This window comes from Pinus tabuliformis, chromosome Q (genome assembly GCF_031772625.1).
Source record: "Pinus tabuliformis cultivar Carrire ecotype Pingquan chromosome Q, CPIR1, whole genome shotgun sequence".
Classification (NCBI taxonomy): domain Eukaryota; kingdom Viridiplantae; phylum Streptophyta; class Pinopsida; order Pinales; family Pinaceae; genus Pinus; species Pinus tabuliformis.
The window spans coordinates 1,220,461,573-1,220,749,930 of NC_142296.1; the positions used below are offsets into that span (position 1 = coordinate 1,220,461,573).

General features: G+C 39.6%; 1 pseudogene; it reads right to left on the minus strand.

The window, feature by feature from the left end:
• Positions 1 to 14,895: 14,895 nt before the first annotated feature.
• On the minus strand, positions 14,896 to 170,397 carry LOC149224174 (WAT1-related protein At2g39510-like; annotated as a pseudogene).
• Between the last annotated feature and the right edge of the window lie 117,961 nt (positions 170,398 to 288,358).

Sequence of the window (288,358 nt, forward strand, 5' to 3'; positions counted from 1 at the left end):
GTCTCATGAACACCAGGCTATTCTGATGGTCCTCCTTCCTCCTGAGGCACTGATGGAATCACCTGAGGGCCTTTCAAAATCTCATGGGAAATAAAGGTATCCCATGGTATATTCAACAAGCTTAGCTGATGCAAGACAACATTTTTAATCAGTGAGAAGTGGTAAATGCTGTTGAGTTGTTGAGGAAAAGGTTTCCTTTGCACATAGTGAGCCATCTTCTCAATATTCTTGCATAGAAAGTAAGGGAGGTTCATCATCCTTACTCTTGTGAAATGCATCAACAACCTAATATGATATGTATATAGGCAGGAAAACCTTCCTTCACAGGTGAAATACTTAATGATGAGTTTCATGAGAGGAGCATAAACGTTCTGCAAGTATTTGAAAGGAAAAACCCTGCTGATTTGACTATGATATCCAGCCTTAATGTAAGGCTCATAATGTTCTCTGCCCACATACTGCCCCTTATTCCACTGTTCACCTACATTAGGGATGCCTGTTGCTGCTGAAATGGTGGTAGGTGTCAAGGTGAAAGAGACACCAATGAGGTTCACCTAGCCATTGTGGAGATGGATAACAAAAAACATAGCAAGCTCATGATGAAATTTTACCCTCTCTACCATTTCACAAAACTGATAACAAGACTAGTGTTTAAAGCTAGCTACAGCAAGAGGGCAAGCGAGAAATTCTGTAAGAGTGGTGGGCTCCTCCCAAATGATCTTTCACCCTTTATGTGGCTTTCTTGGCACATGAGCTTCTCTCGAAGAATCACTTAGAGTTTCCTCTTCCCTCTCATAATCTGAATCTGTCTCCATGCTTTTGGTAATATGATGGGTGATGAAATTTGAAGTGAAAGAAGATGAGTATGAAGAGATTTTGAAATATGAAGTAAGGAATGTGTAATGAGGAAGTGAATGCTTGGGGGAATAGGAATTTGGGTTTCTTTTGGGCAATGAAGGGAGTGAATGGTTTTATGGATGTGGAATAAGGGTTTGAGAATAGTGTAATAGGGTTAGGGTTTGGTAAATGAGAGTGGTGTTTGGGGAGTGAACTTTGATGATTTAGGGGATAGGGAATGTGATTGGGAAAACTCAATATGATGGGATTAAGAGAGAACAAAAAATATCTTTCATAACTTGTGAGAGGTGATTTATGCACATAGAAGAGACAAGCATAATCACAACATACAACCCTGATAACTAATACATGAATACATAAAAGAACATCTATTTACACATAACTAAGCTACTCATGCTAAAAGGTATTGGACAAACAAGATAACGACTGATAATACCAACACCACGGAGTAGACAGTACAACTGTAGTTCTATATTAATGTCAAAAGAGTGATTACAACCATCTGTTGCATCATCCTTCCCTTACCCCTCCAGCTTCTCTCTCTACCCCTTCTTACCAACTTCTTCTAATTTGAGACAATGCTCAACAATCAAGTATGCTATCCTTTCAAATGATTTGACCCGTATCACCATATCCCTAGCTTTGCTTATGTAGCAATTGAGTTAGGGTTGCCAAGTTCCTCCATGAGTTCCTTAGGGTAAAAGCAATGAAGTTTCCATGCTTTTAAGCTCTTTCCCATTTGCCTCCTTCATTAGGATTAGAAATCTCCCAAATAGGTCAAACTTGAGATGTTTCCTTGCTCTTCTTGAGTAGATTTAGGAGCAAATATCTAGATATTTATGAGTCAGTTCACTCCTTTTACCTTTAGAAATTCATTAGGATCCACTAACATTGTTCCCGAACTAACAACTAGAGTTAGTAGGGTCACTAATGCACCCTTAGGCTTACTGAGAAGCTTTATAAAGCAGGTTGTCAGTGTATAGACAACGTTAGTGTGGAAACAAGGCATGTGATCTTGGTCTTTGCTTTAGCTATCATGTCTTTCTCCTCTGATCTGATGAGGGGGTCAATTTGCTATATAACATGGGGGAAAAGGCAAGAATAAGGAACCTAAGGACAAGGCACCCTAGGCAACGCCAGCTACCCCTAAGCCTACAAAGTCAAGACCTCATTGCCCTTTTTGTGAATTTGTTGAGCATGCCACCAATAATTATTGTGATCTCCCTCGCCTCAAGTCCATAGCCAATGATACATTTCCTGATTCTAACATCTTGATGGTCCATGTTACCTTACCTAACTCTTCAAAGGACTTAAATTGTTTCATAAGAATCACCCTTGTGCTTTGTGTGATAACTACAATGATTATACCCATCATTGTCCTTGTCTCTACGAGTCTCATGAATACCTTCAGGCAGTTCATGAGTTTGAGGCCATTCATAGTGGGTCATCTAGCCCTCTGCTTGTGAGTTTTGGTCCCACTCCTACACAAGAATAGGGGGAATTTGGTCCCATCATCATGATCCCTCCCCCCAATGTTTAGATGATGAACTCCATAGTCCATATATTTTACCTATCGTTACCCTTCAGATCCTCTCAGGAAAACCTCTCTGAGCTTCCTGCACATGCTTCTATCGAACCTCCCTTGTCAAAAACCTGGGTCTCAACATCGATAGATCTTCCATCTATCATCTCATTGTCTACCATTTCAAATGATACATATGTGAACCTTCTCTCTCAAGATGATGCAACAGGTATTGTCACGACATGATGTAGTCAATCTTCTTCCCTTCCACCCATTTTCGATTTTGATGAGGACATCATGGAAGCCATGACTACCCCTGATCACCCTTGGGAAAATGTGCACCATTGTGTGTACTTCATCACATATTTGCGAACCCAGAAGTTTGCCCCCCATTTTACTCATGATGATCGACGATGTATCTGATACTAGGCCTCTTGCTAACTTCTCATCGGTGATGAACTTTATCATCACAGTGTTGATTGTATCCTTCTTCGTTGTCTCTCATCATTATGGCTAAGACCTTACATCATTCGTAAGGACCTCGGTAAAGGGGAATATCTCTTATGGGATTTTAAAGGCCAACTTCTTCCTAATCCTCGTAATGGACTCTACCTCAATACATTTTGCCCATGTCATATCCAATTTATGTGCATGTATTTATTTCTCACATGCATTTAGGTAGGTTGCATCATCTCGTTTGTTGTCCTTTTCACCTTTCAGATGGATCCATCATCCACATTGTATATCATTTATGCCTATGGTGTGAGTTGCTTCTATAGGAATCTAGCTTCGGTAACATGGGCCATTGTCACCCTGTTACATACATTAGTCCATTGTAATAGCGTGTGCATTGGATCTTCCACCAATAACCAGGTCGAATATGATGCAGTGACAAGTTTGTTAATTGATTCCCTTGCTCATTTGATATCATATGTTTTGATATCGGAGATAATCACAATATGCAACAGTTTGAAAACTTGCGCTATAATAAAGCTCTGATATGGTGGACGCCAAATTAAAATTAAACTCTTTCAACTAGTTAGGGTTTGTGTTTACCATTTAGCTAGGGTTTGCTCTAAAGGAAGTCAAACATACTTAAGCAACCAAACATAACTCTTCTTAGCAAGGAGGAGTGATATACTTACTTGGAACACGAATCAATTGGTTTTTTAGGAAGTTTGGAGGTGATTTGAGGCGATTCTGGCTTCTCTAACAGGTGCGTAGCGCCAAGGAACAGGTGCGCAACACACTTTTAATGCGCAACGCCAGACCAAAGTTAAACTGTAAAACTGCAATAGGTGCGCAGCGCTAATTTAATGCGCAGTGGCAAAGAACAGGTGTGTAGCACCAAGAAGATGCTTCAATTTTTTCCCCTGTTTTTCCTTCTTTACTCAAAATCACGATTTTCTCCCTGTGGTTCTTTCAATTCAACAATGAAGACATGAAACCCATGAATTGGCTTTTATATCCCTTCTCATTTAATTTTTCATTAACCAAAACCCACTTTTGTAATGCTTTGTCAGCTTTTTCCAAATGCTCTGTTTCACTTACATATGACTTTTGCCTTTTTGCAGACTTTTTGTAGTGGTAGGAGTTGACTTTGTCACCAGGTCACCAGGAGCAATTCAATTACATATTAGGAAAATAAAATTACATAAAATTACATCAAGTGATTCATTAACTGCAAATGCTCAATTTCACCTCAAAACAGAGTTTTGAGGTAAAAGAGTTTTATTTAGCATAACAGAAGTAAACTTACGACTCTATGAACCTTTTTATCTTCCTTGTGTACCCGCAAACCTTTTTATTCAATTAGGATGACCATGATGACAAAACCTAAGACCTAATGAAACTAAACCCTAAAACTGGTTTTTATAAATGAAATGAAACAGGATGATAGTAAATGACTAAAGAAAATGTGTAAACAGGTCAACAGGTGGATGTCATGAGGGAAATTGATGTGAAACTACTCCCATCAATTGATCCATGACCTAATGGAATGCAGCTGATCGAATGAGACACCTAATATGCATGAAAAATATCAATTTGATCACAGATGGAAGTGTGAAGACACTGACACTAACAGGAGGTTTTCCTATAAAAGGGTGTTTTCCTTCCTGTTTTATTCATTTTCACATTGATATTTGGTGAATTTGGAGAGGATGAAAAGGCCCTAAATCTTGTGGAGATCATAGTGGAAAATCCAACCATCAAAATCAGGGTCTGTGACTTTTAGGAAGGTTGCCTTACTTGTCTAAAGATGGCCTTAATGCTTCCTAGAATGATGGTTCTTCATGAAGAATTAAGGGAAGAGGAAAACGAGAATGAACTACTAGAGGAGGTCTAGAATCATTGTCACCCACTAATTCAAACATGGGGATTATGTGGTAAAGGTGTTATGACATGTATTAGAATATTTTAAGATATGGTATCAAACATCTATGATATCCGATGTGAATATGGCTCGCTGGAGAGGCCGGTAGGACAAAATTATCCAAGGAATGGAAGGATAATTGACCATACCTAGATCTAGTGGGATCTAGGCTGAGACTTATGTTAACCAAGTGAGAATATGGCCATGGGAAAGCCATCATTTCCCCAAGCATGGGATACTTCCCAGAGTCATATGTGATGGAGAGGACTGACATGGTATGTAAAGGTGGGAATGATGCCCCTAGCAGGAAGAGTTTGTGGCACACCATTATGTTCCGAGTGCTCAAAAAAGGGATTCAAGCATCTCGAACCAACTTTGTATGAGATCCTCCAAAGGATGATAAGGAGATGTAGGGGCCTATGTGCCACCCAATATGCTATGGGTGTACTAGATGTATTTAGAGTGGTAGGCTGCAAACACATTTATTTTTATATGTCGATACATAATGTGGTTATGCATCTTTTATATGACAATTGTGGCTCACCATTTGTTTTGGTTATGGTTGTCTTCAGTGGTATACATGTGATAAATCCCAATATAGAATATTGTTTTCAATGGTATCTATATAGTTATTTTGGGATCTAGGAACATGACTGAAAGTAATGGTTTCAAATTAATGTACCAACAACTTAACTCGTAGATATTTTCTAAATAGGACTTGGTTATCCAAACGATACACACCATTCAATTACATGAAAAGCAACAAGTAATATAAACAAATATGAAGATGAAGGATGTGATGAGCAAGGGAATCAATTAACAAACTTATCACTGTGTCATATTCGACCTGGTTATTGGTGGAAGATCCAATGCACACGTTGTTATAATGGACTAACATATATAACGAGGTGACAATGGCCCATGCTACCAAGGCTAGATTCTTGGAGAAGCGACTTGCACCATTGGAATAACCGATATACAGCGTGGATGATCAATCCATCTGAAAGTTTAAAAAGACAAGAAATGGCATGATGCAACCTACCTAAATTCATGATATAAATAAATACACACACATCTATTGGATATGCTATGGGTAAAATTTACTGAGGTAGAGTGCATTGCAAGGAGTAGGAAGAAGTTGGCCTTTAAAATCCTCTAAGAGATATTCCCCATTACCGAATTCCTTACGATGATGTAACATCCTAGCCATAATGATGAGTGAGACAACGGTGAAGGATACAATCAAAACCGTGACGATAAAGTTCATCACCGATGAGAAGTTAGCAAGGGGCCTGGTATTAGATACGTCGTCAGTCATCATGAGTAAACTGGGGGGAAAACTTTTGGGTTCTCAAATATGTGATGAGGTATGCACGATGGTGCATATTTTCCAAAGGGTAATCAGGGGTAGTCATGTCTTCCATGATTTCCTCATTGGAATGGAAGATGGGTGGAAGTGAAGAAGATGTACTACATCATGTGGCGACAGTCCCTGGTGCATCATCTTGAGAAAAAAGGTTCACGTATGCATCATCTGAAATGGTATATGACAAGCTAGTAGGTGGGAGATATACTGATGTTGAGATTGAGGTTTTTGACAAGGGAGGTTCAACAGAGGCACGCATGGGAAGCTCAGAGAGGTTTTCCTGAGAGGATCTCAAGGATGAAGATAGGTAAAAGATATGGACTATGGAGTTCATCATCTCAACATCGGGCGGAGGGATCACAATGATGGGACCAAATTCCCCCTATTCTTGTGTAGGATTGGAACCATAACTCACAAGTAGAGGGCTAGTTGACCCACTACGAGTGGCCTCAAACTCACGAACTGCCTGAAGGTATTCATGAAACTCGTAGAGACAAGGACAATGATGGGTATAATGGTTGTAGTTATCACACAAAGATCAAGGGTGATTCATATGCAACGATTTAAGTTTCTTTGCAGAGTCAGGTAAGGTAACATGGACCATCGGGATGTTAGACTCAAGAAATGTATCGTTGGCTACAGACTTGAGAAGAGGGAGATCACAATAGTTATTGGTTGCATGCCCAACAAATTCACAAAAGGGGCAATGAGGTGTAGACTTTGTAGGCTTAGAGGTATGTGGCATTACTTGGGGAGCCTTGTCCTTATATTCCTTCTTCTTGCCTTTTCCCCCATGTCTCGATGCTTTTGCAACATTAGTGGGTTCCTATTGAGTTTGTGGTGGGACTGGAGCAGCTATAGGGGTCGTATGGACTGGCTGAACTGGGGAAAAAGCATGATATGGTATGAGCTAGCCAAGCAGAGTGCTCGCTGGAGAATCAATGTACTAGAATAGGATCCCCAAAGTCATATTAGGGAGTCTCAACGAAGCCATGGGAGGGGCAGAAAATATTCCAATAGCAGGAAACAAGAAGGGTATTTGTCCTTCAGGATAATGTCCTAGAAAAATTATTCCTAGTTGGCTAAGACTTGGAGGAAGAGTTCCTTATGGGAACAAAGGAGAGGCATCCACAAAAGGAGGAAGTCCTAGAGGGGTAGATCCTGATGGCTCATTTGAAGTCACAACATCAAGATGTTGTGGAAATAACTGTTGAGAAGAGGTACCAGACTTCTTTTGAGCATCTCTTGATGCTTGTAACATGCAAACACTCGATGAGCTGGGCTCAGAGATGGGAGGGGGAGGACCAAGGAAAGCACCCAAGAAGGTGGAGCCTTTGTAGACTATGGGTTAAACACTGGTGAGAGGGGTGGAAGACTGCTTCGTAGACATCGATGAGATAATGGACTTGGGGGAGGTCAAGGATGACAGCTTGTAGTACGTCAACTAATCGATTGCGATGATATTCCCTTCATAGGGGAAGCAGATATTGTGGAAAATCACATATGCGATGGGTGACATGGCATAAGTGTAAATACGACCCAATATAATGTTGTAATCTAGAGGCACATTGTGATACATGCCAAGAGGCTGGGAGGTGTGACTGTCCCAAGAACACAAAGTGATGGTGGATGTGGATAGATCAAGTGACTTGATTTTCTTGCCAATGGTAGTGAAAGTTAGATAGGTGGATGCACCTTGGTCAATAATGCATCGGGAGATGATGACATTACAGACTCAGACTGGTATCTGGAAAGAAATGGATGATGGTAATGGAGGATGTTCTAACATGTCAATGAGAAATACAATCAAATGATTATCTGAAGGATCTACCGTCGCAAAAGTAGTTAATAGATCTTTCTTTTGAGATGGGAATGATTGGTGTTGAAATGTCGATAGGTGATTGCGCCAAGTCATCTACTATACTATACAGGTGGGTAGCCCAGTTAGAAGCCGCATTACGACACAATGGCTCTTTCGGGATTTTGGGAATTGACTCAACCTTAGGCTGAGGGATCTGTAAAGGACCATTTGATGTTGTAAGAGACTCAGTAGGCTCTTTGGTTCTGGGCTTAGTTTCAAATAGAGTCGATGGCTTGTCAGATTGATGTGACCGAGTTTGCAAGTTGACATCAAAGGTAATAACCCTGTCAAAATTCATTATGAGAATATGGTAGTCAGCAGGACCAAAAGGTTGGGGAGGGTGGGCTGCTTGACCTTGCCGAGGTTGAGTAGCAACAAATCCTTGCCAAGGGAAATGGTTCATAAGCACGACTGGTTGAGATGGTGCATGATGCTAAGGTGGTTGCTGCATGGGTGGTTGACCTCTAGAATTTGCTTGGGCTTCCCACATTTTTCGCATCTGAGGTAAGAGGGGACACCCATGAGTATAATTTCCATGCACACCACATCATGCACAAGGCTTGTTCATATGAACAACCTTGTTCTGGTTGGGTTCATTTCCATGTTGCTAATTTTTGGTGTTATGTTGGCTCCCTTGGGTTTGATTAGGTTAACTACCTTGGTTACCCTTATTACCCTTGCCCTTATTCTTTTGCTTCAAACTTTGGGGATTGGACGCACTCTACTATGCATAGACTTGACCCTAAGGGGGCAGTGGCTTCTGGGGCTAAGGATGCATGGGAGGCTACAGCACTAATGTTTGAGGGGCTGGAGCACTTGATTTTGCATAGGTGTAAGATGGTAAAGGGGCAATGATCTGGTAGATAGCTTGAGAACTAACTTGCCCTTACATATGCTAATGTGGTTGGATGAATGCATAAGATGTGCTTTGTCCTGAATACATGTTGCTAGCAGAGGGGGATAAGTGTTGGAGGAACCGGTGCCCCCCTGTGGATAGCCATAACTCTACTAAGTATACGACGAGGAATGTGAAATAGGTCCAATGATACAGTTAGTGGCATGAGATGGCCCCAGTGCATTGACGCTAGCAGGATGAGGGAGGTCTGGTATAATGGTATAGACATAACTGGATTGAGCATAAATATAGTCATATCTCAAAGCAATCTGAAGAGCCTCTTCCTCTGTCTGAAGAAAGTAAGATGCGACATCTTTGGAAATGGGCACTAAAAGAATCCTAAGAAACCAATCAAGGTAGATGCATTCTTAGAAGGAAGGAGCATGACACAGGCTCCTCCTTCTACGCCATGCTTGGACATGGTCGAAACATGAGTGTTAGAGGAATGATGAAATGTGGTCAAGAGCTCCATCCCGGTGTCCTATCAGAGAGGTAACTTAAAATATGAAAGGAATGCTTTAGCAAGTGTCGCAAAACTGGAATGAGAAGCGAAGGGATGGTCAATGTACCACTTCGCATCATCTCCAGTGAGTGTGTGTTGGAACAACCGAGGACGAATGGAGTCATCTGTGATGGAATTATATGAACACCACATATGGAAGGAGCGGACATGATTAGTGGGGTCCTCTCCAGAATTACGCTCAAACCTAGGAATGTCGAAGGGAATATTAGTTAGCATAACTGGCCAACTAGCATCGTGGTGTATGGGGTTATTTATCAACTGGTTGAAATCTGAAAGACTTAACCCAACCATAAAAGGAAGCAGAGAAGTTATTGGAACATCTCTTGTAATGGCTCCACTAGATGTGACTACCAGGATAGAAACGAAGCCACTACCAGGTTGGTTTCCTACACTTGCAGTGGATCCTGACATGATGATGGTATGTGGTGAAGGAGGCTCATGATTAGATGAGGAATCATATGAACTAGAAGAAGAGTCAATATGGGAACTCAGGGGAGGAATAACACGAACCCTGTGGGGAGGAGTAATATGTCCAAGTGGAAACTGGGGATGAAGACCTAAATGTCTCCACAACAAATGCCTTGGTGGTGCAATGGTTGTAAGAATCAAGTGACACAGAAATGGTGAAAGGAAATAAAAAAAAATGTCTCTATCTTTTTTTGGGAGATAAATTAATTAAGTTAAGTCTTGGCTTGGCGGTGTTAACCAAGAACCCTTCGCATAAGGTGTGTTTGTGTGTGTGAATATGTTTGTTTATTAATTAAGCCCAAATCGTGTTTGAAAAAATAAAAAGATTGATGAAACATTGTAAATAAACTGAAATTAAAAACAAAAAATAAATAGAAAATCAACTATTTAAACCCCACCCAAAAGGGGTTTGCAAACATGATGTTGGTTGGTGGCAAAATCAACTAAAAACACACTAAAATGGCCAAGAGATATAAGCATTGGTGTGACTAGGACCAAATGACATTGTGGTACTAGAAAGTGGTGCAGCAACAACAAAAACCAGTGAGGGAAATCGATGCAAAATATAGGGGCATGGGTGTAGAACCTAGGGCCAACAGTGGCATCCTAAGAAAAATGACCAAACAACCTTCAAAAGAAAACTTTGGATGGAAACAACCTATCTTTAAAGATCTAAAAAAGAAAGGTATAGATTTGATATGTATGGCTGGAAGCTTTGCAAGAACTTAGACTTCTTACTCAACTAAACTCCTCCTATAAAGGTGGAAGCATACTAGAAGCCCATAGGGGACTAAATTTCACTTCGATGAGCAAAAGAAAGTAGATCAATGCCTAAGAGGGCTAAGACAGTGGTCAACCAACCTAGTAGAATGCTCTCGAAGAAACCTAGAAAATGATAAGAAAATTTTCCTGAAACCCTAAAATCACAAGTAGTAACATGTTTTAGGGGAGATCACACTTTTTGGGCTAGAAAGTGCACTCTAGACCCCTAGATTGAAGGTTTGGGGATGAAAAGTGTGATTTCTTCTCCTCAATTCTCATGCGGTAGGTCACCGAAAATTTTTCGATTTATAGTGTGGCTCATTCCTGTCGCCTGCGGAAATAACCAGAAAACTTTCAGAAGTTTGAAATTTGACTGATCTAGGTTTAGAATGCTAGTAAACAACATTAAGGGACTAAAAAAAGAAAAACCCTAAGTTGAAAACTGAAGGTCACCTAGGTTTCTAAATCAGAATTAAAAATGCAGCGGAGTCGCCATCTATTGTGTAGAGTTCTTATCGAGAGTGAATGAAAGGAAACCACTTTAGGCTACAGATGAAAAACAACCTTAATAGTAAAAATGACTATAAAAAATGTGGATTTCTAGCAAATGATAGAAACAAAACCTGCCAAAGTATTGATCTATGCAACAGAAATAGGTAAACAACAAGATGAAATAAGGAATTAAGTGAAAATAACTCCAATAACTCAATGGAAACCAGATATAAAGAATAGATTTTATTATATGACACCAATGAAGTGAACAAATGATGTTACCAATCCCCCTCTATGGGATGGGTTCTTCGCTATCCTTAATTTCTTTAGCTCTATAGAGTCTCTCTCCTCTACAATGTGTAAAACCAGCAAAAAAATTGTTCAAGTTCATTGGGAACTCAAATGAAAAAGACAAATGGTGAGTGACAATGATTATAATAAAGGTTACAACAGTGACTACAATAATGAAAATGATCCCAAGTGAAGAAAGGATGTAAACCCCTCCAATTTATAACAAAATATTGGGTTATTCTCGAATAATGGAAAATAATATAATATTATTAACCAAAATTTAAAATTAACAATTTGGAATATTTTATTATATTTGGTTGGAGGGAAAAAGTATTTAAATTGGTTAAATACTTCTATTCAGAAATAAGAAATAAATACATGATTTATTTTTCATGTCAAGGAATGTTGTTAACGAATAATAAAAAAGTAATGATTTGTTTAAGTATTCCAAGAGGACTTAGTCTGACAAGGAATAATAACTAAATAATGCTTAATTAATTATTGCTAGAGAAAAGTAAGAAAAATAATGATTTATCTAATTATTTCTCATGATTGGGTCAAATATGATAAGGAATATTAGTTAAACAATGGTTTAATTAATTATTCCTAGAAGATAATCAAATAAATAATGATTTATTTAATTATTCCTAGGAGATAATTAGATAATAATGATTTATTTAATTATTCCTCATAAGCTTAACTAGAAATACCTTAACAAATGTGGTTTGTTAAGTAGTTTCTTATAGTGAAAGCAATTTTACTATGGTAAAATTGGCCTTACATGGTGTACTTCGATCCATCTAATAAGTTATGTCTAGATGATCATTTTTTGGTGAAAACACGCTAGATAGTAGCGACTTTATCCACTTGCATGCCTTTTTTCCCCAGTTACAAGTTGTTGTGTTGCATGACAAGCATTGGATTAATGTCAAAGGGAGTTTTCCCTTGGGATCAGAGGAGCTGCCAACGTTTCCTAAATGAACTTCAACCTGGCCTTCTTAGCAGGTTGGATACCTATTATTGGTCTCTTAGGATGGTTTCTGAGGCACTTGAAGGTTTCATCAAGTGCCATGGAGTTGCTTACAGGCTCAACACAGGGTTTGGTACTGTCGCCATGTGGTAAGCGAGGTAGTAACCTCTCACTAGTCAACACCAAACCCATCGCAGGTAAGTGACGTAGGAGCGCCTATGCCACCTTGGGTAGGATTCCCTCCCAGTGGGAAGGGAAGACTCACCGTCCAAGAATCCATTGGAGAACATATCACCCAAGCTCAAGAAGGATAACATCATAGATTGTCCTAAGTAACCAAAGGTATCATCATCAAACCATGAAGCACGTCTATGAGTCTACAAGATTCCTGAAATAGAGACATATTCGGCAAGAGTGGATCGAACAAGCCTTTGTAACAAAAGAGCTTATAAGCAGGGAGGTTTTTAGAGCTCTTCATCTAAGACACTACTGTTGCATGTGGTTTTTCACTCATTTTCTGCACCTTCTTTCCCTTGTTTTGACCTTTATGTCCTTCAGACCTACGCCCTTATATGACCAAATTCCCCATTTTCTTACTTTTTTTATCCATTTTACTATCATGTTGCTTTACTATATTTTACTGAATAAATGTGAAGCTTTATTTAATTTTTAGGCTAACTAGACGAGCATTGAAGAAACATGTCGAGAAGTTTATCTTTTTCAGGTTTTGGCTTGCAGAAGAAAACAGGCAGTAGGACTTAGTTGTAGGAAAGGGTAGAACAGTTTGTTTTTGCACCCTGAATGCTGTTACATATCGTTGCTACATACTAGGTGTTGTTACATGTGGCTGTTGTTACAGGTTGCTGCTACACATCGGTGATGTTACAGGTCGCTGCTACACATCGGTGTTGTTACAAGTTGCTACTACACATCGGGTGCTATTACACCTCACGTGGGTCCACCGTTACACCAATAGTTCTGTATTTAGTTATGCCACGTCAGCTCGAACCATCATTTTCTAAATACTATTGCATCAAAGCTAGAAATGTGGGTACTATTCCACATAACAGTTGTCGATAGTAGATTGTTTATTTTTGAGGCAACAAGACTCAAGTAGTTGTAACTAATGTATATTTATTTAGCAGTAGATTGGAACTTCTTTATTTTTTGGATTAGCATGAGAATCAAAGATGTTGATCTATTTCCTAATTTTCAAGATGTGATAGTTATAAAAGACTCAGATTTTTATGTATCGGGGGTGCATATAAAAGAGTACTGTTACTCTGTTCCTATAACTCTTGAACTTATTTTAATATCAATTGGCACAATGATGTTGTTATTGCTTCTCAACTGATCCTTTAATCACTTTTTGTGTCTTCCTGCACCCTACTAAGGAGGAAGGGCCTTCCTCTTTGGTAGGGATTGCAGCAATTAGGTAGTGTACATTTTAGTTCAGTTTATTGATTTATAGTTTCTCATTGTTACTGCACATATCGTGGATTTCATTTGTTTTTGTTTCTATTTATCTTATGCTATTACATAGAGTTAAACAACAAAGGAATAGTAACCAACTGCAATATATGTTAGCTCTAAGTGTGGCGCGCCTCTATTTCAATAGCTGTGCAGTTTGATTTGATTTTGTAGATGGTTTTTATATATCTACATACATGATTGATTTAGTAAACTAGATCAACGATACCTTTTACAGTTTTTCTACAATTTCTTATGCTTAGCTGAAGTGTATCGGCACATATAGTGTGAACTCCATTGAAACAACAAGACCTACCATGGGTTGACAATTAATGTTGTAGTCTGAGTTAATTAAGGTTGATAAAACAACACCACATTTTAGCATCGTTGATGGGGATTGCAAGTTGATGATTCAGTTAGCCAAGTTGTTTGTTTAATATAGAAGTGCTCCGAGTCCACACCTACTAGGCGATAAGACGAGAGGTAAGAACCTGTACATCGCTCTAACATACCTGGGTGGGCTCACTTTTGTGATCATTAGGACACTTAGGACATCTTTATGCTTTGATTAATGTGTCTTCAGCTCTTCAATTTCTAGGTGGTAAGACGAGAGGTAAGAACCTGCACATCGCTCTAACATACCTCGGCAGGCTCACGACTGTCGAAGGATGAGATACTTAGAGTTTGATTTGATACACATAGGGTCCATGTGTGTACTTTTTAGGACTTACATCGGTACTAAAATCACCCCCACTCTAATAAGTCACAGGAATTATGGGTCATAAAAAAGAAATGAAGGGTGAAGATTTGGGAAGGAAGACAAGGCTGCATAAGGTTGTTACTCCCATAGTGAAATTAGCAACCTATAATCCCTCCATCTCAGGACCATATCATTCTAAGGCCAGCAATCATACCTTCAATATCAAGGATTTGATTCATGAGAAGGAAAGGGAAGTGAGTAGCCACAATTTGAGGACCAAGGGCCAAGGGGAAACCAAGGGGGAACATTAGACACCTGAGAAGGAAAAGCACTTAGAGACTTATCAATATCCAGTTCCAAGTAGTGCGGTGAAATAGCCAACTCCAGGAGTATCTGATGCATTAAACGCATCTGTAGAACCATCACAAACGTAGCTGGAATAACGTCCACTATAGGAGATTAGAAGAATTAATCATGAGGGACAACAATGATAACAATGCTAAAATAGAAACCACCACTACCACTTTTGAATTCCCAATTGGGAATCTTAGGGGTGGAGCTCCTATGAAGAATATTCCTCTATCATCCTTACCATCCTTTCAGGGGATGAATATGGAAGATCCGGATACATTTCTATTTCAGTTTGATGTCTTGTGTAGAATCTATGATTATATAACAAATGCTCAAAAGGTAAAATTATTCCCTGCTACCTTAAAAGGGGCAGCCTTGAGATGGTTCATGGGATTAGGCCTTGCTTCCATTTCTACATGGAATGATATGAAGGAGATGTTCTTGTCAAAGTACTAAGAATATTGTAGGACCATGGACCTAAGGGAAGAGATATTTAGAATGACGTAGAAGGAGGAAGAAAGCCTAGAAGATTATGTGGAACAGTTCCACTACAATTTGCAAAGATCTAAACATAGTGATTTAGACCTGGAAATCTTAAAGACTATATTCATAAGAGGAATAAGGGACGATTGCCTTAACACCCTGAACCTATTATGCAAGGGGGATATATCACAAGATCCATTTGCAGAAATTATCAAGCTTTGCCTAAGATGCTATCGAGGATCATCTAGAGGAAGAAGAACAATGCGGGATGCCTTTGTTCACATACAAAAATCCAAGTATGACCAATAGTGACTGATTGATGGTTATTTTTCTTTTGTCCGTCGTAGGTTTTAGAAGAGAGGCATATTGTTCTCTTCACTGTATGCTTTTCCCACTGATGAGAACTGACCCATCCTTAGTCGCTTTCATGCAAAAAAAGGACTGTGAGAAAATGATTGTAGTGTGGAAGATTTGAGAAATTCCTGCCAATCATGGTTCGACACTATGTTTTAACGGATGTTGAGTATGATGGGGATGTTGACAAAGTACAGTTCCAACTTCACCAAGAGTACATTTTATGCTATATGCAATGGATCCTCCGTAACTCATTGGAGAATTAACAGAATGAAACAATTGTTGGAATACACATTAGATATATATATGGCAAGGATTCTGAATTTGGATGCCCATTATGGGAAATCTAGACCAAATGATTTTCACATATAATGCTGGTCGTCATGCACTATATTTCATCTTTCATTGATAGCACTATATAGGTGGATATGCATCTTGAGTCAAAATGATTACAATGGCAATCCACATTCAAGATCACAAGTCCACTAGATGAATGGAGACTCTTTTTCTAAAGTTGGGGAATCTCTCAAGATATCACCAAAATATTCTAGAACAATAAAGCCCATGGCATATTAGTGTTTCCTATAATAGTCCCATAGTATTATGGTGTGGCTTTAAAAATTTGTAAAAAGAGTATAATTTTAATCATTAATCTTAATCATATATATATCTAATTCACAAAAGGTGTGTAATTTTAATAATTATTTTTTATCATATCTATATCAAAACACCTGACATATTGATGTTGCCTATCATTGTCACATAATATTATGTTGTATATTATTTTTTACTTTAAAATTTTGAAAAAAAGGTGTATAATATTAATCATTAATCATGATCATATGTATATCTAATTAACAAAATGTGTGTAATTTTAATCATTAATCTTGATCAAGATGGCAGTCCACATTCAAGATCATGAGTCCACTAGGTCCACTAGATGAAAGGCGTGTAATTGGGATGGCAGTCCACATTCAAGATCATGAGTCCACTAGATGAATGGAGACTCTCTTTCTAAAGTTGGGGAATATAAGTTATCACCAAAATATTCTAGAACAATAAAGCCCATGGAGTATCAGTGTTTCCTATCATTGTCCCATAGTATTATGGTGTGGCTTTAAAAATTTGTAAAAAGAGTATAATTTTAATCATTAATCTTAATCATATCTATATCTAATTCACAGAAGGTGTGTAATTTTAATAATTATTTTTTATCATATCTATATCAGAACACCTAGCATATTGATGTTCTGTATCATTGTCACATAATATTATCTTTTATATTATTCTTAACTTTAAAAAACTGCAAAAAAAAAAAAAAAAAGTTGTATAATCTTAATCATTAATCAAATAATCTTGATCATATGTATATCTAATTAACAAAAGGTGTGTAATTTTAATCATTAATATTGATCATATCTCTATCTAATTGATAAAATCATATCCAATTAATGGAATAATAAGGAAAAACTAAACAGAATCTTTCTACGTCATTAACAAACAAATTTACAATCCTCCCTTTTTGAGTCATCGCCTAGATAAACAATTATAGAAAACGACATAGATATAAAATCAAAATATGGGTATATTGATTAAGTCAATTCGTACTATGAATCAAATGAATATGTCCAATTGCATCACATCAATATAAGTCTAATTCTATTGAATTAATATAGATTTTAACATATCCTAAAAAAATGCACATGGAAAAGTCAAAGGAAATTGAGTGATGAATATTTTGTTTAACATAAAATGACCTTGTGTCTTGTGTTAAGTTTTGGTATTCCATGTGAAAATACAAATAAGGAAATTATTGAGTTCCAATGTGCACAATCTCCTTTCTTTTATTTAATGATATACTTAACAGGAATCTAGTGCTATATTGGATTTATAGGATGGGTACATTTAGCATGTTGCATAGCTTCATTGCTCCAATTCTCCTATAGGCTTGATGCTTTAATGTAAGTCAATTTTTTCATAAGGATGGTACCACATGCACTAATAATATGGTGCTACATTAGTGTACCCATTATCCTTGATGAATATGCACAATTTGTCTTCTCCTTTCATTTTTTTATTTTCCTTCTCAAAAAATAATAACTTATTGAATGATTTCATTTAGTATTCTTGATAAAACCGTGACCATATTGCACTTTTGATAACATGCCAAATTTCCACTTAATTTTCCCTTAAAATACCATGTTATTGAAATCTAACTAAATTTGGCATTCATTCTAAATAAAGGACTATGTAAGGTGTTAATTAGGTTCATCTCGGGTGGTTGGGAGGAATGATTTTTATCATCCCACACACTTTCAATTCCTACAAGTGACGATAACTTGATTTGTAAATTATTCGATCCTTAATTTTGAATATATATAGTCCCTTTAGGATATGGAAAGTAAAAATCATAAAACAAATACTTAATCTTGTTTCAATTGTAAAGGTCAAGTACTTAGAAAATTACAATAAAATAGGCTAGCTACATGAGATTCTCTCCCTACAACACATGGAAACCAATGGGTTTTATTTGGAATCGAAATAGTTATGAACTCCATTTCAAATTTTTGTGTCTTTACCAAGGAGGTTTTTCATCCTATGAATAGTATAATATTAAATCCAATGTATCTCCTAGACCCTATTGGTAAGCTATTTGTGTGCAATTTTACAAACTAGTTTCTCAATAGTGGGCTAGAATGTGTAATGTACCTATGGAGGATAACATGTGGTACCGAGGGAGGTACCTAAGGGAATAATGAAATAATATGTTCATAATCATGCAACATTCCCTCTTGGTACTTGTTGGGTAATAAATAGGCCCACTGGGTAGTTTAAGGAAATAACATAGAAATAAAGGCTACTTTCCCTACGCACCTAGAAATCCTCGTAAGAAAGTATAAATATATGAGTATAATTGTATTGAGATATGTTGAATTTTTATTTTTGAATAATTCATGGCTTCTAGAGTGATTTATTCTATAAATGCTATTTGATATCGTTACCCTACGTTAAGGGCTCCTCTCTATATTCTTGTCTTGGTGTGAATTTTTTAATATTTCTAAGATAAGGATTATATTTTATCTTTTAACTCTTTTATCTTTTATCTATAAGGATGAGTATACAAATATAAGGAAGATATTATTAAAGGAAGTAGGTATTGTAATATATCCTTCTATACCCTTTAAAAACATGCACACTAAGAAAGTAATGATTTCATGTGAAATATCAAGTGTACTTGTGGAGAGTGTTTCTTATAGAATATTTAAACTTCAAAGTGTAACAATACGAATATGATATGTGGCCTTGAAGTATATTTGAAGTCTCTAATGTTTTATAAGAAAACAAATAAAATTCCACTATTTCCTACCAATGGAAAATGGTATAGTTAGTTCACCAAACTCTATTCTACTTCTTCAAAAATGCATGAATTGATGAAGTGGTTTTTCTTTCATTTTAGGGATAGATGAGATATCTTCCACCTGTACCATAACTACATCTCGTGCATGGTAAATTTCCTACATCGCCTAATTTTCATTGCACACATCTCATGTCTAGTTGATTACATCAAGCATAGATGTTTTCTATGAGGCCCATTGAATAGGTCCCTAATACACGGATCCCACATGTACATGAATCTTGGTCCCGTGTTGGGTTAAAAGAGTAATTATTGTATATCTCAGACTTCCTATATCACTAACAAGGATTATAGAGCTAAAAATTCACCATGTTTCCTTCTATATGACATCTCCCATTTGATAATTAGCTTCAAGCAATCCACAATATTATGCTCAATCTTAATGTGATGCCAATAATAAATTTGTTAATGTTATGGATAGTTTCTTATAGTATGATCCACTTCATTATAATTATATTATAGTATGAGAGGATTATTTTCATCATTATACAAAGCTATATTAGCCCATATCCCATAATTAACATATTCAACTATAAACTAGTTCATTTGAAATTACTTTGTTATCATAGATAATGTGCAACATACCTCTGGAAGAAACCATTCCTATGATGAAGGAAGCAGAGTTGGCGGGGGGAATCCCTTGTGGGTAGAGTAAGAGGTGAAAAATTCAACATCAGAAATATAAGAGATTAGGTAGACTAAAACATAAACGCCATGGTTGAAAACCATCCTGAGGTTTCAACTGGCCCCCTGAGTGGATCCAAACTAACTTCTCAAATCCTTAAAAAAAAAGCAAAAAAGGTCTCCAAAAAGTTATGGAGAATAGACTCAACTCACATATTATTTGAATTATGGACTCCTTTATTTGATGCCAATAGAGATAGAATGGATATTGTCCTTATCTGGGTAAGTTTCCCGGGCCTACCATCTAGCTATTGGGATGATCGATTTTTCTATAACTTGGATAAATCTTTGGGAACTTACCTAGATCATGATTCATCTTATTAAGAAATAGGAGATATGTCCATGGGTCATATTTTAGTCAATATTGATCTTTGAGAAGTTATCTCATAAATAATTGATTTAGGCAAAGACAAGGGTCGACTAGAGGCTTTGGATACTAAATGAATCCCTTTCATATTTAGGAGATTGTACAGTTATGGTCATCTAGAAAAGGAGTGGAATGTTTCTCTTCTCAAGTGGCCTTAGAACGATAGAACAATTAAGAGGAAAAAGTAGGAATTTATGATACCTTCTCTTGCTAAGAAGATGACTCAGGTAGAAGAAAAATTAGAGAAGAATCAACATGAGAACATTGTCATGCAAACATTATCTTAGATGATAAGACTTTAACCATGAGTAAGGCTAATGTGTGAGGATAGATTCTGTGGATTCAATACAAGTGTTGATATAAGGATCTAGTCTGACGATCTCTTCAGATAATTCTTTTATTGACCCTCCCATTTTTTTCTTGATATTTCCTTATCTAAGACTAGAAAGAACTAGCCGAAGATATGTTTAGAATAATAATTGATACTTTTATGGTCACATCTCTTTTCCCCACTATGGCTACCTATATATATCCCCAAGAATTTAATGGGAATTCGTTGCTGATAGTTTCAACACTAAGATGAATTTCAGGCAAAGTGGAAGAATGAGATATTTTGTACAATTTACGCTCTTGCTTGATTTTCTATAATCGAGAAGGTTTGGATGGGGGTTTGTGTAAGATTTATATTTCCACACAGGGAGGGAAATGGAGGGGAAGAAAATAAAATATGATAAAATATAAGGAAAAATCTCATGCGGAACTTGTTGCAGGCACTCAATAGTCCATTGATGATGCAGGTAGAGAAGTAAAAGCCCTAAGTGATGTTTACAAATGAAAGTTATTTTCTTTTATTTTAAAATTTTAACAAGTCTCTCTAAAAATAATTATCTTATAATATTAGTACAATTAAATAGTCAGGTTGTAATTTTTCTTCGGGAGACACTAGGGGACAAGGATATCTCCTCAAATTTGTTGGAATCTTTATTTGGTGGTTAGAATTTCATGGGTCTAGATGTGAGGGGTATATTAGGAGGTATGGCATTGTGATGAAATATTTAGAATATAAAATCCATAATTCATGGAGTATTGAATCACAACAGGGAAATAAATGTTTTCTGAAGATTTGGGTTCCTCCTTCACTATCATCAATGTTTTTTGTCCATACCTAGTTAGGGTGGATTTTTGGGATATATCATTTGAAAAATATGTGTTTGACTCTAATTATTAGATAATTAGAGGGGGTATAAATGTAACCCTAGGAGCATAGTAATTTTGGGGGCCCAAGGTGAGAATCGATACCTTTGCATAATATTTCTCACACAAATTAAAAAGTTGTAAGCTAGTGGATCTTGAGCCCAACAAGTTAAAACCAACATGGAGAAACCACTAAATGGATGAAGAAATAATTGAAAAAATAATAGATAGGTTTTTAGTTTTATAATCTCTTATTGAAATGATCCATCTAGCAAGGAAATGAACTCGTGGTTAAAAGAAGAGTAATTCGTCACATTTTTTAAAACTCATTGGAGGGAGTTTGATCTACTGGAGAGTGTTTTTGTAGCAAATCAATTTGAGGAAATATTAAAAATAATCAAAAAAATCTCTATGGATAGGGCCTTCAAGAAAAGGAAGTTGGATGAATAAGAATCATCTCATATTGAGATGGATCTTTAACAATATTCAAATAAGAGTGGGGAAGGTTTTACAAATGATGAATGTAGAGATGCTCTTTTGTGAATGGAAGCTAAAAGAAAATATATCCAAGAGGCAAGGGAAGTGACCTAGAAGTTGAAGAGCAGGGCCATTTGGTTCTTATGTGGGGATGAAAAGACAAAGTTTTTCAAGCTTGTGCCAAAGAAAAGAAAATTTATAGCACGATATGTGTTAGGTCCCTATAATACTAGGGATGCCCCATTACTATTATAGTTGTATCCCTTATTAATATTGTTGTGCCCCTATTGTCCCCATATTGTTACTACTGTGCCCCATAGAATCCCTCTATTATTATTTTTGTGCCTTTATATTTATATTGTTAGGTCGGCTTGGTTATATTGTGACCCCTTAGACTCCTATATATAGAAAGGAGGTTTTTTCATTTGTATCATCCAAGAATTGTTCATTTCTGTAGTGTAAATGAGGTTGTCTCCTCGAAGAGGCTGAATTATAAGGCGTTCAACTATCTTTTCTATCTTTTTGTGAGCTAGTTTCATAACATTTGGTATCAGAGCCTTGAATTCCAAGATTTCGCTGCTCCAAACAGGTCATTGTGGAATTTGCGCTATAACTTTTTTCTGTGACGTTTCAGACACTAAAAAAAACCCATTTGGGTCAAAATCGTTATTAACCTTAGGTTTGAATTTCAGAGCTTTTCGTGCTATATTTGCAAAGATATGTTCTGAGGAAGTTTTCCTTTTTGTAGACTCCCGAATTTCATTCCAAACAAGTGATCTGGGGAAAATCTTTATAACTTTGGTTTAGAGCATTAGACTGAAATTTCGTAAGAAGTTATAGAAAGAGGACGGACTGTAATTTCCTGTATCTATTTTTTAGATACTAAGGTCAAAATAGTGACACGTGGCACTATATACAAGTTCACTCTTCTGGAAAGGTCTATAATCAGGTCATCTTGGGAGATTGTGCATAACTCTGCCTTGGAGAATCTAAATTCGATCAAACTGGTGGTATTGGAAATAGGACACAAAGGGCTACTGTAGGTCACAATTATAGAACTAGATGATCCAAAATTACAAAGATACATCAGATTCAATATCGAGCTCCTACAAAGTGAAAAAAGGTGTAGTTTTTTTATTTTATTTTAAATTTTGCATAAGCTTGGTTTGAAAAATTAGTTTGAAGGAATTCAAAGGGCATAGTAAAGCATTATTGTCGGTAATTGATGCCCCGAGGAAAGAAAATGCAAACACCTAGTAAGCAACCTGAAATCTCTAACATGACTCATGAAGAAGAGGAAGAAATGCAACATGATATATCAAAATTATGAGACCAAGTGCAACAAATCTCATTCGCACAAAAAGTAACAGAATCTAAGATGGATGATTTAAAGAAAGATGTAGAAGCTAAGATGTATGGCATGGAAGATGGATGGTTTAAAGAAAGGTGTAGAAGCTAAGGTGGATGGCGTGGATGATAAGATGGAAGAATTGAAGATAAATTTAAATAAGCTGCTACAAGAAATGGTCACTAATGGTGAAAGGGTAGTAAAGGAAACTCATGATGAGAACAAAAGAAATGTTAATCATGATTTCATAGACTCTAATTTTGGATTGAAGACCCACCATATTCCAAAAATAGATATGAGGAAGTTTGATGGCAAGGATCCCGCAACATGGATACTATAGATGGAGCAATTTTTCAATCTCAATAATGTGCAAAACACACAAAAGGTACGTATTGCAACTTTATATTTGGAACCAAATCAGTTTTTATAGTATCAATGGCTTTGCTCTCATAAACAAATTGTCACTTGGGCAATTTTTACAGAAGAAATGACAGCACACTATGAGGATACAAAAAGAAACACCTTTTTTAGCAAATTGATAAGTCTCAAACAAAAGGGTTCAATGATGGAGCACATTGAGGAGTTCCAAAAATTGAACATAAGGGTAAAAAATATTCCAGAGGAGTATAGGATTGATGTGTTCATAGGGACTTTAAAGGATAATATCCAACATGATGTTCAACTTTGGGAACCCGATTCATTACAGAAGGCATTCAAGTTAGCAAGAAAAATGGAAAGAAAAATTATGGCAACCAAGAATCCTACCACTCACAACTGTAAATATGGGAGTGCTGTTGCCCCTAGCCTTCCACAACCTATAAGGTTGACACCACAACAATTGGAAGAAAAAAGGGAAAAAGGGCTTTGTTACAGTTGTGATAGCAAATATACTAAAGGTCATAAGTGTGCTGAGAATAAATTATTCTACATAGATTGTGAAGAGGAAGAAGAAAAGGAACAAGAAAGGTCAAAAGAAGAGGATATACTCCAGGAACAAAGCCTAGATAAGGAAGAAATGAATCTGACCATATCTTGTAATGCATTGGCTGGAATTACCACTCCTCAAACCATCAAGATAGAAGGACATATCAAGAAGAAAAAGGTGTTAGTGTTGATTGATTCAGGAAGTACCCAGAATTTTATTCATTGTAAGATAGCAAAAGAATTGAATTTCTCCCTATATCCAAGAACAGAGTGTCAAGTGATGGTTGCAAATGGAGGAATGATAAATTGCTCTGGAAAGTGCCATCATATCAAGCTATCCATGGGAGAATATGTATTGAATAGCCCAATGCTTTCCATTCCAATGGGAGGTGCTGATGTTGTACTAGGAGTCCAATGGCTACAATCCTTGGGTACAATAGCTTTTAACTTTCAAGAACTTTTCATGAAATTTTATGCAGAAGGAAAGGAAGTTGAATTAAGGGGTATTGCAAGGAAACTGGGAAAGATAATTAGCTCTAACAATATGACAAAGCTTCTAAAAAAGGAACAACGAGGTGTAATTGCACAATTATGTTCGCTAGATGTTTCCACATCGAAATCATCTATTTCTCCAGATCTCCAAAAAGTCTTGGATAATCATTCCAAGGTATTTGAGAATTCCAAAGGTCTCCCACCTATTCGTGATCAGGATCATGATATTCATTTGATTCCAGGAAGTGTTCCTCCAAACATAAGGCCGTACAGATATCCCTATGCCCAAAAGAGTGAAATTGAACGTATGGTTGCAGAAATGCTTGAGGCTAGTATAATTCAACCTAGCCAAAGTTCTTTCTCTCCTCCAATAGTATTGGTGTACAAGAAGGATGGATCATGGCGCATGTGTCCAGATTATAGGGAGATCAACAAGCTCACTATTAAAGATAAGTTTCCCATTCCTGTCATTGATGAATTATTGGATGAATTGCATGGATCAATTTACTTCACCAAGTTAGATCTTCGTTCAGGATATCATCAAATGAGAATGAAGACTCAAGACATTATGAAAATATCATTTAGAACTCATGAGGGTCACTATGAATTTTTGGTCATGCATTTTGGCCCTACCAATGCACCTTCTACATTTCAAGGTTTGATGAATTCCATTTTCAAACCCTTCCTTAGAAAATTTGTGTTAGTATCTTTTGATGATATACTAATCTACAACAAGTCATGGAAGGATCATGTTGAACATGTTGACAAGGTGCTAGAACTATTGGAGGAGAAACAATTATATGCAAAAAGATCCAAATGTTCCTTTGGAGTACAAGAGGTGGAATATCTGGGTCATATTGTATCTCATGAAGGAGTTAAGGTAGACCCTATCAAACTTAAAGCCATTAAGGAATGGAAAATCCCCACATCCATAAAGCATTTGCGAGGATTTCTCAGGTTGATAGGGTATTATCACATGTTTGTTAAGAATTATGGGAAAATATTAGCACCTCTAACAACATTGTTGAAGAATGATGCATTTTCATGGACTCCAGAAGCAACAAAGGCCTTTGAACATCTTAAAGAGGCAATGTGCCAAGCACTGGTCTTAGCTACACCAGACTTCAAAAAAACCTTTATTGTGGAATGTGATGCTTCAGGAAATGGAATTGGTGCTATTTTAATGCAAGATGAAAGACCCATTGCTTTCGAAAGTCGTCCAATCAAGGGAAAGTATTTACACAAAGCTATTTATGAGAAGGAAATGCTGGAAATACTACATGCACTTAAGAAATGGCGACCCTACCTAATGGGAAGACACTTCAAGGTAAAAACGGATCATGATAGCCTTAAATACTTTTTAGAACAAAGATTATCCTATGAAGAACAACCAAAATGGGTCACAAAGATGTTGGGTTATGACTTTGAAATCATCTACAAAAAAGGGAAGCAAAATGTTGTGGCAGATTCACTCTCAAGAAAGGATGAGGATGTGGAAGGATTGTTGTGCGCCATTTCTATTATCTAACCAGATTGGATAAACGAAGCAACGGAGGAATGGAAGAATGACGAAGAAGTGTGGGAACTTATTCGAAAGTTACAACAAGATTCCAATAGATCTAATACATTTAGTTGGAAAAATGATTCGTTATGGTACAAATATTGCTTATGCCTCTGTAAGAATTCCCAACTCAAGCAAAAGATTCTTCTGGAATTGCACACTTCTCCCTTAGGAGGGCACTCAGGATTTTTAAAAACTTACCACAGGGTTAAGAAGGAATTTTTTTGGGATGGCCTTAAATTGGATATTCAAAAGTTTGTGGCAAAATGTTTGGTTTGCCAACAAAATAAAGCTAAAACAATTAAGACACTAGGTCTAATACAACCTTTATCCATTCCAAGCCAATGTTGGGAGGAGTTTTCAATGGATTTTATCACAAGTTTACCCAAGTCTGAGGGAAAGAGTGTCATCATGGTGGTAGTTGACAGACTTACCAAGTATGCACACTTTTGTGCATTATCATATCCATTTAAATCTAGTACAGTTTCTACGGAACTTATGGAATCAATTCAAAAGCTACATGGAAACCCAAAGATTATTGTAAGTGCAGAGATCCCATTTTTACTGGAAATTTTTGGACTGAATTATTTTCTTGTCTTGGTACTCAGTTAGCTCATAGCTCATCTTATCATCCTCAATCTGATGGGCAAAATAAGATAGTAAACAAATGTTTGGAAGGATATCTTCGTTGCTTTGTATCTGATAAACAAACACAATGGGTCAAACGGTTGCCTCTAGCTAAATGGTGGTATAACACTTCCTTCGATACTGCAACAAAAATGACCCCATTTATGGCACTTTACGGATATCAGCCACCATCCATCACATAATATTTAAGAGAAAATTCTAAGGTTCAAGTAGTGGAACATAACATCGAGCATCAACAACAAGTTCTCCAACTCTTAAAGGATAACCTCGTGTTGGTGCAGAATAGAATGAAACAACAGGCAGATCAACATCGTAGCTAAAGAAGTTTTGATGTAGGTGACTGGGTATTCCTACGGCTACAACCATATAAACAAATGTCCCTCAAGTAAGCTAAGAAGGATAATAAATTGTCACCAAAGTATTATGGTCCATACAAGGTGTTGGAAAAGATTGGTACTATGGCATACAAATTGGAGCTTCCTGCAGCTTCTCGAGTGCACCTAGTTTTCCATGTTTCATGTTTAAAGAAGGTTATAGGTGACAAGATCCCAGCTCAAACAATATTGCCAGAACTTGACGAGGAAGGAAAAATTATATTAGAACCGGAAGCAGTCATAGAAACAAGAACTCAACAGCTACGAAATTGATCCATTTCAAAGTATCTCATAAAGTGGAAGAACTTATCCGTTGAAGATTCCACATGGGAGGATGATAATTTTATACAGAAGCATCCAGAACTACTCAAGCATTGAGGGCAACACTTTTTTGAAGGAGAGGGGCATGTTAGATCCCTATAATACTAGTGATGCCCCATTACTATTATAGTTGTATCCCTTATTAATATTGTTGTGCCCCTATTGTCCCCATATTGTTATTGTTGTGCCCCATAGAATCCCTCTATTGTTATTTTTGTTCCTTTATATTATTATTGTTAGGTCAGATTGGTTATATTGTGACCCCTTAGACTCCTATATATAGAAAGGAGGATTTTTCATTTGTATCATCCAAGAATTATTCATTTGTGTAGTGTAAAGGAGGTTTCCCCTCGAAGACGCTGAATTCTAAGGTGTTCAACTATCTTTTCTATCTTTTTGTGAGTTGGTTTCATAACAATATGGAACCTTAGTGACCCAAAAGGAAAAGAAGTCTCAAGCTTTAAAGGACTTGTAGATTTAGGGAAGAATCAGTTTCAAGGAATTTTCAAAGAAATAAAAGGGGCCACCATTCCAAAAGCCAGAAGGTTTGCTCAATAATTCCATAGATTTGTAGAGGGAGAAGAAAATTGTGAACTCATGGAGGAATTTTCAGAAGAAGAATTGAAAGAAATGTTCACCAAACTTCAAAAAGGACAAAAGAACAGATCTGGATGAATGGGTTGTGGAATTTGTTAAGAGCCCTTAGGATATGATAGGGAAAGTTTGCTAAAGTTGGTAGAGGAATCTAGAAGGAGTGGAAGAATCCTTCATACATATAATTCCAATTTTACTTCCCTCATTCCTAAAGTCAATAATCCACAATATTTTGAATATTTTCATCCAATATCCCTATGTAAGTATATATATATATATATATATATATATATATATATATATATATATATATATATATATATATATATATATATATATATATATATATATATATATATATATATATATATATATATATATATATATATATATATAAGGTGATTTCAAAAGTCATTGCAAGGAGGCTAAAACCCATTCTCTCTAATTTTATCTCAAAGAAGAAATTCATGTTTTTGGAAGGGAGACATATTGATGAAGTGATAGGGGTGGCTTGGGAGGGTCTTCATAGCATTAAGACGCAAAACATGAAAGGGGAAGTCTTTAAGATTGACCTATATCAAGAATATAACGAGGTTAATTAGCTGTACATCATATTGCTTCTTACTCATATGGGATTTTATGCGATGTTCATCAATTGGGTCATGAGTTGTCTTCAATCTGTCTTTTGTGGTACTCATCAATGGAGTGACATCCCCCTTTTTTCATGCACAAAGGGCCTTGTGTTAGGGATGTCCATATCACTGCTTCTTTTTCTCTTGAAGGCTTAAGTCTAATGCTCGCAGAGGCTATATAGTAGATAAGGTCAGTTCAAGGAATGGTTACACAACTAGATCTTTTAACAATTCTTAGTGTTCCACTCAATTCATGGTAATGAAATTACAATGATGATGTTACTCTACAAACATTTCTAGATAATTGGGAAATTTTATTGGAGATATCATCTCATAAAATATCATGTAGATGTTCAAACAATTGTTTATCTTTAAATATTGTAGCATATTCACCTATATATGAACTTTTTTGGCATGCAAAATCATGAATCACTACCTCTAGCCAATCCTGATTATCAATCTTCTCTATTTTTCACCGCATCTCTACTACTCTACATTGGTCAAGATCTAAACAATAAAACCATTTTGTTGGATCTATAATATACAGATGATCCATATATTTTTCCAACAATGGTTTCAATAGTCTAATATGTTTCCATATTCAACCTTACAAAGAAAGTAAGTCCCAATGAAGGCATGTCTAATTGGTATCAATTAAGTGATGTGCAAAGTATCGAAAAACTATTCGAGGTGCAAAAATTAATTGTTAAAATTTAAAACACTCATTTAAAGTAACACCACTAAAAGAATAATTAATAAAAAAAATCCGATTTAAAATTTGTCAAGATACACCACAAGGACATATGCAAGAGAAAAATAGTTTTCCATTGTATTAAAAAGGAAATAATTACATCTCATAGGAGTGGTAGTATATGCATGTACCATATGCATAAATAACACCAAAACACAAGTCTCTCATAATAGAATTCAATATGAATAACGAACAACTTAACATAACTAACTTTAATAATATCATCTTTAAATATATAGATATATGAGGTAGTTACAAAATATTCCTTGAAATATTTTAGATAGTTTAGTAGTTGTAAACCACTCATATAAAAGGGTCTATTCCTTTAACAAAATATCAAGTTCAAGGTCCAAGAATATAGGAATTGCAAATTTATGATAGCTATCCTTCGACGCTATTAATTTATAAATTACCATGGATATTCCACTAGAGAGTTCATCACAGTACATTTGATAAATTATACTTAAAAATCCAAAATCTACATTATGATGGTTTATTTCTCTTTAGATTTATATATTTGTACATTACTATTTATTTCATACATATGAAACTTATAAATGTGTAGAAAATAGAGAATAGTGAAATAAAAATTCATGAACCATTATTAACATAACTTATATCCTGGGAAACCCTTTCAAGAGAAAATTCAGCTATAAAGTGAGGCCACTTTTCTCTCTTTCTTAAATGAATAGAAAATGGTTGCAAGTACACATAAATATGGATTGTGGCATGTGAAATAATATAGTGTAACAATCGTCTCTTTGTACTCTCTCCCTATCCCTCTCAGCTACTCTACCCATCTATGGAACAAAATTCACTCAAAAATGTTTTTTTTGATATTCAGCCTTATAACCTATTAGTGGTTAGGTTCGACTCCTTAAAATCTTAACTAGAGATACAATATGTACTCTTCTAGAACCTTTTTCATAATGATAATGTGACTAACCTATTTTCCATGAATAATGAGGGCTAACATGGAATCCTCTTGAATTATGGTGGCCAAATTAGGAAGGTCAACGTCTGAGTGGCATAACTTTTTCATAATGACTCTTATTGAGGAAATTCTTATGAAGTTAGAAATGTCCTTGTATGTAGAATAGGAAACAAAGGTTTGGTGCTAAAGATTCAAATATTTACCCATAAAATGTCATTTATTGGCTCAAAATGTTCCCAAAAAGTTTCAGACCCCAATTTGTCAAACTTGGTCGCATTGATAAAAATGGTCCTATGAGTTGATTCTTCCACCTTTTCCACTCTGAAAGCATTGAGATGGTTGGAAAAGAATAGAATGATCCAATACAAAGAATCTATGCACTCAAACTTACATGGTTCTTAATTGTTATCCCCTTTTGGATTCTGCTTCTATTAAACACATTCATTATAAATAAATAAAATATATCAAGAAGGAATGCAAATATAGTGATCTATATGTGGAAAAATAAATGAAATGGACATGAAACATGAGGAAGCTTGCCAAAATATACAACATATCAAGATATTTATCAAATATTATTCTACCCATGATTAAAAAATAATCTAGAGGAAACAAAGGAAATGAGAATGGTGGAGCTAACCCATCATCCATTAACGAAAATGGAAATAGTCTAGGAGTTCCAGTTTCACTCCTTTGTGTTTCATAAAAGTATTTATTCTCAATCGATTTTAAAACTTTTGGGAACTATGTGTAGAGCTATTTGATGTCATTGACTTCAAACATTTTGAAGATAATGGAGGGAATTTGAAGGTAATGGAGGGAGTGCATTATGCTGAAAGGCTGATCTATTTTGGAATAGAGCTTCTAAAATTTTAATTTAATTATAAATAATGATTAAGTAGATGGTAAGATTTTTCCTCCATGGACTATTTAGGGAATATTTTTAGTAGTAGTAAGGGATAGTGGGTTGTGATTTATCTCTAAGGTATTTATGCTCTCTCTTTTTTTTCAACTCAATTAAAAAATGTCATGGGTGGATCGGGTTTCTTCCAACTAATAAGTAGGTTGACCTAGGCTCAGTGTAGTTACAAAACATTTGTCATGTTCACAAGTGTCTTATTTGATTTGTATTTATGGCATTGAACTCTTATTGATTATTGTTGTTTTACTGTGATTTTCTTGTTACATGTCTTTAAATGTATATATATTTAACTCATATTAATAATAACTATCTTTTCTTCAAACAAAGTTATAATTTAGTAATTTTTATATTTGTTTTTGTGACAGAGTGGGATGGGTCATAAGATACATGTCTTTATGCTTATCAAAATTTATGAACTATTTAATTTATATGGGTGCACTAATATATAATTATGAAAAACAAAAAATATAAATAAATTTTATGATTTTCAAGTGACTATTCATATACGACTTGCAATAAATTTTATATTAATTTTTTTTATTAAAAGCATAAAATCGTAAATAACGACTAACATGTTAGTTATGTTTTTATTTTTTATTTTTTAATATTTAAATAAAAGATTTAATTTTACTTTTATTAAAATAGTTAAAAATTTAAAATATGTAATAAAATGTATTAAAATTATTATCACAAAGATAAAAATAATTTATTACATTATAGGTAACTTATAAAACAATATAAGTAAACCAATTTTCAAAAGAATTGCATGCGTTTTGTCACCTCTTTTGCACAGTGTTTACATGTTATAAAAATATTATGTTTTCGTTATCTACTTAATAGTTTTTTTCTCTTTAAAATGCCCATATATTACTAGTACTTGCCTCGCTAGGGATTATGAAAAATTGTTTTAGTCAAAGTGTGTTGACTTCCCATTACCTTTTCCAAGTTTTTTCAATTTTAACCAAAGTTTGGAGAAAATTTTGAATAGTCCAATATTCCATAAATTTAAAAATATTTTTCTAATTTTCTGGAAATATTATTTCTAATTTTCAATTGGTTCAGCAAGATCTGATGAGACATAATTCCCCTAGTGTAGGGAATTTTTATTTTCATTATTTTTCAGTGCTTGACAAATGAAAAAAAAAACATTAATTTTCTAGGTGGTCATTCTGTGGGTAAGTGTTGTGACACTAACACTATTATACCTGACACCATTACTTCTTTTCCCAATGATTCCATAACTGATGGAGTTGAAGGTCCCTTACGTAGGTGGTGGTAATTGGGCTCCATAACATTAGTACTTTGTGCAGAGCACAAAGGTACGAAGGTAGAAGCGAGGGAGTGGGGGGTGCTCTTCCGCACCTATTCACTCTGCACAATGTATCAGCAACTGATAAAAAATCATTCTGCAAGGTTTTATTCAAAGATTAGGGCTGTATTCTCTATTTTATTCTTTCTACAATTTTTTTTTATTGGATTTCTTAAATATGCACAAAGGTAGAGTTGCATGAATCATTTTCTCAACATCTTAGAAATGTCGAACATGTATGACAATTTTAGACTATGTAGACTATGTTGCTTTTAATTTATTTATTGTTCCAGTATTTGTGTACGACCAAAGATAAATATTGAGTATTATTAGACTTGAAGTGTGTGAAAATATTGACATAATATTGACATGAATGCATGAAATTAAACCAAAACATAGGGATATTGTGAAAAATGAACAAGAAAATATATCTTATGATGGATTTCAAGTGGAAGAAAAGCCACAATTTTGCTTTCACTATTAAGCATTCACAATGGGCCATTTTGAATTAAATTTTATTTAAAATTTTATGTAAAACATGGAAATTAAATGGTTAATATGGATGTCCAAGATGTCCCAAAAATACAATATGTGCATATAAGTTAGTGGATAGTTGTGTGAAATCAAATGCATGAAAGATTGAAACTTGCTTGATGAGATTGAGAAATAATGGATACTTAGGATCATTTTGCAGAGCGCGTAGTTGGCTTCCCACTCCACACAATGACAACCATCTTTGCACTCACATTTTATAAATTATACTAGCATTTCCACTAAGAGGTGCAAAGCAACAACGATAGGACATGAAGACCCTAGGTTAATCCTTGTTTCAACCAAAAAGAGAGATTATTAGGTAACAAAGGTTTTGATATAAGAGGTTTTAACATAACAGTCATCACAAATATGTAATATTGGAAAGCTGTGACACAACGAAGTTGAAATCACATGAAATAATTATAAAAAAATGAATCACATCCGCATATGATATTGACGATCAATGATTATTAGAGGTGGCACTATATGAAAGTCGATATCGGCAGTTGGGGGTCCAAGCTATGTACTTTATCTTTGCAATTGAGGGAAAGTGACGACATTTCAAATACGTTGATATGTGAGTTGCAATATCCGATGAAATTGATGGGAATGGGCCGCTAGTGTTAATGTGTCAGGATGGCTGATAACAAATTAAGAAAGGATTTATCTGCAAAACCAAAGAAGCTGAAGCCTTTTCTCTCTCCTCCTAAAGGGACGTGTGGTAGCAAAAGACTGGATCCGATAAGAGACACATGGCAAACCATGACTGGATACATTAAGGGACATGTGAAAACCAGTAATTGGTTGCAAGAAGTGACACATGGAGGTTGACGTCATCACGGTGTGCCAACACAATTGACACATGGCAGGTAGATTCGACAATTTCAAGGTTCACAATAGGCCAAAAAAGGGTAACATGTGGCATTACTAAAAAGGTGACACATGGTAGATACATGGCAGTGATGGTGTCATGTAGTGGAGATCAGTGATTAGAGGTTAAGGTGTATTGTGCATCGAAGTGAAACCTCTAATTGATGGGCTCCAATACGGGGGCTATATTGTAGTCATGTGAAGAGCCATAGAACCAAGGGCCAAACACAGAAGATGATCAACAATCAACAATCAGTGAATTGACATTTTGTGCACCAAGATTACACCTCCAATTGGAAATGGCCGATAGAGAGGGATCTAATTTGGGGGCTAGCACCACGGTCATAAAGAGTTCAAAGGAATCGAGGGCTATTGGCATATTGCAATTGGAGATCGGTGGATCTAAGCGAAGGTTTCATTCCAAAAGTTGTGATGAAGGGCATATGTGATTCTATATTAAAGATGTTCTGATAAAATTAGTCGGATCTGGAGATAGACAAGATCACAAGTTTTGGTAGGACAACCATCTAGTTTCTCCGATAGAAAATCTCCATTCAAGCTGGCATTTATGGATATCAGAATAGTTAGACGTCATATATCTATAGAGTGAAATTGATTATTAAATCGGTTCTGGGGGTGAAATAACTGCGATATGGCGGATAAGATATTACACTGAAATGGTTAAAATAAAGGTAATCAGGGGCGTAAGGCATATCACAATTGGAGATTAGTGGATCTAAGCAAAGTTTTCATTCCAAAAGTTGGGATGAAGAGTGGATGAGATTTTATATTAAAGACGTTTTGATAAAATTAATTAGGTCTGGAGATACACGAGATGACAAGTTTCGGTAGGACAACCACGTGATTTCTCCGATAAAAATCTCTAGTAAAGCTGACATGTATCAAAGACCATGTGGATGCATGCCTTATCAATTAATGGCGAAATGTAGTGAATTCATGGTTTTCGATATTCTAAATGCTTTCATTAATACTAAAGATTCCCGAAGATTTCACTTATAAAAGTATTGGATTCATGCATAATTGATCATTTTCTTTAAGTGTAGGTGCTGGTCATTCTTGTGTTTTTCCCTAATGGGCTAGTCCCGATAAACAGAATTCACAAGAAATGTCTCAACTGGCTAAACCAAGAAGGAAAATTCTCGTTGAACAATAGTCAGTTTCTCCTCCTCCTAAGGTCGCAGATATGCCTAGGTTACTTTCCAACCTAACATGCACCCCAGATGTTGGGGTTGCTAGCTAGGATGCCATGTATAATATTTTTGAAGATGAAAGGTCAAAATTCACATGAAAAATAGTCACAGGAAAGGATACGATTCATGTTTCAGAAAGAACGTGCAATGATGTGGCCAATTAATTTCTCCATATAATTGGCACTCAGCCAAGCATATCACATTATAGGGATATGATTAGATAGGTTATTGACGATATGAACATTGCAAATAGGAACTTCATGACCAAGAGATAGACGATCATCGACTCTTTCACTAGAAAATATTTGTCTGCAATGTACCACCTCCCACCAACTTAGTAATAAATATGACAAAGACTTCATTGAGAATTTCATGCAAGAAAATGAACACCAATCTAAGGTCATTTGAGGATGTAGAAGAGACCCAATCAAGTTTAAGCAAGAGGACAAGGGTGTGTATGCTATAGCCTCTATTGATGCACCCTATTGTTATGCTACTGAAATGATGTGTAGATTGTTTAGCTATGTCAATACCCATAAGTTTTCAGACCAATAGGTACCCTTGATTTAAGTTTCCTCTAATATTTATGTAATGGACTGAGGAACTATTATGTCCAATACCTTAAGCAACAAAATCTTAGAAAATAGGAAAAAGCGTAATTTTTCTGAAATTATTGTTGTCCCATTCTACATGAGTGCCTACATTATGGATTATATTAGTTTCACTTCAGATTTACCATATATTGGATGGAAATGGATTATTGAAGACCCTTTTCCTATTCACATTTACCATAATATTCAATGGCAGTCAAAATACCAACCCCATTTGTACAATATTAGCCATGGTGTCGTCCTTCCCATTTACAAGTTTGTTTTCAATGAGAAGTGTCGTAGAATCTCAACTGAAGGCAACAATGACCTCTTATCAGTTGGAATATGGTTTGGGGAGGAATCATTTACCTATGTTCGAGTTTTTGGTAGCCTTTCACAGCCTCATGTGTTTCCCCTGTATGTCCCCGATAAGCTCCTAGCCCAAGAAATAGCCTACCAGACTGTGGGAAATGGTCTGTCTAAGTTCATGAGAGAATGAAAAAAGACAATGTGTCATGTTTTTCCATTTCGTTGTGGATTGTATTATTTAGATAATTTCAAACATGCTACTAAGGAGATAGAGGAAATCCAACTTATGAACTTTCCAACCATTCCAAATGCAGTATGACCCAATTGATACTACCAAAAATATTACAACACAGGCAAATATCAGGCAGTTTAAAAATGAGCCTGATAAATTTGATGATTTATTTCAATCGGCCTCAAATTATGAACAGGTTTAGAAAGAAGCATCACAACTCAACCTCAGGGAACTAATGCAGTTTCACCAATACAGTGTTAAAAGGATTTCTATTTTCTCAGTCAAATTATTAATCTAAAGTAGAAGATGGAACAAGACACAAGAACAAGCACATCTCAAAGTCAAGATGCAATTCATGTAACTAAAACATTGGTAGTTAGTGAATCAAAGACAAATAAGGTAATGATGGAAGAAATTCTAGATGTGATTTGGGATCAGTTTCTTAAAGAGACTGGCCCTAAAAAACAACAAAATCTGTCACAGACACATATTGCTCAGACTCCTGTAATAACTGAGAATACCTCATTCACTGTTGGGGCTTCTAAATAAACTATGGACATTGATGATCTGGAAATCATCTAGTTTTTCTGACCTTTGAGGTCATTCTCAATATTGAGGAGATTCCTCCTTTGGATGTATTTTATAGTCCCAAACATAGAGTAGTAGTCAGCAGGCAGAGAAAGATGAGAAGGACTAAACAAAGGTATTCTTTGGTCCCTGCAAATACCTCCTTTCAAGTACTGTGGAAATATGCCCAAGTGACCCCTACTAAAGATCTTGGGAGACTATCACAATATACAGGAGCCTATGCTAGTGAAACAATTGACAAAGCCATAGAAGTGCAACAACACCTAAAGGAGAAAGATGATAGAGTAAGGCACCTTGAACAAAATTTAGAAAATGAAAAGTAAGGAATCGTCCACCAATGGCAAGCTCAATTTACACAATTGCACACCAATTTCGATGGGATCAAGATTTGATATGAATCTGACATGAAGAGCCAATATGTCCACATGCAGGAGATAAGCAACTGAAGGCTAATCCTGAGATGACAAAATTCATGAAAGAAGGAGGGGATCTAAATAACCTAGTTGCTTATCAACAGGTTCTATTTTTCCAAAACATGGCCATTATCAAATAGATGTGCCAATCAGTTGATGCTCTTGTGAATCAACTGTCTGATTTGAGGACATATAGCAAGGAAGTTGAAGAGAAAATTTCCGATTTCATTGACTATCAGAACAACTCTAAGGGTCGATTAGAAAATCTACCCAAAGTAGAAAAGTCTCAGAAAGATATTGTCTTTCAAGAATGAGAGATAAGGCTTAAAAATGTGGAGATGGAAATCTATAATGCCAGGGAAATATCTATCAACATGATTGAATCAATCAATGATATCCTATTGCAGGAAAATTTAATCTTAGAGTGCCTAGAAGATACGTTACCCGATGTTAAAATATTGACAAAATCTTGGAAAGAATCATCAAAGAATAAGGTTGAGAGGATAAAATCTCTATCAAAGATTGACTTGGAATTCCATTGGAATTTCCTAGTCAAACAAAATGGGAAATGGTTGACGTTGAGGTGTCTTCTAAATACAACTAGTCGGGTGATGCCAACACTCAACGATGCATTATTCACTGCACAGATGTGCATTAGGCCTAAACATCTACCTAAATTGAAGCTGATGATAGATATATGTGAACTTCAACAACAATTGGTAGATTAATCTTTGTCCAAGTCTTGATCAACTTGTTGTAACAAGACGATACTATTAGTTTTTATTTTTATTTTAAGTATGGTTTGTTTGGACCAGAACAACATTTTATGGACTTTTCTACATTTGAGTTTTGATTTTAAACTTTAAATCCCCTTCATTGTTATGAAGAAAGGGGGTTCTAAAATTTTCTGAGAAGTATTTTTGTTTTTACTACTTTAGTTGTAAACAAGTCTTCATAGAAAGTAGAACCACACCGATTTTACATAAGAGTAGAGTGAATGTGTATCAGGTAGTATTATCTTTACCTTGGTCATATGTTTCTAAGCTAAAGTACTATTTTAAGTGAAGTTTGTTCTAATTCAAGTTTCTCATATATGTTATTACATGTGATTAGATTAGTATCACCATTGATGTGTTTTAATCGAAATCTGCTAAGTATACAAACGAACAACAATATCATATATGTGCAATTGATGATTTAGTGTTTTTGTTATATCTTAGCACTTGAAAAAATGCAGTGGTAGGCTTTGGTCATGCAACATTGCTCGAGCTGCTCCCACAATCCATCTATTCTTCCTTTTGGCCACCCCATTCTGCTATGGCTTATGGGGTGTTGTCAACTCTCGTTTAATTCCTTTTGCAGCGCAAAACTGTTGGGAGACATACTCTCTACCATTATTGCTACACAAGGCTTTTATTTTCTTTCTAGATTCTTACTCTGCCAAGTCTTTCAACTCACAAAACCTCAAGAAGGTTTGATCCTTCTTTTGCATAAAGTATATCCAGCATCTACGAGAAAAATCATCAATAAAAATAACATAGTACCTTTGTTTAAAGGTGGAGGCTGTAGAGAAAGGTCCACAAACATTTAAGTGAACTCGCTCCAGGATTGTATGTTTGATGATATATGCATTTGTGTGGTCAATATATATCTGGTCCTATATTGTTTATGATTGTAGATCTTTGTTCTTCGATAGTATTATGTTGCTTTGATTCCACAGGTGCTCTTTGAAGCTGAGTAGACAAAGGAAGAGCTGTAAGGATCTGTCAGAAGGGAGAGGAACCAAGCAAGGAATCAAGCGCAAGGCTGAGGTTGGTGTCCTTTGTTCCCCTCTTATCTACTTCTCATAAAGGAAAGTGAAAGTAGTTTTAGTTTGTTTGTTTCTAAGATAGCTACCAGTCTTAGTGGGACTAGCAGCTCCGAGTGGACACTAGATTTCCCGATAACAAAATGGCGACTCCACTGGGGAGCGAATAGATTGTTTGATTGTCTATATTTGTTTGTTTTATAAACTTACAGACGGAGCCTAAAGTTAAGCCAGCGAGCCTTCAAACTAAATTTTCTATGCAAGTGCAAAGTAGATCAATGTTGCTTCAGTCTATCTCCGAGTTTTGTTTATAAACTGAACAATTGATTTGCAAACCTTCTAATTGCCCTAGTGGTGGCTCTAGTAACCTCATTAGATCAACCCCTGTGATTTATATTTACTGAACATCACTTGCTCAGCCTAAATCCCTGAACTGAGCTACAAACTGTGACCAAAGACCAAGTAAAAGTCTCGCACTGGTACCATCACACCCTCTCTTCAAGGAAGTCTATATGCATCGCACCTCCCGTGTGCAGTAGGTGGGATGCATACTGGTTTCCCTGTGTAACAGGTGCGATGGTCAGAAAAGGCTAATTTTGCCTTCAAACTTTGGTTTTTCTTCACTCTCTTTAGCTCTATTCAAGAGTTTTGCTGTCTATGATCAGTATACCACTATAGAAACTCCCTTCTTTTGCATGATTCCGCCTCCATAGTACAAATAATTTTGAATGTTTTTATGTATTGTGCACCATTTATAGTTCTCTTTTACAAAGAAGTAGCATAATCAAACTGTCGTCTTTTGATTTGGAAGTGTCGCAAGTGTCGTTTTCAGTCAAAGAAAAGAATTCTATTGTTCTTGATGGTCAATTATACAGTTACTCTTGTATTTGATTTGAATTAGTAGTTTTTCAAGTGTCAAAAGTAGTTTTCAATTCCAAATAGCAAAGTGTCGTCATTATCTTCCTTTTGTTTTTGAAGAGAAATTTGTTAGTACTGTCGCTTTGAAAAGATAATTCAAATTTGTACTTAGCATTCTTCTTGTCATTCACACATTAAGAAAGCTGAAAACAAATACATGCATGTGCATTTACATTTAGACTGCTTGTTGGTTTGATTTAGGACAGTGCATCTAGTGTGTGCTCTCTGCTCTATGTTGAAAGAATATCATCTCTCTTTCTTTAGTAGCTAGGATTTTGATTGCAAAAAGAAGATTAAACGATTGTTTATCATCTTAGATTGCATTTTAGTAATTGTATATCTACATCACGCAGTGAACCTGAAAGGAAAATTTCTTAAGAAAGATCAACTGTAAAATAAATTTAATGAACATAAAAATGCTATGGAACCTAACACACAACATCTAGAAGTCTAGGCTAGAGACGTATTCCGACGTCGTAAAGCCTGGTAACTATCACTTTCACTGTTGGTTGGGTGATTCCTCCTCTTTGAGACGACAAGTGCCAGTATGGACTTGTGCTCCCACATACCGTAGTATATATTGGGAGACCACAATAGGCTATATCCTTTATCCATAGGAAGCCGTGTCTACCACCCTATCGATCGCAATGCACTGAACACAGCATTCGGGAAGATTGACTGCCATACCGTAAAAAGTATTCTGCAGTTTTTCCATTGGTTTGGTAATCCCTCTATCTAGATTTCCAGAGTAGTCTCTTTCATTCCTTTTCAAACTCCTTAAAGGAAAAGGTCCATTTGAGCACTTGTCACTTCAAGCTCATTAAAAATCGAAGGCAACTAGAGTCATCTTTTGTTTTTTCTCAACTCTTAAAAATTGAAAAAACAAGTTGTGTCAAAGCATCTAAAATTTATTTTAATCGAAATAATATCACCATTCCCACGTTGGTCTTAGGTTGAGAAAAATGGAGTCCACCAACCAAGGATTTCCCCTTGGAGGAAATCCTAGTCCTTTCTCCTCTTGGGGAGATGTTGGTGCACCTCATATGGCCACATTGTCACTTCCAGGATTGACGATTGGCTTGCCAATATGGCTCTTCTCGACCTCCGTCATTCAGAACACCATGATTCCTGAACAATCGAGTCAGCAACTGGATGATACTAAAGTTACCCACCAACCTTCTACCTCGTCCGATTCTCCCTCTCCTCCTTCCTCTTCACTTGATAAGGCTGGTAAAGCCAAAAGTCAAGTAAGTAAGAAGGAGAAGAAGGGGAAGGAGAAGAAAGAGAAGAAGAAGAAGGAGCCAAAGGTGAAAAGGGGTAACCGGGCATCGTCTAGTGAAAATCCACACACTGCACCATCCAAGCCTAAATCTCCATGTGTCATTTGCAAAGGAGACCACTATCATCGAGATTGTCCTTGCATCCCTTGGATCTTAAGGGACTGGTCTCCTCGTTTGCACAATCTAGTGTTATCAACCTCTGAAGATCATGTTGAAAGTACACCATCAACTAGTGAAAGCGAAGCATTTGGACAGAAAAGGAAATGTAAATTTCCTTGTAAACTGTGTGAAGGTGATCACATCGTCCACCGTTGTCCCTTCCTAGATGAAGCTAAAAGAGTCTTGGATAACCGTCCTACTTCATCACTATGGCTTCCTCCTGGATAAAAGAAACTCTTGCCAAGTCCATCGCTAGTTGAAAATTCGACCGACACGTCATTTTGGTTGGTCGAAGCATCTGTCATTGAAGATAAACCCGCTGAATCCATACCAGATGAAAGTCAAAAGGTTGAGGCGACAGTCAACCCGGTCTTGTCTTCGGAAGGTCCATCTTCAAATGATACAACCACCGAAGAGAATGAGAATGACACCATTCAAATTCTTTTCATAAAAACAGACTCCGATGAATATGGGGGCGATCTACCCATTCCTTTACCACAGGAAGGAAGTTCATTAGAGTCATATTCGGCCATCTATTCAGTCCCACCTCCAAGCAACCTAGTCGTTTCCTTCGATTGGAATCTACTAGGCAGACCCCATTTATCGGCTAATGTACCATTCTGAATCATTGTACAAGCTTACAAAATGATCATGGTCGGTACCATCATAGATGAAGGGGCTTCTGTGAGTATCCTTTCCTCAACTGCTTTGGAAGTGCTTGGTTCGCCATCGCTTCTGCCTGAGATGAGAAATCTGACAGGCTTCGATAAAGGAACCAGTCGACCATTAGGGATCCTTCCCAATGTGCCCATAACATTGAGAAGGAAAACCGTTTATATGAACGTGATGGTAGTCCAAGGACCTCTAGATTATAATCTACTCCTTGGATGCGACTATATTTATAGCATGGGGGCCATTGTCTCCTCACTCTTTAGAGTAATATGTTTTCTGCATAAAGGCCGAGTGGTCCAACTCGTAGACCAGCTTTCGTTCGCCATCTCACACATAGCTAATAGTCAAATTCCATCCCTAAATGGTCTTTTCATGCAAGGAATGTCTCATCAATCTCTAGTCCATCCACGTGAAGAGCGCGAGTAATTCGGGAGGACATGACTGAAACCCAGGGGGCATGCACCCTAGTCTATTTCGGTAGGAAAACCTTGGGTATAGGGTAGGTTTCCGCAGAGGATATATGACTAGTCTGACACACCCATCCATTTAGGAAAATGAGATTAGACTAGAATAAGAATCCCTCGTCAAAGTTATGTGAGTGGAGGTGACCGCACCACTCACCTTTGTCTATTTCAGTAGACTTCGCCAAGGAAGTGTTTTGTTTGCAACGCGAATGGAGCAATCTTGCAAATGCGAGAGCTTTCATATGGTAACCTGGAAACTCTACTTCGCTATGCCTAGGGGCATGCAAACCTTTTTTCCTGAAAGTAAAGAGTGACCATTTATTTTCTTAGTTTGTAGTTTCTCAACCCTTTAAACTTGTAGGATTTGTCATTCCTAACTTGCATAATGAAAGGATCCGAAGAAAAGTTTTGAATGGTGCAAGCTCCCTAAAAATTGAACCTATCGATGAGACGTCCTTATTATACGACTGGCACGAGCAGTTTTTATGTGAAGTTCAAGCTCGTTAAAAATTAAACCTTAGCAATGAGCAAACGTTCCCCCAGAGTTTAAGCTCATTAAAAAATGAACCAATCATCGGTAAATAACCATTGTGAATGCATTATCATCAGCTTTTGAGACCTAGTCATGTTCTTACCATCACCTCCACTCTGTTTTAGCTAATCATTCACCTCCATTTGATTGTTTACCCCTTTTTGAGGAATATTTGCAAAGAGTGATCCTGTTAGACATCCTCGTGATTGGAAAATTCCAAACCTTAACTGGAATCAGCCGCTACCTGAAATTATCACTCGTTCCTCAAAAAATGAGTCTCCTTTAAGCTCTTTTCATCTAACTCGTAAAATATGAAAAGAATGCCGAGCAATTGGCCTCTCCAGCTTGTTAAAGCTACCGGGAGTGCTATCCCTCCTCTAGATTTTAATCTTTTTGGACCTGAGGGATTATTACACAAAAAGATCGAGTGCTTGTTTTGTTTAGCTCATTAAAATTACCGAAAATTCATCCCTTTCATATTATTTTATACTTTTTCGGACTTAAGGGATTGTATGACGAAAAAGGATTATTGGAGTTTCTTTTATGTCCCTTTCAGACTCTCTAAAATTGAAAAGGACCGAGTTATCTTTGTCGTTAAACTCGTTAAAACCAAATAGCAACAAACTTGTCCATATAGACAAGAATGAGTTTCACTGTCACTAGGCTCGTTAAAACATAGCAACGTGTTTGCTTGAAGGGAAAATTATAGAACAAGCATATGTTATCCTCCTCAAGCTTGAAAAAAATAAAGAGGTACTGGTCAGCAATGACTGGGGAAAATTTGGGAAGAAAACTTGAAGAAACTTTATTGGTAGCAAGTCGCTCTTGAACATGGCACTTTCACTCCACATCCGAGTCAGGTTGGGTTATTCTGTTCACCAGTCATATCACCATTGGTCCATCGTACCATCCATATTTGGGATTAACACTACCAATCGATGTTAGTGTCACCGGTATGTTCAAGAGAAGTCGCTCAGAGAATTCACCTGTGTCTCATCCGCTGCAATACATTCATGCTCCATTCTTTCATGACCACCACCCTGAACCCTGTATCATCAGATAGTTTTCATCTCCAAAATCATTTACTCCATTCCGTGTCATAGATGTTGGATTCATTAAGGCCCTCCTACGACGGGTCACTTCTTGTCGACATCAGCTCATTATCCAAGAAGTCGACTTAGGAACAACCCTTTTAGTAATTTGAAGCTTGCATGCCTCAATGGAAAGTTTCTCACTTCCGGCGAGAGGTTTACATCAATGGCCTTCGACCGAAAGATTTTGCGTGGTGTTCAATGCTAAGTCCCTTTTCACACCACACAAATTGTACTATAGTACCTTGAGGATCATCGTCATTATCGGTGATTCCTCTCACGCTTGTTAACAGCTTACATCATTGGCTGGTAATCAGGCGATGTCTTTCCATGTTCGACTCCAAAACATCTTTCACATGGATCGACTTGTACTCTGAGTGAAGATTGGACGAGTTTGAAGACCCTGGATCTAGTTTCATCCATCCGGGCAGGGAAAATTTTAAGAACCCCCCCTAAATTTATAAATATAATAAATGGGCGAATCTCCATGGTATATAGGAAAAATGGAAGGCGATTTTATCAATAATATAATATGTATATATAATTTTTTGGTGAATCTCTCACCAGGCATGGCGAATATTTTACTCAATTATAAAATCTTGTAAGATATTGGCGAGTCTTTCACTAAATAATAAAACTTTGTAAAGTCCTAGTGAATCTTAGCATAGGCTACATGCTAGTTTAATTCCCCCATTTAAATAGGCTACATTCCAGGTGAATACCATGGGTCAATACCATGTGCCATTTTGGTGAATACCATGGGTCAATACCATGTGCCATTTTTGTTTTTATTAATTCTAATATTAGGGTTAATAATGGTTTTTTGCATGGTATTAATAACAATCTAGTCCATGGTATTTGTCCCATAGTATTTTGGCCATAGGTTTCACCTAAATATAACCCATTTTTTGAGTGTTCGTAAATATAAGGTGACTTATGGAGTAAATATAAAAAAATGTTTTATTTGTTTACCATACCTCTCATTTATTTATATTTTTATTAATTTACCATACCTCTTTTACAAGTATGGTATTTGGCCCATAGGATTCACTTAAATAAAACCTCTTTCTTGAGCCTTCATAAATAGAACGAGGGTTATGGACTAAATATAAAAAGAGGTTTTATTTATTTACGATACATCTAGTTTATTTATATTTTTATTTATTTACCATACCTTTTGAGTAAGTATAAAAAGACGTTTTATTTATTTACCATACCTCCACTTTACTTATATTTTTATTTGTTTACACCCTTACATGTATATAAGGTGACTTATGGAGTAAATATAAAAAACGCTTTATTTATTTACCATACCTCCACTTTACTTATATTTTTATTTGTTTACACCCTTACATGTATATAAGGTGACTTATGGAGTAAATATAAAAATTGTTTTATTTATTTACCATACCTCTCATTTATTTATATTTTTATTAATTTACCATACCTCTTTTATAAATATGGTATTTGGCCCATAGGATTCACTTAAATAAAACCTGTTCTTGAAAATGGGTGAATGGATTCACTTAAATAAAACCTATTCTTGAAAATGGGCTAATGGAAGGTTGTAAGTCCTAATTTCAAGGGCTAAATTTACCTTTTTTACCCTCTCCCTTAAAATAAGGTGGCTATTTGAGGTGATTTGTAAAAATGTACTATGATACAAAATATTCGCCCACTAAAAATTTAAAATCCCTTAATTTCGCCCAAGGGCGAACATTCGCCCCTAAAATTATCCTTGCATCCAGGCTGCGATATATTCAGGAAAATAAAGACATCAAATGTACATCATTGCTGCATAGATGATCATTTGAATCAAAGGATGATGACTCTATCAAAAGCATCAGTCTACCACACATACGGTTGTTTGTCTTATGTACATGAAAATGAATTTATAAAGCTGAGCATGGGAATGCCCGCCTCAGCTAGATCATGAAAAATATTATGAAGATAATGTATTGTATTGTATCTTATTACAGGTCGCCTTCCAGCTCGAAAAAACTTCAGATCCTCATGATAAAGCATTTCACCCGACATCAAAAGATTAACGACCTCATGCTTTAGGGGGCAACTGTTATAGACATTTTTGGGCACTACAACCCCAATCATACATGTCCATAAACCAAGGGCTCCTAAGTCCCTAAAAGTGTTGCTTCACACCCTAAAGGAACAAGGTCAGCTGATTATATCATCTCCCAGAAGTTCTCCACAGAAAACTGCTCAGAACTAGTCAAAGCTAGACCATACAGACTGCCTAGTGCAGAGGGTGCGATGCATCTCACCTGCTCAGTGTAAAGGGTGCAATGCATACTGGAATGCCCTTTTGTAGGGTGTTATTAGCGAGAGTAAACAAATGGCAGAGATAGTTTGCAAGGTGGATCGTCATGGAACCTTCCAGAAACTTCTCCTGTGACACTTGCCTCTCTGAATTCACCCAGGGATGAGTAAGAGATCATCAATCTCCAAGTGGAATCAAGAACTATCAAAGAGAGGACACTAATCAAAATCCCAAAAGCTGACTCACCCCCCAGCAATCATCTATATATGGATCCCTCATCACAGAGATCCAGAGGCTGGAATTTTGTATCTTGTAAGGAAGTGTTGTTGGTTTCTTGGTGGAATATCATAGTGTTGGGTGATCTAAGCTTTTCATGAGGTGAAGAAGGGCTTTCATGCTGGGAGGATGACGCTGGGTCAGAACAATTGGCTGTATTCCTCTTTGCTATTCTTAATATTAATAAAGCTATTCAAGTTTTCCTCCACATTCTTGTATGTTTGATGATATATGCATTTGTGTGGTCAATATATATCTGGTCCTATATTGTTTATGATTGTAGATCTCTGTTCTTCGATAGTATTATGTTGCTTTGATTCCATAGGTGCTCTTTGAAGCTGAGTAGACGAAGGAAGAGCGGCAAGGATCTGTTAGAAGGGAGAGGAACCAAGCAAGGAATCAAGCGCAAGACTCAGGTTGGTGTCCTTTGTTCCCCTCTTATCTACTTCTCATAAAGGAAAGCGAAAGTAGTTTTAGTTTGTTTGTTTCTAAGATAGCTACCAGTCTTAGTGGGACTAGCAGCTCCGAGTGGACACTAGATTTCCCGATAACAAAGATGTTGATGCATAGTGTCTATGCTACTCTCCAAGCATGTGCTGGTGGCCGTGCACATCAATTTGTCGAGGTACATGTTTAGATCCAGTTAGACTTGCTTCTTGTCTTCACCTCGATGAGTGTGCTGAATGGGTGGGATCACATGCGTACACATATTGACATGTATGTTGCTACATTCCCTTGCACATGATCAACAACAATTCTCACCTTGTATACTCCGTGCCAGCTGGTGGGATGGATTTATAACTTGTAAGGGTAGATTTTCATCTGTGAGTGCATGTTACACCCCCTGTTGTACCTATTCCTCCTGCAACTCGTTCTCTTGTCTATGTAGTTCATGTTCTTCCTTGAGTTGATTCTTCAGCACATGCAACTCCTTCTTTGTTCCATTCTCTACCTTCATGTGATCTTCATGTCACGTCATCACCTCATAGCCTGAGTCTCCAAATTTTCCTTCATCACAAGTGGATCTGCTTGAGCTTGCAACTTTGTCTTGCCTCTATGTTTTCAACAAAATTCCTCTTGCATTTGTTGCATCTGGTATGTTGCCTTCAGCTATTGTTGATGGTGTTGCTTGTTGTGATGCTATTGTCATCATATCTTGATGTCCTTGTCTACAAACAACTTGATGTCTTTGTGGGTAGGCAAGTCCATATACACTTGATCGACTGCATCCCCAAGTGTGCTTTGAATGGTGTCTTCAACTCTGCTCTCCTGGAAACCATTGTACCTGTGCTGTTAAGAGTTAGATCAACACCTGCGATACCTGGACAAAAGGAAACACTCATGGCAAGCAATTTGTTAGTTGAAAACCAAAATGAACTTGATAACTGACTTGCAACATACTTGTGTGACTGATCATGAAGGTTGCGCAATTTCTGCTGGGAGGTCGGGAGACTAACTACCAAAACTACGTAAGGCACAGTCTGAGATGTCAGGAGGCTGACTGACTATTGGAACTGTACAAAGCATAGTATAGCCTCGACTGCTGAGGATTGAAACTGTGCAATGCGCAATTTTGGTCAATAGTGACATGGAACCAGCAACTGCATTGCGCAGTTTCTGGGGCCAGTAGGACACTGCCTCCAAGAATTGTGCAATGCAACTCTGGAGTTTAGTGCTTGTCCAGGCTTGCACAATTTCTAGAGGGAAGGGAGAGCCTTCGCTTCTAGAAATGCGTAGTGCTAGCCGAGCAAGGTACGGTCCGCACCAAGGCAACCCAGTCTGGCTGACGGGTGACTGAAAACATGAGAAGTCTGAATGCATGGTGAGATGAGTGCAAACAAGAGTGAATGATCATTCATGCAAAAAACAAGTGAAAGATTTAGAGAATGGGAAAGCATCCATGTGTGTGAAGCAAGTCGCCGCAATGGCAACCATCTATGCAAAACAATGTCATGCATGCGACAAAAATGAGATGCAAATGAAAACTAAAATGGTTCTTATACAAACTAACATACATGAAAACTACAACAAGCGCTCACTGAAATCAAGTAGACAACACTCACATGAAGCAATACAAAAAAAGATACAGAAACGTAATGCAAGACATGAAACATGGGCTTACCCCAATACAACTGAGCAGAATGTGCCAACGAATCCTAGATGCAATGTGGGATGTCAGAGTTGTAAGGATGTGAGGAATGAGTTCTACAGTGTCCAGCTAATGAGTTTCAATAGAATCAAGGTTGTGATGCGCATGCCACAAATCTAGGAAAAGTGAAACTTAGCAGGAGGCTTCTGAAATGATCCTTGCATGTAACTTCTAGCTGCTAAAAATAGATCCCTGAATCAAGGGATGCCTTTGTATGCTGCCTTGGGAGGAGTAGTTCATGCATGCAAATCAATTTTTCTCGGTCCCGGAGGGAACTAGTTAACCCAACTGTACATGCAATAGTCTACTCAGCTGAGGGGAGAAAATGTGCATTTCTGGGAGGGAGTTGGGTTGGCTACCCAGAGGGATTGCACAAATTCTGAGTAGAGCAGCTGACTATTGCTTAGAATTGTGAAATTTCTGTTATGAGCATCCCTGGTAGGAGGAATTGCACAATTTTTCTAGCGAATAGTGGCAGGCAGATTTGCACAATTCTGAAGCCCAGCAGGCTTCCAGACAAAATTGCCCAATTTCAGGAGGGAAGGTTGGTTTCCCTCCAAAATTGCGCAATTTCTTGAGGGCTTTTTCTAGCCTGCAGCTGGACCAAAACCAAAGAAACAACCTATGAGGGGTATGAAACAACATTTGATGGACAGGCTGTCATTCTGTAAGAAAATCACTCAAACTTGTGTACTTGACAAGGTAAGATATACTGGTGTGAAAGGTTGATAGGGAGGCTCCAAAACGAAGCTAAGGAAAAATTTTGGAGGGTGGTTGTAGCCACTAAAACACTTGGCAACACACTGGTAGAACTCTAGCTCTTTGAATGGACCTTGTTCATGAAAAGCAAGTCTAACACCTCCGAAAGTATTGTCCAATTCTCAGTTTGTCTTGGTTTTAACACTTACTTGATTGAAAGATGTAGCATCTAGCAAGCTTTTGGTCAATTGACACACATTCCAAGCAAGGTCAACACAATTTTTTCGATTGGGGTTGAGGGTTATATCGGTGCACAAGCAGTATAGTTGCCAAAGTCTTAGTTTCATCTCTAGTGTTGCTTAGTTGCTAGTAGACCTAGACAGTACCCCAACGGAGTCACGCAGGAACACAAGCATCGTTCTGCTTCCAATGAGCCTAGTCAGTACCACAGCTGAGTTACTTGCATCACCTCTTTGTGCAGGAAGCCTTTCTCTTCTTTCGCCTTATTCAATTTTCATTTTTTTTTCGAAATTTTTCACTTTTCACTTTTGTATTTTTTTTATTTTCATAACTTTGCATAGCACTTATTCATTTCAAAGGCAGAAGAGGGATCCCAGCTTATTGAGAGCATAGTAGTTCATATATACCTATCACGTGCTTGTTAAGGTTTCCCCCCTCACATTACTCTACTTGACTAAGTTGACGAGGATTAACCCAAAAACAACCGACTAGAGTAGGTGATACTAGTTAGCATGCAAGCATTGTGTTTTCACTAGGGTTCACTTCGAACAGTACGTATTTTCCATTGATGTATCATGGACTAAAGACAATAAGTTCTTACATAAGAGAGTGGACAACAAATAAACAAATGTTGATAGGTGTAAAAGTCCTCTTGTACTTTACCCATCTTGTTTCAAGAGTCGCACACTGTCCATGCAAAACTAACCTATGGACAATAACAAGTAAGCAAACCAAAAATGAAAGCAAGAAGCATAAGCAAATGCGAAAGAAAAGTAAGTAAGTAAACAAATAAGAAAACAAACAAACAGGCAAAGAAAGAATCAAACACGCATGCAAGAAAAAAACTCAAAAAGCAAACACTACTCCTCCTAAGCTAACAATGCATGGGTCGTCTCAAGTGAAGTGATACTTTCAATGCGACCACCGTCGCATTGGTTGACCCATGTTGGTGAAGGCCTAGTTCATGAGCAACCCAGTTGTGTGAACTAGAAAATGTGAAAGATACAACAATGAAGACAGACACACTCCGAGCTTACAAGCATCCACATAACAAAAATGAGTGAAAGTGCATGACATGCACTCTATGGACTTACCACGATGCTATGTGACACTATGTGCAGATGTTAAGAATATGCACACTCTTGAATGTCACATGCAAGCGCACATGAGGAAGGTAGACCACTTGTGTTACTTCCTGAGTAAAATTCCTCCAATGCATGAGCAATGCGATCATGTAGTTCGAGTGGAGGAATTGAAATCTAAGTGTTGGATTGTTCTTCAGTGCATACAAATGAGTGATGAGGAGCCTCAGGTGTTTGAACAATTTCCTGATTAGAAGTGAGACCAACCTCAAGACAGGGAGGGCCTAACATAACCATCAGCTCGAGCTGAAGTGCCTTGATAATCCAAGGGGTTTCGACTTTGTCGATAGTTGGATCATTGTAGAATAGTGGCTTAGATGCATTAACAATGAGTGAATCAACATCGTGATCAGATGATGAGGTAAAGAGATCATGACAACCAAGATCAGAAAACTCAAGATGTTGGTCAGAATCCTTATGATTCGATGAATTACATAGAGGGGTAGATAAGAAGCAATAATTTTCATCCTCTCTGTTTCCAGAAAATATAGATGAAAAATCAAGTGGATGTTCAAAGAATGATTGGTCCTCTCCATTGGCATATGATGGATTGACATCCGGTGTGTCCTGCAAATGATCAACAATGGGTGCTTTTATGCAAGGAGATACACATGAAAAATCTGGGATGGCAAGATCACCAAGTAGGTCAGGTTAAAATGGAGGAGGTATGGACAGACAGGGGTGGTCCTCTATTGCCAGTGGATGTTCAAGCTCCCAATCATACTATTCATGAATGATAGCGTGTGTTGGTTGTGCAACTCCAACTTCGTTGATACATCGATCCTCGTTCAAAATAGGTGTAGAGTCTAGAATGGAAGAAAACAAGATAGTTCAATCTGGAGGATGATCATAATATGAGGATGGAGGTTGAGGTACGAAATACATGTGAAAACCCATGGGATTCCCACCACGCTTGCGCAAAAATCGGAAGGAACGATGTCGGGAGGATGTGACAGTTGAACATATGTGTGTTCATGGTCTCCCAAATCACTCTACGATGGTGGATCTATTTGATGAGGGGATGGCGGACAGTCACTTGTGACAACAACCGTGTCCATCTGTGATTGCACAACTCCATCATCGAAGTATGCTGAGTGGGGTTTATGCTTGAACTGCTTCTTGGGATTGATAGATTGGATAAGGCAATATTCAAATCTCTCCATGAGATACTGAAATTTCATCTGACATTTTGGGGCTTCAAACATGAATAGACGGAAGTGCTCCGAAAACTCCATAGGTGATTTGTGTGGGGCCCTCCATTGCTTTAACAATTTTTTTTCAAGTACTTGAGGATCAAAATGGTGGAAAATAGATTCGATTAGATCATTGAACTACTTGAATGAGTGCACAGAGTTATGAGGTAGTGTACCACACCATTGTTATGGGTGGTCGCGAAGTGTGTGTGCAAGCAGTGAACAGACCTTTATTTCATTAAAATCTTCCATGCCCTTTGTGAGCACATGGAAGTCATCTAAGTGCTTAGGCCAGGCCACTTCGCCTTCACCATCATACATGATTTGTGAAAAGTGATCCAAAATCTCCCTCTCAACGTGAAAGATATATCTATTGGATAGACATTTCGGAGGGCGAACTATAACAAAATACACAATAGATGTGTGAATATTCAAAATAGATGATGAGGGCTTAGCTTGTCATCTGGCCCTCCTTCTAGCACCATAAATGTCGACGGTGTTGGACTCGCAAACATGTCAAGGGATCTCCTGGGTAAGAAGTCCTAATTAGACCTCAGACCATTTGGTGTAGGAGTCCTAGCAGTGGGTCGTACAGTAATGTCTTGACCACGATTTTACACATAGGCAAGTAATATGTCCCTGTTGGTAGCAAGGATGTGAAAGCTACGGTGAGTCAAGGAAGTTGCATGAGAGGTTCTAACACATGGGGAGTGAGGGGAGTGTGCCCCTTGAAAACCTGTAATAGTACTCAGCTTGGAAAGTAACACACGAGCAAAGATGCATCACCATCTAGAAAGCAAGATAGTGAGTGATCCAAAGTGATGTTTAAACCAACAACACATCTGCAACAAGATTCATATAATTGCATACAAAATAGTTCATACACAAATGCACAAGTTAAATAACATACATTGCTATAGGCAACCAGAATAGTCCAACTACAATAACAACATATGCATGAAAATGTGTTGGCTCTGTTATATTAAGAAGTGTAGGTTCTAGTCATACCATACATCCATGTCTGACCACTAGTTCCAATAGTGGAACATTACAGGCACAACCACATGTTCCTCCAAGGAGATATACTACCATTGTGTAGTGGATAAGCCAAGGCGCGTTACAATACTATCCAAGCTTTCTCTATGATAGTTCTATCGAAGCTTGGCTTACCAAAAGCCCATACAATGAGTTATGAGGTACTATTTATAACAAAGGGTGGGGTGACCCTTGACATTCCCCTTCGAGACCATTCATCTACCCTCATGACTCTTCAACTACTCTATGTCTGTTACATTCAACTATCGATACTTGAACTTTCACTTGGTAAGGTGTTATATTACAAATGCACATGTGCCCATGTAAGACAAAATGGCTTGAGCAAGACATGCATGACATCACTGACACTCGAACCACTGTGGTGAGACCAACTCTTTGACATGCTTGTGATGGTTGAAGGTGATGAGCTAATGCCAAGCTTGGTTGTTCGTGATGGTGTCCATAAGCTCAATGGTGACATCTTACTGAAGTGAACTCTTGCCTTCATTGCATCTGAGTGCACTGATATGGCTCCTCTATCCAACTTGTTTGATAGCATGCACATGGTTGTCCTGTTGTGATCATATGGCAACATGTTGATGCATAGTGTCTATGCTGCTCTCCAAGCATGTGTTGGTGCCATGCACATCAACGTTTTGAGGTACTTATTCAGCTCCAGTCAGACTTGCTTCTTGTCTTTGCCTCGGTGAGTGTCCCAAAAGGGTAGGATTGCATGCATGTGCACAATGACATGCATGCTACTACATTCTCTTGTACATGATCAACAACACTGCTCACCTTGTTTTCTCTGTGCTAGCTGTTGGGATGGATTTATAACATGTACAACCGCAGTTTCATCTGTGAGTGCATGTTGCACCCCCTACTGTACCTTTTCCTGCTGCAACTCATTCTCTCATCTATGCATCTCATGTTATTCCTTGATTTGTCACTTTAGCACATGCAACTCCTTCTCTGTTCTGTTCTCTAGCTTCACGCGATCTTCATGTCGCACCATCACCTTATAACCTGAGTCTCCAAAGTTTCTTTCATCCCAACTGGATCTGCTTGATCTTCCAACTTTGTTCTGCCTTTGCATTTTCAACAAAATTCCTCTTGCATCCACTGCATCCAATATGCTACATTCAACTACTATTGATGGTGTTGCTTGCTGTGATGTTGTTGTCGTCATATCTTATTGTCCTTGTCTATGCACAACTCACTATCTTTGTGGGTAGGAAAGTTCATAGATACTTGATCGACTGCATCCCCAAGTGTGCTCTGAACGGTGTAGTCATCTTTGCTCTCTTAGAAACCATTGTACCTATGCTGCTGAGAGGCAAATCAATGCCTATGATACTTGGATACATGGAAACACTCAAGGCAAGAAATATGCTAGTCGAAAACCAAAATTAATTTGGGAACTGACTTGCAACATACCTATGTGACTAATCATGAAGGTTGCACAATTTTGTTGGGAGGTCGGGAGACTGACTCCCAAAACTGTGGAAGGCACAATCCGGGCTATCAGGAGGCTAACTAAATGCTAGAACTGCACAATGCACAATCCATCGTGGCTTGCTGAGGACTGAAACTATGCAATTCACAATTGTATTCAATAGTTACATGCATACAGCAACTGCATTGCACAATTTCTGGGGCCAACAAGACACTGCCTCCAAAAATTGCGTAATGCAAGTCTGGAGGTCAATGCTTGGCCAAGCTTGTGCAATTTCTAGAGGGAAGGGAGAGCCTTCGTTTTCGAAAATGCATAGTGCTAGCTGGTTAAGGCACAGTCTGGGCCAAGGCAACCTAGTCCAGCTAACGAGCGACTGAAAACATGGGAAGTCTGAATGCATGGTGAGATGAGTGAAAACAAGATTGAATGATCATTCATACAAACAGTAAGTGCAGAATTCAAAAAATGGGAAAGCATGCATGTGTGTGAAGTGTGTCACAGCAACAGTGACCATCTGTGCAAAACAGTGTCATGCATGCGACAACAGTGATATGCAAACAAAAACTGAAATGGTACTGATAAAAGTTAACATACATGCAAACGACAGTAGGCGCTCATTGAAATCAAGTAAATAACAATCACATGAAGCGATACAAAAAAAGCAATAGAAACACAATGCAAGACATGAAAGGTGGGCTTACCCCAAGACAACTGAGCATAATGTGCCAACGACTCATAAATGTAATGTGGGATGTCAGAGCTACAAGGTTGATGTGAGGAATGAGCTCTGTAGTTTTTAGTTGATGAGTTTCGATAGAATCAAGGTTGTGACGTGCATGCCACAAATCTAGGAAAAGTGACACTTGGTGGGAGGCTTCTGAAATGATCCTTGCATGTAACCTCCAGCTGCTAAAAATATATCCTTGAATCAAGGGATGCCTTTGCATGCTTCCTTGGGAGGAGCAGTCCATGCATGCAAATCAATTTTTCTTAGTCACAGAGGGAACCGGTCAACCCAACTACACATGCAACTGTTTGCTCAACTGAGGGGAAAAAGTGTGCATTTCTAGGAGGGAGCTAGGTTGGTTGCCTAGAGGGATTGCATAATTTCTGAGAAGAGGCGCTGACTTCTGCCTAGAATTGCGCAATTTCTGGGATTGTGTAGCGCTACTGGGAGGAATTGCACAATTTTTCTAGTGAACAGTGTCAGGCAGATTTGCACAATTCTGGAGCCCAACATGCTACCAGATAGAATTGTACAATTTCTGGAGGGAAGGCTAGTTTCCCTCCAAAATTGTGCAATTTCTTGAGGGAATTGTTCAGCCTGTAGCTGGACCAAGTCTGGAGAAACAACCTGTCAGGGGGATGCAACAAGATTTGATGGACAGGCTATCATTCTACAAAAAATCACTGAAGCTTGTGTACTTGAAAAGGCAAGACATGATACTATGAAAGGTTGATAGGAAGGCTCCAAAACGAAGCTAAGGCAAACTTTTGGAGGGTGGTTGTAGCCAAACAACACTTGGTGACACACTAGTAGAACTCCAGCTCTTTGAATGGACCTTGTTCATGAAAAGCAAGTCTAACACCTCCGGAAGTATTGTTCAATTCTCAATTTGTCTTGGTTTTCACACTTGCTTGATTGTAAGATTTAGTATCTACAAAACTCTTGGTTGATTGACACATATTCCAAGCCAATTCAACATAGCTTTTTTGATTGGGATTGACGGGTATATTGGTGCAAAGGCAATATAGTCCCCAAAGTCTTAGTTTCATATGTGGTGTTTCTCTGCTTCCAGCAGGCCTGGACAGTACCCCGGTGGAGTCATGCAAGAACACAAGCATCGCTCCACTACTAGTGAGCCTTGTCAGTACCCCGGCGGAGTTACTTGCATCACCTCTCTATGGAGGAAGCCTTTCTCTTCTTTCGCCTTATTCATTTTTAATTTTTTTCGAAAATTTTAACTTTTCGCTTTTTTATTCTTTTTGTTTTCATAACTGTGCATAGAACTTATTCATTTCATAGGTGGAAGAGGGATCCCGACTTATTGAAAGTGGAAGGCATTGTTCCTTTAGATAAGTAGTTTATATATACCTCTAACATGCTTTTTAAGCTTTTCCCCCTCACCTTACTCTACTTGACTAAGCTGACGAGGATTCACCCAAAAACAACCGACTAGAGTAGGTGATACTAGTTAGTGGGTAAGCATTGTGTTTTCACCAGGGTTCACTTCGAACAGTACGTATTTTCCATTGATGTATCATGGACTAAAGACAACAAGTTCTTACATAAGAGAGCGAACAATAAATAACCAAATGTTGATAGTTGTACAAGTCCTGTTGTACTTTACCCAGCCTGTTTCAAGAGTCGCACACAGTCCATGCAAATTTAACCTATGGACAATAAAAAGCAAGGAAAACAAAAAGAAAATCAAGAAGCATAATCAAATGTGAAAGTAAAGCGAGTAAGAAAACAAAAAACATGCAAAGAAAGAAGCAAACATGCATGCAAGCAAAAACTCAAAAAGCAAACACTATTCCTAATCCTAAGCTAATAGTGCATGGGTCGTCTCACGTGAAGTGATACTTCCAAAGAAGCCACCAGCACATTGGTTAACCCATGTTAGTGAATCCATGGTCCATGAGAAACCTATTTGTAGGAACCAACAAATGTGAAAGATATAACAATGAAGACAGACACACTCTGAGCTTTCAAGTGTCCACACAACAAAAATGAGTGAAAGCGCATGACATGCACTGTGCAGACTTACCATGATGTTGTGTGACACTACGTGCAAATGTCAAGCATATGTAGCACAAGTGTGCTTGTTGAGTAAGATTCCTCCAATGCATGAGCGATGGGATCGTGTAGTTCGAGTGGAAGAAGTGAAATCTAAGTGTTGGATGAGTGATGAGGAGACTCAGGTGTTTGAACAATTTCCTAATCAGAAGTGAGAACAACCTCAAGACTATGAGGGCTTGACATAACCATTAGCTTGAGCTGAAGTGCCTTGACAGTCTGGAGGATTTCGACTTCGTTGATAGATGGATCATCATAGACTAGTGGCTTAGATGGATTAACAACAAGTGAATCAAAATTGTGATCGGATGATGAGGTAAAGAGATCATGACAACCAAGATCAGAAAACTCATGATGTTGGTTGGCATCCTCATGATTCGATGAATCGCACAAAGGGGTAGATGAGAAGCAAGAATGTTCATCCTTTGCATTTCTGGAAAAGATAAATGAAAAATCAAGTGGATATTCAAAGAATTATTGGTCCTCTCCATTGAGAGGTGATGGACTGACATCCTATTGGCTTAGTGGGGCCTGACCCAGGTTTAGAAGTGATTTAGCCAAGCAAATCCCGATACTACTGGCCCTTTCAGCAATAGTCTGTAGAGCATGGACTGAGGTCTCACCTGAAGTAGTATGGGAGGGTGCTAGAACCAAGTTTCCGCACCCTCGGGATGTCTAATATGAGGTGATTGGTACGTGGTCCAACCTTCGCACTTACTGCACTACGCACACTTGCAGGCACCCTACGCCCTGTGATACTGTCTTTGCACAGTTCTAGCCACAGCGCGACCCATGTTGTTTACCCAATTCTTCCTTATTTAGGCTCCGTTAGCTGATTACTTAGATTATTTTCATATATAAGCATTCATACAAGTATTCATCAAGTACGCGCAGTAAATAATAGAGTATAAGTAATGTATAACATCAAAATGAGAATTCAAGAACAGATGCACATAATAAACTTCTCTTTATTAACTTTCAATCTCAAGTACAGACCCAACTCCACCCTGTGCACTCAGCTGCAAGGGTCTGCGTACTCAGCTGTGGACTCTACTAGGCCTCTACGCACTCAGCTGTAGAGCCTCTACCTACTACTATGACTCACTACACTTCAAATTCCACTCTAACCTTGAACCATGCCTTCGCTATTCTATATATCCTTGCTTCTCTTTCTTTACACTTAGAGCCTCACTCTATTTATACAATCCCATGGTCCACAAACCATGGGTAGGCTGACACAACTTTACATTAAATTACAATACAATGCTTAGGGCAGACAACCCTATGACTCGATTGTACACTTCATGCTCCACGCCCGCAATTCGCGGAGTCTTACAATATAATTGACCAAAACTTGTGCTTTGAGCCCCAAAACCTGCTACGAGGGATCCCATTCCCAACAGGCCCCCAACACAATCATCGTGACTCATCCCGAGTCACTCTGCTGGTGCGGTGATCTTGGCACGAAGCCCCTCCAACTATGCCTGTGCTGCACGAAGGTCCACAACGCGTTGCTCTGTCATCTGCTGGAGCTACTCCATTTCTTCTTCTGAATCATCTGCATCTAACTCGAGTCTCTTCTTTGGTACCATCTTCTAGTGTTTTTGTTTATAGTCCCACGCCCCTATCTGGCTCCTTAGGTCACAAAGATTGTGCTTCGGTTGGTTAGTCAAATAGCCAGCCCACCTGTGTAGGGCTTTAGGCGACTACCATTGGGTTCTCCATTAAGTTTGACTAGCTGGACTGCACCTCCGTCTATGACCTCTTTTACCACATATGGTCCCAACCAGTGCATTCTGAATTTTTTGGGAAATTTTTTGAACTTGCTATCATATAGCAGCACTAAATCATTTACCTTGAAGATGCACAACTTGATATGGCAGTCGTGCCAGGCTTTCTCACACTGCTTTTGTACCTGCTAGTGAAATTTGGCCAGAAATCATTCTTCCTCGAGTTATTCTAATTGCGCGAGCCTTTCTTCCAGAGCTTCACGGTCCGTCATGCCTGTGAGTACTGCTATTCACAGACTAGGTATGATGTATTCCATTGGCATGACTTCTTCCGTACCATAGACCAACTGGAATGGTGTCTGTCCCATCAATTTCTTGTACATTGTCCTGTATGCCCATAATACAGCGGGTATGCGCAGGACCCAATCATCCCACTGCACGTTACATATTTTGGTCAATGTAGTCTCTAGTATTTTATTGAATGCTTCTACTATTCCATTAGCCTGTGGCTGGTATGGTGTACTTTTCTGGTGATAAACTTGGAACTCTTTTGTGAGTGCACAGATGGTTTCATTCAAGAAATGTGTTCCAAAATCACCCATTAAGATTTTCAGGTAGCCAAATCGTGTCAGCACATTTTCGAACAAAAACTTTGCAATCATGGCAGTCGTGCAGTCCTTGACCGGTTGTGTTTCCACCCATCGTGTCAGGTACTCTGTCGCGGCGATGATGTAGCGCGCACCCGTCTTTCCCCGAGGTTTGATTGCGCCCACAAAGTCAATTGCCCATTTCTCAAATGGCTACAGTGTCATTTGGGGATTTAGTAGCATCTCATCCCTTCGTGATGGTTTTCCTGTCTTTGACATATATCGCAGGCCTTGCAATGTGCTTTCGAAATCCTAGTGCAGGGCAGCCACCATAACCCTGCATGAAGAATATTTTGTGCAGTCGTGTGTCCTACATAGTGTCCTCCTACATCACCCCCATGTGCTTCCATGAGGATCTGACCTCTTTCAAATTTAGGTACGTATCTTCACAATATCTCATTGTTGCCCATCTTGTAGAGGTGCCCCATGATGATAGAAAAATTTGCCACATGCACCACCAATTCCTTCTTCTATTGGATTAAGTACTCCTTCGGCGCAGTCCCTATTGTTAGAAAATGGATTATATCTTTGAAGTGTTCTTTTGCGATGCATACTATAAAGAGTTGTGCATCAGGTAGTCCCTCCTCTAAATTTGTTGGTTCATTGCCTGTCTCAATTCGTGACAAGTGGTCTGGTCCTGCATTTAAGCATCTTGGCTTGAATATGACCTCAAAATCATATTCTTGAAATAGTAATATCCATCTGCATATGCAACCCCCCAACACAGGCTTGTTCACCAAGTATTTCAATGCGAAATGGTCAGTATACATCTTAAAATTTCCTCCAAGTAAATAGTGTTAGTATTTTTGGAGCGCGTACACCATTGCCAACCTCTCGTGTTTAGTGGTAGTGTAGTTCTTTTCTGCTTTGGTCAATCTTTGACTCGCAAATGAGGTCGGGTGATCCATACCCTCTGTGCCCTCCTATGTGAGTATGACTCCCAACGTGTACACGACGCATCAACATGTACATGAAATTCAATGTCCCATTTCAGGAAGACCAAAATTGGCATGGAGGCCAGTTTCCCCTTTAGGACATCCAAACTCTTCATGCAATCATCATTCCAGCAATATGCCACATCTTTTTTCAATAGCTTTTCCATCGGCGCAATTATTTGGGCATAACTATTGATAAACTTGCTATAGTAGCCAGCGTGCCCCAAAGTAGCGTGTAATTGTTTGACATTACTCAGTGCTTCCAGATTCAGAATAACAATAGTCTTTGTAGGGTCCACCATCAGGCCTTGTTTGCAGACCACATAGCCAAGAAGGTTTCCAAAGGGAATGAGGAAGGTGCACTTTTTAAGGTTCAGTGCAATATGGTGTCACCGGCAAGTATCCAGCATCAAACATAAGCTCGCTACATGGTGTTTAACTAATCCAAAGACAGTCCAATCATCCAGATAGAACTCCAAGAATTTGTGGATGTATTCTTTGAACATCGCCACCACTATGCATAAAATTATCTCTGGTGCGTTCTTCAGTCCAAAGGGCATAACGGTGTACTAAAAGGAGCCCCATTCTATTACTAAGGTTGGTTTTCTCCTATCTTCCCATGCGATCTTGATCTGATGGTACCCTAAGAAGCCATCCGTAAAGGAATAAGCTTCCTGGCCACCAACATTCTCCAATACTTCATCTGTGAATGGTGTCAAGAATGGATCATGAACACAAGCGTCATTGAGCTTCCTGAGGTCCACGCATATTCTTATTTTTCCTTTCTATTTTGTTTTCTGCACTACCATATGACTCACCCAATCGGATTCTTCCACTGGTTCAATAATTCTTTCCATGAGCATCTTGTCTAATTCATCGCAGACCTTTTATTTATACTTTGGGTTCAAGTGGTAAGGCCACTACTTAACTGGCTTCGCGTCTGGTTTCAAAGTGATCTTCGTCATCCCTAAGCTGCCAATGATCCCTTTTAAGTCCATGATTTTGGTTGGGAATAAGTCTTGGTATTTGCAGAGTAACTCAACGACCTAATCTATCATAGCATCGTCTTAATAGTCCCCAAGCATCACATACTTCGGCTCCGCTTCTGTGCCAATGTTAACTTGCTTTGTTTTTAGCAGCGCATTGATGTCGAGATCCTCAATTGATGATCCTCGAACCTCGTGATAGCCTTCTGTTTTTTGAATATCAATATTTTGGGGGTCATCATCATCCTCCTCCACCTGCACGTTATAACATTCTAGGGCACTGCTTAACTGGGTTGCCCATACTGGTTGCAGCATTTCCAATGGCTCTTGTGGTATTTTGAAGATAGCGGCTTTTACTGCTTGCAGCGCATCGTCAACGGTATCCAACCATCGGTCTTCACATGTGAATGTTAATAAAAATCCCTCACGCAAGATGTCCCATTCACCCGTACCATGTTGGAGTTGTGTCTCAGTATACCAGTTCATGGGTATTACCTCCAAGGTATGGTAGAATAAGTGTACCCATTCGGGCTGTGGTTCTTCCCCATAGACCTTGGTCCACTTCGCAAGGTGTGTGTATGGGTCATCTTGTCCATCATATTTGTCTTCTAGTTGTAGTTGTGGTTTCCCAAATCATATGCGCATCATCCTTCTACATCCGTGCTAGTCCTCAAAATTTCCTTGATGTGTACCCCACCATCGTGGGAGTGTTGCACATAGTGCCCACTTCAACGCATTGAACCACTGCTATTCTGGTACTGTGCTTTCAAATTTTCTCAAGAATTCATCCACCACCACTAATCCATCATATCTCAGTAGCTCTCTTGCCTCTATTGTCACGCAACAAAGTGATCTAATCATCATGTTGCAATTCAGCATCGTCACTTCATGCAACCGATTCTACCATTGCTCTACTTCTTCGCCTGAATCCGAAGTGAAAGAGCTTTCGCACTCCCATAAGATCCTCCCATCTGCAGTTGGATTCACCCAATCCTAGTCTCACATAGATATCTTATAAATACAATCAAGATCATCGTCACTATCATCTTCGTACACTTGTTCAGTGTATCACGCTCCTTCGGTTTGGTCCAGTGGGACTACTATGTGTAGTGACTTTTTCTCAAAGATCATTTTGCGCTTCTTCAGGTTGATGACTCCATTCATATTAGTGGCCTAGTATATTTCTAACAACGCAGGATAGGGATTGCTATCATCGGCAATCTCTATTACTTCAAAATCCGCCTACGTGCTCACGCCTTCAATATCAACTGTTACCCCACCTCCCCATGGGAAAAATCTTCTGTTGGTTCGCCAATCGTAATTGAATAGGGGACCATTGTAGCGTGGGCCTACCCATGCATTCCCATGTTTTCTTTGGTAATTCATTCGTTTCTAAACCCAAATCTAGGATTACCTGATCCATTTCATACTCAACAATTTGTGCAATCAACCTCATCTCCCTCCCAATGTGCAATGCATGCTTTCCCAATTTCCTGACTATGTGCAGTTCTCCTGAACTTGGTGATCAGCTCCTATAGTCCTTTAACTTCCTTGTTGTCACATAGCAGTTTCACGCATGTCTCTGGAAAGGTAGTGAGCTTTGAAGTATCCATTCCTGGCTCTGGTTGATCCTTACTACCTGAAGTGGAGGCCTCCGCAAAGCTCTTCTTATCTTCCATGAATGTCCCCTTTGTGCATTCTAAGTCAAACTTGGGTTCTTTTGCAGGAGCCTTACGAACCCACGTACTTTCCTCTGGCTACTTCCCCTTATCCTCTCCCATGGTTGTACCACTCCTGAGCATCATGTTTACATTCGGGTCCTCTTCGCATGGCTCAGACCTCATCATTTGTCTATTTTGAGTGGGGGAGGCTGGAATAGCCCTTTTCTGCGCATCTTTGTGATCAATGTAGGACAGTCTATTGTTTCATGATCAAACTGAGCACAATATGAATAGGATATCCTCTTTGGGTTGGTATAATCGCGGGCATAGTGCCCTGGTCCTCCACAATTGTAATAGATAAATTTTCCACGGCCCCTTCCTGGTCCCATTCCACCTCGTCCTTGAACTCACCCCTGAAATCCGGTGTGCAGCATCCCTGCATCTAGGTCGAGGGCTCGTGTTTCGGTCTACATCCTATAGGCAGGGGTCTGATCCATCATTAGCTCGTAACTGCAGCAAGTGCACTCATCGTGGCATACCGACCTGCAAAAATTACAAAACAACTGTTGGGGTGTCTCTGTATACCTTTGTAGCAAATGAAAATTATACGTCGTGTGTTTCCCTCCTATCTGATAGATCACGCACCATAAAGCAGGTGTTGCACTAGGCCCTACCTGTGCCTCCAGTCTCAATGGCATTCACCCTCCTCCTGCCAAGTAGTTCGCGAACACTGGATAGTGATCCTTGTCATGGCCCTGGCCTTTGCATTTTATGCACTATACTTCCTCACACTATCGAGCGAGTGGTCCACAACTCGCGCTATCTTATCCTCTAAGGCTTCTTGTCTACACACTAGTTTCGGAGTCCACACTATTGGTTTTTCAAGACTACACCTTTCTTGGCTGTCTACTAGCTTCGTGATCCACTCATACAGCTCCGATGGAAAAGATGCAAAGATAATCTTGTGGATTTCAGTGTACAAGTAGTGATCCAACCATTGTTCCTTAGATACTTGTAGATTTCTGTTTTCCTGCGCCGCAAACTCGTGAACCTTTCTATCCAACCACTCTTCAATTTCTTTATTTGTTGGGTTCCAGTGGCATGATATCAAACATCTCTTATGTATATCCCGGTCCTGACAACAAAATCATTTGTTGGCTTAGTGGGGCCTGACTCAGGTTCAGAAGTGATTTAGCCAAGCAAATCCCAGTACTTCTGGACCTTTTGGCAACAGTCTGTGGAGCGCGGACTGAGGTCCCACCCGAAGTAGTATGGGAGGGTGCTAGAACTAGGTCTCTACACCCTGGGGATGTTTGATATGAGGTGATTGGTACCTATTCCAACCTTTGCACTTACTGTGCTACGCGCACCTGTGGGCACCTCGTGCCCTATGATACTGTCTTCGCGTAGTTCTAGCCGTAGCGCATGATGAGCCTCATAAATGGGTAGTTATATGGGCTCATTTTACCTCCTAACCTAGTCAAATCAGCCATTCTCTTAGCTTATTGTATGATTTTCTAATTATATTTACACTTATAGAGTGAGTTGAGTTAGTTATGATGCCATGTGGTCTAATATGTGTTTAATGCAGATTATTGATGAATTTTGTGGTCAAAGTCAAAGATCCAGTGGACAAATGGCAACAATAACTTGAAGTGGAAAAAGGAGAGGACTTATAGGAGGCAGTCCCCCTCATTTATTACTCCTCACATCGAATTCCCATTCATTCAACTCAAAGTACAAGCAGTCAAGTCATGCATTAGTAGGCAGCCGAGCAAGTGGAGGATAACTAATGACTATCTCAAGTTTTGGGAGCCAAGCCTCCCTGATTTTAAGGAAGCTGTTGGTAGCTTCATTTGTATAAGTATAGAGGCCTACGACCTCACTAGGGTTGGATCTTTTTTGGATTTTTGTTTATGTAAACTCTGCTCCAACTTCGAGCTTATTATTTTGTGACAGTTTCATGTAATCTTGTTATTGTTTTGGAAATAAAGATGGAATCCTTTTTGAGGTAGCACTGAGTTACCTCATAGGGCTAAAGCTCTTGGGTTAGGGCCCAATCCAAGTAACCAAGCTGCTTTTTACTTGTATTTGTATGTTTTATTTTAGTTTGTAGATTAGGTTGCTGTTAGATGCATTTCTTTTATGGTTAAGAATAGGTTGCTTTTGATGATTCAGTAGTTTGCTTCCATTTGTGCTTTCGATAGCAAGTTAAGAAGTGGTAAAGAAAAGATTCAAAAGACTAGCAACAGTGCCTTGGCCTCTCTTCCTCCCTCTGGGACCATGATTTGAGGCAAAGACCCTCTTGCTGCCCCAAAAACACAAATTTTCTTCATTCATAGGACTTCTAGTGTTTACAGCGTTTTAGTTGGTTAAATAGTCTAGTTTGCTTTTCTTCAGAACTTCTTCATCATGCTCACTTCTTTATTTACCATAGTATTTTTCCATGCTTTCCTTTCTTGCAGTAGTTATCAACACCATCCACCTCACCTGAAGCCTACCTATTACCTCTCCATCTCTATCTACATCTCTGGCATCATCCTCACAGCTCCAGGTATAGGAAGAAGCTAAAGTTTCAAGGGGAGAAGCAGCTACAGGAGCTCCTGTAGGAATTCCTGTAGTAGTTGATCCCATTAAAATCCAGCATCATTAGCAAAAGGGTGCAAATATGAAGGTTGAAGAAGACACCTGAAGCTCAGATCCAGCCAGAGAAGAACCTACACAAGGCACAACCACACATCAGCAAGCAGACATGCAACAAAAGAAACAAAGGCATGCAGTAGAGAGAAAGAACCACAGCACCTCATATGCAAATACATTTGGATCTCAAGTAAGTAACTAACCTGATCCTCTATTTTCGTTTGTGTAGTTAGAAGGAATGCAAGAGTAATGAGATGGTTGAGGTTGAATGAAGGAAAGGTGGCCAATTAACTTGGCCACCTTCATCTAGTTGACTCCACTCATCCGAAGATGTCACCCACACGTGCACACAGTCAACTCAAGAAAGATGTTAAGGACAAGTAGTGGAGGAAGTGTGAACTCCGATGCAATCATAAGGGATGATTACGAGGAAAGGGCCATGATGATAAGGTAGATGGGGACCAATGGTCTGAATATGGCCAATGTACACTTGGCCAGCTCACCCTCCGTCACCGGAAATATCCATAAAAAGCATTAAGTACTCCTCCCTGAGCACTCTCACCACCTTTTCCTTCATTATCTCCTCGAAACTCTGCTCCTACAATCTCCTTGTGCCCCCACAGCCTCGTAACCATCATTTTCAATTGATCTCTCCCATATTCCAGCTCTCAGCATTTTCTACAGGAGCACTTACAGGTTCTATAAGAGAACCTATAAGAATTCTACAGGAGGGCCAGCAGTCTTCTATAGGAGGGCCAGTGAGTTGTTTTGAAGGGAGAAAACATGAGTTTGAGAACAATTCTTGAGCTGAGGAGGTAGGTTCTATGCATACCCCCATTGAATATCAAAATATGTAAGCAGTGGTTTAATTTTGAGGAGGAAATAAAGCCTTTAGATGGAGGAAATACATAACAGAATTTCTGTGTATTTCTTAAAAAAACACAGTCTCCCTATTTCTCTATTTTTCTTCAAAAATTGTTGTCTTCTTCTCCACATTTGGACTCCCAAAGAAGAATAAACAAAATGAAAGGAGGTTTTATGAGGAAGGAGCCCACCAACTCCTCCAAGCTCCATGCACATCCCCAAGTAGTGGACATATTTGCAAGAGAAAATTGAATGAACTTTTTTGAGAAATTTTGAGGGTTTGATGAGGAAATTGCTCAAGAATTTGCCCACTCTTTGGTCCCTCACACCAGAACACATGCCATTGTCACCTTTAGAGGTCTTTCCATGGAGATAACCCCTGAGTTTATCAGTAGGGTCACTACCCTTCCTCTTTGATTGCCCTAGAGTAAGGATGAAAAACCAATTGGCCAGGCTGCCACGAAAAACTCCTTCCAAAATAATGAAACCCCTGTAGAGGATAAAAATGGCATTAGAAGGGCTAGCATACCATATCCTTGGGATGAGGTCAGCTACCAAATAATCAAATATATTTCCTATGAGGGGAGGTACAACATTGTCTATGGTTACCATTTTAGAATCCTTCATGAATTAAGATATGGCATGGACACTCTAGCCCCTCAAAAGCTCAACATCCCCCACTTCCTCATGCAGTCTCTCATTGACTCTAGCATTAAAGTTCAAGAAGGGAATTCAAAGTAGCTCGCTCACCATGGGTTAATCAAAATTTTAGTGGAAGAAGCCTTCCATACATTTACACTCCCTATAGCATGGGAAATCTTTTGAAACATGATAGCAGAAGATGACATAAAAGCCCTAACCTATGATATCAATCCTACTGGCAGTGAGGAGGAAGAACAACAAGGGGGAGAAGGTGAGGCAATTGGTGACTTCGCAAAACAAAAAGGGAAGGAGGAAGAAACTAAGATAGAGGAGGATAAAGCTGAAGAAATAGAGCAGGAAGGAACAAAGCAAATAGAGATAGAAAGAGAAATAGAAGGAGGAGAAAAAGTGGTAGAAAAGATAGAAGTGTCCCCTAAGACTCTAGAAAGAGAGGCAGCAGCTACTCTCACTGCCCTCAACACACCAATTAAGCCAAAACAGAAGAGGAAGAGGCAAACCTCAATGTATTTCAGGGCTAGGAAGAGCACAAGAATCAAAACAGGGAAACCCCAACCTTCTTCAAAAGTGCCAATTCTTATTGAAGATTCACCCTCTGCCCAAGGGAAAGAATCCCCTTCCAAGGCACCTATCACATATGAAAGGGGGACTCCTAGATCCCCCACATGGAAAGAAAAGGTAGAACTACAGGACCCAAAAACAATCCTATAGGAGGCACAGACAGTTCTATAGGAGACCCTGTCAAAACTACAGGAGACCCAAAAGCTGGAGAAAAGGGTAGAAGGACAGCCATAGGGAAAGGAAGAAGAAACAGAGCTACAAGAACCTGATCCCCAGCCCAGTCTTGGCTCCTACTACAGTATTCTTGAGGGGGGAAGAATAATTCCACAAAAATTTGCAATTCCACTATTCTTTGAATTAGAGAAAGAAAGGATAAGGACCCATAGGTGGATGAAAATAGCCAAATCCAAAGGGGTTGAGGATATTGGCCATATGGAGAACAAACTCAAAGAAATGGGTAGAGAGTTAAGTGTTGTCAGACACAAAGAAGCAGTTGCAAGAAGCCAACTTGAAACAGAAAATGAATTGCTAAGGAGGCAGCTGCAAGAGAAAGAGACCCAACTAGCATGCATAGCCAGCTGGTCCATGGAGGCATTGCAATGTAGGACACTAGCAAAATCCTATGGCCTATATCTCAAGGACCAATGGTTGCAATTTCAGATAAAGACTTTGGCACAACGAGGCACAATGCCTTTCCAAGATTACAATCAGTTTATGGACCTATGTGATCAAAGCACATTAGAAGATAAGGCAAAGATGGCAGAATCCTACTTGCATAACATGGCGCTCATAGACATGAATGTGTGGGACCCCAATGCTAGGTTAGGGGACCTGCAACTAATGGCCATGGCCTCATGGATGAACCATGAAGAGTTAAGGGCAGAAGAAATAAGAAGTTTGATGATAATGGAGCAGAATGAGCCATTAATGATTAGAGCTAAGCTATCAGACCCCATGGCACTCATCAGCACACATAACCTACTTGCCAATAATCCTCAGATTTCCCCTAGATATATCAGTGATCAGGCACAAGCCATTACACATTTTGAGGATATGGAAAGGTTACTTGGGGATGACTATGTGCATGCATGTATGAGGAGATGGAACACCTTACCACACAGTCTGCAGATCAAGGAATATCATTCCCCAATGAGGATGAAGGAGGCAGTAGGGAGAGTGTTGATGTATAAGCGCTCCTTGCAGAGGCTGGAGGTCAATTGGATTGGCCTCAAATTAAGTCCCCCACTGCTGCTAGGCATGCTGGAAGGCAGAAGAGAAGAAGAAGAGTAGGAGCAGTGGGAAGAAATAGACAGGAAGGCAGGATTCTATGACAAGGAAGAGGAGACCACATTAGAAGCATGAGATGCTAGGGAGGCCACCAAGGCCATAAAAGATGAGGAGATGGACTAAGTTGCTCAGAGGATGAGAAACAATTTCAGTAGGGGGTAATGATGAGCCTCATAAATGGGTAGCTATATGGGCTCATTTTACCTCCTAACATAGTCAAATCAACCATTCTCTTAGCTTATTTTATGATTTTCTAATTATATTTATGCTTATAGAGTGATTTGAGTTAGTTATGATGCCATGTGGTCTAATATGTGTTTAATGCAGATTATTGATGAATTTTGTGGTCAAAGTCTAGGATCTAGTGGAAAAATGGTAGCAATAACTCGAAGTGGACAAAGGAAAGGACTTATAGGAGGGAGTCCCCCTAATATATTACTCCTCACTTCATATTCCCATTCATTCAGCTCAGAGTACAAGCAGCCAAGTCATGCATTAGCAGGCAACCAAGCAAGTGGAGGATAACTGATGACTATCTCGAGTTTTGGGAGCCAAGCCTCCCTGATTTTAAGGAAGCTATTGTTAGCTTCATTTGTATAAGTAGAGAGGCCTAGGGAATCACTAGGGTCAGATTTTTGTTGGATTTTTGTTTATGTAGACTCTTCTCCAACTTCAAGCTTATTATTTTGAGACAGTTTCATGTAATCTTGTTATTGTTTTGGAAATAAAGATGGAATCCTTTTTGAGTTAGCACTAAGTTACCTCAGAGGGATGAAGCTCTTGGTTTAGGGCCCAATCCAAGTAGCCAAGCTCTTATTTACTTTTATTTTTATGTTTTATTTCACTTTGTAGATTAGGTTTCTGTTAGATGCATTTCTTTTATTGTTAAGAATAGGTTGCTTTTGATGATTCAATAGTTTGCTTCCATTTGTGCTTTCAATAGCAGGTTAAGCAGTGGTAAAGAAAAGATTCAAAAGGCTAGAAATAGTGCCTTGGCCTCTCTTCCTCCCTCTGGGACCATGATTTGAGGCAAAGACCCTCTTGCTGCCCCAAAAACACAAATTTTCCTCATTCATAGGACTTCTAATGTTTACAGCTTTTTAGTTGGTTAAATAGTCTAGTTTGCTTTGCTTCAGAACTTCTTAATCATGCTCACTTCTTTATTTACCATAGTATTATTCCATGCTTTCCTTTCTTGCAGCAGTTATCACCATTTCCTTTCATGGATCACAGTTTAGATTAGTTTGATGCAAAACTCTGTTTTTCTAGATACACTTACTTCATTGCTTGCTTAATCTCATTGGTTGATTGTTAGTTGTTTATGCAGTAGATATCTTCTAGCAGAAGGCTAGCCTATCAGCCATCCCATCCTCCATCTGATCCATGCCCTACAGGTCACCCAAGTCTCCCCTCAATTCTGCCTTAGTTTCCTACATTTTCCATAGAATTTCTTCCTCTCTCCTTGAGCAAATCCGATCATATTTCTCTCTCCTAATGATTCTTGGTAGACCCTAGGTGCCCTAACACTTCATTCCAACCTTCATTCACCTTTTCCACCTACTCTCACACCCTCAAAACAGCCAAAACGGCTCTCGGCTTCCTCCCGTAGGCCTCCTGTAGAACGTTGTTTTTCCTCCTATAGATTTCTTGTGTCCTCCTGTAGATTTTCTTGTAGGCTTTCTTTTGAAGGTTGAGCATGGGAAAAGCCTCCAGAAGTCCACCTGAGACCTCCTAGGACCCAACCACACCATCCTACATCCTCTCAAGTCCCAAAACCGCCCTTCAACACCACCTATTCGCTGCCACATTCACAAACAATAAATCACATGCATGTCAAATTCACATAAAAATACATAAAAATCCAAAAAGATGTTTTTTGCTCATTTACTTCTAGAAATAGCTTAGTTAGATGTTGTTTACTTCCTTGAGTAGGTAATGGCATTCTTTTCATGGTTTTCATAGTGCTTTCTGCAAAAGTAGGATTCATTGGTTAATTAGGATTTAATTGGTTTGCTTTACATTTTAGTCTTTCTCCTTTCCGCAGTTAGAATAGTATCTGTAGAGTAATATTTCTCTCCTTTCATCACATATAAAGCTTCTTTTGGAATCCATAGAAGTTGGCTTGAGCTCCTAGTGATCTTGCACCGGCTGACCGAGTCACAACCTGCAGTAAGAACTAGTACTTGTGCATACAGCACCAACGCTTCCAAGTTTTTTACGAACTATCGGGTTGATAAGAGTAAAGTAGGCAGCCCAGGAGTTGCAACATTGTTCCTGCAATATTGGTGCTCACTAGTGTGACCCATGTTATTTACCCAAATCTTCCTTAGTTAGGCTCTGTTAGCTGATTACTTAGATTATTTTCATATATAAGAATTCATACAAGTATTCATCAAGTGCGCGCAGTAAATAATAGAGTAGAAGTAATGTATAACATAAAAATAAGAATTCAAGAACAGATGCACATAATAAACTTCTCTTATTAACTTTCAATCCCAAGTATAGAAGAAACTCTACCCTGCGCACTCAGCTACAGAGGTCCACGCACTCAGTTGTGGACTCTACTATGCGTCTGTGCACTTAGCTGCAAAGCCTCTAAAAACTACTATGACCCAGTACACTTCAGATTCCACTCTAACCTTGAACCATGCCTTCATTATTCTATCTATCCTTACTTCTCTTTCTTTACACTTAGAGCCTCGCTCTATTTATATAATCCCATGGTCCACAAACCATGGGTAGGCCTACACAACTTTACATTAAATTAAAATACAATGCTTAGGGCAGACAACCCTATGACTTGATTGTACACTTCACGCTCCGCACCTGCAATTAGCGGAGTCTTACAGTACAATTAACCAAAACTTGGGCTTTGAGCCCCAAAACCTGCTACGAGGGATCCCATGGCCAACACATCTAGTGTGTCATGCGAATGATCAACAATGGGTGCTTCCGCAGATGAAGATACACTTGAAAAATCTAGGATGGCAGGATCATGAAGGAGGTACAGATAGACAGGGGTGGTCCTTTGGTGCCAATGGATGTTCAAGCTCCCAGTGATACTCTTCGTGAATGACAATGCGTGTTGGTTGTGTAAGACCAACTCCGTTGATAGATTGATCCTCATCAAAATAGGTGTAGAGTCTATAATAGAAGAACACAAGATAGTGCAATCTGGAGTATGATTAGAATATGAGGATGGAGGTTGAGGTATGAAATACATGTGATAACCCATGGGATTCCCAACCAAGCTTGCACAAAAATCAGAAAGAGCGATGTCGGGAGGATGTGACGGTTGAACAATTTTTTTTTCGTGCTCTCCCACATCACTCTGCGATGGTGGAGTTGTTTAATAAGGGGACATCAGACAATCAATTGTGATAGCGACCATGTCCATCTGTGATTGCACAACTCCATCATCGAAGTATGCTAAGCGGGGTTTAAACTTGAACTTCTTCTTGGGATTGACAGATTGGATAAGGAAATATTAAAATCTGTCCATGAGATATTAAAATTTCATCTCACTTTTCGGGGCTTCAAACATGAATAGACGAAAGTGCTCTAAAAACTCCATAGGTGATTCGTGTGTGGCCTTTCGTTGCTTTAACAATTTTTTATCAAGTACTTCAGGATCAAAATGGTGGAAAACAGATTCAATTAGATCACTAAACTACTTGAATGAGTGCAAAGGGTTATGAGGTAGTGTGCCACACCATCGTGATGGGTGGTTGCTAAGTGTGTGTGCGAGCAGCAAAGAAACCTCTACACTAAAATCTTCCATGCCCTCCATGAGCACATGGAAGTCATCTAAGTGCTTAGGCTAGGCCATTTCACCTTCACCATCATACGTGATATGTGACAAGTGATCCCAAACATCCCCCTCGCCATGAAAGATATGTCCGTTGGACAGACATTTCAGAGGAAGAACTATAATAAACTCCATGATAGATGTGTGAAAATTCAAAACAGGTGATGAGGGCTCAACTTGTCATCTGGCCCTCCTTCTAGTGCCAGAAATGTTAACGGTGCTAGACCCGCCAACATGTCAGGGGATCTCCCGGGTAAGAAGTCCCAATCAGACCTTAGATTGTTTAGTGTAGGAGTCCCAACAGTGGGTCATGCAATAATGCCTTGACCACGATTTTTCACAGAGGCAAGTAAGATGTCCCTATTGGTAGCAAGTGTGTGACAGCTATGATGATTCAAGGAAGGTGCGTGAGAGGTTCTAAAACATGGGGAGTGAGGTGAGTGTGCCCCTTGGAAACCTGTAATAGTACTCGGCTTGGAAGGGAACACATGAGCAAAGATGCATCACTAGCTGGAAAGCAAGATAGCGAGTGATCCAAAGTGATATTTAAACCAACAGCACATCTAAAACAAGATTCATACAATAGCATACAAAATAGTTCATACACAAATGCATAAGTTAAATAACATACATTGCTATAACAACCAGAATAGTCTAACTACAATAATAACATATGCATGAAAACATGTTGTCTCTGTTATATTAAGAAGTGTAAGTTCCAGTCATACAATACATCCATGTCCCACCACTAGTTCCAATAGTGGAACGTTACAACCACAACCACCTGCTCCTCTAAAGAGATATACTAGCTCTGCGCAGTGGAGAAGTCAAGGCCCAGTACAATATTGTCCAAGCTTTCTCTAAGATAGTCCTATCAAAGCTTGGTTGACCAAAATCCCATACAATGAGTTATGAGGTACTATTTATAACAAAGGGTGGGGTGACCCTTGACATTCCCATTTGAGACCATTCATCTACCCTCATGACTCTTCAACTACTCTATGACTGTTACATTCAACTATCGACACTTGAACTTACACTTGACAAGACGTTACATTACAATGCACATGTGCCCATGTGAGACAAAATGGCTTGAGAAAGCCATGCAAGAAATCACTGACACTCGGACCATTGTGGTGAGACCAACTCTTTGAAATGCTTGTGATGGTCGAAGGTGATGAGTTGATGCCAAGCTTGGTTGTCCGTGATGGTGTCCATGTGCTCAATGGTGACATCTTGCTGAAGAGAACTCTTGCCTTCATTACATCCAGGTGCATTGATATGGCTCCTCTATCCAACTCATCTGATAGAATGTGCATGGTTGTCCTGGTGTGACTAGACCAGCAACATGTTGATGCATACTATTTACTCTACTCTCCAAGCATGTGTTGTTGGTCGTGCACATCAACTTTTCGAGGTACATGTTCAGCTCTAGTCGGACTTTCTTCTTGTCTTTGCCTTGGTGAGTGTGTCGAATGGGTGGAATCACATTTCTGCGCACAATGACATGCATGCTACTGCATTCCCTTGCACACAATCAACAACACTTCTCACCTTTTCTGTTCCGTTCTAGCTACTGGGATGGATTTATAACTTGTACAAGTGCAATTTCATCCCTGAGTGCATGTTGTGCCCCTTATTGTACCTCTTCCTATTGCAACTCATTCTCTCGCCTATGGATCTCATGTTCTTCCTTGAGTTTCTGCTTTAGCACATGTAACTCATTCTCTGTTCCATTCTCTGCTTTCATGCAATATTAATGTCATGTTGTCACCTCATAACCTATGTCTCCAAAGTTTCTTTCATCACAAGTGGATCTGATTAAGCTTACAACTTTGTTTTGCCTCTATGTTGTCAACAAACTTCCTCTTGTGTTAGTTGCATCTGGTATGATTCCTTCAGCTGTTGTTGATGGTTCTACTTGCTCTGATGCTATTTTTGTCATATATTGATGTCCTTGTCTATGAAAAACCCGATGTCTTCATGGGTAGGCAAGTTCATAGACACTTGATCGACTACATCCCCAAGTGTGCTCTGAATGGTGTCTTCAACTTTTCTCTCCTGGAAACCATTGTACCTGTGCTCCTAAGAGGTAGATGAACACATGTGATACTTGAAGACATGAAAACACTCATGGAAAGAAATTTGCCAGTCGAAAACCAAAACAAACTTGAGAACTAACTTGCAACATACCTGTGTGATTGATCATGAAGGTTGCGCAATTTATGCCGAGAGGTTGGGAGACTAACTACCAAAACTGTGCAAGGCATAGTCCGGGCTGTCAGGAGGTTGACTAACTACTGGAACTGTGCAATTCATAGTGTTATCACTCCTCCAGATCTCTAAGGCTGAGGAAGAGTCCAGTTGAGGTGACCACAGACTAATCTTTTGACTTAGTAGCTAGCCCTACCAAGCCGAAGAGGGCTCTCTCCAAAGGATCACAACTAAGAGGGCTAGATATATTAGGGTTTTAGGCTAGATGTAAAGTGCAGAGGGTTTTTTGATTTGATTTGGCTGGGTAGTCACAAGGATGAGTGAATTAGGTTAGAGAATGAACTAGGTCAGGGCAAAGTGAATTAGAATTACAGACATCTGATGGGGCAAGGTAGGCAAGGTACTTTAAACTTCATAGTATAGTGATGAGATGGTTTAGACTAGTGAGATGCTAAAAAGGGCATGAGGGTCATGAATTCTTTTTAAATTGAAGAAATGAAACAATCTATGATGATTTTCCCAAAATAGAGCATACAAAGATGAATTCTGCTTATCACACCTTGAAAATCAAACATAATTAGAGTGAAATGGATCATGAAATGAACAAAACATTCACACATATGAAACTGAAGAAGAAGCAAGATCAAAATACCATGCCACAGGAATCTCACCTAAATAGCTGCAACTTCATCCAATATATTCCATTCCAAAGTCTGAAAGATATCACAACATCCAAGACAGTCCAACCTATAAAATGACTAAGAAAATACATAATATAGGCCTCAAACCAACTTATCCTAGTCTCAGGGGTTGAATCCATGAGAGGAGGAGCAGCTACAAAAAAGATTGAACTGATAGCTAGAGTATAGGGTGGTCCAAGTGACTCATCCCTAACTTAAGCAAACTGATTCAATACAAGTCATGTAGGCCATTTAACTAATGTATTTACCCTAGATAATAGTAAAAAACATAATAATTACATCATCCTTATCAATCACATCAGTAAAACATCAATTTCTCATAGGTGAAAATCAAATTAGAGAGAAACAATGAAAATTGGAGAAGACGGTCAAATGTGCCCTCTGTCAAACACGCCCTTCAATGTCAAACATGCCCTCGAAGTTCAGGACTGCTTTTGGGTTCCTTCTCGGTGTCCAATTTTTCTCCAAGATAGCTCGTTGGAAAGCCCTTCAAGTCTACTCTCTAAGAATATCTTCAGTTTTCAATTTGGAGCTCATTTATCCTATCAAAAAATTTATCTCCCATGACTGGTAAACGCGCAGTGCCCAAGCCAGAAATGAGGCAGAAAGGTAGTTGTTTGGTAGTTTTTGACCTTTTTGACTGACCCGTTTGTCTCTAAATTCTTAGAAAATGCACAGGGTGCATTTCCTCATCACTCTGAATCTAATGATGTTGACCTTGTGCTCATTATATGCCCCAAAAAAGAGCACATCACCCTAGGTGTTGCGCATTTGACCCTTTTCACTGTGCTAAAAATGCCTTAAAAAACACAGTAATTCACAATTTGCAAAAATTTTCTCAAAACTTGTCAAAATTGATGGGATGATGGTTGATCATGTGTTTGAGGTATGCAGTGATGCCTCAGCAAGAATGTTTAGCCTCTTTTTCTCCTCTTTCTTGGTTAAGGCTTCAATCTTCTCTTTTGCATCTTTCAGTTTTGCCCTGGTTAAAGCATGTCACAGTGATGGGAGATGCCATGAGTTCTCTGGTATTAGTTGGCTCATGTCTAATGATTCTCCCTCCTCTCTTAGATAGCCCCCTCTCCTGTATTTTTTCCTCACTATGGCTTTTGTTCTCTTCTTCTGCAATGAGTTATTCGAGTCAAACCCTAGGGAGATGATGAAAGGGAATGTAGGTGTAGAGAGTATGGAATTGTGTGAGGAAATTGAGGAGATGAAAATGGGGATGTGTGATATGAGGGAGGTAACAGGGTGTAGTTTTGAAATGTATGGATGGTAATGGGATGCTAGAAAATGGAATTTAGGAATGGGATTATGTTACTAGGGTTTTGAATCTAGTAGGACACCAAAACACAATGAACCACCATATAATTCAACTATGGAAGAGAGAATTGATATGCTTTCAACCTACTTGTTTGCTGGAGCATGATGGTGGCACATTTTGAAGCTTGGAGATGATGTAGTGCTCTTTGGGAAATATCTAGACGTTTTTGGGCAAGTGCGCAGTAATTTAGTCAAACGCACCATCTATTAACATGCATGTAGTGCTCTTAGGAAATGCATAGAGTTTTAAGGCAAACGCGTCATCTCTTTTTCAGACTCGCCCTCTCTGTGTCAAACGCGCCCTCCAACTTGCAGGTTGATTCTGACTGCCTTCCCGGTATCCAAATTGAGTCTAGGATATCTCATTGGAAAGCTTGTCCTATCTAGTTTCTAAATATACCTTCAATTCCAAAATTGAATTTATTTTACCCTCCAAAAGTTGACTCTCTAAAGAGTATTCAAAAAGTACAAAATGAGGGTGCAAAAATGAAGTGTGATCTTGCAAGAAACATTTGGAGATCTTTCTCAACTCCAAATTGAGCTCATGATAGCTCATTGGAAATATATTTCTCTTTGTCTATGATTTGACTCATCAAGAAAGTAATTTTGACATTCCAGATAGGAAGAAAATTTATTTTCCCAAGGTCACTCCAGAAGTGCAACAACTCTCTTGTAGCAATTGTAATTTTGAAATTTATCCAAAACCATAACATCTGTTTAAAAACTGAAGGAGGTTTTTCATCCTTGAATTATTATGGACAACAAGATCTCTCACTTCTGTAAAATTCATATCTTTTTGGTTGGAAACATACTTTGAAGAAAACCTGGCCCTATGTGTGGCAAATGATTTATTCCTTCGAATGACTTCTTGAAAAATGATGGAGACATGATGTTTATGAGTTGGAATGGCCTCATACTTGCTTAAATGACATCCCTTAGGCCTCCTCTACTCAGATGCCTCTGACTCTATAGTCAACCCTAGCTCCGTGGGAAAGGAAATTAGGGTTTAGTGCTTGTGAAAAATGATGATTTGGACACCCTTGGGAAAAGACAACTCCCTTTGGTATTCACTTAACTTTTTGAACCATTACCCTTTCACTTGACTATTTCCTTTGACAAATTGGTCTTTTGATGGTCTTTGAGAACTCTTTGAATTTTACTTTTCTTTAATGAAGTTGGCATATAGAGATTGAGTTGGAAATTTAGGAACAATACTCATTACATATAGTGAACATAAAATTACATGATGAAATAAGCATTTCTTTTTAAAAATCATCTTCACATGGTGAAGAGACGTTATTTGATCACCCTTTACTTGTGGATCTTATGCAATGGAATGGATTTTTATTGGAATCTTGGAAACCCTAATGACCTAATGAAACCTTGAAAAACCATAAAAGACCTAATGAGACCTTGAAGGAATGAATTTCAAGATGACATGACTGATGTGATGGCATGATTCCATTAACTTTATGGACAATGGATACTCAGCAAGGTTGAAATGAGCTAGCAAGGGGTAAATTTCTAAAAGGAGTAAAGTAAACCCTAATTAAATCGTCAGTGACCAAATTTTTGCATGACAACCTAGTGGAATGACCAAAAATTTCAGAATGGGACCCTAATATGATATGAAAAGAGGATTTTTGATCATTGACGACAGTATGTAAACATTGACACTAACATCGGTCTTATTGGGGATGGAAGCTCGTTGAAGGTGTCAAGAACACCATAGACCAAGTGCCTAACAATATGGGCCAATAAGGTCAAAAACTTAACTGAAATGCATGACTAAACACTGACAACTCAAATGACACAAAATGACTTGAAATTGACAGAAAAAATGACTCAAGACTTACTTAACTGAAACAAGTACTTACAAAGCTTATTAATGGTAGCAAACCATCGAGATTTGAGGGCTTCAAATCCTTATGACAACCCCCTGCCTATTCAAGAAATATGTACAATCATGTGAAGTGAGCCTTCCAATGTGACCAATCCAACAAATGGCTACTTACTGAAATTCTGCTCTCACTTTTTCTGAGCAAGCAAAATGACGTACATGTAGGTAACTCACAATAACAATTGAAACCAAGGCTTATGCTAACAAACCAGACAACATTCATCCTCTCCAATGCTTGCAAAAGACTGCTGAAGGGATCTTGAAAATTTGGAAGCATTACCTTGTATTGGGAACCAGCAAAAAAATACAAATACTTCCTTCATTTTGATCTGAAAGAACAGTTGGTTGTTGATTGATAGGAAGGCATAGGGAAGTATAAGCTTCTTCTATCTGAGTGTTGGTAGTAAATTCCTCCCGCATGAGAAATTCTGACTCGATTTCTGGCATACTGTCTCTCTAAGGCTCATACTCCTCAAATTCATAGTATAATTCATTCTTAAACAAAAAACATTCTTCAAGATTATCAAACATGATAGCCCTATCATCTTCATGAAAGAAAGAAATATCTGTTAGCTAATCTATAAATCTAATTTCAAGACTATCCTCATTTTTGAAAGTGGAAGAAGTTTCACTAACATCTTCTTGACTATGTGAACATGCCAAACTTGCATTAGCTTGGGTTGTAACATGACTTTTCAGGAGTTGATCTATCTCATCTTCAGATAGAGGGGATAGTACTTTTTGTTTTCTTTTGCTAAAATATTAATTATCTTCTTTCCCTCCTAAAGTTTGACAAGGATGTTGAATATGGTGTTGTGTGTCAAAGTGACTATATTCTTTAGATTGTCCTTGAAACTAAAAACTAAAAGTTCTATCATTTACCATAGAGTCATCCAAAGAATATTTTTCACTTACTTGAGCAAAGATATCGTCTCATTTTTCATAAAGGGACAATATTACCTCCTTCTGAAGACTTTTCTCTAATGGGGTGAGAAGACTTGGGTTGATAAGTTCGTTTTCTTCATTCAAGGTGATCTCAATAATAGAGCTCTCCTTCATGGGATCCAGAAAAACGTACTCTTCATCATCACAATCTGAATCTAGACCTGGAATAGCCAACTTGACCTTATCACAATCTAAATTTAAAACTTGATTTTCCTTCATACCATCTTTTGTTGCAAGCAGATCTGAAATAAGACCTTGTCTTCCATCATTTTCAAATGTACAAAGTTTTTAAGCCTACTGCAAACTTTCCTAAGCATCTTGACAAGTATCCTCTAAGCTTTCTTTATGATGCTGAAATGGATTTTCATACAGGGCTTCCATGATCTCATCGTCCATGAATTCATCATCTCCATAAACATTCTCAATATTTTCAATAAAACTATCAACATGTTTACAGTAGTTCTGAACTAATATTAAGGATGGGCAAGATTATTTATACCTTTCGAAGAACATGGTATGAAAATCCTTTAAACAATAAATACAAGAAGGTGGAAAAATTTCATACCAAGATTGGGCTTCACCTTCGAGAGTGGCCATGAATATCTTCATCAAGCAGTCTTCAGGAAAAGAAATCTTTAATCTACGCACATGCATGTGAAATCTCACCAAATGAAGAGCAGAATCATAACCTTTCACATCTTTGAACATAGGAAAATTGCTTTGCCAATTTACCTTAGACATTTTATTTTGGAAACCTAGAATGCGATCTCTTTTCAATGGAGCATACCTTCTTGCAATGGATCCCATCTTGAAAGTTCTTCAAGCTACTGATCTTAATTCAGTGGAGTCACCATGAAGTGTTGATTTTCTGGATATTTTAGTCAATGGAGTCGCCAATTTAATGGTACAGTCTTCCTATGTGTCCAACTACTATTCACCATCAACAATTAGATCTAAAATTTTTCGCACAACCAGGGAAAATGAATCTTTCATTCCCCGGCAATGACGATAGTATGTTATCACTCCTCCCGATCTCCAAGGCTGAGGAAGAGTCCAGCTGAGGTTACCACAGACCAATCTCATGACTTGGTAGCCAGCCCTACTAAGCCGAAGAGGGCTCTCTGCAAAGGATCACAACCAAGAGGGATCGATAGATTAGGAGTTTAGGCTAGATGTAAAGTGCAGAGGGTTGTTTGATTTTATTTGGTTGGGTGGTCACAAGGATGAGCAAATTAGGTAAGAGAATGAACTAGGTCAGGGCAAAGTGAATCAGAATTGCAAACATCTGATGGGGCAAGGTAGGAAAGGTACTTTAAACTTCGTAGTATAGTGATGAGATGGTTTAGACTAGTGAGATGCTAAAAAGAGCATGAGAGTCATGAATTATTTTTAAATGGAAGAAATGAAACAATCTATGATGATTTTCCCAAAACAGAGCATACAAAGATGAATTCTACTTATCAGACCTTGAAAATCAAACATAATTAGAGTGAAATGGATCATGAAAGGAAAAAAATATTCACACATATGAAACTAAAGAAGAAGCAATATCAAAATACCATGCCACAGAAATCCCACCAAAATAGCTGCAACTTCATCCAATATATTCCATGCCAAAGTCTGAAAGCTATCACAACATCCAAGACAGTCCAACCTATAAAATGACTAAGAAAATACATAATATAGGCCTCAAGCCAACTCATCCTAGTCTCAGGGGTTGAATCCATGAGAGGAGGAGTAGTTGTAGGAAAGACTGAACTGATAGCTAGAGTATAGGGTGGTCCAAGTGACTCATCCCTAACTTAAGAAAATTGATTCATTACAAGTCAAGTAGGCCATTTAACTAATGTATTTACCCTAGATAACAATAAAAAACACAATAATTACATCATCCTTATCAATTACATCAGTAAAACATCAATTTACCATAGGTGAAAATCAATTTGGAGAGAAACAATGAAAATTGGAGAAGACTTTCAAACGCGCCCTCTCTTTGTCAAACATGCCCTTTCAGTGTCAAACATTCCCTTGAAGTTCAAGACTTATTTTGGGTGCCTTCCCGGTGTCCAAATTTCCTCCAAAATAGCTTGTTGGAAAGCCCTTCAAGTCTAATTTCTAGGTATATATTCAATTTTCAATTTGGAGCTCATTTTACTTGTAAAAAACGCAATCTCCCAAGACTTGTAAATGTGCAGCACCCAAGCTAGAAATGAGGTAGAAAGGTGGTTTTTTAGTGGTTTTTGACCTTCTAGACTAACCTGTTTGTCTCCAAATGCTTAGAAAATGAACAGGGTGCATGTCCTCATCACTATGAATCTAATGATGTTGATATTTTTCTAATTAGATGCCCCAAAAAAGAGAACAACACCCTAGATGTTGCACTTTTGACCCTTTTCACTGTGCTAAAACTACCTTAAAAAACACAATAATTCACAATTTGCAAAAATTTGCTCAAAACTTGTCAAAATTGGTGGGATGATGGCTGATCATGTGTTTGAGTCATGGAGTGATGCCTCGGCAAGAATGTCTAGCCTCCTTTTCTCCTCTTTCTTGGTCAAGGCTTCAATCTTCTCTTTTGCAGCTTTGAGTTTTGCCCTGGTTAAAGCATGTCACAGTGATGGGAGATGCCATGAGTTCTCTGGTATTGGTTGGCTCATGTCTAATTATTCTCCCTCCTCTCTTAGATAGCCTCCTCTCCTGTCTTTCTTCCTCACTATGGCTTCTGCTCTCTTCTTCTGCCATGAGTTATTGGAGTCAAACCCTAGGGAGATGATGAAATGGAATGTAGGTGTAGAGAGTATGGAATGGTGTGAGGAAATTGAGGAGATGAAAATGGGGATGTGTGATATGAGGGAGGTAGCAGGGGGTAGTTTCAAAATGTAGGAATGGTAGTGGGATGCAGAAAATGTAATTTAGGAATGGAATTATGTTACTAGGGTTTTGAATCTAGTAGGACACAAAAACACAATGAACCACCATATAATTCAACTTTGGAAGAGAGGAGTGATATGATTTCAAACTACTTATTTGGTGGAGAATGACGGTGGCACATTTTGAAGCTTGGAGATGATGTAGAGCTCTTTGAGCAATCTCTAGATGTTTTTGGGAAAACACGCAGAAATTTGTTCAAATACACCCTCTCTTAATAGGCGCACAACACCCTTAGGAAATACACAGAGTTTTAAGGCAAACACGTCATATCTTTGTCAAACGCACCCTCTCTGTGTAAAATGCACCCTCCAACTTACAGGTTGATTTCGACTACCTTCCTAGTGTACAAATTAAGCCCAAGATAGCTCATTGGAACTCTTGTCCTGTCTGGTTTCCAAATCTACCTTTGGTTTCCAAAATGGACTTGATTTGACCATCCAAAAGTTGATTCTCCAAAGACTAGTCAAAATGTGTAGAATGAGGGCGTAAAAAAGAAGTGTGATAGTGCAAGAAACTTTTGGAGGTCTTCTGAAACTCCCAATTGAGCTCATGATAGCTCATTGGAAAGATCGTTCTCTATAGTTATCATTTGACTCATCAATCAAGTCATTTGGACACTCTAGCTAGGAGAAAAATTGATTGTCCCAAGGTCACTCCAAAAGTGTAGCAACTGTATTTTTTCCATGTCTCCAAAACCATAACACCTGTGTAAACACTGAAGGAGGTTTTACATCCCTAAACTATTATGGACAAAAACCTCTCTCACTTTTGTAAAATTCATCTCTGTTTGGTTGGAAACATACCTGGAAGAAAAACTAGCCCTATGTGTGGCAAATGATTTGTCCCTTTGAATGAATTCTTGAAAAATGATGGAGACATGATGTTTATTTGTTGGAATGGCCTCATAATTGCTGAAATGACCTCTCTTAGGCCTCCTCTACTTAGATTTCTCTAATTATATAGCCAACCCTAGCTCTGTGGGAGAGGAATTTAGGGTTTAGTGCTTGTGGAAAATGATGATTTGGACACCCTTGGGAAAAGACAACTCCCTTTGGCATTCACTTAACTTTTTGAAACATTACCCTTTCAGTTGACTATTTCCTTTGACAAATTGATCTTTTGATGGCCTTTGAGAACTCTTTGAATTTGACTTTTCTTTAATGAAGTTGGCATGTAGAGATTGAGTTAGCAGTTTAGGGACATTACTTATTACATGTAGTGAACATAAAATTACATGATGAAATAAGAATTTCTCTTTACAAATCATCTTCACATGGTGGAGAGATGTTATTTGATCACCCTTTACTTTTTGGTCTTATGCAATGGAATGGGTTTTTATTGGAACCTTGGAAACCCTAATGACCTAATGAAACCTTGAAAAACCATAAAAGACCTAATGAGACATTGAAGGACTGAATTTCAAGATGACATGATTGATGTGATGGCATGATGTCATTAACTTTATGAACAATGGATACTCAGCAAGGTTGAAATGAGCCAGCAAGGGGTAAATTTCTAAAAGGAGTAAAGGAAACCCTAATTCAACCTTCAATGACCAAATGTTTTCATGACGACCTAGTGGAATAGCCAAAAATTTTAGAATGGGACCCTAATATGATATGAAAAGAGGATTTTTGATCATTGATGGCAGTATGAAAATACTAACACTAACACACAGTCTAGCCTAGCTTGCTGAGAACTGAAACTATGCAATGCACAATTTCAGCCAGTAGTGACATGTAACCAGCAACTGCATTGCTTAGTTTCTGGGGCCAGCAAAACACTGCCTCCAAGAATTGCACAATGCAAGTCTAGAGGTCAATTCTTGGCCAGGCTTACACAATTTCTAGAGGGAAGGGAGAGCCTTCACTTCTAAAAATGCATAGTGCTAGCCAGGCAAGGCATGGTCAGTGCCAAGGCAACCCAGTCTGGCTGACAGGCGACTAAAACCATGAGAAGTCTGAATGCATGGTGAGATGAGTGAAAACAAGAGTAAATGATCATTCATGCAAACAACAAGTGGAGGATTCAGAAAATGGGAAAGCATGCATGTGTGTGAAGCGAGTCACCGCAATGGTGACCATCCACGCAAAACAATGTCATGCATGTGACAACAGTGAGATGTAAGCGAAAACTGAAACAATGCTTATACAAGCTAACATACATGCAAATGATAGCAAGCACTCACTGAAATCAAGCAGACAATACTCACATGAAGCAATACACAAAAATGAAACGACAACGCAACGCAAGACATGAAAGGCAGGCTTACCCCATGACAGCTGATTAGAATGTATCAACGACTCCTAGATGCAATGTGGGATGTTAGAGCTGTAAGGTTGATGTGCACAATGAGCTCTACAGTGTCTGGTTGATGAGTTTCGATGGAATCGAGGTTGTGACACGCATGCCACAAATCTAGGAAAAGTGACACTTAGTGGGAGGCTTCTGAAATAATTTGACACAATTAACAGTAGCACTCACCAAGCATGTGAACCTCACTGTTTGAAAACAAAGAAGGCCACTCTCACATGCTGACAAACAAGAGTTAAGGCATATATTTAAGATAATGGAAATCGGGCCATCGTACCGAATGGGACTCCTACACCAAATGGTGTGAGGTCTAGTTGGACTTCATACAGGGGAGATCCCCTAAATGTTGGCAGGTCCAGCACCATCAACATTTGTGGCACTAGAAGGAGGGCCATTGGTTGTTTATGGATTAATGTCCTTTCACCCGTACCCATCAATCATCTTGTCAAGGTAGTAACTCGCACTCCCTCTTACCCACACGTGACTATGTAGTTGGTTACTACTCACCTCCCGGACGTGAACATGAAATTTCGTATCAACACCTCCGCTTCATACATCCCATCACCTATCCATTCATGAAAGAAGTCAGACTTATCCTAGGAATACAAAATCTTCCATATGCATCAAGAAACCCAAAAACCACTCCCACAAAATTTGTTGTATCATTGGTGGAAGAAGTAGTTCTTACCACACTCGAAGGTTTGGCAGAAGCTATTGAGAATGGAGAGGAACCTCCTATCTTACAATAGGGAGAATGAGACACCCTCATGATATTGGGCTCATATTTTGGTACAGGAGGTGGAGGGGAAGGAAACAGAGGAGGTGGAGGCGAAGATGAACCAATAGATTCAAAGCCAGAACCTTCAAATTCTAAATAAGAGGAGGAGGACGAAGAAGAAGAAGAAGAAATGGCTGACCAAAAATTGGAATGGATGACTTAGGGACCATTGGCACTCCCATGTGCTTTGCATAGGATGCCAAAGGGTTCAAAGAGAATGCTCACAAATTTTGACCCTAACAACACAGTGAAGGTAGAAGATCATTTGGACAACTTCTACCTACAGTTGCCGACACTCGAGGTATGGTATGACAATGTTGCATGTAGATTGTTTCCATGTACCTTGGATGGTCATGCAGCAGTATGGTATCACAACCTTCCTGTCAACTCCATCCATAACTAGGGTACGTTCAAATGCATGTTTCTTGAAAAAAAAATTGATGACAAGACCCCAGCCATGTTGCTCAAAGAGTTGGGAAGCTTGAAGATGGAGGGGAAAGAAAAGGTAAAAGACTTCAATCAAAGGTTTCTATGCATGTTGAATAAGTTTGCAATGGACACGAAGCCTCATGACTCCATGATTGTCAACTACTACACATGTGCACTACCAACCAACATTGCACAGTTCGTAAAGAAAGTTGTGAAATGAACATTATTAGAAAATTGCGAAGAGCAAATCACTGTAGAGAAGGACATGCGCGCAATTGGGGTCAGCAAGGATGAACCAACAAAGGACTCCAGAGATGTGAGTAGGGAACCCTAGGCTACATTGAGTAAGGGTAAAGATAAAGAAATAAGAAATATTGAAACCCTTACTCATCTTGTCAAGAACTTGACAACAGAAGTGTCTGAGCTTAAACAACATATAGTTGACACATCTACGAGAAACCGACCACCCAAACAAAGAAAAGGAAACATGTCATCAAGCAGCAATCGCTTCCCGACTATAACTGCATAGAGCTCTAGCTTAGTGTTCCAGATAGAACAGTGCACGGACAACAAATTTTTCTCATTCCATGAAGACGATCACCCAAAAGGGTCTTGTTCAGATTGGAAACAAGTTGCAGGCCCAGTATGCAACCAGAAACTAGATGTAGTGAGTAGTACGGAGGGACAACTAGGAGATATAGATGATGAAGAAGATGCTATGCCTGATGAGACATCAACCACTAGGTAGGTGATCAATATGTATCAGTGCTTGCAAACCATGCTAAAGACAAACACCGAGAAGAAACCCCAAAATAGAAATGGTTGTTACAATCTTCGAAGACAAGGGGCTCCCCCTGCAATTGGGGAAATGTGAGAAAGGCTTGAACTGTTGAGGAAGGTTGATACACTAGCCATCCCAAAGTAGAAAACACAAAGCAAACCTAGGAAGACAACAACAGAAAAGAGTACGTCCATTAGCAGTAAACTACAAAACACTCCACTAGACAATACCAACAGAAGTCTAACCCCGGACATTTCCGTGACTCTACTTGCCCTTGACTACAACATTGTGGAAGATATGAAAAAATGCTCACAAACATCAGTTGTTCGATTTGGCTAAGATTCAAGGTTAGCAGGACATCCTGCTGCATGCACTAGGGAAAACATCTATAGACAGAGCAACCTCTACCAATAAGGGAGAAAGCACATCTCCTGGTTCACTTACAACTATGCTCAGCACACTCAGGATGGAAAAAGGAAACTTTGTTTGCCCTCCATTATTTCTTTCATTTGAAATTTTCAACTGCAATGTTCACAACTGTTTGGTTGATTCTAGCATGTCAGCCAATGTCATGACACTCTCCATTGCCAAGAAGAACAATGCTCAATGGATCAAGACATCTACATAGATCATTCAACTCGATCGTACATGTGTACCAGCCATTGGTGAACTTTGTGATGTGATCATCAGACTATTTCATGATTGATCCAACTTGACTCAACTCCCGGATTTAACCAAGATCTCTTACTTTCGTGATGTGATTAGAATTGCATTTAAAAGAGAATAAAGGAACATATATGCATGTTGTAAATAAGAAGGAATATGATGAGAATCAGCAACATAAAACACAAGACGTTGATAACGAATTTTGTCCAGGAGGGAATATGTCTTCAAGCCCCGGTGTCAAGATGGTGTAGGCCGCTACATTAAGTGCTAGAAAGAGTGATTATGTACATGCATGTGTTTTCTCTATCATACAAGGAATATTCCCTCACACAGGAGTTGCTCCAAGAGATGTTTTGTTGCAGGAACTCTCATTCAAGAAAGGAATCCTATCAGCATGACATAATTTCACATACATTAACAATGAGCATCCCGCCAATCATGACATCAAAGGGATCTCAATTCAAACATACATGGTGACACATAAGTCTCCTATCAACATGATGACAAAGGGATTTCAATCAAAACATGACAATAAGTACATCTCACATCAAGAACAAAAACAAGATCCCACATCAAACAGGGATTTATACAACACAATGCATCTCAAGCACAAAGACAAAGAAGTACATGGTCACACTGCATATGCCTCACATCAAGGAGTTATCTGAAGAAGATAATCATAAACTGTTGGATCTGGTTGTACCATCAATCTCATGGCATTGAATATCATGGAAATGGCTGCTCTCACATTGAATGCTAACACCTGCACTCCACTTTGAAAAGTGGCCAAAAAATGGAATAATCAAATGGAAAATATAATTACACCATCAGATTTATGGCATCAAATAGTGTAAAATCGACTGTCAAATTTCTGAATTCTGACAAAATGAAAATCTAGGGCTACAGGAATCTTTTAGATTCCCCTTAAATTCCTCAAAGATTCCCTCCTCTGGGTTATATGAAGATCTATTGCTCAAATCAAAATTCTATCTACACCATCAGGTTCATGTCGCTGAGAGGTGTAGGACCGACATAAAGTTTGTCCAATTCGGACATTGGCAAGTTTTTCCCTCCTGAAAATTGGGCTCAATCATGGTTTTTCCTACATCTTTTCCACGCTCATGGTTCCACCTAAAATTCATTAAAAAATTGTCTTGAAAAGTGTGTCAGGGTTCCACTCCTAGCTCCATCTGGGCAAAGCATGGTTCCACCTATCACAATTAAAATATTATAATCCTCGATCTCCTTGTCGAGTCCATCCTTCCCCATCCACACTGTGCAAGAGAGTCTAAATATCATTTCGTCAGCGGAGTATTCAAAGCACCGAGCTCTTGGCACAATGGTGGAAGAGTCAACTTATCTGGGCGATGGTTGGGGTTTGAATCCCCTTGCCTCCCAATAATAATCCATGGTTGGTAAAATGCGGTAATCGTTTAAATATTTTGGGTGCACAGTTAGCTTTTTTTGTAACTGGTTATGATTTGATAGTTCGATGGTTGGTGTGAGGTGTGATACGGTGTAGTTTGGGTTTGTTTGGCATAGTTCCACATGGGGCCGCCTGGTGGTGGTCGGCCCACGTGGGCTGAGTGGGTTCAATCCCTGCTATGGTGAAGTAAAATTATAAGTGCCGACACGAACAAATTTCTCTAGCCCTATAATGGGTCTAGCCACAATAGATACATTCTATGGAAGATTTCTTTAGGTTAGAATCAATCAAGAGGGCCTACCTCTTGGTCGCTTATCCTACTTGATGATTTCCTCGCTTGCTCGCTCCAGCAATCTTTCGATTCCTTCTTCAAGCTCCTGAAACAAGTAAACAACAACAACACACAAAAATAATAATAGACAAATTACAATTCAACCTACTTAATGAGTCAAGAAGAAACAATACACGAATATGTAATACTACAAAACATGTACGAAATCAATTGATAGTTGCATATATTAATATCAAAGAGAGATTACAACCATTCATCTTGACGTCGTAGTCTTCCTCTAACAAGACCGGTTCCCACACACTTCTACCAGCATTCCATGATGGCTTCAAACAACAATAGTTTAAAGGCTTTTCCCGTTAGACTTCACTCCAAACCAAACACACTTCTCCCTCACAAAACTAGATGGCTACAACTAGTAATAGCTTGCTTGTCTAATCAAAATAGTATAATCACACTTAGCCAACACTCTAACTAGCTTGTGCTTGGGAAGAAGGGAGGTTTATATAGGAAATATGGTGCAGAGATGGATCCTCTTCTCATGGGAGAAGGACTTATCTCTTGAGGTAGTTCCACCATTATAGGGGAAAGGAGCCCAAACTATCATCCTCGACCCCATCTGGCCAAACCATTTACTAGACTTCCGTTACGGAGCTTCTAGAACTAGAAGCTTCGACTATAATTTAAAAAAATTTCCATAACAGGACCAACGCGACTAGAACACAACTCAGTTGCACCGATCGACACAGGGAACAGTTCTAATCTCTACACATCGGTGCGAGGGAGAAAAAGGTCATTAGCACTAGCCTTATAAACTGGGCAAAAGAAATGTTTCAAGGGAAATGGTGGAAAAGGGAAATGATCTGATCATGAAGAGGGACATAATGGGAGTTTCTTCATGAAGACAAAGCATGCGGGGTTCACTGTAGAGGTCCTCCAAGATCAAGGAATGAGGAGTATAGGGACAGTGACAAAATGTTGTGTAACAGATTCCCCCTAAAGCATGAAGGCCGAGCCGGAGTGAGGGATGAAATGCTTTATAAATCAGTACGGGAAAATGGTCTGCTATTGGAAAACCTGCAAGCAAGTATAGATACACATACATAAACTAAGATCTTTGTCAAATGATACATGAATTGTGGCATGGATGCAGCCATCTAGAAAATGACCATGTAAATGGATCTAGGTATGGGCGCAACCATCCGTCAAAGAGGATCATAATGCAACCAAGGTATGGTCGCATCCATCCAATAATGAGAAGGATCACATATGATAACTCATGGTCTAGTCATAGCTAGCCATCCAATAGAGACATGTATATCATCATAACCATGTCACACCACTTCGCAACCTGCACTTTTATGATCTGAGTCCAGGGTCTTGCGCTCTAACATGACCCAATCAAAGTACAGATCCTAGCATGTGAATAGATGTGTTGATGTCTAACATGCTAGAAAGTCACTTGATTACCAGTCAATAATGTAAATTGTTAACAAGCGTGAGAGAAACCAGCAATAACAAAAATGGCCCTCAAGGTGATATCAGCACAATTCATGGAATGTGAATAGAGGAATTGAAGTCGAACACCTGTGAAATCACTCGATCTAAAGCAAATGATGTGAACTTGTTGTCGAGTGCGAAGAACTTTCCATTGAGGCATGCAAGCTCTAATGTACTGGAAGGGAGTCTCTCAGTCAACTTCCCAGATAATGAGTTGAAGTCGATGGAAAGCAACCATGTCAAAGGAGGGCCATAATGAATCCCACATCATCGACACAAGACAAGAGGATGAAAAATGATTTTGGATGATACAGAGAAACAAAGGTAAGTGTAACTGCAAAAGGGCAACTCTTGAAAATATCGGCGACACAACTGGAAATTTGGCAGCTTTTGGATCCATGGGATCGGTGGTTATAATGACATGGTAGAGATCAAATGGAAGGAAAAAATGAATGGCCCAAACCTAGGAAGGTGAACGATGCAAAGGAGGATGTCCCAACCTAACACAAAGAAAAGAGTGTCATCTTCAAGAGTGAGCTGCCAATATGACTGATAGATTCCAAATTTTCCCCCACCATTTTTGGTGAGTACCCTAATTATTGTTTTAATTGCAAGCTTGAAGGGGATATCATATGCTTTCACTATAAGTTCATCCTTCGGACGAATCTGACCTAGTAATTTTAACAAGCCCTAGGAAGGAGAATCTCATGTTCGTCATGGCGACAAATTTGATGTCGTGTAATAGTTTAACGAGTCCAACAAAGGTGTAACTCGATATCTTTTTCATGTTTAGAGAGTTTGAAAAAGATACGCAAAATAAAACTCTGCATGGTCCCTTTTCGTACATTTGTGTCTCTCAGGCCCGAAAAGGTAGACAACAATACTTGAGAGAACTGCCTGACCATTTCAGTCAAGGAGTAACTTTTTCGTAAATAGTGCCTTCCAGCCCGGAAAAGGGGTAAAATTATACTAGGTGCACGATGTTTCACATCCGTTAATGAGTTTGAAATGACAAGGGCTCGACCATATTTTCGCTTTTAAAGGGTCAGAAAAGAGCTGAAAGCAGACCCCCCATTTGTATTCTCTTTAATGAGTCAAAAAGGGAAAAAATACTCGGAAATCTTTTCATATGAGTTTAACAAGTTGAGAAAAGAGCTTAAAGGTGATGAGTCCTAGAGGAACGAGTGGCGTAAGAGGTAGCAACTGGTTCCTACAATGGTGGAGCTGCTCAAAACATGTAATTTTCAAGAGGCTGGCTAACAAAACCACTCATCCTTGCAGTCCCTTGGGAAAGGAAAAACATCCAAGTGAAAGCATATGATTGACCATAGAGATGGTGGCGATGGAATGAAACAACCAAGGCTCATCTAGCATAAATTAGCTGATAAAAATGACAATCACGAGATGTAAATTGGGCATGGGTTCATTTTTTACATAAGCTTGAACCATGGAGAACTGTGCTTGGATTCTTTTTCATGTTTACACAAGCTTGAAATGAAAAACTATGCTTGCTATAAATTTTCATGTCCCTAGCATAATGACTCAATCGAGGTACATGCCCCCCAAGCTTCATTTCAGTCAATGAGGTCGATGGAATGAAGGTTCACTTGCGAGATCTTGGAAAGACTCGACTGAGATTTTATGAGATCTTAATCAAAGACTCGATTTGGAAAAGGGATTTGTTTCATTTTTTGAATGAGTTTGACACAACAAAAGAACTATCCTCGGACCCTTGTTTCATTTTTTAATGAGCTTGACACAAGACAAAGAAGTATGCTCACACCCTTTGTTTCATTTTTTAACGAGGTTAATACAGGAAGAAACTGTCCTCAGACTCCTTGATTCATTTTTTAACGAGCTTGCCATAAGACAAGGAACTATGCTTTGGGACCTGTTTCATTTTTTTAATGAGGTGGACAAAAGACTAGGAGCTATCCTAACTAGCTAGCTACAACTAGTAATAACTTGCTTGTCTAATCAAAATAGTATACTCACACTTAGCCAACACTCTAACTAGCTTGTGCTTGGGAAGAAGGGAGGTTTATATAGGAAATATGGATGGGAAATGGATCCTCTTCTCATTGGAGAAGGACTTATCTCTTGAGGTAGTTCCATAATTATAGGGGAAAGGAGCCCAAACTGTCATCCTCGACCCCATCCAGCTAAACTATTTACCAGACGTCCGTTACGGAGCTTCTAGAACTGGAAGCTTCAGCTCTAATTTAAAAAAATTTCCATAACAGGACCAATGCGACTGGAACACAACTTAGTCGCACCGATCGGCGCAGGGAATAGTGCTAATCTCTGCACATTAGCACGGGGGAGACAAAGGTCATTAGCGACAGCCTTGTAAACTAGGAAAAATAGAAGTTTCAGGGGAAATTGTGCAAAAGGGAAATGATATTCTCATGAAGAGGGACATAATGGGAGTTTCTTCATGAAGGAAAAGAATGTGGGGTTCAATGTAGAGGTCCTCCAAGATCAAGGAACAGGGAGTCCAGGGACAGTGACAAAATTTTGTGTAACACCCACTGGCTCCACATTACATTACATTTAATTTTATAACATAGTGGTTGGGTGGTTGGGGTGTGGGCTAGGTCCACCGGAGGTGGCCCGCCCACCCCATACATAATATATAATATAGTTGGAGTGTTGGTTGGGGGTCGATGGGGGTCATGGCCCGTCAAACATATTTAATTTAAAACTTTGTTTTATAATATGATATGGTTTTGGGTCTGACGTGGGTGGTAAGGGTCATAGCCCACTACCTATTTTAATATTTTTTATTTTATTTTTCATAATAATGTCCTTTTTTTTAAATTTGTCTAATATAAGGGATATTAGACAAATTAAGTATCCAAAAAATTCAACGTCTCCTTGAGAGCCAGATTCGATTTCCAAGACTCGGTCAATTTGTAGGACCATTAAACCTGACCCACATGGTAGCTTTGACCAAAACTTTGACTAGCTCTTTCTCCCTCATACAAGCTCAGATTTGAGTGTTTTTTGTACCATTAGAATTGGGGTCACGAGCACTTCAATATGGTGCTAGTTTGGGAGTGTCATGACCACTTTGAATTTTGACCCTTTCTAAGTCCTTTGGGACTTATGCCCGTGTCTGGAACCACCTGGATCAATGATGGCCAAGTTCACCTGTGCATAAACATCATTATTATGGGCATACCAGAAGCATATGGATTACTGCTCAGCAGAGACTGGTCTAGCAAGCTGAACGAATACTTTTCTACAGACTAGTCACACTTGTGGATTCCATACAAGGGTAAAAGTAATCAAATCTGGGTGTTATCTGAGATATACATGAGGCACAATGTCACTCCCATCAATGGAGAGAATGAACTGTTGGCCTTCGCAGAGCTCATGTTCGACAACTGCCTCTTGGAAACCACATTGGGGTGTTATCTCACACAGCCAGCTTCAACCCCACCAGACACGCAATTGGGTTTCCTTCCTTAACCAACTAATGGAAATGAAACCTATACAAAACATTGTAACATTAGTAGTAATAGTACAATCACATCGAACGGTTCATGTACAGATGAGCTATGGACCATGTATTTTGATGGATCAAAGACATAGGATGGCTCTGGAGCAGGGTGTGTCTTGATTGACCCAAAACATAGGAAACACTTGATCTCGAGTTGCTTGGAGTTCGAGTGCATGAACAACATTGCTAAATATGAATCACTTATGTTGGTTTTGCAAAAGGCCATTAGTCTCAATGTGGTTGCGCTCAAAATGGTAGGTGATGTAGAAATCATGGTACAAAAGATACATAACACCATTTAATATTTATCACTTCATCTCAAAAGTTACTAGAAAGAGGTATGTCAACTAATCTCTAAGTTCCAAGCATTCAATATCAATGTTGTGCCAAGAGCATGTAATGCAGCTACTGATACCTTAGCAAATGTAGCTGCTAGCATCTCACCGCTTAGGGATAGATTTACTATTGAAATTTTGTACAAGCCTTCTATCCCTAATAACATGGCTAAATTACACGTTTTTGATAATGACCAAAAGATACTACACTTCATGGACAACACTGATGCCTTCAAGGATGCAACAGCTGATGAAAATGAGCATGAGAAGACCCGACACGATGCAACTGATGGGAAGAAAGGCAACCTCATCCCAAAGGATGTTGTTTCTCTCAACAATATCTATGAATTGCAAAACCATTATCAAGGGTCAAGAAACATAAAAACATATAGTTCCACAATGATGAATGAACATATCAACCTGGGAACAAACCACGATCTGAAGTTCATCAGTCTCGGTATGTGTTGCACACCACATGAGCAAAAAGTTTGTGTCTACTTGTTCAAACAATACTGGGATGTGTCTGAGTGGGCATATGATGACTTGAGTACATATGAAATGCAAATAATCCAACACAGGATCCCAATCAAAGAAGGAGTCAAGCCATTGTAGCAAAAACTTGGTAAAACACATATGTCGCTTGAACCCCTTATACAGAAAGAACTAACTAAGTTGTTGGATGCTCAAATCACTTACAAAGTTTGTTATTTGACATGGGTTTCTAATTTAAGTTATGTACGTAAAAATTCTAGGTAAATCCATTTATGCATTGATTTCAAAAACTTGAACCATTCCCAGAACAAAAACAACTACCCCATGCCATCATTGAAACCTATGTCACACACAGTATCTGGAGTAGGAATCTTGTATTTTCTTAATGGTCTTTTAGGATACCACCAGGTTCAGGTAGTGGAACCTGATAGTATAATATTGGTTCAAGAGAAGCTTGGCCCACACATGTACTATCTACAATCACTTGACAACAGGGTTCACAACCTTCCTTCCAACGGCCAAGATCTGAAACTCTGTTTTCAGTAGGCTAAGGCATGCCCCTCACCATGTACATAGTCTATTTACTTCTTGTTGTTTTTATTATTCACTTGGTTTACTATTTTTGTTTCATTTTTTCTTTGTTTGTTTAGTACCATTCTATTTTGGTTTCGTAAATAATTGTTGCCCTCTACTGAGCTTTGGATTTTGAATGAGTATGTGGCTGAGATCTAAATAGTTTTGTGACACTGTAGGACTTGGCCTATCCTGCGTTTGTCTTCTCTGTACTTGTTTGTAACCTTAGGCCAATGAAGTCTCGATCGAAAATATGAGGCATCTGCAAGGGAAGCTTGGGTCTAACCATGAACCTGTGTCCACACTGGGAAACCCCATGCCTATACTTAGCCTTTTTCTCTGTGTTCAAGCTCATCTAACCAGTAGAAATGGAGAAGGGGAAATCTAAACAAGCAAACCTTTGTCAGAGGTATTACATGCTTCTATGAAGGAACAACCTATTTTTCTCTCAATAAGTCGAGATCCCTCTTCTGCCCCAAAATTAAATAAGTTCCTATGCATAGTTCTCTTAAAAAAAAAAAGGCGAAAGAGGAGAAAGGCTTCCTACACAGAGAGGTGAAGCACGCAACTCCACTGGGGTACTGACCAGGCTCACTGGAAGTGGAGCAATGCATGTGCTCCTACGTGACTCCTCTAGGGTACTATCTAGGCCTACTGGTAACAGAGAAACACCAGAGATGAAAACTTATACTCTGAACTTTTTCAACTTGCGAGCCAAACTACCTTTCCCGATTTCAAAACACTGTGATCAAGCTGAAACTTGTTGTTGTGTTTGACTGAGTTGGCGAAAGGTGAACCATGTCTATCCATGGGGTAAGTGGGGAAGCTGAATTAACCCACACAGTGATTCAATACTCCCTAAAAGACCAAGGCCCTGTGCTGTCAATGAGCCAAAATAGAGTAGCTGGAATTCAACCAGTGTGTCACCAAGTGTTGTAGTGACTGCAACACGCTCCAAAATTTTGGCTTGCATCCAATTTTAGAGCCTCCTTTGGGTTTTTCCTTGATTTTTGCAAGCACTCAGGCTCACCCCATGAGCTTGTGTTGAGTATTTACACCCTCCTCGCATGACTGTTCAACGAACATCTTTTTGCATGTTGGTCACAATGCCTCGCTTGCAACCATGTTCTGGTCATGCACAAGGTCCCTGCTTCATGTGTACAAGTTTTATTTGATATGTAAACATCCATCATACCCACACACAAAGTTGTATGCACTGTCATCGTTACAGTCGTTCAATGGTCTATCACAAGCATCGCGCTTGTCACTCACACCGTCGGTCAGTCACATTGAGTATATGTTGTCTTGATGGTTTGAGGCATCTTGTCATTGAGTCATGTTGAGTGTGTGTTTGCAAGGTCATGTATGCACAAGTTCACTCGCTCACACACTTGGCCATTTTTCTAAAGTTCTAACAACTAGATCACCCCTAGCAACCAGACCCTCGTTGAGCTACATTGCGCAGTTTCAACCCTTGGTGAACATGTACTATTGCCCAGAATTGTGTAGAGATTGAGGTTGTCTCCTAGGTAGCCTGCTCTATGCAATCCTAGAATCGACTAGACCGACTGTCATCCAAAACACTGCAGAAGTTCCTCAGCAAACCATTTCAATCTGTGTTGCTCGCAAGCAAAGCAACCAACCCTCCAGCTGGTAAACTAGAGAGTTTGATCAGGTAGTGACCCCAGGACTCACTCCCTCAAAAAATTGTGCAAAAGCTGCAGACCTTTCCTACTCCGCTGACTAAGAAATTGTGCTAACATGCCAGACAAACAACCTTTGTTCATTCATGTATCCCTCAATAAATTATGCAGTTTTTCTAGCTAGTCACCCAGACAGCCAACCTGCTGCTCACCCGGAAAACTATGTAGTCTTCATGAGAAGTCACCCAGCTACCTAGCATCCCACTCAGCTTAGAAACTATGATGGGATGTCCTGCAGGCTAGCCACCCATCAATTGTGCAGTTTTCACCATTAGCACTCCTACAGCTCGCTACAAGATCCCTAAAAAAAATGCACATTTTTTTCCCAGCAAGCCTCCTACAGCCCACTACCAGGTCCCTAAAGGAATTGCCCAATTTTGCTATCAAGCCCCTCTGCTGTCTACACTTCTTCCCCTAAAAAATTGTGGAGATCTACCCTTAAGTCGAGCTAGATCCCATGGATAGTCACTGTTGATATGGATTTTCCATCCCAGTCCCCTAGTGAATTCTATACAACTTTCACTAGAAGTGCCTAGAGCTTGCATCCCAACTTGAAATCTGCATTTACATGGTTTCATTGCCTTGTCCTCTCTCCCAGTCACCTGCATCCGAAAGCGAATGACAATGCATCATGGTAGACTAGGAGGTTTATGGATTTGATGTGGTCTCATCATGAGTGATTGTAGATATAGGTACATGGATAAGACATGGCATGATGAAGGATGTGATGAACGAGGGGAGCACATGCGAGGATATTTTTTTGCAAATGAACAATGCATGCTAGGATAATTTTTTGTAAACAAGCGAACACATGAAGCATGCCAAAGTACAAGCAAAGGAGTGATGTGCACATGAAACATCAAGCAAACACCAATACTATTAAATACTACACACACCTTGCCATGTGGAGGTGAAGATATGATACACTAAGATCACATCCATCACTCAGCAACATTGCAGCTCGACATGGACACCACCAACAACATGAACATACCTGCACTGTCGTGTCAAGTCGTGTCATGAGTCATGTCGGCCACATCACTACTGTGGGCCATATTGTTGTAAATCAATGTAATGTAACATGGAAATCCAAGAGACCCACATGTAATATGAAGAGTCATGTAAAGATTAAGAGTCAAATAAGTCAAATAGTCATGAGGGAAGTCGAATAGTCACAAGGGCCAGTTTTACCCTTGGCTATAAATACCCCTCATTTGTAGATGCAAAGGAATTTTCACCTTGGCTCCTCCCACATAGCCTTGCGAGTTTGTATTCTTTTCTTTGAAGAGCGAGCTGTGGCTCCAATCCCCTACTTACGGGGTTAGTGTTATATGGTGCACCGATGTGTCTTAGAAATTTCACTTAATTCAAAAGCCTGTTAACATGCCAACACATTTTCACACATGTATTGTAATTGTTTGTAAGACTATTCTTTGAACACTTTTAATGCATGTTTCTTTAACCTGTGTTAAGATAATTGAACTATTTCAATTGTTCTAATACATATTCTTATGAAATGTGTTGTAAAGTTGTTAACAATGTCTTTCCTCTGTGGGCTACCTCGCTAGACACTAGACATAACCATTCACATAAACTTGTTATAATGACCGTCAAACTCGGGTGGACTATTCTACTAGGTGTTGTACATGATATCCATTCATTGTATGTTTGTGACTACCGCATCTGTGTTGACTACTATGCCGGAAGCTACACATGTCCTTCTATATTGTGTGTCTCTAACAGATTTGGGACTCTTCCCTTTTGACTAGAGACTGACTTCCACCCTCTCCCTCTGCAGTGAAATAACCTTGCACTGTTATGCTCCTATACCAATAGGTGTCATATTTCATGATTGACTTATTTAGCTCTGCAATATGTTCATACCTTTCCTTGTTGCAAAGGTTTTCCATATTTTGAAAAGATCAAAAAATTAAAAAAATGTAGAGGGTATACCCTAAAAAAAAATCAAAGGGTAAAAAGAATAAGATGGTCAAAAAAGTGAAAAAAATGAACCCCAAAGAAAAAGGACCAGGAAAGTGTGCAAGACCAAATGCCACTACTATTTCATACTCTGCAAGTAAAACATCATGTATAGCTTATTGAGTTTTTTACCAAAATTGGTGAATGGCCCATTAGCTTAATCTTGGCTAGCTCATGTTTCAATTTCCTGTTTTAGAGATAGAGAACAGAAATCTGTCCAAACTGTTTAATCTTGGTAGGTAAGTAGATAGGTAGAGAAGCAAGGAGCTCAACAGTTTAATCTGAGCTCTGGAAGAAATAAGTGCAGACTTAGGTAGGATTCCCATGAAAAGAAAAGAAGATTTATGAGGGTTTGCTAGTCCAAGTGCACCCAAAGGAAAAAGAAAGAAAAAATGTTAGGTACAGTAGGCTGGGTAGGTAGTTTTGGTGTTGCAGAAGCATACTTATGATTGATTTTGTCTCTCAAAAGGTTCATCTTGTTGTTATCATAAGTACCATGGCAGTTTATATTTCGGAGCAACTCAAGCGATGCATGACTAACTTCCCTTATCCTTTCCCCAATTCATTTACTATTAAGATCTGCTTGATATCCTCTAAAACCACTTATCTCATTCCATTTCATAAATAGCCTAAGTGAGTTCCTACTTTACTTAGAAAAGTGGCCACATTTCTTGTATAAACCCCTTTTAGCCTAAGTGTCAAATGCTAAATTTCCAACATTACACTTAGTGCTGTTTATTTCATAAATTCATATTGACTGTTAACATTATTATATAAATCCCTTATAATCATTCGCCTTCCTCGTATTATGTATAATACGATCCCCAAATATTAGTATCCCACCCTGGTTTTATTATAAACCTTAGCACTGTACAAATCGAGAATTAGAGGTTTATCTGAAACCTTTTAATAACCCTTCCCACCGTGCCATTAAAGGATTAATTAACATTTTGTTGATTAATAACTTAACCCAAAACCCCGCGAACCAATCAAACTATGCCTGATATCATTAATTAACATTAATTTTGATCGGCCCTGCACATTAACCCCCTTCACCTCCATTGACTGCCAACAGTCAGATCAACGGCCCCAGATCTAATGGCTGAGATCAGTATCACGACCCTCTCCGCCGACGCACTTTAATGCTCGGGATATTGGTGGTATCCCCGCATGTACCCAGATGTGTGTCACACTCCCGCACTGCTCGCGAGCCCCTCGTCCAAAACCACCTTAGCCCATAGGTGGTCCGGGGTAAACCGCTTACCGCCTTCCCATTGACCATCCACCATGTCACCATCCCGTACCCGCCGCTACGCGACAAGATGTCCCGTCATGCTGACATCATCTGCTCAATAAATTCCAAAAAAAAATACCCATCAAGTCAATTCTCGTTAAATAAAGAATAAAATGTCATTTTCTCCCCAATTTTCTGCAAACTGTGCTCCATGCAAAGCACGTCCAGTCGACTGTTCGAGCAGTTAGCCTGTCACCTAGCCAAGAAACTCCAGCGTCGTGCTCAGCAGTCTGCCATTCGACCTGCAAATTCACAGTTTTACCTCTGCAATCTAGGTATTTATCCGTTTTTACCCTGCCAACCTGCAAATTCACTTTTCCACAGAGAATTCTACCTGAAAAAGCCAACTTTAAGTTGAAATCAGTTTGTTTAGTCCATAAGAGACCCTGAAACCTGCTGTTTAGTCCAATTCTCCACAGAAAGCCCAAATTCCTATTTGAATACACAAGAACCAAACATGGAAGCCCCCATAGCCCTCAATGTCGCACCCCTGAATGCACCTCATAAAGACTTGAATTATCTACCCTTGGCCGACAGAGATTTCCAAATAAAAGACTTAACTGGTGACAGGAATCATCTTCAGACCTTCTGCCAAATCAGAGATAGTCATCTAAGCAACTCTGACATTTTTGGACTATGGGAATCAAACCTTCCCATGTACTTTCTTCCCTCAGTCCATGTTTTCCCAGATATCATTCACCAATGTTGTGCCAGCTATGACCCTGTCCACAGAGCAGTTATGTCACCTTCCCAAACTGTCCTTTTTTCCATAACTGCTGAATCCATCAATGAGATGATACATTTCCATTCCACTGAGCCTCTTGCTCGTCTTTCCATGGGATTTTTGCTTGAAAAAGCTTCTCAATTTCCCAACTCAGAGATAACTCGCATTGCCCAGATGTTCATGATACCAACACACCAACCTAAAGGCCCTCCTCCTTATTTGCGTGCCTTTTTCACTGAGACTGGAAAACTCATTCTTGACATGATATCCTTGATCTTGGGATTTAGATCCAGTGAATATGTGGATGATATCACCCTGGTTCTATTATCTATCTTTACTCCAGGACAGCCCCCTGCTGTCAAGTATGACTATGCCACTTTTATAGCCAACAAAATCCATGACCAATTCCTAAATTTGGATAGAGAAGGAGTTTTCAAATACACTTCTTATATATACCATCTGTTGTTATATTATCAGCCAGACAGCTTTCCATTTCCCATCAGGAAATTGGACTCAAAGGGAAATCGGAGGTCTGTGATCTTTTGGAGCTCAATCTTCCATGACTGTGACTCCCCTTATACCTATAGTGAATTCATTGACTTATTTGTACACCCAGCCTCCACTCTGTTGATAGGAGCTCCTCCTCCTAGAATTACTGGTGATATGAAGAAGATTTTGCAGCTTTCCAAAAACTACAGAATAGGTGACTGGTACCTCTACCAGAATCACACAGAAATCAGAATATATGGATGTGAACTTTGCCCCTTCAAGTTGCCTAGATATGTGCCCATGAGGTTATTTGCATTAGAATATTTTAGGCAGATCATCAATGCAGATTTAACCCACTTTTGTAATGTAAAGAAGAAGGCTCAGTTGAGAATCAAAAACCAGTTAGGCCCTTATGTTATCCATGATAGGGATGTGTGGAAAGATGCTGAACAGATCTTAGAAGACCACCTCAAATTGAAGAAGAGTTTTGGGTGGGTGCCATATGACCCATGTAGTTTCATAAGTGACAGAAGGGTAAGGTACAGGCTATCAGTGTATGTACATCATAGGATCCCAGAAATTGAACAATATGCAAATCAAGAAGAATGGGTAGAAGGGAAATTAATAGAGGAAATTAGTGAACAAGAAAAGATGGAAAAAGCTATGAAAGATCTTGAAAAAACCCTTGACCTAGACTCTTTTGGACAGGTATCTTTCAAGTGGCCTCAGCAATCAGGAGTTGGGACATCCTCTGCTGGAACTTCTCAGCAGCCTACACAGAGAACCAGCGCATCAGTCACAGGGACTTCAAAAGGCAAAGAGGTGGAAACAACAAAACAGCCAATCATGATTGATCAGCCAAGGGGGTCCAGAGAATAGGAACAAGTACAAATTCCTCCTGCCCAATCTAAAGCAGCAGAAATCCCAGCATTGCAAACTCCTCTAAATGAGGAAAGAAGTAAGAAGAGAGATAGAGAAGAAGCCACACCTATTAGTGGACCTGCTGAACAACAAGGTGAAAAGAGGCAAAGATTGAATCCTCTGTTAGAAGAGGAAATCATTGAAGAAACAACAGACAGCCTAAGAGGTGAGAGGTTAGTTAGCTAGCAGACTTCCCCAGTGGTAGATACATCAACTAGCTCACATAGGCAGGAGCTAGAAAGGCAGCATAGTGCTGAAGTATCGTCCACCAGGCCAAAAAGCAAACAACCCTTTGACATCAATTGGACTTTTACAGAAATGAAGGCCAAAAATGATCCTGTGAGAATTCAAATGTACAATCAATACTTAAAGATGGCCCCGTCAAACCAGCAAAGGTTAATGTCTGCCTATGACATTAAAGAAGGCAAAATGATACTGAGTTACTTTAAGCCTAAGGTGCAGCAACCCCAGTCAGCAGCAGATTTCATTAGAACAAATTTGGAGGTCCTAGCCAATGACATTCATCCAATGGACTAGATTGAACTCCACAAGCAGACTAGAGAAATGGTTTATTCTACACTGGCTGACAAAGCAATGTTGGCCCACCAGTTACAAAGTTCCTTAGACAACACAACAACTCAGTTGCATTGGGAGAAAGCCTCTTCTCTGGCCAAGGATAACAGAATAAAAACTTTAGAAGAGATCATCATGGAACTGGGGCATGACCCCAAAGATGCTAAAGGCATAAAGGCACTAATCAAGAAGAAGGAAGCGGACATTACTGCCCTAAGGAAGCAGTTGAAGCTACCTCCTTCAAGACATCCTCAGACCACATAAATTATAGAGCAGAAATCAAAAGAAGACATGATGGACCTACTCATGAAGCTCAATGAAAGATTAACTTATACAGAGCAGGCACTTGAAAAAGCATTAAAAGGGAAGCAGTGAGAGACAACCTCCCAACCACCTGAGGTAATCCCTACAGTCACAACTGCAATTCCCTCAATAGTTGAATCATCATTGGCCCCAAATGTCCCAGTAGTCGTAGCAGAGGTAATCACAGGTACAACATCAGCAGGAGCAGCTCCAGGCAGCAGTGCTAATATGAGCACATAAGAATTGATAAAGGCCATGGAAGAATTGAGACTTCAAGTGTCAGAGCTGAAACAAGTAAAGGAAAAATTGGCAAAAGTGGAGAAGAGTTATGATAAATCCAAATTAAGTGTGGCAGAGAAAATAAGAGAGGTTAAAACATTAGAAAATAAAATAAGAACATTAGAGAAGGATCTCACTTTGGATAAACCTCTGGCAGAAATCAAAGGAATTCTTTGGGCCAACATCAATCAATCCCTAAGTAATGTTTGGCCATCTATCTAAACTATTTATGAGCAGGTTGACTTAGTGAATGTAGCACATGGAGAAATTCAAAAAGCAAGAGCTTTATTAGGACAAATACCTGATCAAGCCAACCGGCTCATACATTTTTTGAATTACAGAAATAGAGAACCACTAGAACAGCTTGGCATCCCAGACAAAATAGGCACCATTTTGGAAATCAAGAAAGTTCTAACCAAGAGAACTTTAATGCAGAATTTGGAAAAAAGATGCCAAGATATGCAAGTAGAAATCAATTCTTTCATGGAAAGGTTTACAGTTTTGTAGAATAAAGGGCTACCAAGTCTTTTAGGAAATAATGACCGGCTCATGAAACATGCAGATTATTTACATAAGTTAAACACATATGCTGTTGATCAAGTTAATTCATCAACAAGTGCTTCAGGAGTAAAAGCACTCCCCATAGGCCAAAGGCTCTATGATAATTTGGAGAGCTTATTTTATATTAAACATGAGGTAAAACATTTGTTTCAGCTCCAGCCTAATTTTATCAGATATACAGAAGCCGATGAAACCCTGAGGAAACTTCAGAGACATAAATTGCCAGAGCAACAATGGTGGGAAGACATGCTAGGGATTTTGTAAACTTCTCTTGGGAAAAACGTGCATTTTGGGCTATTTTTCCGCGATAAAGATAAGCAGAGTTGAACAAGGATCAAATGGATCAAAGTGTATTGAAACAGGATTAAAGCATATCAGACAAAGATGCAGCAGCCAGCACAGAGTATCAGTGGAAGATAGCTGTAAACCGACTCGCAGAGCTTGCCTCCAGCACATCCGACGAAGATAGAGCAATCAGTACAGCATCGATTCATCTTTTCCCTCTTTTCGAGACTGTTTGTCTCTATCTATTGTAAAAGAGGGGATTAGTCATCATTAGATATTATCTCTACTAGATATTTTGTAAAGATATTTTTGATATTTTGTATAAATACCCCCCCAAATGAAGTATTTGGGGTTGGTTGGTGGGTGTTCATAGTTTTGACTGTAATACTGAAATTTTTTGGAGTAAAAAAGGCTGTTGGTACCATTTGTTGTCTGGCCTACTAGATGAGGAATTTATGCAGGATGCATGTCACAGAATTCTTGAATCTAACTTCGGATCAATAAGTCCCCTTTATCTCATGTTTTACAGTTTTCTTGTTTATTATATCATCTGTGTTTCATAATCTGAATGGTAAGGAAAATGATTAATTCAGAATTTGCTTAAATTGCACTCTATCTTCAATCTTTATTATTCTTTGTGTTTTCTTTAGAATTAATATAAGCAGTGAATTCTTGATTGCTCCTGCTTCCTGATTCTTGCATATTTGACTACTTGCTAAGGAATTCTTAACTACTCCTTAACAGTAATCATCCATTTTCCCTCTTTTAATATGTTGAAGGATTCTTAATTGCCCTTCATCCCTTGTGTTCATTCCATTTGATTCTAGCCTATCTTTGCTCCCTGTTTGACTACCTTGCTCTGTGATGCCATCCTCAGTTAGAAATCGAATCCAAGAAGCTATCCTTCTTTGACTCCATCATGCCCAATGGACTGAACTCTTCATGTTTTGCCTCACTGTTCTATTGAATCTCTCCACCCAAACACAAAACAAAACCCTTGTACTTCATAACTAGCCTAACACCTTTCAAAACAAAGCTAAATCTTAAAGATAGAGCCCTCTCTGGATGCAGGTTGGCTAGAATCTATATCTAAAAGATTGTTCTGTGGTTACCTTGGTCGTATTCCCTTTCTTACAACTTTTGGGAACAACCTAAGTGATAACAGACATAAGTAACACTAGCACTCACCAAGCACGTGAACCTCATTGTTCGATGAAAAAGCATACCACTCTCATGTGATGACACACAAGAGCTAAGGCATATCTTTAATATAATGACAATCGGGCCACTGTACCCAATGGGAGTTCTACACCAAACGGTGTGAGGTATAGTTGGGACTTCATACCGGGGAGATCCCATGAATGTTGGCGGGTCCAGCACCATCAACATCATCCAAATAAGATCTTCTACTAACATCTAGTAGGAATGTGAGAAAATGATAATATACAACACAAATATCGACATCAAAGATATGAATTCTCCCCTGGAAGACATCTTTGACAATATATGACCCTAACTAATGCATCTAGAATTTACCTGGAAATTTAGTGAATTTACTATCATATAACAGGACAAGATCATTTACATTGAACGTGCGAAGCTTGATGTGGTGATCATGCCATGCATTTTCACGTTCCTTCTACACTTGTTGATGGAATCCTACCAAAAATCAATCTTCTTCGAGCTCAATCAGCTTTGTGAGCCATTCCTCCAAGGCCTCACGATCCACCATGTCCATCAAAGCTTCTATGTGTAGACTAGGCACATTGTACTCCATCGAAATTATAGCTTTGACCCCATAAATTAATCTAAATGATGTTTATCCTATCATCTTCTTACAAGTAGTCCTATAAGCCCATAACACTGCAAGTACGTATACATCCTAGTCATTCTACTATGCATTGTAGATCTTTGTCAGCGAGTTCTCTAGAATCTTGATAAAAGCTTCAATAGTTTTGTTTGCATGTGGGCGATATGGTGTAATCTTCTAATGGTAGACATAGAAATCCTCCATTAATGCGCTGATCGTTTCATTAAGAAAGTGTGTACCCTATCACTCATCAACCATTTCGGGCATCCAAATTTGGTTAAGACATACTCAAACAATAATTTTGCTGTCGTAGCCCCTATACAATCCTTAACTGGTTGTGCTTTCGCCCATCTGGTTAGATATTCCATCGTAGTGATAATGTAGCGTGCACCTATTTTCTATCCAGGGGGTTCAATTGGCCCCAAAAAATCAATCGGCCACTTCTCAAATGCCTACAAGGACACCTGAGGATGTAGTGGTAACTCATCCCTTCACGATGGTCTACCAGTTCTTTGACATGCATCACATGCCTTATAGTATGCCTTGAAATCCTTATGCAATGTTGGCCATGATAGACCTATGCACAAAATCTTCTGCGCAATTGCTTTGCCTGCATAATGGCCTCCTACAGCTCCCCCATGAGCTTTAGTGAGAATGTTGTCCCACTCAAAGTCCAGCATATATCTTCACAATATTTCATCTGCACTTATTTTATACAAATGTCCCACAATAACTGGAAAATCGGTCGCGCGCACTATTAATTCCTTCTTGTGTGACTTGTATATCCTTCTGGTTCCATCCCCGTAGTTAAGAAGTGAATAATGTCTACAAAAAGGTCATCTGCTACATGCATCACAAAGGGTTGTGCATTTGGGAACCCTTCCTCCAAATTACTAGGTTCTTCTCCTGTTTCGATTCATGAAGATGGTCAAGTCCAAAACTTAACCTCCCCCACATCACAATGACTTCAAAGTCATACTCCTGAAATAATAGCAACCATCTACAAATATTCCCCCCCAACACAAGCTTGTTTACCTAGTATTTCAAGGCAGAATGATCTGTGTACATCTTGAAATTCCCTCCTAACAGATAATGCCTAAATTTATACAGTGTGTACATCATGTCCAACCCTTCACGCTTAGTCTTTGAATAATTTTTCTTGGCCTTTAATAACTTCCTACTTGCGAAGGCTATAGGATGGTCCATTTCTCCTTCAATGGCCCGTGTTAGTACTGCACCCCACTCAATGCAATAGGAATACACATGAACATGAAACTCCTTTTTCCAATCAAGCAATACCAATATCGATGTAGTGACCATATTTTCTTTCAACACATCTAAGCTACATTGACATTCTTCATCCCAATAGAATGTCACGTCCTTCTTTAACAGTTTCTCCATGGGCACAGTAATTTGAGCATAAGCTTTGATAAATTTTCTATAGTATCTCATATGTCCCAGCATTGCACGCAGCTACTTGACATTCCTAGGGGCCTCCAAATTTACAATTACCGCAATCTTTGCAGGGTCCACCATCAATCCTTTCTTACACACAACATGGCCCAACAAGATCCTGAAGAGAACACAAAATATGAATTTTTCAAATTCAACGCAATTTGTTATTTGCGACATGTATCCAACATCAAGTGAAAACATGCTACATGGTGCTTCACTAATCCAAAAACCGTCATCATCAAAATACACATTCAAAAAATTATGAATGAACTCCTTGAATGCTTCTATGACCACGAGGGAAAATACTGTAGGTGCATTCTTGAGTCCAAATGGCATCACAATGTACTGAAAACAAGCCCACTCCATTACGAAGGTCGTTTTTCTCCTATCCTCTGGCGCAATCTTGATTTGATGATGCCCCAAAAACCCATTTGTAAAGGAGTATGTCCCCTGCCCTCCAACATTTTCTAACACTTTGTCTGTGAATGGTGTTGGGAATGGATCGTGAACACATGCATCATTAAGCTTTCGTAGATCCATGCATATTCTTATTTCACCATTTTTCTTGGACCACCATTGGGCTTACCCAATTGGATTCTTCAACAAGTTTTGTGATACCTGCTTCCAACATCTTATCCAGCTCTTGGCACACCATTTCTTTATACCTGGGATTAAGATGATAAGGCCTCTGTTTAACATGCTTCACATCTGGCTTCAATGTGATCTTCATAACGCCCAAATCACCATCTATGCCCTTTAAATCCGAAAACTTAGTGGGGAAAAGATCTTCATATTCACGAAGTAATTTAGTAATCATATCTACTATAGCATCATCCCAATAATCTCAAATTTTCATGAACTTTGATTCTTATTTAGTGCCAATGTTTACTTGCTTCATCTTCAAAGGTGTGGATATGTCTGTGTTTTCTATTTGTAGGCCTTTGACTTTGCGATGCCCTTCTACCTCTAGAATATTGATGTTCCTTGGGTCCTTTTCTTCCTCCTTAGCAGTCACATTATAGCATTCCAATGTGTGGCGCAACTGGATGCTCCAGTTTGGTTGGGTTCATTTCATAGGTTCTGTCAATGTTCTAAAGATAACCGCTTTAATTTCCTGCAGTGCCTCATCGATGCTTGCAAACCCGTCCTCAAAACTGAAAGTCAGTAAGAACCCTTCCTTTAATACATCCCATTCCATAGTGCCATGTTAGAGCTTTGTCTCCAGATACTAGTTCATGGGAATTATATCCAAAGTATGACAAAATATGTGTACCCATTCTGGCTACGGTTATGTTCCCCATGTTTTAGTCCACTTTGCTAGGTGGTTGCGTGAATCATCCTTCTCATTATACTTCTCAGTAATTCTGGTATTAACATGCCCAAACTATAGCTTCATCATTCTCCTGTAGTCTCGCCAGCCAACAAAAATATCCTTGTGCGTACCCCACCATCATGTAGGTGTAGCACGCAACATCAACTCAAGTGCTTGAAAGCATTGGTCCTTAGGGGATTCATGCTCAAAGTCATCCAAAAATAAATCTACGTCAATTAAACCATCATAATAAGGTAATTTTCTTACCTTCGACGAAACACAACGCAACACATTCGTCATCATATTGCATCGCAATGTGGACACTTCATGTAAGACATTTTGTCAATGCTCTAATTCCTCATCTGAATTAGAGGTGTGGGAACTCTCATGGTCCCATGCAATTCACCGCTCAGCTGTCAGATTGATCCAGTGTTGGTCTCGAGTAGTTATCTTGTAAATTTGATCTAGTTCATTGTGAATTTCCTCATAATCAATAACTAGTTCAGTATAGTGCGCCCCCTCTGCTAGATCCAGTGGCACAATAACTCAAAGCTACCTTCTTTCAAATGACATTGTCCTCTTCTTCAAATTAATGACCCCAATCATATCAATAGCCTAATAAATTCCTAGGAGTGCAGGGTAGGGAATACTATCATCAACAATTTATATAACTTCAAATTCTTCCATCGCACTCACACCTTCAATGTCAACTGTTACTCCATATAATCGTCCCATGGGGATGATTTTATGTTGGTTCACCATTCTGAGTTGAATTGGAGACCACTGTAGTGTAGGTATCCCCATCCTTTCCCATGTCTATTTCGGTAAAACATGTGCATCGAACCCCAGATCCAAGATGACCTGATCCATTTCATAATCACCTATCTGCGTGGTTAGCCTCATCCCTTGCCCTCTTCGTGCCTTATTCTTACCAATCTTTCTAACTACGCGATGTCCATCAGGGGCCTTTTCTTTACTGGTGCATTTATTTATTAGTTCCTGCAAACCCTCCATAGCCTTGCTATCATGCAACATCCTCATGCATGTCTCTAAAAACTTAGTGAGTACAGAGGGATCAACATCTACAGATGCACTGATTTCTTGCTTCTTATCCTGGTTTCCTATGGTGGAGGCCTCAGTGAAGCTCTTCTTGGCTTCCATAAATGTTTCCTTCACATGATCCAAATCAAAGCTGGTTTATTTTTCTAGCAATTTACGGACCCAACCCTTTTCTTCAAGCTATTTACCTTTATCAGTTCCAGTCATCATTCCACTCCTCAACACAATATTAATGCTTTAATCTTCTTCACGGGGCTCAACCCTCATCATTTGTAAATTTTGTGTTAGCTCCTGAGGCTGCATTTTATTCTCTTTCATCTTAGTGATTAACACTGAGAAATCTTCTATAGTATGGTCAAACTATCTACAATATTGACATGATGGATGTGTAGGTTTTTGGAACTCTCGCGCATAGTGCCCCGACTGTCCGCAGTTGTAGTAGATAATTTGACTGCGACCTCTACTAGGTCCTCCTCCTTGACCCCATCCTCAACCCTGATAACCTCTGTGCGCTCCTTTGGTGCCTTGATCTGAAGGTCAAGTTTCTGATTGTATACAGTACGTAGGGGTTCTTTCCATTATCAGCTCATAACTTCGACAATGGCGCTCATCGTGGCCCACAGATTTGCAGAAATTACAGAACAATTGCTGGGGTGCCTGAATGAACTTCGAAAGTAAATGGCAATTATCCATCGCATGTTGTCGAGTGACTTGATAAATGTCTCTTGGTTTTAGGGGAATCACCCCCCCCCCCCCTTGTAATATAATTCACATACACGGGAAAGTGATCTTTATCATGACCATGGCCCTTGCACTTCAAACACCAAACTTCTACGCGTGCTTCTAGTTTAATCTCCTTGTATTTCTTCAAACTCTGTATTTCTAAGTGTAAGCTTTCTAACTGCGAATGGATCTGTTGTACTCCCTGGTTCATATTCTGAAAAGGTTATGCATGCAACCTTATTTCGATTTCCAATGTTTTTGCCTGTGTTTCTATCTTCTGTTGCGACAAAGCACTTCACAAGTGGGGAGAAAGTGATGCTATAAACCATTTGTGATGTTGTCTATCTATGATCTGCATGTTAGCTTCTATGATATGAAATTTCAACCTCTGATTAAATTCCCAAGGTGTCTCCTCGACCCTCATCATGATCTCTTTAAATCCAATTACTAATTGTGTGTCATATTTAGGTTAACTAAACTCTTTGTTGAAAGTCGTCTTAGTCTCTGCTAGCATTGCAAGAGGATTATAAAAACAATACTTATTGTACCAAGTTAGCACATGATCCTACAAAGTGGTAACCAAGTATACATTATTTATATTGTCATCAGTAATCTGTTGTGTTGTCCATACGGCATTCGCGACAAACTGGAACTACTCTAGATCTTCACTTCCTATGCCCTTGAAGATCAACATCTTCATTACATTCGCCATGTTGAATGGTGGTGGCGAAGGTGGAAGTGTGGGTGAAGGTGTATGCGGTGGAGGTGGAGGTGGAGGTGGAGTGGAAGGATAATTTGTTATAGGAATCCCTTGACTGATTAATTGAACAGCAGTTCACAACGTAGTCTTCCTCGACCCTTCGTCGTCACTTGAAGGGGGTCCAATCAATGGAATATACTTTGTCCTGATTCTTCATGATTTCTGAAGAATTATCCACTTTGCGTAGCTCTAAACATCAAGATAATGGCATCACCCATTTTTCACTTAACAAAATCTTAATCGAAGTATTCAATGATCTTAAATACTTACCTCATGGTCCTTTGAAGAATCTTCACTTCGCTTTGCTGTAGCTGACTAAGGTATCAATTGCAATTTTTGTAACAAGTCCTCTGAGAATTCAATCAAGCAAATGATCAATAGCCCATGTGATATTGTTTTCAAAGGCTTCTAGTCGTCACACTAATTGTGCGGTCCACACTATAGGACTATCAAGCTTCCACCTTCCTTGAATCTCTATTAATTTGGCTAACAACTCATACAGTTCAATGGGGAAGGTACAGAAGAAGATCTTGTGTATCTCTGTATATAGGTACCTATTCAACCACTCTTCCTTTTTCAGGCATGAATTCCTATTTGCTTGCACCATGAACTCGTGAATATTGTGTTCCAACCACTTTTCAATTTATTTCTTGGTCAAATTCCAATGATGCAACTTCACACATCTCTATAAATTGATCCGAGTCCTGACAACATAACCATTTGTTGGCTTAGGGGGTCTTGACCTACGTTCGAAGTTAGCTATGATGACCAATAAACCCTACACTACTGGCCCTTTCGAAAACAGCCCACATAGTGTAGGTTGCAGTTTCACCCGAAGCAGTATTGGGGGATGCAAGAACCAAGTTTCTGTATCTAGAGACTAGTGTGATGTCTTCCAATACCTTAGATATGTCTCCGTGTAAGTTGACATACCTTTAGGGCTCGTGACTATGACTCTGTTAAAATGGCCTTCAAACCTTCGCAAAGGTCCACGATCAGTCCTTACGGACTTCTAACAGTCGATCTACCTACCTACGAGCATCAGAAAGTGATCCTAAACTAGTGTTCATGAAAATCTACTTAAGTCATCAGTAAACATAAGAGAAATAACCAGAGTCTCTGTGGAAGTGTTTAAACATGCATTGTATACATTATTAAGATTCAAGAGAATCGCGTAGCATTCAATCAATATTTCATATAACAAGTCATTCATTAATGACATATAACATAAATAGACATGAACAAAAATACTTAATAATTCTTCAGGAACTTGTCTTTATTGATCTCAATTCATAGATTACAAACTCAAACTTTCCTGTGCACACAGCTGTACGGGTTTGCGCACTTAGCTGTGGACTCTACCTAGGCCTTTGTGCACTCAGCTACGAAGCCTCCATTTCTCTACCTAAGCACAGGAAGCAAAGACTTCCTGCCTTAGCTTCTGTCGAAGACTCTTCAATCAACCCAATTCTCTATCTTACTTCCATCTAGTTACCTCTTCCTTTCTCTAAGACTCAACTATTTATAGACATTTTCATACAATGCCATGGTCTACGGACCATGGGTGAATCTCAAAACTGACTCAAAACTTTACTTAATAAAAGGGGCTAAGCCCCTTTGACTTTTATTCAACTACGTTCTTTGCATCCACAAATCGCAGAGACTTTACATCTTTACAAAATTTATTTACGAAAAAAACTAATTAATTCCTTTCTGCCCCTGGGGATCCCATCCCAACATGGCTAATGCCAAAAATCTGTATAAGGATGATCAAGTGAGATTATATATGTTTGCATACCTACTTGATGCAATCTATGCCCAACATCAATTTCCTGGCATGGGTTGGACATGGACACCATCAAAGAATGTTGTGAACATTTATTGCAAGTTTATTTCTAAGTGCTGCTACCGAGGAGTCATGGCGAGGCTATCTGACCATTTCATCATCCCGGTTACAAGATGATCTTTGAGAAGGACTCACCTTTCATGTCCAAAAAAGTGATGCAAACATCTAAATATTGAAAATTGATATGCCTCACCCAGTGGCACCTTCATTAGGATGTTTGGTGGAGAGAAGCCTCCGCATGTGCTACCAAGGTTTGCCATAGACAAGTTGGCCATGCAAGAGGTTTCATATCACATCTCCACAGTGTTATCACCAGGACTGCATAGGAGGACGAAGGAACCATGGCCTTCTCTTCCTTTTTGAATTGGAGTGTACAAGATCTAAAGCTTGAAGGATACATATGATGAGGCCAAGTACTTAGCAACGTTTGAGTTCGGCACCAAGGAATACCATCCATATGATCCCCACTACATATGCAAGAACCACTATATGAAGGTGTATTATCTATGGATCCATGGGACATTTCATTGGGAAGAGGAAGATCCTTGGAGGTATTGTTACAAATCCTCTAGGCTCAATGAATGAGTAAGCACGGCTATATAATGGAAAGTTACTCTGTAGGTAGCAACACCATAGGAAGCAACAACAACAATAGTAGTGAGCAACAAACCATCTCAGGAAAAATGTAAGAGGAAGATTACCGAGAACCCAGATGCTAAGCAAAGTTGTAGCTTCATATAATATCGTCTTTTTGAGAGAGTAGCTTTGGAAGTGGAGGAAAAGAGGCAACTGGTGGGCCCCAGTATTGTAGCAATAATGCTACAACTCCTAGAACTCCCTTCTTTAATTTTATCAACCCGGTAGTTCGTAACAAACTTGGAAGCGACGGTGCTATATGCACAAGTACTAGCTCTTGCCGCAGCTGTCACTTGGTCAGCTGGCACAAGTCCGCTAGGAGCTTAAGCCAACTTCTATGAGCTCTTAGAAGAAGATTTTTAATTGATGGATGAAAGCTAACTCGAAGGAAGCTAATCTAATTGCGAAAAGAAAATGAAAGCCAAAAAGGAACGCAAACCCTAATTCTACCAACTAGTCCTACTGATGCAAAAATGAGAATACAAACTACGAGAAGAGATGCCATTACTTCTATGAAGGTCAAATACATGTGTCTACACTGCCTCTAGCTGAAGAAAACATCTTTTTGTATTTTTGACTAAGTTATGAGAATTATCATGCATGTGCTTTTAACTAGCTTTTCACTGTGCAGAGGTGGATCAAGGAGGAGAAATGCTTGGGAAAGGTTGGGAAGGTTCAGAGAGGGTCTAAGGGGTCCCTAACACCCTTCCAAAGAGTCTCACAAAGTTTGGCTACCAAGAAACCGCGTTTATGAGCTTCTACAGGAAGTCTGCAGGGGTTCTACAGGATGTTCAGGATTTCTACAGGATGTTCTGTAATTCTTCTACAGGATGTTTCGAAATGGGATTTTGGAGCATGGATGGAGGGAAAAAGATGGAGGAATGAGTATGGAGGTGAAATAGGGGTGTGAAGAGGTCTAGGACTTGGTGGATGAGGCTAAGGAGCGATTGGATTTGTTCAAAGATGGAGGAAGTGATGATGCACAAGAATGTAGGAATTAGGGCAAGGTGGGGAAAGTATGGCAAATGAAGGGTACGAATCATGGACTAAGGTTTGGAGCAGATTATCTGATGGATTATGGGTAGATAGAGAAGGATAACAGGTACTCTACAAGTGGTTTTTCAAACTGAACAAACAAAGACATGCAAGAAAACAAAGATCTAGTTATGCTACCCTAATATGATCTAGCTAACAGTAACAAGAATGGACAACAACTTTATTTATAACAAGAACCACGTACAACACGTGAGCAAGAACATTCCAAAAGATCTGAATGCATGACTAACTCCTACCAATCTATTCTAAACATAAAAAGCTACTTTAACCATCAAAAGCAACCTAAATAACAAAGCAAGATTTAAATTTAAAGAGCAGATTTTATTTTAAGAACGCAGCAAAGACACATGATAGTAAACAAAGGAGGTACTGGGCGCTTGAGATGGGCCCAACCCCAAGAGCTACAGCCTCCCAAGAGAGATTTAGAGCTGGTGCAAAGCTGGATTCATCTTTACTGATCAAGAAATGAAGAGTTACATCAAAACTGTCCACAAGAAGAACTTGAACATGAGCTGAAAGCAAAGCTATCCTATTGCCTAAAAATCGAACTACAAAATGACTACAACAAGACTATGAAATGACTAACTACCAGCTAACCCAAATGAGGCCCTAAGCCTTCTTATTTATAAAAATTGAGGACCCCAACAGTCCTCCTAAAATTTAGGGACTCGGCTGCCCAAAACTTGTAGTCAACAGCAGTCCTACTTGACTTGCTTGGCTGCCCTTGTGCTAATTGATTTGGTGGCCTTTGAACTCCAAGCTGATGGTGGAGAATTCGAGGTAAGGGCCCATAAATGAAGGGGACACCTTCCTACAAATCCTCTCCCTTGTTCTCCCACGAATTTGGTTGCCAAGTGCTCATTAAGACCTTCAATTTTGTCTCCAAGTTGACCAAAAAGGCTACACAAAGCACCCATTAGACTTGTTGGCATAATGACTAACCAAATTCACTCTATTAGCATAAATATAATAAAAAACATGCAATAAACTAATGAGAATGGTGGATTAAGTCAAATTAGGAGGTTGAATGAGCCCAAATAATTATCCATTTTTGGGGCTCATCATCACCCCCCTACTGAAAGTGTTGCTCATCCTCTGAGCAACCAATCTCTCTCCTCATCTTTGATGGCCCTGGTGGCCTCCTTGTCATGCCAAGCTTCTGAAGTGATGTCCTCTTCTCTGTCATGAAACCATGCTTCTTTGCTTCTTCCCACTACTTGCTCCTTTTCCTAAAGAATTCTCAGCTTTGGTATGATTGTGCAAGTATATTCAATCTGATGGCAGCAATGGTGGCGAAAGGAGATGAAACCAGTGGAGGATGGAAGAAAAGAGTGGTTGCATGTCTCCTCAACAGTCTTCAAGCTTCAAATCCCTCTCCATAATTGATTCTAGCCTACCCAAAGGCTTCTACAGGATGTTTCTGGTAAAAATACAGAACTTCCTGTAGAAAGTCCTGTAGCTGAGTTCTGGCTTCCTGTAGAAACAGACAGCACCACTGTATCCTGCTTGGCTGTGGGTGATTTTCCTTTCAGCTTGGCTGTGGCTACCTTAGAGGTGCCCTCACTGACGTGGACTTTTTCAGTCCTTTCCATTCTACTCTGTAGTCTTTTCTCCCTGGGTGTTAGTGTGGTTTTGTCCCCCTCTGTTTTGGCAGCTTGGTTTAATGCCAATGTTCCAATCACTGATGTTGTTGGATACATCTGCAGGGTTGTGCTTTTCTGGGCTTGTCACCAACTTGTCATCATTTGCCTTGCCCCATAGTACAATATACAGTCCTGCTATTACTAGAATTGCTCCCAGCAGACTTCCCAGATAATATTTCACATGAAGGATTAGCTGTTCCAACACTGCAACAATTATGGTTGAAGTTGGATTGAACATTGCAGCAAAGACAGGTCCCTTCAGACGGATACAGTAAGTCTATACAAAGAAGGCAAATGCAAAGCATAATACTCCCTGCATATTATGGGCCAATATGATCAATGACGATGTTAAGAATTTCTGCACATTATTAAAACGAAGATGCGGTGCTCACAGAGTATATGATGCTGAGAAGCTGAATGTCCCACTTTAGCCTCCAAGCAGAGGCCTTTGGCTCAAAAATTAAAGCCACCACAGTGCACTGTAGAGTTCCTTGCAGCATCGTGAGAGCTGTTAATGAAATTTCTGCTGGATATTTCTTAACAACTGGAGCCTGAAAGGTAAGCCATCCAGACCAAAATAAACAGCCGGCAAACAGCATCAGTGCTCCAAGCAGCCATGTGTTATGAAGAACCCTATTGAGCCTAATGAGAACAGGGCCCTTGTAGAAGGTCATAATCATTGCACCACCCACACATATAATGGTTCCTACAACTTTGGCTTGGCCATATTTACTCCTGATATCAACTTTCTCCAGTCTAAAAGCTGTGGCCATCCCAAATGTGACAACAGGAACCAGGTTTGACGTTGCAGAAGCAAATGTAGCGGAGGTGTAATCTAGGCCAGCAAAGTAGAAATTCTGAAATAGAGTGGTCTTACCCAGCCAGTGCAAGCACAAAGATCTGCCAGAAGATGGCACGGGTCTTTGCAGGGCGTTGGTTCCTTTCAAGAAAAAAAACAAAAGGAGAAATAACTATTGTAGCAACAACCAGGGTGTAAGCTACGAAAACAAAATGACTCATTCCTTCGTCTAGAGCAACTCTGGTAATGATATTCATGCCGGCCAGGCAGACTTGAACTGCAATCTCAGCTAAGAATGTTGCAAATGTAAATTAATCAGCGAATGGTGAGAGCATTTCAAGGATGAGTTCGATTGGCTGTTTATGGAGGCTTCCACTGATGGAGGGTGAGCTGGCTAAGTGCACGTTGGCCCCATGCAAACCATTGGTCCCCACTGTAGTGTAATTATGAACTGTAGTTCTCTGCCTGTATTCACTTCCATCAATTACATTGGATTTTAAACAACCACCACTACCTGTTTTCAATTTTCTTCTTGAGATGGCTGAGCACACGTGTTGATTTCACCCACCGAGCGTTGTTCGAACTGGACGAGGGTGGCCAGTTAGCTGGCCACCGATTTTTTAATCCCAACCATCTCATTGCTCATGCTGTTTACGAATTACATTCATGCAAATAGAGGAACGAGTTTAGTCACGTACCTGCAAGTCGTGTGTGGTTGCTGTGAAGTGCTGGGATCTTTCATTTGCTACATGCATTGTTTTTGTGATTTCATGTGGCTTGGCTGCTGATTTTTTGGTTGTTTTTTCTTGTGCAGGTGTCCTCTGGCCAGATCTAAGCTCAAGGCATTTGTTTCCACGTTCAAATCTGCACGTTCAAGCTGCTGCTGCTGAATTTTCACCGGGCCAGAACTTATTTTCGCCATTGCTCCCAAACGGTAAACCAGATCGATCTGAAAATTGCTGAGCATGTTCCTATCATCATGATGCACCTCCCATAGCAAAATCGTGATCAATGGATGCACAGATTTCGAGAAAAATGGAAAATGGCTGAAGATTTCAGAGATCAATTTCTCAGAAACCGTGCATCGGAATCGGCTGAAACTACTTGGGTAGGTTATTATCACCCATATGCATCTCCCCATGAAACAGGTTTTAAAACGGATGCACGGATATGGAGAAAATGCAAAAATGGCTGAAGGAGATGGAGGCTGATTTCTCGGAAACCGTGCACCGGAATTGGCTGAAACTGCTCAAGCATGTTTCCATCACCCTTGTACATTTCCCCATAAAACAGTTTTTCAAATGGATACATGGTTTTCAAGTTATGGCAAAAGCAAATTTTGTTCTAGGTATTTTTGCTTCAAGGCATTTTGCAATTTTGTTGTATGGTATGAAAAATGAACTTGGGCTGTGATGCAGGTATGGAGATGATGGAGGAGGAGTTTGAAGATTGCAGGAGGACTTCTAAACCCTTGGGGAAGCTACCATGTTCGCCAAACCACCTTTTTGAAATCCCTTTCTAGCTTCCTACAATTTCTACAGGAACTTCCTGTAGAAGCACAATGAAGAAGCACAATGAGGTGGAAAAGATGATGGAAAAGGGTGGGGAATGGGAACATGGATGCTTACAGGCATAACCAATGGATTCCAAGCTTTAGATCCCCTTCGAAAATCGAATCTGGCTCGCTTGAAGGTTCTATAGGATGTTTCATGTAGAAATATAGAACTTCCTCTAGAAGGCACAAAAACTCCTTTGTCTTTGTTTTGAGTGATCCTCCTGACCTGCAATGTCATTGCTGCAACCTGAAATTATTCAATGGAAATTAGATTTATTTTTCTTTTTCTTTTTCTCTTTTTTTTTGAAAAACAACTAGGGCGCCTCATGGAGGTTTTCACCCTAATTGCCTGCCCTGGGCACCTCCAAGGGAGGTTTTCACCCAGAGATCTTATTCTCTTTTCTCTTTTTTCCAACCTATTGACCGCCTCATGGATTTTTTCAATCAATGAGCCAATCTAAGGCGCCTCCGAGGAGGTTTTCACCTTAGATTTTTATTCTCTTCTTATTTTCATTTTTTTTCTCTTTTTTCTTTTTTCTTTTTTTTTTCTACCCTACCCTACTTGAAAAACAAAATAGTTCTCAAGTATAAGAATACTTCCAATGGAGCCATGTGCACATCGAGATTAGAGACAAGATGATGTGAAGGCTCGAAATGCATGCTTTGACAGGTATCCATATTTCAGAGACAAAACGATCTGACTTTGAAGGGATCAAACATAGCTGAGGAAGAGAGTACCGCTGCAACTTAGTGACGATCTGAAACCATATCTCAATATAGCTCTGATATCCTTGGTTCTTTTGTTGATCTGGATCATGTTTCATGTCACCTTCTAACATGACTTCCTCATCTTCCTCTTTTTGTTGATCTTTCTCTTGAATACATGGAAGATTTGATGGTAACCATGAGGGAGCTCTCTCGATCTCTGATTTTGATCTCTTCTCTTCATCAAGTGCAGCCCATGGTTCTTTGATCTCCTCTTTTGAATCTTCTTTTGCCGGATGTGGTCCTTCAATGCTTTCAAGATAATCTCTGCTTTGCAACACTCTTCCTGAGCTATGGTGAAGATCATCGAGCTCAAGAGGAGTCATTTGGACATGTTGTGTCTCAGCATTGCAATTTTGTTGAGCTACTCCAATGGAGAAGTTTGGAAATGGTGGTATGGGTAGATCAGTGGGGGTGTATATTCGAGATGGATGCGGATGGGGTTGTGGCTGGGTAGGCATTTGGGGTTGCCTTGGTGGAGGAGGAGGTGATGGTTGTGGATGAGCAGGTGGTGGAGGAAAAGAAGTGGGAGGAGTGTTGTACTGGGGCCTCCACCCCTGATGAGGTGCATTCCACTGAGGCTGTGGCTGAGCATAAGAGTGAAACGAATGAGCAGCTGGTTGGGCATAATATGGATCTATGAAGGAACACGGAGGAGGTGTGAACCAGGAAGGATGAGCAGGGGGACCCCAAGAAGGCATGAAAGTGGCTTGATAGGGGTCATAATAGGTCTCGGGTGTCCCTTGCAGCTCCTGCTAGTAAGATCTAGGTCCATGTGGCCTCCTTTGGTTCATATAATAGAGTGATTCAGTGGCTCCTTTGGCTCTCTGATATGCAGCTTTGATTCTGGGTAAGGAAGGGCACTGATCTGTAGGATGGTATTCTTCACAGACAAAACACACTTCTATGGAGTACAATGGACATTCGTTCATAGGATGCTTTCTAGTGCACCTAGGACAAAAAATGGCCAAAGCCCTCTTGGCTTCTTCTTGCTTCTTTTGGACCCGCAAGGTATCCAGTTGCATGGCAAGAAACTGCCTCATATCACTCTTGAAATCTTAGATCTGATTTACAAATTTATTTTTGGATAAGGTACTGCTCCCAACATTTCTGCTTGTAGCCATTTGCTCCAGAGGAATGTTTTTTTTCTTCTTCTCCCCTAGAGGTTCTTTAAAGATGCCTTGATGTCCACCTAGGGCTTCTTCTTAATCACAGCCATCGAAGAAGTGAGAAGGTTGGCTATGTAAGTAGTGGGGGGTGTTGTGCAAATATTTTTCTAAATTGCCTCTACTCCTACAAGGCATGAAATGAAATCTTTTTGGTTGATTTTTTCTTTTTTCTACTTCTACCTGCAAAACTGAAATAGATTGAACTGCAACTAACTATCTTTCTAAAATGAAAATGCAAAATTGAAATGAAAGCAGGAAAGGACTAATCTATTTTGCCCAAATGAAATTGCAAGAATGAAATGCTAGTCTACGCTTGCAGAATTGAAATGCTAATCTACTCTTGCAGAAATGAAATTGCGGAATTGAAATGCTAATCTATGAAAGTGGGAAATTCTAATCTACTTTTGCAAAAACGAAATTGCATAATGGAAATGAAATAAACTACTCAGCAGAAGGTTGTAGTGGAAAATAGAAGAAAAGCGGCAATCACCAATACTCTGACGCTTCCCCGGCAACGGCGCCAAAAAGATGGTGGGCCCCAGTATTGTAGCAATAATGCTACAACTCCTAGAACTCCCTTCTTTAATTTTATCAACCCGGTAGTTCGTAACAAACTTGGAAGCGACGGTGCTGTATGCACAAGTACTAGCTCTTGCCGCAGCTGTCACTTGGTCAGCTGGCACAAGTCCGCTAGGAGCTTAAGCCAACTTCTATGAGCTCTTAGAAGAAGATTTTTAATTGATGGATGAAAGCTAACTCGAAGGAAGCTAATCTAATTGCGAAAAGAAAATGAAAGCCAAAAAGGAACGCAAACCCTAATTCTACCAACTAGTCCTACTGATGCAAAAATGAGAATGCAAACTACGAGAAGAGATGCCATTACTTCTATGAAGGTCAAATACATGTGTCTACACTGCCTCTAGCTGAAGAAAACATCTTTTTGTATTTTTGACTAAGTTATGAGAATTATCATGCATGTGCTTTTAACTAGCTTTTCACTGTGCAGAGGTGGATCAAGGAGGAGAAATACTTGGGAAAGGTTGGGAAGGTTCAGAGAGGGTCTAAGGGGTCTCTAACACCCTTCCAAAGAGTCTCACAAATTTTTGCTACCAAGAAACCACGTTTATGAGCTTCTACAGGAAGTCTGTAGGGGTTCTACAGGATGTTCAGGATTTCTACAGGATGTTTCGAAATGGGATTTTGGAGCATGGATGGAGGGAAAAAGATGGAGGAATGAGTATGGAGGTGAAATAGGGGTGTGAAGAGGTCTAGGACTTGGTGGATGAGGCTAAGGAGCGATTGGATTTGTTCAAGGATGGAGGAAGTGATGATGCACAAGAATGTAGGAATTAGGGCAAGGTGGGGAAAGTATGGCAAATGAAGGGTACGAATCATGGACTAAGGTTTGGAGCAGATTATCTGATGGATTATGGGTAGATAGAGAAGGATAACAGGTACTCTACAATTGGTTTTTCAAACTGAACAAACAAAGACATGCAAGACAACAAAGATCTAGTTATGCTACCCTAATATGATCTAGCTAACAGTAACAAGAATGGACAACAGCTTTATTTATAAAAAGAACATTCCAAAAGATCTGAATGCATGACTAACTGCTACCAATCTATTCTAAACATAAAAAGCTACTTTAACCATCAAAAGCAACCTAAATAACAAAGCAAGATTTAAATTTAAAGAGCAGATTTTATTTTAAGAACGCAGCAAAGACACATGATAGTAAACAAAGGAGGTACTGGGCGCTTGAGATGGGCCCAACCCCAAGAGCTACAGCCTCCCAAGAGAGATTTAGAGCTGGTGCAAAGCTGGATTCATCTTTATTGATCAAGAAATGAAGAGTTACATCAAAACTATCCACAAGAAGAACTTGAACATGAGCTGAAAGCAAAGCTATCCTATTGCCTAAAAATCGAACTACAAAATGACTACAACAAGACTATGAAATGACTAACTACCAGCTAACCCAAATGAGGCCCTAAGCCTTCTTATTTATACAAATTGAGGACCCCAACAGTCCTCCTAAAATTTAGGGACTCGGCTGCCCAAAACTTGTAGTCAACAGCAGTCCTACTTGACTTGCTTGGCTGCCCTTGTGCTAATTGATTTGGTGGCCTTTGAACTCCGAGCTGATGGTGGAGAATTCAAGGTAAGGGCCCATAAATGAAGGGGACACCTTCCTACAAATCCTCTCCCTTGTTCTCCCACGAATTTGGCTGCCAAGTGCTCATTAAGACCTTCAATTTTGTCTCCAAGTTGACCAAAAAGGCTACACAAAGCACCCATTAGACTTGTTGGCATAATGACTAACCAAATTCACTCTATTAGCATAAATATAATCAAAAACATGCAATAAACTAATGAGAATGGTGGATTAAGTCAAATTAGGAGGTTGAATGAGCCCAAATAATTATCCATTTTTGGGGCTCATCAGCAACAACGCATAAAGGGAGTAGAATGGAGGAAGAGAGAGAAGTAAAGGTTGGAGGATGCAAAAAGGATGTTGTAGGAAACATAGAAGAAGTTGAAATAAGAGCAAGAGCTAAGAAGGAGAGAGAGGAAAGAGCATCAGAAACAAGAATAGGATAAAGGGAAAGGTGCGATGACAAAGAAAACTGCAACTATATAGGTAGAGTCAGAACAACTAGCAGATGAAGAAGAGGGTGAGAAGGTGCAAGTTTAGGAACTTGCTCAGCATATTGAATAAATTGTTGAAGCAATGGACATGGAGTTGGAATAGGAGCCACAGGACCAAGATACTAACCTCATGTCAAGAACATCCGAGGTCGTCCCTCAGTCTCCACCACCTCTAGAATCAGAACTAGTCCTGAGCGAGCAAGGAGAGGTTGTTCTCCTTGATGACGATCTGGTGATGGATGTATACAATATATCATTTGATGAGTCGCAATAGAGGATTGCATATGCGTGAAGAAATCATCTCCTGGATGATCGCTCATCACTTGCACATATGGAAGAAAGGGTTATTGTGTTAGATGTTAGAAAACATATAGTTGCCTTGGCCGATGCCTCTAAGGCTTATGGAGGAGCCACAAGATCAACTATCAAGTTATTGTTAGTAGAGAATGATCGCATGGCGAAGGACTTGCAAGAGGCTAGGCATAAGACAGAACAATCTGTAGGTACCTCTATGGCAGAGATGAGAAAAGAGATACTTGATAAAGTATCAAATCTTGAGACTTCCATGCAAAAACTTTATGACATATTTGTCACCGTGCACAAGGTAGTTTTCCATCTCTATGGTTTTCAACAGCGGTGCATGAAGATTCCCCAAACTCTCAAAGATATACAAAATGATATTGTGCATGTACAGGAATGGAAAATGAGGTACAAGGGAGTCTCACTTTACTTGCAAAATATAATGAAGCTGTAGGTAGAGCTAGACAAAGCATGAATTCAGATGTTGATCCAGAACTATGAGAAACTCCCTCCGCTCATCACTAGCATTGAGGCTTCCTATGCATGGTTTTTCAAGACTCTAACTGTCATGGTGAGGACACATAAGATCCAAGCCATTAATAATAACCAAGTCTAGTTAGAGGTTGACAGGTACATGGAGCAGTTGATGTGAGAGACAATCACTGATGACTTGTAGCTGAGTGCAGAAAAAATGTAGAGGTACATCAGTGGTCCAACCACACTCAGGAAAATGATGCACATTCTTCAATATGAGTTGGAAAAAGGTTCCAGGACCATATACCCAGAAGCTGTGGGGGCAAGAGTCTGTTTCCAGAAATACATCACCAAATAGTATAGGGACACCATAGCGCAATACCAAGCTTGGTATCAATTTGTCACCGAAGACCGTCAAGAGGATGTTTCCGAGTTGGTCTTTTCACAAGCTTCTTAGTGATGGTGTTTGTCTTGTTAGGCTGACTCAAGCTTATTTTGTCCCACATGGGTATATGTGGAAATTGTATATTATCTGTAAATATATTGTAGGTGAATTTCCAAGTGTCATTATTGGAATGTGAAAAATGACTATGTAATGTAAAGAGTTATTTGTAAAGGCGTTGAAGAGTCATGAGGGTAGTCAAAGAGTCAAAGGGGAATGTCAACGGTCACCCCAACCTTTGTTATATATAGAACCTCATAACTCATAATAGGGGCTTTTGGGAGCCAAGATTTTGGCTAGGATTTATCTTAGAGAAGGCTTGGAAGTATTGTGATGATCCTTGGCTTCTCCACAACGTAGAGTGAGTACACTTCTTTGGAGGAGAAAGTGGTGTTGACTATAATGTTATGCTATTGGGGCTAGTAGATTTCAATGTTGTATGTATGGATGGAACATTCACTTAATAATATAACTGAGCCAACGCATTTTCATGCATATGTTTTTATTGTAGTTGGACTATTCTAGTTGCTTTATAAATGCATATTTTTTAGCTTACACATTTGTGTATGAATTATTTTGTATGCAATTGTATGAATCTTCTTGAATGCATGTTGTTGGATTAACCTATAACTTTGGTTTCTGGACTATTCTGCTTCCAACTTGTGATGTTATTCTGCTCATGTGTTCCTTTCAGGCTGTGTGCTATAACATGCTTCTAAGGGACACACTTCCTTTTCCCCTTTGTGTGTTAGAACCCCCATGCATCTCACTTGACTTGCTGCAAGGTCACACACTTGCTTCTGACCAAATCTATCATACTTACCTTTGCGCGCTACTGTGGTCAAGGCACTACATTACCACCCACTGCTAGGAATCCTACTCCAAACAGTTTGAGGTCTAGTTGGGAATTCTTGCTGAGGATATCCCCTTGACATGTTGGTAGGTCCTGCACCATCAACAACACCCAAAATCAACATTTTTCCATTGAAACATCAACAAGATGACACTTACCTGTTGGCATTATGATTCGGTGTTGTCCTTGATGGCAAACCCATTCAGGTGATAAATCAAGAAGGTCGCAGGAAATATGTTCAGCAAGTGCGTCCCCGCAGGTATACCATACAGAACCCGCGTCCAGGGACGCAGGCCAGCCGTTCAGGAGGTGCGTCCGCCCAGTGCACACATTTCAAGGCAGAGAAAAGCACGTGGGGGTTTCTTGTGTGGTATCTAGCCGACGGTTTTGTGTTTCTATGGTGTCGGCTCGTGGTTTTGTTCCATGTTTTGAGGAGAAGCTTGCCTATATAAAGCAAAGGAGTTCATTTGGATTAAGCATCATCTTGGTTGAATATCTTTTGGTGAAATCTAGTCCAGATCTATGAGGGCGAATCTTCTAATGGACTGTGATCTCTATGGCGCATGATCAGATCTGTGGATCTGAGTGTTTGGGTTGGTTCTGAAGTCCTCATATCTTTTATATCTGAAGGGACGCAGGTTCAGTGAAGGGAAAGTGCGCCGGGACGCAGTACAGTAAAGGCGCAGGTGCGTCTCTGAGGCAAAGGACGCGGCGCGACTGTGTTATTGGGTGCGTCTCTGAAGCAAAAGACGCGGCGCGATAGTGTTTCTGGGTGCGCCGGTCGCAGCAAAGCATAGAGGAACAGTGCGTCGGCACGCAGAACAGTGGAAAGTAGACTGCGTCCAGTCGCAGGTCACAGAAAGAAAATATGCGTCCCTGTCTTAAGATGATCTGTTGACTGTATATTTCTGTTCATAAGGTGTTCTGGGTTATTTCTGTAATTACTGATCTGATATCTGTAGTGGACTGAATCTGTTGTATACTTGTTGATCTTTTGATTCTTCATGAAAAGAAGTAGGGGGTTGTAGCTCCCTTCCAGGAGAGACTGGAAAACGAGAGAGAGTTGTAGCTCTCTGCAGGTTGCAGCCTGCGTGCTGGTAAAGGACTGCACCAGTACAAAATCATTGTAAAAAGAATTTCTTGAAAGAAGATAGAGACATATTGCAGCAGGTGGTTTTCTCCCGCATTGGGTTTCCACCTTACATCTTGTGTTCTTTGGTGTGACTGTCTATTTTCTTTATTCATGCTCATTATTTTATGGTACTGATATGCAAGAATAATTCAAAAGATCAAATAAGGAAGATTTGGTAAATTGCTTGATAATACTGATTCACCCCCCTCTCAGTATTATTTCCAACAATTGGTATCAGAGCAGGTCCTTCAGAAAAGCTTGATCACTTGAAGGTAGATCGTTCATCATGAGCAACTACGAGAGAGAAGCATCAATCAGGCCACCAGTTTTTGATGGGACAAACTTCAATTATTGGAAGGTAAGAGTTACTGCATATCTTCAATCTCTTGGTACTGAAGTTTGGGACATTGTAGAAACAGGCTATGCTTTTCCTTCAGCTACTCCTACAGATCCAGCTGAGAAAAAGAAGTATGAAACAAATGCAAAAGCAGTCAGTACACTATTAGGAAGTATATCCCAAACAGAATTCATGAAGGTAATGCACTTCAAATCAGCAAAAGAAATATGGGACAAAATCATCACAAGCTATGAAGGAGATGAACAGGTAAAACAAGCCAAACTTCAAACTCTCAGAATTCAATATGAGACTCTCAAGATGTATAATGATGAAAGTGTGGCTAATTATTTTCTTCGGGTAGATGAGATTGTAAATTGTATGAAAAATTTGGGTGAAGAAGTAAAGGAGTCTCTAGTAGTTCAAAAGATTCTAAGATCATTATCCCCCAAGTTTGAATCCAAAGTATCTGCAATAGAAGAAAAAGAAAATCTCCGTGTTCTTACTATGTCTCAGCTACATGGAATTCTAACTGCTTATGAAATGAGAAAGGGAGGACCATCAGACAGAAGGGAGGCTGCTTTTAAAGCATCAGGCAAAGAAGATTACTATGAAGCAAGCCATGATCCAGAAGAAGAGGAAGAAGAATCAAATTTTGTCAGAAATCTTCAAAGAGGTTCTGGAAGGTTCAGAGGTAAGCTACCTTTCAAATGCTTTGCTTGTGGAAGAGTAGGTCATTATGCTGCAAAATGCTCTTATAAGGATAAAGGAAAGGAACCAGTTAGATGGAACAAGAAACAAAGCGCAAATAAGAAAAGCTACTACACCCATGAAGATAGTGATGGCTTATCAAACAGTGATGAAGATGAACAAGGTAATAAATATAGGTTGTTAATGGCATTTGAAGATGATGATTATGAGGATGCTGTAGATGTGGATAACCTTTATGATGAAATTACTAAACTCAAGAGATGCATAGAAGAAAAGAACATGATTATTGATACTCTACAATTCCAAATTGATGAAAAGGAAAAACATCTTGAAAAATTAGAAGGTGAAATTGTTGGTCTTAGAAAAGAAATTGAGAAAACAAAAACTATTAATCTCAAGTTTGTCAAAGGATCTGAAACTTTGGATGAGATTATCAGTGTGCAGCGGTCTCCACTAAATAAGACAGGTTTGGGCTACAATGGAGAAACTTCTCAAGCATCCACTTCAAAAAGTTATCTTGATGCAGCAAGAAGAAATGAGCAAGAGCACAAGGAAGATCATCAGGTAAAGCAGGGACAAATGTCAAGCAGAAACTATCAGGGGCAATCCAGCTTAAGGGTGAACAAAAGCCACAACCAGCCACAGGTAAAATCTTCTCAATTTGGTTCAAGAATAGATGAAAATAGAAATTACAATCAGTTGGCTGGTAGATCCAATAATCGCAGAAGCTTCTTCAATGGACAATGCTTTTCTTGCCATAACTTTGGTCACAAAGCAGCTCAATGTGTTGCGTATAAAACAATCATGACTAGGGAAGCTCAAAAACAAAGAAGTATGACAGGGATTACAAAAAGGACCTATAACAACTTTTCAGCTCTTGAAAATGAAGTTGAATGTTCTATTTGCAATAATTTTGGACATAAAGACTTTGAATGCAGAAGCAGGTTTCCGGAAAGAAAGGTACAAGAGCAGAAAAAGGAACAAGCCTCAGGCACCAAAACATGGAGAATAAAGGAACCTCAAACAGAAAGATGTGGGATAGCATTTTATGCAGAAGGACAAGAAAATCTATGGTACATTGACAGTGGATGTTCGAAGCATATGACAGGTGATAAAGAAAAACTTGAGTCTTATTCTAATTTAGAAAAGGGAAAGAAAGTCTCTTTTGGAAATGATACTCCTGCAACTATAAAAGGAAAAGGTATTGCTCCTTTAAAAGAAGATGTTAAGGCTGGAAATGTTTTGTTTGTTGATGGATTGAAGCATAATCTACTAAGTGTCAGCCAGATGTGTGATCAAAGAACCGAGGTTATATTCAGATCAAATGGATGCCTTGTTCGTGATCTTGATACAGGTAAAACAGTTCTCAAAGGAAAGAGAACTCCAAATAATCTATACATATTTGATGAAGGACAACAACAATGCTATCTAAGCAAGAATGAAGAGCACTGGTTATGGCATCGAAGGTTGGGACATCTAAGCTTCTCACAAATAAGGAAAGCTTGCAAATATCAGGCAGTTCGCGATCTTCCAGATATCAAAATTCCTGACAACACCATATGCAGATCATGTCAGTTTGGAAAACAAACCAGAACTAACTTTCCAGAGAAAGAAGGATCAGCTAGCATGCCTCTTGAGCTAGTACATACAGATGTATGTGGACCATTCAGAAAAAGAACACCTAGAGGAGAGGAATACTTGATATTATTTATTGACGATTTCTCCAGGTTTGTTTGGTTAGGACTTATGAAGCACAAAGATGAAGCATTCGAAAAATTCAAAACCTTCAAAGCCTTGGCTGAAAATGAATCAGGTCACAAAATTAAGTGCCTCAGATCTGACAGAGGTGGGGAATTTACTTCAAATGAATTTTTCGATTTCTGTGATGAACATGGGATAAGGAGAGAATTCTCTACAGCTAGAACGCCTCAGCAAAATGGAGTTGTTGAAAGAATGAACAGAACAATCCAACAAATGGCTCGTGCTATGCTTGATGAATCAGGAACCCCCGCAACCTTCTGGGGTGAGGCTGCACATACTGCGGTTATTATTCTCAACAAGACAAATGTCCGGGTGAACAGCACTCAAACCCCTCATGAGCTCTGGAGTGGTAAAACTCCTTCGGTAAAGCACTTCAAAATCTTTGGGAGCAAATGCTATATCAAGAATACTGAGGAGCAGCTTGGCAAACTTGATCCTAGAGTAGATGAAGGCATTCTTCTTGGCTATTCTCCACATAGCAAAGCATACAAATGCTACAATAAAAGACTTGGCAGAATTGTTGACAGCATTGATATAGTGGTTGATGAAAAGGGATATATTCCTAGGCAAATACATCGTGAAGACATCGAAGAAGATGAGAGCTACCCTCAAAGACAGAATGATGAAGAAGAAGAACCTCAAGAAGAATCTCAAGAAGAACCTCACGAAGAAGCAGAAGAACGGACAAGAATAGAAGAAAAGACTCCATCCAGATATGTTCAGAAGAACCATCCAGAATCTCAGATCATGGGACAAAAAGAAGCAGGTATACAAACTAGAAGAACAGTTGCAGAAGCTTCAAGCTATTTGGCATTACTTTCCTCCACCGAACCACAAAATGTGAAAGAGGCATGCAAAGATGAATGTTGGGTGAAAGCAATGGATGAAGAACTTGAGCAAATCGAAAAGAACAACACTTGGGAGCTGGTTCCTAGACCAAAAGATAAGAATGTTATTGGAACAAAATGGGTCTTCAAAAATAAATTGAATGAAAATGGAGAAGTAATTAGAAACAAAGCCAGACTCGTTTGTAAAGGGTATGCGCAGCAAGAAGGAATAGACTTTGAAGAAACTTTTTCTCCTGTTGCAAGACTTGAGGCCATCCGAATGTTCCTTGCTCTCTCAAGTTTTCAGAACTTCAAAGTATTTCAAATGGATGTGAAATCAGCCTTTTTGAATGGAGACTTGGAAGAAGAAGTGTACATTGAACAGCCAGATGGGTTCATTCTTGGAAATGATCCAAATCTTGTATGCCGATTGAAAAAGGCTCTCTATGGTCTCAAACAAGCTCCAAGGGCTTGGTACTACCGGTTGGACAAATATCTTCATCAACAAGGTTTCTTAAAAGGTTCAGCAGATAGCAATCTGTATATAAAAGTTGAAAATGACAAATTGCTAATACTTGTTGTGTATGTAGATGACATTATTTTTGGCAGCAATGAAGAAGCTATGAGTCAAAGCTTTGCCTCAGTCATGCAGAAAGAATTTGAAATGTCCTTGCTAGGAGAACTGACATATTTCCTTGGTTTGCAAATCCAACAGAAGGAAGGAGGAATCTTTTTATCTCAAACCAAGTATCTCAAGCAGATTTTGAAGAAATATGGCATGGAAGATGCAAAACCAGTATGTACACCCATGGTCACAGGATGTAGTCTCAGTGCAAATGATGAATCTGCAGCAGTACATCAACCAACCTACAGATCTATGATTGGAAGTTTACTATATTTGACAGGTACCCGACCAGACATCATGCATGCAGTTGGAATAGTTGGAAGATTTCAGGCAAATCCAAAGGAGACTCATCTTCAAGCAGTGAAGAGAATTTTCAAATATCTTCAAGGGACTCAAAATTATGGCTTATGGTATCCTAGAGATACAGATCTTACTCTTCATGCCTATACAGATGCAGATTGGGCCGGAAGCGTGGATGACAGGAAAAGCACAAGTGGTGGTGCGTTCTTTATGGGTTCCAGACTGGTCTCTTGGTTCAGCAAGAAACAGAGTTCAATTGCCTTGTCTACAGCTGAAGCAGAATATGTTGCTGCTGCATCTTGTTGCACCCAACTCCTTTGGATGATGCAGAATTTGCAGGATTATCAAATCACTTGTACTCCTCCAATCCCTATCTTATGTGACAACACAAGTGCAATCAGCATCTCAAAGAATCCGGTTATGCATTCAAAAACCAAGCACATACCAATCAAGTACCATTTTCTCCGGGAACAAGTACTTGAACAGAAGGTCAAGTTGGAGTATGTTCCTTCTAAGGAACAAGTTGCTGATATTTTCACCAAACCGTTGCCCAGGGACACTTTTGAATACCTCAGGCAAAAGCTGGGGGTTGTTGATGCATCATCTTACTGTTGATCATCTTCCTATTGGTGGTATAGGCTCAGGGGGAGCACATAATGCATTGTTGGCATTATGGAGAAGGAGATCTTGGAAATAGCTGCAATATGTCTCTATCTCCTTCATGATGGATTTCTGGTTACAGATCTGGAGATGCATGAGCATAGGGGGAGCATACCCTTTGCCCTTGATGTCAAAGGGGGAGAATGAAGCTGAAGATTATGTGGTTGCCATCAAGTCCAAAGGGGGAGATTGTTGGCATTATGATTTGGTGTTGTCCTTGATGGCAAACCCATTCAGGTGATAAATCAAGAAGGTCGCAGGAAATATGTTCAGCAAGTGCGTCCCCGCAGGTATACCATACAGAACCCGCGTCCAGGGACGCAGGCCAGCCGTTCAGGAGGTGCGTCCGCCCAGTGCACACATTTCAAGGCAGAGAAAAGCACGTGGGGGTTTCTTGTGTGGTATCTAGCCGACGGTTTTGTGTTTCTATGGTGTCGGCTCGTGGTTTTGTTCCATGTTTTGAGGAGAAGCTTGCCTATATAAAGCGAAGGAGTTCATTTGGATTAAGCATCATCTTGGTTGAATATCTTTTGGTGAAATCTAGTCCAGATCTATGAGGGCGAATCTTCTAATGGACTGTGATCTCTATGGCGCATGATCAGATCTGTGGATCTGAGTGTTTGGGTTGGTTCTGAAGTCCTCATATCTTTTATATCTGAAGGGACGCAGGTTCAGTGAAGGGAAAGTGCGCCGGGACGCAGTACAGTAAAGGCGCAGGTGCGTCTCTGAGGCAAAGGACGCGGCGCGACTGTGTTATTGGGTGCGTCTCTGAAGCAAAAGACGCGGCGCGATAGTGTTTCTGGGTGCGCCGGTCGCAGCAAAGCATAGAGGAACAGTGCGTCGGCACGCAGAACAGTGGAAAGTAGACTGCGTCCAGTCGCAGGTCACAGAAAGAAAATATGCGTCCCTGTCTTAAGATGATCTGTTGACTGTATATTTCTGTTCATAAGGTGTTCTGGGTTATTTCTGTAATTACTGATCTGATATCTGTAGTGGACTGAATCTGTTGTATACTTGTTGATCTTTTGATTCTTCATGAAAAGAAGTAGGGGGTTGTAGCTCCCTTCCAGGAGAGACTGGAAAACGAGAGAGAGTTGTAGCTCTCTGCAGGTTGCAGCCTGCGTGCTGGTAAAGGACTGCACTAGTACAAAATCATTGTAAAAAGAATTTCTTGAAAGAAGATAGAGACATATTGCAGCAGGTGGTTTTCTCCCGCATTGGGTTTCCACCTTACATCTTGTGTTCTTTGGTGTGACTGTCTATTTTCTTTATTCATGCTCATTATTTTATGGTACTGATATGCAAGAATAATTCAAAAGATCAAATAAGGAAGATTTGGTAAATTGCTTGATAATACTGATTCACCCCCCTCTCAGTATTATTTCCAACATTACCTCCAAGTGTGACACTTAGGATAGACTTTGTGACACAAGTGACAATGACAACAAACAATGCACAACACTTTTAGAATGAGTCTAGTACATGTCTCTATGATAGATAGGACCCATTAGTACCAAATTTGCCTCTTAAATACGTGCTATAACTCTCTTTCACAAAGTGAGACACTTCCCTTACCAAAAGGTGTGTTACACTAAAATATCGTCACCATGATTATTTACAGTCAGTATGGGTCTATCATCACTTGTACTGTCCTCCTAAGCAAGTCTAAGACCTTAGCTCTTCAAATCAAGCTTTAGAAGTGGGAGAAAGACATTAAAAATCAATGTAACTCTGGTTCCGCACTTTCTCTCATGGTCATCTGCGGTCCCGCACCTTCTGTGTACAAAAGCTACGTACCTACCCGCTCTGTTCCTAACGGTGTAGGTGCGGACCCATGTGAAAGTCAAAAGGCGCAAGTTTTATCTTAAAAAACTCACTTTGGGTTAATTCTAGAGTTTTATAGAAGGAATTTTGACGTGGATTGTTCGCTCTGAGGTGGTTCATGCATCCCAAAAGAGAAGGAGCTAATCCCTTGACTAAAGGAGCTATCCCTTTGAAGGAGGGCTTTATCCCTTTGAAGGAGGACCTAGTAACTTCCCTCCATTGCACTATAAATACAGGCATTGGGGTGAGGACTAAGGAGGTTAGAAGCTGAACATTTTGAGGGTAAATGCTGGTGAAATTAAGACTCTTTGGTTGAGCTTGAGAGGAGAGATCACATACCTCTTAGTTCCATTGGAGAGTGAGTGAAACTTGTCAAAGTAGAGGAGACATCTTGTTGGACCCTGGGAGGAGCTTGTATAGCGTCAAGGCAAAGGTTGTAAAGTTCTTCTTCTTTTGAATCAATACAATCAAACTCATTTTTCTCAACAAGTATCTTATGTTATTTGTTTCATGGACTCCTTGACTTTCATGTTAAATATGTTTTATGCAATTGGTTTTTCAGGTGCTATTTAATTTGTTTGCCTTGTTTGTGTTTGCAGATTCGCGAAAAGGAGCTCATTTGGATCAAAGGAGCAAGTGCATCCACAAGCTTGCGTTGGACCAAAGGTAGGCCCTAAAAACACTTGTTTGATATTGTTTATTAAAGAATATTTAGAGAAAGATAGTGTCTGGTTGGTTTGCTTGTCATTAGGTCTTCTTTAGATTCTAGGAAGGTCTATCTTGTCCGCAAGATCGATTCATTCCGCGTGACAAAATGGCGACTCCGCTGGGGACTTGATTGTTTTCTTTGTCTATACTTTGACCTGAGAAACTGTATTTTCTGTTTCTGTTTTTGACTTAATGATTGTGGGATTAGGTGAATTTAGTTAATTTTGAGTTAGTTTTCATTTTTCATAGTTTTGGGAGAGGTACGCACCCTCTGAGTTAAGCACAATGCGTACCTGTACGCACTTTTGCTTTGTGCACAGAGCGTGGACGCACCTGTGTAAACAGGTTGCCTGCGTACCCTGTCAAAAATTTGAAAAATTTTAAATTTTTCTCTTTTTTATCAGTTTAGAATTTGTTTATAGGTTTTAGCCATTGCCCAGACCTGCTTGTTCCCTGTCAAAAAATTTCCTTGGTTTAATTTCATTAGCATGAGGGTTTTAGGTGGAATTCCTAGGAATTTTGCTTGTTGGGTTTGTTTTTCGTTTTTGATTGTGTAGTGGCTCTGAGCTTAGAAGCCGTAGGGACCTTAGATTACCTTGGTGTCTACCAGTCTTGTTATGAGTCTGACCATTTATGAAATCTCCCCTTGTTGAGGAATCTACCTTGAGTTTTCTCACTTCAAAATTTCGAAAAGCTTGTAGTTGAAAGTTTGGAATTTTCATTTTTTAAAAAAAAGAAAACGAAAGATTGGTTGTTTTTGACTATTTGTGATTCTGCATAAATTAGTCCTTAGCTCACATTTAGCTAAGTAAAACATCCTCAAAAAGACTTTTAGTAGGCTTTGACTTCAAGTAGCTTTTTATAGTTTGTAGCTCTCAAAGTTACTCATTTTCATTAGTTTTGAGTGTTTCATTTACAAAATATAAAAAAAAATCTCTTTTGGAAAAGTTTGTTTTTTGTAGTGATTGAGTGCTTTGAAACGAAAAGGGAAATTTGTGTGAAATAGCTAGTTGTGTCGTTTTGAGTGCTTTGGAAAGGAAAATCTCTTCTTTTAATTTGTTTAATTGAGAAAGATTTGTGTTTACGAAGTATTTGCATTCTCAAACTCTTTCTTAGTTTAGAAGTTCATCGAAGAGAAAAGATTGTCTAAATCATCTTAGGTGCATCTTTTTAGTGATTTCGAGTCGAGTCTTTACACCACGAGTTTCATCTCCACCACCTCTTGACTTAAACAAAAACCACTAAAATTAACGCTTAAAGTAAAATTCACCTAGTAACATTTTATTTCTAGGGCTCTGATACACCAACTTAGCTTAGGCTAGTGTCTTGGAGTAGGAGAGTAATTAACTCTCCAAGACAGTAAAAACAAACAAGTAGCTGTATCTTGTGGTAGGAAGAAATCCAATTGTTGCATTTATGCTCTGGGAAAGCTCCTCTTAAAGGAGAAGCACAAGATCGTGTCCGAACCAGTGTGGGAATCAATCCTTCCTCATTGGGAATGACGCCAGATATTCACGTATTAAAAACGGTAAACCTCGGATTAACCATTGTCGAGGAGCCTGGGGTCACTTGTTGGTAAACCTTGGATTATGTCAAGGAGCCTTCAAGGGGATTGAGCTTGCTACTCTGCCCTTGCGTGCATATCGGATCGTAGACTGTTCCCCCAGGTGTATTTGTCTCAGTTGGTAGCCTTAGTGACCATATTCTTTAGGATTCTTCCTAAGGTGACAGTGGTGGGAAGATCCCACTATACCTGGAGCAGACGTCGGCTAGACTCACTTGGATTTTCTGGGGGGTGCACTTCACTCGAGACGGTTAAGTGGAGGAACTTGGTCCAGTCTATTCATTAAGCAGGTTGTCGGGGTAACTGTTCCAACCACCATTTCTGTACTGAATTCTGCGACGTTGGATTTCATCACCAACTAGTGTTTTCGGTTCGGAAAATTACTGTTTGTGTGTGTTTCGGGGCCAACCTCCTGAAAAAGTCCTGAGCCAGCTTGAAGGCTTGAAAGTCCTCGTAACTCTTAGTGGTAGTAAAGTTGGGTCACCTGAAGAAGGAGAGTCTTCATTGGTTGTACATCCTGATTACCAAACTCTAGTAACAGGTTATAATCCTAAATCTATTTCGGTTTCCGAACTTGCTGGTAGCTTTTCATCTACTAGTGATATATGTGAAGAACCTGAGATATCTGAACCTGTTACTCCAACATCGGGGTTTGTCTCTCCGACTTCTAGTGGTCCTAATTCACCTAGGGTAGAAAGAGTAATCACCGAAAATCTTCCTTCTGGTTTGATAGCTATTGAAGAACTTGCTCCGGAAGAAGAAGTAGGCATCCCTATCCCTGAAAATCAACCTGTTATTGATCTAAGGGAGCGTGAATCAATTTTTTACAGTCCACCTAGAAGTACTACTTGGTATCTTTCTTTGACTAATTATTTGGAAAACCCAGCGTTAAGTTTTTCACCACCTCGTGCTCCTTATCATCCTAGAGGTTTTTATACTCCCGTAAATATGTCAGGTCAGTCGTCCATGTTTACTCAATCGCCTGAATCTTTTTTGTACGGCGGTCCTTCTGTTCCCTCTGGGTATCCATCACTTTCTGGTACTTTTTCGGGAGCATCTCCTCAACCCATTGAACAAGGGTTATTCACTGGAAGCAATGGTGCAAAGCCGTTGAGCGTAGAAGACATTCTTATGATGTCAGGTTCTATTCCCAATTCTCAACCTCAAGGTGGCTAGTTACCGCCTGGGGGGCAACCTCAAGGACAATACGTACCTACGGTACAATACGTTCCTCAAGGTCAACCCTAGACTCAATATGTACCCCAAGGACAACCCCAGTATCAATTTATACCTCAAGGTCAACCCCAGTATCAGTACATGCCTTAGGGGTATCTACCCCAAGGTCAGTACTCGAACCAAGGTTTCCAACCACCCCAAGGTCAATCTTATGTTCAAGGAACGGGAAATGTACCTTTCAATTATCAATCCTACCCTCAACCCAGTTATGGTCCTCAATTTTCTCAACCTGTTATGGGTTAGTACCCCGGAATGAACATAGTGTGGGATCCATCGCAAACTCAACAGGTGTTGCAACCAAGTGTACAGTTGTCATCTCAAACTGGACAACCCTTAGTTTCTGGCTCACCCCAGCAACCAGTCCAGTCTAACATTCAACTTCTGTACCCTCGGTAGTTTCACAGTCTGGGCCTACTGCGCCTCGTACTCCATCTCAAACGACTGCTGCAACTGCCACAACATCTGTTCAATCTACCCCACCTACTTCTGGAGTATCGACAGCTTCGGTTTCTACTGTTCCTGTATCTACTCCTCAGACATCTTTACCACCGTCTGGATCCATGATTCAAACTATGGTTCAAATGCCTGTAGGACAACTTGGTTTAAGTACAGTTGTCACAAGTCAACCTCAATTCACCTATCAACCGTACCAGGGACAGTACCAATTCGGTCCTGCTGTCCAACAGCCAGTTTATCAGTATCAACCGTATCCTGGGTACACTTATCAACAACCTCAACAACCCTAGTACGGTCCGGTTAATCCTGGTTTTCCGGGAGGATACAATATCCCGAACGCGATTCCTATTCCTAGTTATCCCAGATATCCTCCTCCTGGGGCTGGTCTCATGACCCAGAGTTTTAGGGATCCTAATCGGCAGTTACCGTTTATCGCAACTTTGGACTTACCTGATTTGTCGCGCCTGATGAACGATCCGATTAATTATCTTCCGTTTTGGCTGCCAATGCCGAATAAGTTGCCCAGTGACATTCCCAAGTTCGAAGGTAAATCTAGAGAGGACCCGTCGAACCATGTGATGACTTACCACCTCTGGTGTGCGTCTAACTCCATCACAGATGATTCGATCCATCTTAGACTTTTCCAGCACACTCTAATTGGTCTCGCGGCCAAGTGGTACATTGGGTTACCGCGAGGCACTTTTTATAATATTAGTCAGTTAGCTACCTCGTTTTTAACTCATTTTCAGTTGCCAGTCAGATATGACAATGGCACGGAATTGTTAACTTCGCTAAAACAATCGACATCCACGTACATTTCAGATCATATTCACGAGTGGAGACGTCGACGATGTTTAGTGAAGGTATTTATTCCGGATCAAATCTTGGCTGAGTGGTTTGTAAAATCTTTGTTGCCAAGGATCACTGAAGATGTTGCTAAAGCCGAAGTTGTTACTGAGGAGCAAGTGATTTCTCAAGCACAGTACCTTGACTTGGTCTATACTCAGTCAGGTACGTTACATGAAAAGATCCCTGATCTTCCCAAGTCAAATCAAATCACTGCAGCTCCTTCGGGATCTCATGCCGCTGACGGTATGATTGGTACGGTTAACACTAAAAGTAAGAAGAAGTCTTCCAAGAATTCTTCTCCTATCATAACCTTGCCTGATTCCCCGACAGGAGATTCTTCTGCAGAGGTTTCCACCAATATTCATGTTGTAGATTCATCTACGGCTAAATCAAAATCCGGTGGGAAGAAGAAAGGAAAGAAGAAGAATAAAACGGACAAAAGTTCAAAGGAGAAATCTGAAAAGGCGGAATCCAATGATGAAAAGCGCAAACCTCGTTATCCATGTCTCATTTGTGACGAAGAACATTTTACAAGAGACTGCCCTCATCGAGCAGAGGTTGCGAAGATCGTCAAAGGTTCCCAAACTCCTGCTGTTTTGAAGGATCCATTTCCAAGTCAAGATAGCAAGATGATAGGTTCTTCCTCGAGTGCCAATGAAGAACCCATATTGATGATGTCCCATGTGAGGATTGTGACTCGATCGCAAGATTATGGTAGTAAGAGTCCTGTTGATGGTAAAGAAGCAGAATCTTCTCATTCTAATCCATCAACCTCAGCTCCCAGTTCCGATCCACTACAGATCGAGAAACCTAATCCAGACTTAGTAATCAAACCGCCCGCCAAGGGTATACTTTAAAAGTCAGCTTTCAATCCACATGCGAGAGCGGCTCAGAATTATAACATTGTTGAGGATTTAGCTGTTTCACCCTCAGCAATGTCGGCTTTGGAGGTGCTGCAATCATGCCCAGCACAGCGTAAATTACTTTTGTCGGCTATAGGAGCTGTTGACATTCAGGACCCGAACCTAATAATCTTTGATCTAGAAAATAGTACACCGCGTTTGCCTCATCAAATGGCTTTCCAGATCCCCGTGATAGTCAAAAACAGGCCTATTCATCGGACTGTAATTGATGAGGGAGCTTCAACGTGTATTATGTCGATACAGTGTTGGAGATCACTTGGTTCTCCTTCACTAAATCAATCCCCGACAATTCTTAAGGCCTTTGATGGCCGTGGGTTTCATCCTTTTGGCATTCTACAGGATTTGCCTATAGGGGTTGAAGGAAAAACTGTTAGTCTAGATGTGGAGGTGGTTGATGCCCCTCTAGACTACAACCTTCTCTTGGGTCGAAGTTGGTCTTACGCTATGACAGAGGTCGTTTCATCGGTCTTTAGAGTAATAAAGTTTCCACATAATGGAAAGATCGTAACAATAGACCAGCTGGCTTACTTTTCATCCAACCCAGCCTCTTCGGAGAGTATTCAGCATGTCGGTAAAACGACTATCCCATATAAGGATGTTGGAGTAGGATTAGTTAAAGATGCCAGTTTACTGGGAACTTTTCCTTTTTCTCCAATCAACGCATCATCTTCATTTGCAACCATTCATACGATTACATCAGACACTATTTTTTATGACGATCCTTGGATCGTTCCTTCTGAATCTGAAATAGACTCATTTGGTAATTCCATGCCTTTGAGTCCATATGAAATTGCCTATGAAGCCGTGCAGTCTTTTGCCGACCCATGTTCAACCGAAAATGACTTAATGAATGTGGTCCGTGAGGAATCACTTTTCACATCAACCTCGGATTTAACTACGTTTTCTGAACTTGTTCACTCTGATGAGCAAATTCGTGAAATCCTATGTGTAGATGATTTACCATGGGAAGATCTCCATCACAGATCTTCGTTTTTACCTAAGGATGATCGTTTTGAAAATGATTTCTCATCAATCTTTACGACTGAATATGTCAAGGAACCTCAGAATCCAATGAAACATCCCGATTCAGAGTTAAATTTGGGAAACATCTCTCGAACTATTCCCATTGACATTTCGGTTAGGCTCGGAATTGTTGAGAACATTCATATAGGTGCCTCGTGTACAGATGATGAAATTCAATTATATAAGGCCCTATTTCAAGAATTCCGCGATGTGTTTTCCTGGTCCTATGAGGAAATGCCAGGAATTGATCCCGCGATTGTTGTTCATGAGATCAAGACTTACCCGGACGCTAAACCCGTCCATCAACATTTGCGTCAGATTCACCCACGAAAAGCTGCTGCAATTAAAGCAGAAGTTGAAAAACTGTTGAAAGCAGGTTTCATTTATCCGATCCCGCTAACGGATTGGGTATCGAATATTGTTCCGGTTAACAAAAAACAGGGGACAATAAGAATATGCATCGACTATAGGGATATTAATCGAGCCTGTCCAAAGGACAACTACCCAACTCCCTATATCGATCAAATCATTGATGATTGTGCCGGCAGCGAAATATTTTCCTTTATGGACGGTTTTTCCGGATACAATCAAATCAATATTCTACCTGCCGATCAACCAAAAACGGCTTTCATTTGTCCATGGGGGACATTTGCTTATTGCAAATTACCTTTTGGGCTTAAGAATGCCGGAGCAACTTTTCAGAGGGCGATGTCTTATGCATTTCATGACATCAAGCACATTGTGCAACCCTATCTCGATGACTTGCCTGCTCATTCATTACATCGAGCTGATCACCTCGTCCATTTACGAGCAATCTTTATGAGGTGTAGGCATTATCGTATTCGGTTGAACCCACACAAATGTGTCTTCTGTATAGAAACTGGTCGATTTCTGGGATTTGTAGTTTCGAAAGCCGGCATTCGCGTTGATCCCTCGAAGGTCGAAGCTATCATCAATTTGCCTCCTCCTTCGAGTCTTCGCCAACTCCAAAGTTTGCAGGGGAAAGCAAACTTTTTACGACGATTCATTCCTAACTACGCCGAGGTTACAAAGGGTTTTACACGGTTGTTGAAACAAAACACTCAATTCTCTTGGGATGAGATAGCTCAGAAATCTTTTGATGCACTCAAACACGCGTTGACCCATGCACCGTTGTTGCATCCTCCCAACTACAACCAGGATTACTTTTTGTATCTTGCCGCCTCCCATTCCACGATTGGAATGGTCTTAGCTCAGGAAGATGAATTCGGAACGGAACATGTGATATATTACCTTAGTCGAACGTTAAATCCAACTGAGCTAAAATACTCACATGTGGAGAAATTGGCATTGGCAGCCGTTCAAGCTATCCAACGTTTTCGTCACTACATTTTACTACGTAAAACTACGGTAATTTCGGATTGCAACCCTATGATCTACATTTTAACCAAACAATTGCTAGGGGGCAAGTACTCTAAATGGATCGTTATCCTGCAGGAGTTCGACTTGGAGTTTGAGAAATCTAAGTCTAAGAAATCTTTAGTTTTTGCAGAGTTAATGTGTGACTTCCCGCGTGCTGACACGGAAACTGTGGCAGAGGAGCCCATTGCGGACGAATCCTTGTTTCTAATCAGCACATTAGATCCGTGGTATGGGGATATCATCGTCTATCTCCAGACCCAATCCTTTCGGCCAGAAATTTCAAGGTCGGAACGTCGGAAAATTCGCTTCCAGTCCCAACAATTCAAAATTATTGGAGATACTCTTTATCGCCGTGGGGCGGACTCTATTTTTCGACGTTGCTTAACTCACGAAGAGGCTGAAAGGGTTCTAAATTACTGTCACTCTGGAGCATGTGGCGGTCATATGTCTGGGTATGCCACAGCCCAAAAGATATTGCGCGCTGGCTATTTCTGGCCATCCTTGTTTAAAGATTGTATTACCGCGGTCCGAAAATGCCACAACTGCCAAATTTTTGATCGTAAGATGCGCGCTCCACCTGCTCCTCTCCACCCTATAATTGCCGTTGGTCCTTTTGCCAAATGGGGTATCGATTTTATTACATGTAACCCTCACTCAGTCGGGGGGCATGCGTATATCATCCTTGCGGTAGATTATTTTACTAAGTGGGCCGAGGCGATGCCTACATTCGAGGCAGACGGCAAGACAACTACAATTTTCATTTTCAATCATATAATTGCTAGGTTTGGTGTCCCACAAGCGATAATCACTGATCATGGGCGTCATTTTCGAAACGTTATGATGACCGAACTTACAAGCCAGCTTGGTTTACGTCACGATAGTTCAACTCCTTATTATCCACAAGCAAATGGTCTGGTTGAGTCCATCAACAAAGTTTTAGTTATCATGATCCGACGAATCATTGGGATTCATCGGTCGAATTGGCACAACATGCTATTTTCAGCGCTTTGGGCGTACCGAACTTCAGTAAAAACATCAACAGGGTTCACTCCTTTCCAACTAGTCTATGGTTTGGAAGCTGTGTTACCCATTGAGTGCGAAATCCCGTCACTGCAAATGGCCATCGAGTTACTTCCAGCTACTTCCGAAGAGGAAAAGCGTTTGTTATACTTAGCTCAATTAGATGAGAATCGACGTGATGCTGCATTAGCGATCGAGACTCACGCAAAGCGTATGAAAGCTCAGTATGATCGGAATGTGACCCCTCGAAATTTTTCAGAAGGAGACCTAGTGTTATTGTATGATCAAGCTAATGATAAATTAGGCACTGGGAAATTCGTTCCTATGTGGCATGGTCCCTATATTGTTAAGCGAAAGCTAGCAAAAGGGGCCTATGAATTGGTAGACTTTGATGGGGACTCTTTGGGTAAACCCAGAAATGGCCTTTACTTGAAGAGGTACTATGCTTAAAAGAATGGGGTATGGAGATTTTTTAGGATAGTTTTTCTTTCTAGCTGGTGTGTTTTAGTTTACAAAGTGTGCTTAGCTTAGAGAGTGTTTTTCCGTCATTATTCCTGCTTATCTTGGTTTTACTCTTGATATTGCAGATGTCGATGCCTCTCCAAACATACATTGAATTTGCTGATGGTGCTTGTCGTAATACACGGAACATCTCTTCCGCAGCTTGGGTTATCTATTCGCCCTCTGACGAGTTAGTTTCTATGCATGGGGTAAGCCTCGGTCAAACAACAAACAACATTGCAGAGTACAGTGCAGTGATTGAGTTATTGTCTGAATCTATTTCATTTGGGATTCGGAGTTTGATAGTGAGGTTAGATTCTGAACTCGTTGTGTTACAGCTTAATAGAGTGCATGCCATTAGAAATCCAGTGTTATTAAGATTATTTTTGAGAGTGCGTCTCTTGGAACGTGAGTTTGATTATATTGAATATCAACATATTCCAAGGTCTTTAAATACATTAGCAGATGCAATTGCTTCTCGAATGTTAAATAGACATTTGCAATAATCATACATGTAAATTTAAAACCATTCCATAAACATGATTTACAAGATAAGCCGGTAATAGTGATATATATATATATATAGGAGTGTGTCAAAAATACATCGTCTTCGATCATAGGTTGAAAAACACCTTATGATCGGCAAAAATGATAAGTACAAAAAACAAAAATGTCACATGTGCCCACAAAAGGCGATCATCCTATCACTGGTGATGATCTCTATAAGAAACCACTGCCCGGGCCACCTTGCAAAGGAACCTCCTAAAAGGTCCCGGAACCCCAATCACATAGCGCTGAAGTCGACGAGGAATGTCGTCTATAGTGGTCTCAGGAATATCCCCTGTCAAGCGCTCAAGATGACCCTCCAACTCGGCCAAAACCTCTGCTGATTCATCCTGTGGGGCTGGCGCGGGTGCAACTGGTTGCCTCCTCTTGAAATGCCGGAGAGCGGCTGGTCGCTGTGGACCCACATCTGCATTTGAAATTTTTACTATCAGTTTCGAGACGATCAAAAATATAAAAAAAAAATTAAAATAGGAAAAGTTGAAAAGGATTTTACCTGACTCGTCCCACTGCTCTCCTGGTGGAAGAGCCATGTCTGGGTCACCACGGAAATCCATCCCAGCGTAAGGGAAGTCCTGAATGGAAAAGACCTGGTTTTCCAACCATTGGAAATACTCAGGTTTGAACCGAAAAACTTCTATCCTCTCGTCCGGGTGACGGGCCATGACTGCGACCCATCGCATCAGTTTGGGCTCTCGAGGAAGCCCAGCTCCAACAGTAAGGTGCTGTGGGATCAGCATAGGAACCCTCTCCAGGCCAAAACTCACGACCAAAGCCCCATAACCAAAGGTCTTTAGTCGTCCGCTCTTGGCCTGGTCAGTTGGCCTTTCACATTGGCCAGCACAGCATTGCACCAGTTGAAGATGGTGCCTCGAAAGAAATCAACTGCCATACGCATCTGGGATCCAGTGGCAATATGTAATGCGGCAGCTCCGCAAAGTCTGGTGACAGTAAACGCAATCACCATGAGCTCAGGACGGGATATGGTCTTTATGTCTATCCCTTTGTCTTTAGCCTGGCTGTTGCAGTACTCTAGCCGGAGGCTATCGACAGACTGGCCACCTGGCCTAGTCCCGAATAGAGTCAAGTCTTCGCCTCTCTTAGGCAAACCAGTCAAGAAATAAATGTCCTGTATGCTCCATCTGTCAACCAGCCACTGTAAGAAATCCACCTGAGCCCTCATGCCAGGAATGGTCCAGAATTTGTACAATCCGCACACCCTCAAAGCATCAAGTGAAGGCTGATGATTCCATGCGGCAGTATCCACGTCCTCATGCTCTCGTTCACGCCAATCTAGCATGATATACTCTCTGCATCAAGTATAAAGATTAATTAAATTGCTAGAAAACATTTTGATTGGTCCATTTTTGAGAAATTTTGGGTTCAAAACCCTTGCGGCGGGGTACGCACCCTCCGAGTTAGACACAGTGCGTGGGTACACACTTTGTCTACATGGAAGGTGCGGACCCCGAGCTTTTTCCCAATGGAGAAAAAGTCGGGGTCCGCAGGTCCGCAATGGTAAACCTGCGGACCCGCGCGCGCGGGTTTTGCGCCTAAAAACCCTCCCAAAAAATGAAATGAAGGACTAAATCAAAAAACTAAACGGTTGAAAATGAAGAGTAGGATGATGTGGATTACCTGGAGAAGACGGCGCTTGATTCCGACGGTTGGATTTTCCACAATCTTCACGGGAAGTTTTCTAAGCAAAAGCACTATTTTCTCACCCAAACTCGAACGGTAAAAATGAATTGACAAAGGCCCTTTTTATAAGTTTTTTGAGTAAATAAATCGCAAATTTGTTTATGTTTCACTTTGAAAAGGTATTTTGCAATGCTTTTATCCATTTCAAACAGGTATGAGTAATGTTTGTGTTTTTGTGCAGAATAAAGGATTATTCAGACAAAATCTATCATTTTCAACGAAGAAACAAGTAGAGTCATCTTTAAGCCCTTTTCTGACTCCTAAAATATGAAAAGATTGCCGAGCGTTTCTTTTACACTCGTTAAAACAGAATTAAAAGACGGTCCACTTACAGCTCTTTTCCGACCGTAAAAACATGAAAAGATTGCCGGATTTTTGTCGTTTCGAATTCGATATTGGTTATAAAACGACGTGTCGTTGATCGCTTTTTTACTTTTTCGGATCAATGACACTAATAACGAAAAGTACTCCTTGGTCGTAAAAGATCAAGCGGTTCTCTCAAGTATTATTTTATACTTTTTCGGGCTTGGGAGACACAAATTTACGAAAAAGGTCAACCCTGGAGTCTTCTTAAGTTTTTTCAGACTCTCTAAAATTGAAAAACGCCGAGTTTCTCCTATACTGGACTCGTTAAAATTTCACAGTAAAGGACCTGTTCAATTACAAACAGGAACGAACCACTCCTTCTTAGGGTTCGGATCTAAACTAAGTTGGACTCATCCGAAGGATGAGCTTACAATCAAGCAAATGTTATCCTCCTCAAGCTTGTCAAAAATAAAGAGGTACTTGCCAGAAATGGTGGGGGAAAAGAGAGGAAAATGAGTCTGTTTGTCATACTTTGTAACCACTCTTGAACACGACACTTTTATTCACCTGGGTTGGGAAATCCTTTGCCTAACAGTTGATCAAACCACATTGAAAGTCTTCAGCCGGTTTTTGGGTATTAACTTTGGGTCAATTGTCGCCAAACCATCTGTCGTGTCGTTATGTGTTCAAGAGGTCACTGCCAATAAGCCATTCATCTGAAAAATATCTGTCATCCATCTTGACCATCCCTGAGTCAGTCCTTGCAACTAAATTTCTTCAACTTGATCTATGATTTCGTGTTGTGGGCTTGCCTACGACGGATCGCTTTCTATCGACATCAGCACATTATCTAGAAAGATGATCTAGGAATCGTCAGTACCTTGAGATCTGCATGCCTCAATGGCAGGTTTCTCGCCTTTGACAACAGTTTACATCATTGACTTTCGATCGAAGGATTCCGTGACATGTTCGACATCAACACATTTATTCACATCTCATGGATTGTACTGGGTACTTTGAGAGCCGTTGACATCACTGGTGGTTTCTCTCACACTTGTTAACAGTTTACATCATTGACTGGTAATCGAGTGGTTTCTACCATGTTCGACATCAACACATTTATTCGCATGGATAGAATCGTACTATTTCGGGATATAGAAATGAAGACCCTGGATGTAGTTTCCACCATCCAGGCTGCGAGGAATTTTGTATTCATTATGTTGTGGACTATTCATAAACAGATGGATGCATCCATACTGTGTTCACATGAGTCTATACTTGTAATGTCTTACAAGATCATTCCTATATCAGAGCAGTAGATAGTTTTCTAGTTAGTTTTGATCTGAGTATGGGAATGCCTACCTCAGCGATGATATGATCTCATATATATATCTTGCATTGAATGTTTTTACAGGTTCCGACCGGGCTCTCCACAAGATGATCCTCGAAATGATAAAGTACTTCACTCTTCCTATATGATAAATGAAATCCTCATCTACTACAGACTTCGCACTTTAGGGGGCAATCTGTTACACTAAAATATCATCACCATGATTATTTGCAGTCAGTATGGGTCTATCATCACTTGTACTGTCCTCCTAAGCAAGTCTAAGACCTCAGCTCTTCAAATCAAGCTTTAGAAGTGGGAGAAAGACATTAAAAATCAATGTAACTCTGGTTCCGCACTTTCTCTCATGGTCACCTGCGGTCCCGCACCTTCTGTGTACAAAAGCTGCGTACCTACCCGCTCTGTTCCTAACGGTGTAGGTGCGAACCCTTGTGAAAGTCAAAATGCGCAAGTTTTATCTTAAAAAACTCACTTTGGGTTAATTCTAGAGTTTTCTAGAAGGAATTTTGACGTGGATTGTTTGCTCTGAGGTGGTTCATGCATCCCAAAAGAGAAGGAGCTAATCCCTTGACTAAAGGAGCTATCCCTTTGAAGGAGGGCTTTATCCCTTTGAAGGAGGACCTAGTAACTTCCCTCCATTGCACTATAAATACAGGCATTGGGGTGAGGACTAAGGAGGTTAGAAGCTAAACATTTTGAGGGTAAATGCTGGTGAAATTAAGACTCTTTGGTTGAGCTTGAGAGGAGAGATCACATACCTCTTGGTTCCATTGGAGAGTGATTGAAACTTGTCAAAGTAGAGGAGACATCTTGTTGGACCCTGGGAGGAGCTTGTACAGCGTCAAGGCAAAGGTTGTAAAGTTCTTCTTCTTTTGAATCAATACAATCAAACTCATTTTTCTCAACAAGTATCTTATGTTATTTGTTTCATGGACTCCTTGACTTTCATGTTAAATATGTTTTATGCAATTGGTTTTTCAGGTGCTATTTAATTTGTTTGCCTTGTTTGTGTTTGCAGATTCACGAAAAGGAGTTCATTTGGATCAAAGGAGCGAGGGCATCCACAAGCTTGCGTTGGACCAAAGGTAGGCCCTAAAAACACTTGTTTGATATTGTTTATTAAAGCATATTTAGAGAAAGATAGTGTCTGGTTGGTTTGCTTGTCATTAGGTCTTCTTTAGATTCTAGGAAGGTCTATCTTGTCCGCAAGATCGACTCATTCCACGTGACAAGGTGACACCTGGTTTTTCTTCACAAGGGATTTGAAAACTTAGAGAACAAGCATGGAATGCCTTTTATTACTGGAAACAAAAACTCACATGGTTAAGGGAGGCTCCAATGTTTAAATATATGCTAAAATTGGGAGGGTGTTGTAGCACCAACAACAAGGTCTTGAGAATAAAGTAATTAACCAGTCAGACTTGCCTAAAGATGGATCTATGACCAAGAAGTCATTAGAAAACAAAGGAAAGAAATAAAAAATCTAAATCTAGCTCTAAATAATCCGGACTATAGCCTAGTGAGTTTAGTTGAAAATTTTCAAAAGAAAGAAGATGAGAACAAAAGATTACATGAAATGGAAGGTCATTACTCATGAGGGAGGCTCATTTAATACCATGAAGATAAAATTTGACAATTTGATCAAGGAGCCCAAGGAAAAGGAAAATAAATATGTCAAGAATATAGAAGAATACAAAAACACTCATATCAAAGCCCTTAAACACAACTCATTAGGTAAATATGACCCTGATTAAATCAAGATATATGAGTTAAAAATTAATGAATTAGAAACAAATATGAAAGAACAACAATAGGGTATAGAACACTTGAAAAAGGGTCGGAAAAACCAGATTGAAATAAATAATACAAACATTATAGAATTAGAAGAGATATCAAAGAGAAAGGAACTAAATATCTAGTCCCCACAGAAGTACATAGCAAACACTACATTAGGAAGGGATATTCTACCCCAAGCCAAAAATTAAATATGGGTCATGATTAGTGATAAAATCATCTATTGTAGCGGATGCAACACCCTCCAAAATTTTGGCGTACATCCAATTTTAGAGCCTCCCTTGGGTTTTTCCTTGATGTTTGCAAGCACTCAGGCTCACCCCATGAGCTCATGTTGAGTCTTTTCATCGTTCTCGCTTGACCATTCAATGAGCATATTTTTTCATGTTGGTCACAATGTCACGCTTGCAGCCATGTTCTGGTCATGCACAAGGTCCCCGCTTCATGTGTACAAGTTGTATTCACTATGTAAACATATGTTGCACTCACACATGAAGTTGTATGAACTATCACACAAGCATCACCATGGTCATTCAACAATCTATCACAAGCGTTGTGCCTGTCGCTCACACTTTCGGTCAATCACATTGAGTATATGTTGTCTTGATGGTTTGAGATGTCTTTTCAACGAGTCATGTTGAGTGTGTGTCCACAAGGTCGCATATGCACAAGTTCACTCGCTCACACACTTAGCCATTTTGTTGAATTTCTGATGAATGGATCAACCCCAACAACTAGACCTTCGCTAAGATGCATTGCATAGTTTTAGCCCTCAATGAACATGTACTACTATCAAGAATTGCACAGATCTTGAGGTTTTCTCCCAAGAAACCTACACTGTGCAATCCTAGAATCGATAGGACCAAATGTCATCTAGAACAGTGTAGAAGTTCCTCAACAAGCCATCTCAATCTGCATTGCCCACAAACGAATCAACCAACCCTCCAGCTGGTCAACCAGAGAGTTTGTTCGGGCAGTGACCCCGGGACTCACTCCCTCGAATTTTTTGCAAAATATGCAGACCATGCCCACTCCAATGACTAAAGAAATTATGCGAACATGCCAGATAGACAACCTGCGTCCGTCCCTATCTCCCTCAAAAAATTGCGCAGTTTTTCCAGCCAGTCACCCAAACAACTAGCCTATTGCTCACCCAGAAAATTGTGTAGTTTTCATGAGCAATCACCGAGCTGCCCAACATCCCACTCAGCTTAGAAATTGTGATGGGATGTCCAGAAGGACACCCAGCCATGGGAAATTTTAGGGGCTAATATTCACAGGTGGGCTAATTTTCCATGTTTTTTCCAAAAGATGATTCTCCAATTTCCATTTTTTTCTAAAATTGATTCGCCCAAATTTTATAGTATAAAATTATTTTACCCAAAAAAATACCAAATTTTACAAAAACTATATAAAATCATTATAAATTTGAATATTTCTACTAAGATTCGCCAAGGTTTCTAAACTTTAAAATAAATTTCTATCCTTAAAATTGTCCCTGAAAATGATCCTTGCATGTAACCTCCAGCTGCTAAAAATAGATCGCTGAATCAAGGGATTCCTTTGCATGATGCCTTGAGAGGAGTAGTCCATGCATACAAATTAGTTTTACTTGGTCCCGAACAGAACCATTCAACCCAACTGCACATGCAACAGTCTACTCAACTAAGGGAAAAAAATGTGCATTTTTGGGAGGGAGTTGGGCTAACTACCTAGAGAGATTGCACAATTTCTAAGCAAAGCAGCTGATTGCTGCCCAGAATTGCACAATTTTTGGGTTGAGCAGCCCTGCTAGGAGGAATTGCACAATTTTTCCAGCAAATAGTGACAGGCAGATTTGCGCAATTCTGGAGCCCAGCAGGCTACCAGATAGAATTGTACAATTTCTGGAGGGAAGGCTGGTTTCCCTCTAGAACTGCGCAATTTCTTGAGGGGAGTTGTTCAGCCTGTAGTTGGACCAAGTCTAGAGAAATAGCCTATGAGGGTGATGCAACAAGCTTTGATGGACAAGCTGTCATTTTGCAAGAAAATCACTGAAGCTTGTGTACTTGACAAGGAAATACATGTTGCTATGAAAGGTTGACAGGGAGGCTCCAAAATGAAGCTGAGACAAAATTTTGGAGGGTGGTTGTAGCCACTACAACACATAACTATCGTTGAATTGAGATCAAACCCCATCAATCCAACAAATTGTTCCATTATCGGGACTAGGATCTTGCTGAGGAATGTGTGATAAGTGGTTCCCCACTAAGAAAAATATTAAAAATTGGATTGATTGAAGGCTGCACGCATTTGCAGCCCAAGAGAACAAAAATTCATGATTGTCAAAGGAAGAGTGGCTAAATAGATACTTATTTTCAGATGAACTTGAAATATTCTTCTACTCTTTCCCTTGTGAATTTCACAAGTGGTTTTCCAAATTAGCAGATAGTCAAGGTACGTGAAGGCTTGGCGACCTTATTGTGTGGACCCCCAAATTGGTGAAGCGCTTGGAGGCTTCAGAAAATAATATGGCATGGGCCATCGACCACTGGATCGATAGTATTCTATGAGGATTCATCATTGAGTTTGTGATTGATACGTCCACAAGCTACAATGAAGCAGATCATAGGTTCTTCAAGGGACCAAGAGGTAAGCACCTGAAATCTCTGAAGACCTGGATTAACATGCTATTGTGCGAAAAGCGAGTTATGCCTTTAAATGGATTTTTGGCAATGACGAAGTGAAGAAGAGTTGTGGAAAGGCATCGAGGAGATGCATGCTGACGAGGATAATCCTTTGACTTGGATCCCAAAGTATATCCCACCACGCAAGGGCACAACTAAGGTGCCTACGGACCCAGACAATGCCAAATTTATGGTCTCGACACCACTATTGCCAGAGAAGGTGGTGTTTGAGGGCACACTGTTGGGCCGCATTCTGACGCTCAATCTGGAGGAATGGGATTTGGGATATCATGAGAAATTCTCTCAGATTGTGCCGACCAAATACCTATCAAAAATCTATTATGAGGTAACCAAGGTTACATGCTTGGAAGTTATGAAGTGGGTCGTGGGTGTTAAGAAAGTGGGCCTCCTAAACATGCTATGGGTGTTGCATTTTAGTCACACCATCATTAACACTGTATGTATCCAAAAGTTACTCACTTTGGTGCATGATGGGTGTCTCTAGCTGAGAGAACCCATCCCAATTATAGATATGTTGATCCACCGAATCACCTTGCTTCCCTTTCAAGGTGTGGGTCCAAGAGAAGCATTTGGAGGGAAAACGAAGATGAAGAAACTCGTAGATTAGATGAAGAGTGAGTTTGGGTTAATTAAAAAGTCATGCAGATATTCCATCTGCTCCATCACAAACCCCATAGTGTAGTTCACTGCAAAAATATTGGCATGCAAGATCATGCGGAAGTGCCACTCAGACGAGATTCTGACACCCGTGATCTCCTTAGCTGCGTAGTGCACCAAAGGAGTCCGGTACAACTAGGCTTAGTACCTTTGCAAATATTTCTTGGAGAAATTTCGGGAGCCCCAGGATGAGGGCAAGTCATTTCATTATGCCTGGTAACTACTTTTGATTTCATTAGTTGCATGGAGGACGCTAGAGGATAGCGAGTTTACTCCCCAAGAATCTAACCTCCCAGAGGCAATGAAGTTTGCTTCGCTCTAGGCAACAAAGGACCCTTTGTGGGTCATAGAGACCAAGATGTTCTACGTGCTAGTGGAGATGGATCTATGCATGGTGATTAACCAAAGTATGAGGTTGTCACCTACCTTATATGAGTAGTATGAGCCTTATGTCGAATTCAAGGCTGACTTTCATAATGTATCTATTCGCACTAGAAGGGATCTGAAGAAGATTTGGCACAAGTTGCCTTATCTTGTTGGTGAGGTGGATGTCGCAGAGGTTGTACGTAAATGGATAGGAGAGTTGCTTTACCCATCAGATCTAGGCATAGGTACGAGAAAGGCAGTGGAATGTGCTATCGTGTAGACATCAATAGCAGAGACATAAAATGAATCCTAGAAGGTTGCAACTCAGGAGAAAGTTGTGCAGTGGAAAGAGGTTGCAGCTAAGGAAGCTGCTACTAAGGAAGCTGCTACCAAGGTAGCTACTGACAAAGAGTGAGAAGCCTAGGAAACCACGATCATTGTTGAGGAGTTTGACTCTTAGCATACCCAGGACCAAGAAGGGTCAGATACAGTAGAGGGCAGGGGCAGGGATCAGGTAACCCCCTTTGTAGTCATAAAAAGAACAAAGAAGACAACCTCGAGGCTGCAGAAGAAACAAAATTTGACTCGATCCACCCATGTGGATCCATTAGTCCTCACTGAAGGGGACTTAGAAGAAATTGGCGACAAGATCCAAGACACTACAACAGAACTTTAGACCCAATTTGTGCAGCAGTACCAGGAGGCACTGGGAAATGTAAAAAAGGATCTGTGTGATTTACAGATCTAGGCAAGCCTACATCAAGTGAGCATGATAATATTGGACACGGATCAGACTTTGGATCTTTGTGTGATTCATTTTCCGAGCAAGACCTTGTGCGCCGATTCAGAAGAGGCTAACAACCAGCTTTCGCAGATCAAGAATCTGGGCATCAACCTCGTGACACTCCCTATCCAAACCCTACATGAGTTACACCAAGGAGTATCAGATGAGTTGAGGGTTAGGGAGGAGTGTTGCTGGTGATTATTGAAGTAAAAACAAACAACACGTAGATATTTGAAGAACAGGCACAGGCCTTGAAGGAAAAGGAAGAGATTGCTACGTGCAACCAACACTTACAATCAGTGATTACACAAGTGTGTAATGAACTTCCTAAACATAACATTGTAGCTAATGCAGCATCGACAGAAAAGATACAGAAGCTGACCAAGACAGTTAAAGAGTCCAAAGATGAAATCAACTGAGTTTGATTTGAATTACAGTTACACATTTCAGAGCTACAATTGAAGTTGCATCTGAAAACCACGCCAGAGGTTTGTGATGACAAGGACTACATAGAGTTGTTCGAACAAGCTGTGGAGTTATTGACGTCTCTATGGGAGGACCCCACTTTGTAGAATATTGGCACAGACCTTAGAGAAAAATAGAGGTAGTTCGATGAGATTAGATCAACTGCATGCACTTTGGCGCCAATTTAGCGGTTCGCAAAATTACAGGAAGGGAAGCAGCTTCAGAATGAGATTGGTGAGATGCATTGGAAAGAATCCATTCTTATGGCAAGAACATAGCCTTGAACAGAGGAGGCCAATTAGCTAACTCTGTTAGTGCAAAGCAAGCTTAAGGCCATGCAACACAATCAAAGGACCATGGGCCTCATGGTGTAAGGCCCTACTACAAAGAACTTGATCGAGGAAGTACAGCAAGAAGCTACGCAAGGCACAACTTATCTTTAGGTTTTGAAGTTGGAGTTCCATGAACTCCAAGGGAATATTGAAGCGGTAGTTGAGTGAGTCGAGGATGAGTCACCAAATTGTGTTGGGGGCCTATTGGGATGGGGTCCCTGGGGTTCAATTTTGTATTTCCTTTTTGTAAAAATGTAAAGTCTCCACGATTTGTGGAAGCAAAGTGCGAAGATAGTAAGAGTTAAATGAGCTTTAGTCCCTTAGGTTGTTAGGAGTTAAGAAGGTTTTGAGACCCGCCCATGGTCTGCAGACCATGGTATTGTAAAAGGAAAGGCTATAAATAGAAGATTCATGTCGAGTCTAAGGAGATATCATAAGATAGAATATCATTGTTTGGGCAAGTAAGCCAAGGCAGAAAATTTTGTTTCCTATACTTAGGTGAAGGGGAAGGCTCCTGTAGTTGAGTGCGTAGAGACCTTGGTAATTTTGCAAGCTGAGTGCACGGCCCCCTACAGCTAAGTGCGTAGGGAAGAAGAGCATGTATTTTGACAATCACATCTAATAAAAGACAGTTTGATCCATACTTTGCATATCTGCTTATCTGTATTTATTTATGCAATTTATGTGTTTATGCTCTGTATCTGAAAGTATATGAATAATGTGTCTCTAATGCGCAAAAGTGGTATATCAGTATAAATTATGCATGGTATGAAATAGTTAATGACCTTCGCGAAGATATAATTGATGTGTATAAGATTTATTGTTACTAATCATTCCAGAAGGGTTAGGGTTTGCAAAGATAGAACTAAAGCCCTAGAAGCCATAGGAACCCATCACACAGGCCTCTGGATGTAGAAACTTGGTTCTGTCATTCCCCAATACTGCTTTGAGTGAGACTGCAGCCTATCCTACATGGGTTGTTACTGAAAGGGCCAGCAGTTTAGGGTCTTTTTGGTTGGCGTAGCTAACGTTGAACCTAGGTAGTGTAACCAACTCCCTTTGATTGTTTAAACAATATGGATCAAAGTAATTACAACAATAATTAATGTGAGATCAACATATCACTAATGGAAATAGAATTATGGTAGGAAAGATAACACCCCATCCTATAACCATTGAAGTGAAGCTCAATTGGCATGTGTCTTCCCATCATAAATATCAACAAGTTTTATTCAAATACAATAAATATTGATCTAGTAGCATTATCCATGGACAAATCATGTCTACTTAATTTCTAAAAAGAAATATCATAAATCTTTTCGAGAATTAATTGACATTATCACACCAAGGTGGAAAGATACATTGATAAAAGATCCTATTGAATATAAAATCTCTATAACCTATTTCAAATGGATAATTGAGATCACATGTTAAGTTTCTTGAACAAATAACCAAACCAAAAGTACAACCATCCACATATGGTTCTCAAATAACCAAACAAATGATAATCATCTAATAAAAAGTGATTTATAACAAATGATAAATTTTAACTAACCAACCAAGCAATTCCTGTATGATTTCTCTAAAATTATTGTATAGAAATAGAAAAGTTGTATATTTTCACGTTGTTATGAGTCTCTTTGATTACGTTAGATTGATATTTTTTGTGAATTGATGCTAGAGATTTCTATTAAGATAAATGATTTTACATTGGTATTTTGTGGACAGGCCTTCTGAAAGATATCACCATTAGGGCCACGAGGCCACATAAATCATAAAATAGAACATAACAAACATAAGGCATACATGTAAACAAGAACAAATGGAACCAAAATCACAAGCTCACAAGCAAGTGGTTTCAAAAACAAAACATTAGCAGTGTGGCCTGTTGAAAATAGCAACAAGAAATGCTAAACATAGAATTGCTATAAATAGCAGTTCATCCAGTGTTGATCTTAGCAACAATGGATGGAAAAATGGAAGTGTTAAAAATAGCACTCTATAAATAGCATTTCGGGATAGCTTCCTATTTTAATCAGTCCCTAAACTAAAAGAGTGAAGTAAAATTCGAATTTGATCTTAACAGTTGTTTATAAATTAATTAATTCATTCATCTTGAGTTAATTAGTTAAGGAAAATCAAACTTGAAGTCTATGTGGGGACATGCAACAGTTTCTCCATTAATTGAGGAATTTATCCATCAGTTAAAGAAATAAGGATGAGTTGTAATATTGAGTTGTAATTAGTTGGCTTAGTTAACTGAGTCAAGTCCAGTTAGATTAATTCAAATAGTTTGTTGAATTAATGTAAGTTCAGTTAGTTAATGCATGCATGCATGTAAATACTGCACTTCAGATAACTGAGTATTCTCTCATAAATAACTCATGTATGTCAGTTCGATTAAGCTTCCGCAAAGTGTTGTAGAAGTATATCTTGTATTATGTTTAGTATATTGCATAATCTGTTGATCTACAGTGGAAATTTCTACATGGTATCAAAGCAAAGATGATCAAGGTGAAGAACAATATACAAGAAGCAGAAGTTCGAAGTTTGGTTCCTAAATATAGAAATCAAGTTCTTATCACATCTCAATTTCACCTATGGCATTCAGTGGTTTAAGACTCGAGTATGCCCTTGATGGCAGCTCGAATTATATAGCCTGGAAGGATCACATGGAGGTAGTGTTAGAGGATAATGGTCTAAATGGCTTCATTGATCAAGAAATCCCCAAGCCAACTGATGCTACTCAACTGGTGGATGGAATAAATGTGTGGTTAGATCAAGGAGAATCCTCCTAGAGGGAGTTCGAGATCACATTGTCTCAAGCCTCCATTGGAAGTAGACTCCGTTTTCGATGTGGAAAACATTGAAAGATTTATATTGGAATAGCAGCGATCAGAGGAAGCTAGTGCTAAAAGACAAGCTTCATAAGATCAAGTGTGAAAAGGGCGACACGATCTCTACATATCTGAACAAGCTCACCACCTGCAGGGATGAGCTTGGAACTAGACGGATCACTACCACTGATGATGATATGGTGAGTCTTGCACTCCTTGGTCTTCCTAAGAGTTGGCATAGCTACCAAGACTCAGTTAATGGAAGAAAAAAGCTGCCAGATTGGGAACGACTTTGGTTAGATCTGATGCAGGAGGAACTAAGAAGAAGCACCATAGATGGATCCTCATCGAAGCAAGATGATGAGGAAAATCTAGCCTTAGTGAGTAAGGTGAGGAAAGGGAAAGGGAAGGCATCCCATCCCAAATCTGGTTCTTCCCATGATGGGAAGAAGATTGACAAATTGAAAGTGCGATGCTTTCATTGTCATAAAGTGGGCCATTATGCTACAAATTGTCCACAGAAGAAATCCAATAAGGGTTCCTCAAAGGGATCTGATGGTGAGGCACTGGCCTCACATTTTGAGCTAGATTTCTCGCTTATCACATGCATGGTTTCATCCATGGTGGGATGTGTGTAGTACCTGGACAGTGGAGCTTCATTCCACATGTTAGGTGACAAGAATATTTTCAGTACCTTGGAGGATAAGGATCTCGAGATTCGGATCGAGATGGGCGATGATGGAAAGTACCATGTTTCAGGTGAAGGCACGGTTATGTTTCAGAGGGAGCATGGAGCTCCCCTCACCCTGACTGATGTAAATTATGCACTAGGTCTGAAGAAGAATCTTGTGTCTGTCACTATGCTAGAAGATAAACGCTATGATGTAGTCTTTAGTCAAGGAAAGGTATTCCTGAGGCATATCAGTACTGGACAGATAGAGAATAGGGATTCGAGTCAAGAATCTCTACAAGCTGGAGGTAGATGACTGTGCTTCTTTGAGCTCCAAAGCTGAGATGGTGCAGACCCAAGATATTGGAGAGCTATGGCATAGAAGACTGGGCCACTTACACCATGGAGCCCTGAAGATCATGCAGTAGATTTATACCGGATTACCCAAGGAAAAACTTGAGCAGATGACTACATGCAAAGGTTGTACCTTTGGTAAGTATGCAAAATCTTCCTTTCTGGATCGAGACAGTAGAGCTGGAGAAATCCTGGAGCGAGTTCACTCAGATGTTTGTGGGCCCTTCTCTACGGCCTCCACTGCTAAACAAAGGTATTATGTTATTTTTACTAATGATTTTTCTCGTAGATGCTAGATCTACTTTATGCAAAAGAAGGATCAAACATTCTTGAGGTTTTGTGAGTTTAAAGCCTTGACAGAGAAAGAATCTAGAAAGAAAATAAAAGCCTTGCATAGCGACAATGGTGGAGAGTATGTCTCCCAATAGTTTGAAGACTTCTATGCTGCAGAAGGTATTAAACGGGAATTGATGGCACCCCATAACCCACAGTAGAATGGGGTGGCCAAAAGGAAGAACATATCGATTGTGGGAGCAGCTTGAGTGATGTTGCATGATCAAAGCCTACCACTACATTTGTGGGATGAGGGATGCAATATAGTAGTATACTTACAAAATAGATGCCTGCATTGTATACTGGGGATGAAGACACCTATGGAGGCCTATTCCGGGAAGCGACCTGATGTGAGTCACTTCCGAATCTTTGGATAATCAGTTTACTGTCACGTGACCAAAGATGCCAGGAAGAAGCTAGACCCAACAGCTGAGTTGGGAATACTTGTGGGGTACACGGATACATCCCACAACTATCTGGTGTACCTTCCTTCCACTCAGAGCACCGTGGTACATAGGGATCTGAAGTTCAACGAGAAGAAATCCATGCGCTTATCACTTAAGAGGGAGCTCGAGTTGCATGCAGATGAGGAACTTTTAGTTCCTAAGGATGAGGAGCCTTTGATTGATGCAGAGAAGCCACATGCAGAGGATCCAGGAGTGGAGACATCCACTCACTTTGATACTTCCAAATATGGGTGGAAATGCTCAAGGGAAGCTAACAGGTTGATGCTAGAAGCGCAAGAGAATGTGCGACAACCATCTTCTCAGTGTAGACATAAGGAGTCACCCGAGCGGTACACTGGGTACATGGCCCTGGTTGGGGAGTGTGTAGATACTGAACCTTCTTCATTCAAGGAGGCAGTGCAACAACCAGTCTGGGTTGATGCAATGGTAGAGGAGTACGACTCTATCATTCAAAACAATGTGTGGGATGTTGTCCCAAGGCCTTAGGGCAAGTTAGTGGTGAGTTCCAGATGGCTTTACAAGGTAAAGCAGGCAGTTGATGGCAGTGTTGAGAAACATAAGGCAAGGTTTGTTTCCCGGGGTTTCTCACAGGTTGAGGGGATTGACTACGATGAAACTTTTTCTCCTGTAGCAAGGTACTCATCGATTAGATCGATATTGGCACTATCAGCTCAGATGGGGTGGAAGATCCACTAGATGGATGTGAAGACAGTATTCCTCAATGGGAAGATTGAGGAGGAGGTGTACATTGAGCAGCCAGAGGCTTTCGAAACCTTCGATCACGAGTCACATGTGTGCAGACTCAAGAGGGCTTTATATGGGCTGAAGCAAGCACCCCGTGCTTAGTACACTAGGATCAGCACCTATTTCACTGGTTTGGGCTTTACCAAGAGTGAAGCAGATGCGAACCTTTACCACATCATGGTAGAAGGTAAACCATTGATCATTGTTCTTTATGTCGATGATCTGATTTTGACAGGTGATGATCAGCTGATACAGTCTTGCAAGGACCTTGCAAGAGAGTTCGAGATGAAGGACATGGGCCTTATGCACTACTTTCTAAGCATGGAGGTGTGGCAAAAAGATGGGGAAGTATTTGTGTCTCAAGGCAAGTACGCCAATGAGATACTCAAGCACTTTCACATGGAGAAGTACAAACCCATGCAAACTCCTCTAGTTGGGAACTGGAGGAAGGAGGATGTTAGTTCAGGTGAGGTAGTAGCTGCTACTATTTATCGGTAGCTAGTGGGTTCACTTACGTATCTGGTGAACACACGACCCGACTTATGTTTTTCGGTGAACCAACTGAGTCAAGTTATGTTTCAGCCTACCAAGCTGTTCTGGAAGGCAATGAAGCATGTGATGAGATACCTTAGAGGCACATCTCAGTTCAAATTGTGGTACAGAAGGACAGAAGGAGTCAAGCTTCAAGGCTTCACAGATGCAAATTTGGTAGGGAGTCCATCAGACTAGAAGAGCACTTCTGGAGGAATCTTCAACCTTGGTTCAGCTACAGTTTCCTGGTACAACAAGAAACAAAGATCAGTTACACTTAGCTCAACAGAGGCTGAATACATGAATGCTAGTTACGCTGCATGTGAGGCCATTTGGATGCGGAAGATTCTAGTGGGATTGTTTGGTCAGATGATGGATCCTACAGTGATCTACTGCAATAACCAGAGTTATATCAAACTCTATGAGAATCCAGTTTTTCATGACAGGTCCAAGCACATTGATATCCGATATCACCATCTTCGAGACTGTGTGGTCAAGAGGATCATGTTGTTGCTGTATGTTTCGACCGAGGAACAAGATGCAGATATTTTGACTAAGACATTGTCAAAATGCAAGTTCGATTTCCACAGAGACAGGACTGGGGCTATTAATAATCCCTTTCTTGTTGAGAGGGAGTGTTGAAAATAGCAACAACAAATGCTAAAAATAGAATTGCTAAAAATATCACTGCTATAAATAGCAATTCATCCAGTGTTGATCTTAGCAACAATGGATGGAAAAATGGAAGTGCTGAAAATAACATTCTATAAATAGCATTTCAGGATACCTTCCTATTTTAGTCAGTCCCTAAACTAAAATAGTGAAGTAAAATTTGAATTTGATCTTAGCAGCAGTTTGTAAATTAATTAATTCATTCATCTTGAGTTAATTAGTTAAGGAAAATAAAACTTGAAGTCTATGTGGGGACATGCAACAGTTTCTCCATTAATTGAGGAATTTATCCATTAGTTAAAGAGATAAGGATGAGTTGTAATATTGAGTTGTAATTAGTTGGCTCAGTTAATTGAGTCAAGTCCAGTTAGATTAATTCAAACAGTTTGTTGAATTAATGTAAGTTTAGTTAGATAATGCTTGCATGCATGTAACTACTGCACTTCAAATAACTGAGTATTCTCTCATAAATAACTCATGCATGTCAATTCGATTAAGCTTTCGCAAAGTGTTGTAGAAGTAGATCTTGTATTGTGTTTTAGTATATTGCATAATCTATTGATCTATAGTGGAAATTTGTACATGGGCTAGCGCCCCATGGATCGTTCCATTGGCACAAGAGGAAATTCTAGTGAGACATTTGAGACATTATCCTTAACTATTAAGTGTCACATCAAAATCATGAAAGAAAAGCATGAACTAGTCCTTACAAGATAAGGACCAACCAGTGAGATCTACAGAAAAAACATGAAACGAAGCATAAGACATCCCTTATAGGGCAAGGACCAACCATCTCAACAACATAAACTAACCATCAAAATGATATGAGGAAGGTCATACATGTTCCACGAGGATTTGATAGCCAATAGTGAAGATATACATAAAGAGTTGACCAGCTAAAATAGAAGCAAATTCTGATGTCCAAAGGCGGGGACCAAACATCTCAACAACATAAACTAACCATCAAAATTCTATGAAGAAGGTCATACATGTTCCAAGAGGATTTGATAGCCAATAGTGAATATATACAGAAAGACTTGCCAGCTAAAACAGAAGGAAATTCTGATGTCCAAAGAATAAAACTTTAACAATTTGCCCAAGTATTGTTTCCCAAAACCATAATTTAGTTTCTTAACCAAAACATGAAGAATAGTTTTTGTAGAAACTCTTGTTGATTCATGAGTGTGAAGGGTCGATATGGAAAGAACCACCACCAATTTGAAGACTGACCCATGTTTGAAGTTGTGGAGAAATAGTACAAATAACAACGATGAAACACTAACATTAACATAATGATAGCTCCAGAGAAAAATACCCTTGTCACTCCAAAACTGGAGCGAGGACTTGCCACTCCCCACCATAGAATGAAAATATCCCACATAGAAAAGGCTTGTCACCACCAATCCCAAAAATTGACTATCACCGACGGCCCCAACACAAAACATAGTACAACCACCACCCTCCACTATAAAATATCTCACATTTGATCTCACGAAACTGACCACACCAAGAAACTAGAGGCAGCAAGGTGTGGAGGGCTCCTCACCTTCACTATGCTTCACAACACCAATCCACCACCCTATCGTTGAGCCATGTGAGTAACCCTATCGTTGAGCCATGTGAGTATTTAAGGTGACAGGAGGTAAGTTGACCTGCATCCTGAAACGGACAAGTGGGAGACCAAAACCCCATTTTCCCTTAATTTCCTTTGAAAATTACACCCCCGTCGAGGAAGTTAGATTGACAATTAACCAAATGATATGTTAACAATTTATATGTGTTTTACAACTATATGATGAAGGTTTAATTATTCAATAACTGTAATACGTTACACTCACAATTACTCTTTACATACTGCATTTATTGGACTTATCATTTAATTATGAAAAAATAAAAAATTGGGTAATTATACGAAATATGAATTTTATATATTTAGTTTAAAATAAGTTAGTTAACTAAATACTCAAACCATGACCTTAAAAAAACATAATTAAGTGAAAAAAACCCATATTTTTTATACTTTTAACAATAATCCATGACATAATTTAAATTAAACTAAATATTAATGTTTATGGAGAATTAACAATGTTAATGGAATTTGAAGAAAGAAAACATAAAAAAAACATGGGATGCTTAAAATGATTTTTAAAATTGAGAAATAAGTAAATTAAACTTAAGAAGGTGTTAAAGGAATATGAGGAGGAGAGGATTAACGCCAAATTAAATCTTAATATAGAGATAAGCATTGTAGTGGGATAGATAGCAATATCACATGGATAATAATTACAAGAAATGACACTGAAAGTTAATGATGTTAGTACAAAAGTGAGAGAGTATGTTATCGCATCAATTTGGGGATTTACACACAAATTCATTATACAATATCACATAAATGATAATATATATTATTTGAGGAATGAAACAAAATATCTACTATAAAATATTATACAAAATAATGTAGTGAAATATCTATAATAGAATATGTCATAAGTGCATAGAAATTAATGTATAGGAAATAATAATATGAATTGAGCTTGATTCTCTTTATTAAATGGTAAAAATGTTGTAATACTACATCAATAGAAACTTCATGGCTTTTAGAAAGGTGAAGGTTTGCATTTATATTATTTATGGGTTCTTTTTCACTTAGGAGTCACACACTTACGTCATTTGTTTTATTATTAAATACCATGGGTGGATACCATGAGTAAATACCATGGTGAATTCCATGGGTGAATACTATGGGGAATTATCATGGTAAATACCATGGTTTATCAAAAAAATAGGCTTGGAACCCATGAATGCACAAAATAAAAAATTAATTATATTGATCCGATGAATGTTATAACCCTATTTGCCACTTCATTCTAGGAGATAACCTAGTTCAACTTATCTCAATTGGTAGCTTGAATGCATCCTATTTCACCTTTTTTTTTGCTCATATGGGTTTTATAAGGAAGTTATTAAATGTTATAAGGCTTAAATTACATAATTGGGTAATTTATCATAATTATTTTGTCACAAGTTCATAGTTATGAAATAATAATTAGTTCATAATTGAGAAAAAAGTTCATAATGAGTTGGAAAGGCTCATAATTGAGCATGAAACTTTTGCATGAATTGTAATTGTTTGGTTCGCATGCCATAAAGTCTATCCATGACTTGTATCCACCCAATTCACATGTCATCAAGCCTAAATTATATTGGACCTAAGTGTCTAGATATATCCTCTTGGATATAGGAACGGCCTACAGACCCTGTCATGGGTGGAAAGAAAGATAAAGTAGTTAGAGTACCTTGTCATACTCTAGAAATACCACTAGATTGGGCCCTCACTTGTTTCATAAATGAGTCTATTTTAAGAGTTAGTCAAGGGAGGAAAAGGAACAAGGGATCATAGGAGGATTCTATACACTTGAAGGTATATTTGTTTATTGTACTAGTATTGTACATGTGTTGAAAACTTGGTTTCACTCTCTATATTATTTTTGTTTATGAGATCATATTGTTGTTGGTAAGATTAGATATTTCTTGTAATCTAACATTCCTTCTTGGAAAGGAAAATGTATCCTCTTTTTTTGGTTGTACATGCTTGTAGATGTTGAGACCAAGGAGATGGAGTAGTATATTTGAATAAAAACAAGGTTTTCAGGTACCAAAATGGGTCTTCTATATTCATTGGCATGCTTGCATTATAAGGATGTCATCGCCCTTACTATTTTTATTCCATGAAAGGTAAATATTGTTAAAGATATAGGATCCCTTTTTATTTATATTTTCTATTATCTAAAATATCCTGGGGTGGGTTACATGAGACAATAGTCCCTTTTTCAGGAGTATAATTCAAACAAACAAAACTAGCAACTATACTATGAAGAAATCCCTAGTGTTTGTGTTCTCCTTCTCTTTTCCACGTCCCTTGACTTATTTTTTGTTTCTGAATGGTTGCATATTAATTGAAATCTCCTACGGGTTTGTTTAAGCCCAAATCCATAGCCTATGACTTATATATGAGCATATCTCTTCTTAAAAATTTGGAATTAGGACTTAGTCGCTCCCTTATAGAGTGACTTTATAACCCTTTCTCTCCATTCTCTCATCCTATGGGTGAATTGTACATAGCTTTCCTTCTTTGTGGGGGCGATGAAGCCTATAGGATACCCAAAAAAAGGGTTATAGAGTGCAAAAAACACTCATTGTTTTGTGTTTTTCTTTTGAACCATAGACAATATGTGCTTTGTAAATAGACCCTCAGGAAGTTAATTTTTGATGAAAATTTTCATTATTTTTTTCAGTTATAAAGAGGGAAAAGGAAAAACTACATTTTGTGATGGTAACTATTGGAGGCCCTTTTAAGTGAGATCTTATTTGATTTTCCCTAGTTAGAACTTAGGTATTTTTTACTTAACTTTGAAAGGGTTAGATATATTTGGGATCTGGTCTACAACCATTTTTCCTTAAGATATTTGATTTGATCTTACACTTTGCCTTAGTTTGTATGAGGTTTTTCCATCTATTGATTATGGCCTTGCTTGGTGATTAATCCTTTGATTATTTTTCTGACATAGTGAGCTTGATTTAATCTAGTTGGGTAGTATTTGTGTTCTCTATGATATAAAGAGTTGAAAAGGAAAAGCAAGTCTCATGATGTATTAGGTCTTGCTCCCTTGTTATGGTTTTGGGTTTGTTTTCCCTTGTAGAATATTATAGGATTACTTTGATGGTTTCCTACATTGAGTTACATATCCAAACTTTTTTGTGTGTGTAAGTGTTGGCTTGAGGGGGCCTAACCCAGGTTCAACGTTAATTAGACAAGCAAATCCCTACACTACTAGCCCTTTCAGCATCAGCCCATGGAGTGGGGACCAAAGTCTCACCCGAAGCAGTATGGGGGGATGTTGGAACCAAGTTTCTACACCCTTAAGATGGTTGTGATGTTGTTTTATCTCTTCTATCCCTTCCTGCGCACAAGTGATCTCGCTCTAGGTATTGTAAGACAAACCCTCTATTCCAGCTTTCAATATTTTCGCGAAAGGACATGATCAACCTTCACACAGCTCTAACCTATAGCTCAGGTACATTCAAGCTGCTATAGCACTGTGCTGTGTAGATTACCCAATTATCCTGAGTGATTTGCTTATCCTGTTAAATACTTAAAGTTATCACCGCATAAGTAGATATTCATGATTGCATTCAATTACTCACTGTAATTTCATTCATTCATGCATATTATAAGCATAATAAAGGAAATTCATACATAAGATATTCAAACCCATCAATAGAACAAATACACTGAAATTGCATAATAACTCCTTTTATTAATATCTTCCAAGTGTTATAGACTCTGTTCACCCTGCACACACAAATGCAAGGGTACGCGCACTTAGCTACAGACTTCTACCCTAGGCCTTTGTGCACTCAGTAGCAGAGCCTCTACCTACACTACAACCCAAGACTTAGACTTCTTACTCTAAAGCTATGACTCTCTTCCTCGTCCGATGTTATTAACTACTTAGAGCTTAGTTCTTTTATATAATCCCATTGTCCGCAAATCATGGGTAGATCTCTTACAACCAACCTTACTTTACAAAACTAAGGGCAGGCTACCCTTTGTGACACATAATACCTTTGCACTCCACAACCACAAAATGCAAAGTCTTTACAATAATATTACAAAAACATGGGCTTTTAGCCCCAAAATTTCCCTTGGGAGATCCCGCTCCCAACAGGCCCCCAACACAAACATCGTGACTCACCCTCGAGTCACTCAGTAGGCATGGAGATATTTGCGTAAAGCTCATCCAACTCGACCCTGATGATCACATCTTCGGTTGTGCACTGAGCTGCTACCTGCTTCGCATCTTCGATTGTCTTCTCAGTTACTGCCCCTACGCTGTCAGCCTGAAGCTATTGTTGCATCGCTTGTAGAGTCGCAAGCTTGCCTTTAATTTTTCCTGTAATTTCATAAGCTTCCTCTAGCCAGGGCTTGAGTCATGCCTTCAGCACTGCTTCCTTGTGTAGCACTGTGTCCACCTATTCCTTTAGTTGCTTGGCTTCTTGCATCTTGTCTAACCTCTATGTCAACACGACGGTTCGCATTGTGCCCTTAACTCTATCATAGCACTGTTGGAGTTCATGTGCTTCCGTATCGAGCCTCTAGATGTTTGGGTCCTCCTGCAAACTGGTCAGGACCTCAAACGACTATTCAAAAAATTGTGTGCAGTCTTATACTACACTCTACACTGCCGTGACTACTTCTGTGACAACAACCATCCATTTTTCCTTTACCTCTGGTGTTGTTGAAGGCTGAGACCTCAACGGGGCTCTATAATATGCAATTTTAGCTCCAACTGAACCTGCGCCATCTCCATCCAAGTGTCGCGCACCCTTGTGGCCAGTTTACAGATGTGGATCTCGATTAGCTCCTCCTTCAGAATGGCCAATTCCGGGACCATTTTATAGGCCTCCTCCACGACCTGTATGATCTTTTGCCTCTGGCTGATTGCCTCGGCCTCGGTGGCAATGGAAGCATTCCTCTATAAGGCCATCTGCTCATTGTTTATTCTTTTCTTGCTTATCACTTGGAGGGCATGGTGCTTGATGGCCCTCATCTCTACAATTACTCCATCGTGCAAAGAGTGGAGTGCTTCGTGCGGGAGTGCTACTAGGTTCAATCTTATTCCCTTCAAGGCACTAACTATGGGCCTGTCATCCTCATTTTCTATTGTCAATGCTCCATTCAGCAGCACTAGCACACTGGAAGCCTTCATGCGCAACATATCGTCAGCCTCTATTGTGCCGATATCTACGTTGGCAGACGCGGTACCAACTTGCGACGCGCGGGCCTGCAACTCCTGCAGTCCAATCTGGATGGGCCCTAGGATGATCTACTGCTACTTTTCAAATTGTTGTAGGGCCTCCGTGGACACCTTTGACTATGTCACTGATGTCGTATAAGTCTCCCTACGTTAGTGTGATGGGGTCTAGCGAGGTCTTGGTCACCTTGGACTTCTTTTTGGACCCTCCCTTTTCCGACTCTCTCAGGCGCTTAATACGGTCGAACGTCTCCTGAGGGTCCGCGTCGTGCTACTCTGTGTCCTATTCTTTAGTTGTAGGTGAAGGTGATCACATGCCTTTGTCAGAGCCCTGCTCTGTGCCTCTTATTTGTTTTCCTACCTCCTTTCTTGTTTGCTTTGCCTTGGCCTTCTCAATGGCCTCCTTCTTCCTCTTCTCGACTAGCTGCGTTATCTTTAGCTTGGCCTCGTCCTTCTTATTTTGTGTGGCGCACTTACTTCCACCCACCACGAAGTCTATGGAGGTGTGCCACTCCACCAACCATTTATCCAACATTGCATCAATGGCATCATCTGTGGCTAGGTACGACAGATCGTACCACTTCTGCGTAGGGTCCTTCCATGCCTTGATTGAAATCCGATGGAAATCATATTTGAATTCGGCATAGCTCTACAGGTTAGCATATACCATTGGCGACAATCATGGCTTGTGATTGATAGCCATCCTGATATTCATTTCCATTAGGATCCAAAAGATTTTGTTGTCGTGAATGCGCTTCGTGTCCTTGGTTGCCCATAGCAAACCATACTTCACTGCTTTAGGGAGGTCTGGCGCAATCGAGGGGAATTGTCTTTCATTTGGTAGCTCCCATGCTACAAGCACAATCAAGAGCAAGAGCCACGCATAGTGGAACATCTTGCTCTAGTCCTGCACTTTGCGGTAGTTGGATAGGAACTCGCCTTGAAGGTAGTCCGACCAGTTGAGCTGGACTCCTCCCACGCACTGCTGTGTGAGCACGATGATAGGCCTCGGCACCTCGTCGATGTGACACTTCCACATCACCTTTCCTTCAAGGATCGGCATTGCGACCTTCACAACAGGGTCATAGACACTAGAGATTGCATACCCACGTGACTTCTTCATCAATTTAAACTTCTCTTTCATCGATTCTGTGAGTTCCAGCTTGCCACCCTTGCCTACAAAAATCATCGCTAAATTTTTTCTTGTATACAGTAGGTGTGTGATGTTGTGAATCAACATATCTATAATGGGTATTGGCTCCTCTAGCCACAGACACCCATCATGCACCAAGCACAATAGCTACTTGATGACTAAAACCATCATAGGGGTGCGGTTATAGTGCAACACCCAGAGTAGGTTGAGTAATCCTACCTTCTCTACTCCACTGAGCCACTTCCGTGACTCCAGTGTAGTCATCCCTGTCTGTGTGTTTGTGACATGGTGCATCAACTGTTCGGTCGCCAGGTGTGGGAACTTCTCATGATCCTCCAAGTCTTAGTCTTTGAGCTTCAAAATTGGCACCCGTGCCAAATGCAGACCGTCAAAAGTGATTTCATCTGATAGAAATGGAATTTGTAGGGGAGTCTTACTTTCATCAATGTCCTTGGGGACCTTGGACTTAGGCTTGCACAGAGGGACATACTCCGGCAACCGTGTAATAGGGTCCACACCCTAGGCTTCAACCTCTTCTATTTCCACTCCCACATATTCATCGTCCATGGGGATGTCTTCGATATCTTCCTCTTCTGGCTTGAGGTTTATAGCCTTGCCTTTCTCCTAGGTAGTGGGCTTATTTGGGTTTCATCTCAACAATGCATGCACTAGGATGGAAATTTGCTTGCCCTTCTTATCTTTCATGGTCTCCTTGGCTGTGGTTAGCTTTGGTCTCATCCCTCTTGGATATTTAGGGACCTCTGCTAGTACTTCAGCTACTTTTGGGGCAACTTCTTCGGCTTGTTTCTCCATCTCTTGTGCTGGTTCTTCTACCACTTGTTGTGTATTGATAACTTCTAGGGGTTATGACATAACACTCTCTATCAGTAATCACGATGTCTCAAGAAAGTTTGCAAATGTAGGGGTCTATTTGAGAGCTGCGAAAAACTCTCGGTCCATAGGCATTTGAGAGCTCAACCACTGAATATAAAAATGCCAAGTGTTTCTTGTTGGATAGCCACTTGTAATTTATAGGGCAATTTGAATTCAAATCTAACCGTTCCCCCCAAAATCGGTTCATTAATGTCAAATTCGCGGTAGATTTTCAAGGATCTAAGCCATAAATTTCATCTTAAATGTCGACCGCCTGCTCCATTTGGCCTGACTTTTGTCATCATTTCATGAACAGTGTCCGTAACGATCACTTTCTAGCCAACCTATCTGATTTCTCCTTTGGTAGCACAGCTCCCTTCGCACTGTCGCGGACCCAGTGACATGTCCTTGCTTTGCACCATCTTCCAATCACCCAGCTCCCCAACTTGGGCAGTGTAGTTTATAGTCTCACCCCTCCTTTCAGCTGCCTGGAGTGCTAAGACTGTGCTACTTTCATTTAGTCACCTAGCCAGACCATCGGTGTATGGCTTCAAGCGACTGCCATTCGCCTTTCCTGGGAAGGGTTCTCCATTTAACTTGACTAGCTGTACTTCTCCTCCATTGGTAATATCCTTAATAACATAAGGCACCAACCAGTGCATCTTGAATTTTCCAAGGAATTTATCAAACTTACTATCGTACAACAAAACCATATCATTTACCTTAAATGTGCACAGCTTGATGTGTCGATCATGCCATGCCTTTTCATGTTGCTTTTGGACCTACTGGTGAAATCCAGCCAAAAATCTTTCTTCTTCAAGCTCATCCAACTGCGCGAGCCTCTCTTCCAGGGCTCTGCGATCCATCATACCTATGAGTGCTATTATGCGTACAATAGGCATGATGTATTCCATAGGAATTACGACTTCCACACCATAGACAAGCCTAAAAGGGGTTTGTCCCTTCAACTTCTTGCATGTTGTTTGATAAGCCCACAATACTGCAGGTATGCATAGGTCCCAATCACTTTGTTGAGCATTGCAAACCTTGGTAAGTGCGTTTTCAAGCACTTTGTTTAATGCCTCCACTATCATGTTAACCTGCAGGCGATAAGGTGTGCTCTTCTGGTGATATACCTGAAATTCCTTCGTTAGTGCACCGATCGTCTCATTCAGGAAGTGCATACCATGATTGCTCATCAAGATCTATGGACATCCAAATCACATCAGTACATGTTCAAATAAGAACTTTGCGGCCGTTACACCCGTGCAATCCTTCACCAGCTACGATTCTGCCCTACAAGTCAAAAACTCTGTCACAGTGATAATGTACCTCACTCATGTCTTCCCTTGTGGCTGAATGGGTCCTACAAAATCTATTGCCCACTTCTCAAAGGGCTACAACATCATTTCTGGATTCAAAGGCATTTCATCCCTCCATGATGGCTTGCCTGTTCATTGATATACATCACATGCCTGACAATATTCTTTTGAATCCTGAAGAAGGGTTGGACACCACAACCATGCATGTAGAATCTTCTGCGCGGTTGCTCTCCCTACATAGTGTCCTCCCGCGGTGTCCCCATGAGCATCCACGAGGATGCTGCTTCGTTCAAACTCAGGTACATACTGTCGCAATATCTCATTAGTCCCCATCTTCTATAGATGCCCAGCGATGATAGAGAAATTTGCCTCGCGCACCACTAATTCCTTCTTTTGTTGGATGGAGTATCCTTCCAATACAGTTCCTATTGTGAGGAAGTGTATTATATCCTTGAAATGACCATCTGTGACACGTACTGTAAATAGATGCGTGTAAGGAAATCCTTCTTCCAAGTTACTGGGTTCCTCCCCTATTTCGATGCGCGACAGATGGCCTGGTCCCACGTTCAATCGTCCAGGTTTCACAACAACTTCAAAATCGTACTCTTGGGACAATAAGAGCCATTTGCAGATTCGCCCCCGAACACAGGCTTATTGACTAGGTACTTCAGCATGGAGTGATCGTATACATCTTAAAATGGACTCCTAGCAAGTAGTGTTGGTACTTTGGAGTGCATGCACCATAGCTAGCCCCTTGCATTCAGTGATAGAGTAGTTCTTCTCTACTTTGGATAATCTATGGCTTGCGAACGTGATAGGATGGTCCAAGCCTTCTCTGCCATCCTACGTTAGTACTGCCCCCAACGTTATACATGATGCATTGACATGCACATGAAGCTCTTTCTTCCAGTCCAGGAAGACTAGAATCGGCGCAGTAACCATCTTTTCTTTCAATATATCCAAGCTTCTCTTACATTCATCGTTCTAGCATAACATGACATCTTTCTTCAACAATTTTTCCGTCAGTGCAATGATCTGGGCATAACTTTTGATAAACTTTCTATAATATCCTATATGTCCTAGAGTAGTGTGCAACTGTTTCACACTCCTCGGTGCTTCCAAGTTTAGTATCACCACAATATTCATGGGGTCTATCATTAGTCATTGTCTAAAAACCACATGCCCCAATAGGTTCCCAAAAGGAATGCAAAACAGACACTTCTTGAGATTGAGCACGATTTGGTATCTTCGACAGGTATCCAAAATCAAGGGCAAGCTCACTACATGGTGCTTAACTAGCCAAAATATAGTCTAGTCATCAAAATATACCTCCAAGAACTTATGAATAAATTCCTTGAATGCCGCAACAACCACGCACGAAAAGATTGTAAGCGCATTCTTCAATCCAAATGGAATTACAGTGTATTGAAAACAACCCCACTCAATCGCGAAGGTTGTCTTGCTCCTATCCTTTGGCACGATTTTGATTTTGTGGTACCCAAAGAACCCATCAGTAAAGGAATATGCTTCCTGGCCACCTACATTGTCCAACACTTCAGCTATGAATAGAGTCAAGAAAGGATCATGCACGCAAGCATCATTCAGTTTTCTAAGATCCACGCATATCTTTATTTCATCCTTCAACTTCTTCTCTTGCACCACCATTGGGCTTACCCAATCAAATTCTTCCACAGGCTCAATGATGCCTGCTAGTAGCATTTTTTCTAGCTCTAAGCAGACCTTCTCCTTGTATTTTGGATTGAGGCGGTAAGGCCTCTGCTTAAATGGCTTCAGTAGTTACATTATAACATTTGAGTGCGTGACTTAGCTGAGTAGCCCATTTAGGCTGAATCAAATCTAAAGGATCCTGTGGTATCCTAAAGATGGTTGCTTTCACCTCTTGGAGTGCTTCATCAATACTATCAAACCCGTCCTCAAAACTGAATGTCATCATGAATCCTTTGCGCAAGGTATCCCATTCGCATGTCCCATGGTGGAGCTCTGTTTCTATATACCAATTCATTGGGATAACATCTAGGGTATGACAGAACAGGTGCACCCACTCAGGTTGGGGATTTTCTCCATAAGCATGCATCCATTTTGCTAGATGCGCGTGCGGATCATTCTGCCCATCGTACTTTCTATCAGTCACATCTTAGGCTTCCCAAATCATGTTCTCATCATCCTCCTACATTCACACCAATCATCAAATCTCCCCTTGTGTGTACCCCACCATCTTGTGGGCGTAGCGCACAATGCCCAGTCCAAGGCCTGGAAGCGTTTCTTTTTTGGTACCTCCCTTTAAAATGCATCCAAAAGGATATCTACCTCATTTAGACCATCATAATTATGTAGATTTCTTACCTCTAATAACACACAGAGTAGTGACTGGGTCATCATGTTGCAATTCAATGTAGTTACATCATGTAACCGATTCTGCTAGCATTCTATTTCTTCATCGAAGTTTGAAGTGCAGGAACTCTTGCGATCCCATGTGATATATCCATCCATGGTGGGATTCATCCAATCTTGGTCTCTTATTTTTATCTTATAGATACAGTCCAGGTCATCATCACTCTCATAATCATGGATAGGCTCAATATAGTGTGATCCTTTAGTAGGATCGAGGGGTATTATTACGTGCAACGTTTTCTTCTCAAAGATCATTTTTCACTTCTTTAAATTGATTACCCCATTCATATCAGTATCCTGATCAATTCCCAGGAGCGCAGGGTAGGGATTGTTGTCATCTACTATCTCTATTACTTCAAAATCAGCCAACGTGCTCACTCCCTCAATATCCATGGTCACCCCCTACAGCCACCCCATGGGTATGATTTTCTGTTGATCCACCATCCTTTGTTGAATCAAAGACCATTGTAGTGCAGGTCTCCCCATTCGTTCCCAAGTCTTCTTTGGTAGGACATTCGCATCTGACCCCAGGTCCGAAATGACCTGATCCATTTCAGACTCTCCTATTTTTGCGGTAAGTCTCATCTCCCGTCCCGTCCTTGTTTTGTGCTTACCAATATTTCATACTATGCACGACTCACTTGGCGCGGTTCCAGTGCATCTATTACTGAGTTCTTGTAACCCTTTCACGGCCTTACTGTCACATAGTAACTTCATATAGGTTTCCACGAAAGTTATGAGCATAGAGGGGTCCATCTCTGGCTTAGGCTAATCCTTGCTTCTTGAGGTGGAGGCCTCAGAGAAGCTCTTTTTATCTTCCATGAAGGCTTCATGAGCGTGCTCGAGATCAAACTCAGCCTCTTTTGCCGGGGCTTTGCGAACCCATGTACTGTATTCCGATTATTTCCCCTTATCATCTCCCGTGAAAATTCCACTTATGAGTACTATATTTGCATTTGGATCTTCCTCACGTGGCTTAGATTTCATCATCTGCAGGTTCTAAGTCAACAGAGGTGGTAGCGCTCCTTTGTCACGTATCCTAGCTATCAGCGTAGGACAATCTTCTATTTCATGATCAAACAGCATGCAATACTTGCATGATGGATGTGTTGGATTAGTGAAATCGTGGGAATAGTTTCTTGGTCCTCTAAAATTGTAGCAGATCAACTGTCCTCAACCTATACCAGGTCGTCCTTCGTCTCAGCCTCGTCCGCGCCCCTAAAATCCTATCCACACCATCCCTGCATTCTAATCAAGGGGCTGCATTTTAGCCTGAACCTTGTAGGCAAGAGTTCTATCCATCATCAATTAATAGCTCCTGCAAGTACGCTCATCATGTCTTACCGACCTACAAAAGTTTCAAAATAGTTGTTGCGGTGTTTGCACATACTTCTGTAGCAAGTGACAGTTATCTGTGGCATGTTTTTCGGCTACCTGATAGATAGCACACCATAATGCAGGCACTGTGCTAGGTCCTACTTGAGATTTTGGGCTTAAAGGCCTTGGTCCTCCTCCTACAAGGTAATTTGCAAAGACTAGGCAATGGTCTTTGTCATGACCCTGACTCTTACATTTCAAGCACTATACCTCCTCACATACCTCTGGTTAAACTGTCCTGTCCTACTTCAAACTTTGCATCTCAAGGAATAGATTCTTCAGTTGTGCATGGATCTATTGAACTCCTAGATTAGGATCCTACATCGGAGTCTCATGTAGTCTCATGGCAATCTCCAAGGCCTCTGCCTGAGTTTTTATCTTCTGCTACGACAATGCACTCCTTAAGTGTGGTAGTAGCGAAGCCACAAACCACTCGCGATGTTGTCCATCTGTCAAATTCATGTTGGCTTCACGGATTGTACACTTCAGCCTCTAATCTAGCTCCCAAGGCGTCTCACCTGGATGCATTGCGATCTCTTTGAATCCCACAATCAACTGTGCTTCAGATTTAGGCCTACTAAATTCCATATTTGGTGTTGCCTGGATGTCTGCTACTCCATCATTTGGGTTATCATTAGAGTACTTAATATACGAGGTTAGCGCACAGTCTTGTAGATCACTTACCAGTGTCGCCTTTTTTATATGATCCTTTGTAACACCTTGAGCTTCCCATATAGCCCTTAAAGTGAACCAGAATTGGTCCAAGTCCTCATTTCCCAAGCCTTAGAACAAAGGAAACTTCACTGTGTTTTCCATACTGAACCACGGTGGAGGTGGAGGTGGTATGGGCGAAGTCAGAGGCGATGGTGGTGAAGTCAGAGGTGGTGTGGCCAGAGGTGGTATTCACAGGAATCCTTGTCTTATTAACTGAATAACACTTCACGGAGAAACTTTCACTATCCCTTCTTCGTCTCTTCACGAAGGTGAAATCAAGGGGCTATACTCCAGACCCTTATTTCCTTCGTTCCTGTAAGTTTGTCCACTTTGCGCAGTCTCGAACATCAAGGTAGTTGCATAACCCATTTTTCGCACAATAGAATTTTAATCTAAGTATTCAAATATTTTACATACTTACCTCGCGGTCCTTTGAAAAAGCATCGCTCCACCTCACTATAGCTAATTGAGGTGTTGATGCGAATTCAGTCACAAATCCTCCTATGAAACGATCGAGCCAATGATCAACAGCGTGGCGATCTTATCCTCTGATGCTTCCAACCTTCGCACGAGCTCTAGGGTCCACACAATAGGACCATCAATTTTCCACCTTCCTTGGATATCTACTAGCTACGTAATTCACTCGTATAGCTCAATAGGGAAAGAGCAGAAAAATATTTCGTGGATCTTTGTATACAGGTATCGGTACAACCATTGTTATTTTGATAGTTGTGGGTTTCTATTCTCCTGTTCCACGAATTAATGGATATTTCTATCCAACCAGTCCCCAATCTCCTTCTTAGTTGGATTCCAGTGATACAACATCACACATCTCTTATGCAGACTCTAGTCCCAACAATGGAACCATTTGTTGGCTTGAGGGGGCCTGACCCAAGCTCAATGTTAATTAGCCAAAAAAAATCCCTACACTACTGGCCCTTTCGGCATCAGATCATGGAGCACAGACTGAAGTCTCACCCAAAGCAGTATGGGGGCATGTTGGAACCAAGTTTCCACACCCTTGAGATGGTTGTGATGTCATTTGATCTCTTATATCCCTGCCTGTGTGCAGGTGATCTCACTCTAGGTTTTGTAAGACAAACCCTCTGTTCCAGCTTTCAATACCTTTGTGAAAGGACATGATCGACCTTCACACAGCTCTAACCTATAGCTTAGGTACTTTTGTGCTGCTATAGCAATGTGTCGTGCAGATTCCCCAATTATCCTGAGAGATTTTCTTATCCTATTAAATACTTAAAGTTATCACTGCATAAGCAGATATTCATGATTGCATTCAATTACTCAGTGTAATTGCATTCATTCGCACATCTTATAAGCATAATAAAGGAAATTCATACATAAGATATCCAAAATCATCAATAGAACAAATACACAGAAATTGCAAAATAACTCCTTTTATTAATATCTTCCAAGTGTTACAGACTATGTTCACCCTATGCACACAGCTGCAGGGGTCCATGCACTCAGTTGCAGACTTCTACCCTAGGCCTTTGCGCACTCAGCTGCAGAGCCTCTACCTACACTTCAACCCAAGACTTATACTTCTTTCTCTAAATCCATGACTCTCTTTCTCATCCGATGCTATTAACTACTTAGATCTTATCTCTTTTTATATAATCCCATGGTCCGCTGACATGGGTAGATCTCTTACAACCGACTTTACTTTACAAAACTAAGGGTGGACTACACTTTGTGACACATAATACCTTCGCACTCTGTGACCACAAAATGCGGAGTCTTTACAATAATATTACAAAAACATGGGCTTTTAGCCCCAAAACTGTCCTTGGGGGATCCCGCTTCCAATAGTGAGCTTTATTTTTGTCTCATTTGATAAGCCATATTTCAAACTTTTGTATTTTAAAGCCATAATTTGATTATTTTAAGTGCTTTTGTTCAATTCTTTTGCATTTAAATCTTATAGAAATTGAATTGATTTGTGAATGTAATTGTGATTTGGTATTTTTTGATATTTTTGACTATATTGAGCGAGAATTGAGAGAATATGTGAGGTTGCATTTGTCACTTTTAGAAAGAAAAGAACTTTGTACCCTTCTTCTAGCTAATTTTCATCGAATTGAAAAATGCTTGTATTCTTCATATAACTTGCATATTGGATTCGTTTTTAGTCTCTTATATACCATCTCAGTTGAAATTTGTACCCTTGATTAAAAAACAACAGCAAAATAAATCATTAATAAAATCAATATATACTTTTTGGTTATAGAACACCAACAATATATTAGGGGTATAGAGCCTTGAAATAGGTTTGGAGAGGACACCCTTCAAGGAGGTAAAACTTAAACTAGTTCCACTAAAGAGTGTAAATCCATTGTCAGATTAGATGGTTGTTGGAAAAATCCTCTCTCATAGGTTCAAGCATGTGGTCAAATGGGGAACTTGTGGAGTGACATCCCCATTCCCTTGCTATTGGTGTTCGCTAAATTACACATATTAATGGATATCTCTTTGAGAGGTGTATCACTCGCTTTGAGCAATCTCTAAGGAGGTTTAAGGTTTAGTTACCTCGCCTATATGTATGGTCACAATCACACATGTCATGTCAATTGTGAGGTTGTGAGGTTGTAACCTTCATGGCCTATATTTTCGGGCTATTGGGTGAATGCATGAAGATGGTTTATCGTTTTGGGCCAAATGTGGCAACAAATTTTTAAAATTTTACTCTTTTATCGAATTGAAGCCCTCAAAATTCATATAAGATTTGTGACTTTGGATCGGAGTAAAAAGATAATTTGTGGAGAATTATGTTGTTGTCATATTGATTGTTTCTGCAAAAAAAATTAGTGTCCTATAATTTTTCAATTTTCCATTAAATGAAATTCTCATCCTTGCAAATTTTGGCACATCTTAAGAGCCATGTGTGTGTTCACGTAACATAACTTAGTCTAAAATGTGTGATTTCATATATCTATACATATATAGATATAGATATAGATATATATATAGATATAGATATAGATATATATATATATATATATATATATATATATATATATATATATATATATATATATATATATATATATATATATATATATATATCTATATCTATATCTATATCTATATATCTATATCTATATCTATATCTATATATATATATAGCATGATCTACATGGATAGAACTAAGTTTTTCATATTAAAGTTTTTTTTTTTTATGCAAGATTATATTTTTTATTATTTTTCAAATTTGGCAAAGTAATATTTCAATTGCATTTTGTAGACACATGTGTTCGTGTAAGACTGTTTTATACTCTTTAAATAAATAGAAAAACCAAGAGTGCCCCTTTTAAGAGGACTCATAAATTAATATATTTTTACTTTTTGGATTCTTTTCGTTTTTTATATTTTATGTTATTGATTTTTATTCAACTCCTTTGAAATTCTCGAAAAATATTTCAAACATTATGTTTAAAATTGTCAAGCTAGGCAATACCGCCATAAGACAAAAATGGTTCTTGTGTGTTATTCCATCAGGTATGTCTTCATTATATACATGAGGGAGAGACTGTTCAGTTCATCTCCCGATGACTTTTCATATTACTTATTTATCTATGTACATATATTCACCCAATCATGAAGATTAGGTGTCAACATTCCCCCACTAAATCTGAAGGGATGTTGGTGAGTCCAAGCTTTGTTTTGAATCGTTCAAGCTTTTCTCTTCCAAGCGCTTTGGTGAAGATGTCTGAAATTTGCTCATTTGTGGAACAATGATGGAGATGAATTGTTTTGGCCTCAACATGATGTCAAATTAGATGATATTTAGTATTGATGTGCTTCGTTTGATCATGGAACTTTGGGTTCTTGGCCAACTTTATTGCAGAGGTATTGTCAATCATGAGTGGAGTTGGTTGTACTTGTTTTACCTGCAAATCTTCAAGAATTTTCCTGAGCCACACAATTTCTTTTGTTGCTTCAACTGCCATGTATTCTGCTTCTGTTGTGGAATATGCTGGAACTGATTGTTTGTGTGATCTCCAAGAGATAGCTCCTGATCCAAGACTCATAGCATATTCTGAACTAGATACCCCAGTTTCTTTGTCTCCATTGAAGTATGAATCAGAGTATCCAATCAAGCTGAAGTCGTCCACTTGTGTATACTTGATTCCAAAGTCTTAAGTTCCCTTCAAGTACCTTAGAACTCTTTTTGTAGCAGACCAATGTCCCTCACAAGGCTTTTGCATAAACCTGAAGAGGATTCCAACAGCAAATGAAATGTCTGGTCTGGTAGTAGTTAGGTAGTTGAGACTTCCTACAAGCTGTTTGTACTTTGTTGCATCCTCAAATTCTTTTCCTTCAATATATGTGAGCTTTAAGTTTTGTTCCATTGGAGTAGTAAGAGGATTGCATTTTGTCATGTCAAACATGTTCAATAGATCTCCAATGTATTTCTTTTGAGAAAGAAATATGGACTTCGAATGTTGGGTTACTTCAATGCCAAGATAGTATTGAACATAGCCCAAATCAGTCATTTCAAAACTTTTCCCCAATTGCTTCTTTATGGATGCAATGTAGCTTTCATTGTTCCCTGTCATCAAAAGATCATCTACATATACCACAAGATATACAACTGGTTTGCCAACTTTCTTGACAAATAAAGTTGCATCATCAAGATCATAATGTTTGAAATTGAGTTTCAAAAGATGCTCAGTTATTTTTTCATACCAGGCTCGCGGTGCTTGTTTGAGGCCATACAAGGGCTTCACAAGTTTGCATACTTTATGTTCATGTCCCTCCACAACAAATCCTTTAGGCTGAGACATAAAAAAATTCTCTTTTAGATCTCCATTTAAAAAAGCAGTTTTCACATCCATTTGATGGACTTTCCAACTGTTCTGAGCTGCTAGTGCAAAGAGTGTCGGGATGGTAGCCCATTTTGCTGTGGGGGAAAAAGTATCCTCATAATCAACCCCTTCCTTCTGTGCAAAACCTTTTTCCGCAAGCCTAGCTTTGTGCCTGTCATGTGAGCCATCAGCTTTATACTTATTCTTGTAGACCCACTTGCAGCCAATTGGTTTGGTTCCTAATGGAGGATCAACTAGCTTCCAAGTGTCGTTCTTTATGAGGGCATCATACTCCTTTTGCATTGCTTCTTTCCATTCATCATGAGAAGCAGCTTCTTTTAAGGAACTTGGTTCAAAATCTATAGACAAGTTCAATTCACAATCATAAGAAACATCCATATCAACAGGTGAATTAGAGTCATCCACATCACCTCCATTTCACTGGTTTGAATTTCTAGTTCCTGTCTTTCCAACCTCATCAAGATGAACACTTTCAAGTGCCTTTATCAGCCACTTTGGGGGACCTTTTTCAGATGGTCCAGGCTACTCTGTTGATTGAGTTGGGACTAAATCAAGATTGAGTCTCCCAATTCTATCAATCACATCACTTAAAGCATCATCCGTTGTTGGAGTTTCATGCAAGGGAGAGTATTCTTCAGAAGAAGATTCCACACGTTGATCTAGTATAGGAATCCCCCCTTCAAGATGTGGAATCTGATTATCAAATTCTTGAAATGATTTTTCTTTTGCAAATCTATCTAAGCAATCAAGTTGCTGCTCAACAACATTGTCAGTTTTGGATGATTCAAGAAAAATTACATCTATAGATACAACAAACTTCTTATTTACTTCATCATAGAGGTAGTATGATTTGGAGGTGTTTGAAAACCCCAGAAAGATACACTTACGACTTCTAGCACCAAGTTTGTTTCTATGTACCTTTGGTATCAAGGCATAACAGGAGGAACCAAAGACCCTGAGATGCTTTACTGAAGGAACATGTCCATACCACATTTCATATGGAGTCTTGTTTCTTATAGCATTAGATGGACATTTATTCTTTATATATGCAACACATAGAACAGCATCAGCCCAAAACGTTATCTTTACATTTTTGAAGAAGAGCATGGATCGTACCATATTTAAGATTGTCCTATTCATTCTTTCAGCTACACCATTCTATTGGGGATTATAAGGCACAGTTGTTTGATGTTTGATCCCATGTTGGTGAAGATAGTTTTCATATTCATTTGATTTGTATTCTTTTCCATTATCAGTGCGAATAGACCCTGTCAGGCGGAAAGAGTCGTTAGTGCGGACACAACCGACCTCCCTAGAAGGTTAAGGCTTTCTAGTGACAAACAAGACAATTAAGAGCAATCCTTCCCTAAATATGCATTTATCATATAAGAAATCAAGTGTTTAGATCCTACCTGTAACCCAATGCTGTTGTAGTAGTCCAGCCTCGTCGATCCGGATGAGCTCCTCCTTCTCTTCGAAACCTGCATTCACTAACAATCAAACAATTAAATAGCACCTGAATATCTCATAAAACAAAACATATTTAACATACAGACCAAGGAGTATATGAAACAACTCATAAATAACAAATTGTTGAGAAGAATGGACTTATTTGTATTAATAGGAAACAAAAGAAACCATTACAACCTGAGCCTTGGTGTTGTGCAGGTCCCTCCCAGGGTCCAGCAAGAGTTTTCCTGTACTTTGATAAGCTTACCCACTTCCAAATGAAACAAGAAAGGATGGGAATCTCTCCTCACAAGCTTCTACAAGGAAGTCCTAATTCCAGCAGCATCTACCCTTAGGAATGTTCAGCTTTCAACCTCTCCTCCCTCTGGCCCAATGCCTGTATTTATAGTGCTTTGGAGGAAGTTAATTAGTTCCACCATGAATGGGATAAGCCCCTCTTTCAATGGGATAGCTCCCCTCTTCATGGGATAAGTTCCTCTTTCTTTGGGTGCATGAACCATCTGGAGGCGCTCAATACACGTCAAACCATCTTCTAGAATGCTCTAGATTTGACCACAAGTAACTTTTTAAAGATGAAACTCGTGCCTTTTGACCTTTACAGGGGTACGCACCCACCCCTTTACATACAGAGCGTACAAGTACGCAGGTATTGTGAACTTGGGTTGCGTACACGCAGGTAAGGCTAAGAGAAACTGCGTACCAGAGATAATTGACTTTAAATGACTTTTCTCTCTTTCTTGGAGTTTGACATAAAAAGCAGAGGCATGAGACTTGCCAAGGAGGATAGTATGACAATTGATGGAGCCATACTAACTGCAAACAGTCATGGTGACATTTTTTAGTGTAACAGATTGCCCCCTAAAGTGCGAAGCCTGTAGTAGATTAGGGTTTTATATCATCTAGGAAGGGTGAAGTACTTTATCATTTCAAGGATTATCTTGTGGAGAGCCCGGTCAGAACCTGCAAATATTCAACACAAAATACATATATAAGATGATATCATCGCTGAGGTAGGCATTCCCATACTCAGATTGAAAACTTTAACTAACAATCTAACTACTGCTCTGATACAGGAATGATTTCGCAGTACATCATAATCATAGACTCATGTAGACACAGTATGGACGCAGCCATATGTTTATGATTAGTCTACTGTATAATGAATACAAAACTCCTCGCAGCCTGGATGGTGGAAACTAGATCCAGGGTCTTCATTTCTACTTCCCGAACAGGTACGATTCTATCCATGCGAATAAATGAGTTGATGTCGAACATGGTAGAAACCACTTGATTACCAGTCAATGATGTAAACTGTTAACAAGCGTGAGAGAGACCAGCAGTGATGTCAATGGTTCTCAAAGTACCCAGTACAATCCATGAGATGTGAATGAATGAGTTGATGTCGAACATTTCACGGAATCCTTCGATCGAAAGTGAATGATGTAAACTGTCGTTAAAGGCGAGAAACCTGCCATTGATGCATGCAGACTTCAAGGTACTGACGATTCCTAGGTCTTCTTTCTAGATAATGTGCTGATGTCGATAGAAAGTGACCCGTTGCAGGCAAGCCCACAACACGAAATCATAGTTCAAGTTGAAGAAATGTTGCTGTAAGGACTGACTCAGGGATGGTCAAAATGGATGACAAGTATTTTGCATATGAATGGTTTATTTGCAGAGACCTTTTGAACACATAACGGCACGACAGATGGCTTGGCGACGATTGAACCAAAGTTAATACCCAGAAACAGTTGAAGACTTTCAAAGTGGTTTAATCAACTTTAAGACAAAGGATTTCCCAACCTAGGTGAATGAAAAGTGTCGTGTTCAAGAGTGGTAATAAGGTTTTTTCTGTGACAAAGGATAACAAATAGGCTCATTTTTCTCTCTTTTCCCCCACCATTTCTGGTAAGTACCTCTTTATTTTTTACAAGCTTGAGGAGGATAACATATGCTTGATTATAAGCTCATCCTTCGGATGAGTCCAACTTAGTTTAGATTCGAACCCTAAGAAGGAGTGGTCCGTTCCTGTTTGTAATCGAACAGGTCCTTTACTGTGAAATTTTAACGAGTCCAGTATAGGAGAAACTCGGCGTTTTTCAATTTTAGAGAGTCTGAAAAACTTAAGAAGACTCCAGGGTTGAAATTTTTCGTAAATTTGTGTCTCCCAAGCCCGAAAAAGTATAAAATAATACTTGAGAGAACCGCTTGATCTTTACGACCAAGGAGTACTTTCATGATTAGTGTCTCTGACCTGAAAAGTAAAAAGCGATCAAGGACACGTCGTTTTATTTCCAGTATCGAATTTGAAACGACAAAAATCCGGCAATCTTTTCCTGTTTTTACGGTCAAAAAAGGGCTATAAGAGGACCATCTTTTAATTCCATTTTAACGAGTGTAAAAGAAACTCTCGGCAATCTTTTCATGTTTTAGGAGTTAGAAAAGGGCTTAAAAGATGACTCTGAGGCTTCACTTTTTCGTAAGTTTTAATGAGTTTGAAAAAATGATAAAAATGTACTCATTTGGCCGACTTTCAATTTAATTTACGAGCAGGAAAAGACGGAAAGAACTCGGCATTTTCATTTGTTTTACGAGAATGAAAGATAGCAAAATAATCTCGAGATTTTCATGATTTTAACGAGTCTTGAAAATAACTGAAATTGACTCGAGATAGGTTTCATTTTTACAAAAGCTTGAAACAGAGAAAAACTATGCTTCAGAGTAGTTTCATTTTTTACACAAGCTTGAAACAGAGAGAAAACTGTGCTTGATGCCCCCTAAGCATAACTGCTAGAGCGCATGCCCCCCAGCTTCATTTCATTCAACCAGTTGGATGAAATGAAGGTTGAGTTACGAGATCATTGGAAAGACTTGACCTAAAACTATAAGAAAATTATGCAAAAAACTGAAATAACTAACCTAAATATACAACTTAACATGTGAGATCTAGTCAAAATCTCGACTCAATTAGAGGAGGATTTGTTTCATTTTTTAACGAGCTTGACACAGGAAAAGAACTATGCTCGGATTCGGTTTCATGTTTACGCAAGCTTGAAACGAAAAACTATGCTTGTTACAGTTCACATGCCCCCAGCATAATGACGCAAAACGAGGTACATGCCCCCCAAGCTTCATTGCATTCAATGAGGTGGATGGAATGAAGCTTTACTTTCAAGATCTTGGAAAGACTTGTGGGAGTTGTTTCATTTTTTAGTGAGGTTGGCACAGGAAAAGAACTATCCTCAAAACCCTTGTTTCATTTTTTAAACGAGCTTGACACAAGATAAGGAACTATGCTCATAACTACTCTCTACAATCTACCTAACAAAAAACTCTACTCTAAAAACCTTGATTCATTTTTTAACGAGCTTGACACAAGACAAGGAACTATGCTCTAAAATCCTTGATTCATTTTTTAACGAGCTTGACACAAGACAAGGAACTATGCTCATGACCCCTTGTTTCTTTTTTGAACGAGCTTGACACAAGACAAGGAACTATGCTCTAAAATCCTTGTTTCATTGTTTAATGAGCTTAACACAAGACAAGGAACTATGCTCATGACTACTCTCTATAATCTACCTATTTAACCTATCCTTGTTTCATTTTTTTTTTAACGAGGTTGACACAAGACAAGGAACTATCCTTGAAAATCCTTGATTAATTTTTTTTTAACGAGCTTGACACAAGACAAGGAACCATGCTCGCAAAACCTTGATTCATTTTTTAATGAGCTTGACACAAGACAAGGAACTATGCTCATACCTAATTCATTTTTTAACGAGGTTGACTCAGTAACAGGAACTATCCTCACCCCTGATTCATTTTTGAACAAGGTTGACTCAGTAAAAGGAACTATCCTCTGACCAACTGATTCATTTTTTAACGAGGTTGATACAGGAAAAACTATCCTCGTACACACTGATCATGGCTTTCAACTGGAAGAAAGACATGTCAATGGACACACCTTGATCATGGCTTCCAAAAGGTCTTCATCAGAAGGAAGAATACTTCTCTGGAAGGAACACATGTCAAGGGACTCAAAAGGGATAAGAACATCATGTTCAAGTAATCCCATAGAGTTTTCCATGTCAATTACCGGATCTAAATCAAAGGAAGATGAGCAAACAGTGAGAGGCTCACTTACATCGGTAACTGGAAACATGGGACCAGTTGCCACATAATTAACCTGTGGCAGGGTAGATACCACTTTAGAATCAGGAACATTTAGGGGGGTCATATTTTTGGTAGTTGAGACAAGACTAGGGAACGAAAGCTGGTCTACAGTCACAATACTGCCATTGTGAGGGAAAGACATCACGCGAAAGAGTGTCGATACGACAGCTTTCATTGCATAAACATAGTCTCGCCCAAGGAGTAAATTGAAATCCAAGGGACCTCGAACTACCATAAGATCAATACAAACAGTTTTACCTTCCAAGGTAATAGAAAACTTAGGAAGGTTCACTAATGGTTCTGTTAAAAGCTTTCAGATTCTGTGTAATAGGCGCAAGCTGAAGGGAACCCAAAGCTTTCCAAACAGTTGAGGATAAAATACTAACAGAAGCACCTTCATCTACCTGTGTACGATGTATGTCCCTACCACCAGCCTTGACAATGATTTGGAAAGGGATGGAGGAAGGAAGACGAGGTTCTGTCAGTCTATTCCAATCAAAGGAAAAGACCTCAGTACTGGGAGGGGGTTCTGTAGAAACAGGTGAAATGCCCCCCAGCATAGAAGAATCTGATGTAACAAGAAGAACCTGAGCGGTATGAAGTTCACTCTCTAATGGAGGAGTGTGATCGACTGAATTTGAAATTAGATCAATCACTCCGTCAGTTGACGGTAGGTTGGGAGAAAGTTTACGGTAACCAGTTGGAAATTCTTGTTGTGGAACAGTAAGGTTTTCCAACAATTTTGAGGCTTCATCCATGTGAGAGCAAATGTGAGTTTGATGACTCCCTTTGCATAACTGACAAGGAAACCTAACTTTACCCTTTTTCCCAGGAACCTGACTATCACTGGTTGATGGTTCAATGGAAAGTTGATGAGATTTTTCTGACCATACTTCCAAGACCTTTGGAATACCAGGACAATTGACAAGGAAGTGGTCACCCTTGCAAAGCCTGCAAGGGTATTTGGGTTTACGATGCATGTTGGAGTTTTCCTCAACACAACTAACACTTACAGTCGTGGTCGGTTGGTTGACTTCCTTCTTATCTTCCTTCTTCTTCTTCTTCTTCTTCTTCCCTTTCTTCTTCTTCTTAGCCTCCTGGTTACTAGCATCAAGGCTTTTACCAGGCGAAGAGGAAGAAATGGAGGAAGAAAAATTAGGCGAAGAAGGTAAAGGGTCAACAGAAGGTTGGTGATGTTGAGATGGTGAACTCTGTTGAGGTGAAGCATCCGGTTGAGGTGGAACAATTGGAGTACTTTGGGCCAACGAAGTTGAAAATAACCATATCGGTAAACCTATTGTAAATCCAGGTAATGACAAAGTAGCCATATAAGGAGGACCAACATTTCCAAAGTAAGGAAAAGTACTAGGATTCTCGTTAGGAGGGGTTCCTAGGTTGGTAAATTCCGGAACATTTGCCATTATATTCAACTTCAGTGAATTTTATTAACAATTTATAACTAAAATTAACAATTCACAATTCACACCTAACAATTAAAATTCACAATTCACACCTATGGTCTCTAAAAGTAAAAGCAAACAAATTAACACGCGCTATCAAATCTAGGAGTCAAACCATACACAAACAGTAACCTTCCGGACCGAAAACACTAGTTGGGGATGAAATCCAACATCGCAGAATTCAGTACAGAAGTGGCGGGTGGAACAGTTACCCCGGCAACCTGCTTAATGAATAGACTGGACCAAGTTCCTCCACTTTAACCGTCTCGAGTGAAGTGAACCCCCCAGAAAATCCAAGTGAGTCTAGCCGACGTCTGCTCCAGGTACAGTGGGATCTTCCCTCCACCGTCACCTTGGGTAGAACCCTAAAGATAATAGTCACTAAGGTCACCAACAGCAAAAAATACACCTGGGGGAACAGTCTACGACCCGATAGCACGCAAGGGCAGAGTAACAAGCTCAATCCCCTTGCCGGCTCCTTGACAATAATCCAAGGTTTACCGACAAGTGACCCCAGGCTCCTCGACAATAATCCGAGGTTTACCGTTTGTAGTACATGCGTATCTGGCGTCTTTCCCAATGAAGGAGGATTGATCCCCTCACTGGTTCGGACACGGTCTCGTGCTTCTCCTTTAAGAGGAGCTTTCCTAGAGTATAAATGTAACAGTTGGATTTATCCTACCGCAAGATAAGCTACTTGTTTGGTTTTACTGTCTTGGAGAGTTAATTACTCTCCTACTCCAAGACACTAGCCTGATCTATGTTGGTGTTTCAGAGCCCTAGAAATGTAAAAATTACTAGATGAATTTTAATTAAGCGCTGTGTTATTAAGGCTGTTATTACTCAAATGGGTAAATGGATACGAAACCAATGGTGTTATGACCTGACTCAACTGAATGCAATCGAATATGATAATGTAATCTTTTCAATTCGATGAATCCTAACTAGAGTAAGGAGAGAGTTTCCTTTAACTTCCAACAATGCAAAAAATTGATCACTAAGAGAAAATATAACAAATTCTCTAGTGCACTAATTTCATCAAGAAAAACTAATGCAAATCAATTCCAAACCATTTTTTATTTTTTATTTTGTGTAAATTCAAATCAAAGAAAACTGATCTAAATCTACGATTGATTTTTCAGAATGTAAACTATGCAATTGTAATCTATGCACAATTCACTTGAAAAGTATGCAAATGTAATCTATGCACATTTTTCATTCATATTCTGAAAATGAGAATTCTAATTATGCAAATGTGATCTATGCAAGAGAATTCTCAAACACAAGATGATTCTAATGTAATCTAAGAATCAATCAAGTGCAAGTTGAGAAAATTGGGTGAGAGTTCCAAAGATCAAAAAATAAAAACACTCAAAGGCGATTGACACTCATACACAATTTAGCCCCCCCCGGCGAATGAGGGGGAATTTTTTTTGCAAAAACAAGAGCAAAAAGAGGCAAAATTGTGAAAAGACTGAGACAAACCTCCAAGTAATGACCAAAGGAAATCAAATTTAGAATTTCTCAAAAAAGAGACTCAAAACACCCAATTGATAAAAGCTGAGAGCAAGAATGCCAATGAAACAAGCTTAGGTGAAGATTTATGGCAGATAACCAGTGGATCTGGGCAGCAAAAACAAATTAAAAACAAAATCTAAAAGGCAAAAAGAAGAAAATTGAAATTTTCTTAGTTTTGACAGGGTACGCAGGCGACCTGTTTGCATAGGTGCGGGTACGCTCTGTGCACAAAGAGACAGTGCGTACAGGTACGCACTGTGCTCAACTCAGAGGCTGCGTACTTCTAGCAAAACAAAGAAAAACTAAAATCTAATTTAACCCTAAGCTAGCCCACCCAAAAACATAGTCAGACAGCCAAAAACCTGAAAACAAACGACTTTTCTCAGATCAAAAGTTCATACAAAGGAAAAAACATTCACATCAATGGATTCCCCAGTATGGTCGCCATTTTGTCAGGCGGAAAGAGTCGTTAGTGCGGACACAACCGACCTCCCTAGAAGCTTAAGGCTTTCTAGTGACAAACAAGACAATTAAGAGCAATCCTTCCCTAAATATGCATTTATCATATAAGAAATCAAGTGTTTAGATCCTACCTGTAACCCAACGCTGTTGTAGTAGTCCAGCCTCGTCGATCCGGATGAGCTCCTCCTTCTCTTTGAAACCTGCATTCACTAACAATCAAATGATTAAATAGCACCTGAATATCTCATAAAACAAAACATATTTAACATACAGACCAAGGAGTATATGAAACAACTCATAAATAACAAATTGTTGAGAAGAATGGACTTATTTGTATTAATAGGAAACAAAAGAAACCATTACAACCTGAGCCTTGGTGTTGTGCAGGTCCCTCCCAGGGTCCAGCAAGAGTTTTCCTTTACTTTGATAAGCTCACCCACTTCCAAATGAAACAAGAAAGGATGGGAATCTCTCCTCACAAGCTTCTACAAGGAAGTCCTAATTCCAGCAGCATCTACCCTTAGGAATGTTCAGCTTTCAACCTCTCCTCCCTCTGGCCCAATGCCTGTATTTATAGTGCTTTGGAGGAAGTTAATTAGTTCCACCATGAATGGAATAAGCCCCTCTTTCAATGGGATAGCTCCCCTCTTCATGGGATAAGTTCCTCTTTCTTTGGGTGCATGAACCATCTGGAGGTGCTCAATACACGTCAAACCATCTTCTAGAATGCTCTAGATTTGACCACAAGTAACTTTTTTAAGATGAAACTCGTGCCTCTTGACCTTTACAGGGGTACGCACCCACCCCTTTACATACAGAGCGTACAAGTACGCAGGTATTGTGAACTTGGGTTGCGTACACGCAGGTAAGGCTAAGAGAAACTGCGTACCAGAGATAATTGACTTTAAATGACTTTTCTCTCTTTCTTGGAGTTTGACATGAAAAGCAGAGGCATGAGACTTGCCAAGGAGGATAGTATGACAGTTGATGGAGCCATACTAACTGCAAACAGTCATGGTGACATTTTTTAGTGTAACAGACCCAATATGAGATTGTGCATCATTTTCAATCCATTTATGAAAATTCTTGAATGTTTGAAAAGCATCAAATTTATTCTTCAATAAATAAACCCAACACATTCTGGTGTAGTCATCAATAAATGTCATGATATATTTATTTCCATTTGCAGAACAAACAGACATTGGACCACATAAATCTGAATGAATGAGTTCAAGTTTTCTATGTGCTCTTGAATGTGAATCATGAAAACGTTGTTTGCTATGTTTTCCTAGAATGAAAGCATCACATTGCTTAAGTTTCCTAGGAATTGTAGGCAAACCAGCAACACCATTTTTCTTCAACAAGCGGAGACTGTCATAGTTCAAATGTCCAAATATAGCATTCCATAATAGACTTGATGGAAGTGTACCTTCTTCATGATAAGAATTGTATGAGAAATGTTGTGCACGAGCAGAAGTTCTTTGTAGCTTGAGAAGCATTTCTTCTTCTATTCCCCTCATGACAAGTGAGTGGTCAAATGCTATTCTTACCTCAATCTTGCCATCAAACATATGAATGGAGTGACCTTGCTGGTGGATGTGGACTAGGGACAACAAGTTTCTCTTGAGCTGTGGGAGATATAGAACATGATGTAGAAGAAAGTCTGGAAGACTAGGTAGTTTAAGCCTGATTGTGCCTAGCCCTAATGGCTTGATTTTTGATTGGTCTGCAAAGTATACTGCTCCATCAACATTGTCAGTAAATTCTTCAAAAAAATCTTTTCTATGAGTCACGTGGCAGGTTGCTCCTGAATCAAGCAACCAATCATTTTTCCAAGAAGCAAGTGAAGCATTAAACAAATCTTAATGTTACACAAAAATATTGTCACCATGACTATTTGCAGTCAGTATGGGTCTATCATCACTTGTACTGTCCTCCTAAGCAAGTCTCAGACCTCAGCTCTTCAAGTCAAGCTTTGAAAATGAGAAAGAGACATTGAAAATCAACAAAGCTCTGGTTCCGCACTTTCTCTCACTGTTGCCTGCGGTCCTGCACCCCCTGTTCACATTACCTACGGACCTGCCTGCTTTGTCCCTAAAGAAGTGGGTGTGGACCCCTGTGAAAGTAAAAAAGGCGCAAGTTTATTCTAAAAAACTCACTTTGGGTTAATTCTAGATGATTCTAGAAGGAATTTTGACGTGGATTGTTCACTCTTAGGTGGTTCATGCATCCCAAAAGAGAATGAGCTAATCCCTTGGTGAGAGGAGCTATCCCTTTGAAGGAGGGCTTTATCCCTTTGAAGGAGGACCTAGTAACTTCCCTCCATTGCACTATAAATTAAGGCATTGGGCTGGTTGCTAGAGAGGTTAGAAGCTGAACATTTTTTAGGGTAAATGCTAGGGGAATTGAGACTTCCTAGTTAAGCTTGAGAGGAGAGATCACATACCTTTTTGGCTTCATCGGGAAGAGAGTGAAACTTGTCAAAGTAGAGGAGACTTCTTGTTGGACCCTAGGAGGAGCTTGTACATCATCAAGGCACAGGTTGTAAAGTTCTTCTTTGATTTGAATTAATAAATTCAGATTCATTTTTCTCAACAAATTGTCTTATGTCATTTGTTTCATGAATTCCTTGATCATCATGATAAGTATGCTTTATGATATTGGCTTTTTAGGTGCTATTTAATTTGTTTGCTTGTTTGTGTTTGCAGATTCGCTACAAGGGAGCTCTTTTGGACCGAAGGAGCAAGGCTTCCACAAACTTGCATTGGACCCAAGGTAGGCCTAAAACACTTGTTTGCCTTTGTTTATATATTGCATATTTAGAGAAAGATAGTTTTTGATTGGCTTGCTTGTCACTAGATATCGTTAGATTCTAGGAAGGTCTATCTTGTCCACAAGATTGACTCATTCCGTGTGACAAAATGGCGACTCCGCTGGGGACTTGATTTTTTCCTTGTTTTTACTTTGACCTGAGAAACTGTGTTTTTGTTTCTGTTTTTGGCTTGTTGTGTGTGGAATTGGGTAGATTTAGTAGATATAGGATTATTCTTTGCTTTTCATAACTTTGGGAGAGGACCGCACCCTCGGCTTGCAACACAGTGCGTACCTATCCGCACTTTTTCTTTTAGCACAGAGTGGTACCACACCTGTGTGAACTGTGGGCCTGCGGACCCTGCTAAAATTTTGAAAAACCTAAGATTTTCTCTTGTAGTCAGCTTAGTTTTTGTTTAGATGTTGTTATCCCCTGCCCAGACCTACATATGACTTGTCAGAAGCTTTTCTTAGGTTAATTCCATTGGTGTTAGGGTTTTAGGTGAAATTCCTAGAAGTTTTGGCTGTCGGGCTTGGTTTTCATTTTGGTCTTGTATTAGCTCAGAGCTTAGAAGCTGTAGAAGCCTCAGATCACCTTGATTTTTATTGGCCTTCTTATGAGTCTAACCATTTGCAAAAGCTACCTTTGTTTAGGAATCCACCTTGTGTTTTCTCTTTGTGAAACTTCGAAAAGGCTTGTGTTAAAAGTTTGGATTTCATTTTTAGAAAAGAAAACAAAAATTGGTTGTTTTTTGACTGATTTGTGATTCTGGACAAATTAGTCCTTAGTTTTCTTATAGCTAAGTAAAACATCCTTGAAAAAGACATCTTGTAAGCTTTGACTTCAAATAGTTTTTTATAGTTTATAGATCTCAAGATTAGTTATTTCCATAGTTTTGAGTGTTTTATAAAAAATAAAAAAATCTCTTTTGGAAAAAGTTTGTTTTTGTAGTATTTGAGTGTTTGAAAGAAAAGGGAAATTTTTGTAAAAATAACTAGTTGTCTCATTTTGAGTGCATTGGAAAAGACAAAAAGCTCTTCTTTTAATTTGTTTGTTAAGAAAGATTTGTGTTTACAAGCATTTGCATTCTCAAACTCTTTCCTAGCTAGAAGTTCATTGAAGGGAAAAGATTGCTTAATCATCTTAAGTGCATTTTTTTAGTGATTTGGAGTCGAGTCTTCACACCACAAGTTTCATCTCTGCACCTCTTGACTTAAACAAAAACCAATAAAAATAACGCTTAAAGTAAAATCTATCTAGTAATCTTTTTATATCTAGGGCTCTATTACACCAACATAGCTTAGGCTAGTGTCTTGGAGTAGGGAGTAATTAACTCTCCAAGACAGTAAAACAAAAAAGTAGCTGTATCTTGCGGTAGGAGAAAAATCCAATTGTTGCATCTATGCTCTGGGAAAGCTCCTCTTAAAGGAGAAGCACGAGATCGTGTCCGAACCAGTGTGGGAATCAATCCTTCCTCATTGGAAACGATGCCAGATATTCACGTATTAAAAACGGTAAACCTTGGATTAACCATTGTTGAGGAGCCTGGGGTCACATGTTGGTAAACCTTGGATTATGTTAAGGAGCCTTCAAGGGGATTGAGCTTGTTACTTTTCCCTTGCGTGCGTATCGGATCATAGACTGTTCCCCCAGGTATATTTGTTTCTGTTGGTAACCATAGTGACCATATTCTATAGGATTCTTCCTAAGGTGATAGTGGTGGGAAGATCCCACTGTACCTGAAGCAGACGTCGGCTAGACTCACTTGGATTTTCTGGGGGGTTCTCTTCACTTGAGACGGTTTAGTGGAGGAACTTGTGCCAGTCTATTCATTAAGCAGGTTGCTGGGGTAACTGTTCCAACCGCCATTTCTGTATTGAACTCTGCGATGTTGGATTTCATCACCAACTAGTGTTTTACGGAAAGTTACTATTTGTGTGTGGTTTGATCTCCTAGATTCTTTAGGCGTGTGATTCAAATTTGTTTGGTTCTTTAGAGGCTTTAGGTGGTTTTCATTGAGATTTTACTTTGTTTGCGTGTGAAGTAGTTAAAATATTTAATCGTGGCTGAATTACTGAGGAAGTCCCGTAGACTTCGGGGCCAACCTCCTGAGTTTTCACCAAGCCAGCCTGAAGGGTTAAGAGCCCTCGTCACTCCTAGAGACAGTAGAGTTGGGTCACCTGAAGAAGGAGAGTCTTCTTTGGTGGTACATCCTGCTTTTCAAGCTTTAGTTCAGATTATAATCCACAATTTGTGTCTGTTTCCGAAATTACTGGTAGCTTTTCATCTACTAGTGATATAGGTGAGGAACCTGAAATATCCGAACCTAAAAGTGAATTTGCTGCTACTTTGACATCGGGATTTACCTCTCCAACGTCTAGTGGTCCTGGTTCACCCAGGGTAGAAAGAATAATTACCCAAAATCTTCCTTCTGGACTTATAGCTATTGAAGAACTTGCTACTCCGGAGGAAGAAGTAGGCATCCCTATCCCTGAAAATCAACCTGTTATAGAACTTAGGGAGCGTGAATCAATCTTTTACAGTCCACCTAGGAGCAGTGCTTGGTATCTTTCATTGACTAACTTTTTGGAAAACCCGGGACTAAGTTTTTCACCACCTCATATTCCTTATCACCCAACACCTAGAGGTTACTATCCTCCATTAAATATGTCAAGACAGTCATCCATGTTTTCTCAATCTCCAGAATCATTTTTGTACGGCGGTCCTTCTGTTCCCTCTGGGTATCAGTCACTTACTGGTACTTTTCCGGGAGCATCTCCTCAACCCATTGAACAAGGGTTATTAACTGGAAACAATGGTACTAAGCCGTTGAGTGTAGAAGATATTCTTATGATGTCAGGTACTATTCCTAATCCTCAACCTCAAGGTGGCCAGTGACCGCCTGGGGGGCAGCCTCAAAATCCTCAATTATTGCCTCGGGGGCAACCTCAAGGTACCCAATTTGCGCCTAGGGGCAACCTCAAGGACAGTACATACCTACGGGGCAGTACGTTCCTCAAGATCAACCCCAGACTCAATATGTACCTCAGGGTCAGCCCCAGTATCAATATGTACCTCAAGGTCAACCCCAGTATCAGTGTGTGCCTCAGGTTTATCAACCCCAAGGTCAGTACTCGAACCAAGGTTTCCAACCACCTTCTGGTCAATCATATGTTCAAGGAACTAGAAATGTACCTTTGAATTATCAACCCTACCCTCAACCTGGTTATGGTCCTCAATATTCTCAACCTGTTATGGGTCCGTACCCCGGAATGAATTTAGTGTGGGATCCATCGCAAACTCAATAGGTCTTGCAACCGAATGTATAGTTGTCATCTCAAACTAGACAACCCTTAGTTTCTAGTCCACCCCAACAACCTGTCCAGTCAACTATTCAAACTTCTGTACCTTCGGTAGTTTCTCAGCCTGGGCCTAGTACACCTCGTACTCTGCCTCAAATGGCTGCTGCAACTGCTGCAACATCTGTTCAATCTACCCCACCTACTTCTGGAGTATCGACAGCTCTGATTTCTACTGTTCCTGTATCAACTCCTCAGACATCTTTGCCTCAGTCTGGATCCACAATTCAAACTTCGGTTTAGATGCCTGTAGGACAACTTGGTTCAAGTACGATTGTCACAAGTCAACCTCAATTTACTTATCAACCGTACCAGGGAAAATACCAATTCGGTCTTGCTGTGCAGCAGCCAGTCTATCAGTATCAACCGTACCCTAGGTATACATATCAACAACCTCAACAACCCTAGTACGGTCTGGTTAATCCTGGTTTTCTAGGAGGATACAATATCCCAAATACAATCCCAATTCCTAGTTATCCTGGATATCCTCCTCTTGGGGCTGGTCTCATGACCCAGAGTTTTAGGGACCCTAATCGTCAGTTACCGTTTATCGCAACTTTGGACTTGCCTGACTTGTCGTGCCTAATGAACTATCCCATTAACTATCTTTCGTTTTGGCCGCCAATGCCAAATAAGTTGCCTAGTGATATACCTAAGTTTGAAGGAAAATCAACAGAGGACTCGTCGAACCATGTGATGACTTATCACCTCTGGTGTGCGTCTAATTCCATTTCAGATGATTCAATCCATTTAAGGCTTTTCCAGCGCACTCTAATTGGTCTTGCGGCCAAGTGGTACATTGAGTTACCGCGAGCCACTTTTTATAACTTTAGTCAGTTATCCACTTCATTTTTAACTCACTTTCAGTTGCCTGTCAGATATGACAATGGCACAGAATTATTAACGTCATTAAAGCAGTCAACGTCCACTTACATTTCAGAACACATTCATGAATGGAGACGTCGAGGGCGTTTAGTGAAGGTTTTTATTCCGGATCAGATCTTCGCTGAATGGTTTGTAAAATCTTTATTGCCAAAGATCACTGAGGATGTAGCTAAGGTCGGAGTCGTTACTGAGGAGCAAGTAATTGCTCAAGCACAGTACCTTGACTTAGTTTATACTCAGTCAGGTACGTTACACGAGAAAATCCCCGATCTTCCTAAGCAAAATCAAATCGCTGCAGCTCCTTTAGGGTCTCATGCCGCTGATGGTATGATTGGTATGGTTAATACCAAAAGTAAGAAGAAGTCTTCCAAGAATTCTTCTCCTATCATAACCTTTCTAGATTCCCCGACAGGAGATTCTTCCATGGAAATTTCCGCCGATATTCATGTTGTAGAGTCATCTACAGCCAAATCAAAATCTGGTGGTAAGAAGAAAGGGAAGAAGAAAAATAAAACAGATAAAAATTTGAAAGAGAAACCAGAAAAAGCGGAATCAAATGATGAGAAACGCAAACCTCGTTATCCTTGTCTCATTTGTGACGAAGAGCATTTTACAAGAGACTGCCCTCATCATGCAGAGGTTGCGAAAATTGTCAAAGGTTCCCAAACGCCTGCTGTTTTGAAGGATCCTTTTCCAAGTCAAGACAGTAAGATGATAGGTTCTTCCTCAAATGCCAATGAAGAACCCATACTGATGATGTCCCATGTTAGGATTGCAACTCGATTGCATGATTATGGTAGTAAAAGTCCTGTTGATGGTAAAGAAGCAGAATCTTCTCATTCTAACCCATCAACCTCAGCTCCCGGTTCCGATCCACTACAGATCGAGAAACCTAACCCAGACTTAGTAATCAAACCGCCCGCCAAGGGTATACTTCGAAAGTCAGCTTTCAATCCACATGGGAGAGCGGCTCAGAACTATAACATTGTTGAAGATTTAGCTATTTCACCTTCAGCAATGTCGGCTTTGGAAGTGCTGAAATCATGTCCAGCACAACGTAAATTACTATTGTCGGCTATAGGAGCTGTTGACATTCAGGACTCAAACCTTATAATTTTCGATCTAGAAAATAGTACATCGCGCTTACCTCATCAAATGGCTTTCCAAATCCCAGTGTTAGTAAAAAACAGACCTATTTACAGGACTGTGATTGATGAGGGAGCCTCAACATGTATTATGTCGATATAGTGTTGGAGATCGCTTGGTTCTCCTTCGCTAAATCAATCCTCGACGATTCTAAAGGCCTTTGATGGCCGTGGGTTTCATCCTTTTGGCATTCTATAGGAACTACCTATAGGGGTTGAAGGCAAAACTGTTAATCTAGATGTGGAGGTGGTTGATGCCCCTCTAGATTACAACCTTCTCTTGGGTCGTAGTTGGTCTTACGCTATGACAACTATCGTTTCATCGGTCTTTCGGCTTATAAAGTTCCCTCATAATGGAAAGATCATAACTATAGACCAGCTGACTTACTTTTCATCCGACCCAGCCTCTTCTGAAAGTATTCAGCATGTCGGTAAAACGACTATCCCGTATAAGGATGTTGGAGTAGGACTAGTTAAAGATGCCGGTTTACTGGGAACTTTTCCTTTTCCTCCTATCAACGCATCGTCTTCTACTGCAGCCATTCATATGATTTCGTCAGACACCATTGTTTATGATGATCCTTGGATCGTACCTTCTGAATCTGAGATAGACTCATTTGGTGCTGTTATGCCTTTGAGTCCATATGAAATTGCATATCAGGCCGTGCAGTCATTTACCGACCCATCTTCAACCAAAATTGACTTAATGAATGTGGTCCATGAGGAATCACTTTTCACATCAAACTCGGATTCAACAACGTTTTCCGAACTTGTTCACACTGATGAGCAAATTCGTGAAATCCTATGTGTCCATGATTTACCATGGGAAGATCTCCATCATAGGTCTTCGTTTTTACCCGAGAGTGATCGTTTTGAAAATGATTTTTCATCAATTTTTATGACTGAATATGTCAAGGAACCTCAGAATCCAATGGAAAATCTTGATTCAGAGTTAAATTTGGGAAAAATTTCTCAAACTATTCCTATTGACATTTCGGTTAAGCCTGGAATTCTTGAAAACATTCATATAGGTGCCTCGTGTACGGAAGATGAAATTCAAACATATAAGGCCCTATTTCAAGAATTCTGTGACGTGTTTGCCTGGTCATATGAGGAAATGCCAGGAATTGACCCCGCAATTGTTGTTCATGAAATCAAAACTTACCTGGACGCTAAACCCATCCAGCAACGTTTGCGTCAGATTCACCCGAGAAAAGCTGCTGCTATTAAAGCAGAAGTTGAAAAATTACTCAAAGCAGGTTTCATTTATCCGATTCTGTTAACGGATTGGGTATCGAATATTGTTCCTGTTAACAAAAAGCAAGGGACAATAAGAATATGTATCGATTATAGGGATATTAATCGAGCCTATCCAAAAGATAATTACCCAACTCCCTATATCGATCAAATCATTGATGATTGTGCCGGCAGTGAAATATTCTCCTTCATGGATGGTTTTTCCGGATACAATCAAATCAATATTCTACCTGCCGATCAACCAAAAACGGCTTTCATTTGTCCATGGGGGACATTTTCTTATTGCAAATTACCTTTTGGGCTCAAGAATGTCGAGGCAACTTTTCAAAGGGCCATGTCTTATGCGTTTCATGACATCAAGCACATTATGCAACCCTATCTCGATGATTTGCCTGCTCATTCATTACATCGAGCTGATCATCTCATCCATTTACAAGCAATCTTTATGAGGTGTAGGCATTATCGGATTAGGTTGAATCCAAACAAGTGTGTTTTCTGTATAGAAACGGGTCGGTTACTGGGGTTTGTTGTTTCGAAAGCCGGCATTTGCGTCGATCCCTCGAAGGTTGAAGCTATTGTCAAATTGCCTCCTCCTTCGAGTCTTCGCCAACTCCAAAGTTTGCAAGGGAAAGAAAACTTTTTACGACGATTCATTCCTAACTACGCCGAGATTACAAAGGGTTTTACCCAGTTGTTTAAACAGAATACTCCATTCTATTGGGATGAGATAGCTGAGAAATCTTTTGATGCACTAAAACACGCGTTAACCCATGCACCGTTATTGCATCCTCCCAACTACAACTAGGACTACTTCTTGTATCTCGTCACCTCCCATTCCACCATTGGAATGGTGTTAGTTCAGGAAGATGAATTCGGTGCTGAACATGTGATATATTACCTTAGTCGAACTTTAAATCCAACTGAGCTAAAATACTCACATGTGGAGAAATTGGCATTGGCAGCTGTGCAAGCTGTCCAACGTTTTCGTCATTACATTTTACTACGTAAAACTATAGTAATTTCTAATTGCAACCCTATGATCTATATTTTGACCAAGCAATTGCTAGGGGGCAAGTACTCCAAATGGATTGTCATCCTACAGGAGTTCGACTTGGAATTTGAAAAGTCTAAGTCAAAGAAATCTTTAGTTTTTGCGGAGTTAATGTGTGACTTCCCACGTGCTAACACGGAAACTGTGGTGGAGGAGCCCATTGCGGACGAATCCTTGTTTCTAATCAGCACTTTAGATCTGTGGAATGGGGATATCATCGTTTATCTCCAGACCCAATCCTTTGGGCCAGAAATACCAAGGTCAGAACGTCGCAAAATACGATTCCAGTCCCAACAATTCAGAATTATTGGAGATACTCTTTATCGTCGTGGGGCGGACTCTGTTTTTCGACATTGTTTAACTCACGAGGAAGCTGAAAGGGTTCTAAATGACTGTCACTCTAGAGCGTGTGGTAGTCATATGTCTGGGTATGCCACAACCCAAAAGATATTGCGCGCTGGCTACTTCTGGCCGTCCTTGTTTAAAGATTGTATTAACGCGGTCTGAAAATGCCACAACTGCCAAATTTTTGATCGAAAGATGCGTGCTCCACCTGCTCCTCTCCACCCTATAATTTCCATCGGCCCGTTTGCAAAATGGGGTATCGATTTTATTACATGTAACCCTCACTCGGCCGGGGGGCATGCATATATCATCCTTGTGGTAGATTATTTTACCAAGTGGGCCGAGGCGATGCCTACATTTGAGGCAGACGGCAAAACAGCTGCGATTTTCATGTTCAATCATATAATTGCTAGGTTTGGTGTTCCACAAGCGATTATCACTGATCATGGGCGTCATTTTCGAAACGTTATGATGACTGAACTTACAGGCTAGCTTGGCTTGCGTCACAATAGTTCAACTCCTTATTATCCACAAGCTAATGGTCTTGTTGAAGCCATCAACAAAGTTTTAGTTATCATGATCTGACGAATCATTGGGATTCATAGGTCGAATTGGCATAACATGCTATTTTCAGCGTTTTGGGCGTATCGAACCTCAGTAAAAATGTCAACAGGGTTCACTCCTTTCCAACTAGTTTATGGTCTGGAAGCTGTGTTACCCATTGAATGTGAAGTCCCGTCATTGCAAATGGCCGTCGAATTACTTCCAGCCACTTCCGAAGAGGAAAAACGTTTGTTATACTTGGCTCAGCTAGATGAGAATCGACGTGATACTGCATTGGCGATCGAAACTCATGCAAAACGTATTAAAGCTCAGTATGATCAAAATGTGACCCCTCGAAATTTTTCGGAAGGAGACCTAGTCTTATTGTACGATCAAGCTAATGATAAATTAGGCGCTGGAAAATTCGTTCCTATGTGGCATGGTCCCTATGTTGTCAAGCGAAAGCTGGCGAAAGGGGCCTATGAATTGGTAGACTTTGACGGGGACTCTTTAGGTAAACGCAGAAATGGTCTTTACCTGAAGAGGTATTATGCTTAAAAAATGGGTGTGGAGGTTTTTAGTTAGGATAGTTTTTCTTTCTAGCTGGTGTGTTTTAGCTTTAAAAAGTGTGCTTAGCTTAGAGAGTGTTTTTCGTCATTATTCCTGCTTATCTTGGTTTTACTCTTGATATTGCAGATGTCGATGCCTCTCCAAACATACATTGGTTTTGCTGATGGTGCTTGTCGTAATACACGGAACATTTCTTCCGCAGCTTGGGTTATCTATTCACCCTCTGACGAGTTGGTATCTATGCATGGGGTAAGCCTCGGTCAAACAACGAACAACATTGCAGAGTATAGTGCAGTGATTGAGTTATTATCTGAATCTATTTCATTTGGGATTCGGAGTTTGATAGTGAGGTTAGATTATGAACTCGTTGTATTACAGCTTAATAGAGTATATGCCATTAGAAATCCAGTGTTATTGAGATTATTTTTGAGAGTGCGTCTCTTGGAACGTGAATTTGATTATATTGAATATCAGCATATTCCGAGATCTTTAAATACATTAGCAGATGCAATTGCTTCTCGAATGTTAAGTAGACATTTGCAATAATCATACAAATAAATTTAAAAACATTCCATAACATGTTTTACAAGATAAGTCGGTAATAGTGATATAGTATAATATAGGAGTGTGTCAAAATATACATCGTCCTCGATCATAGGTTGAAAAACACCTTATGATCGGCAAAAATGATATACAAAAAGCAAAAATGTCATATGTGTCTACAATAGGCGATCATCCTATCATTGGTGATGATCTCGATAAGAAACCATTGTATGGGCCACCTTACAAAGGAACCTCCTGAAAGGTCCTGGGACCCCAATCACATAGCGCTGTAGTCGACGAGGAATGTCATCTATGTCGGTCTCTGGAATGTCTCTTGTCAAATGCTCTAGATGGCTCTCCAATTTGGCCAAGGTCTCTGCTGATTCGTCCTGTGGGGCTGGTGCCGCTGCAGTTGGTTGTTTCCTCTCGTAAGGCCGGAGAGTGGCTGGTGGCTATGGACCCACATCTACATTTGAAACTTTTACTATCAATTTTGGGACGAGATAAAAAAAAAAAAAAAAAATAGGAAAATGTTGAAAATGATTTTGCCTGAGTCATCCCACTGCTCTCCTGGTGGAAGAGCCATGTTTGGGTCACTGCGAAAATCTACCCCAGCGTAAGGAAAGTCCTGAATAGCAAAAACCTGGTTTTCCAACCAATGGAAATACTCAGGTTTGAATCAAGCAACCTCTGTCCCCTCATCAGGATGACGGGCCATAACTGCAACCCATCGCATCAGTTTGGGCTCTCGAGGAAGTCCAGCTCCAATAGTGAGGTGCTGTGGGACCAACATTGGGACCCTCTCCAGACCAAAGCTCACAACTAAAGCACCATATCCAAAGGTCTTCAGTTGTCCGTTCTTGGCTCTGGTCAGTTGGCCTTTTACATTAGCCAACACAGCATCGCACCAGTTGAAGATGGTGCCTCGAAAGCAGTCAACTGCCATCCACATCTGGGATCCAGTGGCTATATGTAGTGCGGCGCTCCCACAGAGCCTGGTAATAGTAAACGTGATCACCATGAGTTTAGGACGGGATATGGTTTTGATGTCTATCCCTTTGTCTCTAGTCTGGTTGTTGCAGAACTCTAGCCGGAGGCTATCGACAGACTGGCCACCTGGCCTAGTCCTGAATAGAGTCAAGTCTTCACCCCTCTTAGGCAAACCAGTCAAAAAGTATATGTATTCCGGCTCCATTTCGAGCTGGTGACCACCAATGAAGAAGCACTGGTCTTGTATGCTCCACCTGTCTACCAGCCACTGCAAGAAGTCCACCTGGGCCCTCATGCCAGGTATGGCCTAGAATTTGTACAAGTCACATGCCTTCAATGCATCGATCGAAGGTTGGTGATTTAACGCGAATATCTACGTCCTCATGCTCCCGTTCTTGCCAATCAAGCATGATGTATACTCTACATCCAACAAAAAGGCGAATTAGAATGCAAAAAATTGAATTGTTTGGGTGAATTTTGAGAAATTTAGGGTTAAAAACCCTTGCTACGAGGACCGCACCCTCTCTATTAGAGACAGTGCATGGGTCTGCACCTTGCCTTCATGGCAGATGTGGACCCCTGACTTTTTCCCCATTGAGAAAAAGTCGGGGTCCGCAGGCTGCCTGTGTTATGCCTGCGGGCCCCCGCGTGCGGGTTTCTAGCGTAAAAATCCTCTAAAAAATGAAATGAACCCGTAAAAAACAAATTGAAATGGATGAAATTGAAGAGTAGGATGATGTGGATTACTTGGAGGAGACGGCACTCGATTCCGATGGATGAATTTTCCGCAATCTTCACGGGAAGTTTATGACCAAAAGCTCTATTTTCTCACCCAAATCTCAAACGGTAAAAATGAATTGACGAAAGCCCTTTTTATAAGTTTTTTGAATAAATGAATTGTTAATTTGTTTATGTTTCACTTTAGAAAGGTAAATTTTGCAGCATTTTTATCCATTTTAAATAGGTATGAGTAATGTTTGAGTTTTTGTTCGGGATAACGGATTTTTCATGCAAAATCGGTCATTTTCGACGAAAAAACATTAGAGTCACCTTTAAGCTCTTTTCTGACTCCTAAAACATGAAAAGATCGCTGAGTTTTTCTTTTTAAACTCGTTAAAACGGAACTAAAAAGACGGTCCACTTACAACTCTTTTCCTGACCGTAAAAACATGAAAAGATTGCCGGATTTTTGTCGTTTCAAATTCGATATTGGTTATAAAATGACGTGTCATTGATCACTTTTTTACTTTTTCAGATCAGAGGCACTAATTACGAAAGGTACTCCTTGGTCGTAATGATCAAGCGGTTCTCTCAAGTATTATTTTATACTTTTTCGGGCTTGGGAGACACAAATTTATGAAAAAGGTCAACCCTGGAGTCTTCTTAAGTTTTTCAGACTCTCTAAAATTGAAAAACGTCGAGTTTCTCCTATACTGGACTCGTTAAAATTTAACAGTAAAGGACCTGTTCAATTACAAACAGGAACGGACCACTCCTTCTTAGGGTTCAAATTTAAACTAAGTTGGACTCATCCGAAGGATGAGCTTATAATCAAGAAAATGTTATCCTCCTCAAGCTTGTCAAAAATAAAGAGGTACTTGCTAGAAATGGTGGGGGAAAAGAGAGAAAAATGAGCCTGTTTGTCATACTTTGTAACCAATCTTGAACATGACACTTTTTATTCACCTGGGTTGGGAAATCCTTTGCCTAACAGTTGATCAAACCACATTGAAAGTCTTGAGCCGGTTTCTGGGTATTAACTTTGGGTCAATTGTCACCAAACCATCTGCCGTGTCGTTATGTGTTCAAGAGGTCAGTGCAAATAAGCCATTCATCTACAAAATATCTGTCATCCATCTTGACCATCCCTGAGTCAGTCCTTGCAACTAAATTTCTTCAAACTTGATCTATGATTTCGTGTTGTGGGCTTGCCTACGACGGATCGCTTTCTATCGACTTCAGCTCATTATCTAGAAAGATGATCTAGAAATCGTCAGTACCTTGGGATCTGCATGCCTCGATGGCAGGTTTCTCGCCTTCGACGATAGGTTGCATCATTGACCTTCAATCAAAGGACTCCGTGACATGTTCGACATCAACACATCTATTCACATCTCATGGATTGTACTGAGTACTTTGAGAGCCATTGACATTAATGGTGGTTTCTCTCACACTTGTTAACAGTTTACATCATTGACTGGTAATCAAGTGGTTTATACCATGTTCAACTTCAACACATTCATTCGCATGGATAGAATCGTACTGTTTCGGGAAGTAGAAATGAAGACCCTGGATCTAGTTTCCGCCATCCAGGCTGCGAGGAATTTTGTATTCATTATATTGTGGACTATTCATAAACAGATGGCTGCGTCCATATTGTGTCTACATGTGTCTATACTTGTGATGTATTACAATATCATTCCTATATCAGAGTAGTAGTTAGTTTTCTAGTCAGTTTTGATCTGAGTATGGGAATGCCTACCTCAGCGATGATATGATCTCATATATATATTTTGCATTGAATGTTTTTACAGGTTCCAACCAGGCTCTCCACAAGATGATCCTCGAAATGATAAAGTATTTCACTCTTCCTAGATGAATAATGAAATCCTCATCTACTACAAACTTCGCACTTTAGGGGGCAATCTGTTACACAAAAATATTGTCACCATGACTATTTGCAGTCAGTATGGGTCTATCATCACTTGTACTGTCCTCCTAAGCAAGTCTCAGACCTCATCTCTTCAAGTCAAGCTTTGAAAATGAGAGAAAGACATTGAAAATCAACAAAGCTCTAGTTCCGCACTTTCTCTCACTGTTGCCTGCGGTCCCGCACCCCCTGTTCACATTACCTACGGACCTGCCCGCTCTGTCCCTAAAGGAGTGGGTGCAGACCCCTATGAAAGTCAAAAAGAAACAAGTTTATTCTAAAAAACTCACTTTGGGTTAATTCTAGATGATTCTAGAAGGAATTTTGACGTGGATTGTTAACTCTTAGGTGGTTCATGCATCCCAAAAGAGAAGGAGATAATCCCTTGGTGAGAGGAGCTATCCCTTTGAAGGAGGGATTTATCCCTTTAAAGGAGGACCTAGTAACTTCCCTCCATTGCACTATAAATTAAGGCATTGGGCTGGTTGCTAGAGAGGTTAGAAGCTGAACATTTTTTAGCGTAAATGCTGGTGGAATTGAGACTTCCTAGTTAAGCTTGAGAGGAGAGATCACATACCTTTTTGGCTTCATTGGGAAGAGAGTGAAACTTGTCAAAGTAGAGGAGACTTCTTGTTGGACCCTGGGAGGAGCTTGTACAACATCAAGGCACAGGTTGTAAAGTTCTTCTTTGATTTGAATTAATACAATCAGATTCATTTTTCTCAACAAATTGTCTTATGTCATTTGTTTCATGAATTCCTTGATCATCATGATAAGTATGCTTTATGATATTGGCTTTTCAGGTGCTATTTAATTTGTTTTCTTGTTTGTGTTTGCAGATTCGCTACAAGGGAGCTCTTTTGGACCGAAGGAGCGAGGCTTCCACAAACTTGCATTGGACCCAAGGTAGGCCTAAAACACTTGTTTGCCTTTGTTTATATATTTCATATTTAGAGAAAGATAGTTTTTGATTGGCTTGCTTGTCACTAGATATCGTTAGATTCTAGGAAGGTCTATTTTGTCTGCAAGATCGACTCATTCCGTGTGACACTTCATTTACTCCAATATTACATTGTGCCACAATATAGTGAGTGGATTCAGGTGCTTTACCTTTGTCTGTATCATCAGTTTTACCTTTCTGTTGGTTTCTTTTCTGCTCAATTTTGTCCCATGGTAGCTTGCATGTAGAGGCATCATGTGATCCATTTCTTTTGCAGTGAATGCAGTGCAAATATGCCTTTTCTCCTTGAGAATTTCTACCCCCCCGCCTCTGAAATATCTTCCTCTTCCTCTTTGACCACCTCTTCCTCTTGAAGAATCTTGAGTAGGATGTTTTTCTTTATGAAAAAGGAACGCAGCCTCTTTAGAAGATTCAGGGGTTCTCTTCTTTACAAAAGCTTTCTCTCTTTCAGCAAACTTTTTCACAAGAGAGTCAAAGGTGATATCTTTGAGATTTCCATTTGCTTGCAATGACTCAAGATAATTGGAGTAAGTAGGATAAAGTTCCTTGAGAAAAGCGATAAGAGGAATATCCAATTCAACCTTAGTGGATTTGATATCATGCATTATAGAATTTACTTCAGATGCAAGAGCAAGAGGATCATTACTTTGCAGTTCAAGAGTGAAGAGTTTAATCATGAGTTGAACAACTTCAAGTGCAGAATGTGAGTCATAGAGTTCTTTCAAATTTTGTAAGGCTTCAAAGGCAGTTGAATATGACAAAATATGGTGACTCACCTCTTCATTTACAGATGCTGCGATTAATGCATAAACTTTGCTGTTCTTGCTTTCCCAAATGATGAGCTCTTTGTCTGAGGTAGGTTGTACTGGTTCATTGTCTCCGTCTCCGACACACACTCCTTTCCACAACTCATTGAAAATGAGGGTGTGTTTTATCATCCGGGACCACTCAGGATAGTTCTCCTTGCTAGTGAGAACTATTCCCACCATGGATATGATTGAATGTATTTTGTAAAAAAACTTTTGCTGATAGAAAAATACTTCTGCCAATATATAGTAAAATTGTACTTTTGATGGTAATTTTTTTTTTTTTTGTTACATTTCAAAGGGGCATTCTCTCCATGTACTGTCTTTGTTTTTAATGAAAATATAAAACATAAATTAGCTAGGCATTCTTCAAAAAATTTCAAATCTCTTCCTCATATACTAGAATGGATGCCAATACCTCACGCTACATCTTTATGCAACAAATTTTCTCCAAACGTATTTTCTCCAACATGTTTTCTCTAAATGTATTTGCTCCAAATGCCTCAAATGTGTTAACATACTAATTCCTTCAACATATTACATGCATGATCCAACGTATTAAACGCTCCAATGTTTAATACAAATGCATCCAACATTATATACAAATACTACTCCAAATATGTGACAAATATGAAACAGCATTTAGCTTTAGCTTTGCATTGATTTGAAAGTGTAAAGATTACCAAAAAAGGAACCCTTTCTAGGCCAATCGACCGCGGTGTGCTTCCGTTGGAGAAACTTAGAAACTTATGCAGTGTGGCTTGATTCCTTTGGCAATGGACCAGACTTATCGAGGAGAGTTACAGTGGCAACCACTATGGTGGCAGCATGAAAGCTGTGTAAACTGTGACTGAGAATAGTTAGAACCTTGGCTGAGGCGATGGCTTTCAGTGGTGGCGGCAGCTCAACTCATGCACCAACATTCTTCAAATGGACCGCATGGGCTCACGATAATGGTGGAGGCAATGGATTTTAGTGGAATAAGTTGCCCAGAAGGAACAATCCCAATTAGGAGGACCACTGTTAATGACTTAATGTGGTTTGATTCCCTTGAACAATATGGCAGAAAACCTAAATATTCAAACATCTCAATTTCTCAGAAACCGACCGTTATTAGTGGAAATGGACATGAGCATGCCATAGCCTATCTGAAAGGAGGTGCAGCCACTCACGTTTATGGACAGTCCAGAGAGCCAAAGAGCATTGGCAATGTAGTAGACAAGTGTACAGGCACTGAATTATATGGACAATGAATTATATGGACAGTGAAAAAGTCAAGCACTGAATTATATGGGCAACGAATTGTATGGAGGAGCAACACTTTTATATGGAGAAGCACTTCTATATGGAGAGCAAAGGAGCAGACTAGGGAGTTACAAAGGACATAAAAGCTAAAAAAAAGGAGTTGGCTCTGATACCATGTCAGGCTACGCAGTAACTCCATAAGGAAAAAATGATTCTTGTGTGTTATTCCATCAGGTAGGCATTCATTATATACATGAAGGAGAGACTGTTTAGTTCATCTCCCGATGACTGTTCATATTACTTATTTATCTATTTACATATATTCACCCAATCATGAAGATTATGTGTCAACAAAAATATAAATAGACCAAGAATATCACATGAATTTGAAAATGTCAAACTCATATGCCATTGGATAGAGGATTCTTTCATGAATCCAACATGATCAAATTCGCCACATAAGGACAAATTATGCTTGAAGTCTACTAGGGTACAAAATGGTGTTGCAGTTAAATTTGTAGAAGGGGAGCTAAGACTCCATTTTTTAGGCCCTCAACAGCTTGTTCGATCGCTTAAGGTAGAAATTGAAATAGCTCAATTGATGGTTTAACAAACCCACGATTGATCTCTTGACATGGTTAAAAATGGGCTCGATCGATCCCTTAATTTAAACCATAAACTCCTCATTTTGTTTTGGGCAGGAATTTAAAAAAAAAAATAGCTCGATCGATCTCCTATGTAATTGTGGGTTACATAGGAGCTCAATTAATGGTTTATTTTTAAGCACTCAAACAACTCGATTGAGCTACTTTTTTCTCCCTTCCAATTCATTCTCTTGTGAAAAAGTGCAACCTGTCTTCATAAATTCACCCTCTTACCTAAGTGAATGTGGGTGGGAAGTCATACCGGTCCTTGAGGTAGACATTAATCACCATATCAGTGTTGTTGTATGGCAATGCTTAGCTCCATCAAAGTCACTAATTCCATCCAAGGTTGGTATAGGGAGGTCGGGGTAACTACTTCTCAATCCTTCATTAGTCCAAGGTACTTAGTGATTTCATCACCTCAAATATCTTAGCTTTTAGAAGGTACCTTTCTAGTTAGTTTTCTTGTTGCATGTCTCATGGTTTTTAGAGTTTGTGTTATTGTGTTCAAATATAGTTGGGCATATAGGTTTATTAATAATTAATTAATTAAACTTATATATTTACCATGTACAACCAAATTATCTATCAATATTGATGATTATGCAACCTTCCTCCTGAAGAGGAGGGTCTAGCAGCATATATGCATAGGATAGCTTAATCATCAGAGGGATTAGATCAAACCAAAATGGCTTATATTTGGTCTAGAAGGGGAATACTAGGTCATCCTTAAACTAGTAGAAGAAATTCCACCACCATATGTCAACCCAAATTTGACTAATCCTTTGGACCCTATACTGGTACAAGTGAGTTCATGTTTTACTCAACCATTTTTTTGTTCTCTTATCAAATGAATGGAGAGAGTAGTGCTTCCATCATGGGAGAGATGGTACATTCATAACCATCTAAATCTTAAATTCCATGCATTATGTCTTCATTTCCGTCGATCGATGTGATAGGGTCCACTCCTCCTATTTATACAACACCTCTCTCCTCATTTTGGAGAATAATCCAATTGTTTGTATGAACTCAAGTAGTTTTTCTATACTACATATATTCCCTCCCTCCTATTGTATTTGTGTTCAATATGGGGGCAATCTATATTCCACTTATGTGAGCTAGGTGGATTCCACCTATTTCTTTGATTCCTACAATAACTATATATATCTTAGGATAAACATGTTCAAGGAATCTTCCAGAGATGTCTACATCTTCTCCCATTTAGTCTGGGGGTATTAATAATTTTGGAGGGACATACAATCCTTGGGGTAGGTTAGTGCTAGGAGGAATTTCATTTTTTTATAGTTTGAATGCCTTTAGAGGGGCTAACTTATATAAGGGAAATGTCCCCATTAGTTCCACTTTTCCTATGGGTCTTCCCACTTACAACATTTTTTTCACATAAGGAATTCATCCTTCTAGTTTTCGATATAAGCCCATTAGCATCCATGCTTTTGGGAGTTCCTTTTTCCATAGCGGAAATAATCCTTTTGCTACTACAACTATCTAGGGATCCAATACTTTGGGCCTAAAATTCCCTTTGGTCATTGTCCAACTTCTAGAAAATATTCTATGGGGAGACCACAAGGTCCATATGGGGGTGTATCAGTAGCTCCAGACCCATTCAATCAACAACTTCCTTTTCTAGCATCATTTGATTTTATATAAATAGATAAGTTTATTAATGAACCCATATTTCATGACTCTCAATGGCCTCCAATCCACATTAAAAGACCTTCTAATATACAAAAAAATTATGGAAATGTGGGAGAAAACTTGACCACCCATATCACCACCTTCCATATGTGGTGTTTCTCAAATTATTTGGTGGATGATAATATTGGGTTATGTCTCTTCCAACAAACCCTGACTATGGATTCCTCCAAATAGCATATTGAACACAATAAGGAATCATACCATGAGTGTGCTTCCTTGTAATGAATGTTCTTGAACCACTTCCAATGACCTTTGCAGAAACATATTAGAACTAGTCTCCTATATACTTTCAAGAAGGACATCTCTAACCATGTTCATGAGTGGAAGTGTTGTAAGTGATTTCTTAGGACAAATATTTTTGATTTATTTCTCAAATATTGGTTCACTCTATCATTGTTACCCCATATTTCCAAGGATTTCACCATGGTCGAGAAACTACAGAGGACAAATCTATCTTCTGTGCCTAATATTTGGATTTGATTTATTCATAATTGAGTACCTTTTATTATATCATTCCCAATGCTCTTTGACCATTGAATGATTCATAGCACTCCAAATTTGGATAACATTGATGATGTGATTACTTATATCTATACTGATGATGTGATCCAGTTGGATATTCAACAAGTAAAATTGATTGTTACATGCCAAACCCCTACAAATGTGCCCAGTTCTCAACAAGAAATGTATCTTGAGCAAACCATCGAGATCCATTTGTTGTAGTCCATGTGTTGGTTCTCAAATTTTTATGGAGAAAGAGAAAATCTAAAAGGACATTCACTGAGGATTAATATCCTCCTACTTTAGGTTAAAATGGTTGGCCTCCCTTGACCTCAGGGATTATTCCCTATTATTTGTATAATTAGGTATTCAATGATAAATTTTCAGATTTTCTATATTATAGATAACAAGAAGAAGTATAAATGGTTAATATTTAGATTCAAAGGAAACTTAGAAGAAAAATGGGATTTGTGAGTCGAATGAAAGATCTAGTATTCAATTTAAATAATTAACAATACTACGAAAATAGAAAACAAAAACACGACTAAAGTCTACAAAAAGAAAAATGAAGAAATTCTAAGCACTTGTATATTTTGAGTATAGTGTTATCTAATATAATGTTAGTGAGACATAATCCAACAACATGTATTTAACTTCCTTCCCACCTTACGTAAAGAAAATATCTAAAAACATATATTCTAACAATAGTATATATTAACAAATAAATGAATTCATGAAAGGTTATAACAAATCAACAATGATGATGTCATGTTAATATAAGTAAATTTTCAGAAAAAATCACAATGAAAATATCTTGTCGACGTGTTTCAAACCAACCCAAGTGGTTCATCTCCAGCGGTTATCTTGTCCTGAAGATGAACCACACGGGTTGGTTCGAAACACGTTGACGAAATATTTTCAATGTGATTTTTTCCGAAAATTTACTTATATTAACATGTTATGGATCACAAAATCTTGAATTCGAATGATGATGTTAATTGTTGACCTATTAAATTTCTCAAAACATCTTTGTATCGATAACTCAATGAAGTTAAAAATAAAATACAAAAATATATGTTGATATTATATGATATTTGAATGAACTACTATAATTGAGTAACCAATGTCATGAACTAGCACATTCAACTAACAAAAGGATCAACCAAATATTTCAATTTGAGTATCCAAGATAGTATGTATATCTATGAAAATAAATGAATAAAATATGTTTCAAGTGAATAATGAAATGATCATGTCAATTAACAACCCACAATTTTATATCGAGTTATATAAAAAAAACACAATAAGATAAAACACAACCCACAATTTTAAATCGAGTTATATAAAAAAAACACAATAAGATAAAACACAAAACTATGGTTTTAAAATGCAAAACATGGAACTTCACAATCTTAGCAAATCGGTTAGTACAGCATGTGTAATTAGACCACAAAAAATAAGATTCATTTTGCCAAGAGACGACACCCTCAAATGATAAATGAGGTCATTTTATACAAAAATTTCATAATTGTTTCGGAAATTGTCTTAGTAACTACAAATTTAAAATTACACGATAAAGTATATTAAATAAAATAATATAAAATCATCTTCAAAAAAAAATTTGTTTTTTGAGGATGATTAGATTCATTCTGCTAAAAGATGACACCCTCAAATGATAAATGAGGTCATTTTATACAAAAATTTCATAATTGTTTCGGAAATTGTCTTTGTAACTACAAATTTAAAATTACACGATAAAGTATATTAAATAAAATAATATAAAATCATCTTCAAAAAAAAAATTTGTTTTTTGAGGATGATTTAGGAAATTTGGGCACTTTCTTTGAAGTGACAACTAGCACTTGGATATCGGGAATTCGCATGTTCCTCTTCAAGGAATTTGGAAAGATCATTGCGGCTTCAACTTTGTCATTTATTTCATCAATCTACTCAACTCTTGATTGTAAAGGTTGAATTGTTGTGGAGCCCTTTGTATTTGTTGTCAGGACGGGTTGTTGGAAGGCACTATTGAGTTTTACAAATCTATCCCAGACAGACTTTGACATCCACTGCATATTTTTAAGTGTTGATCAAGCTAGAACAAGATCTGATCTGAGCTAATACCTAGGAGTTGGTATTTGTTGAACCATTTTATCAAGAAGTGTCAAAATACTGAATTCTCTAAAAAGGGAATCCATTATTAGCTATATTGATAAAGTTTCCTCTTCAGTAGAAGGGAGACCTCCAAAAAATGTCTATGATTTCTTTAAGGCCTCTTCATAGATTGGCTCTCTAATTAACCAACCATTATCTATCCAAAGAGAAGGAATGTTGAATCTCTATATAAAATTCCACTCGATGTTAAACTAATCAATGATTCCCATGGCCCTAGAAGTTCATTTATTCATCTCCTAAATGAGATTCCTTATTTCTTTGATTAATGAAATATCTAAAATGCACTTATCTCTTGAGGGAAAATATAAGGTTTGCAGGGTTTCATATTCCAATGAATTTAGACAATCAATGATTGAGTTGACATCCCTTAATCTTTCTTCCAGGGGAGCATTCATATCTTTGATATCGATATTTGTATTGTATATTATCATTTTCTCACATTCCTACAAGATGTTAGCAAAAGATCTTATTTAGATGATGTTGATGGTGCTGGACCCGCCAACATTCATGGGATCTCCCCAGTATGAAGTCCCAACTATACCTAACACCGTTTGGTGTAGGAGTCCCATTGGATACATTGGCCCGATTGTCATTATATTAAAGATATGCCTTAGCTCTTGTGTGTCAGCACGTGAGAGTGGTACGCTTTGTCATCGAACAATGAGGTTCGCATGCCTGGTGAGTGCTAGTGTTACTTGTGTCAAGTTTATTTCACCGCAGAGGGAGAGGGTGGAAGTTAGTCTCTAGTCGAAAAGGAAGAGTCCCAAATCTGTTAGAGACACACAACATAGAAGGACATGTGCATCTTCCAGCATAGTAGTCAACACGGATGCAGCAGTCACAAACACACAATGAATGGATAGCACGTACAACACCTAACAGAATAGTCCACATGAGTTTGACAGTCATTGTAACAAGTTTATGTGAATGGTTCTGTCTAGTGTCTAGCGAGGTAGCCCACAAGGGAAAGACATCGTTAACAATTTTACAACACATTTTCATAAGAATATGTATTAGAACAACTGAAATAGTTCAATTATCTTAACACAGGTTAAAGAAACATGCATTAAAAGTGTTCAAATATTAGTCTTACAAACAATTACAATACATGTGTGAAAATGTGTTGGCCTATTAACGGGCTTCTGAATTAAGTGAAATTTCTAAGACACATCGCTGCACCATACAACACTAACCTCGTAAGCAGGGGATTGGAGCCATAGCTCGCTCCTAAAAGAAAAGAATACAGACTCTCAAGGCTATGTGGGAGGAGCCAAGGTGAAAAGTCCATTGCATCTACAAATGAGGGGTATTTATAACCAAGGGTAAAATTGGCCCTTGTGACTGTTCGACTTCCCTCATGACTATTTGACTTATTTGACTCTTCATCTTTACATGACTCTTCATATTACATGTGGGTCTCTTTTAGTTCCATGTTACATTACATTGATTTACAACAATATGGCCCATAGTAGTGATGTGGCCGACATGACTCATGACACAACTTGACACGACAGTGCTGGTATGTTCATGTTGTTGGTGGTGTCCATGTCGAGCTGCAATGTTGCTGAGTGATGGATGTGATCTTGGTGTATCATATCTTGACCTCCGCATGGCAAGGTGTGCATAGTATTTGATAGTATTGGTGTTTGCTTGATGTTGCATGTGCACATCACTCCTTTGCTTGTACTTTGGCATGCTTCACGTGTTCATTTGTTTACAAAAAAATATCCTAGCATGCATTGTTCATTTGCAAAAAAATATCCTCGCATGTTCTCCCCTCATTCATCACATCCTTCGTCGTGTCATGTCTTATCCATGTACCTATATCTGCAATCACTCATGATGAGGCGACATCAAATCCATAAACCACCTAGTCTACCATGATGCATTGTCGTTCACTTTCGGTTGTAGGTGACTAGGAGAGAGGAGAAGGCACTGAAACTGTGTAAATGCATATTTCAATTTGGGATGCAGGCTCCGGGCACTACCAGTGAAAATTGTGTAGAATTCACTAAGAGACTGAGATGGAAAATCCAGATCAACAGTGACTATCCGTGGGATCTAGCTCGGCTTAAGGGTAGATCTCCACAATTTTTTCGGGGAAGAATTGTAGGCAACAGAGGGGATTGATAGCAAAATTGGGCAATTCCTTCAGGGACCTGGTAGTGGGCTGCAGGAGGCTTTCTGGGAAAAAAATGTGCATTTTTTTCAGGGATCTGGTAGCGAGCTGCAGGAGTGTTGATGGTGAAAACTGCACAATTAATGGGAGGCTAGCCTGCAAGACATCCCATTGTAGTTTCTGAGCTGAGTGGGATGCTAGGAAGCTAGGTGACTTCTCATAAAGACTGCATAGTTTTCTAGGTGAGCAAAAGGTCAGTTGTTTGGGTGACTAGCTCGAAAAACTACGTAATTTATTGAGGGATACAGGAATGGACACATGTTGTTTGTCTAGAATGTTAACGCAATTTCTTCAGTCAGTGGAGCAAGAAAGGTCTGTAGCTTTTGCGTAATTTTTCACGGGAGTGAGTCCTAGGGTCACTACCCGGTCAAACTCTCTAGTTTACCAGCTGGAGGGTTGGTTGCTTTGCTTGCGAGCAACGCAGATTGAAATGGCTTGCTGAGGAACTTCTGCACTATTCTGGATGTGAGTCGGTCCAGTTGATTCTAGGATTGTGCAGTGCAGGCTACCTAGGAGACAACCTTAAGCTCTGCAAAATTCTAGGCAATAGTACATGTTCACCGAGGGCTGAAACTGTACAATGTAGCTCAGTGAGGGTCTGGTTGCTGGGGGTGATCCAGTCGTTAGAACTTCAGCAAAATGCCTAGGTGTGTGAGCGAGTGAACTTGTGCATATGTGACCTTGCAAACACACACTCAACATGACTCGACGACAAGATGCCTCAAACCATCAAGACAACATATACTTAGTGTGACTGACTGTTGGTGCGAGTGACAAGTGCAATGCTTGTGATAGATCGTTGAACGACCATAACAATGCTTGCGTGACAATGCATACAACTTTGTGTGTGAGTGTGATGGATGTTTACATATCGAATGCAACTTGTACACATGAAGCGGGGACCTTTTGCATGACCAGAACATGGCTGCAAGTGTGACATTGTGACAAACATGCAAAAAGATGTTCATTGAATGGTCAAGCAAGGAGGGTGTAAAGACTCAACACAAGCTCATGGGGTGAGCCTAAGTGCTTGCAAACATCAAGGGAAAACCCAAGGGAGGCTATAAAATTGGATGCAGGCCAAAATTTTGGAGCGTGTTGCAGTCGCTACAACACTTCACGACACATTGGTTAAATTCCAGCTACTCAATTTTGGCTCATTGGCAACACAGGGACTTGGTCTTTTAGGGAGTATTGAATCACTGTGTGCATTAATTCAGCTTCCACACTTACCCCATGGACAGACATGATTCACCTTTTGCCAACTTAGTCAAACACAACAACAAGTTTCAGCTTGATCACAGTGTTTCGAAATCAGGAAGGGTAGCTTGGCTTGCAAGTTAAAAAATTTCAGAGTGTAAGTTTTCATCTCTGGTGTTTCTCTGCTACCAGTAGGCCTGGATAGTACCCTAGAGGAGTCACACAAGAACACATGCATTTCTCAACTTCCAGCGAGCCTGGTCATTACCCTGGTGGAGTTGCATTCTTCACCTCTCTGCGTAGGAAGCCTTTCTCCTCTTTTGCCTTTATATTTTTTAAGAGAACTATGCATAGGCACTTATTTGCTTTTGGGGCAGAAGAGGGATCTTGACTTATTGAGAGAAATCCTTCATAGAAGCATGTAAGAACTCTGAAAAAGGTTTGCTTGTTTAGATTTCCCCTTCTCCATTTCTACTAGTTAGATGAGCTTGAACACAGAGCAAAAGGCTAAGTAAAGGCAATGACTTGCTCCTCAGTAACTACTCCGGCCTTAGCTACATCTTCAGTAATTCTTGGTAATAATGATTTGACAAACCATTCAGCTAAGATTTGGTCCAGGATAAAAACTTTCACTAATCTTCTTCGACGTCTCCACTCATGGATGTGATCAGAAATGTACGTGGATGTCGATTGTTTTAGCGAAGTTAATAATTCTGTACCATTATCGTATCTGACTGGTAACTGAAAATGAGTTAAGAATGAAGTAGCTAACTGGCTAAAGTTGTAAAAAGAAGCCCGTGGTAACTCAATGTACCACTTGGCTGCGAGACCAATGAGTGTACGCTGGAAAAGACGTAAGCGGATAGAATCATCTGAGATGGAATTTGATGCACACCAGAGGTGGTAAGTCATCACGTGATTAGACGGATCCTCTCCAGACTTACCTTCGAACTTGGGTATATCGCTGGGCAACTTATTTGGCATTGGCGGCCAGAACGGAAGATATTGAATTGGATCGTTCGTTAGGCGCGTCAAGTCGGGTAAATCTAAAGTCGCAATAAACGGTAACTGCCGGTTAGGATCTCTAAAACTCTGAGTCACAATACCAGCCCCAGGAGGAGGATATCCAGGATAACTAGGAACAGGAGTCGCATTTGGGATATTATATCCTCCTGGAAAACCAGGACTAACCGGACCGTACTGGGGTTGCTGAGGTGGTTGATAAGTGTACCCAGGATACGGTTGATACTGGTAAACCGGTTGTTGGGCAGCTTGCCCAGGTTGATACTGTCCCTGGTACGGAGGTTGAACAAATTGAGGTTGAGTAGTAACAACCGTACTTGTACCAGGTTGGCCTGCAGGCATCTGGACTGTGGTTTGAACCGTGGGTCCAGACAACGGTACAGATGTCTGAGGAGCGGTTACAGGGACAGTAGAAACCGGAGCTGCCGATACTCCAGAAGTAAGCATGGTAGATGAAGCGGTAGTTGCTGCAGCCGTGTGAGGAGGAGTACTAGGTGCAATTGGCGGCTGAGTAACTACGGAAGTTACAGGGGTCTGAACACTTGACTGGACAGGTTGTAGTTGCTGGGGTGGACCAGGAACTGCAGGTTGTCCTGCTTGAGGTACCGACTGTATACTTGGTTGCGACATCTGTTGACCTTGTGACGGATCCCATGTTAACATTCCAGGGTATTGACTCATAACAGGTTGAGGATACTGAGATCCATAGCCGTATTGAGGATAGGGTTGATAACTGTAAGGTGTAGTCCCATATGATTGCCCTTGAGGTGGTTGATAACCTTGACCAGGGTATTGACCCGTAGGTTGATAACCTTGAGGTAAATACGAATACTGGGGTTGACCTTGACCTTGAGGTTGGTATCCTTGGGGTTGATACCCTTGGGGTTGCCATCCTTGAGGTTGATACTGATACTGAGGTTGACTTTGGGGTACATATTGAGGCTGGGGTTGATACCCTTGGGGTTGATACCCTTGAGGTTGCCCCCCAGTCACGAATGAAGTACCTTGAGGTTGCCCCCCAGGCATTAACGAAGGCTGCCCCCCAGGCGGTAATTGGCCACCTTGAGGTTGGTTAATGGGAGTTGAACCTGACATCATATAAACGTCACCTATACTCAATGGTACATTACCAGTGTTTCCAACTAATAACCCATGATCAATGGGTTGAGGAGATGCTCCCGCAAAGGTACCAAAAAGTGATTGATACCCAGTAGGAACAGAAGGACCGCCATGTAAAAATGATTCAGGACTTTGTGAAAACACAGATGGCTGACCAAACATATTTACAGGAGAATGAATTCCTCTAGGTGGAACTGGAGTACGAGGTGTAGAAAAACCTACTGAGTTGTCTAAAAAATTGGTTAATGCAAGGTACCAAGATTCACTTCTAGGAGGACTGTAAAAGATGGATTCACGCTCCCTTAGATCAAGGGTAATTAGATCTTCAGAATCAGACACGCCTATTTCTTCCTCTGGAACAAGTTCTTCTATAGCAATTAATCCAACAGGAAGATTTTCGGTGATAATTCTTTCTATTCTTGGTGAATCAGGAACACTAGGAGTTGGAGTAACAGGTTCAGAAATTTCAGGTTCTTCGCCTGTTTCACTGGCAGATGAAAAACTACCAGCAAGCTCGGAAACTGTAACAGCTTCGGGATTGTAACCTGTTTCTAATCTTTGGTAATCTGGATGGACTACCAAAGAAGATTCTCCTTCTTCAGGTGAACCTATTTTACTGCCACTAGGAGTTACAAGGACCTTTAAACCCTCTAAATAACTGGGGTCGTCTCGAGGAGGTGAACCCCTAAGTTCACGGGATCTTCTCAACAATTCGGCCACAGAAACAACTTCAGGAGACTGGCCCGCAATGCGACGGGACCTTCTCGGTAATTCCGCCACAATTAAAGATTTTTAACTACAACACACGAAAACAAAGTAAAAAATTTCAAATCAAACCACCTAAAGTCTTCTAAAGAACCAATCAAATTTGAAGCACACGCCTAAATAATCTAGAGCGTCAAACCACACACAAACAATAGTCTTCCGGACCAAAAACGCTAGTTGGTGATTAGGCCCAACCTCGCAGGATTCAGTACAGAAATAGTGGGTGGAACAGTTACCCCGGCAACCTGCTTAATGAATAGACTGGACCAAGTTCCTCCACTTTAACCGTCTCGAAGTGAAGCGAACTCCCCAGAAAATCCAAGTGAGTATAACCGACGTCTGCTCCAGGTACAGTGGGACCTTCCCTCCACCGTCACCTTGGGTAGAATCCTAGATATTATGGCCACTAAGGTTACCAATCACAACAATTACACCTGGGGGAATAGTCTAAACTCCGACAGCACGCAAGGGAAGAGTAGCAAGCTCCAATCCCCTTACCGGCTCCTTGACAACAATCCAAGGTTTACCGATAAGTGACCCCTGGCTCCTCGACAATGGTTAATCCGAGGTTTACCGTTTGTAATACGTACTGCCTGGCATCGTTCCCAACGAGGGAGGAATGATCCCCTCACTGGTTCGGACACGAGCTCGTGTTTCTCCTTTAAGAGGAGCTTTCCCAGAATGTAACTGAAACAATTGGATTTGTTCTACTCAAGATAGACTATCTGTTTGGTTTTATAGTCTTGGAGAGTTAAGTACTCACCTACTCCAAGACCCTAGCCTAAGCTATGTTGGTGCTTCAGAGCCCTAGAAAAATAAAGATTACTAGATTGATTTTAATTTAAGCGTTACTTTTAAGGTTGTTTCTTAAGTCAAAAGGTGATGGAAGTGAAACTAGTGGTGTGTTGACTCGACTCGAAACCACTACAAAATGCACCTAAAATGATTTATCCACTACTTTACTTTTTCGATGAATTGCTTAACTAAAAAGTTGAGAGAATGCAATCTTTATAAAAGCAACTTCTTAATTGAAGACAATCAAAGAAACAATTCGTTTTTCTTTTCCAAGCATAAAAACATAACTTCTCTTTACATACACGAAAAAACTCTTTTCTTCTTTTGAAAACAAAAAGCTACTTGAAACAAGACTTTTTAAGAAGATGTTTTTGTATTTTTCTTTTAATAAAGCAAGTAAATCTAATATAACCAAAAATCAATCTTAACAACTCTTAAAATCTATGAAAATGCACTCATAAGCAAACTAAAAGCAAATTTACTCTAAGCAATCTTAACGAGGCCAAAACTAACAATGATTATTTCTAAGGTGTTTTACTTGATTATGAACGAATCAAGGACTAGCTTATCGCAGAACCAAAAACTAGTCAAAACAAAATTCTAATCTTTTTGTCCTTTTTGAAAATGGAAATCAATACTTTAAAAACAAGCAAAGCGAAATTTGACCCAAAACAACTCAAATGATAAGTTGCTCACACAAGGAGACTTTACGACAGGCTCAACTTCTAAGAAGGTTGACTAACCAGAGATATCTAAGGCTGGACAACTTTCTAAGCTCAAAGTTACTACAGAACCTATTCAAAAAATCAAACCCTAGGTCTAAACTTCGTTGAAAACCACTAAAACACTCAAAGCTCACAAAACTAGTTCAGGTGAGAATTCTTGACAGGGTACTAAAGGATCTGGGCAGAAAACAATAAGGAAAAACAAAATCTATAAGTAATTTAAAGCAAAAAAGGAATTTTCTTAACTTTTACAGGAAGACGCAGGCCACCCGTTGTCACAGGTGCGGCCCCGCACTGTGTAGTCGAAAACAGCGCGTCCAAGGACGCACTGTGAAGCACACCGAGACTGCGTCCTTCTGGAAAAAGGAAGAAAAACTAAAGCCAACTAAATCTACAGCTAAGCCACCCAAATACTAATTCTCATAGTCAAAAACCAGAAAATAAAAATGATTTTCTCAAAGCAAAGTTCATATAAAGGAAAAGACTCTCTCATTAATGGATTCCCCAGCGGAGTCGCCAATTTGTCACACGGAATCTGTCAAGGGTGCGGACACGACTGACCTTCCTAGAAGTCTAAGACATTCTAATGACAAACAAGACAAAATGGAGTGATCTTTCTCTAAATACACCTTTTACAACATGAAAACTACAAGTGTTTAGGCTTACCTTATTCCAAAACGCTGTTGTTGAAGTCCGTTCTTGACGATCCGGATGAGCTCCTCCTTCAAGTCAATTCCTGCAACCACAAACAATCAAACAATTACCAAGCACTTGCATTTCATATAATAAAACATATATTCAACATGCAGACCAAGGAACACATGAAATAACTCATTAACACAAGCTATTGAGAAAAATAAACCAGTTTGTATTAATAACGAAACAAAGAAACTCTTACAACCTGGCCTTGGTGTTGTGCAAGTTCCTCCCAGGGTCCATCAAGGGTTTTCCTCTACTTTGACAAAGCTCACCCTCTCCCAAGTAGAATCAAGTGAAGACAATCTCTCCTCACAAAGGCTCTAATGGAAGACCTAAATCCTGCAGCATTTACCCAAAGAAAATGTATAGCTCCAACCTCTTCTCCTTCTGGCTCAATGCCTTTATTTATAGTGCTGTAAAGAGGTTATTCAGGTCCACTATCAATGGGATCATCCCCCTCTATGGGTGGGATAGCTCCCTTATTGATGGGATAAGTTCCCCCTTAATAGAGATACATGAACCAACTGGAGGCGCATCCATTTCATCAAACCGACCTCTAGAATGTTCTAGAAGTAACCACAAGTAACTTTTAAAGATAAAACTCGCGCATTTTGCCTTTTACAGAGGGACGCACCTGTCCCTTAACATACAGAGCGTCCATGGACGCAGATTTTGTGAACATGGTCAGCGTCCCCGCAGGTAAGGCTAGAGAGAACCTGCGACCCCAGAGATAAACATAGTTTTTACAAGACTTTCTCTCTTCTTTGAGTTTGAGATGGATAACAGAGGCATGAGACTTGCCTAAGAGGGTAGCATGACTGTTGATTTGAGCCATACTAACTGTAAGTAGTCAAGGTGACATTTTTTAGTGTAACAGATTGCCCCCTAAAGTGCGAAGCCTGGAATAGAATAGGGTTTTGTAATTCTAGGAAGGGTGAAGCGCTTTATCATTTCAAGGATTGCCTTGTGGATGGCCTGGTTGGAACCTGCAATTTTCAACACAAAATACATGGATAAGATTATATCATCACTGAGGTAGGCATTCCCATACTCAGATTCAAAACTTTAACTAATGGACTAACTATTCTGATACAGGAATGATCTTGCAGTACATCATTTTTATAGACTTTTGTAGACACAGTATGGACGCAGCCATCTGTTTATGATTAGTCTACATAGACAATGAATACAAAACTCCTCGCAGCCTGGATGGTAGAAACTAGATCCAGGGTCTTCACTTCTACTTCCCGAATTGGTACGATTCTAGCCATGTGATTAAATGATTCGATGTCGAACATGGTAGAAACCACTTGATTACCAGTCAATGATGTAAACTGTTAACAAGCGTGAGAGAAACCACCAGTAATGTCAATGGTCCTCAAAGTACCAAGCACAACCCGTGAAATGTGAATAGATGTTTTGATGTCGAACACTTCACGGAATCCTTTGATCGAAAGTCAATGATGTAAACTGACGTCAAAGGCGAGAAACCTGCCATTGATGCATGCAGACTTCAAGGTACTGTCGATTCCTAAGTCATCTTTCTAGATAATGTGTCGATGTCGATAGAAAGCGACCCGTTGCAGGCAAGCCCGCAACACGAAATCATTGTTCAAGTTGAAGAAATGTTGCTGTAAGGACTGACTCAGGGATGGTCAAATGGATGACAAGTATTTTGCAGATGAAAGTTTTGCTTGCAGACCTCTTGAACACATAACGACACAACAGATGGTTTGGTGACGAATAACTCAAAGTTGATCCCTGAACCCGGTTAAAGATTTTCAAAGTGATTTGGTCAACTGTGAGGTAAAAGATTTCCCAACCCAGGTGAAATGAAAAAGTGTCGTGTTCAAGAGTGGTAATAAAGTTTCTTTGAGACAAAAGGTGACAAATAGGTTCATTCTTCTCTCTTTTCCCCCACCATTTCTGGCAAGTACCTCTTTATTTTTAACAAGCTTGAGGAGGATAACATATGCTTGGTTATAAGCTCATCCTTCGGACGAGTCCAACCTAGTTTAAATTCGAACCCTAGGAAGGAGTGGTTCGTTCCTGTTTGTAATTGAACAGGTCCTTTACTGTAAAAGTTTAACGAGCCCAGTATAGGAGAAACTCGGCGTTTTTCATTTTTAGAGAGTCTGAAAAACTTAAGGAAACTCCACGTTGAACTTTTTCGTATATTTGTGTCCCTCAAGCCCGAAAAAGTATAAAATAATACCTGGGGGAACCGCTTGATCTTGCGACCAAGGAGTACTTTCATAATAGTGTCGTTAACCTGAAAAGTAAAAAGCGATCAAGGACACGTCGTTTTATTTCCTTATCGAGTTCGAAACGACAAAAACCCGGCAATCTTTTCCTGATTTTGCGGTCAGAAAAGAGCTAAAAGGGGACCGTCTTTTAATTCCGTTTTAACGAGTGAAAAAGAAACACTCGGCGATCTTTTCATGTTTTAGGAGTCAGAAAAGGGCTTAAAAGATGACTCTGAAATTTTGTTTGTGAAAAATTACAATTTCCCTCGAAATCCCTTCGTCCTGCACAAAAGCGACACATTACTCATACCTGTTTAAAATAGGCAAAAATACATTCAAAAACATCTTTTCATGGTAAAAAATGAACTAATTCATCCAAAAAACCTATAAAAAGACCTTTTACCATGTCATTTTTACCGTTTCACTGTTGAGGTTGAAAAAGGAGCTTTTGACAAGAAACTTCCCGTGGTTGCTGCGGAAAATCTGACCGTCGGAATCGAACGCCGCTTCACCGAGGTATTTTACACATCCCACTCTTCATTTTTATCCGTTTAGTTTTTTGTTTTTGGTCTCTGTTTCATTTTTTGGGGGGGTTTTGGGTTCAAAATGCGCCCCTCGGCGGACGCAGGTGCCCTTCGGGTGACCTGCGTCCCCCGACTTTTTCTCACACGGGAAAAAGGTCGGGGGACGCAGTCCGCCTTCAGGCGAGCTGCGTCCGGACGCCCTGTGCTACAAAGCCGGGGTGCGTCTTCCGCAAAGGGCGCATTTCAAAACCCCAACTCTCTCAAAAAACCACCAAATTTGCTCAAATTAATTTCTAATTGACTCTTTTGATGTGCAGGACCTTAAACATGTTAGACTGGAGAGAGAGAGAGCACGTAGAGGATGATGAAGCTGCGATTAACCACCAACCCTCTCTGGATGCCTTAAGAACATGTGGATTGTACAAATATTGGACCATACCGGGCATGAGGGGCCAGGTAAGATTTTTGGAATGGCTGGTTGAGCGATGGAACGTTCAAGATCAATGTTTTTACATTGGAGGGCACCAGCTCGAGATAGAGCCCTCGGATGTATACTTTCTCACTGGCTTGCCAAACAGAGGTGAGCAACTCAACCTTGCGGGGACCAGGCCGGGTGGCCAATCCCTTGATGATCTCCGCGAGGAGTGGTGCAGACCAGGGACTCGCCATAAAAAAGGCATGGAGATAAAGCACATCGCTCTGGCGGAACTTAGAGTTATTGCATTTACGGTCACCAGGATTTGTGGCGCGGCCGCCTTGCACATTGCCTCCGGATCCCAAATGCGGATGGCAGTTGACTGTTACCAAGGCACCATCTTCAACTGGTGCGAAGCTGTGTCGGCTCATATGAAGAGCCAACTGACCAAGGCAAAGAACGGACGACTAAAGACTTTTGGATATGGGCCTATAGTCGTGAGCTTTGCCTTGGAGAGAGTTCCTATGCTGATCCCTCAGCAACTCACTGTTGATGACTTGGGTCCTCGGGAGCCAAAGCTTGTTCGATGGGTTGCGGTGATGGCCCGGCATCCTGACGAGGGTGCTGCAGTGGTTCGATTCTCAGACAGTTACTTCGACTGGCTAGAGGGCCAGCTTTTTGTGATACAAGACTTTCCATATGCCGGAATGGATTTCAGAGGTGATCCGGACATGGTTCTTCCACAGGGAGAACAATGGGATGACAGAGGTACTTTCATTTTCACAAGTTTTCTAATTATGTATTTTTTTTATTTTTCATATATATCGTCTCAAAGTAACAGTAAAATTTTAAAAATGCAGATGTTGGACCACAGCGTCCAGCCAATCTCCGGCCTTACGACAGACGACATCCAGCTGCACCGGCACCGGCCCCACAGGACGCGGCTGCAGAAGTACTAGCTGATTTGGAGCATGATCTAGAGCGTCTCACGGCAGATATACCTGAGACTACTATGGACGATATTCCTATGAGGCTTCAGCGCTTCGTAGTTGCGTCCCTGGACCGTTTAGGAGATTTTTGCGTAAGGTAGCGCGCGCAGTGGTGTCGTACAGAGAGCACCACCAGTGATTGACTAGTCACTTTTGTAGTCACATGTGACATTTTTGACTTTTTGTACTATCATTTTGCCGATCATAAGGTGTGTTAAACCTATGATCGAAGACGATGTATATATTTTTGGACACACTTCTATCTATATCTATATATCACTATTACCGGCTTATCTTGTTTAACATGTATGATGAAATGTCTTTTAAATTTACTTGCATGATTATTATAAATGTCTGTCCAACACTCGAGAAGCAATTGCATCTGCTAATGTATTCAAAGACCTTGGAATATGTTGATATTCAATGTAATCAAATTCACGTTCCAAGAGACGCACTCTCAAAAACAACCTTAACAACACAGGATTTCTAATGGCATAAACTCTATTAAGCTGTAATACAACAAGTTCAGAATCTAACCTCACTATCAAACGTCGAATTCCAAATGAAATAGATTCGGATAATAATTCAACCACTGCACTGTATTCTGCAATGTTATTCGTTGTTTGACCGAGGCTTACCCCATGCATAGAAACTAACTCGTCAGAGGGCGAATAGATAACCCAAGCTGCGGAAGAGATATTCCGTGTACTACGACAAGCACCATCAGCAAATCCAATGTATGTTTGGAGAGGCGTCGACATCTACAATATCAAGAGTAAAACCAAGATGAGCCAAAATAATGACGAAAAACCACACTCGCTAAACTAAGCATACTGACTAAACTAACACACTTGCTAGCTAGAAAAGAAATCTAACCTATCTAAAAATTTCTCCATCCATCATTTTAAGCATAATACCTCTTTAGGTAAAGTCCATTTCTGGGTTTGCCCAAAGAGTCCCCATCAAAATCAACTAACTCATAAGCCCCTTTTGCTAGCTTTCGCTTTACAATGTAGGGCCCATGCCACATGGGAACGAATTTTCCAGCACCTAGCTTATCGTTCGCTTGATCATATAATAGTACTAGGTCTCCTTCTGAAAAACTTCGAGGAGTTACATTTTTATCGTACTGAGCTTTCATTCGTTTCGCGTGAGTCTCGATGGCTAAAGTAGCGTCACGTCGAGTCTCATCTAATTTAGCCAAGTATAACAACCGTTTCTCCTCTTCGGAAGTAGCTGGAAGTAATTCGACAGCCATTTGAAGTGATGGGATTTCGCACTCAATAGGTAACACAGCTTCTAAGCCATAAACTAGCTGAAAAGGGGTGAAACCTGTTGAATTTTTCACTGAAGTTCGATATGCCCATAGCGCCGAAAATAACATGTTATGCCAATTCGTTCGATGGATACCAATGATCCGTCGAATCATGACGACTAGAACTTTGTTGATTGACTCAACCAAACCGTTGGCTTGCGGATAATAAGGTGTAGAGCTATCGTGGCGCAAACCAAGCTGGCTTGTAAGCTCAGTCATCATGACATTTCGAAAATGGCTTCCATGGTCCGTAATGATTGCTTGTGGGACACCAAACCTAGTTATGATATGATTGAATACGAAAAGTGCAGCTGTCTTGCCGCTTGCGTCGAATGTAGGCATCGCCTCGGCCCACTTAGTAAAATAATCAACCGCAAGGATGATATACGCATGCCCCCCGGCCGAGTGAGGGTTACAAGTAATAAAGTCAATGCCCCATTTGGCGAATGGACCAGCGGCAATTATAGGGTGGAGAGGAGCAGGTGGAGCGCGCATCTTGCGATCAAACACTTGACAGTTGTGGCATTTTCTGACGGCAAGGATACAATCTTTAAACATAGACGGCCAGAAATAGCCAGCGCGCAACACCTTCTGAGCTGTGGCATACCCAGACATATGACCGCCACATGCTCCAGAGTGACAATCATTCAAAACTCTCTCAGCCTCATCGTGAGTTAAACAACGTCGAAAAACTAAGTCTGCCCCCAGGCGATAAAGTGTATCTCCAATAATTCTGTATTGCTGGGATTGAAACCGAATTTTTCGACGGTTTCCTTGGAAGCTTCAGGCCGAAAGGTTTGGGTTTGGAGATAGATGATTATATCCCCATACCACGGATCTACAGTGCTAATAAGAAACAAAGATTCGTCCGCAATGGACTCCTCTGCCACAGTCTCTGTGTCAGCACTCGGGAAATCACACATCAATTCCGCGAAGACTAAAGATTTCTTAGACTTGGACTTCTCAAACTCCAAGTCGAACTCTTGCAGGATGACGATCCATTTAGAGTACTTGCCCCCTAGCAGTTGTTTTGTCAAGATATAAATCATAGGGTTGCAATCCGAAATAACAGTAGTTTTGCGGAGAAGAATGTAGTGACGAAAACGCTGGACAGCTTGAACGGCTGCCAGGGCCAATTTCTCCACATGTGAATATTTTAACTCAGTTGGATTTAAGGTTCTGCTAAGGTAATATATCACATGCTCTGCCTTGAATTCATCTTCTTGAACTAACACCATTCCAATGGTGGAATGCGAAGCTGCGAGGTATAAGAAGTAGTCCTGGTTGTAGTTGGGAGGATGCAATAACGGTGCATGGGTCAACGCGTGTTTTAATGCATCAAAAGATTGTTGAGCAATCTCGTCCCAAAAGAATTGTACGTTCTGTTTCAACAACCGTGTAAAACCTTTAGTGACCTCGGCGTAGTTAGGGATGAATCGGCGTAAAAAGTTCGCTTTCCCTTGCAAACTTTGGAGTTGGCGCAAACTCGAAGGAGGAGGCAATTGGATGATAGCCTCGACTTTCGAGGGATCGACGCGAATGCCGGTTTTGGAAACAACAAATCCCAGCAATCGACCTGTTTCTATACAGAAAACACACTTGTGGGGATTCAACCGAATTCGATAATGCCTACACCTCATAAAGATTGCTCGTAAATGGACAAGGTGATCAGCTCGGTGTAAAGAATGAGCAGGCAAATCATCGAGATAGGGTTGCACAATGTGCTTGATGTCATGAAATGCATAAGACATGGCCCGTTGAAAAGTAGCACCGGCATTCTTAAGGCCAAAAGGTAATTTGCAATAAGCAAATGTCCCCCATGGACAAATGAATGCCGTTTTTGGTTGATCGGCAGGTAGAATATTGATTTGATTATAACCTGAGAAACCATCCATGAAGGAAAACATCTCACTTCCGGCACAATCATCAATAATTTGATCGATATAAGGCGTAGGATAGTTGTCTTTTGGACAAGCTCGATTGATATCCCTATAATCGATACAGATTCTTATTGTTCCTTGTTTTTTATTGACGGGAACAATATTCGATACCCAATCCGTTAACGGGATCGGATAAATGAAACCTGCTTTCAACAGCTTTTCGACTTCGGCTTTGATTGCAGCTGCTTTTCGAGGGTGAATCTGACGCAACCGTTGCCGAATGGGTTTAGCATCCGGGTAGGTTTTGATTTCATGAACAACAATGGCAGGATCGATTCCTGGCATTTCTTCGTAGGACCAGGCAAACACGTCGCGGAATTCTTGGAATAGGGCCTTGTAAGTTTGGATTTCTTCTTCAGTACATGCGGCACCTATATGAATGTTCTCCTCGATTCCGGGCTTCACTGAAATATCAATGGGAATAGTACGAGAAATATTCCCTAAATTCAGCTCTGAATCAGAATGTTTCGTTGGATCCTGAGCGTCTTTGACATATTCAGCGGTAAAGATAGATGAAAAATCATTTTCAAATGCATCGCCCTTAGGTAAAAACGAAGATCTGTGATGGAGATCTTCCCATGGTAGATCATCTACACTTAGGATTTCGCGAAGTTGTTCGTCAGATGACACTTCTTCGGGAAACGTTATCCGTTCTAAGGGTGAGGTGAAAAGTGACTCTTCACTGACCACATTCATTTGGTCGGTTGAATGAAAATCGGTAAAAGACATAAGAGCTTCATAAGCAATCTCATACGGACTCAACGGCATAACATCACCGAGTGAGTCTAGCTCAGAGTCAGAGGGAACATACCAAGGATCATCATAAATAATGTTTTCTGACGTGATCATATGAATTGTTGCGACTGAAGGGTCTGCATTGAGTGGAGGGAGAGGAAAAGTTCCCAGTAAACCGGAATCCTTAACTAAACCTACACCAATGTCCCTATAAGGGATTGTCGTTTTGCCAACATGCTGGATAGTTTCTAAAGAGGTTGGGTCGGATGAAAAGTATGTCAGCTGATCAATAGTCACGATCTTACCGTTATGTGGAAACTTAATGACTCTGAAGACCGATGAAACAACCGCTGTCATAGCATATGACCAACTTCGACCCAAAAGAAGGTTGTAGTCTAGAGGGGCATCAACCACTTCCACATCCAGACTAACGGTTTTACCTTCGACCCCTATAGGCAATTCTTGTAGAATACCAAACGGACGGAACCCACGGCCATCAAAGGCCTTAAGGATGGTGGGGGATTGGTTCAACGAAGGAGAACCAAGCGATCTCCAACATTGAATCGACATAATACACGTAGAAGCTCCCTCATCAATCACAGTCCGATGAATAGGCCTGTTTTTGACTATCACTGGAATTTGGAAAGCCATTTGATGGGGGAGACGCGGTGTACTACTTTCTAGATCAAAGATCATTAGGTTCGGGTCCTGAACATCGACAGCTCCAATAGCCGACAAAAGCAATTTTCGTTGCGCTGGACATGATTGCAGCACTTCGAGTGCCGACATTGCTGAAGGTGAAACAGCTAAGTCTTCAACAATGTTGTAATTCTGGGCTGCTCTCGCATGTGGGTTGAAAGCAGACCTTCGAAGTACACCCTTGGCGGGCGGCTTAATCACTAAGTCTGGGTTAGGTTTTTCGATCTGTAGTGGATCGGAACCAGGAGTTGAGGTTGATGGGTTAGAGTGAGAAGATTCTGCTTCTTTACCATCAACAGGAGCCTTACTACCATAATCTTGCGATCGAGTCGCAATCCTGACATGAGACATCATCAAAATGGGTTCTTCACTGGCATTCGAAGAAGAACCTATCATCTTATTTTCCTGCTCGGGAAATGGATTCTTTAACACAGCAGGAGTGGGAGAACCTTTAACTATTTTCACTACCTCGGCCCGATGAGGGCAGTCTCTCGTAAAATGATCTTCTTCACAAATGAGACAAGGATAACGAGGTTTGCGCTTTTCGTCATTGGTTTCCGACTTTTCCGTTTTCTCCTTTGGAGCCTTGTCTGCTTTAGCCTTCTTCTTTCCTTTCTTCTTTCCACCGTTTTTGGATTTGGCCGTAGATGACTCTACAGCGTGAATGTCGGCGGTAAGTTCAGGAGGAGAAGACTCTCCTGTCGGAGAATCAGGCAAAGTGATAATTGGAGTATTGGAGGTCTTGGAAGACTTCTTCTTACTCTTCGTAGTCACGATACCGATCATACCATCAGCGGCATGAGATCCCGAAGGAGCAGCAGCGATTTGGTTTGATTTGGGAAGATCCGGTATTTTCTCGTGTAAAGTACCCGACTGAGTATAAACTAAGTCAAGGTACTGTGCCTGAGCAATGACTTGCTCCTCAGTAACTACTCCGGCCTTAGCTACATCTTCAGTAATTCTTGGTAATAATGATTTGACAAACCATTCAGCTAAGATTTGGTCCGGGATAAAAACTTTCACTAATCTTCTTCGACGTCTCCACTCATGGATGTGATCAGAAATGTACGTGGATGTCGATTGTTTTAGCGAAGTTAATAATTCTGTACCATTATCGTATCTGACTGGTAACTGAAAATGAGTTAAGAATGAAGTAGCTAACTGGCTAAAGTTGTAAAAAGAAGCCCGTGGTAACTCAATGTACCACTTGGCTGCGAGACCAATGAGTGTACGCTGGAAAAGACGTAAGCGGATAGAATCATCTGAGATGGAATTTGATGCACACCAGAGGTGGTAAGTCATCACGTGATTAGACGGATCCTCTCCAGACTTACCTTCGAACTTGGGTATATCGCTGGGCAACTTATTTGGCATTGGCGGCCAGAACGGAAGATATTGAATTGGATCGTTCGTTAGGCGCGTCAAGTCGGGTAAATCTAAAGTCGCAATAAACGGTAACTGCCGGTTAGGATCTCTAAAACTCTGAGTCACAATACCAGCCCCAGGAGGAGGATATCCAGGATAACTAGGAACAGGAGTCGCATTTGGGAGTCGCATTTGGGTTAGGTTTTTCGATCTGTAGTGGATCGGAACCAGGAGTTGAGGTTGATGGGTTAGAGTGAGAAGATTCTGCTTCTTTACCATCAACAGGAGCCTTACTACCATAATCTTGCGATCGAGTTGCAATCCTGACATGAGACATCATCAAAATGGGTTCTTCACTGGCATTCGAAGAAGAACCTATCATCTTATTTTCCTGCTCGGGAAATGGATTCTTTAACACAGCAGGAGTGGGAGAACCTTTAACTATTTTCACTACCTCGGCCCGATGAGGGCAGTCTCTCGTAAAATGATCTTCTTCACAAATGAGACAAGGATAACGAGGTTTGCGCTTTTCGTCATTGGTTTCCGACTTTTCCGTTTTCTCCTTTGGAGCCTTGTCTGCTTTAGCCTTCTTCTTTCCTTTCTTCTTTCCACCGTTTTTGGATTTGGCCGTAGATGACTCTACAGCGTGAATGTCGACGGTAAGTTCAGGAGGAGAAGACTCTCCTGTCGGAGAATCAGGCAAAGTGATAATTGGAGTATTGGAGGTCTTGGAAGACTTCTTCTTACTCTTCGTAGTCACGATACCGATCATACCATCAGCGGCATGAGATCCCGAAGGAGCAGCAGCGATTTGGTTTGATTTGGAAGATCCGGTATTTTCTCGTGTAAAGTACCCGACTGAGTATAAACTAAGTCAAGGTACTGTGCCTGAGCAATGACTTGCTCCTCAGTAACTACTCCGGCCTTAGCTACATCTTCAGTAATTCTTGGTAATAATGATTTGACAAACCATTCAGCTAAGATTTGGTCCGGGATAAAAACTTTCACTAATCTTCTTCGACGTCTCCACTCATGGATGTGATCAGAAATGTACGTGGATGTCGATTGTTTTAGCGAAGTTAATAATTCTGTACCATTATCGTATCTGACTGGTAACTGAAAATGAGTTAAGAATGAAGTAGCTAACTGGCTAAAGTTGTAAAAAGAAGCCCGTGGTAACTCAATGTACCACTTGGCTGCGAGACCAATGAGTGTACGCTGGAAAAGACGTAAGCGGATAGAATCATCTGAGATGGAATTTGATGCACACCAGAGGTGGTAAGTCATCACGTGATTAGACGGATCCTCTCCAGACTTACCTTCGAACTTGGGTATATCGCTGGGCAACTTATTTGGCATTGGCGGCCAGAACGGAAGATATTGAATTGGATCATTCGTTAGGCGCGTCAAGTCGGGTAAATCTAAAGTCGCAATAAACGGTAACTGCCGGTTAGGATCTCTAAAACTCTGAGTCACAATACCAGCCCCAGGAGGAGGATATCCAGGATAACTAGGAACAGGAGTCGCATTTGGGATATTATATCCTCCTGGAAAACCAGGACTAACCGGACCGTACTGGGGTTGCTGAGGTGGTTGATAAGTGTACCCAGGATACGGTTGATACTGGTAAACCGGTTGTTGGGCAGCTTGCCCAGGTTGATACTGTCCCTGGTACGGAGGTTGAACAAATTGAGGTTGAGTAGTAACAACCGTACTTGTACCAGGTTGGCCTGCAGGCATCTGGACTGTGGTTTGAACCGTGGGTCCAGACAACGGTACAGATGTCTGAGGAGCAGTTACAGGGACAGTAGAAACCGGAGCTGCCGATACTCCAGAAGTAAGCATGGTAGATGAAGCGGTAGTTGCTGCAGCCGTGTGAGGAGGAGTACTAGGTGCAATTGGCGGCTGAGTAACTACGGAAGTTACAGGGGTCTGAACACTTGACTGGACAGGTTGTAGTTGCTGGGGTGGACCAGGAACTGCAGGTTGTCCTGCTTGAGGTACCGACTGTATACTTGGTTGCGACATCTGTTGACCTTGTGACGGATCCCATGTTAACATTCCAGGGTATTGACTCGTAACAGGTTGAGGATACTGAGATCCATAGCCGTATTGAGGATAGGGTTGATAACTGTAAGGTGTAGTCCCATATGATTGCCCTTGAGGTGGTTGATAACCTTGACCAGGGTATTGACCCGTAGGTTGATAACCTTGAGGTAAATACGAATACTGGGGTTGACCTTGACCTTGAGGTTGGTATCCTTGGGGTTGATACCCTTGGGGTTGCCATCCTTGAGGTTGATACTGATACTGAGGTTGACTTTGGGGTACATATTGAGGCTGGGGTTGATACCCTTGAGGTTGCCCCCCAGTCACGAATGAAGTACCTTGAGGTTGCCCCCCAGGCATTAACGAAGGCTGCCCCCCAGGCGGTAATTGGCCACCTTGAGGTTGGTTAATGGGAGTTGAACCTGACATCATATAAACGTCACCTATACTCAATGGTACATTACCACTGTTTCCAACTAATAACCCATGATCAATGGGTTGAGGAGATGCTCCCGCAAAGGTACCAGAAAGTGATTGATACCCAGTAGGAACAGAAGGACCGCCATGTAAAAATGATTCAGGACTTTGTGAAAACACAGATGACTGACCAGACATATTTACAGGAGAATGAATTCCTCTAGGTGGAACTGGAGTACGAGGTGTAGAAAAACCTACTGAGTTGTCTAAAAAATTGGTTAATGCAAGGTACCAAGATTCACTTCTAGGAGGACTGTAAAAGATGGATTCACGCTCCCTTAGATCAAGGGTAATTAGATCTTCAGAATCAGAAACGCCTATTTCTTCCTCTGGAACAAGTTCTTCTATAGCAATTAATCCAACAGGAAGATTTTCGGTGATAATTCTTTCTATTCTTGGTGAATCAGGAACACTAGGAGTTGGAGTAACAGGTTCTGAAATTTCAGGTTCTTCGCCTGTTTCACTGGCAGATGAAAAACTACCAGCAAGCTCGGAAACTGTAACAGCTTCGGGATTGTAACCTGTTTCTAATCTTTGGTAATCTGGATGGACTACCAAAGAAGATTCTCCTTCTTCAGGTGAACCTACTTTACTGCCACTAGGAGTTACAAGGACCTTTAAACCCTCTAAATAACTGGGGTCGTCTCGAGGAGGTGAACCCCTAAGTTCACGGGATCTTCTCAACAATTCGGCCACAGAAACAACTTCAGGAGACTGGCCCGCAATGCGACGGGACCTTCTCGGTAATTCCGCCACAATTAAAGATTTTTAACTACAACACACGAAAACAAAGTAAAAAATTTCAAATCAAACCACCTAAAGTCTTCTAAAGAACCAATCAAATTTGAAGCACACGCCTAAATAATCTAGAGCGTCAAACCACACACAAACAGTAGTCTTCCGGACCAAAAACGCTAGTTGGTGATTAGGCCCAACCTCGCAGGATTCAGTACAGAAATAGTGGGTGGAACAGTTACCCCGGCAACCTGCTTAATGAATAGACTGGACCAAGTTCCTCCACTTTAACCGTCTCGAAGTGAAGCGAACCCCCCAGAAAATCCAAGTGAGTATAACCGACGTCTGCTCCAGGTACAGTGGGACCTTCCCTCCACCGTCACCTTGGGTAGAATCCTAGATATTATGGCCACTAAGGTTACCAATCACAACAATTACACCTGGGGGAACAGTCTAAACTCCGACAGCACGCAAGGGCAGAGTAGCAAGCTCCAATCCCCTTACCGGCTCCTTGACAACAATCCAAGGTTTACCGATAAGTGACCCCTGGCTCCTCGACAATGGTTAATCCGAGGTTTACCGTTTGTAATACGTACTGCCTGGCGTCGTTCCCAACGAGGGAGGAATGATCCCCTCACTGGTTCGGACACGAGCTCGTGTTTCTCCTTTAAGAGGAGCTTTCCCAGAATGTAACTGAAACAATTGGATTTGTTCTACTCAAGATAGACTATCTGTTTGGTTTTGTAGTCTTGGAGAGTTAAGTACTCACCTACTCCAAGACCCTAGCCTAAGCTATGTTGGTGCTTCAGAGCCCTAGAAAAATAAAGATTACTAGATTGATTTTAATTTAAGCGTTACTTTTAAGGTTGTTTCTTAAGTCAAAAGGTGATGGAAGTGAAACTAGTGGTGTGTTGACTCGACTCGAAACCACTACAAAATGCACCTAAAATGATTTATCCACTACTTTACTTTTTCGATGAATTGCTTAACTAAAAAGTTGAGAGAATGCAATCTTTATAAAAGCAACTTCTTAATTGAAGACAATCAAAGAAACAATTCGTTTTTCTTTTCCAAGCATAAAAACATAACTTCTCTTTACATACACGAAAAAACTCTTTTCTTCTTTTGAAAACAAAAAGCTACTTGAAACAAGACTTTTTAAGAAGATGTTTTTGTATTTTTCTTTTAATAAAGCAAGTAAATCTAATATAACCAAAAATCAATCTTAACAACTCTTAAAATCTATGAAAATGCACTCATAAGCAAACTAAAAGCAAATTTACTCTAAGCAATCTTAACGAGGCCAAAACTAACAATGATTATTTCTAAGGTGTTTTACTTGATCACAATCAAATCAAGGACTAGCTTATTGCAGAACCAAAAACTAGTCAAAACAAAATTTTAATCTTTTTGTCCTTTTTGAAAATGGAAATCAATACTTTAAAAACAAGCAAAGCGAAATTTGACCCAAAACAACTCAAATGATAAGTTGCTCACACAAGGAGACTTTACGACAGGCTCAACTTCTAAGAAGGTTGACTAACCAGAGATATCTAAGGCTGGACAACTTTCTAAGCTCAAAGTTACTACAGAACCTATTCAAAAAATCAAACCCTAGGTCTAAACTTCGTTGAAAACCACTAAAACACTCAAAGCTCACAAAACTAGTTCAGGTGAGAATTCTTGACAGGGTACTAAAGGATCTGGGCAGAAAACAATAAGGAAAAACAAAATCTAAAAGTAATTTAAAGCAAAAATGGAATTTTCTTAACTTTTACAGGAAGACGCAGGCCACCCGTTGTCACAGGTGCGGCCCCGCACTGTGCAGTCGAAAACAGCGCGTCCAAGGACGCACTGTGCAGCACACAGAGACTGCGTCCTTCTGGAAAAAGGAAGAAAAACTAAAGCCAACTAAATCTACAGCTAAGCCACCCAAATACTAATTCTCACAGTCAAAAACCAGAAAATAAAAATGATTTTCTCAAAGCAAAGTTCATATAAAGGAAAAGACTCTCTCATTAATGGATTCCCCAGCGGAGTCGCCAATTTGTCACACGGAATCTGTCAAGGGTGCGGACACGACTGACCTTCCTAGAAGTCTAAGACATTCTAATGACAAACAAGACAAAATGGAGTGATCTTTCTCTAAATACACCTTTTACAACATGAAAACTACAAGTGTTTAGGCTTACCTTATTCCAAAACGCTGTTGTTGAAGTCCGTTCTTGACGATCCGGATGAGCTCCTCCTTCAAGTCAATTCCTGCAACCACAAACAATCAAACAATTACCAAGCACTTGCATTTCATATAATAAAACATATATTCAACATGCAGACCAAGGAACACATGAAATAACTCATTAACACAAGCTATTGAGAAAAATAAACCAGTTTGTATTAATAACGAAACAAAGAAACTCTTACAACCTGGCCTTGGTGTTGTGCAAGTTCCTCCCAGGGTCCATCAAGGGTTTTCCTCTACTTTGACAAAGCTCACCCTCTCCCAAGTAGAATCAAGTGAAGACAATCTCTCCTCACAAAGGCTCTAATGGAAGACCTAAATCCTGCAGCATTTACCCAAAGAAAATGTATAGCTCCAACCTCTTCTCCTTGTGGCTCAATGCCTTTATTTATAGTGCTGTAAAGAGGTTATTCAGGTCCACTATCAATGGGATCATCCCCCTCTATGGGTGGGATAGCTCCCTTATTGATGGGATAAGTTCCCCCTTAATAGAGATACATGAACCAACTGGAGGCGCATCCATTTCATCAAACCGACCTCTAGAATGTTCTAGAAGTAACCACAAGTAACTTTTTAAAGATAAAAACTCGCGCATTTTGCCTTTTACAGAGGGACGCACCTGTCCCTTAATATACAGAGCGTCCATGGACGCAGATTTTGTGAACATGGTCAGCGTCCCCGCAGGTAAGGCTAGAGAGAACCTGCGACCCCAGAGATAAACATAGTTTTTACAAGACTTTCTCTCTTCTTTGAGTTTGAGATGGATAACAGAGGCATGAGACTTGCCTAAGAGGGTAGCATGACTGTTGATTTGAGCCATACTAACTGTAAGTAGTCAAGGTGACATTTTTTAGTGTAACAAGACTTCATTGGCCTAAGGTTGCAAATAGGTACAGAGAAGACAAACGCAGGATAGGACAAGTCTTGCAGTGTCACAAGACTCTTTAGATCTCAGCCACATACTCATTCAAAATCCAAAGCTCAATAGAGGGCAACAATTATTTACAAAACCAAAATAGAATGGTACTAAACAAACAAAACAAAAATGGTAAACCAAGTGAATAATAAAAACAACAAGCAGTAAATAGACTATGTACATGGTGAGGGGCGTGGCTTGGCCTACTGAAAACAGAGTTTCAGATCTTGGCCATTGGAAGGAAGGTTGTCAACCCTCTTGTCAAGTGATTGCAGACAGTACATGTGTGGGCCAAGCTTCTCTTGAACCAGTATCAGACTATCAGGTTTTGCTACCTGAACTTGGTGGTATCCCAAAAGACCAATAAGAAAAGAAAAGATTCTTGCTCCAGATACTGTGTGTGACATAGGTTCCGATGATGGCACGGGATAGTTGTTTTTGTTCTGGGAATGGTTCAAGTTTCTGAAATCAATGCATAAATGGATTTACTTGGATTTTTTATGTACATAACTTAAATTAGAAAACCATGTCAAATAACGAACTTTGTAAGTGACCTGAGCATCCAACAACTTAGTCAGTTCTTTCTGTATAAGGGGTTCAAGCGACAGATGTCTTTTACCAAGTTTTTGCTACAATGGCTTGACTCCTTTGATTGGGATCCTGTGTTGGATTATTCGCATGCCGTATGTACTCAAGTCATCATATGCCCACTCAGACACATCCCAGTATTGTTTGAACAAGTAGACACAAACTTTCTACTCATGTGGTGTGCAACACATACCGAGACCGATGAACTTCAGATCGTGGTTTGTTCCCAGGTTGATATGTTCATTCATCATGGTGGAACTATATGTTTTGATGTTTCTTGACCCTTGATAGTGGTTCTGCAATTCATAGATCTTTTTGAGAGAAACAACATCCTTTGGGATGAGGTTGCCTTTCTTGCCATAAGTTGCATTGTGTCGGGTCTTCTCATGCTCATTTTCATCAGCTGCTGCATCCTTGAAGGCATCAATGTTGTCCATGAAGTGTAGTATCTTTTGGTCATTATCAAAAACATGTAATTTAGTTATGTTATCAGGGATAGAAGGCTTGTACAAAATTTCAACAGTAAATCTATCCCTAAGCGGTGAGATGCTAGCAGCTACATTTGCCAAGGTATCAGTAGCTACATTACACACTCTTGGCACAACACTGATATTGAATGCTTGGAAGTTAGAGATTAGTTGACATACCTCTTTCTAGTAACTTTTGAGATGAGGTGATAAATAGTGAATGGTGTTACGTATCTTCTGTACCATGATTTCTGCATCACCTACCATTTTGAGCGCGACCACATTGAGACTAATGGCCTTTTGCAAACCCAACATGAGTGATTCATATTCAGCAATGTTGTTTGTGCACTCGAACTCCAAGCAACTCAAGATCAAGTGTTTCCTATGTTTTGGGTCAATCAAGACACACCCGGCTCCAGAGCCATCCTATGTCTTTGATCTGTCAAAATACATGGTCCATAGCTCATTTGTACATGAACCATTCGATGTGATTGTACTAATACTACTAATGTTATAATGTGTTGTATAGGTTTCATTTCCATCAGTTGGTCAAGGAAGAAGACCCAATTGTGTATCTGGTGGGGTTGAAGCTGGCTGTGTGAGATAACGCCCCAATGTTGTTTCCAAGAGGTAGTTGTTGAACATGAGCTCTGCGAAGGCCAACAGTTCATTCTCTCCATTTATGGAAGTGACATTGTGCCTCATGTATCTCTCAGATAACACCCAGATTTGATTACTTTTACCCTGATATGGAATCCACAAGTGTGACCAGTCTGTAGAAAAGTATCCATTCATCTTGCTAGACCAATCTCTGCTGAGCAGTAATCCATATGCTTCTAGTATTCCCACAACAACGATGTTTATGCACAGGTGAAATTGGCCATCATTAATCCAGGTGGCTCCAGACATGGGCATAAATCCCAGAGGACTTAAAAAGGGTCAAAATTCAAAGTGGTCATAACACTCCCAAACTAGCACCATATTGAAGTGCTCGTTGCCCTGATTATAATGGTATGAACAACACTCAAATCCGAGCTCGTACGAGGGAGAAAGAGCCAGTCAAATTTTTGGTCAAAGTTGCCATGTGGGTCAGGTTTAATGGTCCTACAAATTGACCGAGTCCTAGAAATCAAATCTGGCTCTCGAGGAGTGGTTGAATTTTTTGGATACTTAATTTGTCTAATATCGCTTATATTAGACAAATTTTTTTAAAAGTACATTATTATGAAAAATAAAATAAAAAATATTAAAATAGGTAGTGGGCCATGACCCCCGCCACCCTCGTTGGACCCAAAACCATATCATATTATAAAACAGAATTTTAAATTAAATATGGCTGACAGGCCATGACCCCCATCGCCCCCAAACCAACACTCCAACTATATTATATATTATGTATGGGGTGGGCGGGCCACCTATGGTGGACCTAGCCCACACCCCAACCACCCAACCACTATGTTATAAAATTAAATGTAATGTAACGTGGAGCCAGCGGGTGTTACACAACATTTTGTCACTGTCCCTGTACTCCCCATTCCTTGATCATGGAGGACCTCTACAGTGAACCCCACATTCTTTTCCTTCATGAAGAAACTCCCATTATGTCCCTCTTCATGAGAAGATCATTTCCCTTTTGCACAATTTCCCCTGAAACTTTTGTTTTCCCTAGTTTACAAGGTCGTCGCTAATGACCTTTGTCTCCCTCATTCTGATGTGCAGAGATTAGCATTGTTCCCTGCGCCGATCGGTGCGACTGAGTTATGTTCTAGTTGCGTTGGTCCTATTATGGAAATTTGTTTGAATTAGAGACGAAGCTTCTAGTTCTAGAAGCTCCGTAACGAACGTCTGGTAAATAGTTTGGCCGGATGGGGTCGAGGATGATAGTTTGGGCTCCTTTCCCCTATAATGATGGAACTACCTCAAGGGATAATTCCTTCTCCAATGAGAAGAGGATCCATCTCCCATCCATATTTCCTATATGAACCTCCCTTCTTCCCAAGCACAAGCTAGTTAGAGTATTGGCTAAGTGTGAGTATACTATTTTGATTAGACAAGCAAGTTATTACTAGTTGCATCCAACTAGTTAGGATAGTTCCTGGTCTTGTGTCCACCTCATTAAAAAATGAAATAGGTCCCAGAGCATAGTTCCTTGTCTATGTCAAGCTCATTAAAAAATGAATCAAGGAGTTCGAGGACAGTTTCTTCCTGTATTAACCTTGTTAGAAAATGAAACAAAGGGTGTGAGAATACTTCTTTGTCTTGTGCCAAGCTCGTTAAAAAATGAAACAAGGGTCCGAGGATAGTTCTTTTGTTGTGTCAAACTCAATCAAAAAATGAAACAAATCCCTTTTCCAAATCGAGTCTTTGATTAAGATCTCGTAAAATCACAGTCGAGTCTTTCCAATATCTTGCAAGTGAACCTTCATTCCATCCACCTAGTTGACTAAAATGAAGGTTGGGGGGCATGTACCTCGATTGAGTCATTATGTTGGGGACATGAAAACTTATAGCAAGCATAGTTTTTCATTTCAATCTTGTGTAAACATGAAACCGAATCCAAGCAGAATTCTCCATGGTTCAAGCTTATGTAAAAAATGAACCCATGCCCAATTTACATCTCATGATTGTCGTTTTTATCAGCTGATTTCTACTATATGAGCCTTGGTTGTTTCATTCCATTGCCACCATCTCTATGGTCAATCATATGCTTTCACTTGGTTGTTTTTCCTTTCCCGAGGGACCACACGAATGAGTGGTTTTGTTAGCTAGTCTCTTGACAATTACATGTTTTGAGCAGTTCCACCATTGTCAGAACCAGTTGCTACCTTTTATACCACTCGTTCCTCTAGGACGAGTCACCTTTAAGCTCTTTTCTCGACTTTTTAAACTCATATGAAAAGATTTCCGAGTATTTTTTCCCTTTTTGACTCATTAAAGAGAATAAAAATGGGGGGTCTGCTTTCAGCTCTTTTCCGACCCTTTAAAAGCAAAAATATGGTCGAGCCCTTGTCATTTAGAACTCGTTAATGGATGTGAAACATTGTGCACCCAGTATAATTTTACCCCTTTTCCGAGCTGGAAGGCACTATCTATGAAAAAGGCACTCCTTGACTGAAATGGTCAAGTGGTTCTCTCAAGTATTGTTGTCTACCTTTTTAGGCTCGAGAGACACAAATGTATGAAAAGGGACCATGCAGAGTTTTCTTTTACGTGTCTTTTTCAAACTCTCTAAACATGAAAAAGATATCAAGTTACACCTTTGTTGGACTCATTAAACTATTACACGACATCGGATTCATCGCCATGAAGAACATGAGACTATCCTTCCTAGTGCTTGTTAAACTTACTAGGTTGGATTCGTCCGAAGGATGAACTTACAGTGAAAGCACATGCTATCCCCTTCAATATTACAATTAAAACGATAATTGGGGTACTCACCAGAAATGGTGGGGGAAATTTTGGAAATCTACCAGTGGTATCGGCAACTCACTCTTGAAGATGACACTCTTTTCTTCGTGTCAGGTTGGGACATCCTCCTTTGCATCATTCACCTTCCTAGGTTTGGGCTGTTCATTTTTGCCTTCCATTTGATCTCTACCACATCATTATAACCACCGATCCCATGGATCCAAAAGCTGCCAAATTTCCAGTTGTGTCGCCGATATGTTCAAGAGTTGTCCTTCTACAGTTACACTTACCTTTGTTTCTCTGTATCATCCAAAATCATTTTTCATCCTCTTGTCTCACGTCAATGATGTGGGATTCATTATGGCCCTCCTTTGACACGGTTTCTTTCCATCAACTTCAACTCATTATCCGGGAAGTTGACCGAGAGACTCCCTTCCAGTACATTAGAGCTTGCATGCCTCAATGGCAAGTTCTTCGCACTCGATGACAAGTTCACATCATTGGCTTTCGATCGAGTGATTTCACGGGTGTTCGAATTCAATTCCTATATTCACATTCCATGAATTGTGCTGATAGTACCTTGAGGGCTATTGTTGTTATTGGTGGTTTCTCTCACGCTTGTTAACAATTTACATTATTGGTTAGTAATCAAGCGACTTTCTAGCATGTTAGATGTCAACACATCTATTTGCATCTTAGGATCTGTACTTTGATTGGGTCGTGTTGGAGCGCAAGACCCTGGACTCAGATCATAAAAGTCTAGGTTGCGAAGTGGTGTGACATGTTTATGATGATATACATGTCTCTATCAGATGGCTGGCTATGACCAGACCATGAGTTATCATATGTGATCCTTCTCATTATTGGATGGATGCGACCATACCTTGGTTCCATTATGATCCTCTTTGACAGATGGTTGCACCCATACCTGGATCCCTTTACATGGTCATTCTCTAGATGGTTGTGCCCATGCCACGATTCATGTATCATTTGACAGAGATCTTAGTTTATATATGTGTATCTATACTTTCTTGCAAGTTTTCCAATGGCAGACCAGTTTCCCGCACTAATTTATAAAGCATTTCATCCCTCACTCTGGCTCAACCTTCACGCTTTAGGGGGAATCTATTACACAAAATTTTGTCACTGTCCCTGTACTCCTCATTCCTTGATCTTGGGGGACCTCTACAGTGAACCCCGCATGCTTTGCCTTTATGAAGAAACTCCCATTATGTCCCTCTTCATGAGCAGATCATTTCCCTTTTCCACCATTTCCCCTGAAACATTTGTTTTTCCCAGTTTATAAGGCCAGTACTAATGACCTTTGTCTCCCCCGTGCCGATGTGTAGAGATTAGCACTATTCCCCGCGCCAATTGGTGCGACTGAGTTGTGTTCTAGTTGCGTTGGTCCTATTATGGAATTTTTTTTAAATTATAGCCGAAGCTTCCAGTTCTAGAAGCTCTGTAACGGAAGTCTAGTAAATGGTTTGGCAGGATGGGGTCGAGGACAACAGTTTGGGCTCCTTTCCCCTATAATGATGGAACTACCTCAAGAGATAAGTCCTTCTCCCATGAGAAGAGGATCCATCTTTGCACCATATTTCCTATATAAACCCCCCTTCTTCCCAAGCACAATCTAGTTAGAGTGTTGGCTAAGTGTGAGTATACTATTTTGATTAGACAAGCAAGCTATTACTAGTTGTAGCCATCTAGTTTTGTGAGGGAGAAGTGTGTCTAGTTTGGAGTGAAGTCTAAAGGGAAGAGCCTTTAAACTATTGTTGTTCGAAGCCATCATGGAATGCTAGCAGAAGTGTGTGGGAACCCGGTCTCATCAGAGGAAGACTGCGATGTCAAGACGAATGGTTGTAATCTCTCTTTGATATTAATATATGCAACTATTGATTGATTTCCTACTTGTTTTGTAATATTACATGTTCATGTATTGATGCTTCTTGACTCATTAAGTAGGTTGAATTGCAATTTGTCTATTATTATGTTTGTGTGTTGTTGTTGTTTACTTGTTTCAGGAGCTTGAAGAAGGAAGCAAAGATTGTTGGAGTGAGCAAGCGAGGAAATCATCAAGCAGGATAAGTGACCAAGAGGTAGGCCCTCTTGATTGATTCTAACCTAAGGAAATCTTCCATAGAATGTATCTATTGTGGCTAAACCCATTATCGAGCTAGAGGAATTCATTCGTGTCCGCACTTATAATTTTACTTCACCACAATGAGGATTGAACCTACTCAGCCCACGTGGGATGACCCCCACCAGGTGGCCCCATGTGGCACTATGCCAAACAAACCCAAACCACACCGTATCACACCTCACACCAACCATTGAACCATCAAATCATAATCGGTTACAAAAAAAGATAACTGCGCACCCAAAATATTTAAATGATTACCACATTTTACCAACCATGGATTATTATTGGGAGGCAGGGGGATTCGAACCCCAACCATTGGCCAGATAAGCCGACTCTTCCACCATTGTGCCATGAGCCCGGTGCTTTGAAGACTCCACCAACGAAATTATATTTAGACTCTCTTGCACAGTGCGGATGGGGGAGGACGGACTCGGTACGAAGATCGAGGATTATAATATTTTAATTGTGATAGGTGGAACCATGTTTTTCCCAGATGGAGCTAGGAGTGGAACCCTGACACACTTTTTGAGAAATTTTTTTAATGAATTGCAGGTAGAACCATGAGCATGGAAAAGAGGTAGGCAGAACCATGATTGAGCCCAATTTTCAGGAGGGCAAAACTTGCTAGTGTCCGAATTGGACAAACTTTATGTCAATCCTACACCTCTCAGCGACATGAACCTGATGGCGCAGATAGAATTTTGGTTTGAGTAGCAGATCTTCATATGACTCGAAGGAGGGAATCTTTGAGGAATCTAGGGGGAATCTAAAAGATTCTTGTAGCCCTAGATTTTCATTTTGTTATAATTCAGAAATTTTACAGTCCATTTTACACCATTCAACGCCACAAATCTGATGGTGTAATCAAATTTTCCATTTGATTATTCCATTTTCGGCCACTTTTCAAAGTGGAGTGCAGGTGTCAACATTCAATGTGCGAGCAACCATTTCCATGATATTCGATGCCACGAGATTGATGGTACAGCCAGATCCAACAGTTTATCATTATTTTCTTCAAATAACTCCTTGATGTGAGGCATATGCAGTGTGACCATGTACTTATTTATCTCTATGCTTGAGATGCATTGTGTTGTATAAATCCCTGTTTGATGTTTGATGTGGGATCTTGTTTTTGTTCTTGATGTGAGATGGACTTATTGTCATGTTTTGATTAAGATCCCTTTGTCGTCATGTTGACAGGATACTCATGTGTCGCCATGTATGTTTGAATTGAGATCCCTTTGATGCCATGATTGGCGGGATGCTCATTATTAACGTATGTGAAATTATGTCATGCTAATAGGAGTCCTTTCTTGAATGAGAGTTCCTGCAGTGGAACATCTCTTGGAGCAACTCTTGCATGAGGGCATATTCCTTGTATGATAGAGAAAACACATGCATGTACATAATCACTCTTTCTAGCACTTAATGCAGCAACCTACACCATCTTGACACTGGGGCTCGGAGACATAGTCCCTCCTAGATGAACTCCATTATCAACGTCTTGTGTTTTATGTTGTTGATTCTTATCATGTTCCTTCTTATTTACAGCATGCATATATGTTCCTTTATGCACTTTTAAATGCAATTCTAATCACATCACGAAAGTAAAAGATTTTGGTTAAATCCGGGAGTTGAGTCAGGTCGGATCAATCATGAAATAGTCTGATGATCACATCACAAAGTTCACCAATGGTTGGTACACATGTATGATCGAGTTGAATGATATGCGTAGATGTCTTTCTCAATGGAGAATTGATCTTCTTAGCAATGGAGAGTGGCATGACATTGGTTGACATGCTAGAATCAACCAAACAGTTGTGAACATTGTAGTTGAAAATTTCAAATGAAAGCAAGAATGGAGGGCAAACAGAGTTTTCTTCTTCCATCCGAAGTGTGCTGAGCACAGTTGTAAGTGAACTAGGAGATGTGCTTTCTCCCTTACTAGTAGAGGTTGCGTTGTCTATAGATGTTTTCCCTAGTGCGTGCAGCAGGATGTCCCGCTGACCTTGAATCTTGGCCAACTCGAACAACTGATGTTTGAGCGAGTTTTTTCATATCTTCCACAATGTTGTAGTCAAGGGAAGGTAGAGTCACAGAGATGTCTGGGGTTAGACTTGTGTTGGTATTGTCTGGTGGAGTGTTCTATAGTTTACTGCTAATGGACGCACTCTTTTTTATCATTGTCTTCCTAGGTTTGCTTTGTGTTTTCTACTTTGGGACAGCTAGTGCATCAACCTTTTTCATCAGTTCAAGCCTTTCTCGCATTTCCACAATTGCAGGGGGAGCCCCTTGACTTCTAAGATTGTAATGACCATTTTTCTTTTGGGGTTACTTCTCGATGTTTGTCTTTTGCACGGTTTGCAAGCACTGATACATATTGATCACCTGCCTAGTGGTTGATGTCTCATCAAGCATAGCATCTTCTTCATCGTCTATATCTCCTAGTTGTCCCTCCGTACTACTCACTACGTCTAGTGTGTGGTTGCATACTAAGCCTGCAACTTGTTTCCAATCCGAACAAGACCCTTTTGGGTGATTGTCTTCATGGATTGAGAAAAATTTGTTGTTCATGCACTGTTCTATCTGGAACAGTAAGCTAGAGCTCTATACAGTTATGGCTCGGAAGTGATTGCTACTTGATGTCATGTTTCCTTTTCTTTGTTTGGGTGGTTGGTTTCTCATAGATGTGTCAACTATATGTTGTTTGAGCTCAGACACTTCTGTTGTCAAGTTCTTGACAAGATGAGTAAGGGTTTCAATATTTCTTGCTTCTTTATCTTTACCCTTGCTCAACGAAGCCTGGGGTTCCCTGCTCACATCTCTAGAGTCCTTTGTTGGTTCATCCTTGCTGACCCCAATCGTGCTCAGATCCTTCTCTACAGTGATTCACTCTTCACAATTTTATAATAATATTTGTTTCACAACTTTCTTTACGAACTGTGTAATGTTGGTTGGAAATGCAGATGTGTAGTAGTCGACAATCATGGAGTCATGAGGCTTCGTGTCCATTGCAAACTTATTCAATATGCATAGAAACATTTGATTGAAGTATTTTACCTTTTCTTTCCCCTCCATCTTCAGGCTTCCCAACTCTTTGAGAAACATGGCTGGGGTCTTGTCATCAAAAAAAAATTCAAGAAACATGTGTTTGAACGTACCCTAGTTATGGATGGAGTTGACAGGAAGGTTGTGATACCATACTGATGCGCAACCATCCAAGGTACATGGAAACAATCTACATGCAACATTGTCGTACCATACCTCAAGTGTCAGCAGCTGTAGGTATAAGTTGTCCAAGTGATCTTCTACCTTCACTATTCTATTATGGTTAAACTTTGTGAGCATTCTCTTCGAACCCTTTGGAATCATATGCAAAGCACCTGGGAGGGCCAATGGTCCCTAAGTCATCCATTCCAATTTTTGGTCAGCCATTTCTTCTTCTTCTTCTTTTTCCTCCTCCTCTTCTTTAGAATTTGAAGGTTCTGGCTTTGAGTCTATTGGTTTGTCTTCACCTCCACCTCCTTTGTTGCCTTCCCCTCCACCTCCTGTACCAAAATATGAGCCCAATATCATGAGGGTTTCTCGTTCTCCCTATCAAAACACTGTAGGTTCCTCTCCATTTTCAACAGCTTCTGCCAGACCTTCGAGTGTGGCAAGAACTGCTTCTTCCACCGATGATACAACAACTCCTGTGGGAGGGGTTTTTGGGTTTCTTGATGCATATGGAAGATGTTGTATTCATGGGATCAATCTGATTTCTTTCACGAACTGACAGGTGATGGGATGTATTAAGCGTAGGTGTTGATACGAAATTTCGTGTTCACATCCAGAGGTGAGTAGTAACCAACTACATAGTCACGTGTGGGTGAGAGGGAGTGTGAGTTACTACCTTGACAAGATGATTGACGGGTGTAGGTGAGAGGAAATTAATCCATAAACAACCGATGACCCTCCTTCTAGTGCCACAAATGTTGATGGTGCTGGACCCATCAACATTTAGGGGATCTCCCCGGTATAAAGTCCAACTAGACCTCACACCATTTGGTGTAGGAGTCCCATCCAGTACGATGGCACAATTTCCATTATCTTAAATATATGCCTTAGCTCTTGCTTGTTAGCATGTGAGAGTGGTCTTCTTTGTTTTCAAACAGTGAGTTTCACATGCTTGGTGAGTGCTACTGTTAATTATGTCAAATTTCAATGTTCTTTCACTGCAAAGGGAGAGGGTGGAAGTGAGTGTCTAGTTGAAAGGGAAGAGTCCCAACTCTGTCAGAGACACACAACACAACATGACATGCATAGCTTCCAGCGGAGTAGTCCACATGGATGCGGCAGTCACAAACACACAATGAACAGATAGCACGTACAACACCCAGTGAATAGTTCATGCGAGTGCAACAATCGTTATAACAAGTTTATGGAAATGGTTTTGTCTAGTGTTCGACGAGGTAGCCCACACTGGCAAGACAACATTAACAACTTATACAACACATTTTCATAATCATATGTATTAGAACAATCAAAATACTTCAATTGTATTAACATAGGTTAAAGCTTTAAGCAACATGCATTACAAGTGTTCCAAGAATAGTCTTACAAACAATTACAATACATGTGTGAAAACATCCTGGCCTATTAATAAGCTTCTGAATTAAGCGAAAGTTCCAAGACACATCGGTACACCATTCATCACTAACCCCATAAGCAGGGCATTAGATCCACTGCTCACTCCTCGAAGAAAATATTACAGACCCTCAAGGCTATGTGGGAGGAGCCAAGGTGAAAATTCCTTTGCATCTACAAATGATGGGTATTTATAGTCAAGGGTAAAACTGGCCCTTATGACTATTTGACTTCCCTCATCATTGTTTTACTTATTTTACTTTCATCTTTACATGAATCTTCATATTACATGTGGGTCTCCCTAACTTCCACGTTACATTCCATTGATTTACAACAATATGGACCACAGTAGTGATTTGGCCGACATGACTCATGACACAACTTGACACAATAATGCTGGTACGTTCATGCTGCTGGTGGTGTCCATGTCAAGTTGTAGTGTTGCTAAGTGATGGATGTGCTCTTGGTGTATCATATCTTCACCTCCTCATGGAAAGGTGTTCAGAGTCTTCGATGGTCTTGGTGTTCCCTTGATGTTGCATGTGCACATCGCTCCTTTTCTTGTACTTTGGCATGCTTCACGTGTTCATTCGTTTGCAAAAGAATCCTTGCATGCATTTTCTGTTTGCGAAAAATCTTCTCACATGCATTGTCCATTAGCAAAGAAATCTCCCCGTATGTGCTCTCCTTTTTCATCTCATCCATCGTCATGTCATGTCTTATCCATGTACATGTATCTGTAATCACTCATGACAAGATGAAATAAAATCCATAAACCTCCTAGTCTACCATGATGCATTGTCATTTACTTTCGGATGCAGGTGACGGGAGAGACGACGAGGCTATGAAACCATGCAAGGCTGATTTCAAGCTGGGATGTGGGCTCTAGGCATTGCCAATCAAAATTGCACAGAAGTCACTAGGAGACTAAGATGGACAATCTAGATCAGTAGTGACTGTCCATAGGATCTAGCTCGACTGGAGGGCCAATCTACGTAATGTTTTTGGGGAAGCATTGCAGGAATCAGAGGAGCTTGGCAAAAAAACTACACAATTCCTCCGGGGAGCTACTAGTGGGCTGCAGGAGGCTTGCCGAGAGAAAATGCACACTTTTTTCAAGGAGCTAGCAGGGGGTTGTAGGAGTGTTGCTGGTGAAAACTGCGCAATTGTTTCAATATTTCTTGCTTCTTTATCTTTACCCTTGCTCAACGAAGCCTGGGATTCCCTGCTCACATCTCTAGAGTCCTTTGTTGGTTCATCCTTGCTGACCCCAATCGTGCTCAAGTCCTTCTCTACAGTGATTCGCTCTTCACAATTTTATAATAATATTTGTTTCACAACTTTCTTTACGAACTGTGTAATGTTGGTTGGAAATGCAGATGTGTAGTAGTCGACAATCATGGAGTCATGAGGCTTCGTGTCCATTGCAAACTTATTCAATATGCATAGAAACATTTGATTGAAGTATTTTACCTTTTCTTTCCCCTCCATCTTTAGGCTTCCCAACTCTTTGAGAAACATAGCTGGGGTCTTGTCATCAAAAAAAAATTCAAGAAACATGTGTTTGAACGTACCCTAGTTATGGATGGAGTTGACAGGAAGGTTGTGATACCATACTGATGCGCAACCATCCAAGGTACATGGAAACAATCTACATGCAACATTGTCGTACCATACCTCAAGTGTCAGCAACTATAGGTATAAGTTGTCCAAGTGATCTTCTACCTTCACTATTCTATTATGGTTAAACTTTGTGAGCATTCTCTTCGAACCCTTTGGAATCCTATGCAAAGCACCTGGGAGGGCCAATGGTCCCTAAGTCATCCATTCCAATTTTTGGTCAGCCATTTCTTCTTCTTCTTCTTTTTCCTCCTCCTCTTCTTTAGAATTTGAAGGTTCTGGCTCTGAGTCTATTGGTTTGTCTCACCTCCACCTCCTTTGTTGCCTTCCCCTCCACCTCCTGTACCAAAATATGAGCCCAATATCATGAGGGTTTCTCGTTCTCCCTATCAAAACACTGTAGGTTCCTCTCCATTTTCAACAGCTTCTGCCAGACCTTCGAGTGTGGCAAGAACTGCTTCTTCCACCGATGATACAACAACTCCTGTGGGAGTGGTTTTTGGGTTTCTTGATGCATATGGAAGATGTTGTATTAATGGGATCAATCTGATTTCTTTCACGAACTGACAGGTGATGGGATGTATTAAGCGTAGGTGTTGATACGAAATTTCATGTTCACATCCGGAGGTGAGTAGTAACCAACTACATAGTCACGTGTGGGTGAGAGGGAGTGCGAGTTACTACCTTGACAAGATGATTGACGGGTGTAGGTGAGAGGAAATTAATCCATAAACAACCGATGACCCTCCTTCTAGTGCCACAAATGTTGATGGTGCTGGACCCATAAACATTTAGGGGATCTCCCCGGTATAAAGTCCAACTAGACCTCACACCATTTGGTGTAGGAGTCCCATCCAGTACGATGGCACAATTTCCATTATCTTAAATATATGCCTTAGCTCTTGCTTGTTAGCATGTGAGAGTGGTCTTCTTTGTTTTCAAACAGTGAGTTTCACATGCTTGGTGAGTGCTACTGTTAATTATGTCAAATTTCAATGTTCTTTCACTGCAAAGGGAGAGGGTGGAAGTGAGTCTCTATTTGAAAGGGAAGAGTCCCAACTCTGTCAGAGACACACAACACAACATGACATGCATAGCTTCCAGCGGAGTAGTCCACATGGATGCGGCAGTCACAAACACACAATGAACAGATAGCACGTACAACACCCAGTGAATAGTCCATGCGAGTGCAACAATCGTTATAACAAGTTTATGGAAATGGTTTTGTCTAGTGTTCGACGAGGTAGCCCACACTGGCAAGACAACATTAACAACTTATACAACACATTTTCATAATCATATGTATTAGAACAATCAAAATACTTCAATTGTATTAACATAGGTTAAAGCTTTAAGCAACATGCATTACAAGTGTTCCAAGAATAGTCTTACAAATAATTACAATACATGTGTGAAAACATCCTGGCCTATTAATAAGCTTCTGAATTAAGCGAAAGTTCCAAGACACATCGGTACACCATTCATCACTAACCCCATAAGCAGGGCATTAGATCCACTGCTCACTCCTCGAAGAAAATATTACAGACCCTCAAGGCTATGTGGGAGGAGCCAAGGTGAAAATTCCTTTGCATCTACAAATGATGGGTATTTATAGTCAAGGGTAAAACTGGCCCTTATGACTATTTGACTTCCCTCATCATTGTTTTACTTATTTTACTTTCATCTTTACATGAATCTTCATATTACATGTGGGTCTCCCTAACTTCCACGTTACATTCCATTGATTTCCAACAATATGGACCACAGTAGTGATTTGGCCGACATGACTCATGACACAACTTGACACAATAATGCTGGTACGTTCATGCTGCTGGTGGTGTCCATGTCAAGTTGTAGTGTTGCTGAGTGATGGATGTGCTCTTGGTGTATCATATCTTCACCTCCTCATGGAAAGGTGTTCAGAGTCTTCGATGGTCTTGGTGTTCCCTTGATGTTGCATGTGCACATCGCTCCTTTTCTTGTACTTTGGCATGCTTCATGTGTTCATTCGTTTGCAAAAAAATCCTTGCATGCATTTTCTGTTTGCGAAAAATCTTCTCACATGCATTGTCCATTAGCAAAGAAATCTCCCCGTATGTGCTCTCCTTGTTCATCTCATCCATCGTCATGTCATGTCTTATCCATGTACATGTATCTACAATCACTCATGACAAGATGAAATAAAATCCATAAACTTCCTAGTCTACCATTATGCATTGTCATTTGCTTTCGGATGCAGGTGACGGGAGAGACGACGAGGCTATGAAACCATGCAAGGCTGATTTCAAGCTGGGATGTGGGCTCTAAGCATTGCCAATCAAAATTGCACAGAAGTCACTAGGAGACTAAGATGGACAATCTAGATCAGTAGTGACTGTCCATAGGATCTAGCTCGACTGGAGGGCCAATCTACGTAATGTTTTTGGGGAAGCAGTGCAGGAATCAGAGGGGCTTGGCAAAAAAACTACACAATTCCTCCGGGGAGCTGCTAGTGGGCTGCAGGAGGCTTGCCGAGAGAAAATGCACACTTTTTTCAAGGAGCTAGCAGGGGGCTGTAGGAGTGTTGTTGGTGAAAACTGCGCAATTTTTGGCAGCAGGGAAAATTTTAACGATACAAATTTATTTTAATGTTTCGAAACCTTGGCGAATCTTAGTAGAAATATTTAAATTTATAATGATTTTATATAGTTTTTGTGAAATTTGGTATTTTTTTGGGTAAAATAATTTTATACTATAAAATTTGGGTGAATCATTTTTAGAAAAAAATGGAAATTGGAGAATCATTTTTGGAAAAAACATGGAAAATTAGCCCACTTGTGAATATTAGCCCCTAAAATTTTTCATGGCTAGGTGGCCGGTTGGACATCCCATTGCAATTTCTAAGTTGAGCAGGATGATTGGCAGCTCGATGATTGCTCCTGAAAACTATGCAATTTTCTAGGTGAGCAGCAGGCCAGTTGTCTGGGTGACTGGCTAGAAAAACTGCACAATTTTTTGAGGGAGATAGGGACAAACACAGGTTGTCTATCTAGCATGTCTTCAAAATTTATTTATTCATTGGAGCGGGCATGGTCTGCATCTTTTGCAAAAAAAATTGGGGAGTGAGTCCTAGGGTCACTGCCTGGACAAACTCTCTGGCTGACTAGCTGGAGTGTTGGTTGATTCATTTGCAGGCAACGCAGATTGAGATGGCTTGTTGAGGAACTTCTACACTGTTCTAGATGATAGTTAGTCTGGTTGCTTCTAGGATTGTACATTTCAGGCTCCTTGGTAGAAAACCTCAAGCTCTGCACAATTCTTGACAGTAGTACATTTCATTGAGGGCTAAAACTATGAAATGCATTTTAGTGAGGGTCTAGTTGTTGGGGGTGATCCATTCATCAGAAATTCAGCAAAATGGCTAAGTGTGTGAGCAAGTGAACTTGTGCATACGTGACCTTGTGGACACACACTCAACATGACTTTTTGAAAAGACGCCTCAAACCATCAAGACAACATATACTCAGTGTGATTAACTGACGGTGCTAGCGACAAGCACAACGCCTGTGATAGATTGTTGAATGACCATGGTGACACTTGCGAAACAGTTCATACAACTTCATGTGTGAGTGTGAAATATGTTTACATAGCGAATACAACTTGTACACATGAAGCGGGGAACTTGTGCATGACCAAAACATGGTTGCAAGCGTGACATTGTGACCGACATGAAAAAATATGCTCATTGAATGGTCAAGCAACGATGATGAAAAGACTCAACACGAGCTCATGGGGTGAGCCCGAGTGCTTGCAAACATCAAGGAAAAACCCAAGGGATGCTCTAAAATTGGATGCAGGCCAAAATTTTGGAGGGTGTTGCAGCCGCTACAATAAATGATTTTATCACTAATCATGACCCATATTTAATTTTTGGCTTGGGGTAGAATATCCCTTCCTAATGTAGTGTTTGCTACGTACTTCTGTGGGGACTAGATATTATATTCCTTTCTCTTTGATATCTCTTATAATTCTGTAGTGTTTGTATTCTTTATTTCAATGTGGTTTTTCCAACCCTTTTTCAAGTGTTCTATACCCTGTTGTTGTTCTTTCATATTTGTTTCTAATTCATTAATTTTTAACTCATATATCTTGATTTAATCAGGGTCATATTTACCTAATGAGTCGTGTTTAAGGGCTTTGATATGATTATTTTTGTATTCTTCTATTTTCTTGACATATTTCTTTTCCTTTTCCTTAGGCTCCTTGATCAAATTGTCAAATTTTATCTTCATGGTATTAAATTGAGCCTCCCTCATGAGTAATGACCTTCCATTTCATTTAATTGTTCGTTCTTGTCTTCTTTCTTTTGAAAATTTTCAACTAAGCTCACTAGGCTATAGTCTGGATTATTTAGAGCTAGATTTAGATTTTTTATTTATTTGTCTTTGTTTTCTAATGACTTCTTGGTCATAGATCCATCTTTAGGCAAGTCTGACTGGTTAATTACTTTATTCTCAAGACCTTGTTGCTGGTGCTACAACACCCTCCAAATTTTAGCATATATTCAAACATTGTAGCCTCCTTTAACCATGTGAGTTTTTGTTTCTAGTAATAAAAGGCATTCCATGCCTGTTCTCTAAGTTTCCAAGTCCCTTGTGAAGAAAAACTAGGTGTCACTTTTTGGTAAGGGAAGTGTCTCACTTTGTGAAAGAGAGTTATAGCACGTCTTTAAGAGGCAAATTTGGTACTAATTGTTGGGTCTTGAAAATGTCATTCATTTCCATTACACTTTCACTATTATGTCCATTATATCACCTCCATTTCACCTCCATGTCACCACATTCATCCCACTTTCATTATCATTGGGCCACATTTATGTTTTTCCAATCTTTATTAATTCTAAGCATTTTAAGTGAATTTGTGGTTAAAAATTAGAAAATAATGTGCATATGCTTATACCTAACAAATGGGTTGAGATTGTTGACATGTGTAGGTTGAAAGGAGGCTTCTAGAAGACCCTTATGTGACACTCTAAGGCCAAATTCGAATTTGAGTGGAAAGAATCATGGGATCATGAGGATATGTGTCACATCTCCTAATTGTATTATAACTCTAAGAAGACATGTGTCTTATCAGTTCCTATTTTGATTAGCACTCTAGAGGTAAAGGGAGAGATTCATGGACTCTCATTAATGAGATGGCTCTCATCTTTTTGTATAAATAGGATATCTCTCTCCTTCATTTGTTAGCTTGGCTTGGCTTTTAGTTATTTAGCTTGGAGTTTGTAGTTCTTCCTTGATGGCTTTTGAAAGCTTTGGAGAGCTTTGTTGTACTTTGTAATTTTGAAGAATTTGAATAAAGATTTGATGTTCTCAACATGGAAGGAGATGTGAAGTAGATGTCATGGAGCATATTAGAATATAAGGTAGAGTAGATTTCATTTTGTAATTTTGTTTTGATTTCATTATGTCATTTGATTGCTTTCAAGTTTGATAGATTAGATTTTTCATTCATGCAATTTTAATTCATACAAGTGTGTTCAACAGGTTGATTGTAGATTAGTTTTTCTTTACATGTTTTTGCATCAAATAGTGACATGAGATTTACCTCTCTGCTGACTTTGTTTTTTTTAGCTTTTCAATTTCAGTTATGCTTTGATTTCAGTCTTATTCATTTGCTTTGTTAGTTAGTTTAGATATCAGATTGCTCAAGTTGTTGATGATTACCTCTGAAAGTCATAGCGAGACTAACTGGCGAGGGGTCAGACTATGAATTGATGTGATTTGATTTTAAGTTTACTTTTGTACAATTAGATATCAAATTGCTCAAGTTGTTGATGATTACCTCCGAAAGCCATATCGAGACTAACTGGCGAGGGGTCAGACTATGAATTTATGTGATTTGATTTTAAGTTTACTTTTCTGCAATTAGATATCAGATTGCTCAAGTTGTTGATGATTAACTCCGAAAGCCATAGCGAGACTAACTGGCGAGGGGTCAGACTATGAATTGATGTGATTTGATTTTAAGTTTACTTTTCTGCAATTAGATATCAAATTGCTCAAGTAGTTGATGATTACCTCCGAAAGCCATAGCGAGACTAATTGGCGAGGGGTCAAACTATGAAATGATGTGATTTGATTTTACTTTTTATTGGTTTGTAGTTTTTGATTTGTTTGAGTGCAATAGCTTAACTTTTATTTCCGTATTTAAACAAGCAGCAGAGATAGTGATTTCATGATCAGTATTTCATCTTTTGCTTGATTAAAGTAGCTGCATACTTACACTTTTGTTGAAGTACTAATTCCATCAATAACATGTTTTAAGATCTTTTGAAGTGCTAAGTTTTGGAAGTTGCCATTAGGGACAAAGACCTTGTCTTGAAATCTACATCCATACTTGACCTTTAAAAGTATTCTTAAGACCTTAGAATAGGATTTCAATTTGCATTAGATACTTTAGGAAATCAACAAGAACAAAACCCCAAAACAAAATAAAATCTATAAAACAACGAAGTAAGAAAAAGGTTAACTAAGCACATATGGTGCACCACACTTCATCAGTTTACGATACCCGTATTGATAATTTATGTAGAGCAATTTAAGACGTTAAATTGACTAGATATTTTTGGCGCCGTTGTCGGGGAAGTGTAATTAGGAGACATTATTTCTTACATCTAAAAAAAAAAATTAATAATTCTTGAGTATGCTCTCCTCCTGCACTTTGTGTGATCTGGAGGATCAGAAAAAGAATTGTTATGCTAAAAAAAAGGAAAAAAAAAGAGGAGACAAAATAAACTTCATCATTTCAATTGATTCAATACAAAAAATAAAAATAAAAAAATGAAAAAATGAAACCCAACTGCTTTAATAGGTTCAACTGTCCAAGATTGACTGGTTATGGTTTGTAGTGGTCCTCAAAACACTGTATCCTGTTTTAATAAGGTTTTGCAACTTAGCTACGGAATGTGGCCTGATTCCGCAGCTAGTCGAGAATTCCGCAGCTGATTTCAAGGTTTAGCAGGTTATAGTGTCCAATGAAGAAACCGACCACATGGGCATCTCTAGAATTGTCCCAACATGGATCCTATCCTACTCACCTAGCTCAGATCAATAAAAAAACTAGCCTAAGACCTCAGTCAAAGTCCTGTTTTTAGCATGTTTTTCTTGAAGTCTTTTGCTGCCTGAAATTGAAAATCATTAATCTTTTTATAAAAATTTACAATTTCAGAGAAAAAAAAGAATAAAAAAAACAATCAATGGCTATCTTGAATCCTAGCTTTCACTGTGGCTTCAACAAGAAAATCTGCATCCCTGTTCAAGTTTTGACCTTAAAACGAACCTGCAAAAACATTAAAAAAAAAAAAAAAAAAAATTGTTCCAGCTGTTTTGACCAATACCTACTCAGAACTCTCGTGATCCAAAAGAAAATAGACCTAGGAAACTTGTTTGTGATAATACTAAGGCACCAAGACGTGTGCCATTTGTTGATCAAATTCCCCAAGTCCCATTATATCGACCTGACACAGTATGCACCATTGCTTGATGCTTATGCTTTGTAAGCATCAGATCCATATGCTTCTGTGTAATAGAGGCAAGCCTTACTGTGAGAAATGGGTTGTAATTATCGTGGGATAGATCCAGGGTTTGAATATTTACACCGGCGGAGAATAAGAGAATGTGTTTTAAGGGCAGAATTATCTCAATGAGATTAACAAGCCTTATGTGCCAAGAAAGGTTGACTACGCTGATGTTGCCCTTTGTAGAGCTAACTTCACACCTTCTAGACGTTCATATCCTTCACTCTTAGATTCATCTTCAATGCTAGGGTCATCTTCACTATATTGGTACTGATTCAAAACTTTACAGGTCGAATGCAACAACTCAGGAAAAAAGTAAATAGAGAAAAACGTCAAACTTTGAGAGCACGATTTGGCTACGGAGATGAATCAATAGGGTCAATTAGATAATCCAGAAACCGTTTTAAGAGATTCGTGGCGGTTTGGGAGAAATTCTCGGTTCTTTGGAGCCCATTTTTGCAGGCCGCGAGGAAAAAAAATGGGATTTGAATTAATTAACTGACAGTTGATTTTCGGCTGCTTCTGATTTGAAATCAATGGCATACTGATAATTAACTATACGTCTTCCACCCTTTGCCACCATGTCTCCTGCCTTTTATTGCCACCTGTTGACACCTGTAATCCCAATTGAAGACGGCTCTGCTTGTGAATTAATTCCATTACGTGAACCAGTTGAGTACGCCTTTGTCATCTTCAACCGAACTTCTCCACTCCAACTGTTTAACAGCTAAATTGGATAACTTGACCAAGTGAATACGACTCTTTTACATCCATATTTCTTGGACTATGATAGTGGAGTTTGAGTGCATAATTATTCTATGTGGAGGAGTGATCGCTCTCGGTGGTAGAACTGCATGGTATAATGCACTGAAATTTGATTTTATAATGCGTTAAAGAGGAGAATGTGAGTGAATTTCAAAGACATGAATGAAATCATTATCATATTTATTTACTCATTTTCTACTCTTAAAAAAACCATTCACATGAACTTTATAAACGAATGAGTGGTGAAGAAGATAATTAGTGGATTATTCATTCAGCATAACTCTGTTTTCAATTGGTGATTACGGTAATGGGTAGCATGGTACTTTCAAATTCTTGCTGGTGAAAATGTGAATGAGGTAGAAAAAATTGGCCAATCTGGATGATCATCCATATTTTATAATGAACAGGGCACAGACAATAGAAAATAGAAGCATGACAGCAAAGGGAAATGGGTTGTTTTATGATTTAGAAACTGGAAGGAGTGGAGGTTTTATCATGATGTGCCTTCAGTTGTTTATCAAACTATAAGTTGAAGCTTTGTTGCTCATTTTCCTTAGCAGTCTGGTGTATTTCAGAAGTCTGATATAACTGCTACAACAGTGTAATCTTCGAAGTTTGGTCCTGAAAATAAGTTATGACAATCCTAATACACTTAAAGGCTCAATAAGTATTATCTTGTTTGTTTTTCAAGTGAGATTCTGGGACTGTTTGCATGCTAATTGTGGGCTGATCTGAATCATATCAAAGTTTGGTGCATTATAATGGTATTCTTGAAATCATTGGTTTTCGTTTGATCTTGAAAATAATCTATCATTTCTGCATATTTGCACTCTTGCATAAGCATCTTTTTGATAGTCAAAGTTCTCTAAAATTGTTCCTGTGCCTAATTTCTAAATAGCCAAAAGATTAAATTCATCTTCAAGGTTTATGATTCAGAAGGCAGTAGGAAAGTGACACTTTGGGTAAAAAAAAAAAAAAAAAAAATATGAGCAGCAAAAGAGTAGGTACCCTAGTTTGCTCCATATGCCACTACCATTCACAGAGTTCCTACATGCAGACAATGAAGAAAATAACTTAAATCAGAAAACTAATGGTTGACTATTTCAACCACTTTCCACAGCTGATTCAACTTTCCGCAACTGGTTCAACTTTCCGCAGCTGTTTTTGTTAAGCTCTAGGTTGCAGGTGTCATCAAGCAAAACAAGCCATATGGGTAGTTGGGAAAATGTCAGTATATGGATGGTGTCCTATTCATTTGATCCAATTCGATGAAAAAGACCCCGGTCAAAAGGGAAGTCAGGTTGTGTGTTATCACTGAGTCACCACCCTAAGTCACCACACTAAGTCGCTGCATGTCAAGAAAAAAATAATAATTTTGAATCAATGAAATGAATAAGTTATTTGCTCACTTTTCTGAAGGTATTGATTAATTTTGAACTAATGATGAAAGATGAATGGCTAACTTTTTATTCAAGATTTTTAGCTATAGAAACCGTCGACATTCTGCCACTAAAGTCCAATTCCAAAGCAGGTATAAATTCTTTTGATTTTTCCTTTGAGAACTTGTTTCATTAATACAAATTCTTAGTTTTGTGTGTAAATATCATAACTAGAGAGATTGATCACCTCTCTCCTTTGATAACCTTACATTCCATTGCAGAAGAAGTATTAGTTTTTTTGCAGGTTCCAAGAGGAAGGACAAATGACTACAAGAGAATGGTGTCTCTCTAAGAGACCAATTTGTTTCATAAGAGGATGATCAGCAACAAAGAGAAAATATGCTGATGTAAAATCAGATCCAAACATTTGAAAAACTTTCAAATACTATTGTCTCCATCACATCCATACCTCATAATAAACTATTCATCTCATTTTCCTCCATATTTTCCATTTACATTCACATACACTTTCCATCTCTTTTTGTCCATTCATAACCCACAAATAAAAGCAAGAGGCCCATTCACATGCTTATTGCCCATTGCCATTTCTACTCTCCATTGCCATCTTCCATTTTCATCTTCCATTTCTTATCATTTTCATTTTGCAAATAAGCCTTGCTTCAATGCAAATTATTGAGTCCATAGTCCTTTGAGTCTAAGTTCTTTGTAAAGACACCTTGAGGCTTGCATGCCTTAATGGCAAGTTCTCATGCTGACAAACAATGGGAATACATTAATGTCCCTTGTTCGTTAGATCTTCTAGGTGACTCGACATCGACAAATTCATTCGTACCTAGCAAGATGTGTTTGGGCATCTTGACTCTCATTGTCATCAATGGTGAGAGTTCTCGTGTTGACTAGTGGCATCCATTAATGGCCACTAAGTCAACAATTTCCTACTATGTTCGACATCAGAACATCTTTTTACATAGTAGGAATTGTGCCAATGAGTTTTGAAGTTTTGAAGACATGAAGACTATTATTTTCAACATTTTGGAGCAGATTCAACAAGTTTTAGTAGAAGCAATAAAAAGTCATCTTAACTCTTTATCCATGACTCCTCTTGTTCAGCCACTTGAAGAAGAATATGATCAGAATTTTGCAGCCACCACACATACAACTCATCAATTCTAAAGGGTAGTGAAGGTACGTCATTTTCTAACTTTTGACCATAGAATTCCATAAAAAGCTAGATTGATAATTGTTGGAAAAACATTTCTCTTCCTCATTTCATAAAATTGCCAATACCATCAGTTGGGGGGGGGGAATACATTCATCTTCATATTCTCCCATGTCCATATCATATTTAGGAGCCCACATACTTCCAACATATATCAACTATTACATTGTTATTTTGAGCATACAATGGCTTTTGAAAAAAAAGTGCTTAAAGGATAAATTGGATACAAACAAAATCATGGTTGTCACACAAGAACCAACCATCATGCAATCCAATAAAGATATACTTTGCAACAATAATCAAAATATCATTATGCAAAGTTCAAAGATCAAAATAGAATGCAAAAAAAAAAAAAAAAAATTGGTTGTAACACAAGAACCAACCATGTTGCTATTCAAGTAAAACACTTTGCAAAAATATGAAGCTATCAAATGATATCATGCAAAGTTCAGCCAAAGCTCAAGGATAAAAAAAAGTTAATGTAATATATATTGCATGAGGAAATGCAATAACTTCAGTGGGGGGGTATGTTGGGTCTTGAAAATGTCATTCATTTCCATTACACTTTCACTATTATGTCCATTATATCACCTCCATTTCACCTCCATGTCACCACATTCATCCCACTTTCATTATCATTGGACCACATTTATGTTTTTCCAATATTTATTAATTCTAAGCCTTTTAAGTGAATTTGTGGTTAAAAATTAGAAAATAATGTGCATATGCTTATACCTAACAAATGGGTTGAGATTGTCGACATGTGTAGGTTGAAAGGAGGCTTCTAGAAGACCCTTATGTGGCACTCTAAGGCCAAATTCGAATTTGAGTGGAAAGAATCATGGGATCATGAGGATATGTGTCACATCTCCTAATTGTATTGTAACTCTAAGAATACATGTGTCTTATCAGTTCCTATTTTTATTAGGACCCTAGAGGTAGAGGGAGAGATTCATGGACTCTCATTAATGAGATGGCTCTCATGTTTTTGTATAAATAGGAGATCTCTCTCCTTCATTTGTTAGCTTGGCTTGGCTTTTAGTTATTTAGCTTAGAGTTTGTGGTTCTTCCTTGATGGCTTTTGAAAGCTTTGGAGAGCTTTGTTGTACTTTGTAATTTTGAAGAATTTGAATAAAGCTTTGATGTTCTCAACATGGAAGGAGATGTGAAGTAGATGTCATGGAGCATATTAGAATGTAAGGTAGAGTAGATTTCATTTTGTAATTGTGCTTTGATTTCATTATGTCATTTGATTGCTTTCAAGTTTGAAAGAATAACTTCGGCGTAAATCACATGTAGACAAACATTTGTCGACGCATTTCGAACCAACTAGTGTGGTTCATCGTCAGGACAAGTTGAAGAAACAGATCCAGCTTAGCATGTTAAATAGTCTGAGCAGAGTCTCCAACGGCTAAATTGACTAACGGCTAATTTTGACCTTAGGACCCAGGTCAAATTATTATTTATTAATTTAATATTATTATTATTATTATTATTATTTATGGAAATAAGTTAAATTAGGTAAAAATACATAAATAAATAAAAAATTTAATGGTTGGTTTAAAAAAGGAATTTATTTATTTATTTAAATCATATATATATATATATATATATATATATATAATTAAAGTTATAATATTAGGTTATTAAGATAAAAGTTAGGATTAATAAATAAAATAATTTCAATGGTTAGTTTAAAAAGATAATTTATTTATTTATTTAAATTATTTAATAATTATTATTTATATAATATATATATATTTAAATTAAAATCATAATATTAGGTTGTTAAGTGACGAGTATTTTCATTCAATAATATACTAACCATTAAAATTATTATTGAATGAAAATACTCGTCACTTAACAACCTAATATTATGATTTTAATTAAAATATATATATTATATAAATAATAATTATTAAATAATTTAAATAAATAAATAAATTATCTTTTTAAACTAACCATTGAAATTATTTTATTTATTAATCCTAACTTTTATCTTAATAACCTAATATTATAACTTTAATTAATATATATATATATATATATATATATATATATATATATATAATATATTTAAATAAATAAATAAATTCCTTTTTTAAACCAACCATTAAATTTTTTATTTATGTATGTATTTTTACCTAATTTAACTTATTTCCATATATAATAATAAGAAAAATAATAATAATAATAATAATAATATTAAATTAATAAATAATAATTTGACCTGCGTCCTAAGGTCAAAATTAGCCGTTAGTCAATTTAGCCGTTGGAGACTCTGCTCAGACTATTTAACATGCTAAGCTAGATCTGTTTCTTCAACTTGTCCTGACGATGGACCACACTAGTTGGTTCGAAACGCGTTGACAAATGTCTGTTTACATGTGATTTACGCCGAAGTTATTCTTTCAACTATTATGGATCACAGAAGTCTTAATTCAACTATTGCTTTCAAGTTTGATAGATTGGATTTTTCATTCATGCAATTTTAATTCATGCAAGTGTGTTCAACCAGTTGATTGTAGATTAGTTTTTCTTTACATGTTTTTGCATCAAATAGTGACATGAGATTTACCTCTCTGCTGACTTTGTTTTTTTTAGCTTTTCAATTTCAGTTATGTTTTGATTTCAGTCTTATTCATTTGCTTTGTTAGTTAGTTTAGATATCAAATTGCTCAAGTTGTTGATGATTACCTCCGAAAGCCATAGCGAGACTAACTGGCGAGGGGTCAGACTATGAATTGATGTGATTTGATTTTAAGTTTACTTTTCTGCAATTAGATATCAGATTGCTCAAGTTGTTGATGATTACCTCCGAAAGCCATAGTGAGACTAACTGGCGAGGCGTCAGACTATGAATTGATGTGATTTGATTTTAAGTTTAGTTTTCTGCAATTAGATATCAGATTGCTCAAGTTGTTGATGATTAACTCCGAAAGCCATAGCGAGACTAATAGGCAAGGGGTCAGACTATGAATTGATGTGATTTTATTTTAAGTTTACTTTTCGGCAATTAGATATCAGATTGCTCAAGTTATTGATGATTACCTCCAAAATCCATAGCGAGACTAATTGGCGAGGGGTCAAACTATGAAATGATATGATTTGATTTTACTTTTTATTGGTTTGCAATTTTTGATTTGTTTGAGTGCAATAGCTTAACTTTTATTTCCGTATTTAGACAAGCAGTAGAGACAGTGATTTCATGATCAGTATTTCATCTTTTGCTTGATTAAAGTAGCTGCATACTTACACTTTTGTTTAAGTACTAATTCCATCAATAACATGTTTTAAGATCTTTTGAAGTGCTAAGTTTTGGAAGTTGCCATTAGAGACATAGACCTTGTCTTGAAATCTACATCCATGCTTGACCTTTAAAAGTATTCTTAAGACCTTAGAATAGGATTTCCATTTGCATTAGATACTTTAGGAGATCAACAAGAACAAAACCCCAAAACAAAATAAAATCTATAAAACAACGAAGTAAGAAAAATGTTAACTAAGAACATATGGTGCACCACACTTCATCAGTTTACGATACCTGGATTGATAATTTATGTAGAGCAATTTAAGACGTTAAATTGATTAGACACTAATGAGTCCTATCTATCATAGAGACATGTACTAGACTCATTCTAAAAGTTTTGTGCATTGTTTTGTTGTCGTCGTCACTTGTGTCGCAAAGTCTATCCTAAGTGTCACACTTGGAGGTAAGTGTCATCTTGTTGATGTTTCAATGGGAAAATGTTGATTTTGGGTGTTGTTGATGGTGCAGGACCTGCCAACATGTCAAGGGGATATCCCCAGTAAGAAGTCCCAACTAGACCTCAAAATATTTGGAGTAGGAGTCCCACAGTGGGTGGTAATGTAGTGCCTTGACCGCAGGAGTGCGCAGAGGTAAGTATGATAGATTTGGTCAGAAGCAAGTGTGTGACCTTACAGCAAGTCAAGTGAGATGCATGGGGGTTCTAGCACACAAAGGGGAAAAGGAAGTGTTTCCCTTAGAAGCATGTTATAGCACACAGCCTAAAAGGAACATATGAGCAGAATGGCATCACAAGTTGGAAGCAAAATAGTCCAGAAACCAAAGTGATAGGTTAATCCAACAACACACATTCAAAAAGATTCATACAATTGCATACAAAATAATTCATACACAATTGTGTAAGCTAAAAAACATACATTTATAAAGCAACTAAAATAGTCCAACTACAATAACAACATATGCATGATTCGTTGGCTCGGTTATATCATTAAGTGAATGTTCCATCCATACATACAACATTGAAATCTACTAGCCCCAATAGCAGAACATTATAGTCAACACCACTTGCTCCTCCAAAGAAGTGTACTTGCTCTACGTTTTGGAGAAGCCAAGGATCATCACAATACTCCCAAGCCTTCTCTAAGATAAATCCTAGCCGAACGCTTGGCTCCCAAAAGCCCCTATTATGAGTTATGAGGTTCTATATATAACAAAGGTTGGGGTGACCCTTGACATTCCCCTTTGACTCTTTGACTACCCTCATGACTCTTCAACTCCTTTACAAATAACTCTTTACATTACATAGTTTTTCACATTCCAATAATGACACTTGGAAATTCACTTACAATATATTTACAAATAATATACAATTTCCACATATACCCATGTGGAACAAAATAGGCTTGAGTCAGCCTAACAAGACAAACACCATCACTCAGAAGCTTGGGGAAAGACCAACTCGGCAACATCCTCTTGATGGTCTTCAGTGACAAATTGATACCAAGCTTGGTATTGCGCTATGGTGTCCCTGTAATATTTGGTGATGTCTTTCTAAAAACAGACTCTTGCCCCCATAGCTTCTGGGTATATGGTCTTGGAACCTTTTTCCAACTCATATTGAAGAATGTGCATCATTTTCCTGAGTGTGGTTGGACCACCATGTACCTCTGAATATTTTCTGCGCTCAACTACAATTCATCGATGGTTGCCTCTCACATCAACTGCTCCATGTACCTGTCGACCTCTAACTAGACTTGGTTATTATTAATGACTTGGGTGAGGGAACCAATTGAAGGGATCCTATGTGTCCTCACCATGATAGCTAGAGTCTTCAAAAACCATGCATAGGAAGCCTCAATGCTAGTGATGAGTGGATGGAGTTTCTCATAGTTCCTAATCAACATCTGAGTTCATGCTTTGTCTAGCTCTACTTGTGGCTTCATTGTATTTTGCAAGTAAAGCGAGACTCCCTTGTACTTCATTTTCCATTCCTGTACATGCACAATATCAGTGTGTATATCTTTGAGAGTTTGGGGAATCTTCATGCACCGCTGCTGAAAACCATACAGATGGGAAACTACCTTGTGCACGGTGACAAATATATCATAAACTTTTTGCATGGTGGTCTCAAGATTCGATACTTCATCAAGTATCTCTTTTCTCATCTCTGCCATAGCGGTACCTACAGATTGCTCTGTCTTATGCCTAGCCTCTTGCAATTTCTTCACCATGAAATCATTCTCTACTAACGAGAACTTGACAGTTGATCTTGTGTCTCCTCCATAAGACTTAGAGGCATCGACCAAGGCAACTAGATGTTTTCTAACATCTAACACAATCACCCTTTCCTCCATATGTGCAAGTGATGAGTGATCATCCAGGAAATGATTTCTTCATGCCTATACAATCCTCTATTGTGACTCATCAAATGATATATTGTATACATCCATCACCAAATTGTCATTAAGGAGAACAACCTCTCCTTGCTCGCTTAGGACTGGTTCTGATTCTGGAGGTGGTGGAGACTAAGGGACAACCTCAAATGTTCTCGGCATGAGGTCGATATCTTGGTCCTGTGGCTCCTATTCCAACTCCATGTCCATTCCTTCAACAATTTATTCAATATGTTGAGCAAGTTCCTGAACTTGCACCTTCTCACCCTCTTCTTTATCTGCTAGTTGTTCTGACTCCACTTGTATAGGCGCAGTTTTCTTTATCATCGCACCTTTCCCTTTCTCCTATTCCTGTTTCTGCTTCTCTTTCCTCTCTCTCCTTCTTAGCTCTTGCTCTTATTTTAGCTTCTTCTCTGTTTCCTACAACATCTTTTCTACATCCTCCAACATTTATTTCTCTCTCTTCCTCCATTCTACTCCCTTTATGCATTGTTGCCTCTTTTCCTCCACTTCCAAAGCTACTCTCTCAACAAGACGATATTCTCTGAAGCTATAGCTTTGCTTAACGTTTGGGTTCTTGGTAATCTTCCTCTTACCTTTTTCCCAAGATGGTTTGTTTCTCACAATTGTTGTTGTTGTTGCTTCCTATGGTGTTGCTACCTGCAAAGTAACTTTCCATTATATAGCCATGCTGACTCGTTCATTGAGCCTAGAGGATTTGTAACAATACCTCCAAGGATCTTCCTCTTCCCAATGAAATGTCCCATGGATCCATAGATAATACACCTTAATATAGTGGTTCTTGCATATGTAGTGGGGATCATATGGATGGTATTCCATGGTGCCGAAATCAAATGTTTCTAAGTACTTGGCCTCAACATCTGTATCCTTCAAGCTTCAGATCTCGTACACTCCAATCCACAAAGGAAGAGAAGGCCATGGTTCCTTCGTCCTCCTGTGCAGTACTAGTGCTAACACTATGGAGATGTGATATGAAACCTCTTGCATGACCAACTTGTCTGTGGCAAACCTTGGTAACATATGCAGAGGCTTCTCTCCATCAAACATCCTGATGAACGTGCCACTGGGTGAGGCATACCAATTTGCAATATTTAGTAATGTTTGCATCAATTTTTGGGACATGCAAGGTGGATCCTACTCAAATATCATCTTGTAAACCGGGATGATGAAATGGTCAGATAGCCTCGCCATGACTCCTCGGTAGCTGCACTTAGAAATAAACTTGCAATAAATGTTCACAACATTCTTTGATGGTGTCCATGTCCAACCCATGCCAGGAAATTGATGTTGGGCATAGATTGCATCAAGTAGGTATGCAGACATATATAATCTCGCTTGATCATCCTTATACAGATTTTGGGCATTAGCCATGTTGGGATGGGATCCCCAGGTGCAGAAAGGAAATAATTATTTTTTTTTGTAAATAAATTTTGTAAAATATATAAAGTCTCTGCGATTTGTGGATGCAGAGTGCGTAGTTGAATAAAATTCAAATGGGCTTATCCCCATGTTTTAAGTAAAGTTTTGAGTCAATTTTGAGATTCACCCATGGTCCACAGACCATGGCATTGTATGAAAAATTCTATAAATAGTTGAGTTTTAGAAAAAGGAAGAGGTAACTAGATGGAAGTAAGATAGAGAATTGGATTGATTGAAGAGTCTTGGGCAGAAGCTAAGGTAGGAAGGGTTTGCTTCCTGTGCTTAGGTAGATAAAGGGAGGCTCTGCAGCTAAGTGCATAAAGGCCTAGGTAGAGTCCACAGCTGAGTGTGCAAGCCCCTGCAGCTGTGTGCATAGGGAAGTTTGAGTTTGTAATCTGTGAATTGAGATCAATAAAGACAAGTTCCTGAAGAATTATTAAGTATTTTTGTTCATGTCTATTTATGTTGATGAATGAATTGTTATATGAAATATTGATTGAATGCTATGTGATTCTCTTAAATCCTAATAATGTATGCAATGCATGTTTAAAAACTTCCATGGAGACTCTGGTTATTTCTCTTATGTTTACTGATGACTTAAGTAGATCTACGTGAACACCAGTTTAGGATCACTTTCTGATGCTCGTAAGTAGGTATATCGACTGTTAGAAGTCCGTAAGGACTGATCATGGACCCTTGCGAAGGTTTGAAGGCCATTTTAACAGAGTCATAGTCATGAGCCCTAAAGGTCTGTCAACCTGCACGGAGACATATCTAAGGTATTAGAAGACATCACACTAGTCTCTAGATGCAAAAACTTGGTTCTTGCATCCCTCGATACTACTTCGAGTGAGACTACAGCCTGCGCTACTTGGGTTGTTTTCGAAAGCACTAGTAGTGTAGGGTTTTATTGGTTGCGGAAGCTAACTTCAAACCTAGGCCATGACCCCCTAAACCAACAAATGGTTATGTTGTCAGGACTCGGATCAATTTATAGAGATGTGAGATGTTGCATCATTGGAATCCGACCAAGAAATAAACTGAAAAGTGGTTGGAACGCAATATTCACGAGCTCGCGGTGCAAGAAAATAGGAATTCATGCCTCAAAAAGGAAGAGTGGTTGAACAAGCACCTATATACAGAGATACACAAGATCTTCTTCTACACCTTCCCCATTGAACTGTATGAGTGGTTAGCCAAATTAATAGAGATTCAAGGAAGGTGGAAGCTTGATATTCCTATAGTGTGGACTCCACAATTAGTACGACGACTAGAAGCCTCTGAAAACAAGATCACGTAGGCTATTGATCATTTTCTTGATCAAATTCTCAGAGGATTTGTTACAGAAATTGCAGTTGATACCTCAGTCAGCTACAGTGATGTGGAATGAAGATTCTTCAAAGGACCATGAGGTAAGTATTTAAGATCATTGATTACTTTGATTAAGATGTTGTTAAGTGAAAAACGGGCGATGCCATTATCTTGATGTTTGGAGCTATGCGAAGTGGACGATTATTTAGAAATCATGAAGAATCGGGACAAAGTATATTCCATTGATTGGACCCCGTTCAAGTGACGATGAAGGGTCAGGGAAGACTACGTCATGAAGCGTTGTTCAATTAATCACTCAAGGTATTCCTAGAACAAATTATCCTTCCACTCCACCTCCACCTCCACCTCCACTGCATACACCTTCACCCACACCTCCACCTTTGCCACCACCATTCAACATGGCGAACGCAATGAAGATGTCGATCTTCAAGGGCATAGGAAGTGAAGATCCAGAGCAGTTCCAGTTTGTTGCAAATGCTATATGGACAGTGCAACAAATTATTGATGACAATATAAAGAAGTTATAGTTGGTTACCACTTTTCAGGATCATGCGCTAACTTGGTACATTAAGTATTGTTTTTATAATCCTCTTGCAACGCTAGCAGAGACTAAGATGACTTTCAACAAAGAGTTTAGTTAACCTAAATATGACTCACAATTAGTAATTGGATTTAAAGAGATCATGATGAGGGTCGAGGAGACACCTTGGGAATTTAATCAAAGGTTAAAATGTCATATCATAGAAGCTAACATGCATATCACAGATAGCTAGCATCACAAATGGTTTATAGCATCGCTTTCTCCCCACTTGTGAAGTGCTTTGTTGCAACAGAAGATAGAAACATAGGAAAAAACCTTGGAAATCGCAATAAGGCTGCATGCATCACCTATTCAGAATACGAAACTAGGAGTACAACAGATCCATTCACAGTTACAAAGCTTACACTTAGAAATACAAAGTTTGAAGAAAGACAAGGAGATTAAACCAGAAGCACACGCAGAAGTATGGTGTTTGAAGTGCAAGGGCCATGGTCACGATAAAGATCACTTTCCCATGTACGTGAATTATATTACAAGGGTGGGGGTGATTCCCCTAAAACCAAGAGCCATTTATCAAGTCACTTGGCAACATGTGACAGATAATTTCCATTTACTTCAAAAGTTTATTCAAACACCCCAGCAATTATTTTGTAATTTTTGCAAATTTGTGGGCCACGATGAGTGCCATTGTCGAAGCTATGAGCTGACGAGGGAAAGAACCCCTACGTACCGTATGAAATCAGAAACTCAACCTTCAGATCAAGGCACCGAAGGAGCACATGGAGGTTATCAAGGTCAAGGATAGGGTTGAGGAGGAGGACCTAGTAGAGGTCGCGGTCAAATTATCTGCTACAACTGCGGATAATCAGGGCACTATGTGCAAGAGTGCCAAAATCCTACACATCCATAATGTCAATATTGTAGACAGTTTTACCATACTATAGAAGATTTCTCAGTCTTAATCACTAAGATGAAAGAGAATAAAACACAGCCTTAGCAGCCGATGCAAAATTTACAAATGATGAGGGTTGAGCCCTGCGAAGAATATCAAAGCATTAATATTGCGTTGAGGAGTAGAATGACAACTAGAACTGATAAAGGTAATTATCCTGAAGAAAAGGGTTGGCTCCGTAAAGTTCTAGAAAGATAAGCCAGCTTTGATTTGGATCATGTGAAGGAAACATTTATGGAAGCCAAGAAGAGCTTTGTTGAGGCCTCCACCACAGGAAGCCAGGATAAGATGCAAGAAATCAGCACACCTGTAGATGTTCATCCCTCTATACTCACTAAGTTTTTAGAGACATGCATGAAGCTGCTACGCAATAGCAAGACTATGGAGGGTCTACAGGAACTAATAAATAAATGCACCAGTAAAGAAAAGGCCCCTGATGGACACTAAATAGTTAGAAAGATTGGTAAGAACAAGGAACAAAGAGGGTGAGAGATGAGGCTAACCATGCAGATAGGTGATTATGAAATGGATTAGGTCATCTTGGATCTACGGTTCGATGTGCATGTTTTACCGAAATAGACATGCGAAAGGATGGGGATACCTGCACTACAGTGGTCTCCAATTCAACTCAGAATGGTGAACCAGCATAAAATCATCCCCATGGGATGATTATATCGATTAATAGTTGACATTGAAGGTGCGAGTGCAATGGAAGAATTTGAAGTTATATAAATTGTTGATGATAGTAATCCCTAGCCCACACTCCTAGGAATTGATTAGGATATTGATATGAATGGGGTCATTAATTTGAAAAAGAGGACAATGTCATTTGAAAGAAGGTCACTTTGAGTTATAGTGCCACTGGATCCAGTAGAAGGGGCGTGCTATACTAAACCAGTTAGTGATTATGAGGAAATTGATGATGAACTGGATCAAATTTACAAGATAACTACGTGAGACCAGGACTGGATCAATTCGACAGTTGAGGGGCGAATTGCATGGGACCATGAGAGTTCCTGCACCTCTAATTCAGATGAGGAATTAGAGCATTGACAAAATATCTTAGATGAAGTTTCCACATTGCAATGCAATATCATGATGAAGGCATTGCATTGTGTTTCGTCGAAGGTAAGAAAATTACCTTAATATGATGGTTTAACTGACGTAGATCTATTTTTGGATGAATTTGAGCATGAACCCCCTAAGGACCAATGCTTTCAAGCACTAGAGTTGGCATTAAGTGCTATGCCTTCATGATGGTGGGGTACGAATAAGGATATTTTTGTTGGCTGGCGAGACTACAGGAGAATGATGAAGCTATGGTTTGAGCATGCTAGTACCAAAATTACTGAGAAGTATAATGGGAAGGATGATTCGTGAAACCACCTAGCGAAGTGAACTAAAGCATGGGGAACATAATCGCAGCTAGAATAGGTACACATATTTTGTCATACTTTGGATATAATTCCCATGAACTGGTATCTGGAGATGGAGCTCTACCATGGCACTACAAAATGGGATGTATTAACGGAAGGGTTCTTACTAACTTTTGGTTTTGAGGACGGGTTTGCAAGGATCAATGAAGCACTACAGGAAATTAAAGTGGTTATCTTTAGAACATCGATAGAACCTATGGAATGGACCCAACCAGATTGGAGCACCAAGTTGTGCCACACATTGGAATGCTATAATGTGACCGTTGAGGAGGAAGAAGAAGACCCAAGGAACATCAATATTCCAGAGGCAGAAGGGAATCGCAATGTCGAAGGCCCACAAATAGAAAACACAGACATATCGACACCTTTGAAGACAAAGCAAGTAAACATTGGCACTAAATAAGAACCGAAGTTCGTGAAAATTGGAGATTATTGGGATGACGCTACAGTAGATAAGATTACTTAATTACTTTGTGAATACCAAGATCTTTTCCCCACTAAGTTTTCATATTTAAATGGTGTATTCGATGATTTGGGTGTTATGAAGATCACATTAAAGCTGGATGTGAAGCATGTTAAACAGAGGCTTATCATCTTAATCCTAGGTATAAAGAAAAGGTCGGCCAAGAGCTGGATAAGATGTTGGAAGCAGGTATCACAGAACTTGTTGAAGAATCCGATTGGGTGGGCCCGATGGTGGTCTAGGAAAAAAGGTGAAATAAGAATATGCATAGATATACGAAAGCTTAATGATGCATGTGTTCATGATCCATTCCCAACACCATTCATAGACGAAGTGTTAGACAATGTTGGAGGGTAGGAGGCATACTCCTTTACAAATGGATTTTTGGGGTATCATCAAATCAAGATTGCACCAAAGGATAGGAGAAAAATGACCTTCATGATGGAATGGGCTTGTTTTCAGTACATTGTGATGCCATTTGGACTCAAAAATGCACCTGCGGTATTTGCCCTCATGGTCATAGAAGCATTCAAGGAGTTCATTCATAAGTTTCTGGAAGTGTATTTTGATGATTGGACGGTTTTTGGATTAGTGAAGTGCCATGTAGCATGTTTGTGCCTGATGTTGGATACATGTCACAAATACCAAATCGCGTTGAATTTGAAAAATTCATATTTTGTGTTCTCTTCGAGATCTTGTTGGGTCATGTTGTGTGCAAGAAGGATTGAGGGTGGACCCTGCAAAGATTGTGGTAATTGTAAATTTGGAGGCCCCTAGGAACATCAAGTAGCTACGTGCAATGCTGGGACATACGAGATACTAAAGAAAATTTATCAAAGCTTATGCTCAAATTACTGTGCCCATGGAGAAACTATTAAAGAAGGACGTGACATTCTATTGGGATGAATAATGTTAGCGTAGCTTAGATGTGTTGAAAGAAAATATGGTCACTACACCGATATTGGTATTGCCTAATTGGAAAAAGGAGTTTCATGTTCATGTGGATTCCTCTTGAATTGAGTTGGGTGCAGTACTAACACGGGCCGGTGAAGGAGAAATGGACCATCCTATAGCCTTCAAAAGTAGGAAGTTATCAGAGGCTGAGAAAAATTATTCAAGGATTAAGCGCGAAGGATTGGACATGATGTACACACTGTATAAATTTAGGCATTATCTGTTAGGAGGGAATTTCAAGATGTACACAGATCATTCTGCCTTGAAATACTTGGTCAAAAAGCTTGTGTTGGGGGGGAAGATCTGCAGATGGTTGCTATTATTTTAGGAGTATGACTTTGAAGTCATTGTGATGCCAGGGAGGTTAAATGTTGGACTTTACCATCTATCGTGAATCGAAATAGGAGAAGAACCTAATAATTTGGAGGAAGGGTTCCCAGATGCACAACTCTTTGCGATGCGTGTAGCGGATGACCTTTCTGTAGACATTGTTCACTTCTTGACTATAGGGATGGCACCAGAAGAATATACAAGTCAACAGAAGAAGGAATTAGTAGTGCGCGCGGCTGATTTTCCAGTTATTGTGGGAAATTTGTATAAAATAGGTGAAGATGAAATATTGTGAAGATATATGCCGGACTTTGAGCGGGATAACATTCTCACTAAAGCCCATGGGGGAGCTGTAGGAGGCCATTATGCAGGCAAAGCAACTGTGCAGAAGATTTTGCACATAGTTCTATTGTGGCCAACATTGCATAAGGATTTCAAGGCATACTATAAGGCATGTGATGCATGTCAAAGAACTGGCAGACCATCATGAAGGGATGAGTTACCACTACATCCTCAGGTGTCCTTGTAGGCATTTGAGAAGTGGGTGATTGATTTTGTGGGGCCAATTCAACCCCTGGAAAGAAAATAGGTGTGCAGTACATTATCACTGCGATGGAATATCTAACCAAATGGGAAAAAGCACAGCCAATTAAGGATTGTATAGGGGCTACAGCAGCAAAATTCTTGTTTGAGCATTTCTTAACCAAATTTGGATGCCAGAAATGGTTGATGAGTGACAGGGTACACACTTTCTTAATGAAATTATTAGCACATTGATGGAGGATTTCCAGGTCTACCATTAGAAGAGTACACCATATCACCCACATGCAAACAGAACTATTGAAGCCTTTAACAAGATTTTGGAGAACACGCTGACAAAGATCTACAATGCGCAACAGAATGACTAGGATGTATACATATCTATAGTGTTATGGGCTTATAGGACTACTTGTAAGAAGATGACAGGATAAACATCGTTTAGATTAATCCATGGGGTCAAAGCTATAATGTCAATGGATTACATTGTGCCTAGTCTACGCATAGAAGCTTTGATGGACATGGTGGATTGCGAGGCCTTGGAGGAATGGCTCACACAACTTATTGAGCTTGAAGAAGACTGATTTTTGGTAGGATTCCATCAACAAGTGCAGAAGGAACGCAAAAATGCATGGCATGATCGCCACATCAAGCTTCGCACATTCAATGTAAATGATCTTGTCCTGTTATATGATAGTAAATTCACTAAATTTCCAGGTAAATTCCAGATGCATTAGTTAGGGTCATATATTGTCAAATAAATTACAGATGGAGGCATAGTTCAGCTCGTGAAGTTGAAAGGGGACCCTTCTTGGGAGTAGTGAATGGGAGCACGTTAAATTTGTATACAGTGGATCCTATGAAATGACTATATGGAAGCAAGATAGTCTTAGTGCTCCAAGCGGTTGTAAGGGAATGTGGGACTATAAAATACACTGCCCAGTTTGAAGGATAAAGAAGTGAGCAGGCTGCGCGAAAGTGATGAAGATGTGAAAAATGAAGTTACGCTCAGGAAGTTGCGCCATGGGAAAAGGTACCACGCAAACCAACAAGAAAATGACCGTTGGAGTTACTTTTCATGACTTTATGGCCAGAAAATAGTGAAGAGGAGCAAGCTAGTGGTAATTAAGGGAAGGATATTTGAAGATCTGCCACCAAAACAACATTGATTATCTGAATTTGGGGGGAATAGTAGCATTTGAATTCAAAACCCCCTATAAATTATGCATGCCGATCCAACAGAGAACACTTTTCAGTCTAAGACTTGTTGCTGAATTTCGCTTTTTGTCATCTATGAGTCGAGCGTTCTGGGAATAATTCTTGTCATGAGCAAACATTTCTCTTGTAGACCGAGAGTTATTTATGGAGAGGATGACTGCCACTAAGCCCGCCAAAGCCCTAAGTTCGGGAGTCATTGTGTCTGACACGCCAGGACTAGAAGTGTCTAGTGTAGAGGCTAAACCTGCGGTGCCAACAACACCAAGGTCACCTAAGCCAAAGCAGACTATGGCTAAAGAAAATCATCCTACTACAAAGGAAAAGCAACCAGCCACAAAGGAAAAATTGAAGAAGTCAGTGCCAGTGCGTGCATCACCAAGGAATCATACCGAAACATAGGAAAACAAAAAAAGGATAAGCAACCAAAAAGAGTAGTGGACTTGGAGGAGGAAGGATTTCAGGGAATGGAGGATATTGATGTTGAAGGAGTGCAGCAAATGACCAGGCTACCTGAGTATACCCCTCCACACAAGGGAAAAGCTAAGGTCATGAACGATCCCGATATGGACAAATTTTCAGTGAAAAAACCTTTGTTTCCTTAGCAAGTTGTGTTTGAGGGTAGTAGGCTCGCACGCATCCCATTGCTCAAAATAGAAGATTGGGACCTCGTGGACCACACAAAGTTTCTACACTTGGCGACTCACAAGTACATGCAAAAAGTATACTTTGAAGATACGGGGGTTACAACTTTGGAGTCCATGAACTGGGTGCGCAATGTTGAGCAGTCAGGATTTCTCAACCTGCTATTGGTGTCGCATTATCAACATTCCCCCACCAATGAAGTCTATGTGTGTGAGCTTCTTGCACTGGTACATGATGGGTGCCTATGGCTAGGTGATCCTATCCCCATCACTGACATGTTTATCCATAGGATCATGAAGTTACCTTGCAAAGGTGTGAACCCTGCCAAGGAGTTTGAGGGAAAAACTGGAGAGAAAGAATTGGTGAACAAGATGAAGAAGGTCTTTGGGCTACTAAAAAATTCATGTAGGTATTCTATCACATCCATATCAGACCCGACAATGTAGTTGGTGGCCCAGATCTTAGCAGGCAAGGTAATGAGAAAATATCATGCGGATGAAGTCTCGGCACCGGTAGTATCGCTCACATCACAGTGCACAAAGGGGGTTCAGTACAACTTAGCCAAGTATCCATGCCAGGAGTTCCTCGCAAACTGTTGCGGGGCCCAAGAGGAGAGCAAGCCATTTCACTATGCATGGCTGCTATTATCAATCATTTTGGTTGCTTGGAGATTACTAGAGGATAGTCAGTTTCCTCTACACAAGGAGGACTTGCCCAAAGTAGCATGATTTACCTCGTTATGGGCATCAAAAGATCAAGAATGGGTTAAGGAGACAAAGATATTTTGGGTATTCATGGAGATGGACATTCACATGGCAATAGGAAGTGGCCACGATTATCCCCTACCTTGTACGAGCAACTCTCAGCTTATGCAGAATTCAAAGACAATTTTAACAAGGTCTCAATCAAAGCACGCAAATACCCTAAGTAGAAATGGCACTCGTTGCCTTATATGGTGATAGATGCAAACATCCAAGAAGTCATGGGGTTTTGGCCGCAGGAATGGTGCAAGCCTAAGGAGTTAGATGCAGGCACAAGCATAGGCACAGAAAGCTCGATTGTGCAGAAGCAGAAGGACGTTGCTCCGCAGGCTGCGTGCACCTTAGTTTCACAAAAGAAAAAGGAGGCTGCTACGACAACTACAGAGAAGGCTCATTTGGAAAAGGAGTGCGCTACCAAGGCCCAAGTAGAGCATGAGCAGAAGGATGCAAAGGATGGTGAACAATCTACTTCCCACCACAATGATAAGCAAGAACTATCCAAGAAAGGAGGAGGTGGTGGTGAAGAGCAGAGCACTCCTTTCATATTGAAGAACTGCAAGCAGGACAATTGTAGTGGGTAGAGAAAGAAACAAAATTCTGACAAGCAAACTCATGTGGATCCCATGGTGTTGACAAAGGGTCATCTCGATGAGATCGGTGATAAAATTTGGGACACCACGATAGAGGTGTTGCAACAATTCGAGCATCACTATATGAAGACGCTTGGGGGCGTCCAAAAGGATCTGCGCGAGATGCAGATCCAAGCAAGTAGAATTTAGGCAGATGTAGGGAAGGTGAGTGGCATGCAAGTCAACCTAACACAGGGAAGGACTACAATATTAGAGATATACTAGCCTTAGGACATCAAAATCTTTCCTTTTCCTGAAGGGTTGGTCCACGTGGAGACAAAGGAGCAGTGCACATGCTTCACATAGTCAAAATCATGGGGTTAAACCTTTCCGCACTGCTACTTGAGTCTCTGCATGCACTACATCAGGGGGTTATGGAGGAGATTTAAAAAATCTAATAACAATGCGCACCCACTACCGTCAATAAGTTCAAAGTTAAAAATCAACAACTTTTCATGGAAAATACTCAAGCCCTAAAGGAGAAGGAGGATTTGTACACGCAACAGAAGAATCTAGTTACAACCATTGAGAAGGCCCACAAATGTGTACCTAAGTTGGGTATACTTGATGATGCAGAGGCTTTTACAAAGGTAATAAAATTGGTTTCTGCAGTGCGCACTTCGAAGGAGAAAGTCGACAAGGTGACTTTCAACTTCAGGATGCAAATAGTTGAGCTATAGTTAAAGCTGCAACCAACCACACTGTCAAAGGTTCACGAACAAAGGAATGCAATGATTAAAGAATCTATGGCTTTGTTAGATGTTGTTGTTCAAGGGTGTGACAATCTCTTCACTCAGGCACTGGGCCTTTGGGATACATTAAGCAAGGAGTTTAGGGAAGTACAACAACAATATGATGAAATCAGCACGACAGCATGGACGTTAGTGTCAGTGCAGCATTTCACGCGCTTATAGGAAGGAAAGGTAAAGTTGTTGCACATTGAGGAATTATAGAAGAAAAATTATGTGCTCAGTGCATGTCTTGAGCCTTGGACAAAGGAAGCCAGCCATTTCTCGCAGACCATTATTGAAAACTTGAAGGCTATGTAGCATATGTAGACCACTACACAGTTGGCAGTAGAGGGGCCAACCATGGAGAAGATGGTCCAGGAGGTGCTGCAAGCACTAGAACAAAGTATAGTGGAGCTCCAATCACTAACTAAATCATTCAGTGAACTCCTCCAGAAAGTAGAACAGCCAGCTGAGTGACTCGAGGAAGATTCACAATCTTTGTGTTGGGGGCCTATTGGGATGGGATCCCCAGGGGCAGAAAGGAATTAATTAGTATTTTTTTGTAAACAAATTTTGTAAAAGATGTAAAGTCTCCACAATTTGTGGATGCAGAGCGTGCAATTGAATAAAAGTCAAAGGGGCTTATCCCCTTGTTGTAAGTAAAGTTTTGAGTCAGTTTTGAGATTCACCCATGGTCCATGGACCATGGAATTGTATGAAAAAGTCTATAAATAGTTGATTCTTAGCAAAAGGAAGAGGTAACTATATGGAAGTAAGATAGAGAATTGGGTTGATTGAAGAGTCTTGGGTAGAAGCTAAGGCAGGAAGGCTCTACTTCCTGCACTTAGGTAGAGAAAGGGAGGCTTCGTAGCTAAGTGCATGGAGGCCTAGGTAGAGTCTGTAGCTGAGTGCATGGACCCCTGCAGCTGTGTGCATAGGGTAGTTTGAGTCTGTAATCTGTGAATTGAGACCAATAAAGACAAGTTCCTGAAGAATTATTGAGTATTTATGTTCATGCCTATTTATGTTATATGACATTGATGAATGACTTGTTTTATGAAATATTGATTGAATACTACGCGATTCTCTTGAATAGGTATTAATAATGTACGCAATGCATGTTTGAACACTTCCAAAAAGACTCTAGTGATTTCTCTTATGTTTACTAATGACTTAAGTAGAGTTGTGAAAACACCAGTTTAGGATCGCTTTCTGATGTGCATAAGTAGGTAGATCGACTATTAGAAGTATGCAAGGACTGAGCGTGGACCTTTGCGAAGGTTTGAAGGCCATTTTAATAGAGTCATAGTCATGATCCCTAAATTTCTATCGACCTACACAGAGACAAATCTAAGGAATTGGAAGGAATCACACTAGTCTCTTGCATTCCCCCATACAACTTCGAGTGATACTATAGCCTGTGCTACATGGGTTGTTGCCAAAAGGGCTAGTAGTGTATGGTTTTGTTGGTCATCGCAACTAACTCCAAACCTGGGTCAAGACCCTCTAAGACAACAAGACACATGCACTTTCAAGTAAAGAGCCAACATATTTGACCAGTTGAATAGCCTTCCTTCATTTTCCGACTGATCCAACACAACGACCCAACTCTGCAGAAAGGTCTTCGTTCTCTCTTGATTGTAAAAGCAACATGCAAAGATGATCAGGAGTTGGTATGCCTTTTTGAGTGACTTGGTCTTGTAGACCTGATTGGGTGTCGATCTGAAAATTGATGAATCTTTCACCCAACACTTCATGATGTCTCTAGTGTTCACATTGTTGTTGCAGGTATAGAAAAGTGCATCCATGTTATTCACCGATTATGGTAAGTGATACATCTGATGATAGTTTTTCATCCTGAAGGTAGCAAGTTGTGTTCCACTGACAATGCCCAATGTCATCATCTCAAGATTGGTATGTGAGAAAATCTAGTGAATTATGTCTACACACGAGAAGGTGGGGTACCAGCATGCAACCTTATAAAGGCCTAACTTATGGATGTTGACATAGACATACCGATCTTCTAGATATTCCTTGAAGTTGCTTGTGAAGATATCCTTGATTTCCTACCATGTTATCTTCATTTCCTTCTCTACAAAAAAAATTGTGTCTGCATAGAATGACAAGTTCATTGACACCTATTCAACTACATACCCATTGTTTCTCTCAACAATATCCTTTGATGTAGCTCTATTGGAAGCCATGTTACCTGTACTACTGAAAAGTTTCTCAACAATTGTTGTACTTGGATACAGAGAAGACACTCATGGCATGCAAATGTTAGCTCGAAATTGAAATAACTTCAAGACTAAACAAGAAACAAACTGGAAAAATGCTGGGTAAGATTGTGTAATTCTGGATTTCAGAGGTGAGGGTCTATAAGCTAGATTTACACACTGTGTAGTCCGAGCTGCCAATGAGGAGGTGATGCTGACTTGAACTGCACAATGCGCAGTTCAGTCTAGCTTGTGCTAGTTGTTACTATGCATTACGTAATCCCAATGGCCAAGGCTCTATGACAGGATCCTGGAACTGCATAGTGCGCAGTTGGAGCCAGTCATTGGTAGCCTCTATGCAATTTCTAGAGCCAAGGTAGGGCCTTGAGATCCAGAAATAGATAGTGCATGCTGAGAAGAGCTACATCCGGGCCAAGGGGGCCCATATTTGCCCAAGGGAGATATGAAACAAGAAGATCTGAATGTGTAAGTGATGGTTTGTACAAATCTAAGTGGATGATGATGCATGCAATCAAACAAGTGCATGAATCAGTCAAACAAAAGAACAATAAATCTTATGGAGAGAGTTGCCATAATGGTGACTGTTAGTGCAAAAAATGGGTTATGCATGTGACATTTAGGAAATGCAATGAAAATTTTAAAATATCACTTCTACAAGCTAAAAAAAATAAAAATACTAGTGGTCGTTCAATAAAATAGGTAAAACAACACTCTCACAAGGCATGGAAACAAAAGTGACAAAAAAACAACAAAAGACTAGAAAAGCAAGACTTACCCAGAAAAGTTATGTCAACTATGCCAAAGTTTCATAGATCTCCTCAGGAATGTCAGAGCTCCAAGATTTAATTTTAAAATGAGATCTGGTGGCACCCATTAAATAGATTTGATCGATTTAGGGTTTATGAAGTGAAGGCCAAAAATCTAGGAAAAAGTGACACATGGTGGCAGTTTCCAAAAATAACTCAAGTGTAACTCTAAATGCTAAAAATAGATCCCTATTTTTAGGGATATTTTTTCTCTTTTTTTCTTTTTTCATTTTTTCTTTGTCAGGAAATTTTTCCATGCATGTATGGAGAAATTGCGTAGTTCTGGGGAGAACTTGAGAATTCACTGACACATGCATCAAGTAGCTGCTAAGGGAATTTTTCTGCGCAATTGTTGGGCTGAGTGACTATAGCTGCCTCTCATGCTCTGCATAGTTTCCTAGCTGAAAATGGTCTTCCAGTTGGTTCTGCACAAATTTGGAGCTAAAGCTCACTACTGGCTTGAACATTGCATTTCCTGAGAGAAAGTTTGGTTTCCCTCTAGGATTGCGCAGATCACTAAGGCAGTGCTAGAACCGAACTGTAGCTAAGTAAAGAGGTCATCTTATGGTTACACAACAAATCAAGTAAGAAAACACAAGTTTTAAAGTGAAAGATAAAACTCAAATGAAAGCACAAGTACCTGGGTCACTGTAACAAAAGTTGTTGGGATTTAGTAGGGAGGCTCCAAAAAAAGCATAGAAAAAATTTGGAGGAATGTTGTAGTCGCTACAACATTTCTGACACTTTGGTATAACTCCAGCTCTCTATATGGACCTACTCTCGTGTAAATTGATTCTAACTCTTCCAGAAGTATTGTTCAATTATTTGATTCTCATGTTTCCTCCACTAGCTTGATTTAAAGATATATTCCCTACCATTCTCTTTTATCGACAACACACATACCAAGCTAGGTTTACTGAGTTGTTTCAATTGGGGATGAGGAGTATATTGATACACAAGTAGTATAGATTGTCAGAGTTTTAGTTTCATCTCTAGTGTTGCTTTTCTTCTAGCAAGGCTGGATAGTACCCTAGTGGAGTCCCTTCGAGAACAAAATCATTGCTCTGCTTCCAGCGAGTCTGGATAGTACCCCGACAGAGTTACTTGTTTCACCTCCCTGTGTAGGAAGCCTTTCTCTTATTTCACCTTTATTTCATTTTTTCCATTTTTTAAAGAACTGTGCATAGGAAATTATTTATTTCATGAGGTGGAAGAGGTATCCTGACTTATTGAGAGTAGAAGAGGTTTTCCCTTTAGAGAAGGATGTTATATATACCTCTGACATACTTGTTAATGTTTTCCACCTCACCTTACTCTAATTGACTGAGTTGACATGGGTTAACCTAACATAGAAAACCAATTAGAGTAGGCAGTACTACTTAAAAGTGGAAGTGTTGTGACTTCACCAAGGCTCACTCTAAAAGGAACATATTTTCCATCAGGGTATCATCAATTGAAGAAATGGAAGTTCTTCATAGAGAGAGGGAATAGATAGATAACCAAATGTTGATAATTGTACAAGTCCTCCTTTATTTAACCCTACTTGTCTCAAGAAGACAAACACGGTTTCATGGGAAACTAATCCTATGGGTGCATAACAAGAAAACAAGAAAAGGATAGAAGTCAAATGAAGCAAAGCAAGTGAGTGAAAGAAAACACAAATAGGAAAGAAAAACTGCTCCTACTCCTAAGATAAACAGTGTATGGGCCTATTCACATGAAGTGATATTTCCAATGCAACCACTAACACATTGGTTTTCCCATGTAAGTGAAGGCATGGTTGACCATAACTGTATTCAAGCTAACTAGTAATCAAGAAAGATAAATCAATGAAAACCCAAATTCTTGAAGTTTGAATGTGTCCACAGAAAAGAAAAGAGTAAAAGCACATGGAATTCACTCTGTAGATGTATCATGGTGGTGTATCACACTGTGCGTAGATGACAAGCATGTACACTCTTTTGACCTTGACAAATGAGAAAACATGCAAAAGGAATAAAATTTTCATTTCGCAACATGGCTTCCTACATATGACTCCTCCAATGCATGAGTGATAAGATCGTGTGATTCTGGTGGAGGATGTGAAATCGATAGACTAAATTGATTTTCAATATGAACAAGAGAGTGATGAGGAGCCTCGGGTGATTCAACAGATTTTTGATCGGAAGTGAAACTGACCTCAGGGCTGCAAGAACCAAACATAACCATAAACTCATGATGAGGTTCCTCGATAGCTTGAGGGGTCTCTACTTCATCAGAAGATGTATCATCAAAGACTGGTGGCTTAGAAATATCAACAATAAGTGAATCAGAATCGTGATCAAATGAATGAGTAAAAAGATCACGATAGCCATGATCAAAAATTAGACATGTGCATCGACATCCTCATGATCTAATGAATCATACAGAGTAGTTGATGAGAAACAAAAATTTTCACCGTCTAAATTTTCAAAAATGAAAGATGACAGATTAGGTGGATTTGGAAATAAAGATTTTTCCTCTTTGCAATCAAATGACGGACTGACATCCTATGTCCTGTGAATGATCGGAAGTAGAAACATTTGGGTATGAATTTTCACAAGAAAAATTAGAAATAGAATAATCACAAAATATGTCAGGATAAAGTGGATGAGGTGCGAACAAAAGGAGGTCATCCTTCACCCTGACTTCTTCTTCATATTCCCATACATACTCATCAAAAATGACAGTGCAGGTTGGCTGCTCAACACCAACTCTGTCGACAACTTAATCCTCATGAACATCACATGTGGAATCCGGAACGGATGAACACAAGACACCAAAATCCAGAGGATCAAAGGAACCAAAGGACAGAGGTTGAGAAAACAAGATCATGTGACAACCATCAGGGTTGCAATCCAAATCTGTGCAGATATCCAGAGTAGGTGGGATGGGAGGAGGTGACAATTCAATAGATTTTTTCACAACTTCTCCCACCTCATCTTGTGGAGCTAGAGTTGTTTGGTGAGAAGAGGACGGAGGGTCACTTATGATAGTAGCCTTGTCTGTCTTAGTTTTGGAAGCTCTAACACCAAGGTATGTTGGGAGGGGTTCGAAGGACTATAACTCATGTGGATTTTCATATACGTGAAGAAGATATTGAAACCTTTCTTTGAGAAATTTCCAATCAACTTCATATTTAGGGAATTGAAAAACAAGATTAGCATTCCCAAAATTGCACAATAGATTTATCAGGTGCTTTCCCAAACTCCAGAATTTTTTATTAAGTGATTTATGGTCATAACTGAAGAAATCATTACCTAACTCTCTAATCATGAGATTAAAGAGTGAATAGAGGTTGTAGGCAATGTGAGACACCATTTATTAACACGACTTTTGAATGTGTAAGCAGAAAACCCACAAGCATTGTCATCTGATGGGACTTCACTCCTATCATAGAAGCCCAAAAGGGAAACTTTATGCCTTAACAAGGTTCTTCTATCTTCACCATGGTATTTGAGTCATGACAAGTCATCGATGATATCCTCCGAAACTTTGAAATCATGTGTTGTTAGCTTAGTGGGTTCTGAC